Source organism: Balaenoptera ricei, chromosome 1, assembly GCF_028023285.1.
Source record: "Balaenoptera ricei isolate mBalRic1 chromosome 1, mBalRic1.hap2, whole genome shotgun sequence".
Classification (NCBI taxonomy): domain Eukaryota; kingdom Metazoa; phylum Chordata; class Mammalia; order Artiodactyla; family Balaenopteridae; genus Balaenoptera; species Balaenoptera ricei.
Genome location: NC_082639.1, coordinates 12,128,783 through 12,412,788, shown reverse-complemented (window position 1 = coordinate 12,412,788; position 284,006 = coordinate 12,128,783). Strand labels below are relative to the sequence as shown.

Below are 284,006 nucleotides of genomic sequence, written 5' to 3'. Positions count from 1 at the left end.
ATGGCCCAGCTGCCGGGATTCTGGCTGGATGTGCTGGATCTGCCTGGGGCTGGGTTTCGGGGTGCAGAGACGCAAGTCCCTTCAACCCTTCACCCAGGCTGCTCTTCGCTTCCCTTCTCCTCCCCCGTGAGTGGAGGAGCCAGGCTGCCTTGGGAGACCCAGATGGAGCCTGTTAAATTCTCAACAGCCACTGAATCTGTCCTCCTTTTACAAATGGGGAAACAGGGAGGCCCAAGCCCTCCCTCAGTAGGGCCCTCTGTATAGGGAGGGTTAGGTCTGAGCATCTGGCTTCTTGGGCTGCCAGAGCCCAGGGCCGCCGCACCCGGTTGTGTGGTGTGTTTTTCTGAGAAGTGAGAATAGCTGGGCAGGGGTGCAGGGCTTGCTGACTTGAGGTGCAGCTGGGAGGTGGGCTGGAGAGCACTCAGGAGGCCTGGAAAGTCCTTGGCTTCTTGATTCCGTAAGAGCCCAATGTGCCCTCTGTCCCCTTCCCTTTTTCTTCTTCATTCTTCCCCCTCCCCGCCCCCCCAGCCCCCTGCCTCCCTGCTTCTTTAGGAATTAGCTGGTCTTGGTTCAGTAGGGATGGGGGGAGCAGGGAGGTGACACTAGGGGAGTGGGTGGTCGCACTGCCTTTGAGTAAAGAGCCCTAAAATAATATGGACCCAGAAGGATGACATTTATGATGGAACTTCAGACTGAGAAGGAGGTTTTCCTGGGGGTGGGAGGAGGGACGGGGGGGCTCCTGGATGAGCCCTGCTTAGCCCAGGCTTCTCAGTGAAGCCTTTGGGGCTAGCCGAGGGGCTGTTGGCCCCCGCCCCTTCCAGGGGAGCAGGAGCCTCAGACCCTGGAAGCCGCACCCGTGCGTCAGGGTGGAGGGACCCGGGCTGGGCGCCTGTTCCTGGTGATCGGTTCTAGGGAATTTCCCTGGGAGGGGGCTCCTTCCTGTGTGAAGGCTTCTTTTCTTCTCCGATGAGCCCTGTGATATTTCTAGAGCCAGGTCTGGGTCTGGAAGGGCAACGAGCTCTGGCAGGGGTGGTGGGGGTCCCTCCGTGCCAGGTTAACCCTTCAGAGCCTAGGAGCCATGAGCCCCCTTCCCCAGGGGCGCAGACTGCAGCTTCCCACCCCTCTAAGGAAGGGGGATGTGCAGGACCTTGAGGAACACTCACCTTTGTCCGCCTACATACCCAGCTGGAGCCAGGAGCCCCCAGATTCCTTCCTGTGTAGCCAGAACATTCCATTTGCTAGTGGGGTTAGTGAGTTTTCCAAGCCTGAGCCTTGGGCATGTCCGAACAAATCCCTGCCCCTACCCACCCCCCAGCCACCCTCCCCTGTCCCCTCAGCCTTGGGGCCGGTGCCACATCGGATTTCCTCTCCCTGTCTGGGCTGTGAGGCCCTTCCTAGAGAGACTTGGCCTGGGTCAGCAGCGGTCAGGTGGCAGTGCTTCATCCCCAGGCCTGGGGGCCTTCAGCCCAGGGGAGCAGGGCAGTCTGTCCTCAGGAAAGGGTTTCTCAGACTCTACTCAGGCCCCTCTCCCCCTCCCCTCCCCATCTCTCTAAATCGGGCCCATCTCTGCCTGCCCGGGATTCCACCCTTAGAGTCATTCTTCCAGGCCTAGGCCTTGAGGAATGCACCTTCTTGAGGCCGTATTCCTCATGCTCCAGAGTCCAAAGGAAGTAAGGACTTGGTCCCTTCCCCCCTCCACCTTAGGGTTTTACTCTCGGAATCCAGGGACCTTGTGTAGGGTTCATGCCTCAGTTTCTCCAATCTCGTTATCCTCCAGGGAGGGTAGCTTCTATTGGCAGCTACCTGGACCTTACTTGGAAATGGAGGAGGGGGCCATAATGGGGTCTTGGGTCTTGGGTCTTGGCTGTAGCCCCTGAGCCTGGCAGAACCCGGGGTGGACCAGTGGGAGGTGTCCAAGGGGAGGGCTGGGTCTAGGGAAGCCCCTGGCAATGTGTCCTTCCCTCAGGCTCCAGATGCCTCTCTGGGGATAGTGTGGTCCTGGCACCTGGTTCCTCTGGGCCTGGAAGTCCCCTTTAAGGGTTTCCATCCCCGGTCCCCTAGCACCCCTGGCAGGGCAGTGGCCAGGGTGTGAGGGACGGGGGCAGCGGGAGCGATTTTCCCAGGGAGGGGACCTCGCCAGCTGTGTGTATCTTTGGGTCCCTCCTAAAGGCCCCTATGGGTTCAGGGCTTTATCCTGCCGGCTCTGTGGCTTTTGTGGTGGGAAGATGGGTTTCCAGACACCCCCCACTGATCCTGCTCCCCTCCCTGGAGCTGTTCCCACCTGTGAACAGCTCTCTCCTCTTGGAGGGCCGTGAGACATGCGTGTACATACGTGTGCTGCATAGGCATGTGCTACGTGGCCTGGGCGGGGCTGAGGGTGTTTTGTGCTGTGTGTGTGTGGAGGGGACGTGGCAGGAGCGGACCAGAGTGCCTCCAAGGCCCACGTGCATGTGAAGTGCTGTGGAGGGGCCCCGTTTCAGGAAGCAGATGGGGCAGCGTGGTGTCACTTAATAGCCCTGCTCACCCCAGCTCTCTACCCAGCTGTTGTTCCCCTGCTGGGCCGAGCTCTGTCCTGCTCTGCCCAGCTGGGGGCTGCTGAGGGGGCGGCGTGGGCTGGGAGACATGAGGCCTCACCCAACCTGCTCTGTGACTTTGACTAGGTCCCATCCCTTGCCTGGAGCTCTGCTTCCCTGTTTCTGGAGAGACGGGTCTCTTGGACATGGTGACCCTGTGTGGTGGGGTCTCTCTCTGAGGGCTGAGGAAGCCTTCAAGGCTTCTTGGGATTCCTGGGGGACTCTCACCTTTTCCACCATGGCCTGACCCCTGAAGATACCCCCAAGCTCACCCAGTGCCCTCTCTCATCTCTTCCAGTCGTCCTGTTGGACTTTGCTGCAGCTAAAGGGGAACTCGGCTGGCTCACACACCCATATGGCAAAGGGGTAAGCCTTCAGGGTGCGGGTGTGGGCATGAGGAAGCTGAGACCCAGGGAGGATGGGGCCTGGCCCAGATCAAACAGCTCAGCCAGGGTTCAAACTCAGGTTCCTGCTTCTCACACCAACTGGGCAGGCTGGGGTTGGAAGGTGGGGAAGGGGTCCGAGAGGTGGAAAGAGCTGGGGAGACAGCTGAAGGCCCTAGCAGAGCAGGACCCTTGCTTGGATGCCCCAGAAGGCTGATGGTCAAGAGGGATCCCCTCTCGCTCCCTTCATTCCCCTCTTGGGTGGGAAGGGGTTAAAGGCTCCCCCTGCCTTTGAGGTCCCAGCCCAGGAAGTGAGGGGTGAGGAAGAGACAGGGAATGTGGGCTCCCAGGTCCCCACAGCCCCGGGAAACCAGATCAGGTTCCTTCCTGCTGGGCCCTCTCCCTGCTCCTCCAGCTGTTGTTTCCCTTTCCTGCTCGGGGTTGAGTTTGTTTTGCCTCCTTCCCACCCAAGTTCATTCCCTCCCCCTCCCCCTGCCCTGCCCTGCTGTGACCTGGACTGGTGGGCAAGACCCCAGGGTCCTCTCCCTGGCTTTGCCTGTGCCTACCGTGTGGCCTTGGGGAGGATACTGCTGCTCTCTGGGCCTCAGTTTTCCCCTTGTTGAATTTGTTCTGGGGCCTTAGCTGGGGAGAGCGGTGTCTCCAGGGGGATAGCTGGGGACAGTTTCTATTGCTGGCCAGATCTGCGGAGTCAGGCACTAGTCCCTGGTCACCTTAGCTCCGAGGAGGCCTGGAGTCCACTCTAGTGGATTTCCAGGATCCTGGAATGTTCAGCTGGGAGAGAACACAGATCACCTAATGCAACCAGTCATTATATTGAGTGGGAAACTGAGGCCCAAGGGCATCTGAGGCCCGTGTGACACAATGCAGCCCAGGTCTTTTTCCTTGGCCCCTTCTGGTTTTTTCATTCATTTGCTCATTCATTCAACAAATACTTTCCTGAGTACCTACTCCATTTCAGGTAGGCCCTGGGGATACAGAAATGAACTAGATGCAGTCTCTGCCCTAAGGAGCTCAGAATCTCGTGTGGGAGCCAGATGTAATTGTCACCACTTAGGTGCTAAGATAACAGAGACTGTGGGAGCCAGGGGGAAGCACTTGCTCCAATCTTGGCCCAACCTGGGAAGTCTTCCTGGAGGAGGCTGAGCAATGTTCTGAGGAGTGATGGGGGATCATCCATTGTTTCTGACTTAACCTCTTCCCCGCTACTCACACACCTCTACACAGTGAATTATAATGATAATAATAATAGGGATAATAATGATAATGATACCCGCTGCCTTGTATGACTGTCACCCACACCAGGCAATGTGCTCAGCATTCGATAGACATCTGTCATTTATCTTCACAGCAGTTCTGTGAGGTAGTTCTTGCCCCCATTGTACAATGGGGACTTTGAGGCTCAGAGCATTTAAGTGATCTGCCTGAGGTCACATGGGACCCCCAGCCTCCACCCTCAGCCCACTGTCTAATATACGGGTTCATCACTGCAACACTGGGGTCAGGGACACCAGGGGGTCAGATCCAGCTCAGCCACTTGTAGTGTGTGACGGTGACTTGAAGCCCCTCCCTGGGCCTCAGTTTCCTTCCCTGTAGAATGAGGACAGCAGGAGCCATAGAGCAGCCTCCTGATGCCCAGCTCTGCCACCTGGGCAATGCCTCTGGGCCTCAGTTTCCCCCAGGCACCTGCCCACACTAACCTGTCGGCCCCGTGCAGTGGGACCTCATGCAGAACATCATGGACGACATGCCCATCTACATGTACTCCGTGTGCAACGTGGTGGCCGGCGACCAGGACAACTGGCTCCGTACCAACTGGGTATACCGCGGTGAGGCTGAGCGCATCTTCATCGAGCTCAAGTTCACCGTGCGTGACTGCAATAGCTTCCCTGGGGGCGCCAGCTCCTGCAAGGAAACCTTCAACCTCTACTACGCCGAGTCTGACGTGGACTATGGCACCAACTTCCAGAAGCGCCAGTTCACCAAGATTGACACTATCGCGCCCGACGAGATCACGGTCAGCAGCGACTTCGAAGCACGCCACGTGAAGCTGAACGTGGAGGAACGCTCCGTGGGGCCGCTCAGCCGCAAGGGCTTCTACCTGGCCTTTCAGGACATTGGTGCCTGCGTGGCGCTGCTCTCTGTCCGCGTCTACTACAAGAAGTGTCCCGAGAAGCTGCAGGGCTTGGCCCACTTCCCCGAGACCATCGCGGGCTCCGACGCGCCCTCCCTGGCCACCGTGCCTGGCACCTGCATGGACCACGCTGTAGTGCCGCCCGGGGGTGAAGAACCCCGCATGCACTGTGCAGTGGATGGCGAATGGCTGGTGCCCATCGGCGAGTGCCTGTGCCAAGCAGGCTACGAGAAGGTGGAGGATGCCTGCCAGGGTGAGTGACGGCGCTGGGGTGGCAGAGAAAGGGGGTACTGGGGTGGAGGCTGTGGTCCGGGATCTGGTCTCAGCTCTGGGATGTGGGGATCTTCGTAAGGTTGTCCCTGCTCAGACATGGAGTGGTTCTGTTAGTGAAAATCTCGGAGGCTTCCTGGCCTTATGATTGGATTCACTCATTCACCGAGAAGGAATACATTGAGAAACAGTATGGAGGTTATGAGTGAAGACTCTTGGAAAGAATACCTGGGTTCAAATCCCAGGTCTACATTTAGCTGTGTGACTTTAAGCCAGTCCCTTAACCTCTCTGTGCCCGGGTTTCCTCATCTGTAAAATGGAGATGAACATAGCGCCCATCTTGTAGGGCTGTTATGATAATCAAATGACTTAATACTTGTAAAGTTCTTAGGTCAGTGTCTGACACATAAGCGTTTTTTTTTGTTATTTTTGATTCATCCCACAAGTATATCTTGAGTATCTATTATATACCAGCACTGTGGGCACATAGCACAGTCCCAGGAGCTAGTACCATCTCTGTTAACTCCCTGTGTGACTTTAAGCAAGTCACTTAACCTCTCTGGGTCTCAGGCTCCTCTTTTGTACATGGAAGTGAGTGAATTGAACCCAGGATTCGCATCCCCTGGCTGCACATGACAGTCACCTGGGGAGCTTTTTGAAAAATGCCTTCGTGAAGGGGATACTCAGGATCTGCCCTCCCTACCTGACCCTCCCCAGGGCCATAGCCTCAGATCCTCCCATTGGGGCTTCTACTGATGACAGACTGAGCCCAGAGAGGGGGCCAATTAAATCAGACTCTCTCTGGGAACAGGGCCTGGGCATTAGTGAGCTCACACTGGGAGGCTGTGGCTTGGCCCGGCCAGGACCTGTGACAGCGGAAAGCTCTAGAGCAACGTGGAGTTTTTCAATGGGTGACTTTTTCTGGAAATGGCTGTGGGGCAGGGCATTTTTGAAATGTAGGCTGACCTTTGGAAAGCCAGCTCATCCCCTCTCTCTGGGAGCTTCTTTGCTGAGATAAGCAGGGTGTTGAGAAATTGGGGGGTTAGGCCCTATAGCTATACATACCGACTGAGTGACCTTCAGTAAATCTCTCTTCATCTCTGGCCTCAGGCTTCTTGTCCGTAAGACAAGAAGTTCAACTATACTAGCAGACTGTATACTTGGTTTTTAGCCATGGATCCTGCAACCCGTGAAAGGGTTTCAGGTGTTGGAGGAGCCTGAAGCCCTTTCTCATGGGCTCCACTTGCCTCTTAAAACAAATCCTCAGAACCCTGCTTAACACAGTCTGCAAACCCCTGAATGAGACGTCCCCTCAGAGCCTTTCTGTGCCTGTGGTGCAGTCTCTGCTCTGGCCCTTCCCACCATCCTGTTGTCCTCCCAGCTCTCCTCTGCTCTTCGGGCGGCCCCTGCTTTAGGGGACCTCAAGTGCACACTCCCAGTTTCAGACAATGACTGGGGGGGTTGCGAGGGAGCCCAGTGGGTTGAGCAGACTCCTCCCACATGACATCCTCACACAGGAATGCAGGGGTGGGGGGTGAGGGGCAGCTGAAAACTTTCCACAGGCTGGTGATTCAGGCCCTGCAGAGATAAGTGGACAGTTGAGGTTGGGGAGGGGTGTCTCTCTCCAGGAAGGGGGGCAGGCTTCCCTCCCCAGGAAGTGGGGGGTCAGGGCCTCGCAGGCTTTGTTTGTGAAGAGTTGAGCCACCCCAGGGTAGGGAGGACGGTTTCCAGGAGCGAAATCTTTGACTTTGCTTGTGAGACCTTCTCCACTGCCGGCCACCTGTTGCCTTGGTTTTTCCTCCTTAGGATCCCTCTCCCAAAATTCCCTTCAACGTGGTTTAGGGACCCTCTGTGTGGTTGGGAACCCCCAGCCTGGCTACTCTTTATCTCTCCAGACCTTCCCCAGCACACCTGACTGGGATGCCAGTGGAGATAATAACAGTAATTCCCGTAGAAAAGTGCTCTTCAAAAAAAAAAAAAAGAAAAGAAAGAAAAGAAAAGAAAAGTGCTCTTCCAGGGCAGGCACAAGCTCGGCAAGCGCTTTATCTGGCTGTTCCTGCTGAATCTGCACCACCTTTCGTGAGAGGCAGGGACTGTTATCAGTCCCACTTAACAGACAGGAAACTGAGGCTCAGAGAGGTGAAGAGACTTGCCTGGAGTCACACAGCTAAGATTTAGTTGCATCAGGATTGAATCTAGGCGATGCAGCAGCGTCCAAGCTGGAGGATGGGTCAGGAAACGGGGCGGGAAATGACCAGTTCCTTTGGAATCCCTGACTCAGCTCCTGGCCCTGGGACAGACTCTCAGGGCAGGCCCGGGATGGTGGGTCCTGGCGCAGGATGTGAGGTGGTTGAGGGGCTCTTACTGAGCATGTTAAGGGAGAAATGGAGAGAGATTCAGGGTCTGCCCCCCCCTCCCCCCGCCTCACCCTCCACGGGGCCATGGACCCAGATTCTCCCATTGTGGCTTTTATTGATGACAAACCAAGCCCAGAGAGCGCGCTGGGCAGGCCAAGGTCACCCAGCACCTGGTCCAGGTTATTCCCAGCATTTGTTTCTCCTGAGAGTTCTTTCCCCAGGAAGCTCGCAGCTCAAGAAAGGGTTAAATGGACAACGGAAGAGAGGCACCTCCCAGGTGCTCTGCGGACAGGTGGGCACGCTGCCCAGAGAGCTCTTGTGAGCTATGTCAGGAATGAGCCAGCTTCCCTCCAGCTCCGCCCCCCCCCACCCTCCCTCCCCAGGCCTGCCTAGGGGACAGTGGAGTCACTCAGGCTGACCGTCATCTCCCCTGGGGCGGCTTTGTCTCCCTGTTTGTCTCTGCTTCCTGTGCTGGCATCGGCAGCTGAGCTGGTGGGGCCCCGGCTAGCGCCTCAGCGCCTCAGCCGTGGGGACTGCCGGCCAGGTGAGCAGGTGGCCAGCGGCTTTGGCCAGAGGCTCAACCCAGCAGCTGGGAGGCCAGAGCTGGAGGTGGGGCTGCAGGGTCAGGAATTCCCTCCTTGGAGGCTCCTGCTCCCTCCAGGGGCTCAGCCCCTCGCTCCTGCAGCTTCTCTGTCTCCCCCAGTTCATGGACACCTCATCCCACGCTGAGCATTTCCCAAGCGAGGTTTCCTTCTGTCTTCACAAACAACCCAGAGAACCTGAGGACTTTATCCTCATTTTACAGATGAGGAAACTGAGGCCCAGAAAAAGGAAACAGTGACCAAAAGAGCTGGGGCCTGGCATGGGGAGAGCTGTCCCCAGGTGCCCCTGGCATATATCTTTCTACCCACAAGCTGTGTGACCTTGGTGAGTCCCCTCTGGGCCTCATTCTCCCCACCTGTAAAATGGGTAGGTTGGAGCCTTGCTGACTTAGCGATCAGAGCCTACCTCCTGTGACTTTCTGCCGTGGTTCCTTTTGAGAACCTGGGTTGCTCTGGCAAGCTGCAGACTGGGTGACCTCACTGTGTGTGCAAGGAGCCGGGGCCTAGTGCTGGCATCCTGAGTGGCCCAGGCCTCTCCCAGGGTCCAGAGTTGAAGAGGAGGAGCTGGTTGAGGTGGTCCTTAGGCAGGGTGTCCCTGAGCCATGGCAGGGGCTGTTGGCAGTCGGGACAGGGCTGATCCCCAGGCGGGGAACTATGAGCTGTGACTCTTGGGCTTGTCCCCTCCCTGGGGAGTGCCACCGGGCCTTATTTCTGTGGAGTTTCCTCTGGCCTGAATTGGGGGTTGGGGGTGGCAGCTCCCACCTCTGTGCCCGGCTCACCCTGCCCTCAGCTCACACTGGGGGCAAATTCAGACGCTGGCAGCTCCATGGGACGGCCCCTCCCTCCCTCACTGAGGTGAGTGAGTCCCCAGAACGGAAGGAAGGAGGCAGGGAAAGCAAACAGAAGATAAAAGGCTGGTGGTAGGGAGACAGCGGGAAGCAGAGGCTGTGCTTATCACAGCTTGGTCGAGGAATGCGCACAAAGATAATTCCCCAGGGTGTGTGGGAAAAGGGCAAGGTGCTAGCAGCAACTGGGCCACTGGGACAACTGCTTCCGTGGGGGCAAAAGGGCCTGCTGGGGACTGAGAAGCTGCCGGGGTCTGGAGTTATCAGTTCCCCTCATTTGCAGGGTCAGTAACTTACGGGGTCGCCTTTTGCTGCCCGTCAGGGCACCTGACAAAGTCCAGGCTTCGCATCCTTGGGCTGAGGGGGTGCATGTGGTCGTCAGCTGGGCATGGCTTGGGGAGGTGACTGGCTGCAGGGAATTGTCACTGCGACCTCTTGACCCTGTGACCTCGCCACCGCCAGCCCGGGAGGTTGTTGGGCCTTGGGGGAGGGGCTCTGCCAGGGGCTGGATTTGCATCATGCCAGAGGGTGTATGTCCCTGAGTCACACCCCATGCTGCCACCTGAGGGGCGGGCATCGGGAACTGGAAAAGCTGGGGTGCAGCCCTGGGTGCAGCCACCATGCCCCAGTTCCCCTGCTCGGAGTGGCCCGGGCCTGCCAGGCGACCGGGGTCAGAGGAGTCCTCCACAGGTGTGTCAGAGTCAGCCTCCAGTGCCAGGCAGGTGGTGTGCCGGTGCACCGTCCCCGCAGGGTCTCCCTGGGGACTGAAACGCCGCTCATTTCTGTGGCCCTAGAGCTCGTGTTTAATGAGCACGTGGGTTTTGTCTTTACTCACATATTCATTCATCCATCCAGTCAGCAAACACTAGCTGAGCACCTACTGCATGCCAGACCCTGTGCTGGGGCACGGGACACAGATAATTCTTGCTCCCCACGAGCTGCCAGTCTCATAGAGGATCCTAATATGTGCAAAAATCATTTCCAATGAAGCATGAAAGCCAGGCTGTGAATTCCCCTGGAGCAGAAACAGTGTTTATCTTGCCATGGTCTCCCAGCACCCAGCACTGTGCCAGACACGTAGGAAACGCTCAATTTCTATTTGGTAAACATAAGATTGAGTAATAGATGCCCTAATGGTTAGAAGGGGACCAGAAATTGGGCAGTCTGGGAGGGCTGCGTAGAAGAGCTCAAGCTGGGTATTGAAGGATGCATAGGAGTTTGCTGGTTGGCGAAGGGACCATGGGTATTTTGTGTATGTGAGTATGTTTGAGAATGTGTGAACACCAAAAGTGTGACCCCTGTCCCTACTTGCCTGCCCAGCATGCCAGGAAATCCAACCACGCTAAGTCAGGAAGACACAGGGGCCTGCTGGTGTCAGACACATGCTCTCTGGGGCCCCTGAGCATGGGCACACTCTGGCAGGGCCCTGGGAAGGCCCCTTGAAATTCTGTGGTTGGAGGAGGGGGCACCACATTCTCGTCAGGCAAGTACATGCCTTGTTGGTGCTGCCTCTCCACTGTAATATCTGGCACATCCGCAGCGGAAATCTCTCCAAATTCCCTCTTTCCTGCCGGCAGCAGGCGGGCCACCCCCGGGCTCTGGGACCAAAGAATGGAACCCGCCTCTTCCCCCACTTCCACCTCTTGGCATAGGGCTGGAGGCTGGGGAGCAACCACGTGGTGGGGAGTGGGGACATTGTGGGTTTTGCAGGTGGCTAAAACCTTGTGGGGGCTCGTGGTCCCTCCTGAGCCTGAGAGCCTGAGCGGGGAAGATGTGATCGTGTTCTAGGGGCCCCTGAGCACCCCTACTCAGTGGGGCCTGGACCACCTGGAGCCAGCACTTACCCAGAGTGTAAGCCCCTTGGGCAGACAAGTCAGGGCATTTGGGGGAATTGAGATCCCAGGATAAACATAGCCCAGCTTTCTGAAGTCTCATTTTTACTCGAAGATTTGGGGGAGGAGAGAGCTATTTTTGTATTGTAACAGATAAGTTATGAGGAGGAATGCAAAATACACATGGATTTCTTAAATACAATAGGAGACTTGAAAGACCTTTGGGCCTTGAAGGAGGCCACGTTGGCGGCCCCAACAAACCTCCACCCACCCCCCCGGGCTTGATTCTAGTCTTTTCTCCCCATAGGACATAAATGTGCCCAGTATGAGAAGACGTATGTTAAGAGGTGGCACAGCCCCTCGCCCCGCCCCCCAGCTGCTCTGAAATTAGTCTTGGGATTTTCTGGCTGTTGAAGCGGGTCAGACCTCCTCTCCTCTCTCTTCGGGCTTGTTTCAGAACATTGATTTCTCTTTGCTCCAAACTGAAATGTTTGTGAGAAAGGGGGGAGGTTCGAGTTCAGGCATCCTGGGTTTAGGTTTTGGGTTCGTGTCTTAGGAGCTTGTTGACCTTGGCCAAGTTCTTTTGCCTCTCTGAGCATCCATTTCCTCACCTCCAAAGTGGAATGAATGATAACAGTGCCTAGTATAACAGACTTATTGTGAGGACTAAATGAATGTCAAGTGCGTGGCCCAGGAACTGCACACAGCAACTGCTGAATCAGTGGTTGCTGTTTGTAACTGGGGCTTCAGGCTCTGCACAGAGCAGGAGTCGGGTCCCAGGTCCCTTCTGTCCTGGACAAGCCCCCTTCCCTGCAGCATGTGCCTGAGCTCTTTCAGGGCCTGTGCTGACATTCTGAAGTGGCAGGACAGGCAGAGGAGGTGAGAGAGACTTCTGGGATGGTCCCCCTGGGGCCTCCAGCAAGCAGTCATTAACGGGAAGTCACTATCCAAGACCTTAGGAACTGGGTGTCCTTTGAGTCCTGTCCCTTGACTCCCCACCTCTGCTGGCATAGAGAACTAAAGGAGGGAGGCCGTCCACAAGTTTTTCTTGATAGCGTAGATCTGACTGTGCCATTATTCTCTACATCAAACCTTCAGCGGCTCTCACTGCCCCCAGGCTAAAGTCCTTGACCTGGCATTAAAGACCTTCCTCAATCTGGTCCCTGGAGATGGCTCAGCTTTATTGCCTGCCGCTCCCCTGATTTCCGACCACAAAGGCACTCATACTTCCTGTGTTAGTCTTGCTCTTTCTCACCCCCAACTCCTCCTCCCAGTATTTCTGCCCTGCTGAACTCCTACTCGGCCTCTAAACCCCAGCTGAAATAGCTCCTCTATGACTCCACAAACCTCTAGCCAAGGTTGTCTCTACCCCCTGAGCCCTTTGCCCACCCCTTTATTTATTTATTTATTTTACCTTTTTATTTTCTATTGGAGTATAGCCGATTAACAGTGTTGTGATAGTTTCAGGTGCACAGCAAAGCGACTCAGCCATACGTATACATGTATCCATTCTCCCCCAGACTCCCCTCCCATCCAGGCTGCCACATAACATTGAGCAGAGTTCCCTGTGCTATACAGTAGGTCCTTGTTGCGCACCCCTTTATGGTGGACATTGTCACGTGCTCCTGCTCCCAGAGGTCAGGGGCTTTGTCTCATCTCGAGGTCCATGCACTGGGCTGGACGCAGAGTTGAGGATCAGTGTTTGATGAACGTGACACTGAGGCTGGAGGTATCTCAGGACCCTCTCCAGAGTAAGCTGAGGGCGGGAACGATAATTGTAGGGTTGGGTAAGGGGTCCCTGGGTGACCCCACCCCATCTTGGCCACTTCAGCAGCTGCCCAGTCCCTGGACAGCCCTGCACAGTGTCTGGGTAGCTTCCTGTCTGTGGGACCAGGAAAGGGCTTGGGGCAGGGGCAGGATAGGGTGGTGGGAGGAAGGAGCCTCTGGAATCAGGTGTCTGAGCCCTGCCCGGCCTGGCCAGGACAGGACCTGCCACCGGGGGAGGGAGAGCTGCTTCCTGGCCGCCCTTGTGAGTGGCGGAAATGACTGGGTCCCTGAAAGCAGGTCCAGAGAAAATGCTGGGGGCCTGGCCTTTCCTGCCTCCTGGTCAGCCAGCCCCGGAACAGGAAAGCGGTCAGGTCCCAGGGTGGGGGGAACACCTGCAGAGGTGGCATCCTGATGCCCCTGTCTGATCTGTCAGTCAGCAAACACAAATGGCGAAGAAGAAGCAGACACTGCCCTGGGCAGCTCGCAGTTCAGGCGGGGACCTGCCAGGCTGGTCCGCACAGACTAAAGGAGATAAGGCAGGTGGGCAGCATGCTCTGTCCAATGCTGAGCCGGCTGTGAGATAGGATTCTTAGGAAGCTGGAAGGTGAGATGTGGGCCTTGAATGCCAGGCTCAGGGGCATGGAGCTTCTTGCAAGAGCCACTGGGGAGGGCTGCAAAGGTTTGGAGCAGGAGGGCAAGGCACTTCGTGGGTGCCTGGCCTGAGCTATGTGCTTAGCACGCATTTTCTCATCCCAAGACATTTTACCAATGACAAAACAGGCCCATAGAGGTTTAGTGACTTGCCAGGGGTCCCAGGGCCAGGGAGTGAAAAGTCGCTGGGGGTGAGAACAGGCTGAGCTGACGTCTGTCCCTGTGCCTGCCAGCCTGCTCGCCGGGGTTCTTCAAGTCCGAGGCATCCGAGAGCCCCTGTCTGGAGTGCCCCCAACACACCCTGCCATCCTCCGAGGGGGCCACCGCCTGCGAGTGTGAGGAAGGCTACTTCCGGGCCCCGCAGGACCCACTGTCACTGCCCTGCACACGTGAGTCTCACAGCGGGTCAAGGAGGGGTGACAGAGCTGGGCGTGGTGATGTTGACATGTCCAGGCCTACCGGGATCCGAGCTCTGACCTCTGCCCTCTGCACAGGCCCGCCCTCCGCCCCGCACTACCTCACGGCTGTGGGCATGGGCGCCAAAGTGGAGCTGCGCTGGACGCCCCCCCAGGACAACGGGGGCCGCGAGGACATCACCTACAGTGTCACCTGCGAGCAGTGCTGGCCCGAGTCAGGCGAGTGCGGGCCCTGCGAGGCCAGCGTGAGCTACTCGGAGCCACCGCACGGGCTGACCCGCACCAGCGTGACAGTCAGTGACCTGGAGCCCCACATGAACTACACCTTTGCCGTAGAGGCCCGCAACGGCGTCTCGGACCTGGTGACCAGCCGTAGCTTCCTCACTGCCAGCGTCAGCATCAACCAGACAGGTGAGGGCCCAGGGGTGGCAGCTGTACCCTTGGGGCCCGCCCAGGTGGGGCTTCATGAGGATGGCCACTCAGGGTTTGGCTAGGTTCAGAGAGAGACAGCAGCAAGTGGTTAAAGGCACAGTCCCTGTAATCACTTCCAAGCTCTGTGACTGTGGGCAGGTTACTTAACCTCTCTGAGCCCCAGTTACCTCACCTGTAAAATGGGCGTTCTAGGGCTTTTGAGAGATTTAATAAACTCTTGTATATAAGGCTCTTAGAACAGTGCCTGGTCCATAGAGAGGTTATAGCAAGAGTCAGATATTGTTTTGTTTTTATTATTTATGCACTCATAAGTACGCACAGGGTACCCCCGATGTGCCAGCCTGTGGTGGGGCCCAGCCTGGGGCTTTGTGCTCTGGAGCTGGAAGTTGAGAATCCCAGGTCGGGATCTAAGGAGCCTGGGCTGTGGATGGGAATGCGTCTGGGCGCATCCCCACTACTCCGCTTCCCCCGCGTGGCTTTTCACACCCCTCACCTCCCCCCACCGTCCTGCCCAGAGCCCCCCAAGGTGAAGCTGGAGGACCGCAGCACCACCTCGCTGAGCGTCTCTTGGAGCATCCCTCCACCACAGCAGAGCCGCGTGTGGAAGTACGAGGTCACCTACCGCAAGAAGGTAACTCTCAAAGGGTTGGGTCTGTCCCCGCTGGGCTTCGAGCAGAGGACCAGCTGGTCACATAGACGCTCACTGCACAACACAGCCATCTGAAGAAGCGCTGTTCTGCAGATGAGGAAACTGGGGTCTGGGGTCTTCCTGAGAGTTGCCTCTCCCAGGCCAGCCCAGCAGAGATTTGTGGGAAAGAAGACATAGTGTTCTGGAATCCCCAGAAGAGATAGTCTTGGGTGGTGGGGAGCCAGGTCTTGGGGATCAGACAGACCTGGGTTTGAGTCCTGGGTCACGCATTTGCTGGTTATGACCTGGAGTGAGTCGCTTCACTTCTCTGAGCCTCAGCTTCCTCCTCTGTAAGGAGAGCATCGAGGTTGCTAACGTAGCTTGTCACCTTGCTAAGCTGGGGTTGCTCTCTGGTGGGCTAAGCTGATGGCCCTGCCCTCACTGTCTGTCCCTCCACCCGCCAAACACCCACAGGGGGACTCCAACAGCTACAACGTGCGCCGCACTGAAGGCTTCTCCGTGACCCTGGATGACCTGGCTCCGGACACCATCTACCTGGTCCAGGTGCAGGCGCTGACGCAGGAGGGCCAGGGTGCTGGCAGCAAGGTGCACGAGTTCCAGACGCTGTGTGAGTCGGGCACCAGGGTGTGGGCCAGGCCAGAGTCCTGAAACAACCGGGACATCGTGGGCAGAGGGAATGGCTCAAAGAACTTAGAAGTGTCCCCTTCCTGGTCGGCCAGGGCCTAGGACAGCCCAGTGTGGGTCGGCCCCAAGTCTGGGGAGGGGGCAGAACTGAGGGCTGGGGGTGTGGGAACCAGCTGTGTATCCAGGGCAGTGTTGTGAGAAAGAAGGACGTGGGCTCTGGTATCGGTGGGCCCAGTTCAAATCCTGCATCGTGGAGAGAGTCCCGCACACCTGAGACTACCTGCTGTATTCCCTGGGGAAGCCCTCTCATTTGCCATCTATGAAATGGGAATAAATATCCTCATGGACCATCACTAGTAAAGGCACCCGGCAGGTGTCTTGGGGCCCTAATATACAACCGGGGGTGTTACCATGATTTGAAGTGTGGGGGGCTCCCTTGTCATCTGCTGGTCTCTCCCTGGCAGCCACGGAAGGATCTAGCAACATGGCAGTGATTGGTGGCGTGGCCGTTGGTGTGGTCTTGCTTCTGGTGCTGGCAGGAATTGGCTTCTTCATCCACCGCAGGTTCGTTGGAGCCTACGCCCCGGCTCCCCAAGGGCTTAGGTGGGACACAGGGGCGGGAACCTCAGTGTCCTGTATGGGAGATGGGGCTGATAGGAATCTAGTCCCTGCCTCCCGGGGGGCTGTAAAGATGTAATGATCTGTAAAGGGCTCAGCACAGCACCTGCGAGGCTCAGGGCATGGTGGTCATTATGACAGTGCGTCCACACTTCCTCGGGACACGCGGGCAGGAAGCTCTGGGGAGCTCTAATGAGGAGAGCCTTCATTACAGCCACTTAAGGGGCCATTACGGGGTGTAGATCCCAAGGAGTGAGGCCGGCTTGCTCATTTCCTCTCCCCCTGGCCTTCCCCATGCCCTCTGCCTGCCTCAGCAGAGGGCTGGGCACACCAGGCCCGCACGCCGGACCAGAGTCGGGTCAGGAAGCTCCCCGGCTGGGGCGGGTCACTGACCTCCCTGCGTGTTTGGTTTCCCATGGGGTCTCTCAGGAGGAAGAGCCTGCGGACGCGCCAGTCCTCGGAAGACGTTTACTTTTCCAAGTCAGGTGAGATGCAGCACCGCCTCCGTGCCTGGCCTGCTGTCCCCACGGGCCTCCCCAGCTCTGTGGTAGAGATGGGGGCAGCCAGGGCACACCCTGGGTGCCCTCGGGCAGCTCAGAGGGCTGAGCCAGAAGCTCCTGAGGCGTCCGGACTGTTGCCTACTCCCCCTCCCCCTCCTCCAAGGCAGCCCCTCGTAGGGACCCCTCCCCTCCCCAAACTGTCTATGACCCTGCCCTTCCTTCCCCTCCCAGAACAACTGAAACCCCTGAAGACATACGTGGACCCACACACATACGAGGACCCCAACCAGGCTGTGCTCAAGTTCACCACCGAGATCCATCCGTCCTGTGTCACACGGCAGAAGGTGATCGGAGCAGGTGAGGTTAAGCGCTGGCCGAGGGGCCCGGTACGGGTTGGGAGCACCCGACGCCCGGGCTGACTGCGGTGTGTCTCCCACGTCGCCCGCCTGCAGGAGAGTTTGGGGAGGTGTACAAGGGCACGCTGAAGATGTCGGGCAAGAAGGAGGTACCCGTGGCCATCAAGACGCTGAAAGCCGGCTACACAGAGAAGCAGCGGGTGGACTTTCTCAGCGAGGCCAGCATCATGGGCCAGTTCAGCCACCACAACATCATCCGCCTGGAGGGCGTTGTCTCCAAGTGTGAGGCCCGGCTCCAGAGTGGGGTGTGGGGGACCCACGCGGGGAAAGGGGGGGACTGCCCCCCGGGGCCTCTGATAGAGCCTCTGTTCATAGATGTGCCCACCCCAGCCCCGCCTGTGCCTCTTCCCTCCACCCATGGCCATCCCCTCACACCTGTGCTCACCCCTGCAGACAAGCCCATGATGATCATCACCGAATACATGGAGAATGGGGCTCTGGACAAGTTCCTTCGGGTGAGGACGTGGGCCGGGGTGGGCCGGGATCTGTGGCCGGCGCTTAGGGGCCCTGGTGGGCACGGGGCTGGCTGGCAGCTGAGGGCCTGTGCTCTGGCAGGAGAAGGATGGCGAGTTCAGCGTGCTGCAGCTGGTGGGCATGCTGCGGGGCATCGCGGCCGGCATGAAGTACCTGGCCAACATGAACTACGTCCACCGCGACCTGGCTGCCCGCAACATCCTCGTCAACTGCAACCTGGTCTGCAAGGTGTCTGACTTCGGCCTGTCCCGTGTGCTGGAGGACGACCCCGAGGCCACCTACACCACCAGTGTAAGGGCTGGGGCGGCTGTCACCTGGGATGGGGGCCTCAAGGTGAAGCAGCCTTCGCTCTGCTCCGGGGTCCTCTCCCCTACACACCTGGGGCGTGGGCCTCAGGAGGCAAGAATGCCTCTGGGGAGCATGGAGGAAGGGCCCTGACTGCGATCGTCCTGGGGGTGGCCTAAGGGACAGTAGTGACTGGCCAGGTCCCCGCAGGGTGGCAAGATCCCGATCCGCTGGACGGCTCCAGAGGCCATCTCCTACCGCAAGTTCACCTCTGCCAGCGACGTGTGGAGCTATGGCATCGTCATGTGGGAGGTGATGACCTACGGCGAGCGGCCCTACTGGGAGCTGTCGAACCACGAGGTAGGCCCCCTCGCCCTGCCCAGCCCCATCCGGATTTGAACTGAAACCCTTTACTCATTCTCGAACCCCGGGGGCTGGGCAGAGAAGAGTTTTGGGGGCTAATCTTCATCTGGTACAGCCCTTCATTGGTTCGTTCAGTGAATGTTTATTGAGGACCTACCATGTGTCAGGCCTTGTGCTAAGCTTCAGACCCAGTCCCTGCTTACACTCAGCGGAAGGACGAGGAAAGAAGTAGTGGGTGTGGGGGAAGTGTGTGCGTGCATGCATGTGTGTATCTGTGTGTATGTGTTTGTGTGTGTGTGTGTGTGTGTGTGTGTGCACAAGTGCCTGGTGCCTCATGCAGCCCGGAGGCCTGGAAGGCTTCCCAGAGGAGGCCACGTCTCAGCTAGGACTAAGGCACAATAAAGCAGCAGCCGGGTGAAGCCATGGAGGGGGAAGAGCGCTCTGGCTGAAGGGAGCAGAGCGTATAGGCGCCCAGAGACCTCAGGGAGGCTGGTAGCAGGGCACAGAGCATGGCTGCTGCCCGGGGCACCCTGTGAGGGAAGGAAGTCAGGAGACCCTTCCTCCTCTGGAGACACCCTCTTAGCACTCGTCCTTTGTGTAGCGCTGAAGGTTGTGTGTCGTGCTCAAGGAAAGGGGCCCAACCCCTCTGTTTCGGGGGCTCCCCTTCTCTCCTCTGCCAACGCCTGTGTATGGGGGAGTTTGGGGGCTGTGAAGGCACCCCTGACCATCCTGCTCGCCCCCTCCCCCAGGTGATGAAGGCCATTAATGATGGCTTCCGGCTTCCCACACCCATGGACTGCCCCTCCGCCATCTACCAGCTCATGATGCAGTGCTGGCAGCAGGAGCGCGCCCGCCGCCCCAAGTTCGCCGACATTGTCAGCATCCTGGACAAGCTCATCCGAGCCCCCGAATCCCTCAAGACCCTGGCTGACTTTGACCCCCGGTGGGTTCCATACCCTCTGTCCAGGGTGGCCCTCAGTTTTACTCCTGAGCCACTTCAGCGTAATGGACAGCCAGGGGTGGTGGGCAAGGGGCTCAGAAGTTACACGTGGGCTTTACTTAGAGTGGACCGGCTTGGCTCAGGTGGCACTAACGGAACCAATCAGCATATACGGTAAACGTGCCAGCGCGGCACTCAGCGCTTAACGTGTTTTAACTCATTTAAACAACTTAGGAGTTGGGTCCTGTAATCATCCCCCGTTTGTAGATGAGGAAACAGACGTAGGGCAATTAAGTGTCTTATGTGCCGGCAAGTGGCCAGGCTGGGTCTGTGACTCTGAAAACCTGACTCTCTTAACATTTGGTTATTTTGTAGTAACTGGTGGTGGTATCGTCAGTAGAAGCAGAGGGGCAGCAGGAGCTATAAACACTGAGTGCTCCCGACACATCAGGCAGACTCCCGGAAGCCTACCTGACTTGGCTGCCCCGTTGCCCAGATGAGGAAACCGAGGCACAGGGCAGCTGAGTGAATTGCCAGGGTTAGGGAGCAGCATCATGGGCTAGGTGCTGCAGCCCCTCACTCGCGGGCCGGTATCTCCTGTTTCAGGGTGTCCATCCGGCTGCCCAGCACCAGCGGCTCAGAGGGTGTGCCCTTCCGCACGGTGTCCGAGTGGCTGGAATCCATCAAGATGCAGCAGTACACTGAGCACTTCCTGGCGGCCGGCTACACGGCCATCGAGAAGGTGGTGCAGATGACCAACGAGTGAGTCTGCGCTCAGGTCCCACCCGCGCCTGCCCTCTCCCGCCTCCTGCCTCCCCAGGCTGCCTCTGGCTCCACCACCCATCTGCTCTTCTCTCTACCTTCCCAACGCTCCCCTCTCTTCTCTTTCTCTCTCCTTCTCTTTTGGGGAGAGTGGCTTTGCAGGAAGGGCAGAACCAGGCTGGCAGCCAGCAATTCTGGTCACTTACTCGTGGCTCCGTCCTCTTCCTACATCTTTTTTCCACAGCGAGAAAATAATAGTAATTGTGATCATAACCGTAGCATTTATCGTGGGGCTGTGCCAGCTCTGTGCCTGAGCACTTTGAACCAGCCCTCGTGATAACTTGGCAGGTGGTTCCCGTCAGTAGTCCCACTGGGCGGGTCAGAAACAGTACAGCCCAGGGTCCATGGCCATTTGGGGGATTCCAGCCCTGGTCAGTCAGGGTCCAGAGCTCAGGGACCATGGAGGTCATTTGTGGAGAAACGGAGGCTCGGAGAGGTTACATGGCTTACTCCAGGTCACACAGTTTGTAGCTGAGAAAAGAAAGGCTTCACTTCACAGCCATCACCTGGTTGAATTCCCTATTTGCCTTGTGAATAGGTGCTATTATTACTTCCCTATTTAAGTAGGGAAACTGAGGCTGAAAGGTTACATACGTTGCCCGAGGTCACACAGCCAGTTAGGGGCAGCGTTCCTCTCCAGGATGCTGAGAAGAAATGGACAGAGCCCTTGGACTTTCCTGGCTGATGCCGAGGAGAGAGGGCACCAGGCCAGCCCATCCCAGGCACCTCTCCCCGTGTGGTTGACTCAGCCCTGCGGTCCAGCTTGGCAAGAAGTGCCAGTTACCCCTTGCCCTGGCCCTGAGTTCTGCCTTTTGTCAGGCTGCCCCATGGGAGCTCTTCTCTCCTCCCAGCTCCAGCATCAGGGACCCTTCCCGGCATGGCCTTGGCATGGACACCTCCTCCCACCCCAGGAGGGAGAAGACATTAGCCTCTTAGCCTTCTGTGCTTCTAAAAATACTGTTAGTTCCCAATAGCCCAGCTTGTGTAAGGTCCAAGGTCATGGTGGGAATGAGCCTTGGGGCTGAGAGGTTTTGGGAATCACATGAGAAGGGATGACCCAGGCGTCCCACAGTTCTGGGTCACAGTTCTGGGATTTGGGCTTGTGTCTGAACGTTCTCCAAGGCCTCTGAAAACTGCTCAACTGGGCTTCTGACCTGCTGCTCAAGGCCTCTCAGACCAGGCCCCGGCCTGTCCCAGGGGAAGGCCAGGATGAAAGTCAGGCAGGGACAGAGCTGACCAGAGGGCGGCCCGGAAATGTGGAGAGAAGAGACGGGCCCCAGGGTATCTTTTGTTTCCAGCCAACTGCAGGGTCCAAAGCTTGGGCTCTGCAGTCACACCTGGGTTCGAGTCCCACACTGGCCACTCCCTAGCCGGTGGTTTTGGTCAAATTAGCTTCCATCTTTGAGCCTTGGTTTCTGTTTCCCCGTTGTGGGGATTGCATGGGTGTAATACAGATGATATGCCTGGTACACAGTAAGGGCTTAACCCACGTCGCTGTTCCCTTTTCCTCCATGCCCTTGCTTTCCACCCATAGCCCGTGGGCAAATACCAGGGTTCCTCGGCTCCCTCCTCTAACCTGGGAACCTGGAACAGCCCCCTTTGCCCCTCCAGGAGCTCCCACCGAGGACAGTACAGTTTCTCTTCTGGGTGAGCAGAGCTGAGGGCACGGAGAAGTGCATACAGGAAACACATGTTCGTAGAAGCTTCCCGAAATAGCCCGGGGTGCTCCTCGGCCAATTCCTTTCCCACGAGCAGGAGCAGGGACAGGGCTGTCTTGGATCGGTGGAGGGTGTGTGTGCTGTGTTTTGAAAAGGCCTGCATAAAGGCAGGAAGTCATTCCACGCTGCTTCTCCTCCCATCAGCTCCACTGGTGCTCAGATCTGGGGCCTGTGTGACTCACGCCACTGCCTCCTTCATTATTTCAATTAAATGAAAGAAAGGGGGGTCTCAAAGTGCTTTTTCACCCCGAGAGTTGTGTCTACACATGCTGTGGATCCCAGCGCGAGGCTCTGAGCCGCTCTCAGGATTCAGCCCTTCTGGGATGGGGTCTGGGTTTCGGCTTCAATGCCCTTACCCCCGCCTTTGCCTCCCTGCTTCCTTTGCCCCCTCCCAGGGGGCTGGCTGCTCGGTTCCCTGTGGTCCCACAGTGGCCACCTTTTCTCGTCTTGAGCATTCACCGTGTTATTTTGGAGTCACTTGAGTTTCTAGCTAGAGTAGTGAGTGGTTCTAAATGTGTTTCGAGGAGCTAATGAAAGCAGTGGATGTTACACCCCAGAAAAATACCCAGTCCAACAAAAGGCCCGTCCAGAGTGCGAGGCTGTGGCGTACAGCGTCCTGAGAGGGCGTGGGGACACCGGCTGATAGGTCTTCTGGTCTCCGAGTGCCCTCAGCACAGGCTTGGCTCTGATGGGATGTTTGCTGAGAGGATGAATGATCGGGCCACCTCTCCCTCCACTCTCCTTGCGCCAAGGGCCAGCGCACTGTCCGTGCTCACCGGGGAGGTTGTGGCCTTTGAATTCCCTCAGGCCGGGGCTGGCCTTGCGCGTGCTCAGGAAGAAGGTGGCCTCAGTCATGTGCTTCCCCACCCCTATGATGGGAGTTGATCCAAGGAAGTGACTGCCCTGGATCTCCGAGTGAGGAACTGAGGCTGGGGCAGGAACAGACTTGCAAGAGGCCGCAGGCATTGGCCGGTCTGGGAGCCTCATCCTGTGTGTGTCTCTGCTTAGAGTTAGGAAATGAGGCAGGGAAGGTTTGGGGGGCTTTGTGTTGGAAGAGAATGGGGCTGGGGCAAGCGGCTTAGAAGCATCTAATCAGAGCCTCCTATTTTACGTATAAAGAAACTGTGGCCCAAAGACAGGACAGGACCCACCCGAGGCTCTGGTGGAATCCAGGACTAGAATTCGGCCTCCTGCCTCCCAGCCCAGGACTTTTGCTCCTAGATGGACCTCAGAAGCACCCTCAGTTCCCGCCCTGTCAAGTTAACTTCACCAACCTGGGAGAGGGGCCCCAGGCAGCCTGGGCAATGGCTCAGTCGCCACTAAAGTATTCATTCATTCATTCATTCATTCAGCAGACACTCCTTGAGGGCCTACTGTTTACCAGGCCTATCCTGGACCTTGGGAGGGGCTGGGGGTGAGGGGATGAGCCTGGTGCACTAGGCCCTGCCGTTGCTCTGCTATAGCTAACATAACCCACTGGTCCTTAAACCATACATCAGGGTCTTTGGGATCTGATCAAAGGCAGACTCCCTGCCCCACCTTCAGAACTTCAAAGTCAGTGAGTCTGGAGTTGGGCCCAGGATCCTGCCTTTTCAGTAAGTGCCTCCTTCCCTTCTGGTCCGAATACTTATCTGGGAGCCACACTTAGAGACCTACAGGTATGGGGAAAACAGGGCTTCTTTTCCAACACCCTCAACTGTATAGGTTAGAAATGGCACTGTAGTGTTAGGTTAGGAAGTTCTCCCAGATGTCTGACTTCTGGCCTTCCTGCTTCAATCCCTGAGTCACCCTCCCACACACCTGCTCTTCTGTGCTCAGCACTTCTCCAGGGACTCCCAGAGCCTGTGGGAAAGTCATGTCTCCGGAATTGCAAATAGGAGCTTGCACCATATAATTAGCTCCCTTTATAGCCAGGAGAGGGCCCATAAAAACCTGGGTGTTTTCATGGGTTTGGGCTGGTGGACGAGGATGGTGAAAGAGGAAACTCCCAGAGTAAGCAGTAAGGTCTGCTCCAGGGCTCCTGGAGTGTTAGTGGTTTTACAAGGGAATGGAGGGGCATGGAAAGGAGGGGCAGGGAAGGGCTATGGGCTCCTGGGTGGTGTGTCTTTCTATCTGGTACTAATGCCGCCTTACCCCTCTGCCACCAGTATCCGGGATCTCCCACTTTCCAGTTAGGCACTGTTATCCCATTTTACAGGTGAGGAAATTGAGGTCCGTAAAGGGAAAACCCCTACCTCAGGGTAACCTAGTCACTGGATCTGGTCACCTGAAAGCCCCTCCTATTAGAGACCAGCAGAACTTTAACCTCTGATGGCCCCTCAGCAAGGATTTCCTGAGTCCTTCCTCCGTTATGAGAACTTGGAGGGAGTGGAGGTGAAATAAGGTGATGGCTGTGAAGAGACCTTGGGCAGAGAGCTTTGAGCGACACCCCCAGAGGGTCCCTGGCATCTGGTGATGGCATCAGTGCTGCCTGGGGAGGAGCCTTACCTGGGGACAGACCCCAGGGTGGGGGAGGGAAGCCTTTGTTCACAGCTGGCTTGATTCAGCTCCTCCACCTCTTAGCCTGGGTCACTTTGGGCAAGTCACTTCACCTCTTTGAGCCTCAGTTTTCTAGTCTGCAAAATGGGGGCAAAAACAGCACCTACCATAGAGATTTGGTGCAGATTTGATTTAAAAAAAAAAACAAAGCTGCTCGCATTCAGCACTTCAATCATTTTCCAAATTTTGTCGGTGTCGGCAGGCTTTCAGGATAAAGATCCTCTCATCAGACCTCTGCCTTACGGGCTCTCTGCCCCCCAGGTGCCCAAGGCTCCCTCCCCGGTCCCTCCTCTCCCCCCTCACTGCCCTCCCATGGCTACCCACCTCTCCAGAGCAAGCCCCTCACTCTCCTTCTCTCCCTCCCCCACACAGCGACATCAAGAGGATCGGGGTGCGGCTGCCCGGCCACCAGAAGCGCATTGCCTACAGCCTGCTGGGCCTCAAGGACCAGGTGAACACAGTGGGGATCCCCATCTGAGCCCTGACAGACCTCGTGACCCCCTCAGCTAAGAATACTTGAAGAAACAGACTGGCTTCCCTGCCAGCTCCGTGCTGGGCCACTAGGGACCTTATTTATTTCTAGTCTTTCTTTATTGATGCCACCCTGAGGGCTCTGCTGGGGGGTCTTGGACGATACCTTGGCCTGAGCTGAGGAGATGCTCAGGGACCTTGGGCAGGGGGGCCTCTTCACCTACAAAGGACAGACAGCCAAGCACTTAGCAGTCACCATCGTGTTCCCAGCATCCCCTGGGGCAGGAGCCCCGCCAAGGCCTTTGGACACACACGTGGGACATTGCTAAACTGACCTCCCCTTCGCCGTCTCAGGAGGTGGGGCGGTCAGCCTGCAGCGGGCACAGGAGCAGGGTACCTCACGAGAAGAGGACAAACAGCAAAGTCCGCTGGGCAAGACCCACAGTGGTTCTCCCGTCCCTCTAGTGCCTTCCTCAGCCCCCCAGGCCCCATCCTCAGCCCCCACGGGCCAAACTCTTGCTTCCTCGGGGCCCTCACAGGATGCTTGGTTGTGTGGAGGGTTTTTTTTTTTTTTTAAATATATATTTTGTACTTTGTGGAGAGAATGTGTGTGTGACGGAGGCCCGGCTAGGACTGGGGACAGACAACGGCCTGTGTCAGACATTCCCAGGCTGGGGGCTGGCCCATCCGGCCTCTCACCCCTTTAGACAACATTTTCTACTCTGTCAGTATTAATGATTTTGTTCTGTTGGGTATTTTTTTTCGAACCTTAATTTATTATTATTTTTTTTATATTTATTGTTAGGAAATGACTTATTTCTGCTCTGAAATAAAGTTGCAGATTGTTCAAACAGTGGGGTTGGAGAGGCTTTGTGTCAGCAGTGGGTGAGGGAGGGCTCCCCCCACCCAGAGTGTTTAAACAGAGCTTCTTACGCAAGGCACACATGTCATGGAACCCTGGGAATGGGGTGGGTGGGAGGTGGGCGGCGGGCCAGGGAGCGGGCCCTGCCGAGTCCGGCTTCCATGCCAACAGGCCTCTGTCACCTTTGATCTCAAGGCTTCTGGAGGGCTTGGTGGGGGGGCAGGGGGAGAACGGTGAGAACAGCCATCAGCCTCCCTCCCACACATCTCCATGGAGTTGCTGAAATAGATTCATCATCCATGTAGGGCTCTGAGGTTTACAAAACTTTTCACAAGTTTGGGCTTGTTGGAGCCTTAGCACTCCGAGTTTTGTGGGTAGCCCCATTTTACAGAAGAAGAAAACTGAGGCCGGGCCCAGTGACAGGGCTTGCCCAAGGCTACACAGTGAGTTAGAGGCAGAGGCCAGACTTGAAAGCAGGGCCTTGAATCCCAGTTAGATGCTTTTCTCACAGAGGGGCGACTGAGACTCAGAGATGTGCAGTGACTTGCCCGAAGTCACACAGCAGGAAGGAGCAGAGGCTTTGAGGGAAGCCAAAGCCCGGATATTACACCCCAAACCTTCTGCACTGTACCAGGTTGCTGCCCGGTATGCCAGAGGTTGTTCACAGTGGGCCTTAGGAAGGTGTCATACACGGGTGACCAGAGACAGGACCAGATGAGCAGAAGTGGTCTGGGGCACAGGAGGAAGCCTTCCTGGAGGAGGTGATCCAGAGCTAAGAGCTCAGGGACAAGTAGGAATTAACCAGTGAAGCACTGGGAGAGGGTGATGCAGGCAGAGTAAACTGTGGAGGTATGAAACCGAGTGATGTTGTAAGGAGGAACCACAAGCAATTTGGTGTTATTAGGGCGTGACGTAGGGTGCTGAAGAGGTCTACAGGGCCTTGTAAGGCAGTTCCAGGAGTGGGGATTTTAAGTTGAGGGCAATGGGGTGACACTCAAGATTTTAAATAAGAAGAGACGTGATTACAGTGCCCCAAACAGAAGTCACTGGTAGAGGCAGGCCCAGAACTCGGGCCTCTTGACTCCCAGCCTAGAGCTATGGGGAGACAGGAGACATTCTGGCAAAGCTGGGAGGGCGCTCAGCTTGCCTTGGGGCCTCAAGATGCCTACTCTGCCCTGACTCCCTACAGCTGCAGGAGAGCTGTCTCCACGGGGAGCTCTGGGTCCTGGCCCACTGAGCATCAGTGTTTCCTGAAGTGTTGGGCAGGGCTGGGGCTGGGAAAGGTAAGGGAGGACAGGGACCAGCTCACCAGACCTTTCTCCCATTAGCACTGGGCCACCTGGGTGTGCTGAGCATGGCGGCTGAGTCAGGCCTTCCTGGGACCTGACCCTTGCCTGTCGTGCCCCAGGTGGCCACCGTGGCTCTGTTGCTGGGCTGTGGCAACTGCCACCACTGTTGACAAAGCTGTTGGTCCAGCAAGGAGCAAGCCTATAATCCCCCAGCGGTCTGGGCTGTGAGGGCACCTGAGACCAGGCTCAGTCCCATTCCCAAAGCGACTCAGCCACCCAGTGGCCCCACTGGTGAGCAGGAGTGGACACAAGAGGTGGCTCAGCATGGTGGGGAGGTGACAGCCTGTGTTCCCTCACTCACTCTCTCACAGCCCCAGTGGACATAAGGCCTACTAAGGGCATATGACCTTGCACAGGCCTGTGGCCTACAGACTGGGTCAAAGGCCAGTGGGCAGCCATCTGGAGCCTCCAACAGACCCCACGATTGGCAAGAGGGGAAACTTAATTTTTTAAATGAGGGCAAACCCAGTTCTCCCCTCCAAAGGGCCTAGAAGCTGTGACATCCTGGTAGCAATAAGCACATCCAGCCCCCAGATCTTGGTTCCTAAACACCACTCTCTAATAAAAGGAATCAGAGCTCCTTAGAAAAATGACTGATTCCAGGGCTGAGGCAGGGAAAAATGCAAGATGAGTCTGGAGCATCTTGCAGTGCTAGAGAGTAGGGAGATGCTCAAAAAATAAACAGATGGTGGGATATCAGAACAGGAGCCAACCTGAAAGAGATCCCAATGGCCAAACCTAAACCAGGATGAGCAACAGAGCAAATAACAGAATTAGATTATCATCCAAAGTATAAAATAAATATCCATGAGTCCATACTGATATAATGATTGAAGAAATAAATAAATGGGGGAGACTAGACAAATCTCCCTTACAGAAGAATTTCAAATAATTCATGTAGGTTTTCCCCCTCCAGGAGGCGGAGCTTAATCCCCCACTTCTCTGAGTGTGGACTGGACCTAGTGAAACCCTCCAAAGAAAGGAAGTATAAAAAGGGTTTAAAAAAAAAAAAGAAAGAAAAAGAAAAAATTCTTACAGTAGAGAAACCTGGCAAACACCACCATAACCAAGTTAACACCATCAGTGAAAAAACAAACAAACCCAGGAATATGTTGCTTGAATTTGATTGGGTGTCAGCAAACACACAGGAGTTACCAGGTGCCACCCACTGCTCCAAGTGCTTTGCCCATATTTACTCATTTAATCTTTCCAACAACCCTTCGAGGTAGGTACCATCATTATCCCATTTTATAGATTTGAACAGTGAGGCACAGGGAGGTTAAGTAACTCGCCAGAGCCACTGGCTCAAGCACAGAAGGAGCAGGAGTTGAGCCCAGGCAGTCCGGGGCCTTGATAAAGTGGTTTTCCCTTTGCCACCTTCAACTGCCAAGACAGGACATTCTCCTCTCTCTGCTATAATGGGCACCTCCGGAAACTGAGGCCACATAACCTGCCCAAGGTCTCCAAATACCACAGGGCCGCAATGCCCCAGGCACCCAGATTGGAGTGGGGAGGGGAGAGGATGGAGACTGCTTGCTGCTTCCTCCTGCTCTGGGCCATGCTGGGCTTTGGGCCGGTAGGGATGAATAAGGTCCTTCTCTGCCCTCAAGGAGCTCTTAGCCAGGCAGGGGCAGCAGTGGCAACACAGCAGGACTCAGGCCAAGAAGGAGAGGATCTGGGTATCACAGGAGCCAGAAGGGGGCACCTGACTCAGCCTGGAAGGTTCAGGCAGGCTTTCTGGAAGAAGAGAAGCCATCCAAGTTGAGGCCAAGGTCAAGAGGGAGTCCATCAGGTGAGGGGGAGAGGAGGGTCCCCAGAAGAGCTTGTCCCTGCCCTCCATACTCCAGACCTTTGTGAGTGGGGCCTGAGTCTCCCTCATTTGACCAGAACAAGCCCTGCTCTGGTTCCAACGCCACCCTGGCCCCTGGCTGTTGCGCCATGAGCAGCCCTATGATGCCAGCCCTGCTCTCATTCCCACCCCACGCAGAACCTTCATCTCTGGCCTCAGTCATCTCAGCTGGGAAGTGGGCCTGCAGCCCACTGCCCTCCCTGGGCTCTGAGCTGCAGGGGCCTTGGCAGCCCTCTGATGCACCCAACAAAGCCCTAAAGGAGGCAAAGGCAGCAATTACAAGGATGCTGGGTGGGGAGTTGCCCTCTTTCTCTTCTGCTCCCGGTCTGGGTGGCAAGTCAAAACAGTATCACCAGGCGCCTTGAGGCCTTGGGTCTTCTAGCAAACTAGTAAATCATAAAGTAGTGGGCGAGCTCTCTGCCCCTCCTCCTCACTCCATTCCCCACCTCTAGCTGTGGCCCAGGGCTGAGGGTAGGGCCTGGTACACAACAGATGCCACTAGAACAGGGGTTGGATGCTTGCGATGTGTAAAGTGCTTGCATTCTCAGCTCTGGTCTTCTGTGCCTTTGCGCATGATCGCCATGCCTCCATGGCCCCCTCCCCAGAACAGTGTTTGGCACCCACTAGGCCCTCAATAAATATTTGCTCAATAAACAAAGAATGAAGGAGAGAGGGGCCACGTTTTTGGGATCTGGGGGCTCAGTGGAGCCATATGGAGCCAGATTATTCAATATCCCCACATGTGTGTTGTGTCCGGGAGGCATGCTATGCAGACGGCCTCAGCTCTCCCTGGCTGGCCAGGACCACGCACGCAAGCAGTAAAGGAGAAGGGATTGAGCATTTCTGAGCACCCACTATGTGCCAGTCAGTGTGCTAAGCCCGAGACCCACATTGTCTTATTGAAAGATCACAATGACTCTGCAAGGCATGGATTATCCCCATTATACAGATGGGGACACTGAGGCTCAGCAAGGTTATGGTATCAGACCAAGATCCCACAGCCAGGAGGTGACACAGCAGAATATGAGACAAGGGCTATCTCATCCCACTGCCTGCTGCTGAGTGACATCTGGGAGTTGTGGGGTTCTTAGGAAGCAGGGCAGCAGGAACACCCTTGACTGGAAGAAGAAGGGGGCTCTGTCACCTCCTGACGACCTTGCTGTGGGACCCTGGTCGTGTCCCTTGGGGCGCTGCATCTCGGTTTGTCCATTTGTCATATGGAGGGTGTGAGGAAGTCCATCCAGGCTGGGCTGAGGGGCTCCTGCCCCCCAACCATAGATTGCCCCCCCCCCCACTCCTGGCACCCTCTCCCCAGACAGCTCCAGGCAGCAGGCCCCACTCCAGCCCCTCGGGGTCTGGCTTTCTAACGCAAACCTTATCAGCTATTCTCTGTTGGCAGAACCAGACCGGGGTTTCTGGGAAGCCGCGGCTGCATCCCCCCTGCCAGGGGCCCCATTTCAGCAGCCTCATCACATTCCCCAGCAGCCTCGGCAGCCTGGATGGACGGATGCAGTTTCCACTCTGGTCTGGCAGCCAGGCAGCTGCATGACCAGGTCTCCTGCTGGGCAGAGGGGTCCTTCCCTCAGGGACCAAGCCTCGGGGCCAGGCAAACCAATCCCAGCATCTGGGCCTAGACAGTTACACTCCAAAGCCCCAGGACGTCTCCACATGCCTCTTCCCCCAAACTCCACACCTCTCCCATTGCTCCTTCCAGACACCCCAACCTGCTCTCAATTCCCCATCTGAGCCCTCCCCCATCTCCGCACAGACTCCCCTCCTTTAGTTATGCTTGAGGAAACTGCACTCACTCTTCCAGGCCCAACTCAAGTTCTCCATCCTCCAGGAGACCTCCAGAACCATTCCTGCTACCAACTGATTTGGGAAAAACCAGCCCCATTCTCCCATGCGGCTTCAGCACATGGACCACAACGGGGCTGGAATGACGTTCAAGGTGGGTCCTTCTGTCCCTCACTCGCTCCTCTGAGCAAGTGAGGGACAGAAGTTCCCTCCATATCCCTTTCTTCAAGAACTCCATGAACTGGAACTGTTATCATCTACCCCATGGGCAGGGGGACTGTGTACCCCATTTGCCCATGATAACTTACTTGGTCACCCTACCGTGGGGTATACAGAAGGGAAAGGCTTGCCCAAAGCCCCGCAGCTGGCAAGTGGCAGAGTCAGGATCAGAACTTGGCACGTTGGCCCAGAGCCCTGCTCCCCACTGATGGGTTTCTGAGTGAACGAGACTAGGCTTTCTCCAGGGCCTACTCTGTGCCACCCACTGCCTGGACCTCTTTCCCACACACCCTTGGCATGGCCCACCAGCTTCCTCTGACCTTTCAGCGCATGCATCACAACCTCAGAGAGGATCCCCCATCACCCAACTTAAAGGTACCCCTGACCCCCACCATATCTCCTTCATGCACTTTTGACTCTTTGCAGCTACAGGCTCACATGATATGATAATCGTCTGTCATAGACGCCATCTCCTGCCTGCCAGCCAGTTCCATGAGGGCAAGGGCAGGCCTGTTTCGTGGCTCCTGGATCCCCAGACCTGACTCCTGTGGGCTGCCCTCACATATTTAATGTCGGAATCGGTGAATGGTTCTTGGTACTAGGGAAAGGGTGGGGAGTGGGAGAATCCAAGTGGTCCCCTCACAGAACCCCCCACCCCCCAGTCTGCCTGGGGAGAGACATTCATGGAAACTAGAATACTCAAAAGTTCAGTGCTGTGTGCTATGACCCAGAGAAAGAGCAACTTGGTCATTCTGGGGTGGGTCAGGGAAGGCTTCCTGGAAGAGGCAGCCTCTAAGCTGACTTGAAAGATGAGGTGGTAGGTTCATCTCAGAAGCCAAAGGACAGCCAGTGTGGCTGACCTTCCGAGATGGTCTCGTTGCCCTGCTAGGGATTTAATTTTGATCCCGAGGGTGGCACCAAGGAGCAGATTCTTAACATGGGGGGAGGGGGATGGGCAATAAAAATCTCAACTTTTTTTTTTTTTCAGGATTGTGTTGTCCCCTTGTAAAATTTTTTGCCTGCCGTTTGTAAGACCAGAGCCACTGCCTGCCTGGCCCTGCAGGGCCTGCTCTCCAGAACAGGACTGAGCCCCGGAGGATGCAGGTGTCCCGGTCCCACACCCTTCCTACCACATCCCCAGCCATCTGTGTGGGAAGGTCCATTGTGGTAGCCTCTGACATCACGGCGGGGGGCAGCATGATGTCACAGGGCCTCATTGTGGCCATGGAGGGGGAGGTGCCCCCCACCAGAGGCCCGCTCCCCACCCCCTGCCCAATCCTATTAAGCACGGGCTGGGGACAAAGGAAGGCGCTTTGTGCTTTAACCCTGTCTGAAGTGAGTCACTGGCTGCAGAAGGAGGGGACAGCAAGAGGTTGTGCATTCCAGAGCCTGCCACCTCCCCCGGCTGGGCCTCCAGGTCGGGCTGGAGGCCCTGCTGCCACCACCAGTCACTGCCCCCATGTCCCCAGGGCTCCTCGCTGGGCTCCCAGCAAGTAGGACAGCAGAGATAGAGTCCAGGCCCTGCACCTCCTGCCCCAGGTCGCCCTCAGATCTGGGGCCAGAACCTGTGATGAGGAGGCTAGAGGCAGAAACCCCTTTTGGACCCCTGACATGACAATCAACCTTGAGATGAGGACGGGAGGCCCTGGGGGCTCCAAGGGGCCCTGGGCGGGGAGAAGGAGCAGAGTCAGCTGGAGTCAGAAGGCAAAAGTCCCCGAAAGACAGACCTGGGGGAAGCAGCCTCTGTGCACAGATGGGGGACCGAGACCTAGAGGGACAGAACTTGTCACCCAGCAGCATCCGTGAACATTTATTAAATACCTACTGAGAGCCATACTAGTCTGTGCTGTGGGTTGGTCGTCTAATCCTTGAAACCCTGGACGGTGGTGGCCAGCACCAACCCCAGGCCTGGCCACTTTGGACAGGGACTCAGGGGTCCCTGAGGGAGGAGGGGCAGGACTCCTGAGGCTCAAGCTCTGGGGTCAGAGGACCAGGTTTGCAGTTTCTCCTCGGCCTATGCACTAACTTGCATACTCTCCCTCACTGAGCCTCCGTTTACACATCCACAGAATGGAACTAACTGTACCCCTCTCAGGGGTTGTCCTGAGGGCTGGACGAGATAGTATGAGCACCCAGAATGCTCCTCCAAATCATTAGCCCAACCTCACCGCCCCCTCAGCTGGAGGTGGGGGCAGGGAGTCTCCTAGTCCTGGCACCCCAGCCCCACCTCCATCTCTCCTTGGGTTTCAACCCTCCGCCAGGCTCTTCCAGGCTGGCATCTGGAACCTGTGTGGGGCCTCCACTGCCGGCTGGGGACACCTAGGTGGGGGGAGGTACAGCTGCAGGAGAGGCCTCGGCACCACCCCTACCGCCTCCCAAGTAGGTTTCTCCATCCTTGGCAGAGTGCCTGGGCATGCAAAGAGGCCAGGGGTAGCTTGGTTTCGGACAACAAAGTCCTGTTTCTCCCCAGCCTGAAGAATGCCTGGCTCCCCCTCCTGCCCCCGCCCCATCAATATTTATTACCTAGGCCTAGCGTTCACTCCATGGGGCCCAGGCTGGGCACTGGCTCTGCCCTGAGCCTCTGGGCAGCGCTGGCCCTTTACAGTGTGAGTGCCACTCCTGCCCCTCAGCAGCCTCCCCTGCCCACCATCACACACACACACTCGCACGTGCACACACACACACATACACGCGCCCGCGCACCAAACAGCCCAGCCCTTGGGTCGGAGCCCTGAGCCCAGCCCAGAATCCGAGGCAGTCTGGGGCAAAGATGTCTGCAGCAGGCTATGAAGGAAGAAAGGCCCCCAGAGTGTGAGTGCCCTGCCTCACCTTGCTGTTCCTGTGTCTTTGCACTTGATGATGTTGTTAAAAATATCCAAACTTGGCAAAGCAAAAAGTCACAGCCCCACCCACGCCTGCCCCTGTTTTTTGAATTGGTATTGACATGTGAAATCCCAGGGTCTGAGCCCCTGATTCTGTTCAAGCCCCTTATTTTTACCAAGGAGGATGCAGAGGACCAGGATGGGCAAGAGGTTTGCCCAGGGCCACAGAGCCTTGTAGGGCTGGGCCTAGAGGGAGCGTAGGGACCGGTGAAGGCCACACACACTCTGGTGGGATCTCATTCTGAGCCTAGCCGGGGGCAGGGGGGAGAACTGGCCTCCCTGGTAATGGCTGCACCCTTTGTACAGGTGAGAACACTGAGGCTTGGAAGGGAGTGGCCCAAGGTTACCCAGCGAGGGGCAGAGTGAGGATTTGAGCTCCAGCCCTGGGGCCCTACGGTTGGGAAGGATTGTCAGAGATGCTGGGCCCCCAGGTCCCCTCCCTGGCCACCGCAGACCCCAGTACAGCCCCAGGCCTCAGCTAGGGCAGGTCTAACTGGGAGGAGCGAGGCGGGTGTTCAGGCCCAGGCTGCTGCCCTGGTCTTGACCCCTGGGCAGGCTCTGCCCTCCTGCCACAGCCCTGGCCAGATTCTGCCCAGACACCTCAGGAATGTGGGGGGAGGGGGACTCAGGGGAGATGGGGCCTGGGGTCCAGGGGTGGACAGAACAAAGAAGCCACGTGTCTGGACTCTCCTTGCACCCTGGGCTGGACCATAGCTGGCAGAGGGGGACCCCCGAGGGTGGCTCAGGCATGTGTCCCTGAGTGCTGTGTGACCCTTGGAATGCAGCTACCCGTCTCTGGTTTCCCGGGCTGCAAAATGGAGTGCAGGAGCAGGGGACTGCAGGCCCAGGAGCCTGCTGAAGGTCTGAGGCTGGGGCTTCTGGCAGAGGGGTAGAGAGAAGAGGGGGCCAGCCCTGCGGTGGGCTCCTCTCCCTGCCTCCTGCCGCAGCCTCAGGAATTGCCTTAATTACAGCGTCAGCCTCACTGTGCTTCCTGCCATAAACCCAGGAATCTAAATTAGAAGGCAGGAGGCTGGCTCCCCCTTCCCTCCGACCCCTCAAGCCTGCCGGGAAGTTCTCCTGGAGACAGACCGCTGGTGGGGCGCTAACTACAGAGGTGCCCAGGGCTTAGACTGGGGTGGGGGCCAGGCAGGCGGGCGGCTGCCCCCAGAATCCTCGTGTCTGTGTCTGCGAGTGCCTGCTGTGTGCCAGGCAGGGGGCTGAATTAGCACATTTGATCCTTCCAGCAGTACTGCAAGACGGACATCAAGGTCCATTTTACAGAGGAAGAAACTGAGGCACGAGCTCACGGTCACCCAGGGTGTTGGAGGCTAAGCCAGCTGGACCCAGGTTTCCAGCTCCCAGGCCAGGGCTGGTCCCTTTGTAGAAGGCAGAGGGGAGGGTGGGGGAGAGTGGAGACGGCTAGTCCTTCCTGGGGAGTGGAGGGGGTACCCTGAACCGTGAGCCTGCCCCCGCAGCCCCAGGGGGAGATGGGAGGGAGGTGGCTGGGCAGGGGTTGAGGGACTGCTGTGCAGGGACCAGGCAGGGTGCAGGCCAGGCGCAGGGCATGTGAATGGTTCTCCACCACCCTCGGACCTGGCCAGGTAGACCAGCGCTGGGGCTGGGGCCCTTCCGATTCTGACGGAAACCCAGCCAGGGACCAGGGTGCGTGCATGTGTGTGTGTAGCTTGTATTTGTGTGTGACAGTGAGTGTGTGTGTGCCTGCGTGTGGTGGGGTAGTGAGGTCATCTGGGCAGAAGGGAGCTGAGCTTGTCCAAACCACTGGAGCCACTGGGGGAGAGAGAGACAGACTCGGGGTGGGGGGAGGCAGGGAGTAGGGGGTGCTGAGGGAGGGAAAGAGACCAAGGCAGAGAGGAGAGAAACAGGGAAGGACAGAGCCAGAGCCAGAGGGATGAGGTGGGGTGGGAGGCAGACAGACAGACAGGATGATGGCGGGTGTCGGGTTGGTGGAGGGGAGACAAGAGATGCCCAGAAAGAGGGCGAATTGGAGAAAGAGGGAGCCAGAGCGCAGAGATGGGGGAGGGGTGGGACTCCCCTGGAGGGAAGGGGGCCGTAGTCTAGGCAGCTTCCCACCCATGCCGCCCCTGAGTGGGGGACCAAGGGAGGACCCCTTATGTCTGCTTTTGTTCTGGTCAGTGGGTCTAAGATCACCCGTCCATAAGGCAATAGTTTTTTTGGGGGGAATATAACAACCATGATTTTTATTTTATTTTATTTATTTTTTATACAGCAGGTTCTTATTAGTTATCTATTTTATACATATTGGTGTATACGTGTCAATCCCAATCTCCCAATTCATCCCACCACCACCCCCCGCCCACCTTCCCTCCTTGGTGTCCATACGTTTGTTCTCTACATCTGTGTCTCTATTTCTGCCTAAGGCAATATTTTGAGGACCTGTTATCTGTGCATGCCAGGGTGTGGTCTACCTAAAGGAGCAAAAGCTCAGAGGCTGAGGAGGCCAGGGAGTGGTCCCAGAGTGTGCCCCGAGAGCATGGGGGGGACAAAGAGGGGAGGCTGGCAGAGACAGGAGGGGCAATTCAGACGGAGGAGCAGCATGGGGGTCGTCCAGGAGGCTGTGCAAAGCTGGGTCCGGGCCACACCCTGGCAGGGCTAGGGCAGGGACCAAGCGTCCGCTTCTCACCAGCCACATCCCACACTGGGAGGGGCCTCCCAGTTTTTGGCTCTCCCACCATCCTCCCAGTTTTTGGCTCTCCCACCATCCAACACCCCCTAAGTGGCTTATGAAGCGCCATGGGCCCGGCAACCTGGCTGACTTCTCACTGTGCTCACGCTAACCCAGTGGTTCTCAAGCGTGGTGATTTTGCCCCAACGGGACATCTGACAATGTCTGAAGACATTTTTGTTTGTCACAATTGAGGGGTGTGTGTGTGTGTGTGTGTGTGTGTGCTACTGGTGTCTAGTGGTAGAGGCCAGGCATGCTGCTAAACATCCTATAGGACAGCCTGTACAACCAAGAATTGTCCAGCATACCCACCACCCTTCTGTTCCCAGGCGTGCCAAAGTTCCTGCCTCGAGGCCTTTGCACGTGCTGTTGGCCCTGCTTGGAATTCACTGTCCCCAGATCATCACATAGCTGCTTGCCTTCTCATCCTTCCAGAATCTGCTTAAATATTCCCTCCTTAGAGTGGTTTTCCCTGACACCCCCATTCCCTCCTGCACTCTCCATCATAAACCTCTGAGTATTTCCCTCCCAGCACTTATCCCCAAATCCTGAAGATCTTGTTTATTTATTCAAATCCTTATTTATAGTTTGTCTACCCTCCACTTGGCTGTGCACTCCACGAAGTCTGGGGACTTTGGCTCCCAGCGGGACCCAGATGCTGAGCACTGGGTGAAAGGATTGGAAGCTCACTTAGAACAGCAGGGGCTGTTTTAAGAACTTTGCTTAGCTCAGTCCTATGAGGTAGGCACCATTGTGATGCCCATTTCACAGAAGGGGAAACCAAGGCTCAGGGATATCAAGTGACTTGCCCAAAGTGACACAGCTAGCCAATGCCCAAGCTGGGATTTGAACCCCCAGGCAGTCTGGCTTTAGAGTTCATGCCCTGAATGGCACCAGGCTACAGCCTCTCTGCAAATGTGAGCTGAGTGGCTGTGTGAACTGGTCACCAGGATGCATGCCCCAGCAATCCAGGTCCCCGTCTCTCTCTCTCCCTGAGGAAGTCTCCCCCACCATCACCTTGCTCCCCACCCCAGGTCTAGGGTGCTGCTGTCAGTGGAGCTGAGGCTTCTGAAAAGGAGGAGGTCAGGGCGCTTTCTCTCCACTCCGAGTCAGCAGGGAGATAAGGCTCATCTTTGCAGATTCCTACAGTGAGGAGACTTGGGGACCCAGACAGGAGGACTCCACACCGTGGGGATCCCCCCCCCCGTAGTCACCACGTGGGGGCCACATCCACTACCCTGAGTCACTGTGGACTCTGCCAGGCCCTCCTGGGCGCTGGAGAGGAGGTGTCCCCCTTCCTCGTGCCTCCCTGGCAGGGCAGGTTGGGCTGAGCCCGGGCTGGGTCTGAGGGCTGTGCTCAGCTCCACACTGGGGCCCTCCCTGCCCCAGCTGGCAGCCCCTAATGAAGAACTACAACCACGAGGGGCCATCACGGCAGGGAGAGGAAGAAGCCCTCACCAGCAAGCTGTGGGTGCCCTGGTCTGTCGGGGACGGGGAGAGGAACTTGGAAGCCTGCCCAGAGCTGTCTGCTGCCCAGATTCCTGGCAGGAGGCCCCTCCCAGTCCAGAGCCCACTGACCGCCCCTCTTCTCATATTGCTGGGCCCTCTCTGCCAGGCACTGGTAACTCTTGACTCAACCAGCAGCTGCATTGTCCTGTCCCATCTCCCCAAAACTTCTTTCCCTGGTCCTGTCCCCTCCCCCAACATCTGTGATGACAATCGAGTGACACTCTGGGTCTCGGATCTGCCAGGGAACTCCTTAATTCTCATTCATTCATTCGTTCATTCATGCATTCTTTCATCGTGTGGTAATTAGAGCATGGACGCTAATCCCAAGGGCTGAGTTGATATTTTGCTTCACCACTTACTAGCTGTGTGATCTTGGGAAAGTCCCATCATCTCTCTGAGCCCCCAGTTTGCAACAGTAAAAAGGGGGAAGAGGGACTTCCCTGGTGGCGCAGTAGTTAAGAATCTCCTGCCAATGCAGGGGACACGGGGGCAAGCCCTGGTCCGGGAAGATCCCACATGCTGCAGAGCAACTAAGCCCGTGTGCCACAACTACTGAGCCTGCGCTCTAGAGCCCGCGAGCCACAACTACTGAAGCCCGTGCACCTAGAGCCTGTGCTCCGCAACAAGAGAAGCCACCACAATGAGAAGCCCACGCACTGCAACGAAGAGTAGCCCCTGCTCACCGCAACTAGAGAAAGCCCGCGCGCAGCAACAAAGACCCAACACAGCCAAAAAAAAAAAAAAAGTGGGGGAAGATAAACAGGGGTTTTGGAGGTTTCACTGGGATGAGGCATAGAGCGTTAAGCATAGTGCCTGGCTTATGGTAAGTGTTCCAGCCTCAGGAGCTGTTCTTTTTTTTAATCCTTTGCAAAAACTTTCCTGGGGCATCTAGGGGCACACAGACCCCTAATGGCAACCCCCAGCCCAAACAAGACCTGATTCTGAAGGCCTCCTGAAGGAAACCAGGCAGGAGCCCTGGGTTCTGGTCCTGAGTTTGCCATTACGTTGCTGTGTGACCTGGGTGAGTCATCGCCCCTCTCTGGGCCTCAGGTTCCCTGTTTGAACAATGACCAGTTGACTTGGATGACCTTAGGCAAGTGACCTCTCTCCATCTGAGGTTTTGTCTGTAAAATGGAGCAGTAACAGTACCCACCTACAGGAATGCTGAGAGGAATAAGTGAATTAATACATGTAAAGTGCTTAGAACAGGTCTGATACAGAGTGCTTCACAGATGTTAGCCCTTATTATTAGCTAACATTATCTCTGAGGATCTTTTTAAAAATTGAGATATAAGTTACATACTATAAAATTCACCCTTTTAAAGTATACAATTTAGTCACTTTTACTATATTCACAAGATTGTGCAATCATCAACACTGTCTAATTCCGGGACATGTTCATCACCCCAAAATGAAACCCTGTACCTGTCAGTTTTTCCCCATTCTCTCCCGTCCCCCACCCCTGGCAACCACTAATCTACCTTCTTTTTTTTATTTAAAAAAAATTTTTATTGAAGGATAGTTTATATACAACATTATATGTTATAGGTGTACAATATAGTGATTCACGATTTTTAAATGTTATACTCCATTTACAGTTATTATACAATATTGGCTATATTCCCTATGTTGTACAATATATCCTTGTAGTTTATTTTATACATAATAGTTTGTACCTCTTAATCTCCTACCCCTATCTGGCTCCTCCCCCCTTCTCTCTCCCCACTAGTAACCACTAGTTTGTTCTCTATATCTGTGAGTCTGTTTCTTTTTTGTTATGTTCACTAGTTTGTTGTATTTTTTAGATTCCACATATAAGTGATATCATACAGTATTTGTCTTTCTTGTCTGGCTTATTTCACTTAACATAATACCCTCCAAGTCCATCTATGTTGTTGCAAATGGCAAAATTTCATTCTTTTTAATGGCTGAGTAGTATTCCATTGTATATATGTGCCACATCTTCTTTATCCATTCATCTGTTGATGGACATTTAGGTTGCTTCCATATCTTGGCAATTATAAATAATGCTGCTATGAACATTGGGGTGCATGTATCTTTTCAAATTAGTGGTTTAGTTTTTTTTCAGATATATACCTAGGATTGGAATCACTGGATCATCTGATAGTTCTATTTTTAGTTTTTTGAGAAACCTCCATATCATTTTCCACAGTGGCTGCACCAATCTACATTCCAACCAACAGTGTACAAGGGTTCCCTTTTCTCCACATCCTGGCCAACATTTGTTATTTGTGCTCTTTTTGATGATTGCCATTCTGACAGGTGTGAGGTGATACCTCACTGTGGTTTCGATTTACATTTCCCTGATGATTAGCAATGTTGAGCATCTTTTCACGTGCCTATCGGCCATCTGCATTTCCTCTTTGGAAAAATGTCTATTTAGGTCTTCTGCCCATTTGTTAAATCAGGCTTTTCTTTTTTTGATGTTGAGTTGTATGAGCTGTTTATATATTTTGGATATTAACCCCTTAACAGTCATATCATTTGCAAATATTTTCTCCCATTCAGTAGGTTGAATTTTTCATATTGTCAATGGTTTCCTTTGCTGTGCAAAAGCTGTTATGTTTAATTAGGTCCCATTTGTTTATTTTTGCTTTTATTTCCTTTGCTTTAGGAAACAGATCCAAAGAAATATTGCTATGGTTTATGTACCACTAATCTACTTTCTATCTCTATGACTTTGCCTATTCTGGACATTTCATATAAATGGAATACACAGTTTTGTATCTGGCTTCTTTCACTTAACATAATGTTTTCAAGGTTCATTTACAATGTATCAGTACTACATTCCTTTTCATGGCTGAAAAATATTCCATTGTATGAATATACCATATCTCTTGATGGACATTTGGGTTGTTTCCACTTTTTGGCTATTATGAATAATGCTGTTATAAACATTCAGGTAGAAGTTTTATGTAAACGTATGTTTTTCATTCTCTTGGGTATCTCTGTTTGAATGGAATTACTGGATCACATTTAGCTTTCTGAGGAATTGTCAAACTCTTTTCCAAAGTGGTTGCACCAGTTTATATTCCTACCAGCAATGTATGAGGATTCCAATTTCTCTGTACGCTTGCCAACACTTGTTAATGTCTTTTTTATTGTAACCATCTTAGTGGGTGTGAATGGTGTCTCCTTGTGGTTTTGATTTACATTTTCCTGTGACTAATGATGTTGAACACCTTTTCATGTACTTACTGGTCATTCATATATCTTCTTTAGAGAAATATCCATTCAAATCCCTTGCTCATTTTTAAATTGGGTTGTTTGTCATTTTTACTGTTGCGTTGTAAGAAATCTTTTTTTGGGGGGGCGTCTGGCTTCAGAGCACTTGGTCTTTTTTTTTTTTTTTTTTAGCTTTGGCTGCGTTGGGTCTTCGTTGCTGCACACGAGCTTTCTCTAGTTGCGGTGAGCAGGGGCTCCTCTTCGTTGCGGTGCACGGGCTTCTCACTGCGGTGGCTTCTCTTGTTGCGGAATACGGGCTCTAGGCGCGCAGGCTCAGTAGTTGTGGCCTGCGGGCTCTAGAGCACAGGCTCAGTAGTTGTGGCGCACGGGCTTAGTTGCTCTGCAGCATGTGGGGTCTTCCCGCACCAGGGCTCGAACCTGTGTCCCTGCATTGGCAGGTGGATTCTTAACCACTGCGCCACCAGAGAAGTCCCTGAACCTGTGATTCTAAGGCCATCATTTTTGATAATTCCAATATATGAAGTCATTGTGGTCTATTTCTGTCATATTTTTTCAAACTTATTGAAATATATTTGACATATAACATTGTATAAGTTTAAGGTGGACAAGATGTTGGTTTGATACATTTATATATTGCAATACGATTACCACCATAGTATTAGTTAACACCTCTATCATGATACATAATTATTATTTCTGTTGTCTTCTGTTTGTGCTGATTCTTGCTCATGGTGTCTTGTTCCTTATGTACCTAATTATCTTCGATGGTGTTCAGCTCACTGTATTTGAAAATTATTTGTGAAAATAACATGAGGCCTAAGATGATGACACATCCCTCCAGACAAGTGTTTTGTTTGCTTCTACCAAGCACCTGGAGACACTGCTAATCTAAGGCCACTGTAATTCAAGTTCAAGTCTTGAGTTTCATGAGTCACCCAGGTGACTGGGCTCAGGGCTTGGTTTTCTTCTGGTTCACCCTTATTCTGAGGATGTCTCTGGTTAAAGAAGATGTGGGATATCAGGCTCCCCATCTTGGACAAAAGGCTAGGCTTACCTTTTATTCTTCCTCCTTCCCTGCCCCCCTTGTGGCCATCAAAACCACAGCTCAGTTTCAAAGCTTTTTCTTCCAGATTGGCAAATGCCCTCAGGGCAAATGTGATCTCCACACTGGGCTTTCCTCTCTGGATTTTTGCCTTCTTCTAGAGTCTTACTAGGGAATTCTTGTTAATTGTTCGATGGTCTTAAGAACATGATCTTTGGGTTGGATCTAGGGACTCGTATCTTCAGCAGGAGGGTTGGTCCAAATTACATATCCCACCATTACTGGAGGCAGAAGTCTCTGCAAATCCATGATTTCCCACTGGCATTTCCTTACCTTTGCCCAGGCTGTGCCCAGGATATACCCCCTCCCTGCTCATCTCAGGCACTCCTACTCTCAAAGCCCTACTCAGAATTTTGCCACCAGAGGCTCTCCCAACTCAAGGTACCTTGCTCTCAGCCCTGGTGCCCAGAGTCCACATCTCCATCACTGTATTTATTTACCATCAAACATTTATGTGGTACCCCCAGTTTGCCAGGCCCATCCCAGTCCCTGGGGATTCAACTGGGAACAACACAGAGGCTGCCCCTTACCCTCGAGGAGGGTAATAAACATTTGTTCGCAACCCAGTGGGATCAAGGTTGGGAGGAAGAAGCAGAGGGAGCCACGGAGTACATTGCAAGGAGACTCAACCAGGGGAGGCTTCCAAGAGGAAGTAATATTTAAGCTGAGGCTTGAGGAATGTGTAGCAATTACCCAGCAAATACAAGTGGAGCAGAGAAGGGCATTGCAGGCAGAATGATCATCTGTGAATGTGCAGAGTGGAGTTGGTGAATCAGAATGGGGTGCGAGGGAGGAGGAGACAGGGTAAAGCTGGGAGGTGGGTCCAGCACCCCTGCCTGCTTTATGGATTCTCCTTTTCCCTCTTCCCCTCCCAAAGACGGGGCTGCAAAGATTAGAGGACCCCACGCTTGTGGGAAGGCAAACTCCCTTGACCTTCTGCACCAAACGATCCCTTTCAGGAAAGGTCACCCATCCTTGGCTCGCCCCAATCCCTCAGCTTTGGCCTCCTTCCTCTCCTCCTGCCTGGGGCAGAATGGGGAATGGCCACATCCCCTTGTCGCAAGAGAAGCAGGATATAGAGCTGAATGAAGCTACACAGACTGTCTTCCTCCACTGCCTCTGCCAGAGAGTCCTCCGTACAGGCCCCGAGGCCCTTCCTGCGGCACCTCCGGCTCCATCCTCCCGTCCTGTTTGGCTTGGATGTGGTCCCTGATCTAGGGAACTTGGAGGGATGGGGGTGACAGGGTGCAGAGGCCAAACCCTGAGCCCTCAGAAACGGTCACGAGTAATGCTCTTCTCTATCCAGCCAGAATTCTAGTGACTGGGGACATATAGGACCCCCAGTCCCTCACCTGCCCCCAGGTCACCCAAACATCAAGCCTGGAGGGGAAATTTGGTTAACCCTCAGGGAACCAGGAGTCTAGAGGGGAGACTAGGAGATCTCTGTCCTGACCACTGAAGGGTTATAGCAGGGAGTTGTGTAATTGATCATACCTGGAGAGGGGTTCCTTTGTCCCACTCAGACCCACCCCCACCCTATTGTCCAGATGGATAAACGGAGGCTCAGGTCACATGGCCAATGAGAGGCAGAGGCAAGAGCTGAACCCAGGTCTCCTGCCCCTGGCCCAGTGCTCATTCCCTTCTCTGGTCCCCCCCAGCACAAATGTCTGACACCTGCCAGGGTGGGGCGTGGGGAGGGGAGGTTTCAAGGCTCACATTTGGGCTGTGGTGGATGGGATGGCAGGAATTAACCAAGGAGTTAACTGTTCTCCAGCCCCAGAGCCTGAAACTCGGCCTCCTGGGAACAGATGGTGATTACGGGCTCCTCTCCCACCCCGTCATGCTTCATCGGAGGCTGACACACTCCTGGCCTGCGGCTCTAGGGCCATCAACAAAATGGGCTGAACAAAACATGTCTTGTGCAGTTTTTCTAAGACTTTGTCAATGCCTTCCAGCCAGAGACCACCAGAAACACACCTGAACAAAGTTGGCTTTACTGCTCATTGCAACAAGGGAAGAAACCGAGGGACAGCTCCATGAGAGGGAGTTAGGCAGGACTTGGGAAGGGATCTGGGCTGGTGTTAGGAGCTTTGGGGAGGGCTTGAGGGAGTGGAGCTTTGCTCTGGGTTGGATGCGTCAGGAAGTGGGGGTGATTCTGTGATTGGGTATCTTAATGGTTTTAATCTGGAAGGGAAGAGGGATGAATTGAAGCTCAAGCTGTGACTGGCAAAGAAGCAGTCGTCACTCATTCAGCTGGGATGTTTGGTCATTTTTGTGGTTTGGACCACATTCACTTTTTGTCTGTGTTCAGACATGATTACGGAGTGGTCTTGTTTTTTGTCTTGATTCATCGTGGTCCTTGAGGGGCCTTGTCTGATGCTGGTGATCTATGAAATTGCTTATGCTTAACAGGAGTGCACGGTGGCCTAGCCAGGAGCACCGGGCCAGCTCCTGGCTGTCAGGGGCTGCTTTTCTTTTTCTCAGTGTGAAAGGAAACAGCGCGGAGCCTTGGAAAGCTGGCCACGTCACACAGGAGACCCATAATGGGTAAATGTCAGCTATGCCTTGTGTGTGGGTCCCAAGGCTGCCGAGGAAGCTCAGTTGAGACAGGGAAGCCAAGAGCCTTTGGAGTCAGACCTGGGTTCAAATTCTGCCTCTGTTCATGCTCTTAGACAAGCTGCCTCCCCCTCCCTTGCAACTTCATCCACTCAACAAATACATAGCAAACGCCTACTGTATGCCAGGGATGGGGGAACTTGGGCAAGATCCTTAACACTCTGGGACTCAGTTTACCCCTCTAGAAAATGGGAATGAGACTGGTCCCTGTCTATCTCCCAGGGTTGCTGTGAAGTTCAGTGAAAACTCGTGTGGAGCATCTCTAGCACAGTGTGGCAAGTGCCATCTGTTCTTCCCAGGGGTCCCTGACTCTCCCTGACCACCCCTGCCTTGTGGGCCCTGTATTAGTGGGGAAGAAGGACAAGGGGCCCATTCCAGGTTCAGCCTGCTTTGGAGAGTGAGTCCCAGGGACCCGAGATGCCAGCTGGTCACCAAGCGGGTCTGGGGCTGCACAAAGCAGGAGAAGGTCCTGGCCCCTCCGGTCTGCATGTTCAGCTGCTTCCTGGGGCTGAACCATGTGACACCACGGGGAGGTGGCCCCAAATCTTGGAATTGCCCTGAAGGAAGCCGAGCCCCCAGCTCTGCCCAGGTACCAGCTCTGGATGTTGCCCATTCTTTGGCCCAAGTCTGACCATCTGTACACTATGGGGTGCCCTCCCAGCACCGATGTTCTGTGGTGCTGATGTGGTTACTGGGACCTGGAGAGGCAGAGAGTGTGCCAGGACTGCGGAGGTAGAAGAGGGCATGCACCATCCTGCCTTCTCCAGGCGTGGAGGAGTGGGTGGTGACAGAGGAGGGTGTGAGGCCCGCACAGAAGGAATTTTACGTACCTGCCGGAGATGCCATGGGGAGGGCCCCTCACATGGGCTTAAGTGGTATGGCAGGTGGGGTCTCTTAGCTGAGGGTTGTGTGTGTAGGTGTGTGGATGTGTGTGGGCAGGACTCTGACAGCAGGGGAGGTGCACCTGCATGTGTGCCTGTGTGATGCCCCCACCGTGGTAGGTGGGTCTCAGAAACAGCCTGGGTTTAGGGCTCAAACTAGCCGGGGTCAATTCTCAGTTGAACGACCTTCTGGCTGTGTGACCTTGGCCAGATCACTTGCCTTCTCTGAACCTCATTCATTCATTCACTCCACAAGTATAACTTGCTCTCTTGCTGTGTGGCTGCCATTGGGGAGACAGGGACAAACAAGGCAGAGAGAGTCCAATCCCTCGTGCAGTTGCTGGTCTCACCTGAGCTTCCCCATCTTTAAAGTGGGGGTGACAATACCCACCTTCCAGATAGTGTCTGTAAAGCTCAGGGCATCGGGTCTTAGTGCTCTGTGGAGATTTGTTTTCTTCCTTGTTCTGGAAACCTTGGAGCTGCACCCCTCCTTCCAAGGGACACAGCTCTCAGCTGGTGGGAACGGGAGCCAAGGGGCCCCCTTCAGGGCACGATCCAGCTCCCAGATGGCACTTGTTCTGCCCTGCTGGCATGGGCCCTGGGAGTGAGTGGCAAAGGCATCTGGGCTGGGGTGGATGAGATGGGGGGCCTCAGCATTCCAAGAACCCTGGAGCCTTCCCAGCACCAGCTGAGAGAAGATGTGGGGTTGGGACAGGTTAGGAGGAAAAAGATTCTCTGTGGGCCCCCTTCAGTCACCCCACACATCCACCCAGTATGGGCACAGGTGTGGGATGGGAACTCCTCCAACAAGTTAGGACACCCTCTTTTCCCTGGGCAGGGTTCCCGGGGAGGGGGCTGGGGAAAGGGCAGAGGAGGTGGTTGCCAATTTCCCGCTGGGCTGCTGTTTACACCCAAGCAATGAGCTGGCGCTTGGCTTCACTGTCTGCTCACCTGCAGGTATGTCAGGAGAAACTGGCTGGCTTCTGCCCAGCTCCAATCGGCATTCAATGCTCTGGCCCTGCTGGATTTGGGCACCAGAATGGACAGCCGGAGGAGGATGACTCCAGACTCTTGCTTAGAACTAGATGTCTGATTTTTCTCTCTGCCTGATTTCTGTCCTGGGCCCACAGCAACTCCTCTGAGTCTGAGGAACTGCAGATCCTCCTCCTGGGGGAGGCTGGTAGTGCTTCAGGGCACGCCTGGGCCAGAAAGGACGATGCCCCCGGGAAGGGGTTGATGACTTCTCTTCCACACCAGTAGACTGGGGGTGCATCTCAATAAGGGTGGCTGCAATTGCCAGCCCAGAGGCAGGTGAGGAGCAAACAGGCTGTAGCTAAAGTGGGAAAGGTTCAACTTAGACCCACGAGTCAGTGTAGCCCAAGGAGGCATGCTGGACTCAGCAAGGGAGGCTTATGGAGCTGCTGACCTGACCCCTCTAGGGTCTGCCTTTGGCAGGATTGGGAAGATGGGCCAGGGGAGATGTAGGATGTGACTGGGGAGGCAGGTCACATCTCCTGGTACCAGGTGAAGGGCATGTGGATCCCGTCCCAAACCTACCCACCCACCCATTCCTTTCCACGTTGCCTGCCATCACCATGGAGAGAACCAGGGTTGGGAGTTGCTTGGTTAGAATTGCAGGGCAAATCGCTTTAACCTCTCTGAGTCTCAGTTTTCCTCTTCTGTGTGATGGGCAGAGTGTATCTGCCTCTCAGGGTCTATGTGAGGCCACACCATGTCACACCAGCAGCCAGATGTGCCAGGCAATTTGTATCTGCCACGCATGGTTTAATTTATTCCCCCCATCGGCACCCTGAGGCAAGCATCACTGTAGCCCCATTTTACAGATGAGGAAACTGGGGCTTAGAGAGTCCAAGGCTGGTAAGCTGGGAGATATGCGTCCTGTGGCGGCCCCTGTTCTCTCTCAGAGAGCAGACGAGTGAGGCAGGGTCTCGGATTGTGGCCTGGATGTGTGGCAGTTTGCAGAAGGAGAAGAGACCAGCAGCTCCGTTCAGGGTTGCAGCTGGCCCCATCACAATGGGCTTCTCGTCATCCAGACAGGGTGTTCCCTTCCAGTCGCCTCCCTGAGTTTCATTTCCTTCAGCAATGGGTCCCAGCTGCACAGCTGGCTCCCCTAATGACACTGGCGTCCAGACCCCACCAGCTGAGGTTCTACCCAACGCCCACCACCCCAGCTCACGAGGCCGCCCTTGGCTTCTTGGACCTGCCCCAAGGGACATTAGTTTCCTCGCCAGCCCCTCTGCTGTCCAGGCCAGAGCTCTGCCTCCCATCCTGTGCCGGTTCCCACTTCTTTATGCCCCCTCGTCCTGCTCTAGGCATCCTCTGGTCGGGGCGTTTGTGCTGGGGCGTCCAGAGAACGAGGCAGGGGGTTTTCTGTTCTGACGCAGTTCCAAACTCACTTTTGTTTTACGTGCAAAGAACAAGGTGCAGGGGACTTAATACACCATCAATATGCCGCCATGTGTTACACAGCAGGAGGAGGAGCTGGGAGTGGACCCCAAGCAGCCCACTCCGGCACCCACACTTCCAACCTCATCCACTCGGCCTCTGTGAAACCTTGTTTCCCTCCATCCTTTTCCAGATCCCTGCTGCTGCCCACACTGTGGCCTCGCCTCTGGCCTCCCATCCTCCAGTCTGGCGCTTCCAGCAGCCTCATCTGACCACCACCCACCTCTGTGCTGAATCCTTCAGTGGCTCCACTGTGCTTCCTGGTAGCGTGCTGGCTGCTGGGTCTGGCCTCCAGGGCCCTCCCTGTGGTGACCAGCCCGGCCATGAACCAGCTGGGCCCACAGGGCCTTCTCCTCAAGCTGGGTTCCTGGTCCTGAGTCAGCCCTGCGTCCAGAGTGAAGGACGCAACTGTCCCCTCATGAGTCGCCAGGAGAACTGAGGCCCAAAGAGACACTCCACCGTTCTCTGAACCCCACCCGGGGCCGCCCATCAGAGGCCCAGCCCAGGGCCGAGCCCTCCCCCTCTTGCCCCCCAAATCCCTGTAAACCAGAGCTGATGAGCAGGTGGGCAGCCTGTGCAAATCACCCCCAGGTGCCGCAGGTGTCCACTGGCCCTGCTGCCTGCCTGCGTGCCCTCTCCTCCCCCAAGCAGCTGCTCTTCTGGGGAGCAATGAACAGACAGCTGCCCTCCTGCAGGCAGGTTTGGGGCCCAGGGTAAGGCTGCAGCTCAGCCCGCATCTCCATTTCCAGGCAGGGAGGTCTCCGCCCTGGTGCCCACCCCTCTTGCCCTGTCCAGGCTGCCCCCAGCAGGTTGTTTTCTGGTGCTGGGCCTGGTTCAGCCTCCGGGGCCTGCAGGTCACGTAGCCAAACTCGTTCCTCCTTTCTGCCGCCCAGGCTGCTGAGCACAGCGTTTCCTGCTGGAGAGAGCACAATGGAGCCTGCCACACGGGAAGGCGCAGGCCTAGCCAACTCTGAGTGCTGTGTGACCCGGGACAGGGCCCACACCCTCTCTGAGCCGTGGTTTCCCCAGTGAGAAGTGAGGGGGTGAGACAAGGTCATGTGAGGCCATTCTCCAATGAGGATAACAGCAAACTTTCCTTGAAGACTAAGTGCACGCCAAGTGCAGCATCCCCTAATCCTCACAGCCACCCCGGAAGCTTGGGGCAGAGCAAGGTTAACTCACTTGGCCACAGTTGAATCTCCCTTTGCAGTCCAGCATCCCAGAGCTTCTTCCCATCTCCTGCTTGGAGATCTGCTCCCCATTCCCATCTCCACCCTGCAGCCCCCGTGTCTTCCCCCTCCTCCTCTCAGGAGGCGCCAAGCCCAGACGCTGGGGTTAAGAATGAGAGGAAGTGTTGGTCCAAATTAGATCAGAGGGCACTTGACCCGAGGTGGTCCAGGCCTGTGGGCCCCAGCTAGCCATGGGGGAGAGGGTTAGGGAGACATGGGAAGAGGAACTGAAAACGGGGGTAAAGTGTGGTAGAAGGGAGAGAGACTGAAAGCTGAAGATGGTCTGCAGGCTGGCCAGGGAGGGAGCCAGCCAGTTTGGGACTGAGAATCCCTTGACAAGTCCCCATCCAGGGGGTTTCCGAGGCTGGGAGCCTGAAGTCCTGCAGAATTAGCTCCTGCCTCCCCGCCTGTCTTCCCCTCTACCACAGGAGCACCCCCAGCCTGGACAAGCTCTTATTCACCTCCAAATTTGAACCAGGCTCTCCGACCCAAAGCCTGGGACCCAGGCCCTGACCGTGAACTAGATCCTCTCAGTGGTGGGGAGAGGGGAAGTGGTTACACTCCCACAGTGATACTTACCCAGGATGGAGCCCAGAGCCCCGCTGCCTGACTCTGCCGTGGATCAGGGTCTGCACAGGTGTGTTCCTGGGAAAGCAGGGCCCCCAGGGAGGGTCTTCCTCAGAGCAGTGCAGAGTTTTCTGGATGAGAATCAGGCAGCGGAGACAGCTTTCAGCCAGGACACTGCGGCTTCCCTGGGGGCAGGGGAAGTAGCTACCGTCTCCGCAGCCATGTCTCCCCCTCCTCAGGTTGTGTCCAGAGCCCGGCAACTCCCTTGATGCCTGCCTCTTCCCTAGCCCTCCAGGATTAGAAGGCTCTGGACCTTGCTGCTGGTCAGCCATGACCTTCATCCTGCCCCCTACCAGGGCTGGAAATGTCACAACGACTCTACTCTGAAGCTCAGGGTCCCCAAAGGGACCAGCCTTAGACAAAGCCCCAGTGACCCATCCTCACCTCCTGCACCCCATCTTCACATCCTGACATAGAGAGCACTGCCTCCTGTGCTCTCCTAGGCAGATAGGATATGGAATCCTCGCACTTGTCTCTCAGAGCCTCAGTTTCCTCATCTGTACAATGGTCCTGAAAATAACCCCCACTTCCTAGGCTGGTGATGAGGACCGAAAGGACAATGTGTAAAACACCTTCACCCAGGGGACTTCCCTGTCGATCCAGTGGTTAAGACTCTGCTTCCAATGCAGGGGGTGCTGGTTCTACCCCTGGTCAGGGAGTTAAGTAAGACCCTACATGCCAGCGCTGCCAAAAAAAAAAAAAAAACCTTCACACAGTGAGGTGCAGAATCCTAAGAATTTTTATTTTTAATTGAATTTACTTGCCATCCCTCTGTGTGTCTTTTTCCCACCCCGTCTTCTCCTGCACTTCTGACTTCCTTATTTCCATGGTTGCCATGTCCTCGGCCTCCAAGCCTGCTGGAGGAGTCCCCTGTCCTCAGACAAACCCCACCCCAGGCCCTTCCCCAAATTGGCTTCTGCCTTTCCCAGCAGGCCCAGCTGGGCCTCCTCCATCTAATCCCCCAGGGCTTGGGGTCATCCCAAGGTTAGGGAATCAGGACCTGGGTGGCAGGGTTGGGGGGCAGGGGGCAGCAGGGCTCTGAAAGCTGCATGTTTAACCAGCTTCCCAGTGGATTCTTATCCTCACTGTCCCACCTGCTGGAACATCTCACCCCTCAGGAGAGTCCTGGGGGCCCTTCCGTCAACTCCACCCTGACCTGGTTACTGCCCGCCCTGCACTGGGAAAAACACTTTCCCAGAGTGTCAGTTTCTCCCCCCACTCACCCCACCCACTTCTTGGGCTGGGAAGGCAGGAGTGGGCAGGGTAGGGCTGGGCAGGGCTGCAGAGACCAGCTGGGCTGTGTTTGTTTTGGGGGTTTTCCTCTTTGGCTGCTTTTCTAAACAAAAGGCCTGGGAGTCTGTGGGGCCAGAGCCAGACCCACCCCTCATGGGACCGGGGGTTACAGTAGAAGATGACAGGGGACATTTCCACTCCTCTCAGAGCCAAGCCATCTTAAGGAAGCCTTGAAGCCCTGTGATGCAGGAGATATTACCCCATTTTACAGAGGAGGAGACTGAGGCTCAGAGAGGCCCAAGGGCATGCCTGAGAGCACACAGCTGGGGGGTGGCTGGGAGGGGGTGACTCAGCAGGGAGTTTAATTTGGGGCTGCACTGGGTGCTTAGCTACTCTTTCCTCCTCCAAACCCCCTCCTCCCCAATTTTGTGCTCCCCTCCCCCCCTCCAGCAGTGCCTCTCTCTCCTTTTCCTCTTTCTTCTCCAGGTGGCTCCATCCTCAGCCCTATCCTCATCAGTGGAGGCGAACCCCTCGTGGCTTTAGCTGCCAATGCCCAAACTGTCCAGTTCAGGTCACAATAGCAACATTTAAGGAACTTGCACGAGTCAGGCCCTGTTCTAAGGTGTTACCCAGGAGTAGCTAATTTAGTCCTTACAACAGCTCTGTGAGGTGGGTGCAATTGTTATTCCCATTTTACAGGTGAGGAACATGAGGCCCAGAGAGGTGAAGTAACTTGCCTATAGGTGACAGAGCCAGGATTCAAGCCCAGGCAGCCCGTATGCCTCACTTCCTTGTTGTCCAGCTCAGACCTCTGACCTCTGATTTCCCATGAGCCTCCAGCAAGGGGGTCACCATCCCTGCCTGGCCCTGCCATAGTGCCCATCTCAGTATTAAGGCCTGTTTGCTTCAAGTCCCCAGCCCAACCCCACCCCTAGATTGGGAGCATCTCGGGTGCCATTCGTTCACAGCTGTGTCCCCACATCCAGCACTGCAGGTTAGGCACACCGAGGGGCCTCGATCTGTGTTCCAGGAGGGACAATGATTCCAGCTCAGGAGCTGGCCATAGCTTCCCCACAGTGCCCTCTGCTGGTCAGATCAAACACTGCCCTGGGGCCTTGGGACCATCAACTCAGGCCCCATCCCCATCACCCTAATAACCCCCTGGGTTTATACAGCTCCTTTCTTCCCCTGAGCTCAAAGGACATTCCCATCTGTGATCTGCCTAGCCTGGGCCCAGCCCCAGGAGTGTGCGAGGGCCCAGCATTTCTCTCCCCACTTTACAGAGACAAACCAAGGCCTGGAGAGGGATGGGGCGAGCCCCAGCGTGCTGCTGGCAGATCCAGAAAAGAGCTCCTTTCCCTAACCTTCTCCGTTACAGATGAACAAACTGAGGCCCAGAGGGGAACAGACTTGCCCAGATGATTCCTGGGCTAGAACTCTGTTGTCCTAAATACTGTCCGGGGCTTTCCCACAACATCAAGATCTCTGCCTAAGCTCAGCAAGACTTGGCCAAGTCATTAAACATAACGAGCCTCTGTTGTCCCATTTGTAAAAGGAACAGTACTTCCCGCTCTGCCTGCCTCCCAGGGGACAAGGAGATGGAGGACGTGAGAGCGCTCATGACTGACTCTGAGGTCTGGTGATGTGAGAATGAGGGCAGTGGCCCAAACTGCAGATTTCAGCAGGACCTTCACCTCTGCCATAAACACAACCCAGGAGGAGACTCCAGTCTAAGGCTTGACCTTCAGACGGGCCAGCACATTGTATATGCTGCCCACATCCTGCCTCCACTGACCTGATCAGGGTATCAAGGGTGGGAGGTAAGAAGAAATGGTGACCAGTCTAACCCTAAGTCTGAATTCCTGCCCCTGTTATGCCCCTCCTGACACTTCTCACAATTTGTCAATTTATTATTTATTCCAGTGGCTTGTTTGTTTATTTATTTATTTATTGGCTGCGTTGGGTCTTCGTTGCTGCATGCAGGCTTTCTCTAGTTGCAGCGAGCGGGGGCTACTCTTCTTTGTGGTGGCTTCTCTTGTTGCGGAGCATAGGCTCTAGGTGCACGGGCTTCAGTAGTTGTGGCTCATGGGCTCTAGAGCACAGCCTCAGTAGTTGTGGCGCACGAGCTTAGCTGCTCTGTAGCATGAGGGATCTTCCCAGACCAGGGCTCAAACCCGTGTCTCCTGCATTGGCAGGCGGATTCTTAACCACTGCGCCACCCAGGAAGTCCCTCCAGTGGCTTGTTAATGTTTGCCTTCTCTGCAAGACTCTAAGCCAGGCGTTGGCAAATTTTTTCTGCAAAGGGCCAGATAGCAAATATTTTCGCCTTTGAGGGCCATAAGATTTCTGTTGCAAGTACGCAATTCTGCCATTGCAAGGCAAAGAGCCATTGAAAATAGGTAAACAAATGAGCATGGATATGTTTCAATAAAACTTTATTTACAAAAATAGGCTGAGGGCCAGATTTGGCCCACGGATCATAGTTTGCTGACACCTACTCTAATCTCCAAGACAGCTGGGACTTGTCTGATTACTCTCAACTCTATCCCCTTATTTGAGCAGACAGCACATTGCAGGTGCTGATTTGATCAATATTTGATGAATGTAGACGGGAATGAGGAGGGAACTTGAGGGATACATGTGACATGGACTAATCGGGGGGAAGCACACAGTTTGTGCAAATGTCCAGAGGCAGGAATGGAGGCGATGCTGCCAGGTCCCAGGAGCTACCAGGCTCGTAAGCGCCCCCAAGGTCAAGACAGAGGAGGAATGCTGGGGGTCTCAGGGCTGCCCCAGCATGGCCACAGCTCGGACACACCTCCTAAGGTTACTAGGAGGATTAAACAGGACAGGACCAGAAAGGGTCTCAGCACAGCAGCTGGCACACGGGAAGGTCTCAGCTACCATGATTATTATTGTTGCTATTATTAATCCAAACACCTGAAACTGCGCCCCAAACCCCTACCAATGGCCCCACCAAGGTCAGCAGGGGGTGCGCCTGTAATGACCATGAGAATGCCTGTCTCTCAAGGAGCTGGGGGACATCGGTCCTAATGCTGGAGACACCTCACCACCTGTTTACTCACCAGGCTGGAAGCTTCCCGAGGGCAGGGGCTGGTGTCTCCCCAGTGCCCAGCACAGTAGCTGTGCCTCCTCCATCAGAATGGGGGCTTATTCTCTGTCCCTCCCCATCTAGTCCAGCTGGTTGCCTGGGAGAGACTCTGACCTGTCATCCCGCTCCAGCTGGAAGCCCCCAGTCTTGAGCCTGGAGCTGAGAGTGGGCACATTCTGAGGTCAGCCTGTGGCCTTTTTTCTCAGGCTTCCTGAAAGGTCTCAATCCCTGGTTCCCGGGACCCCTAGGCACGGCCAGGCCTCCAAGAGGTAGCACCTGGCACCTGAAGACTCCAGGGGGAGCAGGCAGTCCTGCTGGCTGTGGGGTTTCAGTCCCAGCTCTGCTACTAACTGGGCTTGGTTCCTTTGGCCTGTCTCCACATTTGTACAGTGGGGGTTAGGACCAGGTGATGTCTGAGCTCAGGAGTGTTGCTGGCCTAGATGGAGACTCTGTGCGAATGTGGGTGGCTGCAACCTTGCAGTACAGAGCATGGAAAGCAGATGACAATTTTGCGCTAAGGAAAAGGCACCCCATACTAGGGCAGACCCAGCCCATGCCAGAGCTCAGGGCTTGGTGACCAGAGCACAGGCAGGGTTTCAGTGTCCTCCCCCTCGGCTGGGCACCTTTGTGCAGGGCACATGATGCACAGCCTTGAACCGTGGCTGGGTCTGAGTTGCCAAACATGGTACTTTCTGGGTCAATTGGCAAAGAGAGGAAGGAAAATGAAAGCAGTAAAGAATGATGCTGTCTCAGGCTGCCCCCTGGTGGCCACATGACACACATGGCTCAGGAAAAGCATCTCAGGTGAGCCTTACCCAGGGTCTCTACCCTGGTCCTAGCAGGGTGGGGGCCTCCTCCCTGCCTGCAGAGATCCTGAGGTCCAGGAGTCAGGGTACCAGCCTCTGAACCCTGAGAAAGGGATCTTGTCATGAAGCAGCCACTGTAGACCAGGCCTGGGTCAGGCATTTTAGAGATGAACTCAGTGTACATGTTCACTCACCAGGCTGGAAGCCTCCCCAGGACTGGGGCTGGTTTCGCCCCAGTGTCACCAGTGCCTATCACAGCGTCTCCTCCAGCAGACTTGGAGGTCCCTGAGGACTCTGTCTTCCCCCGCCCCCCATCAGACTGTGGGCTCACCCTTCTCCCTCTCCCTATCCCACCCAATCCAGCTTGTTTCCTGGGGGAAGACGGGGCACTCTGACCAGTCACCCCACTCTGGCTAGAAGCCCCCAGGCCCAAGGCTGGAGCTAAGAGTGGACACATTCTGAGGTCAGCCTGTGGCCTTCCTTCTCAGGCTTCCCAGAAAGGCCCCAAGCCCTGGTCCTTGGGCCCCCCAGGCCAGGCTGGGCCTCCAGAGAAACAGGGAACTATATTGGGACCCTCATCTGGGCCTCGACAACCCCCCACCCCAAGAATAACTGGAAGGAAGGTCGGTTTGCAGATGAAGAAACAGAGGATGGGGCTTCCCAGTGCTCTCTGGATAAAGACCAGATCCCAGCGTGAGGCCCTGCAGCAGCCGGTTCCTGCCACCCCCTGCCCCCGGCTCATCCTCTGTGCTCCAGCCACCCTGGCCCTCTCTCCTTCCCGGGAATCGGACACTTCCTCCCTCCCCCACACCATTGCCTGTGCTGTTCTCTCTGCCAAGCCAGGTCCCACTCGTCTTTCAGCTGTGGACTCAATCACTGTCACCTCCCCTGGATGCTCCCTCCACCTGCGAGACCAGATCAAGTCCTTCTCTTCTACCCTCTCAAGAGCTCTTCCCTAGAACTTTCCAGGGCTGTGAGTCTCAATTTGCCTGGGTCATTATTGGGTTAATGCCAACCTCCCCAACCAGTCTGTTCTCCCTCCCCCAGTGAAGGGGGACCTGTCTCAATCATGCCGAAATTTAAGCACCACTCAGAGCGGGGCATATAGTAGGTGCTCAATAAGTATTTGCTGGGTGAATGGGAGGTTGAATCAGTCCTGGTTGTAACCACTTTCAAGATGTGTGGCCTTGGACAAGTCTCACTTTCTTGCCTTCAGTTAACAAATATTTATTGAGCATCTACTATGTATTATTCTGGGCACAGGAGTTAAACCTAGATCTGTCTGGTTTCCAATTCTGTTCTCTTTCTGCTTATCCAGCTCTGCCTGCCTTTCCTGAGAAAACAAATATCGAGGAGATGTTTGAGGCTGGGAGGTGGGCAACTCCAGTCTGAAGTCTCGTCCTCTCCCACTGGACACCCGGATGTTATAGATGTCAGTCCCCCATGGGCTCCTCAGCGTCCCTGCCTCCAAGTCTTTGTGTACACGGAGCCCTCCTCCATCTCCATCTGCCAGCATCCCACTTAACCTTCAAAATTCCATTGCAGGGTCACCGTCGCCTTGAAACCATCCTCATGACCCTTGGCAGAAGCAACCCTCCTCTCACCACACTTGGCTGGCATGGGGAGGCACTGCTGTCCACCCTGACCCGAGTTACTTATGCACGTGGCTCCCGGTGCACCGCACCGTCCCCCCTCCCGGGGCTGCCTGGGTAGGAACTGAGTCTGATTCATCACTGTAATGGCTCCCGTTGATTAATCTCCCTCCGATCAAACCCTGCAGCATCTGCTCTCCACACTCCAGCGCCCAGCCCGGGGCCAGGCACTCAGGACTAGTGGATGTCCATTGTTGAATAGGAGTGAGTGGGGCAGGCCACAGGACAGGGGGCTCTGGCTGGGTCCCCCAAATCATGATGGGAGAGTGAGATTCACAGTGTGAAGGGCATGGCCTGGGCACTCTCCCCTGGTCCCCTCACCCACCAGGAGCCCCCCTCTTCCCTCCCCCCGTGGATGGCTGGTGGGAGTGTAGTGGAAGGTCGCTGGGCAGATGGGCTGTGGGCTGAGCTGGGAAAGGACGGCCTGCCCCCAGGGAAGGATAACCACACATCTTGGAGCTGTCTGGGAATCGTCCACTTCAGCAGAATTCCAAGGACTGGGAAGGTGAATGTGGGTGTGCAAGGGGAGTTGCCCACCCCACATGGCCCAGTCTCAGGCTGGTGCCAGGGCTGGGCTGACAGGCAGGAGGCCTGGGTTCTAGTCTTCACTCTGCCGCCAGTTTACTGTGTGACCTTGGGCAAGCCCCTGCCCCTCTCTGAGTGCCCATCTGTACAATGAAAGGATTGAGTCAGGGTGGAACTGACCAGCACGAATGCTAGAGGCTAAGATAGCCAGACCCCCACCCCAGACATGTCTCTGAGTTGGTGAGCAAGGGACCCTCGGAGGGGCCACTGCCCAGACTCATCCACCTGTCTCTGTCTTGGGCTGAAGGGGGCACAGTGGGCTCCCCAGGCATCCTCTCCCCTGTGAGTTGCACATCTTCTCTGCGGGGGTCCCCCTCCCCGTCCCCTCTGTCCCCAGAGCTGCCAGGCTGCCAGCTGGGAGCATGTGCAGCTGTGACCAAGCGTCCTGCGTCATGGTGAGTCAGAGCCCTCCCTCCAAGCCAGATCCAGTCACTCCATGACAGGAAAAAGAGAAAGGACACCTCTGCCTCCCCAACCCTGGGCCACATAGCACAGGACCCCAGAGCCTGGCTGCAGGCAGGCCAGTCTTTCCTTCTCCACACAAGGGCAGGCACTGAGCAAGGCATTCGTCCCTTCAGAGCTATCCTCCCCCAAACCAGACTTGGGGGGTGGGGGAGGCTCGTCTGATGGGGGCAGAGCATGGAGGGCTCTGAGCACCCATGTCTGAGTACAGCACTGGACCCTAGGACCGGCACATCTGTCTTATTCACACCAGCACATCCACTGAATGGAGTTTCTTCAGGATTCCTGTGGGGGTAGGGACACTTGGTGAAGTAATAGTGTGTCACACCTGTGTTCACCATCACCGTTAATTATTTTTAGCTCTAAGAACCTACTATGTGTCAGTCATTTTGCACAATTATCTCATTGATTCTTACAGCAATCCCATGAGGTAAAATTTTTACCCCCAGTTAACAGACAAAGAAAATATCTGAGGCTCAGAGAAGTGAAGCAACTTGCCCAAGGTCACACAGCGTGTGTGAGGTGAAGCCACATTCACAACAGTTCTGCTGACACCCGTGGCCAGGGTCACTCCCCATCAGGACTTTACTCTGAAGAGGGCACCAGGCCTGGGGAAAGAGAAAAACGTCAGCACCCACCCCACTGCTCACCCCACCACCACCCAGCAGTCCCACAGGACCCAGATCCTGCCCTGCTAGAGGCCTCCGGCTCCACCCGCACCCCTGCCTCAAACCTCGTTCATCCTTCAGAGTCCTGCTGGGCCATCACCAGGTTTTGGAAGAGAACCAGTGAACCTGGCTTCTTCCCTTGTAAAAGGGAAACAGTGACACCTGCCCTGCCTGGTGCACAGGTAGGTGTAAAGATGGAGTGAGACAGAGAAGGATGTGGAAGTGAGCGCTCAGATGCTGAAGAGCTGCGTGCAGGGGAAGGTTTGCTGTGGAGCTGGGGGGCGGGGGGGTGTCTGTGTGTAAATATGAGTGTGTGTGGCTGTTAGTGTGTGGATGTGCACGTGTGTGTTCGTGGGTAGGTATGTGAGAGATCAGAGGGGCCACTGTGGCCCCATCGGACGGCAGGTGCAGGGCTGAGGCAGCCCAGGCGGGCCCTCTCACCCGCCTGACCCCGTGGAGTGAAGCTTAACTCTCATCCGTCAGTGAGGCCACTGGCACACCATCCCCGCCCTCTGTATCCCCAGCCTGGGCCGCCGTCCCCCCAGTGAGAAGCTGATGGTCAAAAGTCGCTGTCCCTCACAGCTAAGGGACCTCAGGCAAGGCATCCGACCTCCGTGAGCCTGTTTCTTCCCCTGCAAAATGGATACAATGGAATTGTTGTTACTGCGCTCAGCCAGGTTGTGCCCCAAATGCCGGAATCTCACCGCCCTCTTCCCTGACCTTCAGCCCCTGTCGGCTAGTGGAGCGGGAGGCGGGAGGGCCAGAAGTTCCCCCTCTGGCTCCCCTTCCCCTCCCCCCCCCCCCCCCCCGCCGGGCTCCTGCTTACTCCGCCGCCACCCCGCGGCCGGGCTGCTGCAACAGGTCTGCAGGCGGCGGGCGCGCTGGGGGCGGAGCGGCCTCGCGGGCTCCGCGCTCGGGGCTCGGGGCTCGGGGCGAGCGCTCCCCGGGGCCGCCCCGCCCGCCGTGCTGCCCGCGTCTGGCAGGGGCGGGCGCGGCTAGCGAGGCGGCGGCGCGAGGCGAGCCGGGCGCTGCGGCGGCGGCGTTGGCGGGGACGACCCGGCGGGAGCGGCGGCTGAGCCGAGCGGAGCCCCGGCCCCGTCTCCGCTCGTCCGCGCTTCCGCTGCGCCAGCGCCGCGCGTGAGCCCCGAGCCCGAGGAGACATGAGCGCCCGGCGGCCCGGCGCACCCAAGGCGCAGCGGCCCGGCCCCGCGGCCCCGTGATGGGCTCCTGCGTGTCGCGAGGTGAGGGGGCCGCGGACCATAAGGGAAGGAGATCGGGCGCCCGGGGCCCCGCGCCGGGGACGCGCGCACGTCCCCTCGGCCGCTCCGAAGAACCTCGGTGGGGGTCGGGGGGGCGACCCGCCCTTCCCGGCCGGCCTCACCCCACCCCCGCCGAGCCCCAGGGGACACGGTGCCCCGAGGGGGACAGGTCGTGAGGGGGGAGCAGCGCGGAGAGGGAGCGTGGGGAGGTCACCGCATCCCCATCCCCGCTTGGAACCACACCCCACCAGGCGGCAGAAGCAGGGTCGCTTCCTCTCCAGCAGCCAGCCACACACCCCCTGCCGTGTGCCTCGGAAGGGACGGAGGCTTCTACTTGCTCCTGGCTTCTCTGGGGGCACTGCGGGGCACCATGAGAGCAAGCAGACCCTCCTTCCCACACACTCCAAGACACAGGCCTTAGTAGTTCAGTGTCCCCACTCTGTCCCCTTACCCCATGCCCCTGTCTTCAGAGTCCCTGAACCCCATTGGCAGCAAGGGGTTAATGGAGATGAACAGGTTATAAAGGAGGTTCCCCTTCCCCCACCCTCATCCCTAACTCCTCAGCCCCACCCCCATCCTCGGTCAGGGGACAGGAAGGGACAGAGACAGCTGATGTTCCCAGTAACCCCTGGGCCTTTGACTGGGCACTCTCCCGCTCTCCTTCTGTGCCTGAGCTCCATGGCTCTCCCCAAGGTGGTCCCCAGGGAGCCGGAGTGAGCTGCCCTGGGGGGAAGGTTTGGGGGTGGCAGGGACTTCTACACAGAGCAGGGGGGATGGGCAGATGGGTCTTTGGAACCCTCCCCACCATCAGTTTTCCGTCAGGCTGCTGAGCAACATTGTAGAAGAGGCTGGCTGGGTCATTCTCCCACCCTGGTAACTTCACCCCACAGTGGGACCAGTTGGGGGGTGGTGAGGTGAGGGGGTGACTGAGGCCTTGGCTCCAGCTCTGCAGGCTGAAGCCAAATCCACTGACCCCAACCATGGCCTTGGGGGGCTGCCACCTCACCCATCACCCCCAGTAGCTTACTCAGGTGTGGAGGGATGACCAGGCCTTGGGGAGGGGCTGGGCAGGCTCTGGAGGGGACCTTGTCCTGGGAGATGTTGGGGAAGGAGCGCAACCCCTCCCCCCATCCTCTGGCCTCTATGGGGCTCTGCCCACAAGTCCTTGTGGGACGTTCAGGTAAGTGGCTCAGGATGTCTCAGGAGGGTGTCAGGGCTGGGATCATGGGTGGGGCTTAGGCTGTGTGAGGTTCATTCACTTATTTATTCATTAAGCTGATGTTGGCATGACACCTACTGTGTGCGAGGCGCTGTGTACACGCTGGGCACCCAGAGGCGGTGAGCCCAGCACAGCATGTGCTCTGAGGCCTACAACCTGGCCAGAGGGGAAGGTAGTGTTAAGAGTGAAGAGTATTTAGTGTTCTTTAGAACCCACAGGCTCTCAATGTGTCTCCAGAAACTTCGAAGGCTCTGGGCAGGCTCCAGGTGTTGGGGATCTGGTGTTTCCTTGTTGACTGTGTCCCTCCCCCTTCACTTGGCCATCCTGTGCCAGGTGCTGGAGGCCCAGCCCCAGGTGGACTTGCCTGTGACCTGCAGACCAAGGTCAGGCTGCCAGGTGGTGCCAGGATTGGGGCTGGGGCCCAGGTCCTCTGGCTGCTACCCCATACCTGGTGCTGGAACCCTCTGCCCTGCCTGTCTGAGGTCACACTGGCCTGAGGTGGGTCTTCTCCACCCTTCCTTCAGTGGCTTGGGCTCCTCGTTGTGTATTCTGACCTTGTCCCCATCCTGAGGGGTCGGCCTACTTCCAGTCTCAACATGCACGCAGGCGAGTTGGATGCTCGTAAAGAAGGTGTGAGACCACTTCAGCAGAGGACAACCATCGTCCCAGTACTCCGCGTTCTGGGTGGCCAAACCACTAAGTGGAGGCCACCCACCCCTCTAGTCATCACTAATGCTCCCAGAGTGCTTACAGCTTACCAAGTACTGGTGGGAACATTCAAGGCGCAACTAGCTAATTTGGGGTCTATACTATCACAGTCCCCATTTTTACAAACAGGGAAACTGAGCAGAACCCGAGGCTGCATAGCTAAGAAAGAGTGGGGCTTCCCTGGTGGTCCAGTGGTTAAGAATCCGCCTTCCAATGCAGGGGACACGGGTTCGATCCTTGGTCAGGGAACTAAAGATCCCACATGCTGCGGGGCAGCTGAGCCCTCGCGCCACAACTAGAGAGAAGCCCGCGTGCCGAGAAGCCCGCGTGCCACAGTGAAAGATCCTGCCTGCCGCAACTAAGACCCGATGCAGCCAAAAATAAATACATAAATATTTTGAAAGAAAAAAGGAAGGGAGGGAGGGAGAGAGAAAGAAAGAAAGGAAAGGAAGAAAGAGCAGAAGTAGGACTTGAACCCAGTCACGCTGACTCTGGAGCCTGGGCCCTTGTCCTCTGCACCACACAGCCAGCCCTTGGACCCAGGGCCGGGCCATTCTACTCCTCTCCAGCTGCCAGCTGGGGCCCCCACGAGCCTCTGAGTCTCCACACCTGCACCAGTTGCTAACAACAGCCCTGTTACTCGAAGCACTTCCCTGTGTCAAGTGCTCAACCTGCAGCCAGGCCAGGAATTGCTGACCTCCTGCTGATGCCCATACCAAGTCCAGAGCCCGCACGCAACTGGGGCCACCCCAGACAAACCCCAGGTGCAAGCCACACCTGGGAGAGCCACCCCATCCCAGCACTGGGCAGCAGTTAGCTTCTGCGAGCCAGGCCTGGGAGGGTAAGAGTGCGGACTCTGGGAATTCCCTGGTGGCGCAGTGGTTAAGAATCCGCCTGCCAATGCAGGGGACACGGGTTCGAGCCGTGGTCTGGGAAGATCCCACATGCGACGGAGCAACTAAGCCCGTGCACCACAACTACTGAATCCTGCACACCTAGAGCCCAGGCACCGCAACGAAGAGTAGCCCCCACTCGCCGCAACTAGAGAAAGCCCGCATGCAGCAACAAAGACCCAACGCAGCCAAAAGTAGATTAATTAATTAAAAAAAACAAGAGTGCGGACTCTGGAGCCGGCCAGCCTGGGTTCGCATCCCTGCTCCGCCATTCACTGGCTTTGTGACCTCAGCAAGTTACTTAACCTTGTATATGTATCTCAGTGTTCTCGTCTGTAAAATGGGAATAATACCGGTATTGACATCTTAGGGTTACTGGGAGGGGATTAAATGACTTAGTTCATGTAAAGCACTCAGACCAGTACCTGGCATGTAGTAAATACTGTAAGTGTTAGCTGTCACTTTAATTTTTAATTTTTATTATTACCCTTCTGTGTAGACAGCTAATCCAGACCCTCTTGGCTGGGAAAGGGCAAGCTACAGAGACTTTGAGCACCGTCCTGCCTCATGGGAAAAGAAACAAGCATTTGAGGTGCTGAGAACATGGGGGAAAGTGATTGGGACCAGATTAAGACAACAAACGCTGTTTCTAGAGGCTATTTTGTGTTCATTATCTATTTTTAAGCTACCATTTGTTGGGTGCTTATCCTGAGCTGCCTGAGGCATCACTCGCCTGACCTCGTTAGTCCTCATTCAACCCTGGAGGGGGGATGTAAGGCTCAGAGATGGGAAGGGTCTTACCTGAGGTCACACAGCCAGAACACAGAGAGGCAGGATTTGAATCCAGGACTGTGTGATCCCAGAGCCTGAGCACGGAACACCTGCCCTTTGCTTTCTCATGTCCCCACATGGAGGGAGGTACCGAGCGTGTGGCCAATGCTCAAGAAATTCAGCCCTCTGGAATAACTCCAGTGTTAGCATTCGGTTTGGGATTTGCTACCATCGTTGGTGACAATCTGTACAGAGCAATCTCTGTCTATCCGCCTCTGTCCAGCTCCGGGTCTCTCAGTGCCCATCCCATGCCCCTGGCTTCAGAACCTCTCTGCCTGCCCCTTTCCGCCCCAGCCCAATCCTCCAGACCAACCCATCAGCCTCTTGCCCCCCACCCTGGAGTCTAGCGCACCGGGCACTGGCAGGTGGTGAGAGCAGAAGTTGGAGACGGAGGAGTTCCTTCTGGAAGGCCAAGCATCTGATTATGTCTGGGAGAAGGCACAAGCTCTAAAGGAGCCGACCAGAACCACCCCCAGTACTCAGGCCCACTGACTGTGACCCCTCCATTCCCAGCCTCCCAAGGCCCGTCTCGCCTTGGCCCTAGCAGAGTCCGTGAGCAGAGTCCCCCTGGGCACGGTGGAGAGACTGAGGAAGGGGTAGATGGGACCTTGCCCCCCCTTTTTAAAAAAATTTTTATTGGAGTATAGTTGCTTTACACTGTTGTGTTAGTTTCTGCTGTACAGCAAAGTGAATTAGGTACACGTATACATATATCCCCTCTTTCTTGGATTTCCTTCCCATTTAGGTCACCACAGAGCATTGAGTAGAGTTCCCTGTCTATACCATAGGTTCTCATTAGTCATCTATTTTATACATAGCATCAATAGTGTATATATGTCAATCCCAATCTCCCAATTCATCCCTCGCCCCCATCGGCCTTGCCGTTTAGAAGCTCACAGTCTGAGGAGGGAGACACAGCCTTGCCCTTGGAGTTGTCTAGTGGGGGAGGTAGGACACACAGGTGGAAAAACAGCCTGACGACCCTCTCAGGAGATCAGTGCTGGTCAGTGGTTGGAGCACAAGCTTTGGCGTTTCAGACTGGCCTAGGTTTGAACCTCATTTCTGCCACTTACTAGTGGGTGACCTTGCAGAGGTGACTTAACCTCTCTGAGCCTCAGTTTCCCCATACGTAAAATGGGCATAACAGTACCTACTTTGCTGGGTTGTTGTTAAGATTGAATCAGAGATAATGGATTGAAAGGCCTAGGATAGTACCTGACACATAGTAGGTGTTCAATAAACAGTGCAAGCAAATCACTGTATGCCAGACTTTGCCCATTAGGGCTGCTGGTAAGGTAATAGCCTAATACATCTGAGGACAATCTAGGCAGGCTGCCTGGAGGAGGTGAGGCTAGATCAGGGTGTTCAAAGAAGTTGGGCCACAGGATGGCAGAGGAAGTAAAAAGGAGCTAGGATGTGTGGAAAGTCCTGAAGAGGACATGGAAAGGGACCCCTTTGGGCAGCTCTGAGTTGTACCAACTCACTTATGGAGCTACTGCCGTGGACCTGGTGACCTGTAAATCAGTGTCGTGGGGGGCGGGGGGCACTTTGTCTCCTAAAGGCCAGGCCACTGCCAAGTTCAGAGGGACAGACTGCGGCCGTGGCAGTGACTCACGAGGACTCACCCTTGGTGACCTCCCTCTGCAGAGTCCCCCAGGGCAAGCTCCAGCCCTGGGGAAGGACCAGAGGAGCGCTGCTTGAGATCTGTCCCAGGGTCCAGAAAGAGGATGTGAGGTCTGGGAGGAGAGGGGGACAGAGCCGCTGTCGTTTATGGAGTGCTTGCTGTGGTAGGTGCTTCATCCTCACGGCCACCCGCCAGTATTCTCATTTCACAGATGAGAACCCTGAGGCTCCCAGGGGCCGCGTCACAGGCCCACAGCCCTGGGGCTGACAGTGAAAAGGCGGGATTTAAACCCAGGACAGGGACTGTGCAAGGAAGGCCTTGCCCGCTGTGCTCTCTTCGGTGCAAGGCAGGAACCTGGCATGTCACAGCTGAGTGGCACACGCCTAGGGCGCGGATGGCTGGAGGACTGCATCGTGCACTCGGCCGCAGGGGTCCCAAGAAGCTTAGGGGGGAGGCCCGTGACTGTCCAGGGAGGGTCATCACGAGGGGCCATCACAAGGGGCTTCGGCTGCTGCTCCGTTTACTGTGTGCTTTCAAGAGGAGGTCTACCCTCTCTGGGCTGCTGAGAAGGAGCAGGGTTAAGCCTGGAACCACTGTGTCCTCCTGGGGTGTGGAGCCCTGGGAGACACTTTGGGGGAGGTGGCAGCCACGATGACAAATGGGCTGGGACATAGGCACCAAGGAACAGCTCAAGGGGCTGGACGACTGGGAAGGAGGTGAGAAGAATCTGGGTGGTAATGTTGCAGACGCACCCAGGGAACGAGCAGAGAAAACCAGTGTGGGAGCGTTGCAGCCAGAGGGGTTTAGGTGAAACGTCAGGAGGAGCTGCTTGGGCGGCTGGACTCTAGCAGATTGAGGAGCTGGCATGGGAAGGCAGGAAGCATCCTTGGTACGCAGAGAAGCTCCGGCTGAAGGCAGAGGGATGGAGGGGACATCTAGATGACACCCCTCTCCTTGAAGGATCAGGGTGGCCCCGTCCAGGCTGCCGTGGCAACCAGAGGCCCGTCACTTCTGTGGCCAGGGCAGGTGGGGGAGGGGGGGCAGTCTGAGAAGGAGCCTCAGACCTTGAGTTTGGGAGAGTAGGGTGTGGACTGGGAAAGGGGGTGGTATCCCCACAGCTCCCTTGGGAGAGGAAGGTGCCCACAGGAGCAGAGGCTAGGGGTCTCCTCAGGCTATCCCCCAGCCCCCGCCCCACATGAAATGCTGTGTTTTTCCAGTTGCCGGTGGTGACGTGGCTGCCGGTCCCAGCTGGGCGAAAAGCAGCCTATGATTTCACCCTGGGCTGGTTCATTACCTGACGTCTCCATAGCAACCAGCCTGTGACATCACGGGGCCAAAGTCCTCAGGGGAGAAGGCAGCTTTGGCAGAGGCGCCTGCACCCCAACTGAGGTGGGGGGCAGGAAAGCTGGGGAGGGGGCTGGGAGCCAGGAGCCCACGTCCGCCACCGCGTCGAACGATAACTTTGTTCAAGTCACGTCCCTCCAGGCCTTCGACATCACCTGCCAGCTCCCCTTGCTCCCTGGCCTGTGGTTGCAGAGTTGTAAAACAGCTTCGGGCGATGGGCAGGGGCCTGGAGATATTCCCTCACCCTTCAGAGTTCCCAGGGGTAGTCTGTAGCCCGCATCACCCTGTCTGCACCTTGGAGGCCCCAGCTTGTGCGTGCTGGCACCTTAAGAGTGTGACTTTCAAACTTTTTTGACTGGACCCATAAGAATAAATTATTTTGCTTCGTAATCCAGTACACACACATGTGCACACATGTGTGTCTGTGCAATGGAAACAGAGGCTTCGTGAAATAAGACTTAGCCTGTCTCTGCAGTGGGTTCTGATATTTTCTATTCTACTCAATTCTACTTCATTCTTTTAAAATGTGACCTAGTAAATTGCTTGCTTGACCCACTAAAGGATGCGCCCCTGGTTTGAACACCACCTTTGAGGGACCTGGAACGTTGCCTTTGTACACATGGAAACTCTGATGCCCAGAGAGGGGCAGGACTCTGTCAGGGTCACACAGCCAGGACTGGGCATGAAGAGCAAGATGTATTGCACACTGTGGGGTGCACGGCTTAGCCCCCATGATCCCACGCTGCCCTCGCTGCTCTTAGCGCCCGGGTCACTGAGCTGTGGATTCAGGGGGTGGGGGCTTAACCTGGCTCCACTTCCCTTTTCTCTGGTCCCCGCTCCAGACAGTCTCACTTGAACCTCCCTGACCTGCCCGCCCGTAACAGCCTTCGGGCAGATTCCAGAACTCTCTAGCCTCTTCTGGACACTAACTGGACACCCAGTTTGGATGACAACTTTCATCTCGCATCCCATCTGACCCTCTCCTTCTCCCCTTCGGCCATGGCTGGCTGCTCTTTACTCTGCTGGCCTCCCTCTCCTCTCTGTGCCCCTTTCTTCTCTGACATGGTGGGGTCTGGCATGAGGAACTTGAGAAAAAATGGCCAAGACATTTGTATTTATCTGGAGCTCTAGTGGTCTCCCTTGGCTACCACTGGCTCAGTGATGAAGCCTCTGTGTTGTAGGCATGCAAATATTCATTCCTTCGTTCTTACAACAAATGTTTAATGAGCACCTACTATGTGCCAGGCCCTGGGCAGGTGCTGGGACTAACGTAGCAAATAACACAAGGTCCCAGCCCTCACAGAGCTCATGTTCCAGTGAGAAACCATGAACAAGGAAACAGGCACACACATTGTGGAGTGATGGGTGTAAAACAGGGTGAGGGGATAGAAAGAGTCGGGTGTCATATTAAATAAGATGGTTGGGGAGGCCTCGCTCAGGTTGTAACATTTGAGCAGAGACCTGAACGGAGGGAGGGAGTGAACCTGTAGGTGGCAGGAGAGTCCCAGATGGAGAAAAGGAACGAACGGCCAGTGCAAAGGCCCTGAGGCAGGAGTGTGTTGGAGTGAGAGAGGAGGAGAGGAGGGACATGAGGTGGGAGGGGGGCCAGGGTCTCTCGGGTTAGCACGTGTGAATTCTCCGGGGAGCCATGGCGGGCGGCAGGGAGGGGCTCCCCACTATAGAGCCCATGTCGTGGGAGATCTGACCTGGTTTGACCTCTTCCATTCCCTGCCCAATCCCCTTTTCCCCCTAAAGTGATCCACCCTGCAGCCTCTTGGGGCTGGGGTCCTCTTGCCTGCAAGCAGCCCTCTTAGGCGACTGCTCAAAAATGGAGCAAAAATGGAACCTTGGGTGGAACAAGGCTCAAACCTGGCCCCTTCCTCAGTGTCTACTTGACCCTTGACAACACAATGTTCCCCTTTGCAGGCTTCCCAAATTTCTGCAGGTGAGTCTCTGGGAGCCCCTCATTTAGCCTGTGGGGAGAAATAGGTAGAGTCAGAAGGGGGTTGACAGCTGGGGTAGCAGAGCCGGTTTCAGCCACTTTGAAGAGAGCGTCTGCTCCCCCCATCCCGCCTCCACCCCCTGACAGCGGCTTTCTTCAAAAGCGGGGCCCTCAAAGCGTCTTGGTTCTCAGCTTGGATCCTGGTAGACAATTCTTGAGGAACAGGAGCAGTCTCCCTCAGCTGCCCATTTTACAGATGTGGAAATAGAGGCTTGGAGAGGCGAAGTCACTTGTTCAAGGTCCCACAGTAATAAAGGGCAGACCCAGGATTTGAACTGGGCAATCTGGAACCAAAGCTTCACCCAGCTGTCTTAGGAGCAGTTCCTCAGGAGCAGACCCTGAAACGGGGATGTGGGTACAGCTGGAATGTGAAGGAAATCTTACGGAGGAAACCAGTACAGGAGTGGAGAGAGTGAGGCAGAGGAGATGCAGCCAGGAAAGGGTGTCTGTTGTCCTGCGGGGGGTGGTTTCTGCCTAATCCCACAGGGAACTCTGGGATGAAAGTGAAGCTCAGCGTTTTCCCACCCATAACAGAGGAGCTGGGGTCCTGCCCCTCCAGTCACGGGCTAAGGGCCGCTCTGGTGGGAGCAGCGTCACTTCTCAGTTTCAGCCCAGTTGCCCGCAGGTAGCCCGCCTAGAAGGAGCCTCAGGTGCTGCCTGTTGGAAGCAAAGTACGTGGGGAGGGGCCTGTGGGTGCACAAATACAGGAGAAAGAGATCCACCGGGATCTGGGGGATTGGGTGCAGCAGCCACACCATCCCCTGCCACCTGGTTCTTCCCTCCCTGTTAACCTCCAAAGTCCCCGAGTCTCCAGTTCAGCCCACTCTCCTCCATCCACCAGTGGCGCCCCCAGCCCCACCTCTGGGGTTGCCTGACGTCTCTCATCTCCAGCCTCAGACCCTCCCTGGCCTCAGCTTCCTCCAGGAAGCCCTGTTGGCTTCCATGCCATCAGCTGCTCCGCCTCTGCCCGCGCTGGCCCAAGCCAGAAAGGGGTGGTGGGAGCCAGCGCCCAGGGCTGGATAGGCTGCAGGCTGGGACCTGTGTCCTGCAGAGGGCCCCCCTTCCTGTGGCAGCCCAGATGCTGCTGCTCCTTGCAGACTCCTTCCAGACCCCATGGCTTCGTGCAAGCCCCGCCCACCCCACGCCGTCCCCACCGTCTTCCCCCAGCACCATCCCCACGCCCGCCTCTACTGCCTACCTCCTGGCCAGCTCCCTGCCATCAGCTCTCCTGCGCAGCCCCCAATCCCCACCCCGAACTCATCAAAACTCTTTTTGTGCTTTGGAAGAGGGTGAACCTTGGCGTCAGACCCACAGGACTCAGGTCCTGACTGCCGGCGACTGGCTGTGTGCCTGGGGCTAGTGGCTTCCCCATCTGTGCCTCCGTTTCCTCACCTGCCAGGTTGAGCCACAGATTCCTTCCCCTCTAGGTCAAGGTGAGGACTCTGCCGTCACACTGAGAGAGGAGAATGTAGAAAGCAGAGCAGTCCTCTGGCGCTGCTGTTGCCCTGGCTCAGCCTTGTGTTTGAATGAGGGGCTCTGCGGGGGAGGTGTTCCTGCATCAAACTGTGAGCTCCCCGAGGGCAGGGATGGAGTTAATCCTACCTCGTCCCCACGTGCTTGCACAGTGTAGACGTCCAGTAGATGGATGCTGAGAGAGTGAAGGAATGAATGGCTGCAGGGATGGATGGACGGATGGATGGATGGATGGATGGATGGATGAATGAATGCATGAATGAATGAACGAACGATCATCCCCCAGATCTTCACATAACTGGGCTTTTCCTGATACTCAGGCCTCAGCTCTGAGAAGCACTCTCCAGCCCCTCCTACTTACGCTGTCACTTTTTTCTTCATAGCTATTACTGTTTCCTAATGGATCTTACTCATTTGTGAGTTTTTGGTTAATAGTCTCTCTCCCTCACTAGAACATCAGCTCCATGAGGGCAGAAACCATCTCTGTCTTCTTCACCATTGTGTCCCCAGTACTCAGAACAGCGCGAGGCGCGTAGTAGGTGCTCAGCTAATACTTTTCAGTGAATGCAAGAGTAACTAAATGTATTAATCAAATGAATGATAAGGGTGTTCTCTGTCATCCTGGGGGGCGGTGGAGGAGTCCTCTTCAATTTGGCCCAAGGATTCAGTCCAGCAATTCCGGTTGCTCAAGTCAAGGTGTTCATTCCCTCAGCAACGACTGTGAACCTACAGTGTGGTAGGCCCTGGGGATGCATCAGGGACAGGCCGATCCCTGACCCCCCCCCAACATAAATAATTTTACCAGACATCCTGTGCTAAATGCTGTAATAAAGGTGGAAATCATCCCCACAGATGTTTACAGAGCACCTACTAAGTGCAGGCAGGGTTCTACGCTCTGGACGCAGAGCACTGAGCAGGGCTGCCATGGTCTCCATGCTCAAGGTGCTCACGTTTGTTGTGGGGAGAGGGGTTGGACTCTTAAATAAACAGAAATATCAGAGGGTGATGACCGTGAGGGGAGTGACTGGTGGCCGGCGTGGGGACAGGGAGGGCCATATTGAACAGCGTGGCCAGGGAAGGTCTCTCTTGAGCTGAGTCCTGGATGATGAGGTTCGGGAAGATCTGGGGAAAGAGTGTTCCAGGTGCAGGGGAGGGGACAGCAAGGACAAAGAACAAGTTTGGACATTTGAGGAGCAGCAAGGAGGCCGGAGTGGCTGAAACAGTGAGCGAGGGGGCGGGCAGAGGACTGAGGCCAGGAGTGGGCGAGCTGACGTGTAGGGCCCTGAAGGCCGAGGTGAGGGGCTGGCTCTTCTCCTAAAGTGCGATGGAAGGAAGCCAGGACACGTGAAGACAGTCTGACCTGGAATGCGATGTCCCTGTGCTGCTGGGCGGAGAGTGGATGGCAGGGCCAGGAGGGGAAGCAGGTGACTGTTCGTGAGAGAAGGTGATGGGTCCCACCAGCGGAACAGCGGTGGGTATGGAGAGGGATAAATCTGGAATGGAGCTCTGAGAGAGAGCCAGTGGGACTTGCTGGTTGATTGGATGGGGTTGGTGGGGAGAGGTGGGGAAAGCAGGACTCCGAGAAAGCTCCTGGATTTTTTGTTGGTACAGCTGGGCGGACCATTGCATCATTTTCTAAAATTGGAGAAGTAAAGGAAGATGGACTCAGGTTTGCAAGTTCCGTTTTGCCCGGGGTTTGCTTGAGATGCCTATTGGGCATCCACGTAGGGAGCTGGAAACTCATTCAAGAGCTCAAGCAAAGAGTCGGGACTGGAGGTGTAAATGCGGGTGTCAGCCACATACGGGTGAGATCTCTTGGGAGAGAGAGAAGGGAGGCAAGGGGCCCGGGATGGAGCGGTGGGGCAGGCTCAGGGGATGAGCAGTGAAGGAAGATGAAGAAGAGCGCCATGGAGGTGGGAGGGAAGCCAGGAGAAGGGTGTGGCTGGAGAGGGAGGGAGGGATGGGCGACACCCTCGTGCCTCCAGGGTGGCCACCGAAGATGGGGCTGAAGAAGTCACCGCTGAGCTTGGCCCCCCGTGCAGGTTTCTGGCCACTTGCCAAGGGCTGTCTCATGAAAGGCTGGTTGGAACAGGCGGAGGAGAAAATGGGAGAAGATGGGAAGTAGAGGTTGGACACAAGTCTGGCCACGAAGGGGGCAGAGGAGTGAGCAAGGAGTAGAGGGAAGCAGGGGCCGGGAGAAGGTCTTTAAAGGGGGGAAGAGGAGGGGCTGGGGGCTGACCCAGAGGAGAGGGGCCTCCATGAGACAGGAGAGAGGAGAGGGGATGCTGGCAAGAGTCCCTGAGCCTAGAGGCATTGCAGCCCGTGCCACGCTGATGGGCTGACTTGGTGGGGAGGGAACACAGGCAACACGAGAAAGAGTGCAGAAGCCCGCCCTGGAGGGAGGGCAGAGACGGAGCCCAGACCCCGGGTGGAGGGACTGGTCTTGGACCGAGGGGGGACAGTTATTCCTTTGTCACAAGACAGAAAGCAGACGATGTAGCATGCGGGCAAGGCAATGATTTGAGGTGGAGAGAGTGGGGTGATGCCTTCTGAAGGCTCCTGGGTTGCATTGAGGGCTAGAGAGAAGCCAGCAGCAAGGTGCGGGGAACAGCAGGGGTGTCAGTGGTGGGAGTTCAAGAAGGAAAGAGGATGAGGTAGTCAACCTCGCAGGACGCAAACCAGCAGGAATCAGAGAAACGTAGAAGGATCCTTGGGTAGCGTCCTGTGTGAGGCCAGCGGGCACCGATTTAACATGACGCCCGTGACTTTCCCCAGCGACGTGCAGCTCGAAGGGTTCGGGCACGAAGCAGGCAGAGGGTTAGACTAAACAGGGTTAAGAGAGTCAAGGGTATCTGCAAAGGAGAGCTTGTAGGATACGCCAGGAAGTCTTGGCTGGGCCAGTAGGGAAGTGAGGACATGAGGAGTTAGTGGAAGGTAGAATAAATGGATTGGAGGTCTCCGTGAGGTCACAAAATTGCTGGAGTGTGGGTACTAGAATTAGTGCAAATGGAGTAACAAGCAGATGGGCAAGTAAACCCCACTGAGGGGATCTGGCTGGACTCCTCACCTGCTGTGGGCTTGAGTCTGTTTTCTACGAAATGATGTAATAATAAAGTAACACCCATCTCTCAGGACTGGCTTGAACAAGCTTCGTGAGCAAGAGAGCTCTGGGCTTTTCTAAGTTCCTTCTGTCTTTCTTTTTTCCAGATTTGCTCACAAGTACCCACAAGGACTGCCCCATGCCCCAGGGCACGGCCCCCCTGAACCCAGACTTGCCCTCCAGCCGCCCACCCATCGTGGCTCCAGACCACGTCACTGGCAAGGTAACTGGTCACGCGTCATCCCCACCTTCACCCCCACGTATGCCCTGGTTCCTGGGCTGTGCCCTACAGCTCCCCACGGGGAGCAGAAACCGTTTCAGCCTCCTCTGTCCCTGCCGAACTTGGCTGCTTCCTGTGGGATCAGGACCCCTCAGGGTTGGTATTCAGCTGGATGAAGGTCTGAATTGGGCTGGGCATCCAGGGACTGAACCAGACCTATTTGGGAAAGAGAGTCCCACGCTGAAGGGCTTCCCACCCAAATTAACTCAGCCTTGCAGATTAGATGTTCTGTTACCAGCCCATGGACTCCTTAGCAGCCTGCACTGCCAGCTGGAGAGTAAAGGAATGGAATTCTCAGTCCAGATAGATCAGGACGATCTTGCTAGGGCCTCAAATCCTGTGCATAATTTCCATCTTTGCCCCAGAGGTTGTGGCTTGAACCTACCAGTTGATATAATTACCTTTTTTTTTTTTTTTTTTTGAGCACATACCACATGCTAAGCGTCGTGCTAGGCACTTTGCCTACGTTATGTCATTTACGCTTCGGCACAACCTGTGAGATGAATGGCATTGTTACCATTTTACAGAGGATGAAGCTGATGTTCTGAGATGTTAAGTCACTAGTCCACGGATACCCAGGTAGAAATGGCAGAGTCAAAGGCCAGCCCAGGTTTGATCTATCCCCTAACCCACTGCCTCTCCTGGCAGAGCCATCATTGCACCCCCTGCTCCTCTCTCTGCATGCCAGGGGACGCCAGGGCATGACCCATGAATAGGCAGACCCCGACCTCAGGGACGACCAGAAGGCTGACCCACACCGCCAGCCAGGGCTCCAGGATTCGCGCCATCTGCTGGCACAGTGGGCCAGACCCTGCCTGTTCCTCTTTCTCCTCTTGTTTTAGGACAAACAGATGGATTTCTGTTGGGATCCTTGGCAGGTCAGTGCACTTGCCCATCCCCCAGTCTAGCCAGCCTCAGCTGACACCATTGCCCCCCCACCCCTCTGCTGGGCCCAGCCTGGACACACAGGGCTGCCAGCCCTGGGGGAGGGGGGCCTGATGGAAACAGGGCTGGGGATGGTCCTGTGGGGGGTGGCAAGATGGCCAGAGGACGTGGAGAGGGTGCGTAATGGGGATGGGAGGGGTGGGGGGAAATCATCTTGCAGGTCTGCCTCACCGTGCTCACCACCAACCCTACCCCGTTTCTCCAGAGGTGCTTCCAGACCACCAACGGCTACCTGTCCGACTCCAGATCCTGCTCCAGCAACTACAACGTGGCAGCCCTGGCCACCTCGTCCCTTGTGGGTAAGCTCCAGCTGCCCTCTCCTGTCCTGGAAGTTCGCACAGCAACCCCCAGGCACTGGCGGTGGGAAGGTCAAAGCTGAATTGTAGCTGGAAGGACTGCGGCCCTGCTGGATTCAGCATTTTCTAAATGCCAGGCTCCGTGCTGGGCTCTGCAGGACTTAGGGCTCCTGCCCTCCCCCAACCCCTCCATGGGTTAAATTGTTGGGCTCTCCACAAGTTCTGAGGGGATGGCCCCAATTTTCCAGGTGTCTGCCAGGTATGGTCTCCCTGCTTCTCTGCAGCACATGAAACCTGCCCTTGTGCCGGCTTGGGTCAGATTCCCTAGAAACAGAGCCCAAGAGGGGAATTGTTGTGCTAGTGATTTCCTGAGAGGTTATTCTCCAAGGAAACCTGTAGGGAGCAAGGGCAGCAGGACAGGACAGGGGAGGGAGCTCAGCAGAGGTGTAGTTGCAGAACTCTTGTCTTTCTCAGTCTGATCCCATGGGGAGCACAGGAGCATGACTTGCACCACAGAATTCATGGCACTTTGAGGCGAGGTGGCTGGGTTTTTTTTTATAAATTTATTTATTTGTTTGTTTGTTTTGGCTGCGTTGGGTCTTCATTGCTGTGCACGGGCTTTCTCTAGTTGCGTGAGTGGGGGCTACTCTTCTTTGTGGAGCACGGGCTCTAGGCGCATGGGCTTCAGTAGTTGCAGCATGCAGGCTCAGTAGTTGTGGCTCGCGGGCTCTAGAGCGCAGGCTCAGTAGTTGTGGCGCACGGGCTTAGTTGCTCCGCGGCATGTGGGATCTTCCCAGACCAGGGCTCAAACCCGTGTCCCCTGCATTGGCAGGCGGATTCTTAATCACTGCGCCACCAGGGAAGTCCCAAGGTGGCTGGTTTTATATTACTCCTCCATCGGTCCATCACTGGCTGCCACCTTCCGAGCACCTCTGGGTGAGGCAGCTCCCATCAGCTAAGGGCAAGGCTCCCAAGAAGGGCACAGGTGTGAGCCGGCAGCAGCACCTGCAGCGGCAGGGGGTGGGCACGCCGGACCAGCACGGCATCTGCCCCACGTTGACCACAGCACCGGCCCTTCTCAGCCAGCCAGCCTCTGCTCGCAGCTTCGCTCCTTGATCCTCAGGCTCCCACTTCTTTACATCCCTCACAGCTCCCCAGAAGGCCCTTGCTGCCCCCCTACATTTGCCCCTGTCGTTTCCTCCACCTGAAACCCCTTCCCTCCACCTCACCTGCCCTTCGGGGGCCACTGAATCACCCACTCCAGAAACCTTCTCTGGTTGCCAGCACTCCCCAACCTGGGGGGGGGGGGTCTCCCCCTTCTTTCCACCTAGATCTTTCCCATTTTCCCAGAGTTTTATGTCTCAGTTTCCTTCATGGATGCCTTTCTTTCTTAAGTATTGCTGCTCCTCACGTCATGGCTTCTGGGACCAGTGACTCCCAGATCTGTGTTCTCAGCCTGGGTTAAAGGAGATGCCGAATCATTCTTGACGACCTTCTATCTATCATCTTCCACAACCGACCCGTCTACTCACAAGAACCCCTCCAGGCCCTCCTCCCCATCTGCCCAGCCCTGTCCTGTCTCTTGCTGGATCCCTTCAATGGCCCCTAATGTCCCCCTGTCTCCACCCTTGGCCCCCAGTCCTCTAATGAGGATGTTCTTCCTAAACGACAGATCTGGCTTGTCACTCTCTTGCTCATTACCGTGCTGTGGCTCCCCATTGCTCTAAGGAGAACAGTGGCGCCCTCAGTCTGGCTCGCTTAGCCCCCAGTCTGGCCCCTGTTGGGCTTCCCAGCCTCTCCTGCTTCCCTACTCCTGGTGTTGCCCCATGTCTTGTCCCCAGTAGTCCTGGAACCACGCCAGATTCTTCTATGCCTTCATCCTCTTCTCATCTCTGGAATAGCCTCCAGTCTTGCCTCTGTTTATCCAACTCAAGCTGCCTTCAAAGCTGGACTCCAGTCTACCTCTTCCAGGAAGCCTTCCCTGCCTGCTACAGGTCTCACCCTCAGCAGAGCGGGCAGTGTCCTAGGCACAGGGGCTGCTCTCTCAGAACTTGTTAACTAGTGGATACAGGGAGGGTTGGGTGGATCTTGAATGGATCCTTGAGTGAATCTCCTTGAGCAGAAGGGTCTAAACTTGGTCACAAAGGGAATGAAGGGTGTGACAGGTCTGGAGAAGAAGCACCAGGTGGGCAGGAGCATTGATTGGGAGCAGGACACAGTGGGGGTGGGGCATGGGGCCTGCAGATGGGTGGGGAGCATCTACGTGAGAGGGCCTCAGGCTGTGGGAGGGCGTGGGGCAGGCGGGCCACGGGCACGAGGCATTGTCCTGGCGGGAGGAACTGGACAGGTACAGGCACTGTGGGTGTGGGGCTTTGCGGACGCAGGGCAGTGGGAGAGGACGGGGCGCTGAATGGATGTGCAGTACAGGCCATTGGATTGCCCTGAGGACCTGGGAGGCCTGGGGTATTGGGGGGGGGGGCCTGAGCTGGGCCTTGGGTCAGAGCCATCACTCAGCTGCCCTCAATTGCCCCAGGAGTGGTGCAGAGCATCAAGGACCACATCACAAAGCCCACGGCCATGGCACGTGGTCGCGTGGCCCACCTCATCGAGTGGAAGGGCTGGAGTGCCCAGCGCTCAGGTTGGGAGCCGTCCGCAGCCGAGGACGAGCATTACTGCTGCCTCCCAGATGAGCTGCGTGAGGCCCGCTTTGCCGCAGGTCAGAGGGGGGAGGGGGAGCTTGGGGACGGGGACTGGCCGGGGCTGGAGTCCTTAGGGGACCCAGGGTCACCACCTGGGCATTGTCTGGGCAGGCAAGAATAATGCCATGGGGTGGACGAGGCATTGGTGGGCACAAGCTGATCAGCATGCCCGGGCATGGATGGGCAGCCCCAAGAGGCAGTGTCTGGTGCCAGCCTGACCTGGCACCGGATCCCCCCCACACCCTCTGCCTGTGCCCCTGCTGAGCCGGGTCCGTCCCCCACAGGGGTTGCCGAGCAGTTTGCCATCACGGAGGCCACACTGAGTGCCTGGTCCTCGCTGGACGACGAGGAGCTGCACCCAGAGAACAGCCCCCAGGACATCATCCAGCTACAGGGTACAGCCTGGCGGGCGCCAGGGCGGGCTGGGTGCGGCAGAGCTGGGGCTGCGTGCCTGCTCTGCCCTGTGACCTCAGACACAGCCCCTCTGTCCCTCAGCCTTAGTTTTTCTTCATCTGAAAAATGGGGCTGGTGATCCTTGCCCTGCCCATTGCCCAAGGAGCGCCCCGAGCATAAAGGAGAGAAAGATAGATGATAGACAGACAGACAGATAACAGAAATTAAGTGCTCACTGTGCCAAGTGCTTTACATGTGTTATTTCACTTTATTCTTATGACAGCTCTAGGAAGTAGATGCTGTTATCTCCATTTTACAAATGAGGGAAACCGAGGCATCCAGAAACTCACCTCAGATTACACAGCTACAGGCATCAGAGCCAGGATCTGAGCCTTAACACCAAGCACAGTCAACCACCTTTCTAGGACCCCAGGTTACTACCGAGGGCTTCAGGGAGCCTGGGTCCTGGGTGGCGCCCGCCTACCCACTATCTCATTTGCTCCTCCCTGTGATGGTGAGGGGCGGGAAGGGAGTGGAGGCCTGGGAGGAACGCTGGCTGCCCCACTTCTCCGAGCAAGCCTGCTCTTCACTATTCTGCTCCTGCCACCACCACCCTGTCACCCCCCCAGGGAGAAACGGGCTCAGAGAGGTTCAGTGACATGACCAAGGTCACACAGCTTGGCAGTGACAGAGCCAGGTTTGGAGGCGGGTCTTCTGCCCCTCTCCCTGCCTCACACTCCCGGAGAGGGTGAGGAGCCGGGTCTTCTGAACTTCATTCCTCACCTCCACCCACCCCCCCTGCTGCTTTTCCAGACCTGGAGAGCATCTACCTTCAGGACAGTCTTCTGAGTGTCCCCTCGCAGGATGACAGTCTTCTGGCCTTCTCCTCCCCCGATGGATGGCCCTCACCTGACGAGCCCCCCACCATAGCCTCTGGCCCGCAGCCCTCCAGCCCCGAACAGCAGCACCGGCAGCGGCTGCTGGCGGCCCCGGGGCCTGAGCGGGGGGCCCGCCTGCAGGGTTCCCTCCCGTCGGTGGACAGCGGCTCCCTCTCAGAGGAGGAGGACGAGGTGTTCTATAACTGAGGCGGGCGCCGGAGCCTGCTCACACCGTGACCTGGCCCGGTGGGCAGCCCAGGTGCATCAGGACGCCAGGGTCTGGCTGGGCATCTCTTGACCCCTCAGGGCAGGCACAGGGTGGGTGTGGCAGGGCTGGGGGCCAGCATTCCTTGGGGACCATTCCGTGCCTCTGTGGACCTGCCCCCCGCAGCGGGAGCCGTAATCCCCTTCTCCCTCTTTACTTGGCTCAGGCGGGCACCTTCCCCTGCAGTTTCTGCCATCAGCGAGCTCAAGGACTCTCAGCAGACACCAGGCAGGCCGCCCGGAGGGGCCAACAGCCAGCTTCCCAGGCAGACAACCAGGGAAGGGCCTGGGAGACCCGCCTCGACCCCAGGGCTCGGTTCCTCGCCCCTCCCCTCTGTGCTTCTGCCCCCCATCAGAGGCGGGGTAGCCTCTTGGGGTACCTAACGTCTGCTCCTTAGTGCTCTTCACGAGGATTCTGTCTCTGGAGTGTCTGTCTGTCCCTCACTCTCTGGATCTGCTCCCTGGTGCCCTGCTCCCCCCTCCCATCTCCCTGAAGGTTCTCTGAAGACATTAAAGTGGTGGATTCACCCTGGAGGAACTTGGCCTGGTCTCTGCTGGGGACGGCATGTCCTCAGGCCCTGGCGGGGGGAGCTCTAGAAGGACTTTGGAGAGGGCCCCTACCCCCAAAATACACAGACAGCTGGTCAACCTGCTGCCAGCAGCCAGGAGGGTCCCCGTGGAGGATGCTTAGGGATGTGGGCTCTCCAAGGAACCACACGTGGGGACCCCGCTTTGTCAACCCTGGCTCAGCCAAGGAGGAGGCTGAGGCTGCTGGAGTGAGGGAAACTGGGCCACAGGGTCGTGCTTACACATGAGGACAAGTATCATAAGACCTGGTGGGAACCTGCTTTCATAACTCCCTGCCAGGAAGGGAGACGTGAGGAGGCGTGGGAAACCAGGGCCCAGGCCTGCAATGCCCACGTGACCACCAGGGGGCCCCCAAGAGCTCACTCAGGGCCGGCGAACGTGGCCTTGCTAAGGAGGCAAGATAACGCCCTGGATGCTGAGATGAGGGACAGATGGCTCTGGCAATCAGCTTTATTCTTTCTCAGGAGCCTCTGGTTGGGAGTCATACAACCCTCAGAGGGCATCTCTGCGTGCCCTTGGCGATAGAATATACCAGTGTCTTCGTTCGTGAATTTGATTCTTTCATGGAGCACCCACCATATGCTGGTTTTCTGCTGTCTTGCATTCTGAGTTCTGTCCAGAGGGGGATTTGTCCTTCAAGGCAGGTAGCACTTGTTTCATGGAGAATGGGACGTGGTGACTATGGGGCCTCTTCAGTGCTAGCTTAGCTGCCTACTTCGCCGAGGAGTTGAGCTGGGCTGGAGGGGAGGGGTGTGTTATGATGGGGAGGGGGGAGAGGCAGGGTCTCCGCCCCATCTCCTTCACCAGGGCAGCTGAGGGGCCCTGTTTCATCTTGCCAGGCTGGCTCACTTTGGGGCCGGAGGGTTTGTCAGGTTGGAAATTGCTTTCTTCAACTAGAACAGAGAACAGAGTGGGGAGGATGTAGAGGAGATTGCAAGTGGGGGGGCGCCAGTATAGTTTGACTCCCCTAAGGGTTGATTCTGGAGTGAACGTTAGAGCCAGTGCCTCCCTATTGCATAGATCAGATCATTGAGGCCCAGAGAATGGCAGGGCTGGCCACAAAATAAGGTAGAGGTAGCTGGACCAACTGGCTGGCTACTCTGGGCCAGGAAGTGAGGCTCATCAGAATCCCATGAGGCCCCTCCAAATTTTTTTTTTTTTTTTGGCCATGCTGTGCAGCATGTGGGATCTTAGTTCCCCGACCAGGGATCAAACCCACGCCCCCTGTAGTGGAAGAGCAGAATCTTAACCACAGGACCACCAGGGAAGTCCCAAGGCCCCTCCAAATTTGATGGCAGAATTTTGGTGCCCCCCCACCTCCCCAGCCTGTTCGAGCATGGCTCCTCCCCTTTGCTCCACCCTCGGGACCATGGTACCTCCACCCAAGACACGAAGCCCACAGCTCTGCCATGAGACGTCACGAAGAGGGACTGAAGTTTCAACAGCTCGAAGAGGTTGTGTGCCTGCAGGGGGGGCGGTTAGGAAACACTGGAGGATAGGTGACACCCACCCCAACCCTCTGGCTTCAGTTTCTTCCTAGCTTGGCAGCTTTGAGCAGAGGTGAAGGCCCGGGCCAGGCTCTGTCCCAGTGGTGCCCACCCGACCTTGTTTCTGAGCCTGGGAGGGCTGGACAGCTGTGATGGTGGGTGGGAGACCAAGACCTGGGCCTGCAATGTCCAATGTGACCACCAGGGGTCCCCAGAGTCCACAAAAGGGACTAGGGGAAAGGACACGTTTTTCAGCATCATCTGGCATCATCCACTGGCACAGAGGGATTGGGGCCACCCTTAGGTCCCCAACCTGCTTCTGTCCCTCCATGACCCATGTGCCAGGCTCTGTGCTTGCAGGGGGGAGAGGATCAGCATTCAGAGTGATTAAGTACTTTGCCCAAGATCACACAGGCAGAATGTGGTGGACCTGAAATTGAAACCCATGTGTGCCTTGATGAAAAGACATATTTTTAACCACTGTTTCTCTCCATCCAGAATCTTCTGTTTCCCAAGCTCTCCCTCTTCCCTAGTCTCTGCATCATCCCAACAGCCCTGGAACTGAGAGACAGAGAGGGCGGGAACTGCATGCCCATTCCACAGGTGAGGAAGCAGGCACAGGAGGAACAGAGAGCCACATAGCATGTCCAGGAAGCTGGAGCCAAGTTTCCCTCCCAGGCTCTTCCCCTCTATCCCAGGGCCCCTGTCTGCCCACAGCCCAAATTTTCCCCATTACCTGGTGCAGGGAGGTCTCCGGGGACAGCTTCAGGGTCACTGGCTCCACAGGGCAGCCCCCAGCCAAGATGTCTTGCAGACACTGCTGGGGATGGGGGAAGGGTTATGGGGGCCTGGGACAGCTCCCCCTTCCCCAGGCAGCCCCTCTCAAACCACAGGCTATCAGCTAGCCACTCCCCTCACAACCCTGCTGACTCCCCATCCACTACTGACACCTCATATGAGCACTCACCTGGTGTCCTGGAACCCAGGAGGATGGCTCAGCCTGGAGGGCCTGCACCAGCTGTGCCCTTTGCACGGTGCCCACCAGTATCTGAGACTCTGGACAAGTGGAGAGGGAGAGGAAAAAAGCCACATTATGAAAAAGAAACTTACATTTACTGGACAGCTACGATGTGCCAAGAACTGTGCTGGGTGTTCTCATGACTCTTGGGAACGTACAGCACCTATGGGTCAGGAACTATTATCACCCATTTTACGGAAGAGGAAACCGAGGCTCAGAGGCACAGAGAGGTTAGTTGTCTTGCCCAAGGTCACTCAGCTTCTGACGTGGAGGAGTGGTAGCTGAGGGTGGCCAAGTAAGGCTGCCAGGGGGCCGGGAGGTAAACTTCCCACCCCAAGATGCCCCACCTGGCAGGGCCTCAAGGCAGGAGCAGGTCTGGGACACCTGCATGAAAATGTCTGTGCATCAGGGCTGGGCTTTGTCCCTCATTTCCCATGGGAAGTTTCACTGGCTCAGCCCAGTGAAGGCACGAACCCGGAAGGCCACCGTGTTCTGAGGTCCTCCTGTGTGCTGGATCCAGGCTTCGCAAGCCTCACTCCAGGGTATCACTGGAGTCTGCAGGTATTTAGTTTTGAGGGACAGCCTGATATTTTTGCTTTTTGTCCAGTAAAATAAAAACTTTACGACTGGACATACAAATGCTCCCTGTTTAAAAACAAAAACAATTAAAGCTATTTCTTGGATGAGCAGCAGGGTCCCACCGGCTGGGCCTGTGCTGGTTGGGAACTCTTTGCTTCCTGTGGTTCTAAGGGTAGAAGTGGAGTTTGTCTTGTTCTAGCAGGGGGGGGGGTGAAGCTTCTTGAGGGGTCATCCATGTGCAGATATTTTCAAATGTGATATTTGGCGTGTTCTATGGGATGTTATAGGTGTCCCAGTTTGGGTGGGGAGAAGGGCCTGGCCTTTGGGATGAGAACCTCTGACAGCTCTGTCCTCCCTATTTTCCAGATGTGGCAACTGCAGTTCATAGAGCTTAAGGGATTTATCTACAGTTCTGCTGCTCATAAATAGCTTTATGCCTCTTGGGGTAGGCATGGGGATGACCCATACCGTTGTACGGGTTGCTCACTGCACGAGATACCTGCCCAAAGGACAAGTGGGGGTCAAAATCCAGCCGTGCTATGCTTGCCAAGTGTGCATTTTGTTTCATTTGCACAAAGGGGACATATGGGCTGACAGTGGCCCTGAGTGGGGCATGGCTGTCCCCTCCCTACCCCCCAGCTTATCTTTCCCACTCATACTGTACTTGTCCTAGAGGGAAATGATGCTCTAGCTAGGTCCTCTCCCAAGATTCAGCTTATGTGTCTTTTAACAAGGGCCCCCACTCATTTTTCTCTAAAAGGATGTCTTTCTCATGGCAACAGGGTTGAGGGAGGTGACTCAGTTGGAGAATGCCTGAAGGGGAGACTGAGGGATGGAGCCTTCTGGGAGGCCCTAGTAGTGTTCCCATCATCCTACCCCTGCTCCCCAAGTAGGATGGCTATTACCTCCATATTACCAATGAGGAAACTGAGGCTCAGAGAGGTGAAGTGACTTGCCCAAGGTCACACAGTTGCAGAGCCTGGTTTTGGATCCAGGTGCCTGATAGGTACAATGCCCTGCTTACCCATTCCTGGGCCTGACCCTCCCAGGTCCAAGAGGAAGGTAGAGGGAATGCCCCCTCCCCATTCATGCTCCCCCTTCCTGTCGGGCACCTGTGCTCTCCACCAGGGGGTACTCGGTAGTGTCTGTGGAGGTCACGACCTTGACCACCTCCTCCTGCGGTGTGTCCTTGGCCAGCGTGGTGATGGTACGGTTCATGAAGTGCTCCACAGTTACATGGTGAGAGCTGGGGCAGAGGGATGCTCCCATCAGGTCCTGGGGTGGGGGGTTATCCAGACCCCTGGACAAGCTGGGGGGACCCGGGAGGAGTTTTGCCGGTTCTCCAGTGTGGGCAGGGTCTAAGAGATTCCTGGGATGAACAGCTGCTAGCACCACAAGGTGGGGAGGGAGGAACCTGGGGACCAGCTGGCCTATGGCCTGGCTCTGGATTCCCAGCCCTCTGGACCCCTATCTCCCCCCTAGACCAGCTCTACTTTGATCTGTTTTATTCAGAAGCCGTCCCTGGAGAATTTCATTTGAAGAAAAGTTTTATGGCATAAAGGGAAAAAAGAGCTTTAAAGTTTGAAAATCACTGGAGTAACCACCCCCATTTAACAGATGGGGAAACTGAGTCTGGAGAAGGGGGCAACTTGCACATGTTTGGAGCTGGGCCTTGGACCCAGGACTCTCAGACCCTCTTAGTCCTCCTTCTCTGGGGACAGAGGCTGCTCGGCCCTGTCTGGTTGAGTAAGGACCTCAAAGCTCACTTCCACTGCAGTATTCCAGTCCCACCTCCAGCTCCCAACGCCCCAGTGAGGACAGCAGAGCAGGAGCAGGGGGAGGGGTGGGACCTCCCAGAGCTGGTGCTGACTCTCTGTGTGACCTGGAACAAGACATGGCACCTCTCTGAGCCCCACCTTCTGACAAATGGGCGATATCTGTCCTCCTGTTGTGGAGACCGACTGATGACCAGTAAGACACTGAGGCCAAGGACTCCCCCAAGGTCACACAGGGAGCTGGAGAGAATGGAGACTAGGGAGCAGCCATGTGTCGGCCCCTCCCACACTCACCCATGTCCAAGGTCAGCCCACCCAGACACCATCACCTCAGTCAGCCAGCCTGAGCAGACACCGCTCACCTGATATTTCGGCACCGGATCCACGGAAGGTATGGCAGTTTCTTGACAATGATGGTGCCGTCATAGAAGGAGGGCTGGAAACTCTGGGCGATGGCGTTGGCCGCCAGCACCGCCATCAGCACAGGTAGTGCGTGCACGATCTGGCCAGTCAGCTCAAAGGCCAGCAATGCTGTGGAGATGGTGTGGGTCACAGCCCCTGAGAAAGCCGCAGCCCCTGCAGGGGGCAGAGCCAGGGAGCGGGGCTCAGGCCAGGGGACAGCTTCATGCAAAGGGCAAGGCTGCTGTGACTATGGCCATGGGCTGGGGTGGGAATTGTCCAGAGGCCACACATTGGCCACTGTTGGAAGTGCCCTATGCCTGGGCTTGGTGAGGGAAGGAGCAGTAGGGAAGAGGGGGCATCAGAGACAAGACAGGAGCTAGAAAAAGTAATGGAGGCTAAGGGGAGGGGCTCAGGGAAGGGTGGGGCTCATTGGGAGGCTAATGACCTCCCCATGCCCTGCAGAACTACTGGCTGATTCTCCGGGTCCAGCCCAGACCCACGATGTTTGCCCATCCAGTGGGAACCCGGTTTACTCACCTGCCAGGGCATACCCCCCAGGCATGATGGGGTTGGTGACCCCTCCAGCCACAATGCCCTCTGGGAAGGCAACAGAGAGGGCCTCCCCTATGAGGCGCCCGATGGCAGCTCCTGGTCACAGATTTAGGGTGAGGACAGCGAGCCAGGCTGACTCGGTCCCCACAGCCCTCCATCCCTGGGGATCACCCTCAGTACCATCCTGGGGAGGTGGGTGGACCAGGAGCCATGACCCTGTCCCGATAACCCTGAGTCTCTCAGGCCCTCAACACCCCAGACTTACCGAAGATAAATATGGGCATGAAGTACCCAGAGGGCATGGGGATTGTGGTGGCCAGAATTATCATCCAGAACTGTGGGTGGTGGGAACCGAGGGGGCAGAGGTTAGAGGCAGCTGGACAAGAGTAGGCAAGGGAAGGACAAGACAGGGGACAGGGGGGTTTCCCAGGGAGAAGGAGGGTGCCCAGGCACACGCCCATCGCCAGTATCTGGTGTGAGGGAAGGTGTGCCCAGGGGAAGGATCCCCACCCTGGCAAATTGCCTACTGTGTGCCTGGCACTGTGCCAGAGATTCTCCTTTCTTCCCTCTCAACCTTCCTTGATGTGAGCACAGTAACTAGCCCATTTTAAAGATGAGGAAACTGAGGCTCAGAGAGCTGAAGCAACTTGCCCAGGACCACACAGCGGGCAGAGGTCAGGTCAGAGAGTCTGCATGAAGGCCTAGGCCCTGCGCCACGTACATGCTACGGGGAGGTACCCCATCCCACCCAAGGCTGGCCTCAGCTCTGTGCACATCCCTGGGGGCCCCGGGAGCCCACCTTCATAATCAGGAAGAAGGCGAGGGTCCCAAAGATGGTGAACCGCGGGTGGTACCATTCGAACCATAGGTTCTGTGGGTCGGGCTCCGAGGGCCAGGGTGGGGACGAGTTCCGGGTCATCAGCGCCCACGAGTTATTGTCGAACAGTGAGTCCAGATGCTCCCTCATGGACAGCTGGAGAGGGGGGCAGCTCGGAGTTCTGCGTGAGGGCCGGGCGGCAGTCCCTGCCACCCCCCCACTGCCTGACCCTGCCTCGAATCCTCCTCTGCCACTTCCTGTTGGGGGGAGACCTTGGGAAGGGCTCTGGCCCTCCTGGAGCTGCACAGCCATCCCCTTATAGGCGTTGTGGGGATTAAGGGAGATGATGGGCACCAGTCGGACAACGACTGGGCATTCCCCCCTCTGGCCACCCCGGCTCAGCACCCCTTACCCGAGAAGCCATGAAGCGGCCCACGCCAGGGGGATAGGTGATGGAGGCGAGAACCAAGGCCGCCAGAGCCGAATACAGAGGCTTGCTGTGGGGCAGGGGGGTGGGGGGGTACAGCGCCAGCTCCAGTGCCAGCCGTCCTCTTCCCCTCCCCCCACCCCACGGAGCGGCCCCGCCACCCTGGGGGCTGACGCTGAGGCAGGAACGGGAGGAAGAGGCACAGGAGCAGGGGACGTGTGGGGGTCAACCCCACACCGCTCGGGTAAGCAGGGGTCGGGGCTGATAGGAGAGCTTGGGACAGAGGCAGGCTGCCCGCCAGGCAGGTGGGACCAGGGCAGGACGGCCAAGGTGGAGGAGGGCTGATTCTGAAATGCCAACGCCAGGGGGCAGACAAGGTTGGGAAGGAGAGGGGGCTCAGTAAGGGGCCTGGGGCTCCACGGGGAAGTAGGGGTTCAGTGAGGGGGAGGGGGGTTAGTGAGGGAGGGAGGGCTCAAATATTGGGGTTGGTAGCCTAGCAAGTGGGGGAGCAGTTACTATGCGGACCTGGACAGGGATGTTAGTGAGGGGGTGGGGATCTCTATATAAGGCTCAGGAGAGTCTAGGGGCATCACCCTGAGGGGTCCCTGGCCCCCATTCAGAGCCCACCTGGTGGCCAGCAGTTTGGAGAGGACCCGATTGGTCTTGACAAAGCTGAGGAACGTTCGCTGACAGAAGAGGTAAGCACAGCTCAGGATGCCACAGATGGCCCTGCAGGGAGGGGAGGGGAGGGGAGTCCAGAGCCCCTCGCCAGAACCAAGGGCAGCAGTTCAGGCTGGGGGAGGCCCCCAGTTGGGCTCTTGAGGGGCCAGAGGCATCCACTCACCCCAGCGCCACAAAAAAGAAGATCTCTGGCAGGTCAAAGGGGACATCTACCCGGAAACTGGTCTTGTAGAGGGAGGTGATGGTCTCTGGGGAAGGAGGGGAGTGGGGATCAGGGACCACACTCCTACCCCAGCCAAACCGAAGGCTCAGAATGAACAGGCAGGAGCGGAGGTGCTGCCACATCCTGCCCCCAAATACCCTTTCCCTGGCCCTGCCTCCCCTGCCAGCTTCATCCTCTTCTACCCTCGGGGCTCCCATCCTTCATGCTCAGTACAGGTCAATTCGTTTCCACACTTCTAGAAGGAGGGGAGTGGAGAGGAAGAAGAGAAGAGAGAGGAGAAAAGAGAGAGGAGGGAGAGGAAAGGGAGGAGGAGGAAAAGGGAAGAGAGAGGGGAGAAGGGAGGGGAGGAGGGAGGAGGGAGGGAAGGCGGGGCAGGGGGCAGGGTCTAGGGCGGGGCTCACCCTGCTCGCTGTTGAAGACAGCCAGGAGGCGGAACATGAAGGCCCCACAGGTGGCAGCGAAGAAGCCCCTCCAGTAATCCCAGACCGAGAAGTGGGAGGACATGACCTCGATGCTGAACAGGACGCCTGGGGGCGACACGGAGCTTAGACAGACACCACCACGCCCATCCCAGCGCCCTGACCACTCCCGTCCTGCTCTCCCACAGCCCGAACAGACAGGGCCACCCTTTCTCTTTGGTCCTGAGCTGAGGGGAGGGGAGGGCAGGGCGAGAGCCCCCTGCCCAGGGAACAGGCTTGTAGGCGCTCCTCTCGGCCATCTCAAACCTTACAACAGCCTTTGGGGTGGGGACGATTACAATCCCCATTTTACAGATGAGGAAATGAGGCTGAGAGCTGAACTCACCGGCCCAGGGTCACGCAAGGGGAGCTGAGTTTCAAACCCAAGTCTGTCTAATGTGACCGTGAAGCATCTCGACGCCCACCCCCACCTCCACCCTGGGGCGGCTCTGCCCTCCCGGTAAGACTGAAGTAACAACCAAGACCGGATTAGCCGTCATCCTCCCTGCAGGTTCCTCCCCTGGGCGGGGGAGCGAGCTGGTCAGTCTGCCAGGGGAGGGACGTGGGATGGGGGGGGGGGGGTGGAAGCCCGGGGTGCAGGGGGAGGGCCGTGAGGGAGGGCCTCACCGCTGAAGGGCGCTGCGAACACTGTGGCCACGCCCACCGCCGCTGCCGCCACCAGCATTTCGTTCTGCTTGCTCTTGTTCTGCGGGGATCCGGAGTCCCGGGCTGAGAGTCAACCCCCGCCCTCCCCTCCGTCTCATTCCTCCAAGCGGGGGGGGCCATGAGCCCCTTACCTCAGACTCCCCAATGGCCTTGGTGCGCATGCGGCCCAGGTAGGCAGCGATCATCACAGACAGGTGCACGAAGGGGCCCTGCCAGAGGAGGTGTGCGCACAGGGCACAGGGTCCGCCCCTTGGGGGGAGCGGGGCCCTTGCTCCTCCCCTTCCTCCCCTTCCGGGCGCAGGGTTGAGGGGTAGAGGGAGCCTCATCCAGAGACAGCTCGGCTGCCCCACCCACTCCCTGTGCCTCCATCTCCCCAGTTCCTCTGTCACACTCTGGGGACCTGGCCTGTCTCCTCCCCAAGACTGAGCCCCGCGAAGGCAGGCCCTGGCCTGAGTTCCCCCTGACCTAGCTTCGGTGGGGATGGAGAAAAGGCAGAGGGGGCAGGAGGGCAGGGTGGGACGGGGTGGGGTGCTCTCATGCCCTTCCATACCACTTTGCCCAGGAAGATGGTGCTGCCCGTGGCCAGGGTGCAGGTGAGGCCCACCACCTTGGCCCCGAAGTTCTTGATATCCAGGTAGTCCTCCAAGACCACGCCCGACAGAATGGTCTTCAGCTCCGGAATTCCAGAACCTTGGCAGGGGATGGATGGACGGGGTGGGGGTGGGAAGTAAGAGGAGGGACAATCTCTAGATAAACCCTTATCACTTTACCCTGCACAGGGTTTCACATCATGATCTTGTCAGGTCTCCTAAACCCTGTGAGTTAGGATTCCTAAATTCATTTTGCAGATGAGGAAGCGGAGGGTCAGAGAGGGGATGTGAATTGCCTACGTTCTTCCAGCTGGTCCTGCCAGTCAGCTATTGCAGGATGGGCGGAACCTAGGAGAGAATCTCAGGCCACCCAGATGCATCCCTGCAGCTCCCCTGTGCTGCTGGCCTGGAGCTGAAAGCAGAGCTGAGAGGCATAGAAGAGATGCGCCCCTCCGTGAGCCCCTCCCTGGGGAACCATGGTGCCGGCCCAGAGGAGCCCTCAGAAAGGGAGCAGAGCCAGCAGTGACCCGAGTCAAGCAAGATCTGTCCTTCTGGGGCTTCCCTGGTGGCGCAGTGGTTAAGAATCTGCCTGCCAACACAAGGGACACGGGTTCGAGCCCTGGCCTGGGAAGATCCCACATGCCACAGAGCAACTAAGCCCGTGCGCCACAACTACTGAGCCTGCACTCTAGAGCCCGCGAGCCACAACTACTGAGCCCACATGACACAACTACTGAAGCCTCCGCGCCTAGAGCCCGTGCTCCGCAACAAGAGAAGCCACGACAATGAGAAGCCCATGCACCGCAACGAAGAGTAGCCCCCGCTCACTGCAACTAGAGAAAGCCCGCACACAGCAACGAAGACCCAACACAGCCATAAATAAATAAATAAATAAATAAATAAATAAATAAATATATATATATATATATATATATATATATATATATATATATTAAAAAAAAAGATCTGTCCTTCTCACTGTGTGACTTCAGGCAACTTACACAACTCTTCTGAGCCTGGCTTCTCTGGCTGTGAAGTGGGGTTACTGTTTCCTGCCTCCTCCCATCAGGAGCCCCGAGGGACAGGAAAAGGCTTTGGGCAGTGGGCACTGCGGGGCAAGGCAAACAGGTGAATGGCATGGTGATGGGCTTACCTCCCGAGAAGGGTGTGATGCTCTGGGAAAAGCCTGAGGAGAAGGAGACCAGGGCCACAGGGTACACGGTCCAGGAGAGATACCGGAGTAGGTGGCTGTCCCCAATCTCTCGGTACAGCCACTTGTGTGCTGGGGACAGCAGGGAGTCAAGGAGCCATCCACAGGCTCTGCAGCCCTCAGGCGCCCACTTGCTGGCCAGGAAATGGAGGCTCAGAGAGGGGTGGCCCAGGGCCACCCAGTAAGTGGCAGACCCCCAAGAGGAGGCAAGAGTAGGACCCTGGATCGTATCCCAGTGTTGCCACTCCCTAGCTGAGTGACCTTTTGCAAGCCATTCAACATCTCTGAGCCTCTGTTTCCCCATCTGTCAAATGGGCTCTCAGATGAGGTCTGGTGCATGGCAGGTCCTTGTAATGCCACCTGAGCAAGTCTCCCAGAGAAGGTGTGTTAGACACTTCCTGCCCCGTGCCCCCTCTTCCAGGGAGACCTCAGGGTGGAGAGAGCCTGCCGAAGCATGGGGAGAGAAGGTTCTATGCCTGGTGGTCTAGACAAATGTTCTCCCCCACAGTTACTGAGCTGAGAGCAAGGAAGGAGAAGAAGGAGCAGGGGCGGCAGGAAGCGGTGGGCATAGAGCTCAGAGGAAGAAGGAATATTTGGTCTTTCACTCATTGTGCAGATGAGGAGACTGAGGCCCAGAGAGGGGCAGGAGCCTGCCCAGGGTCACCCAGCAAGTCAAGAGCAAAGCCAGGACCAGACCCAGGCCTCCTCCCCACCCCCGCTGCACCTGGCGGCCCCTCTGGCATCCCGAAAGCGTGCTCGAAAGCCCCGGGTCCAGAGCAGGCGTGCGCGCCGGGGAGGGGTTACCTCGGACCACACGCCCGACAGTGAAGCTCATGGTGTAGCTGATCAGGGCCATGAGCACCCCAAGGGTCATCAGGAAGTACCAGTCCTCACCCATGCGGAACAGCTTCTGCTTCAACCACTCGAGGCCACCTGGGGCAGGGGCATCGGGTCATAGCCCAGGGCCCAGTGAGGGCACGGGGCGGGGGCGGGGGGCGGGGGGCAGGGGCTGTGTGGGGCTGGGGCCAGGTGGTCGAATCCAGGGAAGCTGGGAGGGGGCTCTGCCTCACGTGAGAGACAGCAGGATTTGTGCAAGTGAAGGTGGCAGCACGGTGGGCGCCAGGCCTATTGGCCCCGCCAGGAGGGGGCCTTTGACCCATCCGCCCTCCCCACCCCTGCCCCTTCCTGAGGTACTTATGGAAGAATGACAGAGGGGGTAGGGTGTGGAGGGAGGGCTGGGAGCTACACTTTCTCCAGCATCTCCGCAGGGGCCATAGCTTAGAGGACACGAGAGTCTAGAGAGACTGCTCTGCTGTCCCAGGACCGGTGGGGCTGTCCTGGTGTCAGGCCAGAGAGCACCCACTGGGCCCCTAGCAAGGTCCCCGGCAGAGTGGTCAGGCCTGGGGGCTGCGTTCCCAAAAGGCAGAGAGCAAACATCTAGCACGTCTGACCCACAGACTGGCAGACAGATCCCTTCCCTCCCTGCCGCCCAGGAGGGGGGCAGCTCTTGGGCTCCAAGGTGGGGGGGGGAGGCGGACCCGGGGAGGCTGATGTCCCGAGGGGTTTTCAACAGGGAGCGGAAGGGAACCTAGCTGTCACCTCGGATGCCTCGGCGGATGCGGGGACACGGGCCCCATAGCTCCTGAAGTGTCACAGGATTCCCCGAGGAGCCCTCACGAAGCCCTACCAGCTCCTCCATCAGGTCCCTGAGGGAGTGGACAGGCAGACGGACCCTTGGTGAGCTGCTGTAACGCCCTTAGCCAGCCACTGGGCCCTTCCAATACCTACTTCCCAGATAGAAGGGAAAGGTGGCATTTTCAGGAGGGGACATGGGTCTGGTGTGCCTTCATTCCTGAGGGGGTGGCCCCGAGGGTGCGAGTGTGTGTGTTAATGTTTGGGATGAGGGCGGTGGTACCTAGCTGTCCCCTCCATGTCCAGCAGCAGGTTGATCAAGGCAGGACCCCAGGCTCAGAGTCCCCTTCCCCATCTTGTGGCCACCACTCCTACCCTCCCTGGACGCTTGTCTGCCTCCACTGCTCAGAGCAGTCTCCTTGCCCAGGGGAGTCACTGTCACACTGTGGGCTCCCCATGGACCACTCTGACTCCCAATGCCCATCCCTGAGCCTCCTCCCCCTCGGCTCAGGCCAGAGTCAGGAAAACCCCAGGCCCAGAAGGAGAAGCCGTGAGGGTCAAAAGGAGGTGCTGGCTCCCTGCCCCCCAGCCTCCTGCTCCTGCCCTGCCTTACCCTGGTCCTGGCAGGTTCCATCCAAGTCCCTGCCCCAGCTCTGCACCCGGCGGCCCCTCACCTCTGTCAGTCCGCTCTGCTGTGGCCCCAGGCAGCCCTCCTCTGACAGAGACTCCTTTGCTTGTAGCTCAGGTGCACCTGGACAGGTGTGTATTCCACCAATCAACATCCTGGCCCCCCTTCCTCCCCGCCCCACCCCGCCGGGGTTTACCCTGGCCATTAAGAATGTCCTTGACAAACCAACTGGAACTGCCCCGGCCAGCTGAGTGGTGCAGGCCAGAGCAGCCAGGAGGGACGAGGGGCAGGGGCTCCCCAACCTACCAGAGCCACACAGAGGCGGGTGGCACCCAACCCAGCTACCAGCTGGGGTACACAGGGCCTGGGTGGGGGAAGCTCATGACACAGCAGGATGGTGAGGGGTCATCTGCAGGGGCTGAAGGTCAGGGCTCTGGGTTCTCAGAGCTGGGCATGGGAGGGGTTTGAAAGAGCAGAGAAGGAAGAGGAGAAGGACCCATAGGGAAGGGCTGCTATTATTACTGCATCTTTGCTGTATGCCAGGCACTGTGCTCAACCCTCCTCCCAAATCAGTGAGTGCTCAGAGAAACCCAGCGAGGTGGGCAGTATTAGGCCATTTTAAAGAAATGGAGTTTCAGAACTTCCCTGGTGGTCCAGTGGGTAAGACTCCACACTCCCAGTGCAAGGGGCCAGTGTTCGATCCCTGGAACTAGATCCCGCATGCATGCCACAACTAAGAAGTCCGCATGTCGCAACTAAAGATCCCGCATGCCACAACAAAGATTCTGAGTGCCACAACTAAGACACGGCGCAGCCAAAATAAATGAATAAGTAATAAATAAATAAATATTTAAATAAAGAAACAGAGTTTCGGAGAATTGAGGCTGCTTGCTTGCCCAGGGTCACAGAGGCTGAGGGACAAAGTCAAAAGTTCCATCCAGGTTTGCCTGACTCCAAAGGCTTCACACCTGTCCGAGGTCCTGCCTTGAAGACCTGCCTTGCTCAGAGCTGGGGAGGGGGCCGACAAGCTGGAGCGGGGGAAGGGAATTGGGCAGAGGGGAGGAACTTGGGCTGGATCCTCATGTCCAGACCCTCCAGTCTGAGAAGACTGCCTCAAACCACAGCACCCAAGGGGCAGTGGCTCTGCTTGGGGCTTCTACGTAAATGCCACAGACCCTGTCCCACCCCAATGGAATGTAGGAACATGCACATTAGATCTGGAACCCAGTTCATCCTCCCAGCACCCTTGTGGGTCAGGGACAGCATCACCATTTTGCAGATAATAAATGGAGGATCAGAGAGGTGCAGTCACTCATCTAAGGTCACAAAGCAGAGGCTGAACCCAGACTTAGATTCTGTGGCTCTCCCTCTTCCCAGAGCTCCTCCAGCTCCTGTGGCTTAATCCTTCAGGGCAAGGGTTTTGGGCACAAAGCAGAGGATTTGTGCCTGATACCACTTTTAGAAGATTTGGGCAAGAGGTCTGGGACAACTCCCCCGCCTCTTCCAGACAAAGCCCCCTTTCTGAAAATCACGATGGCCCTTCAATGACTTGTTAAAATCCTGAGGCCCTGAGCCACCCTCTGCCCCTAGATGTCAGCCAAGTTAATCCCAAATAGGAGCATGTGTGTGTTGTGAGCGGTGGGGTGGAGGCTTGCTGCTCTGCATGGACCTGGGCCCACCGTTGCCTCGGCGGCCCCAACCTGTGTATAGTAACAGGATAATTGGCCTCCCTGTTGATATCCCAAACCCGTCTCTGGTCTCGGGTAGCTGCTGGCTCCAACTCATGGCCGGCATCGGCCAGCCAGCCAGCACCGCACGTCCACACCCTCACCTCCAGCCCTGTGAGCATCAGGAAACTGGGAAGAGGGAAGCAAAGGGACATGGTGCTGGTGGCAAGTCCCTCCCAAAGCCATTTCCCCCTCATGCCAGCCCCCAACTTCTCCCTCTCCTGCATCAAGCAGTAAAGGGTGAGAGCTTGATGCCAGAGCAGCTCTCCCATCCCTAATGGGTCCTTCACCACTCGGAGCCTCAGTTTCCTCTTCTGTCCAATGAGGGGAGCCTGAGAGCCATGGCGGCAGGGCCCTATCTCTGCCTCATTCATCACAAGTCCCCCAGAGCCTCAACGGTGCCCGGCACATAGCAGGTGTTCAGTAGATACCTGCTGAGTGATGAGTGGTTTACGAACACTGGCCTGTGGGCTGGCTGAGTGGGGACCTGATGGGAGCCGATTCCTGGTCCCTTCCCAAGACCCCAGATCAGAATCTTGGGGTACATGAGAAGAGTCTGTGTTTGTTGAAAGTCCCTCCAAGTGACTGGGATGCCCTGGCAGGTACGGGATTCAAGGCATTGGATCATCTCTGAAGCTCCTTCTGTCCCCGGGATCTGAAAGGAGAGACATGCACAGAGACAGGGGAATGGCCTTGATGACTTTTCAGGGTCCCTCCTGGCCACTGAAGTCAGTGGATCCAGTGCATGTGTGGGTGATGCCTCAGGGATGGGGGGAAGAGGGGGGAGGAATGGTGGGCGGGGGTGGGTAATGAGATCTGACGTCCAGGAGCAGTGACTCAGGCCCTCAGTGCCATGACCTTGTGTCTGCATTTAGCCACTGGCTCCTGTTTCCCTGGCTGGCGGCAGGCTTCTGGGTCCCACCCCCCCACCCCCACCCCCACCCTCTTTCCATCTCACCTCAGTGCTGGTAACTTCCTGGCAGCCCTACTGGAACCCCGTCGGCCAGGATGGGTGACACAAGCCAGGCAGGAATCTCCACTAGACAGACAGACCCCTTTGGCTCCAGCCACCACCCTGACCCCACTTCACAGACTACCGGCATCAGTGGTTACCCGTATTGATGGACCCCCCCAGCCAACCGCCGCAGGGAGGAAGTGTTGTGGGAGCCAGAGAAAAGAGAAACAGTCCCTACCTTCAGGGCCCCCAATCTAACGGGGAGACAGGCGAACCCCTAACCCAGGGAACTGCCAGTCTGATAGGGGAGAGAGGACCCAGGAAGACCATGTCACACTCAGATGCTGAGGTGGGCAAAGCCAGTTGGTACAGCGGGCATCTGGGCAGGCCCCCCTGTGTGGGCTGCAGCAATCAGAGAGGGCTCCGTGGAGGAGGAGGAACCGGAGCTGATCTGGGAAGGAAGGGCAGGATTTGGAGGGGGGAGCAGAGGCCCCACACTGCAACCTGGGCAGCAGAGGACCCCCGGCCTCCCAGAACGGCGTTCCCTGCTTCACCCCCTGGCCCCGCATGATCTGTGCGTGGGCAGAGGGGCTTCTCAGGGGTGTTCGGGACCAGAGTGTCTCCATACACGAATGTTCAGGTCACCCCGGCCTCCTGGAGGGTTTGGATCAGATAAGACAGGGTTCAAATCCCAGCTCTGCCACCTGCTCATGTGCAAGCCCCAGGCTCTCTGTGAGGCTCTGTTTCTCTATCTATAAAATGGGAATACCATCTCCTTCTTGAGCCGTGCGGGGATCAAATGAGGCCATGCTGGAGAGCTCACAGCCAGGAGCCGGTGCCCAGCAGGCACCTCAGAAGTCAGAGCTAGAACGATTGTCTTGCGGAGCTCTCCTTTACCTCTGACTGAGACCCTGCCCGCTGCCACCCCCGGCATCTCCTCTGAGCTGGAGGTCAAGCAGGCATTTCCTGGGAACATAACCTTCTATATTGTTAAGGACCATTACTAAATTATCTGCTCTCCTCCCCTGAGTCCAGGCCCAAGCCCCAGCCTGGCCTCAGCTTTCTCCTCTTGGGTCCCAAAATGTTCCAGAGTTGGGATGTGGGGGGGGCGGGGAGGGAGGTAAGTATGAAATCTGGGTCCCCATGGGAGCTGGCAGGGGAACAGCTGCACATTCTATACCCCCCTCCGGGACTGTCTCAGTCCTTCCTAAGACATGGCTGTGAACATTATCTGTCCTGAGGGAGGGAACCCCTTGCCTCACACAGGGGTCCAGCAGGTGAGGGTCCTCCATGCACCCTTGACCTCCTGACCGTGCATCTCCCACTCTCCCCAGAGCCAGGGGCTTGGGCCTTTCTGCCCTGATCACCCACACCTAGATCCCTCTCCCCAAGGGCTGGAACTTTGGGGGAGAGGGGACGGAGAGAGAGAAAACCCTGTCCTCAAGGAGCTTGCAATCTGATGGGGGAGACACAGAAACACCGAACACACACAAGGTCCTGAGGCGGGCCCAGGGGCCTGAGTGGCGAGGGGACAGCATGGGTCCCCACCTCGTTGCCATGGGAGGCTCCGGGGCTGGAGTTATCGGCCTGGAATGCCGGGCGGTGAGCTCAGCCTCATGGGCCTGCCTGTGTTGGACTGTCAGCAGTGCCGTCTCACTGGAGAAGATCTCCAGCCCCTCTGGGCCACCGAGAGGACTAAATTTAGCTGGTAGACAAGGGGCTGGCCCCGCGCCCAGGGGCGGTCGGGCCTTATAAAGGGGCGGCAGTCGGGGCCCGGCACGCTCCCTCCGAGCCTGCTGCCCACGCGCCCTCCTGTCTACCCTGCCCACCGGCCAGGGCCCGGCCACCCGCCCGTGGATGAGCCACAGGACCTCCTCCACCTTCAGAGCGGAGAGAAGCTTCCATTCTTCCTCCTCCTCCTCCTCGGCCTCCCACACCCTTCCAGCCCAGGAGCCACCCATGGAGAAGGCGTTGAGCATGTTCTCCGAGGATTTCGGCAGCTTCATGCGGCCCCACTCGGAGCCCATGGCCTTCCCAGGCAAGTCCTCCGTGGGGAGGGGAGGTGCACAGGGAGGGGACACCTGCTCCAGGGCACCACCCGACGTGGCTGCAGCTGCCGAGCTGCCGGGAACAGGTGCCGTACAGCTGCAGCCGCGTGTGACCACCGGGACAGATGTGGCCACAGAGACAGATGTGGCCGTGAGAACAGGCAGGCCTTCAAGAAACAGCTCTGGCCTGGGGGTCAGCTACACGCACCCCCACTCCAGGCCTGGGGTGGGTCACTACAGACATATACACACACCCACCCCACCTGTGCTGGGTAAGGCCCCATCCCCCCAGCGGAAAAGGTAGGCTGCAAGAGGGCGGGTGGCAGGGTGGTTGAGGAGGAACAGCCGAGGGGGAGGTCAGGCCCGGGGCCAGTCCCTTCCCTCCGGAGAGGGAGCCGGAAACCTGGGTTCTGAGTGCCAGCCTGCCCTCTGCTCTGCTCACGGAAGCCCTCCCCACAGCCCATCCCGGGGGGCAAGGCAACATCAAGACCCTGGGAGATGCCTATGAGTTTGCCGTGGACGTGAGCGACTTCTCACCTGAAGACATCATCGTCACCACCTCCAACAACAACATCGAGGTGCGAGCTGAGAAGGTGAGCCCACTCCCCGCCCCCAGACCCTGGGCCCCACACCTGTACCCTCTGCCCCGTGTCCCCACTCTCGTGTCCCATCGCGGGACCCCGCACCCTGCCCAGTACCCCCCAACCCCCAGGACAAACTAGAGGCCTCGCTCCTGTAGCTGGTGGGCCACGGGACCCCCATCACTGCCTCTCTCTGCCCCAGGCTCCCAGATCCTTTCTTCCAGAGTCCAGGGCAGCTGAGGAAGCCACAGGGGATGGGGTGGGGGGAGGGATGTTGCGGGGAGGTGAGAAGGGAGATGAGAGGAGGGAGATCATGGCTGAGGCAGGAGAGCCCTTCCTGTGGGCATCTGGATAGGTGGGGGGCTCACTGGTCCCTCACCTCCGGACCCCTGAATTAGGCCCAAGGTTGTGCAGAAGCCCTGCAGTTCAAGGTCACACACACCCCAAACCCCACACTCCCTCCACCCACAGGTCTCAGGGTCACTTGGTCACTAGGGTCTCTGAGTCCCAGCTCCTAGGAGGCCTGCACCCTGGAGGAGGGTGTGGCCCTGGCTGAACAGGGATGCTGCCCCCAGCGGGCCAGAGCCACTGCTGCTCCTTAGGGAAGAGGGTCGGCCCAAGGCTGCCTCTGGATCCCCCTTGGCCTGGCTTTCTTCCCTGAGCACAGGAGGCTGGATGCCCGAGGGGCGCCTCTCAGGGCAGCCAAGGACTGTGGGCACCAGGACCAGTGGGCAGCACGTGCCAGCCCTGCCATCCTCACCAGTGACTCAGCCGCCCCAGGCTCCTCTGGACACTATGTGCTGGCTGAGTCACGCAGGAGGGGCCGCCGGCCGAGCCCTGACGGTGGACACCGTGTATCCGGGTATCCAAGAGGGCTCAGCTCTGCTCTGTGCCATCTCCTTGCTGCTCAGGAGCCCCAGATTCTGCCACTGAGTCTCCTCCCCATCTGAGCTCCCCCACCAAGCCCTTGCCTCTCCCCTGGGACCACTGGAGCTCCTCTAAGCACCTCGGCACCTGTCCCTGCTCAGCCCTGGCCAGCCCCTAGGCCGGGCCTCTGCACCTGAGAGCAGAACCCCTCAGCACATGGGGGTCCAGCTAGGGTTAGACTGGGGAGTAGGGGCTGTGGCTTGACGTGAGCAGGACAAGGGCTGGGGGCAGCCTGCCCTGACCCATTACCCCTTCCCCAGCTGGCAGCTGACGGCACGGTCATGAACACCTTTGCTCACAAGTGCCAACTGCCGGAGGACGTGGACCCCACATCGGTGACCTCGGCCCTGAGGGAGGACGGCAGCCTCATCATCCGGGCTCGGCGCCAACCACACACGGAGCACGTCCAGCAGATCTTCCGGACCGAGATAAAAATCTGAGGGCCTCCCCCTCCCTTCCCCCAACTCCCCCATCTTCTCCCCCACTGGCTGGCCAGAGTGGCTCTCCTGACCCCCTCATGACAGCTTCCGGGACATCTCAGCCCAGGTTCAGGCCCTGACACCTCCACCCCAGGCCCCAGGTGGGTCATCCCCTCCAAATGTGGCCTTCTGCTCTACCCAGGGCAGGCCAGGGCCCCCAGATTCCAGATGTGGCCTCGTTCGCTTAATCCAGAATAAAGGGATTGGGATGGGGAACAGGAGATCCTGAAGAACCCAGTTTGGGGAAGGGGGATTGGGACAGGCAGGATCTCTGGGCAAATAATCTGCAGGACAGACAGACCAATTCTGATCTATGGAGTCTCTGCAGGGCAGGGGCAGGGGGACTGGGGACCTGGGGACCTGGGACCCCCTTGGCCAAGGGGAGCGGGAAAGGCAGAGGGCGATCACAGGCAGAGGTGCCCAGCTAAACTGAACTGCCCGGGCACAGGGAGGCCAGAGGAGACAGCCATGATGGTCCGCTTCCCCTCTGCTGCTCTCCAAGCCCCGAACCAGCTGCCAGGCTGTCTGCCCACAAGGTGCCCCAGCCAGCCAGCTGTGCCAGCGCAGGGCCACATTGTGTCTGTATATAGATGGGGTTTTTCCAATACAGCTGGTTCGTGATAAACTGTGTGAACCGTCTGTTACCTGCTCATGCCCCCAGGTAAGCCTGGGCCAAGGGGTGGGGCTGATCCTTCTCCCTCCCACCCAGAGACCTGGGCTCCCGGGGCTGCCTCCACTGCAGACAGGTTACCCAACAGAGGAAGCACAGATGGGGCTTTGGGTCCTCAAGGTAGGACCCCAGCTTCCTGCCAACCTTCCCTTGTGGCCATTCACCTCCCCCATCCTGCCCTCTATAATCCGTGAAGCTATAGGCTTGGTGTATGTATACACACACACACACAAACACACACACAGACAAACAGGCATACACACATGCACGTGCACACGTGCACACTTATCTTTGTCCTTCAAATACTATACATTACCACTGGTTAAAGCCAAATTCGGAACGTTCTAAAATCAGATTTACAATCTCCATTCTTCTCAATGGGGACAGAGTCTGAACAGTTGAGCGCCCAGCTTAACCACTGATGGTTGGATTTGAACCCATGATGTCAGAAGCTGCTCTCAAACCACCCTCCCAGCCCTCCGTGCAATGGGGGGTAGCTCCCCTCATTCTGCCTCTCAGCCTGTGCACCCTGCGCCCACAGTTTCCTGCTAGAGAATGTCCTAATCACAGGAAGAGTCCCCACCCCAGTTCCCTCCTAGTCCCCAGTCCAGGGCGAGGACCTCCCGTCTGCCTTCATTCTGGGGAGCCCCAACTGCCCCCCGTGACCCTGGCTCAGTCTCCCACATACAGAAGCAGGGGTGATGGGTAAGGGTGGTTCCCAGTTAGTCGGGGCCCCTGGAGCAAGTGGCAAGGCCAGCCTTGGCCCTCTGCACCTCTTTGGTCAGTGTTCTGTAAGGTGCCCTCTCACCCCTGCCATTCTGGGGCCCTTAGGAAATGACTGGAGGTGGGGGCAGAGGAGGGTCCTGGAATTGTACCCTGCACACACAATAAACAACAGAATCATGGACTTCTGGAGATCACCCGCCTGAAGTTCTCAAACTTGGGATGGGGCTGGAGGTAGTAGAGTGCGAAGGCCAGGGATGAACAGACATACCTTTCTTGAGATTTGGGGGCAGGGGTGGTAGCTCAAGCAAAGTTCAAGACCTCACAGAAATGTGGGTGTCCTTCGGCCTCCTCCTTTGGCTCCCAGGTCCACCAGGGCAATAATCTGGGAATTATTTCTCTGAAAAACCTTGCATCGCCTTCTCTTCCAACTGCCAGCCCCTGCTACTACCTGCCAGGCACTGTCCCAGGCACAGGGACACCAAAGTTGGGCCAGCTGCACTGGGTTGCTCTTGAAGCCTATCTCGTACCAGATGGGTTCTAAGGACCAGAGAGGCCGAGTGGCTAGCCTAGGGTCACACAGCCCCAGGGGCATAGCCCGGCTGAAACCTGGCTGGGAAGCTGACTGGTTCAGGGAGTCTGAGTACCCTTTGGAGGGACTCACACACACCCCCAGGCGCTACTGAAATCGGAGATCCAGGCGCTCCTCAGCGCAGCTCGGTGCAGACGGGAGGAGGGGAGGGAAGGGGGGGCGCGGTATTTCCAGCCTCTGTGACTCACTGATTCCACTGGGCTATTTGCAGCCCGACACTCATCGGCGAGGAGTTGGGGGGAGGAGCCAGACCAACTTTCCCCTTCCCTCGACCCCCACTTGGGGTCAGGCTCACCTTGGCGTCCCGACCCCAGCGGCGTCCCTCCCTGGGCCGGGCTGGCAGGAAGCTGGGCTGGGAAAGGGGGCATTTCCCTAGTGGGACCGAATACTCCCCACCCCGCAGGCCCCAGCAGCCCCCTCCCCAGATCCCGGTTTTAGAGGATGAGGGCTGCTCCGCGGACAGAGCGGCCGCTGGGGACGGGGCACGTCTAGAGTGAAGGTGCCCTCCTGCCAAGGTGACCCTGCGGAAGAGGAGGGCGGGGACGTGGGGACTGCAGCTTTCTTTCGTTGGCTCCGCCCCCTGGCGCCTGGGCTGGCCGCCACGCTTTGTCTCCACTGGCCCCCCACACTTTCTAGGCTAAATATAGGCCTGGCTGCGGGCCCTGGGCCCCGCCCCCGCCCCGTGAAGAATAATTATAGCAGCCCCATCCATTGAGCACCTAGTGTGTGCCAAACACATGCTCATCCTCACAACAATCGCAAACGCAAGGTAGGTACCAAGGAGGACAGGAGGTTCAGAGAGGTCAAGCAACTGGCCCAAGGTCACCCAGCTTGGAAGTGATATGGTTGGAATTTGAATCATTGTCTGTGACTCTAGAAGGTCCTCTGCTGGGTCACACAGATCAGTCCCCCACCACCAAAGGGCCGAGGCAGCTCCCCTGCTCCCTTCCTGTAGAGGGAAGGGGAACTCCTACATCTTAGAGCTTTTAGAGTGGGGGTGGACAGGAGGCCGAGGTGGTTGAAAAGATGCAGCCTTCTAGGGCTAGAGACCTGGAAGAAGGTCCAGGTCAGGTGGTGCCAGAGGGGTGTGGAGGACTTAGGAGGTTCCATCACTTTCAAAGTCCTAGCCCAGGCCAAAAGCCTCCTCCTCCAGAAAGCCCTCCAGAGCTACCAGCTCGGAGTCACAGACAGAGCCCAAAGAACCCTAGGTCCAAAACTTGTCTTTAAAAGAAGCTCAAATTCAGATGAAAGGAGGACATGCCTGGGGGTGAGGGCAGACCCTGAGGCTTGGTTGGCCAGCCCTGTGTCCTCTGGGAGTCACTCCAAACTCCTCATGCTTTGGTGGTAGGACCTAGGCCCAGGGAGGGGTAGGATCTTGCCCAGCGTCACACAGCAAGTCAGTGGCAGAGATAAGGTGAAGACCCAGGACTCTAGAACTTCAGGCCAGAGCTTCTCTACCAGACCAAGCCCCCATCCCCAGGCCACCCTTCCCTGACCCACCTCCAACATTGTACCCCTCCATCTCCCCCCTGCCCCCATCCTCTTCCCAGTCTGCCTTGGATCCCAGTTCTGCAATGGCAGAAGATGCCTTATTCTGCCCTCTTGCTCCCAAGCCTGGCATGGGAAAGGAGCTAAGTAAATGTTTGTAGAATTTTTTAAAAAGCTAAGAAGCCTCAGTAAAGGGTGGAGGATCAATTGCGGACTCTGGAGTCACACCGTCTGGCTTCAAATCTTGGCTCTGCTGCTTCTGAGCTTTGTGATCTTGAGTAAGTAACTTAACCTCTCTGTGCCTCTGTTGCACCATAAAATGGTGCTTAATAGGATCTACCTGCTGTGGTTGTTCTGTAATTCACTTAAGGGGCTTGGCACATGGTGGTTGACTCTAGCCCACATATGCCATGCATTGAAAATGCCCAGAAGGGCTCATTCAGAGACCTGTTATTTCATTTAGATTTGGATCCTGACACCCCCAGTTCACCCACACTGTCTCTGGCTCCATCAAGACCAAGACTTGGGGGACTTCCCTGGCAGCACAGTGGTTAAGACTCTGTGCTCCCACTGCAGGGGGCCCAGGTTCAATCCCTGGTCAGGGAACTGGATCCCACATGCATGCCGCAACTAAGAGTTCTCGTGCCGCAACTAAGTAGCCCGTGAGCCACAACTAAGGAGCCCTCCTACTGCAACTAAGGAAGACCTCCTGCCGCAACTAAGGAGCCTGCCTGCTGCTACTAAGACCTGGTGCAACCAAATATTAAATAAATAAATAAATAAGACCAAGACTTGGGCTGGTAGGGCAGAGGAGCTGCCCTGTACCTGGGGTCTTCTCTCCAGGAAAAGCAGGTGAGGCGGATCTAGAAGGTAGGTTCCCCAGGGTCCTCTCAGAAGACCTGTCTGGGCCCTGGGGGTAGAGGTGGGGGAGAAAAGCACCTGGAAGCCTTAATTTCTCAGCATAAACAAAGATCAGGTAACCCCCTCCCAGGGCTGCTGTGAGCAACCAGAGAGAGATGGTGTTTTAGTATAAGCTCAATAAATGCTAAGCTCCTGTTAAAATCTCTGTGCTTGTTTTCTGAACAGGGAAAACCAAGCTTCCACCCTCTGGCTCTGCCCTCAAACAAGAGAGGGTCCTGAGGGGCATGGTGACTTGAGTCTGCTAGGTTGGTGCCTGAAGCAGGAGCCTCTGGGCAGGGGAGGAGGTGTTGTTTACAGTCAGCACAGCTGGCCTGGGGCTCACCCTGGGCAGCCAGCCAGGCCAGTCCTGAGCTCTGAGGCCCTCCAGGGCCTGGACCCAGGGTCAACCTTCCATGGGAGCCTGAGGGCTGCTAGACTGGGTGGGGGCCCCCTGAAGTGCCTCCCTGAAGGGCACAAAGCGAGGCTGCTGGCCCCAGGGAGCCAGAGAGGAGAGAGCAGGACAGCAAATCTGCCCCTTCAGCCCTGCCTTCCTTCCTTCCTCCCTCCCTCCCTCCCTTCCTTCCTTCCTTCTTTCCTTCCCACACAATTCTTGACCACCTATTATGTACCAGGCACTTTTAGGGCACTGGGGACACAGTCCTGATTAGGCATGACTGCCAACCTGGAAACACATTCACTGATTCACACATTCCACTCACTGGTTCACTAAAGTCTTTCATCTCTTTGTTGATTCATTCTCTCAACAGCTTTTCAGTAAGTTCCTGCAGTATTGTGGGTAGGTAAAGCTCGGAGGGCAAACTACCTCCATTTCAACCCTGGCTCTGCCACTTACTATCTGTGTGACCTTGGGCCAGTTGCTTAACCTACCCGAGCCTCAGTTTCCACATCTGTAAAATGGGACAGCACCTCACAGGACTGTGGTGAAGAGACTGAGCTGTTCTCTTCCACCTGTGTGCCCCCAGCTCAGTGAGGGCCTCACTCACGTGTTCGACCTCCAAACACTCCCTACACACTGCCAGGCCCTAGGCTGGGTCCTTGGAGAATGTTCATTCTTCCTTCCTTCACTCATTCAACACACATGAACAGAACACCTACAGCATAGTTCAGGGTTATGATGCTATGACTACGTAGTCACACTGCCTGGGATTGGGATTTGGGCTCTGCCTCTTTCTAGTTGGTGACCTTGGGCAAATCATTTCATCTCTCTGTGCCTCAGTTTCTTCACCTGTAAAATGGGAACAAAAATTATACCCACCTCATGGGTCTAGTGTGAGAGGAACTGAGGTGGCATGTGGTGCATATAAAAATATCAGTAGCTATTTTTCTAGATGAGAGGGATGCTGGTTAGAATGAAAGTCTGGCTTCTGAAAACTTGACCCCACCGGGTGGCTGGCCCCATGGCGCCGGCCCCTCGGCGCGCAGGTTCCCGCCCTCCCCACCCAGACCAGGAGGTGGTGCCTCCATTCTGATGATAGGGCGACACCTTCTGGCATAAAGCTAGACCTGCAGCCCCACACTTTTCCTTGTGGGTCTAACTCCCTTTGCAGCGACGTCTTTGGGCTCTTCTAGTCCAGTGATTCTCAGCAGGGGGAGGAAAGAGGAGGGGTTATATGTGGTCCAGACTATTCTCTCACCACCTCCCTAATCCTATCACCCCCCTTTGCCTGGATTAAGTTGCAGCCTCCTCAGCTTCCTCCCCTGCCTTCCTATCCCAGCGCAAGAGTTAAGGAATTTTTTTTTTTTTTTCCACACACACACACACTGTATTTCATTTTTACAAGAGATAAATAGACTGACACCAAGCATTGTACATGGATGACCACAACAAAAGCAACAATGATTGCAATTACCAAACATGAAACACACTCATACTATGTCATAATATTGACATTCAGTCCAGTAATCCTCCACTGTAACAGCTCCTTTACTTTGCAGTGAAAATTGATTTGTATATTCTTTGCCTCTGAGTCCTTGTGGGATTTTTTTTTTTTTTTTAATTCAGACAGAAAGTCACACAAATTATACTCATCCTCATCAGTTCACTCAGTCCCATGTAATTAATTTTTTTTTTCATCTTGATCTTTTGTTAGCACTTTTATGAGTTCATCAGTTTTTCATTAGAGTTCTGAAAATGCTTATTCATTCAGTTCAGCAGTACAGTCAGTTACCAGAAACCTGTACTTGTCAGAGTCTTTTCCATGAATTTCTTGAAGATGAAACCCTTTTATAGGAACATATTTGCAAAATCATCAGAGTACATCCAGAACTGTCTGTAAATGACAAAAGACTTAAAAATTATGACTACGGTTAAAGATTTGATGAAAGTTCATAATAATGCAGTTGACAAGAAAATTAGTTATTTCTGAGAAATACATTTTAAAGTAATAACTAGGATTATTACATATAACATTATACCAGAACATATAAGATTTTTAGAAATATCATGTAATGTCTGAAACATTTATATTAACATATTTCCATACATATTTCCATACACATACAAATATAAGATTTTTAGAAATTTCATGTAATGTCTGAAACATTTATATTAACATATTTCCATACAAATAACCCAATGAAAGTTTAGTATTAGTTGTTTTGTTTGTTTTTTTATACTGCAGGTTCTTATTAGGCATCAATTTTATACACATCAGTGTATACATGTCAATCCCAATCGCCCAATTCAGCACACCACCATCCCCACCCCACCGCAGTTTTCCCCCCTTGGTGTCCATATGTCCATTCTCTACATCTGTGTCTCAACTTCTGCCCTGCAAACTGGCTCATCTGTACCATTTTTCTAGGTTCCACATACATGCATTAATATACGATATTTGTTTTTCTCTTTCTGACTTACTTCACTCTGTATGACAGTCTCTAGATCCATCCACGTCTCAACAAATGACTCAATTTCGTTCCTTTTTATGGCTGAGTAATATTCCATTGTATATATGTACCACATCTTCTTGATCCATTCGTCTGTTGATGGGCATTTAGGTTGCTTCCATGACCTGGCTATTGTAAATAGTGCTGCAATGAACATTCGGGTGCATGTGTCTTTTTGAATTACAGTTTTCTCTGGGTATATGCCCAGTAGTGGGATTGCTGGGTCATATGGTAGTTCTATTTTTAGTTTTTTAAGGAACCTCCATATTGTTCTCCATAGTGGCTGTATCAATTTACATTCCCACCAACAGTGCAAGAGGTTTCCCTTTTCTCCACACCCTCTCCAGCATTTGTTGTTTGTAGATTTTCTGATGATGCCCATTCTAACAGGAGTGAGGTGATACCTCATTGTAGTTTTGATTTGCATTTCTCTAATAATTAGTGATGTTGAGCATCTTTTCATGTGCTTCGTGGCCGTCTGTATGTCTTCTTTGGAGAAATGTCTATTTAGGTCTTCTGCCCATTTTTGGATTGGGGTGTTTGTTTCTTTAATATTGAGCTGAATGAGCTGTTTATATATTTTGGAGATTCATCCTTTGTCCGTTGATTCATTTGCAAATATTTTCTCCCATTCTGAGGGTTGTCTTTTCGTCTTGTTTATGGTTTCCTTTGCTGTGCAAAAGCTTTGAAGTTTCATTAGGTCCCACTTGTTTATTTTTGTTTTAATTTCCATTACTCTAGGAGGTGGATCAAAAAAGATCTTGCTGTGATTTTTGTCAAAGAGTGTTCTTCCTATGTTTTCCTCTAAGAGTTTTATAGTGTCCAGTCTTATATTTAGGTCTCTAATCCATTTTGAGTTTATTTTTGTGTATGGTGTTAGGGAGCATTCTAATTTCATTCTTTTACATGTAGCTGTCCAGCTTTCCCAGCACCACTTATTGAAGAGACTGTCTTTTCTCCATTGTATATCTTTGCCTCCTTTGTCATAGATTAGTTGACCATAGGTGCGTGGGTTAATCTCTGGGCTTTCTATCTTGTTCCATTGATCTATGTTTCTGTTTTTGTGCCAGTACCATATTGTCTTGATTACTGTAGCTTTGTAGTATAGTCTGAAGTCAGGGAGTCTGATTCCTCCAGCTCCGTTTTTTTCCCTCAAGACCGCTTTGGCTATTCGGGGTCTTTTGTGTCTCCATACAAATTTTAAGATGATTTGTTCTAGCTCCATAAAAAATGCCATTGGTAATTTGATAGGGATTGCATTGAATCTGTAGATTGCTTTGGGTAGTATACTCATTTTCACAATGTTGATTCTTCCAATCCAAGAACATGGTATATCTCTCCATCTGTTGGTATCATCTTTAATTTCTTTCCTCAGTGTCTTATAGTTTTCTGCATACAGGTCTTTTGTCTCCCTAGGTAGGTTTATTCCTAGGTATTTTATTCTTTTTGTTGCAATGGTAAATGGGAGTGTTTCCTTAATTTCTCTTTCAGATTTTTCATCATTAGTGTATAGGAATGCAAGAGATTTCTGTGCATTAATTTTGTATCCTGCAACTTTACCATATTCATTGATTAGCTCTAGCAGTTTTCTGGTGGCAGTTTTAGGATTCTCTATGTATAGTATCATGTCATCCGCAAACAGTGACATTTTTACTTCTTCTTTTCCAATTTGTATTCCTTTTATTTCTTTTTCTTCTCTGATTGCCATGGCTAGGACTTCCAGAACTATGTTGAATAATAGTGGTGAGAGTGGACATCCTTGTCTCGTTCCTGATCTTAGAGGAAATGCTTTCAGTTTTTCACCATTGAGAATGATGTTTGCTGTGGGTTTGTCATATATGGCCTTTATTATGTTGAGGTAGGTTCCCTCTATGCCCACTTTCTGGAGAGTTTTTATCAGAAATGGGTGTTGAATTTTGTCAAAAGCTTTTTCTGCATCTATTGAGATGATCATATGGTTTTTATTCTTCAATTTGTTAATATGGTGTATCACATTGATTGATTTGCGTATATTGAAGACTCCTTGCATCCCTGGGATAAATCCCACTTGATCGTGGTGTATGATCCTTTTAATGTGTTGTTGGATTCTGTTTGCTAGTATTTTGTTGAGGATTTTTGCATCTATATTCATCAGTGATATTGGTCTGTAATTTTCTTTTTTTGTAGTGTCTTTGTCTGGTTTTGGTATCAGGGTGATGGTGGCCTCATAGAATGAGTTTGGGAGTGTTCCTTCCTCTGCAATTTTTTGGAAGAGTTTGAGAAGGATGGGTGTTAGCTCTTCTCTAAATGTTTGATAGAATTCACCTGTGAAGCCATCTGGTCCTGGACTTTTGTTTGTTGGAGGATTTTTAATCACAGTTTCAATTTCATTACTTGTGATTGGTCTGTTCATATTTTCTGTTTCTTCCTGGTTCAGTCTTGGAAGGTTATACCTTTCTAAGAATTTGTCCATTTCTTCCAGGTTGTCCATTTTATTGGCATAAAGTTGCTCGTAGTAGTCTCTTAGGATGCTTTGTATTTCTGCGGTGTCTGTTGTAACTTCTCCTTTTTCATTTCTAATTTTATTGATTTGAGTCCTCTCCCTCTTTTTCTTGATGAGTCTGGCTAATGGCTTATCAATTTTGTTTATCTTCTCAAAGAACCAGCTTTTAGTTTTATTGATCTTTGCTACTGTTTTCTTTGTTTCTATTTCATTTATTTCTGCTCTGATCTTTATGATTTCTTTCCTTCTGCTAACTTTGGGTTTTGTTTGTTCTTCTTTCTCTAGTTTCTTTAGGTGTAAGGTTAGATTGTTTACTTGAGATTTTTCTTGTTTCTTTAGGTAGGCTTGTATAGCTATAAACTTCCCTCTTAGAACTGCTTTTGCTGCATCCCATAGGTTTTGGGTCGTCGTGTTTTCATTGTCATTTGTCTCTAGGTATTTTTTTATTTCCTCTTTGATTTCTTCAGTGATCTCTTGGTTATTTAGTAATGTATTGTTTAGCCTCCATGTGTTTGTCCTTTTTACGTTTTTTTCCCTGTAATTCATTTCTAATCTCATAGCGTTGTGGTCAGAAAAGATGCTTGATATGATTTCAATTTTCTTAAATTTACTGAGGCTTGATTTGTGACCCAAGATGTGATCTATCCTGGAGAATGTTCCGTGCGCACTTGAGAAGAACGTGTAATCTGCTGTTTTTGGATGGAATGTCCTATATATATCAATTAAATCTATCTGGTCTATTGTGTCATTTAAAGCTTCTGTTTCCTTATTTATTTTCATTTTGGATGATCTGTCCATTGGTGTAAGTGAGGTGTTAAAGTCCCCCACTATTACTGTGCTACTGTCGATTTCCTCTTTTATAGCTGTTAGCAGTTGCCTTATGTATTGAGGTGCTCCTATGTTGGGTGCATATATATAGGAATTTTTTTAAAGGTAGGTCATGTTGCTGTCTGCTCACAATTTCCAATGATCCTCATCTCAGAATAAAATAAAAAGATCTGGGCTTCCCTGGTGGCGCAGTGGTTGGGAGTCTGCCTGCCGGTGCGGGGGACCCGGGTTCGAGCCCTGGTCTGGGAGGATCCCACATGCTGTGGAGCGGCTGGGCCCGTGAGCCGCAACTACTGAGCCTGCGCGTCTGGAGCTTGTGCTCCGCAACAAGAGAGGCCGCGAGGGTGAGGGGCCCGCGCACCGTGATGAGGAGTGGCCCCCGCTTGCCGCAACTGGAGAGAGCCCTCTCACGGAGATGAAGACCCAACACAGCCAAAAATAAAATAAAAATAAATAAATAAAGTAATAAAATAAAAATAAATAAATAAAGTAAAAGAAACAGATCCAATGTGGAGTCAGATTTAAAAAAAAAATAAAAAATAAAAAGACCTTGGGAATTCCTAGTGGTCCAGTGGTTAGGACTCCGTGCTCTCACTGCCGGGGGCCCTGGTTCAGTTCCTGATCGGGGAACTAAGATCCCACAAGCCAAGCCAAGCCATGCAGCACTGCCCAAAAAACAACAAACAAACAAACAAAAAACAAAGACCTCATCGTGGCCTGCAAGGCCTCACATGATATGGTCCCTGTTACTTCTCCAGCCTCTCTGTTTCGAGTGTGTACATGCATTGTCTCCCCCAGCTGGAGGATAAGCTCCTTCATGGCAGGGCCTCGTCTGTCTATCACTGCTCCATCCCAGGGTCGAGCCCAGAGATTAGCACACAGTGGGTGCCCAACAAATACTTGGTGAATGAATGAATACTCCAGCCAGACTGAATAACTTTGGTCCTTCTCCTTGGAACACTCCCCATCCTGGCCCCCTTGCCTTTGTATGACTCACCCACTGGTCAGATTTTAGTTTAGATGCCACTTCCTGCAGGAAGCCCTCCTTGATCTCCTCTCCCTAATGGGCTGGGCATCCTCCTCCAGCCCCAACATCATTCTCTGTGCCCTTACTGTTGCACTTACCAGAAGCTATTGCAATAGTCACCTTCTTCTTGCCTCCCCCACCAGGCTGTGAGCTCGTTGAGGACAGGGTCTGCTCTCTCTAGATCCCCTCTGTTTAGAAGAGACCCTGCCAGGACGAGAGGCCATCTGCTCTACGGTTAAGAGCAAGAACTTGAGCACCAGGCTGGCTTGGGTTCTAATCCCAACTGTACCAGTCGATGGGACCTTGAGGGCATTCCTCAACCTCTCTGTGCCTTGATTCTCTAATCTGTGAAATGGGTACAAAACAGTGCTTCCCGGTACTGACACTTGGAGGATGTCACTTCCCTGGCACAGACCAAATGGTCAGTACATGTTAGCCACTAGTGTTTGTAAGAACCTAGTAAAACAGTCATTGAATAAATGAACATTCAGCAATTTTAATCCAAGAGCCTTGAGACACTCTTCCTCAGATGAATCTCACACAGCTCTGTGCATCTCTTAGACCTACACCTCTCCTCACAGCAACCCCCACTTCCTGCTGAGGACAGGACTGCCCTGTGGGGTAGGAACAAAGCCCCCAACCCCCTTTTCTGTATCCCTAGAGGCCAGTATAAGCCTGGTATGCAGCTCAATAAATAATATCTCTTATTTTCATTCATTCAAACATGATACTCCATTCCCTTTCTGAACACTTCTGCCCCCTCTTGAGAAGCCAGTTCCCCTTACTTCCCATCCCACCTGGGCCTTTGATTCTCCCATCCTGAGTCCTGTGCCCTCCGGGTGATCCCTAGTGACCTACACACTTGCACGTGAGCTGACAGCAGGTAATGTGCTACCCCTGCCCATTGTGCTGGGAGGTTCTGACTCCTGCTGTGGGCTGAGATGCCAACCAGGTGACCCTAGGGAGGATGGTTTGCAGTGCTGGCTCCTTCTCATCTTTTAGATCATACTTTGTTACCCACTCAGAGAGGCCTTTCCCAATCACTGTATCAGAAAAGCTCTTTGCCCCATCATTTTCCATCCCAGCACCCTGTTTCAGTTTCTACACAGCACTCATTACACTGTTCAAAATCATCTTTATTAGGTTGTTTAACCTTTCTTCCCCACCCCCAAGAGTACAAGCTCCAAGAATGCTGTAGTATCTTCTTTAGCACTTTGCAGGTTCTGGCATGTGGGAGATGCTCCTTCAGAATTTGCTGTGTTAGTGAATTAGTCTCTTTCTATGTGGCGTTGCCTTATCCTGCTTCCGCTGAAAGGTGAACAAAGATGGAGAGGATGGAGAAGTAGGATACTCGTGGCTGTTTCAGATGTCCTTTAGGGATCTAATGCTCCTTCCTTGGCTCAGGCACAAAAGACTTCTACTTGGCTGGGGAAGAGGGAGTGAACCCTGGGAACTGCATCCGCTGAACTCTGGAGCTTGGGTTGCCAGCCCTTTCCTCCCTTGGCCAGGCTCTTCCAGTTAATCAGCCTGCCCACAGACACAGGAGGAGAGGGCTTTGAGCGAGACTATGACCGTTCCCCAAGCTGAAGACCTCGAGGACACAGTCTTCACAGGGCCCCCCTTGGCTTCAGGAGCACCCTGGAGGCAGAGTGGGCTGGCTGGGGAGGAAGCTGGGGCCGTAGTCTCTCTGCAGGGTGGCAGGGGGCCCCTGGTCTGGGCAAGGCCTCCCCCACCTAGGGGAGCCTCCTGAGTTACATGGCGGGGCCGGTTTTCCCCACATAACAAGATGTAAGTCTTCATTGGAGGGATGACAGGTCCTAGGTTGGGACTAGGGACGCGGGGTGGCCCTGGGAGTGCTGCCAGGGAGATCTGTTTCCCATGAGTACAGTCGATAACAAAAGTTAGGTGAGCTTTGGGGATGGCCTTCCGATGGCGGGCCGGCTTTCCACCTAGAAGGAAGGAAAAGACTAAAGATTTGTGTTAGCATTGAAAGGGATATGGTTCCATTAATTCATGTGTTCATTCACTTGTTCATTCATTCAACAGGGATTTTTTTTAATTTAATTTTTATTTTATATTGGAGTGTAGTTGATTTAGCATGTTGTGTTAGTTTCAGGCGTACAGCACAGTGATTCAGTTATACATATACATCCATCCATTCTTTTTCGGATTCTTTTCCCATATAGGTTATTACAGAATACTGAGTAGAGTTCCCTTAACAGGGATTTAACTGCGCGTTAGTTGACGCACAAAGATGGGAAGACAGTGGGGCCTGAGAGCGTGTATTTCAGCACTGGGGAGACCTGAGTTTAAACCTGGCTTCCCCCCATATCAGCTCTCTGCCTTCCAGGAACATGGAGGCCACTGCCTCAGAGCCTCTCAACCCCACTGTGCCCACGTGCTGCCTGAGCATCTTGTTGACATGCAGATTCTGGTACAGCGAGTGGGTCTGGGGTGGAGCCTGAGGGTCTGCATTTCTAACAAGCTCCCAGGGAATGCCGGCGCAGCTGGTCCACAGGCCACACCATAGTGAGTAGTAAGGGGAAAGCCCCGGCCACCTCCTACAGGTGAGGAAACTGAGGCTCAGCTTGTACAGGTGTTGGTGGTCCTCAGGGAACATCATGCTGCTCTTTTTCCTTCCCCACCCATAATCTTGTCTATCGGTCCCCTCTGCCCTGAGGATCCCTGCTCTGTCCACCCCACCAAACGGGGAGAAGCCAAGAACCAATCAATCGATTTATCAATGAAGCAAGTGCCAGAGCACGTCTCTCTGAATCCAAAGCCTGTGCTCTTAGAAAAGTAACGTTTCAAGTTACCCAAATAATAAACAAATCCATCCTCTTAACTACGTGCTCTTCACTACGACACAGGCTTCAGAAGGAAGCTTCTGTGCTGGTAGGTTAGTAAACACAGGAAATACAGTCGATCCTTGAACAACATGGGTTTGAACTGCGGGTCCACTTATATGCGGATTTTTTTCAATAAATACCAATTACTACACAATCCGTAGTAGGTTGGATCTGTGGATGTGGATACGAAGGGCTGATTATAGTTATAAGTGGATTTTCTACTGCGTGGAGGGTCAGCGCCCTTAACCCCCAAGTTGTTCAAGAGTCAACTGTAAATGAAGCCCACCCATGGCTTGAGAATCCTGGTGGCCTGCCCTCTGCTGCCAGCACCTCCCCCCCAAGCCTGCCCAGCCTCCCTCAGCTGCAGGGCTGAGGCACCCTCTGCCACCCCTCACCTGAGCTAGTCTCCAGGTCCGTCTCCAGGCCCCTGACTTGGGGGCAGGCTCTCAGGTCTCTGGGGTCTTCTGTTGGGACTGTTACTGATTCCATAGCGCCTGGCTCGGCACTGGCAGAGGCAGCAGTTGTCAGCAGCCTTTTCCAGGATGCAGCTCCCACCCGAGGACCAGACGTTTTATATTTACCAGCTCCGGATCCGCTGAGCGAATTCCACCACGAGCCACAGGAACTGGCTTGGAGCAGTTGGGGGACTGCTTTGATCAACGGGGTTATGTCAACAGGATTGCTGTCGGGTCACTGGGAGGTAGGCCTTCTACCAAACAGATACTGTTTCCTCCAATTCCAGCTGCTTCCTCACTTGAGACAAGCCTTGGAACCTTCTCATCCAGGCCTCAGTTTCCCAAACCTCAGTCATTCTCTGGCTGCATTCCCAGTTTTTAGTTGTTTTTAATTTTGTTTCTTTCCTAAGAACTATATGGAATACTACTGACAATATGTCCATGTCTTAGTCGGTTCGAGCAGCAATAGACTAGGGGAGTTAAACCACAAACATTTGTTTCTCACGGTTCTCGATGCTGGGAAGTCTGAGATCAAGGCACCTATAGATTTTAGTGTTTGGTAAGGACCTGCCTACTGGTTCATAGATGGCTGTCTTTCCACTGTGTCTTCACCTCACAGAAAGTGCAAGAAAGCTCTCTGGGGTCTCTTTTACAAGGGCACTAACCCCATCATGAGGGCTCCACCTTACCTAGGGCCAGTAACCTGTTTTTCTCCATCCTGAATCCCTTCAGGTTGCACTGTTGGGGTGGCTGCATTGGCTGGTGGCTTGATGGCTGCAACATCCTTTGTTTACTGTTATGGCAGGTGACATTCTTTGTCCACAAGAGGAAACTTGGTATGGCTTCATTAAACAGAAACAGTAGTACTACTATAAATAAGTAACTATGTATGGTAGAAGATGGTACCCCAAAGATGTCCATGCCTTAATCCCCAGAACCTGTGAAAAATGTTACCTTACACAGCAAAAGCGTCTTTGCAGGTGTGATTAAGGGTATTCCAATTCTGACACCAGTTCTGACGTGTTTTGTTTTCTTTTGTTCCACATTACCAATCAATTAATTCATTTCTGACATTACCTACCTGGAGATAGCTTCATATCTCACAGGCTAAGAGTTCAGTCCTACAAGACTGCCTCTGCCACAGACATCAATCACAAGTCCTGGTTGTCACCTGTGCTTCTGACCTACAGATGGGAAGGTCCCACAATGCACTCCTTGGATTCGATCAGTTTGCTAGAGCAGGTCACAGAACTCAGAGAAACATTTTACTTACTAGATTACTAGTTTGTTATAAAAGAATATAACTCAGGAACAGCCAGATGGAAGAGATGCACAGGCGAGGTATGCGTGGAGGGCTAGGAGCTTCCACACTGTCTGAGAGCGCCACTTTTCCCCAATCTCCACGTGTTCACCAACCCAGAAGCTCTCCAAACCCTGTTCTTTTGGGTTTTAATGGAGGTTCGTTACATAGGCACGACTGATTAAATCACTGGCCTTTGGTGGCCATCAATCTCCAGCCCCACTCACATCCCGGAGGTCAGTGGGTCGGTGGGACTGACAGTTCCAACCCTGTAATCACGTGGTTGGTTCTCCTGCCCCCATTCTTAGGTGACACAGGGGCTTTCCAAAAGTCACCTCATTTACATAACAAAAGACATGCTTTTCACTCTTCTGACTTGGGAAATTTCAAGGCTGTTAGGAGCTCTGTGCCAGGAGCCAGAAGACCAAATATATATTTGGTCAGAGGTGTGGACTTTGAGATAGGGATATTGTCCTAGATTATCTGAGTGAGTTCAATCTGATCACACTAGTCCTTATAATTGGAGACCTTCTCCTGACTGGGTTAGAAAGAGATGTGATAGGGACTTCCCTGGTGGCGCAGTGGTTAAGAATCCGCCTGCCAATGCAGGGGACATGGGTTCGAGCCCTGGTCTGGGAAGATCCCATATGCCGCAGAGCAACTAAGTCCGTACACCACAACAACTGAGCCTGCCTGCTAGAGCCCACGAGCCACAACTACTGAGCCCGCACACCACAACTGCTGAAGCCTGTGCGCCTAGAACCCATGCTCCACAACAAGAGAAGCCACCGCAATGAGAAGCCTGTGCTCCGCAACGAAGAGTAGCCCCTGCTCGCCGCAACTAGAGAAAGCCCACGCGTAGCAACGAAGACCCAACACAGCCAAAATTAATTAATTAATTAATTAATTAATTTTAAAAAAGAAGAAAATGTGACAATGGAACGAGGCCAGAGACCTATGGAGTGAGGGAGACTCAATCTGCCATTGCTGGTGTTAAAAGACAAACTGGTGGGGCTTCCCTGGTGGCGCAGTGGTTGAGAGTCTGCCTGCCAATGCAGGGGACACGGGTTCGAGCCCTGGTCTGGGAGGATCCCATATGCCGCGGAGCGACTGGGCCCTTGAGCCACAGTTACTGAGCCTGCGTGTCTGGAGCCTGTGCTCCGCAACAAGAGAGGCCGCGATAGTGAGAGGCCCGCGCACCGCGATGAAGAGTGGCCCCCGCTTGCCACAACTGGAGAAAGCCCTCGCACAGAAACGAAGACCCAACACAGCCATAAATAAATAAATAAATAAAATAAATAAACCCAAAAGTTAAAAAAAAAAAAAAGACAAACTGGTGGTCCAGTGGTTAAGAATCTGCCCAATGCAGGGGACGCGGGTTCAATCCCTGGTCCGGGAACTAAGATCCCCCATGCCGTGGGGCAACTAAGCCCGTGCGCCGCAACTACTGAGCCTGCGCTCTAGAGCACGCGCACCACAGCTAGAGAGAGGCCAATGCAGCCTAATAAATAATTTAATTAATTAAAAAAAAAAAGACAAACTGGGACATAGTAAACATCTTAAGAGTTTATTTGAAGAAAAATGGACTTGAATCAGGTAGCATCCAATCTAGAAGATAGAAAGGAACTCTGAGGAGCTGTACAAAATGAGAGACTTATAGGCAGAAAGGAGCAGGAATAGGAAGTTATACTAGGCAAAAAAGGGGGTTGGTTATCACAAGGTTACTTTCCTTTTTGGGAGGGCAGGGGTCTATCAGGCACCTAGCTAGTGTCAATCAAGTGTTTCCTGATTGAATGGTTTAAGATTCCATTTCTGGGAGAGCCAAAACTGTAATTAAGTTAAATCTTCGTTTGGTGATGTGAGGCTTAGCATAAGCAACTCCATTTCAGGCTTGTTGTCTTGCTTTGTTTTGTTTTTGTTTGTTTTTATTGAAATATAGTTGATTTACAATGTTGTGTTAGTTTCAGGTGTACAGCAAAGTGATTCAGTTATACACACATAATATATATATTTCCTGATTCTTTTCCATTATAGGTTATTATAAGATATTGAATATAGTTCCCTGTGCTATACAGTAAATCCTTGATATTTATATATATATATGTATATATATATAGTTTATATATAGTGGTGTGTCTCTGTTAATCCCATACTCCTAATTTATCCCTTCCTCTCTCTCTTTCCCCTTTGGTAACCATAAGTTTGTTTTCTATGTCTGTGAGTCTGTTTCTGTTTTTTAAATAAGTTCATTTGTATTATTTTATTTTATTTTGTATTATTATTTATAAACCAACTTTTTACTGAAGTATAGTTAATTTACAATGTTGCTGCTTTATGGCCGTTGTTGTCTTGTTTTTAACACTGGCTTCGAAGAGGTGGAGGGAGGCCATGAGCCAAGGAATGTAGGCAGCTTCTATAACCTGGCAAAGGCAAGGAAAGGGATTTTCCCCTAAAACCTCTGTAAAGGAACCATCCTGCCAACATCTTGATTTTAGCTCACGTTGGACTTCTGATCAACTGATGATAAATTTGTGTTGCTTTAAGCCACAAGACTGGTAATTTGTTACAGCGGCAGTAGAAAACCAATATGCTATATAAATATCAAAGAAAATTTAAAATTACATGCACCCCAATGTTCATAGCAGCATTATTTACAATAGCCAAGACATTGAAGCAACCTAAATGTCCATCAAGAGATGAATGGATAAAGAAGATGTAATATATATATATATATATATATATATATATATATATATATATATACACACAATGGAATACTACTCAGCCATAAAAAAGGATGAAATAATGCCATTTGCAGCAACATCGATGGACCTAGAGATTATCATACTAGGTGAAGTAAGTCAGAAAGAGAAAAAAAAAAGAAATAAAGAGATATGATATCACTTATATGTGGAATCTAAAATATGATACAAATGAACTTATTTACAAAACAGAAACAGACTCACAGACAGAAAACAAACTTATGGTTACCAAAGGGGAAAAGAAGTGGGGGAGGGATATATTAGGTGTTTGGGATTAGCAGATACAAACTACTATATATAAAATAGATAAATGACAAGGTCCTACTGGTTAGCACAGTGAACTATATTCAATACCCTGTAATAAACCATAATGGAAAAGAATATGAATGTATCTATATCTATATAACTGAATCACTTTGCTGGACACCAGAAACTAACACAACATTGTAAATCAACTATACCTCAATAAAAAAATTTAAAAAACAAAGAAAATCAAACAAAATTAAATTCTAGCTAGATATTGTTGCCTGTGTTGGATGATTTAAAAAGTGACTGGGGGCTTCCCTGGTGTTGCAGTGGTTGAGAATCTGCCTGCCAATGCAGGGGACACGGGTTCGAGCCCTGGTCTGGGAAGATCCCACATGCCGCGGAGCAACTAGGCCCGTGAGCCATAATTACTGAGCCTGCGTGTCTGGAGCCTGTGCTCCGCAACAAGAGAAGGCCGCGATAACGAGAGGCCCGTGCACCACGATGAAGAGTGGCCCCCACTTGCCACAACTAGAGAAAGCCCTCGCATAGAAATGAAGACCCAACACAGCCATAAATAAATACATAAATAAAAATTCAAAAAAAAAAAAAAGTGACTGGGCAGTGTATATTTTACCACAATTTAAGCCAAAGTGACTGGGTACGTGTGAAGAGTATGCACTCCTGATATCGTGTGATGAGAAGGGCACTTCTTATCTGTGTTCTCCTTCCTCAAAACCCATAACCCTGGTCTAATCATGAGAAAAACACTGGAAATATCCAAACTGAAGGGCATTCTGAAAAATACCCACCCAGTACTCTTCACAGTGTCAAGATTATGAAAAACAAGGAAAGACTGAGAAACCGTCACAGACCAGAGGAGGCTAAGGAGACCTGATGACTACATGCCATGTGGGATCCTGGACTGGATCCTGGAACAGAAAAAGAACATTAACGGAAAAACTGGTGAAATCCAAATAAAGTCTGGAATTTAGTTAATAGTCATGTACCAATGTTGTTTCCTCACTTTTGACAAATGTTTCATGGTCAAGTAAGATGTTAACAATGGGAAAACCGGGTGTGGAGTGCACAGGAACTCTCTGTACTATCTTTGCAACTTTTAAATAAATCTAAAATTATTTTAAAATTTAAAAAGTTTTTTTTTTTTTTTAAAAAGTATTTTTAAAAAGTGAGTGGGTCAATGTTCATTGCAGCTCTATTTACAATAGCCAGGACATGGAAGCAACCTAAGTGTCCATCGACAGATGAATGGATAAAGAAGTTGTGGCACATGTATACAATGAAATATTACTCAGCCATAAAGAGAAATGAAGTTGAGTTATTTGTAGTGAGGTGGATGGACCTAGAGTCTGTCATACAGAGTGAAGTAAGTCAGAAAGAGAAAAACAAATACCGTATGCTAACACATATATGTGGAATCTAAAAAAAAAAAAAAGGTTCTGAAGAACCTAGGGGCAGGACAGGGATAAAGACACAGACGTAGAGAATGGACTTGAGGACATGGGGAGGGGAAAGGGTAAGCTGGGACGAAGTGAGAGAGCGGCATGGACATATATACACTACCAAATGTAAAATAGATAGCTAGTGGGAAGCAGCCACATAGCACAGGGAGATCAGCTCGGTGCTTTGTGACCACCTAGAGGGGTGGGATAGGGAGGGTGGGAGGCAGATGCAAGAGGGAGGAGATATGGGGATATACGTATATGTATAGCTGATTCACTTTCTTATAAAGCAGAAACTAATACACAATTGTAAAGCAATTATACTACAATAAAGGTGTTAAAAAAAAAAAGTGAGTGGGTACACACTGCTATATTCAAAATGGATAACCAACAAGGACCTACTATATAGCACAGGGAACCCTGCTCAATATGATGTAACAACCTAAATGGGAAAAGAATTTGAAAAAGAAGAGATACATGTATATGTATAACTGAATCACTTTGCTGTACACCTGAAACTAACACAACATTGTTAATCAACTCTACTCCAATATAAAATAAAAAGTTTAAAAAAAAGGTGAGTGGGGAGGACTCTCATTTGATCTTAGTGGACACCTTCTCTTTTCTCTGAAAATTGAAAATTCAAAGGAAATGAACATCAGGAAGACAGACAATCACAAGTGTTAGTGAGGATCTGGAGAAACTGGAACCCTCTTAGATTACTAGTGGGATTGTTAAATGTTGCAGTCACTTTGAATGGGGGGGATAAATTAGGAATTTGGGATTAACAGATACACACTACTATATGTAGAATATATAAACAAGGACCTACTATACAGCACAGAGAACTATATTCAGTATCTTGTAACAACCTATAATGGAAAAGAATCTGAAAAATAATATATATATATATGTATAACTAAATCGGTTTGCTGTACACTTGAAACACTGTAAATAGACTATACTTCAATTTAAAAAAATGGTGCAGTCACCTTGGAAAACAATTTGGCAGTTCCTCAAAATGTTAAAGATAGAGTTATCCTAAGACCCAGCAATTTCACTCTTATGTATACACCCAAGAGTGAAAACATATGTCCACCCAAAACTTGTACACAAATGTTCATAGCATCGTCATTCACAGTAGCAAAAGTGAAAATGATGCAAATGTCCATCAACTGATGAATGGACAAACCAAATGTGGTATATTTATACAGTGGAGTATTATTTGACCATAAAAAAGAGTGACGTACTGATACATGTTACAATGTGGATGAAGCTTAAAATCTAAGTGAAAGAAGCCAGTCGTTAAAGACCACATGTTGTATGATTCCATTTTATAAAATGTCCAGAATAGGCAAAGCTGTAAAAACCAAAAGTAGATTAGTGGTTGTCAGGCGTTGGGGGAAGGGAGGAATGCGGAGTGACTGCAAGTAAGTATGGGGTTTCTTTGGGGAGTGATGAAAATATTCTGAAATTAGATAGCAGTGTTGGTTGCACAACTGTGAATATACTAATAACCACTGAATTGTATACTTTAAAAGGGGGAATTGTATGGTATGTGAATTATATCTCAAGAAAGCTATTATTTTTAGAAAATGAGCTCTATCCAGTCTTCCCTGAATGAACTATTGTTTTCTAGGTAACCATATGGCCCTAGTTGATGAGGGAAAGTTCTTGTTTATAGAAGAATTCCAGCTAATAAATGCGGAAAGAATGATAGGATCAGAAATGCATCATTTTACAACCTCTAATGAAATTATTGACTCAGACAAGTATCTTCAAAGGAAGAAACTATTACATGGAAGGTTGATGAGGAACTTTCCGAAGAGGGAATCAGGCTGCTGCCACCCAAACCCACCAGCCATCTTAGCAATTTTTTCAAAAAGGAAGGAAGGATAGGGACTTCCTTGGCGGTCCAGTCGTTAAGACTCCGCACTTCCATTGCAGGGTGCACGGGTTCCATCCCTGGTCAGTGGGGAGAACCAAGATCCGCATGCCTCACAGTGCAGCCAAAAAAAAGAAAGAAAGAAAGAAAGAAAGATATCCTAAGTACATTTAGCAAAAGTTAACTGTTGAATCTGGGTAAGAGGGGTATAGAAAATATTTTGTTATTTTCACTACTCTTGTGTACTTTACAAAGTGTTCAAAATGAATTTAAAAGTGTCAAGGATGTGTGCCGAGGATGTCTGTGAAGAGTAAAGGAAACCATTACATGAAAAGTGAGCAGAGAAAAAAAAAAGTAGCATTTATAAATAAACACACTGTTATATAATTCATGATTTTTAAGAGGTTTATTATCAAATTGATAAATTAAATTGTATAAATAGACATTTGTCAGTTTATCTACAGCACTTCAAGTTTATATCCACAAGCTGGCCAACCAGTTAAAAAAATCTCCTTATTGGGAAAATGCAAGGTAGCCCAAGTGTAAATAGTGACTGAGCTTTGGGAAGACTTTAGGGTAGGGGGTGGATGAGGTTTAGGCCAGAGACTTCGGAGATGGTGACGGGTCCTGTGTGTCACTCTGAGGGCTAAGGGGAAGAGGGGGTTAGAGGGGGAGGAGCTCGGGGTGAGGGAGCCAGTTAGTAATACACTGGAGGAATGGCCCCCAGTGAGAAACCAGGCAAGTCAGTCCTTCACTCATTCAATCAACACATGTATACTTACTCCTGCCCTGTCCCAACCACCCTGCCCAAATTTTTGCATTTCTTCCTCTCTGTTACTCTAAAGAGTTTCCATCGTCTCACCGTCATTTAATGAAGACCACTATGGGGTCCAGATTTTATTCAACCAACTGTGCTGATAGAACAATTCTCAGCTGGAACATTAAAACACCGAAATCTCTGTAATGTGCATTTGTATCGAGACATTCTGCCAAGTCTAATGTAATCTCCCTTCCTCCTGGACCTAGCACCTTTAGAATCCCTACACCTATATTCCCCAGGTTTCAGCTCATTTATTAGTTAATGTGCTCTCGCTCTCTCTTTCTCTTCCTCCTTCCCTCCCTCCTTCCTTCCTTTCCTTTCTTCCTTCCTTTCCTTCCATCCCCCTTCCCTTCCCTTCCTTTTCTTTCTTTCTTGTGTGTAAGCCATCTCCATAGTCAGACTCTGTGCTTGTTCCCTGGGGCGTTTTGGAATTAGACTCTCTTTATAGATCTGGAGACAAATGAAGGATGGTGGAGTGGTCTCTGAAAGGAACCAGCATCTCCTTGCAAAATAACTTCCTACTATGAGGTTATTACATGCTCTCCAGGGAAAGCAGGATCAGCCCATTCGATGGGAGGAGGGGCTGCTTCTGTGGCACAGGGGTTTCACTGAATTCTGGATTTGGGGAGTCAGGGAACTCAGTCATCTGCATCCACCCAAACATCCCCATTTCGATTCCTAAGTGTCCCTTGTTCCCAGTCAATGCATCTGGCCTGTTGCAGTTATACTGCAATTATATTACAACTTACATTGCAATTATATTGCAGTTTAGCAACCCACAGGATCAGCTCCGTCCAATTTTTGACTGCATAAGCCCTGTGGCTACAAGAGATGAGAAAACATATTTAGAGTAGTCAGGAGTGGGCCCTGGTTCTCTGGCTCTGTCTTGAGCTGAGAATTTAAACCCTAAATATTTCTTTTTTGAAACTCTTCAGTGTAATTATAAACAGCCAGTTCACCCCACAGCCCTTATAGCCCTGACTCTCACCATAATGGTCAGTTGCAGCAACTGCTCCATCTACAGCCTTACCTTCATTAGGCACTTTCCTCTAGGCAACAGTACTTATTGTGATGAATGATAACTTATGTAACTATTTTTTGCCTGCATGAAATAGACTAGATCTGCATCACCTTCAAACTTAGTACCCTGATTTCCATCTCTGAGGGTCAGTTTCCTGCAGAAATAGAAACCTCGCTGGACTTTCTCTTTAATTAAACTTTTTATTTTGATATAATTGTAGGTTCACACGCAATTGTAAGAAACAATACAGAGCAATGCCATCCCCCTCCCCATCCTTTACCCAGTTTCCCTCAATGGTTTCCCTCTTGCAAAACTGTAGTACAATATCACAACCAGGATATTTATATTGACATAGTCAAGGTACAGAACATTTCCATCACTGCAAAGATCCCTCATGTTGTTTCTAAGCTTATTTTAACTAGAAATGGATTTAATACAGAGAATTAAATGTTTATAAACTTATTGGAGGGGCTGAAAGAATGGTCTCTACACTGGGCTTTTATTAATGGCTCCCAGAATACCATAGTACTCACCAATTAGGAGCTATTACTTCTGCCACAATCAGGAAGATGGGGAATTGAGAGGCCACCACTGAGATTATTGCACTCAAGAACATATCACCACAGCAAGGGTCCATGGATCTAAATTTGGGACTAGAAGATGGTTCCCAGGCACTAGAATGCTGAGTTCGGCTGGCAACATCTCACAGATGCTTCTGAACACTCACGAAGCTGGAGACTGGCCACAATGCACTGCCGCAACCCCCCACATTTGCATGACCTTTCTTGTCAGCAAAAATCAGCTAACATCAGCAGGCCAATGGCTACTCCCTCTCTTCCACCCTCCTAATCTTACCTACTGGCAGAACCATCTGCATCTGGGATTCTAACTGCTACTGAGTCTGGGAAATAAAATTTTAACTTTTTTAATTCTGGAAGGAATGGATGCCGAGTCTCAATTGACTACATCCAACACAGATGACTCAGAAGTAGATTTGCATGCTTAGTATTGGGAAGACAGGAGAGTTCCTATCAGATTTGCTATCATTTTCCTGTAAATGAAAGGGTGAAGTCAACTGCTGCTGAGTTTTTTAGTTTCTCTAGTTATTGTGAAGGGAGGAGCAGTCAATTGGCCAGACTGACATTTGTTGAAGTCCCTCTTAAGGCTGGCAGTCATGGATTTGTAGGGAACAGTCTGTCCCACTGGGTACTTTCTCCAATTGTGTTTGGCTGTTTAGGTGTCGGCAAAGGAAAAAGGAGCAGTTGGATTCACCCAGGGTTGAAATTTTTACCAAATCCATGTGACAAAAAGACAAAGAGCAAAGGAGTTTTGGATTGTGGCAAGAGTGTTTTTAAAATTATGGATCATGAAAAATAAACAGAGTCGGAAGTGAAGAAAGTAGAAAGCCGAGGAACTGTTTGGAAGTAGAAAAGTCAACGGCCTGAAGGTGCTGAAACGTTGGAAAGAGGCCACAGAATGGCTGGTCACGTCTGCAGGCAGACTTTTGTTTCCAGGCACCCTCATTCACATCCAGGCTAATCCTGGATCTCCTCTAAACAGGGAAGCGGGTAGTGGTTGGCTCAGAAAGTAGAAAAACATAATCGTGGTTCTGCAGCTTTGATGCCACAACTAGGTTCACATCTCTGCTTCATCACTTGTAAGGTGCGTGACAGCTGGCAATTCATTTACCCTGAGACTCCGTTTTCCCTTCTTCAAAAGGGGGACAAAAACTTTATCGTATGTTGGTGAGAGGACTTGAGATAATGCACGTAAAGCGCTTAACACAGTGCCTGGCACACAGTAAGCGCTGAACACGTAGGAGCTGTTATTGTTATATTTGGAATAGAAAACCAAGAAGGGGTTACAAAGCGAACAATTCTAAGTGCAGAAGTACTGTATTACAGTAGGCGCATGCGCCTGTCCACGAGCTACGGCTAGGGCGACCGCTGCGCATGCGCCGGAAGTTGCAGACGGGAAGCCAGCGAGGTCGGTTCCGCCCGACTCCAACATGGCGGCGCCCTTTGTCTGCTCTGAAGTGCTGTCCCCGGCCTCCTCGCGGCCGTGATGCACCTCCCTCTGCGGTGGGGTCCAGGACATGGCAGGTGAGGGTCAGCAAGCACCCGGGGCTGGAGGAGTCTCAGGAGTTGGGCAGAGGCGGCGCAGGATGGGGCGCGGCGGGACGCCGGGGACGGTTGTGTGGGGGAGGGGAGGGAAGTGGACTGGGAAGGAAACCCGGACTGAGGGGACCCCACAGGACAAGAGGGTGTGGGGCAAATGGGTGGGGGGCGCCGCCCGGCGAGCGGGCGGGGAGTGGGCGGGCGGACCGGACCCGCCGTCCCGGCGAGGGAGCGCGAGTCGCCTCCGGGCTGGGTGACACCCCAGCTGGTAGCATCTCCGCCCCCGCCGCCCGGCTGTCACCGCCCCTTGACCCCGCGCGCCGCTGCTGGTGGGCGTCCTGAGGCCGCGAGGTGGCGGGGTGCAGGCGCAGCTCACTTTGGCCATCGGGGCCCGATGGCACAAGCCTGTCAGGGCCTAGGAAGGAGCTTGCCGTGTAGGAGGCCGACACTGCCCCCGTATAAGATTATTTCATTCATTCGTTGGTTCCACAGACGGTGGTTCAGCTCCTGATAGGTTCTGAGAATAGAGAGAGTGATCCAGACTGGCATAGTGGTTACAAAGTTTAAACTGTGGAGCCGGGCAGCCAGGTTTGAATCCCGACTCTGTGCTTGCCAACTGTGTCCTTCGTTAGTTTCTCGCTCCCTGTCTCGGTTTCCTCATCCTTAAAGCAGAGTTAAGAATAAAATCTGCTTCCTAAGATGGTTATAAAGATTAAATGAGGTAATAGGTGTAAAGTACTGAGAACGCTTCCTGGCACAAAGTAAACGCTGTATGTGTTTGTTGCTGTTACCTTTCGTATCAGCATCATCACCCAGAGCTCAGAGATTCATGTGGGAGACATACAGATACATAGGCAATTCTGATATGATGGAAGAAAAGCAGAAAAGTTCTTGCTCTGGAAACACTGAGTAGAGGCACCTCACTCAGTCTAGGCGAATCCAGGGAGGCTTCTGTTCCCCAAGAAACTGAGACCTGAAGGATGCTTGGGGAGCGCAGGCAGGAAAGGGGACGAGTATTCTCAGTTGAAGATAGAATTTGTGAGAAAGCTGGGAAGCCAGTGTAATAATTAAATGAAGTTCTCTGCCTAGAGACAGAGATTAAAGGTAAGACTAAAGAGGCAGTCTGGTCTGGTCCTAGGGGGTCCTCCCCACTTTTTTTTTGGCCACCACGTGGCATGCGGGATTCTTAGTTCCCTGACCAGGGATCGAACCCGTGCCCCCTGCAGTGGAAGCGTGGAGCCCTAACCACTGGACCACCAGGGAAGTCCCCTAGAGCGCCTTTTAAACTTAGCTGTGGACTTGAAATTTTAGGTTAATGGGACTCCATTTAAAAGTCAGATTTGTGGATTAGAAAGATCACTCTAGTTAAAGAACGTATTAAAGGGAGTGGGCCCGGAGGCCAATTAAGAGGCTACTAGAACTATCAGGTGAGAAACGAGGGTGGACTTGAGTTAGATTAGAGGCAGAAGGTGGGGAGGGATGGTTTGGAGGTAGACCTGACCAAAGTTGGTGGTTACTTAGCTGAGGGGTTTAGAGGCAGGGAGGAGTCAGGCTGACTCCACGTTTTTGGCTGCTGGCTGGTGGTGCTGCTCCGTGGGATAGGGGGCAGGATGGGGAGCCGGTTTGAGGAGGGAAGATAAATTTCGTTTTGAACATGTTGAAAGTAGGTGCCTGTAAAACGTTCAAGTGGAGCTGTCCAGTGGTGATCTAGCATCCAGCGAAGGTCACTAAAGTTGTGGGTAGGGGTGTGTCACCTGGGTGAGGGTCTGGAATGAGAAGCACGGTGTCTGGGACATCCCAGAGGAATGCTAACACTGTAATAATACTTGGGCACAGCCTCATTGCTTTTGCTTATCGACCTTGTGTTATGTCTTTCGGTCAGCATGCGTTCCTGAGTGTAGGGAATGGGACTGGGTTTATTGATCTTTGTGTCTCAGGTGTCCAGCACAGGGTCTGGCATGCAGCAGGCCAGTAACAATCCAATTTAACACTTACTGAACACTTTGTGCCAGGCTCTGTGCTCAGTGCTCTGCATTTGCCTGTGTTTGGTGGATGAAAGGGCAGCTCTTAGGGAGCAGGTACCCTACAGTTTCTCATCAGATTTTCCACTTGGTCTTCGATTCAGGTAATGAGCTGGAGGAGGAGCGCCAAGCTGGAGTTGCCCCAGACAAACTGTCAGAACAGACTAGCCTGGGCTACTTGGAAATCTGAGGTATGTCAGTAATACTCAAAGATGAAACAAACCAGGTCAGTTTGTTTGTCCTTCTTCTCTAGGCTCAATGTGATTCAAATCACCCTTTCAAGATAGCTTTTTCTCTAAAATTATACAGTAATGACAAAATCCTAGTTAGTTTGGTTGGGAGAATGTTGATAATATTATTGTCGTTTTACTAAGAAAGATCATGCTAGGTTAATCCCTGGGCAATGTTCACACCTTGTTTTAAGTAAGTACAAACCAAAATGCTCCAAAATACAGTGGCTGAAAGGAAATAGAAATTTATTCCTCGCTCCTTCACAGAATGGAAGTAGGCAGTCCAGAGCCGGTCAGGGCAGCTCACTCTGTTCCATGAAGTTATCCAGACACAGGGTTTCATTGATCATGTGGCTCTCCTTGCTCAAACCCAGGCTTCCATCTCATGGACTAAGCTGGCTGCTCTAGCTTCTGCCATCATGGATGCACTCTGTCTGTCAGAGAGGGAAAGACAGAGTGGGGAGCACACGCTCATTCCTTTTAAGGTTCTGATGTTTAGAGATACATATTTTTGTACAACGTGTCCCCAAACACAAGCATCTGGTGTACAACCAAAGGAGGAATCATGACTATTCCAATGCTAGAGAGAAAGCTGGCTGACAGAACCTGCTCTGTCCCCAGTGTGACTGGATTGCTGGCTTTGGGGGTTGGGCCCAGCCCAAGGGAAGTCCACTGCACTGGTGAAAGAGGTCGGGGTGTGTTCCCCAGGCCTCTGGGTCCCCAAGGCAGGCTCCCCTGGCTTTTGGTAGTTTGTGCTGCTTGATCACAGTACAACACAAGAAACGCCACAGATACCTGTTCAAAAGTGTGTGGTGTACAGAAGGAGGATGACTGATGTTGGAAGGCTGTACTGAGGTGGTGAAGATTCAGAGTACATGACATGTTTTGGATTGATAACTATAAAGGTCCCCTCAGAGAGAGGCGGCAAGGACGCTGGAGTTGGGTGTGAATCCCTGCTTCCCTGGTTAGTGGCTCTCTGTTCTGAGGGTCAGTTACTTCATTCCTGTTCCTCAGTTTCCTCATCTGTAAAATAGGGATAACAATGTGTACTTCAGAGAATTGTTTTGAGAATTATGTGAGGTCAAGCATGTAATTCACGGGATCTGCTGTGAACGTGTCAGTTGCCTCCTGCTGCAAGGTGTGGGGTGGTTCGAAGCCAGAGAGACCAGTTAGGATTGCAGTTGAAGAACGCCCAGACCGATAGGGAAGCCAGGTTGCGTTCTGTCCCTGTTGAGGCAGGAATTATCCAGGTTGTACTCAGAGGATCAAGGACTGCTCTGTGCACTCCCTGTTTTTCTCAGGAGTTCCACCAACGTTCTAATTAAAGTTGTCAACCTGGATTCTCAGAGACCATACTCTGAAAGCTCTGGTGAGGGGTCCTTTGGGAAGGAAAGGATTCCCTCTGCCTGGTTAACTCCTTCAAGCTCAAATGCTTCTGGGAAACCTTCTCCCAGCCCTGCCCACCCCTGCGCCCCCGCCCCAGCTGAGTTTGGAGCCCCTCCTCTGTGATTTCTTAGCATCCTGCAATGACCTTGCAGTACTTTTTTTTTTTTTTTGGCTGCGTTGGGTCTTTGTTGCTGTGTGTGGCCTCTCTCTAGTTGCCGCAAGCGGGGACTACTCTTCGTTGTGGTGCGCGGGCTTCTCATTGCGGTGGCTTCTCTTGTTGCGGAGCACGGGCTCTAGATGCGCAGCTTCAGTAGTTTTGGCGTGTGGGCTCAGTAGCTGTGGCTCGCGGGCTCTAGAGCACAGGCTCAGTAGTTGTGGCGCACGGGCTTAGTTGCTCTGCAGCATGTGGGATCTTCCTGGACCAGGGCTCGAACCCATCTCCCCTGCATTGGCGGGCGGATTCTTAACCACTGCGCCACCAGGGAAGCCACTCGGAGTACATTCTTACCTCCTATGATGATCATAGGTTTTCTTGCCTGTCTCCCTGTGAGACCACCAGCAGCTCGTGGGCGGGGACAGGGTCTTATTTCTCCTGGTATTCCCACTGTGTAGGTCATTTCCTGGCACGCAGTTGGTGCTCAGTAAACATTGTTGGGTGAATGGGTGATCGGCCAGTGGGGCTGGAGAGACCTCCAGTGTGATGAGGGTTTGGCATGCTATTAATGAAGAGAGGACAACCCAATGGTTTATTTGGTGTCTGGGTGTAATATGGGATGTGGACATGGTGAACTATGACCTAAACTATGAGAGTTTAGTTCAGAGACAGTTACTCTGTCTTTCTTTTTCCAGTAGAGCAGGGTTCCTCAACGTTGACATTATTGCCATTTGGGGCTTAGTGGGTCTTTGTCTGTGCCGTCCTGTGCACTTCAGGATGCGAGTAGCACCCCTGGCCTCTGCCCACAGATGCCAGTAGCCCCCACCTACCTCCAACTATGACAGCTGAAATGTCTCCAGAGGAGGCTGTACGTCTCCTCGGGCAAAATTGCCCCCAGCTAAGAACCCCTGAGGTACAGGGTGCTGGTTAGAAGCATGAACTTCTAAGCCAAACGTACCTGAGCTGGTCCTTATACTTACTAGCTGTGTGCCTTTGGGCAAAGTACTTGACCTCTCTAAGCCTCCACTTCCTCGGGTGTGAAGTGGAGATAATGATGACCTCACACTAACTTTATTGGGTGGAATTATTAATGAGGTAATGCATGTAAAATGCTTAGTCAAGTCCTTGACTCCATAATTGGTAACTAGCATTATTATGTGTTAGGAGAGGATGACCCTGTGAGGGTCAAGAAAGAAAGTGTGCAGAGTTGAGGAAGAAAAAAATGTTTAGGACAGGAATACATGCATGAGGTCCAAAAATCAGAAGGTTCTAACAAAAGTACTGGGGAAAATAAGTCACCCTCCCATGCCTGACCCGGTTCCCCTCCCAGATAACTATTAACAGCGTTTGTGTGTCGTGCCCGGGCTCTTCTGTGCATATATATGTCTGTATGTATATATAGGGAAGACCATTTTTAAGTGCCAAATGGCTTGATTTTGTTGCACATATACTGAACCTTCCATTTAGAACACTGAAAGGGCAGCCTCTGTGGGCAGAGCTTCAGTTTTAACAGTTTGCCAGAGGAGAGAGCAGGTGGCCCACTCTCTACCGTCCTGGAATTCCCCCAAGATGGTGCCGCGTGGGTGGCACGGAGGTACTCAGACATGGTGTCTGGCAGGGTAACGGACACCACAAAAGGGAGGGACCCCAACCTTAGAGGAAACGAAAAACTCCCAGTACATTTTGTGCACAAAGCATATTGTCCTGGAGACCATAATCTACCTCTTTTGCTGGCCACATTTTTAAATGATTGAAATCATAGAGGTCACAAAGAGTAGGCATTTTAGCACCGAGTGCTTTCAGCATTTGCTGCAGATGTGTGTGTCGAGTGTCAGCATAGGTGCCTGGCACTCTCGGAGGTCCTCATGGGTGTCAGTAGCTCAACAGTCCAAGGACCAATTAAGGTTGACCTCAATAATATAGTCACAGATACGTACAGAAAACCAGAGCATGGGCTCTTCCATTCAAACCTGCTTGTTATGAATTGGAGAGATCAGCCTTGAGCTTCAAAGGAAGGAAGCAAAGGGCATGGTTAGAATTGACAGTTGTTCACTCATGTCTCAATCGCAGAATGCAGAGGCTCAGAGGTGGCAATTCCAGCTGAGAGTGGGGACCTAGCCCGAAGGGAGGCTTGGTGGGTTCATTGTAACATCAAAAAAGTACTCAGCTCCTGGTCTTAAAAGGTCTGGCAGCAGAACCTGTTCTCCCCACCCCACCCGCACTACTTCCTGTACTGGCCGATTAATCTAAGCAGTAATTTTCCTGTCCTGAATGGAAGGCTCCAGGGCTCAGTGGGAAGTTATATCTCTCCGGATTCGGAGCCAGCCAGGGTGGTGAAGCACTTCTCATTACTATAGTCTCAGGGCCGGGTGGGCCCCTGTCAGGGACTTTCCTGGCTTAGTGTAACTCAGTCAGCTGCCCAAGTTAATGCTTCAAATCATTGCTTAAAGTCAGAAGGAACATTGTTTAATTTTGTAAATTGTCTTTTTAAATAGTAGATACAAAAGAATACTGTATCATATAAAGGAAAAGGATACAAGGAATACCCACGTGCCCATGTATCCAATTTACAAAAAAGAATGTTACCATTACCTTTGGAGTGCCCCTCCCTGATCCTGTCCCATTCCCACCCCCACCTAATCACTGAATTTGGCTTTTATCATTCTCTTGCTTTTCTTTTTTTACTTTTTTTTTTGGCCGCACTGCGCCTGCTTGTGGGATTTTAGTTCCCTGACCAGGGACTGAACCTGAGCCACAGGAGTGAAAGTGCTGAGTCCTAAGCACTGGACTGCCAGGGAATTCCCACCTCTAGCTTTTCTTTATAGTTTTACCACATGTGTTTGTATTGCTAAGCAATGTATTGTTTAATTTTGCATGTTTTTGAACTAAATAAATCATTTTGTTATTTTTCAGTGATCTAAATTTTTTCCTTAACATATGTTCTTGAGATTAATCCATGTTACATATAGGTGTATTTCATTTTTACTGATGAATTAGGTTCCATTGTATGAGAACATATCCGTTCTATTGTTGACGGACATTTGATTTGTTTCCAGTATTTTGCTGAGACAGACAGTGGTGCTGTGACCATTCCTGGGACACACATGTACAGCCTCTCAGGGTACATCCCTGGGAGGAGGACTGGATCACAGGGTGCGTGCATCTTCAATTTGACCAAATAATACCAAAATGGTTTCCCCAATTTACACTTCAACTGACAATTCTGTTTGCTTCACATCCTCCAAACAATGGTATTATCACATTTAAAAATTTTTACTAACCTGTTGGAAGGTCAGTGATACCTTATGTGGTTTTCTCTTTTTTAATAAATTTATTTTATTTATTTTTGGCTGCATTGGGTCTTCGTTGCTGCACGCGGGCTTTCTCTAGTTGCGGCGAGCGGGGGCTACTCTTCGTTGCGGTGCATGGGCTTCTCATTGTGGCGGCTTCTCTTGTTGCGGAGCACAGGCTCTAGGCGTGCGGGCTTCAGTAGTTGTGGCACGCAGGCTCAGTAGTTTTGGCTCGCGGGCTCTAGAGCACAGGCTCAGTAGTTGTGGCGCACGGGCTTAGTTGCTCCGCGGCATGTGGGATCTTCCCGGACCAGGGCTCGAACCCGTGTCCCCTGCATTGGCAGGCAGATTCTTAACCACTGCACCACCAGGGAAGCCCCCCCTCGTGGTTTTGATTTGCATTTTCATGATTATTAGTGTGTTGAGCATCTTTTCATACACTAATGGATCATTCAGGTTTCAGCTTCTCTGAAACAACTGCTTAAATCTTTTGCTCATTTTTTTTTATTGAATTGTTTGTCTTTTTATTTATATGTAGACTTTTTTTCTTGTTTTTTGTTTTGATACTAATCCTTTGTCAGTTAGATGTGTTGTAATTATCCACTTCCAGTTTGTGGCTTGTCTTGTCACTCTAGTTTTTTTTTTTTTAATGAAAATAAATTCTTTTTTTTAAAATTAATTATTTATTTGGCTGCGTTGGGTCTTTGTTGTGGTGTGTGGGCTTCTCATTGCAGTGGCTTCTCGTTGTGGAGCACAGGCTCTAGGTGCACGGGCTTCAGTAGTTGTGGCTCATGGGCTTAGTTGCTCCGCAGCATGTGGGATCCTCCTGGACCAGGGCACGAACCTGTGTCCCCTGTATTGGCAAGCAGATTCTTAACCACTGTACCACCAGAGAAGTCCCCAGTGAACAGAAATTCTTAATTTTAATGTCATTTATCAATTTTTTAATAGTTAGCACTTTTTGTTTCTTTTTAAGAAGTTCCTACTTCAAGTTTATAAAGGTATTCCCCCATATATTGTCTTCCAAACATTTTATGATTTTGCCTTTTACATTGAGTTCTTTAGTCTGTTTATAATTATTTTTGTGTATGGTGTGAGATAAGGAGCTAATTTCTTTTTCCTTCTTTCTTTCTTTCTTTCTTCCTTCCTTCCTTCCTTCCTTCCTTCCTTCCTTTCTTTCTTTCTTTCTTTCTTTTTGGCTGTGTTGGGTCTTCATTTCTGTGTGAGGGCTTTCTCCAGTTGCGGCAAGCGGGGGCCACTCTTCATCGCGGTGCGCGGGCCTCTCACTATCGTGGCCTCTCTTGTTGCGGAGCACAGGCTCCAGACGCGCAGGCTCAGTAGCTGTGGCTCATGGGCCTAGTTGCTCCGCGGCATGTGGGATCTTCCCAGACCAGGGCTCGAACCTGTGTCCCCTGCATTAGCAGGCAGATTCTCAACCACTGCGCCACCAGGGAAACCCTTCCTTTTTTTTAAATAAGCACATCAGATTGTCCCAGTACTATTTATTGAAAAAATATATCCCTTTCTTGTGGGTCTTTAATGTCACCAGTAACCATTATCATACATCAGGTGTCCACAAATGTATGGGTCTATTTCTGGCCTCTTTACCATCTATTCTCTATCTGTGTGCCAGTATCACACTGACTTAATTTCTAAGTTTTCATATAATAATTCTTGGTATCTGGTAAGGCTTTGGCCCTTTGCTTTTCCATCTTCATTTTAAATTGTGCTTATGAAATTCATAAAAATTGTTGGGGTCTTTTATTAGCATTGCTTTGAATTTTATTAGAATTGAATTTATTACATATCTATCAATTTGGATAAAGTTGACATTTTTATGATATTGATCTTCTGATCCACAAATATGGTATACCTCTCAATTTACATAACTTACCAAATTCTAACATTAGTTAATGTCTTTACACTTTACTCTCAAGCAGTTAGGACCTTAACGCACTTTAATTCCTAACACTCCCTTCTCAACTTTTATTCTATAGGTGTGTATGTTCTTTTTCAATTTTAGAAGACGTCATTTGTTCAGTATTTGTTTAGATTTACTTATTTCTTACTTACTACTTTAGTTGGTCCTCACTCCTTCTTGCATTTAATACTTTCATTCTGGGATCACTTTTTATCTACCTGAAGTGTACCTTTTATAATGTGTGAATTTGGGCTGTAGTCCATTTGGGGGCCATCTAACGGTTACAGATTCTCCCAGGGAGAATTTTATACCCCTCCATTTGGTGCCAAGATTTCATATAGGCTTTTTCTGTGCCATCTTCTTTCCACTAAGATATAACCCTTTGGGGCCAGCGTTATTCTGGAGGGCCCTCCCGAGAGACCTCCCTTCTTGGCGGCAGGGGGAGAACTCGAGCTTGCTCAGTTCTGCAGATGCCTTCGCTGCCCACCCTCATAGCTCCGCTTGCTCTCTGGATTCCAGCCTTTGCTTAAGTTTGTTTCATCTGTCAGTAGTCCTTACTGACTTGCCGGTTCTTCGATGTATTTTAAAAGATGTCAAACAATTTTTCTTCAGTGTTTGTAGCTGTTCATAATGAGAGCCAGCCAGGGTACCTGGTGTGCCGTGCTTCCAGAAATTAAGATGCTTCAGAGTTTCAATTTTGTGTTTCACTTAGCAGCAACAAACTCTGCAGGTTAGAACTAAGACTTAGTAATGTTCACTTCTGGCTTTTTTTTATAACATGTTTTGTGACACTGATTAGTATAAGGAAAGGGAGTTGGTAAGTGCCAATTAATGACAGAGAATTTGCCCTTTTGGGACAGACTAAGGACCTGGTGAACCCAGAATTCCGTGTCTGTCCACGGAAGTTTCGTCCTTGTTTAAAGTGAAAAGAGGACACCTTATAGAGTGTGGTGGACTTTGGCCTTGAATCTGGGCATGTCGTTGAGACCTGGGTCGGATGACAACCCCTCTAAGCCTCATTTTGCTCATCTGCGCAATGGGGGTGATCATATTAATACCCCCCCAGAGGACTATTGTGGGTATGGATGAGGTAGCATGTATACATGAAACACTTTGCAGGCAGGTTGCCACGGCAGCTACTCCAGTTACTCCCTTGGTGGCCCCTGTTAGACGTGTGCTCTCCACAGGTCGCTGCCCTTGGGAAACAGCGAGCCTACTCTTTCTCTTGGCAGTGACCTCTCCTCAAGCGTTTAGCACGGTGGGACTTACTATTAGCAAGACTGTGTTTTCTCTAGTTGCCGTCCCACAGTCCCGCCCACAGTCCTCCTGTACCAGGACTCACGATTTCCTTACAGCTGGGTAATACCCCGTCAGGCTGGGAAACTGTAGCCTCTGCATGGTGGACTGTCTGATCAGTTACTTACATCCAAGCATTAATTTGCACCTAAGCAATGAATGTATTTGGAGTTTACATCGGTATTGACAGGTCTGACCCAGTGTACCACCCTCTGCTCCTGCTCGCTGGGGACGTGCACTGACCTACAGTGGAAACTCAGTCTTTGCCAGTTTGAAACTGGAAGTGGTAACTTGTACTTATTCATATTTCTTTGATTATTAGTGAGGTAGAACATCTTTTTTCTGTATCGAGTATATTGACCACTCGTATTTCTTCTTTTGTGAATTGCCTGTTCATTTCTCTGACTCATTTTTCTGTTGGGAGATATTCTCTTGTTGTTTAATTTTAATAACAGCTTTATTGAGACAGTCACATACCATACAATTCACCTATTTTAAGTGTACAATTCAATGGCTTTTAGTTTATTCACAGGGTTGTGCAACCGTCACCACCAGAACATTTTCATCATCCCCCAAAAGGGACCCACCGCCCATTAGCAGTCACTCCCCATTTACCTCTATCTCCCCCAGACCTAGGCAACCACTTTCTATCATTATGGATTTGCCTGTTCTGGGCATTTCATATAAATGGAATCACGCAACTTGTAGCCTTTTGTGGCTGGCTTCTTTCACGTAGCACAATATTTTCAAGGTTCATTCAGGTTGTAGCACATATCAGTACTTTTCTTATTGTCAAATAATACTCTATTGTATGGATATACCATGTTTTATTTATCCGTTCATTAGTTGATAGACATTTGGGCTGTTTTGACCTTTTGACTGTTATGAATAACGCTGCTGTGAACACTTGTCTACAAGTTTTGTGTGGATGTACGTTTTCATTGTTGATTAATTTTAAGAGCCTTTTATATATCAGGACTATTAACCCTTATTTTCCATATAGGCTGTAAACATTTTCCCCCAGTTTATATTTGCATTTGGGAAGTTGAGAAGATAAGGGTAGAAATGTGAATGAAACAGAACATTTAGGTTTCTGACCAGTCTTTCATACCCCTAAGAATTAAGTTTGTGTACCCTCACTTCCCCACCCTAGTCCCCATAAGCAGCCCCTTGGGGCTGGCCTGCTTCCTTACATGGCCTTGCGGGTGCCCGCTCTGTCTCTCTTTCTCTGTGTCTCTGTCTCTCTTTCTCTGTGTCTCTGTCTCTCTTTCTCTGTGTCTCTGTCTCTCTTTCTCTGTGTCTCTGTCTCTCTTTCTCTGTGTCTCTGTCTCTCAGCCTGCCTGCCCTACAACCAGGCAGCACTTAGGGCGCTCTCCAAGTTTCTCTCAGAAGCTCGCACTTCACAGTAGCTGGAAACCCGCCAGGGTTGCAAGTCATCCATGAAAAGGCCTCAGGCTGCTGCAGGTGGTGGCTGGGAGGGGCAGGAGGTCCGCAGCGCTGTTTCTTCAAGGGCCAGCGCTGGGGCCTGAGCTGCTTCTAATCCTCCCGGGGCTGCCGTCCAAACACTCTCTTCTGGAGCGACACTCAGCAGCTGGATTAGAGTAGCCTCACAGTTTGAAGAAATCCTTGGAAATTGAGACATTGAATTCTTGACCACTTTGTGTCCAGGCCTATCTTAAGTTTTTGAGGTCTCCTAGAATATTCCTCTAAAATATCCTCTTACACATTTAGTTTTGCCCAGTCAAGTTTTACAGAATATTAACTTTAGTTTAATCCTATTCGGAATAGTAAATGTACAACTTGATGTTGGCTTATGTAGTTCATAGATGTTCATATACAGTTTGTAGTTGATGTTCATGTCCTCATATATAGTTCATGTTCGTAGTTGGAAATCTTAAGATTTCCAATATAGGGAAAGTTTTAGATGAAAAAAAAAAACTCTGCTAAGTGCTAGATAAATATCTCATTTTTATTGTCATTCACATGGTGTCTGTTATACTTCAAATGCATGCATTTGTAATCTGTAATCTTATTAATGAAATCATTTACTCAACGTTTATTAAATCTTAACAGTAGAAGGGACCTTCACAGTTACTAATCGTAATGAGGAAACAAACCCAGAAAAAGTCAGTCACATGAAAAGCATGTGCTACATTGAAGTCCATATACATCTACCTCCTAATAATTAGTATTCAACCTACTTTTTTCTTTTGCTTTGTATTCTTGATCTTAACTAATACCATGGGACAACTAATCCTTCCTTTGGAATTGTCATATTCTATCCTCTTCCTCAATGAAAGCCTCATTGCTCCTCCAAAATCATCGTGTTCTTTGTAGAAAGAAGGTAGCGGGACTTCCCTGGTGGCGCAGTGGTTAAGAACCCGCCTGCCAATGCAGGGGACACGGGCTCGAGCCCTGGTCCAGGAAGATCCCACATGCCGCAGAGCAACTAAGCCCGTGCACCGCAACTACTGAGCCTGTGCTCTAGAGCCCACGAGCCACAACTACTGAAGCCCGCACGCCTAGAGCCCGTGCTCCGCAACACGAGAAGCCACCACAGTGAGAAGCCCGCTCACCACAACGAAGAGTAGCCCCTGCTCGCCGCAACTAAAGCCCACACACAACAATGAAGACCCAACGCAGCCAAAAATAAATAAATTAATTAATTAAATTTTTTTAAAAATTAAAAAAAAAAAGGTAGCTTTTGCCTTCAAGTACAAAGCACCTCTGCCTTGCCTTCTGGTTACAGTTGAGTGGAATAACCATTGCAGTTTGCAGGGCCTTTTCCTGATCTTTTTTCAGGTTGAAGCTTTATCTGTCGTGGGTGCCTGGGTTACTGATGAGATTTTACGTCCATTTTTGGAAGATAGGCCCGGGAGGAGAGCATTGGGTTCCCCCCTTTCCTGTAATAGATCGATGTTGCTGGCTTGGGTTTATATGTAGTCGTATAAGAATAATGATGGCCAGCGGCACCTCTGTGAAGTGCAAGCTTTTATTATCATCTGCATTTTACAGAAAGGAAATTGAGGTGCAGAGATTTAAGTACTCTTGCCCGAGGGACTTAACCAGCTTTGGCTGGATTCCAAGGCAGGAGTTTTATCCGGGTGTGGGGAGTCAGTCAGCCCCCTGAGTGTGTGTGACTCTCCCAGGAGAGGCCTTCAGTGCCTTCGAAGTGTCGGAGGGGTTCATCTGGGTCTGGAAAAGGCTACCAGCTGCTCTTCTAGGGGATTTTCCATTTTGTCCCCTTAAGGAATTTTTGCTCATCAAGTTTTCCCGAGTGACACATTCTTTGTGCAAATTATCATAATTTTCCATTTCCCTTATGAGAAATTTTTGCTGTTGAGAAGTTGTCAGTCACCAAGTCTTGTAGAAAATGTCTGAAAGGTTTTACGGTGAATAGAAACAAAGAAACTCTGACTTTGTGGACATTTTCTTTCTTTCTCTCTTTTTTCTTTCCTCCCTCCTTCCCTCCTTGTTTTATTTTCTCAGTTTTAATATTTTAATATTAAAATATCAACATTTACAAATGGTAAAACAAAACAAACAAACAAAAAACCCAGAAAGGATACAGAGTGAAAAGTGTAAGTCCTTTCCACCCTTCCCCTGCTGCTCTGAGGGAATCCCCGTTACCACTTTCTTGTATGTCCCTCCAGAGGTGTGGGCGTTTTCTTTGAAACGTGAGTAAGAGGTAGGAATTCTCAGCCTGGGATGTGGTTTTGGACAAGCAGCATGGCCCAGCTTCTCCCAGGAAGGGTCGGGTACTAAATATTAAGGGACGTTGAGGCACTCGAGGAAGAGGTACTTAAAACCTTCAAAAGATGTTATAATATTCAGCAGGAGGGCCGCTTGCACAGGCTGCTCAGAAAGATCCACAGTAATTGCGTTGGATTCTGGGCACCAGCCAGATCCTCCTGGTGCCAGCGGGGGGTGACGTTGTCCCATTCTTGACGTCCTGAGTTGTTTTTCTGCTTCTGCTCTTGCCCTCTCAGCCTGTTCTCCATACTCATGCAGCCAGAGTGACCTTTCAGAAATGTGAGTCTAACCGTGGCTCTCTCTTGCTTAAACCCCTGGCGTGACTCCCATCAGCTGGGGATGAAGCTAAGTCCTGGTGTGATAGGTGTGGCCTCCAGCCTGTCCCTCCGGCTGCATTTCTCACCACTTTTTCCACTCACTTGTTACTCTCATGATGTGAAGCGTGCTGTTCGCCGCCGGCCCAGTCCCCAAGCGTGCACACCACTCTTTGTCATGCATCCACACTATTGCTTGTGCTGATCTTTACCTGGACGCCCTTCCTGCCTTTGTTTGTGTGTTTTTAGATGTACTAGGCACCACTGCCTTCCAGGTTGGCACTCAGTGGCACCTTTCAGCTCTCATCAGTGGGGAGTGACAGTCTGGGTCTTTCTCTCCGGGGGAAGGTCCTCGAGAGTGGGTGCCCAGACAGCCTTGGCCTTACTCCCCTTGGAGCCGCCAGCTCCCAGCAGGGCACCCGCACTAGGTAGTGCTCTGCAGTTGACTTTAAAGCACTGTCCACTACCCTGTCCCCTCAGCCCACCACATGCAAAGATTGGACCCCGAATCCATCTGTATTTAACCTGAGTGGGTGATTCTTCCCAGGCTTTCTGCCCTAAGTCACACAATCACAAAGACCTGACAGCAGAAGTTTGAAGCCAGGTGGGAACAAAGTCTATGTGCTTTTTTGTCATATTGGACCAGAGTGTGGCTACTTTGGTCTCCAACTGCCTTCCCGAGGCCTTGACCGGCTGCCTTGTCCAAAAGGAGCCATGCGATTCACTGGTAAAGGGACTTCACTGGGATAACCTGGTTTGTTTTGTTTTAATTAATTCATTTTTTCCTTGTTTGTTTCACTGTGTTATCAGTCACAGGCTTTGTTAGAGAAAAAATATCTAATTCTACTTTTGCCAGTATTTGTGCACTACTCCCTGTTGTTTATCTTCTTTAATCCTCACAGTCATTGTGTATATGGTGGTTCTCCAGTTTAATGGGTGAGCAATCTAGAACTCAGGGAAGCTTGCTTGAGCCCCCCTTGGTAATACTGGAGCCAGGATTCAAATGCATGTGCTTGGAGTCTGAGTCCATAGGTCTTGTCTCTTCTTTATACAGTAATCTCTCCCAGGGTGGTCCCATTCCATCTTGTGGCAAAGACCAGAATGAAGTGAAGAGATCTGTTCAACCACCTCTGCTGTTGACATCTCAACTGTAATTGGCCAAAACAGAACTCTTGCTTTCCTCCCGCTAAACCTTTGCTTCCACAGTCATTCCTCACCTCAGTGAGTGGCACTGCCACTTGGCCAGGCTAAAACCTTGGCCAGGTTTCTCAGGCTAAAAATTTTGGTGTCATCCTTGACTCCTTTCTTTTCTCACAACCCACATCTACTTGATTAGCCATTATGTTGGCTCCACCAAAACATACCCCTAATCTGACTACTTCTTTCCACCTCCGCCTTGGTGGAGGCCACCTCCCTCTCTTGCTTCTTTCCTGGTGTTCCTGTGTCCACGCCTGCCCGCTTGCAGTCACCCTTCTGCTCTCAACCCTCCTAGGGCGCCCCACTGGCCTCTAAAACCCTGAGTGATCTCAGCCTCTCCTGCTGCCCACCTCAGCGCTTCTCATCCTCCCACTCGCTTCCTCCTTTTCAGGCACGCCGGCCCCTTTTGCCAAGGTCACACCCGTCTTAGGACCTTTGCATTTGCTCTACCTTGTACCTACTGTAATGATCCCTGGGCTTATGGTAGCATGGCTCACTCTTCATTCTGGTCTTTGCTTAAATGTCACCTCCTCAAGAGAGGTCCTCCTTGACCCTCCTCTTAGATAGTTAACAGCCTCTGCCTCGGCTTGCTTTGGTTTTCTTCACAGCACTTAGTATGTGACATTATGTATTATATTGATTTATTACCTGTCTTCCCCGCTAGGCTCAAAGTGAGAACACTGTCCCTAAGGTGAGCACAGAGTAGGCACTCATTAAATGTTTGAGAAGTTCTTTGGTCTTTGTTTATATCTGTTTCTTAATTTATGGACTGAGGACCCCTAGGGGGAATGCAGTAAGTATGAGTAGTTGTGCAGCTGTATCACACCACAGATCTTCTGTATATTAGGGGAGATTTATCACTCACTTACATAGAACTGTTTCTCAAATACATATTAATGCTGTTGTGATTAATAGACTGGAGATTCATTTTTCATAGTGGTTTTTGTCTATAGTTTTTCAGTTAACAAGCACCAAAAGTACAATGATCATTTCATGAGGGTCCACAGAATATTTTGACCTTGAGTTGGTCATATTCAACAAGGCCAGGAATTCGTTCTATACCAGGCCTGTTCCCCAACTTGATTTGAGGGCGAAGTCCTAGGATAGGTGCTATAAACAGCTGTAAGGAAGAAGCAAGAAGTCGGCGTACCCGGCAATGAGTTTATTGAACTTGGTAGGGGAGTCCACCTACCAGTATAATTTCAGGCTGTGTCCATGTGCCACCACCACTCAGGGAGTGCTGGGCAGAGGGGAGCAGGGGGGACGTTGGAGAATGATCAGACCCCATGCCAGTCCCACATGTTCTGATTTTGTCTTTTTGGTAGCAAGGCCCTTGATTTATCCCGTGTCAAGCTTCAAGAGTCCCCAGAGCAAGTACTAGCATGATGGGTTCTAAACTGGCACAGGGGGGCTTCCCTGGTGGCGCAGTGGTTGAGAATCCGCCTGCCAATGCAGGGGACACGGGTTCGAGCCCTGGTCTGGGAGGATCCCACATGCCGCGGAGCGACTGGGCCCATGAGCCACAACTACTGAGCCTGCGCGTCTGGAGCCTGTGCTCCGCAACAAGAGAGGCCGCGATAGTGAAGAGGCCCGCGCACCGCGATGAAGAGTGGCCCCCGCTCGTTGCAACTAGAGAAAGCCCTCGCACAGAAACGAAGACCCAACACAGCCAAAAATAAAAATAAATAAACTGGCACAGGTGCTGGGATACAGGACACACTTTCTTCAGGGCCAGCCAGCCTTCCCGCTCAGCCACGTTCCTAGAGCAGTGGGGTCTATCGGGGGTCAGGGAAAGGGATGTCCACTCCCTCTTCAGAAGTGTGGTTAAATTTAGAGATAGTACAAGTTGTATAGTTTGAAAAGCAAAGTCAGTAGCACAGTTTAATTTTATATTCAGACATTACTTTTAGATTTAGAAAAAAGTCCGTGTTTTTTATAACACAAACTTCAGCAAAGCAAACGGTACTGAATCTTGGCAGGGTGCATTCTGTAGAAGGAAGCAGTGCTTTTCAGGGTGGGGGCCACTATTCAGGAGAAGATGAAGCATTTGGGGCTGTTGGGAAGGGCTGAGTCAGGTTTGTGTGTCTCTACAAAGTGGAAATGGACTTTAAAAGTTTGAGAAACACAGGCTTAATAGAAGAGCTGTGTTTGCTGGGCGAGGAGGAAAGTTCCAGTACGGTTGGTTTTGTTGATATTTGCTTCTCTGCCACGTTGCGCTGAAAAGGGACGGGTTGTCACAGCAGGTGGGTTGGTGGAGTTGAGCAGGCAGCTGTCATGTTTGCAGGGCTGGCCTGCTGGGAACTCCGTTCCCTTGGCCTGAGTTGGTGTATGCCAGGCTGTGTACACGAGCCACCAGTATTTCTGGAAAATCAGGAACGCTGATCCCTGTCACCCGCTCTCAGGTGCCTCGAGGCCCTTGGGTGGCTGTCTCCTGTCCAGGCCTGCAGCTGGCACAGCCTGTCCCGGGAGCTGGGGACTGTTGTTCGTCAAGATTGGCGGGCGTCTCCTGGTGGTAGGCCAGTTGTTTCCTGGCTAATGGTTTCCCTCTGTGCAGCAGTTTGGAAATGCATGCAGTTCAGCGCTTGCTAATAACCTGGGCAATATTTCATGTCTGACAGGTGCCCATTTGACTCTGAGATGGAGCGTTGCTCTGTGGACCCACTTAGAGCTCTGGGCAGGCGCTCCAGCCTTCAGCCAGGAGCACCCTTGGGGTTTATGGAACAGTTGTTCAATATAAAGTGCTTCCCTGACAGAGAAAATCGCTCTGAGTGGTTCTTGCCCAGTGCCCCCTGTCTCTTCATGTTAATTGGGCTCCGGGATTTTTCCAGACTGCATTTAGAAGGAATAATGTATTGTGATTACAACATCTAAACAAGGTTCAAGTCACCAAGTAGTTTTTTGAGTATACCCGAGGTGCCCAGCATAAAAGGATACGTAGAAACCATCTGATGTGGTCTTTGGCCTAAAAAAATAGAGAGAGTCAGCATCTCTGCTTCCTGGTAACAGTCGTTTGCTGAGTGCTTACCACATGCCAGGCACTGGGCAGGCCCTCTGCTTATGTTACCTAGCTTAATCCTGTAAAGAACGTGGGAAGTAGTCCCACTGGCTCCACTATGCCAGAGGAGGGCTTTGCTGTAGGTCACCTGCGGGTGTGGTAGGTGGCAGGACCTGGAGGTGAGCCTACTTGGCTTTGGCCCCAGAGGCTCTGCTGTCTCCGCGGTGCCGTGCTGCCTCTCAAGTTCTAACTGTTGGAGGCAGCAGGGCGGAGCTTGGGGCCTGGTGTAGCCATGCTCTTAGTTTTTAGGTGATTGGACTGTGCCACACGTGGTGCCATGCCGCTTGGTGTGTTGAAGACCCGCCATAAATGCCATTTTATTGTTACTGTGGGGATCTGGGATTCAGGTTTTGTTGAATTGAGCAGAGTGGATTTCACGACCCAGGGAGAAACTTTTCTCATGGCAGCAGTCTGTGTGTGGATGTCTTGGATCCGAAAGGCAAATGAGAGGGATTGTGTTTTCTCCGGCGCTACCCCCCCACCCCCCCACCCCGCACTCCTGTCCACCTTTGTGGCTCTTTCCCCTTCTCAGGGCAGCCCTGGCCAGAGCATCTGGGAACATGGTTGGAAACACCCCATCTCTGCACGGATTGAGTGTGGCACTTTTACCTCACTTTTTTCTTATTACAAATTTTGTTAAATTTTGAAAAATGTTCCCATATAAAAGTATATGAAATGCACATATTTAGTTTAAATAATAAATTTAGGTGTATCCAAATAAAGAAATAGAGCACTCCCAGTATCTCAGAAAACCCTAATTGCTCCTTCTCCCATCCAGAGAGAATTGTTACCCTGAAATTTTTTGTTAATCATCCCTTTTTCTTTACAGTTTTACCATCTGTATCAGTTATCTCTTGCTGTAAGCAAACCACCTCAAAACTTAGTGTCTTTAACCATCAGCAGTTTATTATTTCTCCCCATCTCGTGGGTCGACTGGGCAGTTGTTTTTGTTCTACAAGGTGTTGAGGTCACTCGTGTGCCAGCATTCAGCCGGTGGCTGGGCTGGAGCCCTGGTGCTGTCAGCTGGGGCATCTCAGCTCTTCTTCAGGGGCCCGTGCATATTGGTGTCTCCTCCAGGCCCCTCCATGTGTCCTCTCCCCCCAGCAGGAGCGCCCGGGTATCCCTGCAGTGGGGTGGCTGGGTTCCAAGAAAGCAAAGCAGAATCTTCCAGACCTCTTAAGGGCCAGGCCTGGAACTGGCACAGAGTCACTGCATCCTGTTGGTCAGAGTCATCCCAGGGCCACCCCGGTTCAGCTGGAGTCTCATGGCAGGTGGGGTCGGATGGGAGGGATTGTTGGCGGCCGTCCTCAGAGACCGTGCCCACGGTGCCCACACATGCACATCCATGTCCGTGTTGCCTGTTTGTATCCACACTGCGGGGCTTCCCCAGGTCCCTCACGTTTTCGTGCCCAAATGAATTCCTTGTGAGGCTGGCCAGGGCTCGTGTCCAGCTAGGCTGCTTGTCCTCAGGGGAGCATCCCACCTCTGACACCGAGGTCTGCCCCGTCAATCAGGGATATGGATCGAGCAGACAGCAGTGTCATGGAAGGTGCCCGCTCGGAGGCCGGAGTTGGTCGGAAACATGAGGGCTTTGGGCTCGATGGGCTCTGCGGTCTAGTTCTGTGTGAGTTTTCTGTTGTGCTAAGTTTAGGGGGTCTTTCTTAGAAGCAGCTTTAACTAAGGCCCACACGTAGCACCCTTGAAGCAAGATGAAACGAGCAGGAAGGGACCCCACTGTCGTGCTTAGCAGAGGGCACCGCACACCACGGGTGGGCCGGCAGAACCGCACTCGATCCCCGCCGTGGGTAATGAGCAGCGGGCTGGCTGCTGATCTTGTTACTGTGTTCAAGTCCCCTCAGACAATGCCCCCTCCTTGCGTGCACTCCGCCGCCCGCCCCTGGGGCCCCCACGTCCCCCTGTGTGGCCCAGGCAGGTGCATCCTGCCCCACGCGCGCACCTCTTTTCCTGGTCCCCTCTAAGCTTGGCCAGATCCTGGTGGGTTCCTTTCACTGTAGAGTATAAAAGAGGAGACAGGAGACAGTCAGAGGACTGCATGCTCATTCTAGAACAACAGTTCACCTAGGTTTGGAGGTGGGGCACGGCCTGCTTCTAGCTCAGCGCCTCTGAGGGGAGGACCGAGCCGGCTGGCCCCTCACCGGCTCACCGCACCGTCTTGGGGAGAAGAGAGGGGCTGTTGGAGCTTTGTAGAGGCAGGCAGCTGGGGGAGGTGAGTGGGTGAGCACTGGACGACAGCCTGGAGGCTCTGAGCTCCACTGCCCCTGGGGGCTGTGCGGTTATAAAATCCACGGTGCTGCTGACAAGTGACACCATTTAGCACTCGGCAAACCCCCCAAGGGCCCTCACACCCCCTGGGGGTGCCGATCACAAGATGGGGCTTGTGAGTGCATGTTTAAGCGCTGTTTATCTGTTTGTGGGATGGCCCTTTTTTTCCTTTTTCCTTCCTTCTAGTTCCTCTCCCTACTTCCCCCATCCTTCCCTGCTTCCTCCTTCCCTTTTATCCTTGTGTGTTTTCTCTCTCGTCCATTTCTTTCTTTGATTTTGTCAGAACAGATGCTCTTTTAGGACTGTTTCTCTTGTTGGAACAGCTTTGGAGGCTTCAGAGGGATTCCAGAAGCCTCTGGTGTTCTCCCGACACCCACATTTGGGGAGGAGCCCGCTTCTGGGCGCATCAGAACACTGCAGTTAGCTTTGGGTGGAAAACATTACTCGTGGCGCGCAGCTGCTCCCCCGTGTGGGGCGGGGAGGGGCTGGGGTGCTGGGCCACCGCCCACCCTCTCGCAGGGACCTGTACCAGCCTTCTCCCAAGGCCTCTGGAAGTGAGTGCACCCCGCCCCGACGTGTCCCCGCCGAGGGCTCGTCTCGGCCTTGGTCCCAGGCAAGGCCAGTAACCACCTGACCTTGGAGCTGGCAGGTCCCTTCCACCCTGTTGGCCAGGAGTCTTTTCTCATGTTTATCTTCCCAGCAAGTCAGATTGCTTTCTGGCTGGAGGGTTCTGCTCTCAGCAGGCTCCAGCCCAGGGGCCTGGGAACAACTCTGTACCTCTGGGGGGGGCAGGGGGGGAGGGGGCGCAGGGCATGGGTGTTCAGCCAGTGCTCCCCAGTTGTTTCTGAGCCTGGGAGGTACTTCCTCCCAGTTCACTTCTTGGGTTGGCTCCTGGTGAAGGTGAGGGAGCCAGGCCCACTGCCAGGAGGGAAGAGTTTGGATCTGATTGGAAAGTTCTGAAGGGGATTATTCTGCAGCTGATTGAGAAGGCACCTGTGGGCCCTGGTGGTCCCTCCCTTTCTGCACTTGGCGGGTATTTCACCTGAGGACAAAGAGGGTGAACTGGTGCTTGGAACTCAGGGGCTGCCCATGCACATGTGCACACATTTGTCTGCTCACGTGGCTTTTTCCACAGCAGAGAGAAGACAGCTCAGGTCGGTTTGGCCCAGGCCTCTCCTTGCCACCTGCCTTTGGTTCCATTTACACCTTGCCTGTGTGTACCCCCTTTAGGTCCTAGGCCTAAGTGCCCGGCCCTCCTGTTTAACCCTACAGGCTGGACACTGGTTCTTTTCCATGTCCTCCAAAACTTCTCTGTTTTAGCTTTGACCTGCTCAGGAACAGAACAGCCGAACTTCTCCCTTGCATCCCTTGAGGTCACGAATGAGAACTTGCTTTTTCTAGGGACTGAAGACCTAGAGAAGGATGCCTTTATGGGGTGTCCTGGTCAGTAGAAGCCTTTGCTCCGGCGGCTCCATGCTGTGCCGGCTGGTTTGTCACCGAGCAGGTTGTTCAGCAGACGCAGAGGGCCCAGCCACCTTGCGCCTGACCTCTTGACTCCAGGGCTGGCTTCCGGCTCTCCCCTGCTTATACCTAAGAGTTTGAGCCTCAGCCACTTATGATCTGAGCGGTCCAAGAAGCTGTGCCTCTGGCTGGGAGCTTGTGTGTGGAGGCTGGGACCAAAGGACAGTCCTGGGGACGCTGGAGGGAGACAAAGGGTATTTTCAAGTCTCCAGCAGCAGCAACTCTGAACTCATGACTCAGGGGCTGGCACCCCATGGCACACGGCCTGTTGCGACTGCCTGTCCCCCCTTACTTGATGGAGCCCTACCCACCTACTCGGTGACTTCTCCCAGTTCAGCAAATACACCCTTCCACTTGTGAAAAGTTTCCAGACACCACGGGTGGGTGGGCTTTGCATCCTTCAAAGCCGATCTGTGCTGGCTAAGCCACGTGCGCGGGGGCGTGGCTTTCGTTATGTCTCATCACAGCCAGACAGCCATACATGGTCACTGCAGCTCCAGAGCTGCAGCGCGGTGACTCAGCCCCGAGAGGCTGATGTAACGGGAACAGCCGGAGCCAGTGAGTGGCTGCTGAAACCTGGAGGCCGAGAGCCTCCCAGGGTCATGCTCACCTGCCCAGAAACCACCTGGGGCAGCTCTGAGCAGACCCAGGCCTCAGAAGAAAGGTTCTAGAAGAACTGGGAGAGAAACCCCTGCCACTTATCAGATTCCAGGCCAGGGTGTGACAGCCCAGCCCGGTTGGATCTATGTAATGTGGTCCCAGGAGTGGGCACTGACGTTTACTTAGAAATGGGTTCTTTCTTGAAAGGAGAGTCTGCTTCTTTTCCCTAGAAAATGCCGATCCTGAGACTGACTCTGGTGTGGTGTTGAGGGGGAGGGGAGAGCCGTTTTAGATACTTACTTAGTCCTGGCTTGTGCAGTTCAGGACGATTTGGCACCAGGCCTTGGAGTTTTTGTGAGCATTTTTACTTGAGACAGTTGTGGAATTTCCAAGCAGCAAGTGAGGCCTTTGACAGAGAAACTGCAGCAGGCCAGCAGCTTCTGGGCTCAGGATCAGAGTTCATTCTTTCTCCAGGGACAGCCTAGAGAGGTTTCTGGAGGCAGAAGACTCACCAGCTCTTGGGTAGTTCCCTGAGCCCATGAATCAGAGGTGGGGGAAGTGGGGGAGAGATGGATCCTCACCCCCGAGGGCCAGGCTTTGCCGAGAACAAGGCAACCTGCACAGACCCCTGTGGGTGCAGCGGGAGAGGGGCTGATTCCTGAAATGCTGGATGATGAAACGTCTGCCTTCCCAAGCGCATATTTCACCTGTACATGACAAACTGAGAAAAATAGAAACAAAATAGAAAGGTTTTCATGAAGCCACATGTATCCAATCGAAAGATCTTTTAGTCTAAGATTATGTCATGCATTCTTTTTGTAAAACAAAAAGTTAAGCGACCATGTCTTTTTTTTTTTTTTTTTTTTGAAATGCTGACAGTAATCAGTGTTTTGTTTGTGCTTGGTTTTTGATTTTTTAATGTCATTACCTGGCAAGGCACAAAGGTGGCTGTTTTGTGTTGGTCCCTCCATGCTTTTTGGGTTTTGGAACTTTCCTGACCAGTTAGCCCAGGAATCTAGAAGCCAGCCCCTGGTCGGTCTGGGCCTGCAGAGGCACCTGCCCTTTGTGGATTTGGTTCCACCCTCCCACCCATCCCCCTGCTTCTCACCTGGGGGTGCTGGGATTGCTGCTGGGGCTGGTTGGTGTCCTCCCTCGTGCTAACTCGAGGGCTCTGTGGCTTTCCCCAGCCATGGATTTTCCCCAGCACAGCCAGCATGTCTTGGAGCAGCTGAACCAGCAGCGGCAACTGGGGCTTTTGTGTGACTGCACTTTTGTGGTGGATGGTGTTGACTTTAAGGCTCACAAAGCAGTGCTGGCGGCCTGCAGCGAGTACTTCAAGATGCTCTTCGTGGACCAGAAGGATGTGGTGCACCTGGACATCAGTAACGCGGCAGGTACCCCACTGGGTCCAGGGCCGAGCTTGTGGCGGGCCCCGTGCCACGCGAGGCCCTCGTTTGAGCAGCACCTTCTAGCTGTGGGGTGCGCCAGACCTCCCACACAAGACTCGGCCATGAGTGCGTGGGTACCAAGTTCTTACCACGTTTGCGGGGCCTCTTTTGACTGGGAGCGGGGTGGAAGGGGAGAGCTGGCAGGAAGGGCTCATGATAAGCTCCAGAGTGAACACAGGACAAGCTCATCAGGAGGGACAGAGAGCGGGAGGGCTCTGAGCCCTGGTCCCTTTCCATTGCTGAGTCAGTCCTCAACCCCCTACCCCAGTGCTCACCTTGATGGGAATGGCAAGGGTTGGGATCGGGAGGGGTGTCAGGAAGGTCTTGGGATTGAGGAAGGAGCTAACTGGTCCTAGATTCAGGTTCCCAACCCAGAATGGCGTGCCATGCCACCAGAAGTTCGGGCAAGGTGTCGTTCCCCCATTTTACACATGCGGAAACTGAGGCCCAGAGAGGTCAGGTGACTGGCCTGGAGGTCAGGTAGAGAGTTTGTGGCAGAGCCCTGATGAAAGCCAGTGGTGAGAGACTCTGTCCTCTGGTGCCGAAGTGCAGTGGATGGGCAGAGAGTGTTCAGGGTGGGCACTCACACCCTCCGCCCTCTATGGGTGTGCTTCTTTTTGGAGGCTGTTGTCTGGGTTGAGAATCCCCAGGTTGCCCGCCTCTCCACCGGCGCAGGAGATGGGGAGACAGTGGGCTGCCACCGCCACTCTGCTTTTCACAAATCCCTGGATCCTGCCACGGAGTGGAGCAGCTGGACAGGCTGCTGGTGCCAGGCCTCGAGGTGGGTCCGTCATGGCTGTCTGTGTCCTTGGCAGGCCTGGGGCAGGTGCTGGAGTTTATGTACACGGCCAAGCTGAGCCTGAGCTCTGAGAACGTGGACGATGTGCTGGCTGTGGCCAGCTTCCTGCAGATGCAGGACATCATCACGGCCTGCCATGCCCTCAAGTCACTGGCTGAGCCGGCTGCCAGCCCTGGGGAGACTATGGAGGCCTCGGCCTTGGAAGGTAAGATTCTTGGCAGGTGGCTTTTGATGGGAGCTCTGCCCCCGCCTCTCTCTGTCACCTCTTTGGCCTCGCCTGTGTTGTGGGGAGCTCGTGGGGAGGAGCCGCAGCAAAGTCTGAGAACGCCTCTCAGAGGGGCCCCGTCTGCCCTCCCTGCCTGAGGGCACCGGCAGCCACGCCTGGCTCAAGGCCTTTGCACAGGACTTCCCTCTTCCGGCAGGTCTCCTCTCCCACACCCTTCCTCCTGCTCCTCTTAGTGCCTCAGGAAAGCCCCCTGAGGCCCAGTGTGGGCCAGATTCCTCGTGGCACACTTTCAGAGAACCACGCTCCTCTCCTTGTAAGCACCGATCTCTGATGAGCGTCATTTCACGTGTGACGACTGTCTCCCCGACCAGTCTGCGAGCCCCATGGGAGCAGCAACCATGACTGTTGTACCCCAGGCCCAGCGGCAGCCTGGTGTGATGTCGGTGCCTATGAATAATCTGTTGAATGAGCAAACCAACAAACCGCCACTTAGATGTATCCCCAGGGAGGTCTGGAAGAGCTGGCAAGCTCTGGGCTACCTCACCCCGCCAAGTGGTGGACACTTGATGGGAAATGGCAGGCCTGTCCTGTTCCATCTCCAGTGGGGGACAAGAGAGCCAAAGAAGAGAAGGCTGCTGCCACTACACTGAGCGAGCTGGACGTGGCCAGGAGCAGTCTGCCCACGGGCCTGGGCCGGGAGCCCAAAGAGGAGCGGGGCGGCCAGGCCGAGAGCACAGCCAGCGGTGAGTTGTGCTGCTGAGGACCTGGCTGTCCATCACCTGCCGGCGGCGTGGGCCCCAGCGCAGTGAGCAGCTTTCTCAGGAGGCTCCTGGGCGAGGGAGGGAGGGAGGCACAGGCAACTGCATCCCTTGAGCTCAGGTTACCCAAAACCACCGCTTATTTTTTCTGGGGCATCTGTTAAAGCCAGAGCAGAGGCTTAAGCGGCCCGAGCTTGGATGTGCTCCCCCCACCCCCGGGGCCATAGCCGCTTCCAGGGGTCTGGTCCAGGAGAGCCGACCGGCCCCTGGACAGAGGGTGCCAGTCCAGCCCCGGATGCCCCCACACCTCTACCCCAGGTGCAGAGCAGACGGAGAAGGCCGATGCCCCCCGGGAGCCTGTGGAGCTCAAGCCGGACCCCACAAGTGGCATGGCTGCTGCTGAGGCCGAGGCTGCCTTGTCAGAGAGCTCAGAGCAAGGTACCCTCCGCCAGCCGGGGCGCCCGCCCTCACGCAGGCATCCCCCACTCACATGTCACCCCCCCCCGCCCCCCGCCAGGGGCCCTCTCTTCCTCCCTTAGCTGATCTCACTGTGAGTCACTCACATCAGCTTTTGGGCCGACGTCTTTCCTCATTCTTGAATTTTGACATCAGTTTCTTGGTTGTACACCCTGGCCGTGCTTCCCTTTAGCACAGAAGTGTCCTTGTCGTAGTACTGGCCCTGCTGTTTTTCCCTGGGCTGAGCACCGTGGCGGAACTTGGCCGCCCATGGCACCCACCCCAGCCCCCGCCCCCAGTGCTTGTTGGCTGACAGCACCCTTCCCACCTGTGTCGCCAAATACGGGGCCCCCGTTGGACTGAGGCCCATCTACATCCTCCAAGCGGCAGCTGTCCCGGTCATTGGTCTCCCCTGGGCTTGCCCTGGCGGTGCTGGGGACCATTTATCTGCGGCTCCCAGACATTGCCCTGCCCCTGCGAGGCACCCACGCAGAGAGAGGGTGTGTGCAGAGATGAGCCGTGCCCAGGCCTCACTTGGCCAGTTGCCAGGTCGGTTTCCTCAGTACTTGCCCTTCTTGTGGCAGAAATGGAGGTGGAGCCAGCCAGGAAGGGAGAAGAACGAGAGGAGGAGGGCGCCGTGCCCGCGGTGGTCAAGGAAGAGGGGCCGCCGCTGGAGAAGGGCGAGGCCCCCGAGGAGAGCGAGGAGTCGGCCAGCACGGACTCGGGCCAGGAGCTCGGCGCGGAGGCGCGGGGCCTGCGCTCGGGCACCTACGGCGACCGCACGGAGTCCAAGGCCTACGGCTCCGTCATCCACAAGTGCGAGGTGCGCCGCGGGCGGTGGCGGCCCCGCCCCGGCCCCCCCCCCCCCCCCCGGCGCCGCCCCTGACACCCAGCCCCCTGCGCCCGCAGGACTGTGGGAAGGAGTTCACGCACACGGGCAACTTCAAGCGGCACATCCGCATCCACACGGGCGAGAAGCCCTTCTCGTGCCGGGAGTGCAGCAAGGCCTTCTCTGACCCGGCAGCCTGCAAGGCCCACGAGAAGACCCACAGGTAGGCCCCGCGGCCGCCCCCCATGCCCGCCCGCCCCGGCCCCGCGAGCCCCGCGAGCCTCCTGTCCTCGCGTTCTGCCGCCAGCCCGCTGAAGCCATACGGCTGTGAGGAGTGCGGCAAGAGCTACCGGCTCGTCAGCCTGCTGAACCTGCACAAGAAGCGGCACTCGGGCGAGGCGCGCTACCGCTGCGAGGACTGCGGCAAGCTCTTCACCACGTCCGGCAACCTCAAGCGGCACCAGCTGGTGCACAGCGGCGAGAAGCCCTACCAGTGCGACTACTGCGGCCGCTCCTTCTCCGACCCCACGTCCAAGATGCGCCACCTGGAGACGCACGACACCGACAAGGAGCACAAGTGCCCTCACTGCGACAAGAAGTTCAACCAGGTGGGGGGAGCCGGCCCTGGGCCCCTGTGCTCCGGCGGCTTCCGTCTCGGGGGCCCGGGGGGCCTAGCGGGGAAGTAGGTGGTGTTGGCTGAGCAGAAAATGACCCTGCCGGGTGGAGCTCTTGACTGCTCTGCCGAGCAAACTGGGAAGGCAGGCTGGGGGGACGGGCGCGGGCCAGGAAGAACTGAGGGGGGTGGTTTTCCCATTTCCCCCGGCCTTGAGGAAAGGGGGAGCCCCGCACAGGCCCCCGGGAGGACCGAGGATCGGTGGTTCCCTGCCGTCTGACCCCCTGCCTGGGCGCAGGTGGGGAACCTGAAGGCCCACCTGAAGATCCACATCGCCGACGGGCCCCTCAAGTGCCGGGAGTGTGGGAAGCAGTTCACCACCTCAGGTAGGGCCCGGCTGGCCCCGCCCCCGGCCCCGCCCCCGGCCCCGGGCGCCCGTGCCAGGCCCACCCTCGGTCTCGCCACAGGGAACCTGAAGCGGCACCTTCGGATTCACAGCGGTGAAAAGCCCTACGTGTGCGTCCACTGCCAGCGGCAGTTCGCTGACCCCGGCGCCCTGCAGCGGCACGTCCGCATCCACACGGGTGGGTGAGCGGCCCGGCGGCGCCCGGGTGCGGGCACAAGGGAGGAGAGCAGGCGCCGACACCTTCCCGTCCCCTGCCTCCATCCCCAGGTGAGAAGCCATGCCAGTGCGTGATGTGCGGCAAAGCCTTCACCCAGGCCAGCTCCCTCATCGCCCACGTGCGCCAGCACACCGGGGAGAAGCCCTACGTCTGCGAGCGCTGCGGAAAGAGGTCCTGCCCTTCGGGCCCCCAGCCGGCGCCCTGTGGGGTCCCAGCACCCGGCGGGTGGAGGGGGTCAGAGAAGAAGCCCGGGGCTCGGTTGGTAGCCGGGCAGACTGCTCCAGCGCAGGTCCCGGGGTCCTCTCGGGTCTAGACCCTGAGGTGGGAGGCCCCAGCCCAGCACCCCGGCCCAGGCCTGGGCGGTTCTGTGCAAGCCTTTCCTTCTGGCCCTGCAGATTCGTCCAATCCAGCCAGTTGGCCAATCACATCCGCCACCATGACAACATCCGCCCTCACAAGTGCAGCGTGTGCAGCAAGGCCTTCGTGAACGTGGGGGACCTGTCCAAGCATATCATCATCCACACTGGTGAGTGCGTGCCACCCGCCTCTCTGTCCCAAGCCCTGACTCTGGGGCACATGGTGGGGTGGGAGGTGCCCCGGACCCCAGCCTTCGGTGCCGGCACTTGCTGAAGGCGGCCTTGAAAGCAGTTTAACTCCAAGGAGGGCCCCATTTTCTCAGAGCTTCTGGAAGGTGCAGGGGCCACTGGAAGCTTCCCTGTGCCTCAGGTGGCTGCCCCAGAGCTCTTCCTGCTGGAAAAGACAGGGCTGCGGGGGAAGCTGGAGGCCACTGAGGTCCTCCCCCCCTGCACCCCCCCCCCAATGGCAGGAGAGAACCTTGCCTCCCCCCCCAGGAGAGAAGCCTTACCTGTGTGACAAGTGCGGTCGCGGCTTCAACCGGGTGGACAATCTTCGTTCCCATGTGAAGACTGTGCACCAGGGCAAGGCAGGCATCAAAATCCTGGAGCCAGAGGAGGGCGGTGAGGTCAGCGTGGTCACTGTCGATGACATGGTCACGCTGGCCACTGAGGCACTGGCGGCAACGGCCGTCACTCAGCTCACAGGTGCGGACCATCACTCAGCTCCCAGGGCAGCAGGGGGTGGTCACAGCAGGGGTTGCCTCTGGGGTGGCAGCAAAGGGGCAGGTGAGTCTGGTCTCAGGCCCTGCCGATGCCCCCACAGTGGTGCCAGTGGGGGCGGCGGTGACCGCTGATGAGACAGAAGTACTTAAAGCCGAGATCAGCAAAGCTGTGAAGCAAGTGCAGGAAGAAGGTGAGAGGGGCCGCCTGGGGGAAAGCTGCCGGACCCAGGGGCCCTCCCTGTCCTAACTGCAGCCCCACTCCCACAGATCCCAACACTCACATCCTCTACGCCTGTGACTCCTGTGGAGATAAGTTCCTGGATGCCAACAGCCTGGCCCAGCACGTGCGGATCCACACGGCCCAGGCACTGGTCATGTTCCAGACGGATGCGGACTTCTACCAGCAGTACGGGCCAGGCAGCACGTGGCCGGCCGGGCAGGTGCTGCAGGCTGGGGAGCTGGTCTTCCGCCCTCGGGATGGGGCTGATGGGCAGCCGGCCCTGGCAGAGACACCTCCCACAGCCCCTGAATGTCCACCATCTGCTGAGTGAGCAGGCACCCCCTCCTCCTGTTTATTTAAGGTTGGACGGCACCCTAGAACTGAGAGGGGTGAGCCCATTCCCTAGAGAGAATAAATCTGATTATTTTCTAACGCTGCCTATAGCTCCCTGTGGGGCTGGGGCGGGGAGCTGGCAGCTGTGGCTGATGCCGGGGAAGGGTTGCTCCACCCAGCGACCAGTCGGCAGAGACTTGCTTGTGGGGAAAGCCAGGCTGTCCCTTTGCAGAATGGGACTGGAGCCGCGGGACCCGTCTAGAAGCAAGCTGGTTGCTTTGCCCGAGTTGGGGTGTGGGCAGCACACTCAGGCCAGAGAAACTGCGGCTCCACGAGCCCCATCTGGCCTCCTCTTTGGAGGCTTCTCCTCGGCTCGGCGTGAGGATCGGACCTCCCCTCTCCACCTCTCTCCGCTGTGGAGCCACGGCTGTGACCCTGCGCCCTTGTGTTGGGAACTGGGCCCACAGGGCTTGGCCACAACTGCTTACCAGGATCCAGGCCACCCGTACAGAGCCCAGCTCGGGGGCCCATTCAGCCAGAGCAGCAAGGTAGGCAGAGCACCAGACCCAACAGGCCGCAGGCCTGCTTCTGTTGGGCCTAGGGAAGAGGGAGAGCTCCACACTCGCTTCACGGTAACCCTGGCTGCAAGATCAGGGCCAAGCCAGTGTCGTCTTTTGAGAACATTTACTTGCCCTGAATCAGCGGCGTCTCTACAAGGCTGAGAGCCTGGAGGGACAGGAATGAGCGGCCAGGAGCTGTGATGGGGAGGTGGGAGATGGCAGCACTGCTTAAACTAGGAGCAGCAGTGCGGACAGTGAAGCAGCTCATTCTTACCTCTGTCAGCAGGGAGGCATGAGATGCCTTCTCTGCCGCTTTTCCATACAGCTTGTCCCCAGCAGCTGTTAATTCCTCACCCAGAGATGGTACCATCTCGCACCGAAAGCATAGCTCTATTTGGAAGAGCCCCGGGGAACTACAAGTGAGACCAGCAACTTTGTGGTCCTTGTGTTCCCGTCCCCCACACCCAACTCCCCAGCTTGCGGTGGGTCCAGCTGCTGGGGAAGCTTGGCCCACCAGTGCCATCCTCCTACTGGGAGGCAGCTGCTGCAGGGCCAGCCTGCACCATGCCCGGAGGAGGAAGGGAGAAGAGGCAAGACCCCAAAGCTTCCTTAAGATGTTTCTGAGTTTGAGTGGGAGGTGGCTTTATTCTTTAATCAATCAAATTTGAAGTGCCTTCGACATTACGCAGGAGCCAACTGGGACCTTGAAGTGTCAGATAAACACCACAGCACTGAAAAACAAACAGTTCAAGTTCAGTCTGTGATGAAAATCTTCTTTTGTACAAGATAAAATGATCCCTGGGGAGGATCAGTGGCAGAAAGGAAATAATAGGTTCCATATACAGACTTGGTGGGGGGTTGAAAGCAAAAGTGGGATGAAGGCTAGCTGGTCCCATAAGCCAAGGACCCCTGGTCCTCCCATCCAAGTGACAATCACATCCACACTTGACATGTTCTGTATTTTTTAATAAAGTTTGTAATCCAATGGACACATAAAACAAAACTGCGCTGAGAAAAACAGTTTTCATAAATTAATAAGTGTTAGGAAGTTGGGGGAGAGGTCAAGGTCACAGGAAGAAGGGAAGCCAGTCTTTTGTACAGTCTTTTTGTGTGTGTGACACTTCCAAGTTGCGGGAGCAGGGCCCGTGCTGTAACGAAGCGCACTTATACAAATGAGTGACAATACAAAGTCTGAGTATGAAAATAAGATTTTCTCTGAAAACACATTTTTGGCACAGATTAAAAAAAATGTATGTCGGGGAATTTGATTTTTAAGTCAGTATTATATATATTTATATATATTATATATTTATATATACACACATCCCAAGTTCTGCATATTCCACCAAGAGAGAAAATCCTTCCGTTTGCTCTTTTCTGATTGTAAACTGTACATCCTGGGTGAATCAAAGACGGTGGCGCAGGAGAATTAAAGAGAGGTGACATCCAAATGAGCAAGGGGAAGGGACGGGTGGGGACAACACAGCCCAATGAAATGTTCCTTGACCCCAAGGTTTCAGCAGAAGTTTGAAGTCCTGCGTGAGAGTCTGCGATGTGTGTGCCATGTGTGTTCACGTACACCAAGACATCCAGAGTGTCACAGCCTGTCTTCACTGTGCAAAAGTCCAAGTCACTAATTTAGTGCAAAGGCAGTTCTGTTTTGTTTCTTAAAAACAAAAACAAAAAAATTCCACTGCCCTGTTCCTTTTCTCCAAAAAGAGGAGAGAGAAACCCAGCCTCAAGGTGTCTGCAAGTCCATTGGTTGGTGGTCTGTCCTTGGGCTAAATGTCATGTAAACATACGAGTAGCAGCACCACTGCCCAGGGGGGTCTGTCTGACTGAGCCGGGCGGGCGGGCGGGCGGGCGGGCGGGTAGGAGAGCGAGGCTGGCCATCTGGCAGTGGAGTCTGTCCCCCTCGGCAGCTTCTTCCTCCCCTTGGCTGGGTTGTCCGGTGTTTTATTTTTTGCTGCAGAGCCTCAGGAAGATATGCCGAGTGGTGACCATTCAGTGGCTCACACAGAGGCAATGACGATCATGAGATGGGGAGAAATGTTGGAGATGCTGGCCAGGAGGTCGGGGGCCAGACGGGACAGGTGACTCTCAGAGAACTCGCAGGGCGGGAAGATCTGCAGCACATAGGCGGGCTGGAGAAAGGGACAAGAGAGAAAAATGGGACCTCCTGTCTTCACATCACCCACCCCACTACCACTCTTCCCTAAAACATTTCCAACTGGGGGCGCAAAGGCCCAACAGAGAGCCAGGCTGAGTCAATTTCCCAACCAGCTAAGGTCTCCAAGACTCTGTCCACCAGAAGAAAACTAGGTATCAGAAAACTAACATGAAACTAACCCCTGAGAACTTCTTCTCTATTATTAAGCTAAAGAAAACCCTCTGCTGCCTCAGCCGTCCATTGACTGTCTCCAGGATGGGCAGCAGTAGTCCGGCCCATGCACTCCGCTGGTTTCCTCTATCCAGAATGCCCCTTTGTCCAGCTCCTCTGGGAAACTGTCCTGACTACTCTAGCTGGCACGGGCAGCCCATGCCACCAGATCAGTCAGACCGCCTGACCAGCCGAGACCAGCCCCACGTATGTGTGCACCGAGGCGGGACACTGGGCTGACCTGATTGGAGCCGGGGTTGGGAACGTTGATGATGCCTGCCGCCTGCTTGGCCTGCAGATACGTGATGAAGGCAGCCTTGAGGGACTCGGTCTGGCTCACGACGTCCTCTTGGTCACGGCCACAGGGCAGAGCCAGCAGCAGACAGTAATCTGTCTCCACCTGGGGAAGAGGAAGCTGTCAGTGATCGTTGGGGGGGGGGGGGGCACCTCACAAAACAGCCCAAGAAGAGGCCTGTCCAACCCAGGTGATTCGGCTCCTAAATCCCCACCTCTACGATGACCCTGAGGGCCATCCATATGTTTGCTGAATGAAAAAAAGCCTCATCTCTGGATCTAGAGGCACCTTACACTCCTAGTGGAGACAGAACATGCCCTTCATCATCCACTCCAAGAAAGCCATTATTGCACCCCGTGACAAGCCACGGAGACAGGCAGTGGGGGCCACCCGTGCCTTCCCTTGCTGTGGGCGGGGCACTTGCTCACCTGGGCCCTGAGTCTTACCGTCATCCTTCGGGCAACCCCCTCCAGCTGTGAGGCCTCCAGCCGCATCCTCTGGGCGATCCTCAGGGGGGGCCCTCCTTCAGAGAGCGGCAGGGACCGATGGGCCAGGACATTGTTGCCAGAGACGAAGTGGAGCTGCACAGCAGCTGTGTCGTTCTTGAGGGCCAGTAGGCCCTGCCACACGATGGGGTACTTCTGCTCACAGGGAAACAAACAGAAGTGAGCTCACGGCTGGAGAACACAGCTGTGCTGGCCACGGCCCCAGGCAGCAGCTTGCTGATCTAAGTCAAGTGGGGCTCTCGGGACACTGACAATAGCACAAAGCTCGGAGGGTGGTAGGGAAGGCCCTGCCCAGGCTTACCTTCAGAAGCTGGACCATATCCACAGGTCTCTGGGAAGTCAAATGTGGAGAGGAATCTTGTTTGGGGGCGGGCTGGGCTTCAGTATGCGGCAGAGCCAGTCCTGGAGGGGGGCTGGGGCCTGAGGGCGTAGGGACAAACAACGGCTGCTTTGGGGCAGCCTGAGCAGGAAGAGGGGCCGGGAGGTCAGGCTTCATCGAGACAGACACAGGGGAGGGATACGAGGTCTGGCTTGTTTCCGCCTGCGCCCTGTGGACCTGGGCATGAGGCTCAGCCGGCCTGTTTCCAGGTACATTTGGGAGGCGCGGCTGCTCTACTCCTGTCTGGGTGCCCTTTGCCTCCTGGGAGACTGGAGGCATCTTGCCGCTTGGTGGCTGGCCTGGCTGGCTGAGCTGGGAGGGCTGCGTGGACTGGGCCGGCTGTGCGGACTGCGCAGGCTGCGAGGGCTCGCCGTCAGGAGGGAGACCCTGGATTGGGCGGGAAGAGAAAGGAACAGGGTCAGAGTCTGTTACGCACCAACAACATCCTGCCCCAACCAAGCAGCCGTGAGCCCCTGGGCAGGTCAGCTGCAGGGCATCTCCCGTAGGCCAGGCCCCCGGAAGGGGCTTTAACCAGACGGCCATGCTCTCGGGCGTTCAGGATTGAGGGTTCCGGTAAAAGGTCACCCGTTCCCTACCTCCTCACCCCCCGCAGGCAAGAGCCGCCACGCCACCCGCTCCCACAATGAGCTCCCTCCATGTCCCTGGGCTCTCCGTGCTGTGATTCACTCCTCCGTCCTGAAATTTAGGAAGCGCCTCTTTACATCCACAAAAAGGACAACATATTTTAGGGACCTTACTGGCACCTCCACCACTATTCGGACCAGAAGGCAGATTTCTGGTGCTCTCACCTGAGCAGGAGCCTTGGTCCGGGAAGGCAGGCCAATGGAGGCAGCAGCAGGAAACTGCGTGTGCGCGAGCTGAGCTGGGCCGTGGTAGGTGCGGATGTCCCCGTACCTGTACTCCTGAAAGAGCTCCCCGCTGGAGTGCACGATCTGCACCCCGTGGGTCACCACCACAGGCGGGGTCAGAGGCAGCCCCTGCAGCTGGTTGCTGGGGGTGACTGTGAGGATGCGGGCCTCACCGTGGGGGGTGGGGGTGGGGGCGGCTTTGGCATCTGCCATCTTGGTGGCTTCTTTCCCTGGCTGCTGAGGGGCCTTGCTGGCCGGTGGCACTTTCACCACCCCGTCCGCTGCCCGGGGCTGCTCGCTGACGGCCGTCACGTGAGGATGCACCATGATCCTCACATCCCGGGGCACGGTGTACGGGTGTAGTCGGTACTCAGACTGCATGACCAGCACCTCCGACTGCACAGGGGCTGCGGCTCGAGCAACGGGGAGGTGATAATGCACTTCTTCCTCTGGAGGGTGCTGGGAGGCCAGGGCGGGCACACCAGCTGTGGCTGGCTGCGGGGTGCCCGCACGCTGCGGGGCCCGGACCTCTATTTGCTGGGGCTGCAGGGGGGCCCGAGGAGAGTGAAGTGTCTCTGGCCGGATGCTGTAGGTGATGCTGGGCAACGTGGGTGTGTTCATCCTCACCTCGCCCTGTGACAGGTGGCTGAGCGACACGGTCTGGGTGATGCTGTGGGGTGGCATGATGACGGACTGCTCTGGGTGGATGCTAGAGATGAACTGCGGCACAGGGATGCCCGCAGCCAGCATGACCGTGGCATTAGTGGAGAGCGCGGCGGACGTGGTGCTGCTGGGGTGGCATGCCCTCGGGAACGGGGACGGAGCCGGCCCGCTAGGTCGAGGGGAATGCACATCGGGCTTGGTGGCTGCCAAATGGGAGACAGTCCGATCTGTCGGGGTGCTGGGCCCCGAGGTGACGTGGTTCACTTCTGCGGGCAGTTTGCTGGGCAGAGCAGGAGGGTGGTGGGGTGTAAGAGTGGACCCCAGGTTTGCTGGCTGAAGGACCTTGGTCTCTATTTTGAGGGTGACGGGGTCAGCAAGCTTTTTGTTAGTGGTGACTATGCTTGGGGTGAGGACCAGCTGGTTGTGAACCAGCACCGGGGGTGTGTTTATGCCCTGGGTGAGGACCTTTACTGTGCCACCCTGGGTGACGGGTGTGGACACAGAGAGGTGAATGGGCTCAGGCTTCTCCAAAGACGGACGGTCGGCCTTAACCGATGAAATCACAGGAGATGCGTTATATGTCTGGGCAGTTAGTACCAGAGTAGAATGGGTGGCCACGTTTGCATAGCCTGAAGGAGCTTGAGGGCCTTTGGGCGGAGGCTGAGATGGCGTGACAGAATCGGGTTTGACCTGGGACTTGGACACCGACTGTTGAAACTCAATGTCCATCGCACTTGCTGGGGGGATCTGGCTAATCTTGGCACTGATCCGCTGTGGGCCTTCAGTCTTCTGCCCCGAATAGCTCAGCAGCACAACCCCTTCTGAAGTGTTCACACGCAGCCCAGCGCCAGAGCCCGTGTCTGCCGGACGGTCGTCAATCACAGACATGGACCCTGGGTGGAACCGACTGTTGTCATTAGTGCCAGATCTCTGTCGGCACTTTGCGGATGGTGCAATCACCGCACCTGCCACAGTCACTGCACCTGTTGTCGTGGCAGTCACAACCCCAGATGCAGCAGTCACCGCACCCGCGGAAACTGTCACCGCACCCGTGGCAGTGTTCACTGTGCCTGTGGCGGCATTCACTGGAGCCGTAAGAACATTCACGGGCCCCGTCAGAACATTCACTGGCCCCTTTAGGACGTTCACGGGGCCAGCGGGAGTGTTCACCAAGCCTTTCAGCGTGGCCACTGAGCCCTTCACAGGGCCTTTCAGGGCATTCACTGGGCCGGCCAGCGCATTCACTGGAACCAAGGAGACATTCACCAGGCCGGTCAGGGCGCTCACCAGGCCAGTCAGGGTCTGGGGAGCTGGTTTTGCCAGAGTTATCTTTTGCGAATTCTCCAAGTCAATGCTGACAGGCATCCGGCTAATAACAGAAGTAATTTTTGGAGCAATGACTGGAGTCACCTTTTCTTTGTCAGTGGCCACTGGAACCTCTGAGGCCTGTGTGTCGGAGGTGTTAGTTACTGGAGCTGCTGCTTTTTCTTCTAAAAGAGGCTTTTTAGATTCCACTGGAGGGGGCAGTGCCTCATGCAGGCAAGGGGCAGCACTGACAGGCTCTGCAATGGCAGTTGTGACACTTGTGGAAGTGACACCCGTGGCAGATACGTATTTAGGGTCCATGAGGATCTTCCTCAGCGTACTGGAGCTGGTGTCTATGTCAGAGGCCTTCGTGTCTGGGGGAAGGGCCGGAGATGGAGTGGATTGCGCCCGTGGCTCCTCCTGCCTCGTGATCCACTCTGTCACCTTCGTCGGGGGACTCTGGTGTGGGATCCCCCCAGCAGCGACAGGGGGTGGGAGCTTTGCTATCGTTACAGAAGGAATTGGGGGGGTGGGCATGGTTGAGTCACTGGGCGGGGTCACCGGGTCACTTTCAATGATGGAATGCACCTTGAATCTGGCTCGAGGCTCGTCATCCGCGGGGGCTGGCTGCGAGGCCGGGGGAAGGTCTGGGAGCGCAGATGCTTTGGTTGGAGTCTTTTCTTCAACACTGCTTTCTTGGGACAAATTTCCCTGGGATGTAGTCTTGCTTGGGTCAGAAGCACATGACTCAGGGGGAGTGGACTGGGGCTTGTCACTCTGCTTTTCTTCCTGTGGAGTTTCTGGGGGCTGTACCGTGGCCCCCTCACTCGTAGCAGGGCTCTTGCTTTGAACTTGGTCAGGTTCAGAGACATGGGTCTCTGTAGCGCCCCCAGTTTTCTTGTTTGTATTCCGTTTGCGGCGTGATCGAGTGGACTTCTGGCGCCCTTTGTCTTTCCGAGCAAGAGTAACTTCTGCTTCTTTTGATCCTTTGACTTCCGGCACTGGGTGGGAGGTTTCGCTGCTGTTCTCTCTGGCTTCCTTGGTATCTGCTGGGCCTGCTGAGGGGTCAGGTGCACTGCCTGGTGGCCTAGAAGATTCTGTAGCAGCCTCAGTCTCCAAGATGCCAGACACAGCCTCATCGGTCTCCGGCTCCATTCCTTCCTCAGGAGACTGCAGATCTGTCTGAGACTCTGCAGGGTAAGGTGGAGGTGCTGGGAAGTTTTCTGGCTCCCCAGAAATGTCATTGATGATGGAACCAATGGCCGCAGCCAGCTCTGTTTCGCTGGCTTGGTGTGCGGGCTTGTCCCGGTCCTCTGTGGAGAGGCCCTCTGGGGCATCTGCAGCTGCCGCCTTGAAAGCCGTGGGGGTGGAGGTTTCCGCGAGCTTCTCGATGTTCTCCACGGCCTGCTCCAGCTCCATCTGCTTGGCTAACTGATTTGCTTCTGGGGACGGCTTAGAGGCAGACCCATCTTCCTTCTCTGGTTCCTTGTCCAGATCAGCTGGCTCACTGTTCAAACGCAACGATAAACTACCCTCCTCTTGGGGACTCTCGCTCTTCTCAGGGGAAACTGCCACGACCGCAGCCGCCTCCTCCGCTGGCAGTGCCGCAGGGCCTGCAGCCACGCTGGGACTTACAGCGGCTTCCACATTTCTCAGATTTGCAGATTTGTCCACCGCTGACCTAGAGTTTCGAGATCTTCCTCTCTTGGACTTGGAGTTTTTCTCAGGGGCTGTTTTTTTCTCCACCACTTCAACTGGGGGGGTTTCGGGTGGATTTCTGTCTGTGCTAATTTCTTTTCTATCACGTTTTTGTTCACTTCCTGCTTCTTCTTTATCAGCCTTGGATTTTGTGCTGTTTTCTTTCACGTTTAATTGGGGACTCACGTCAGTGGTGGCCTCAGGACGTTCAGCATCAACTTTTGGTTCATTTTTCCCCTTTTTCCCTTGCTGGACACCAGCAGCTACTTTTTGGGATCGTGGGGATCTCCATCCCTCAGCTGGCCTGACTGTCTCCACTGGCTCTTTTGCCTCGGTCTCATCATCTTCGTCAGCTCGACGGCGTGTTTTTGGAGGCCTCCCCCTCCTAGGGGTTGTAGGAACCACTGCGGCCTCCTGAAGCTCCCGCTCCAGTCTCTTCCTGGTCACTCGTGGTTGCTCAACGGGCTCCTTGACTGGAGAGCGGCTCTCATGGTCACCCATGGTTGCGTAGACACTCCTTACATTCCGGCGCCTGGTTCGGCTGAGGGGCAAGCTTGGCTCAGGGTGTTCAGGGTCCGCGGATGAGTTTTTAGAGGCAGCCCTTGTAATCTTCTCTGCCTCCATCTTCAATTCTAAAAGCTTCTGTGCTTCTCCCCGAGGAGAACTGGACCGCTTGAGCTTTTCCCGGTCTATCCTCTCACTCTTCCTTGTGACAGGCTTCTCCACGATACTTGCTGCAGCTGCCTGAATGGGGGTCTTGGAACGTTTACTTTTGTTCGGCTTTTTATCTTTTGCAGCAACTGGAGGATCAACCTCTACACCTTCAGTAGCTGGAGGCGGGACCTCGTGAACATCGTCAGCTTTTTGACTTGCATTAGGTTCCACATTAGCAGCTGAGTCTGGCTTCTCCACTTCTGGCTCATCGGCTTCCTCAGGCTTCTGAGTCGGTTTTGAAAGTGTCTGGGTACTGGCAGGCTCTGGATCTACACTGATCTCTACCTGGGAAAATGAGGCCCCAGGAGTTGGAGGCTTGGCATCCAAATAAGGCAGCTGATCGACTGATGAACTTTCTTCAACAACTAAAGGAGTCTCAGCAACGTCTTTCCTGGTGTCCACTCCTGGGGGCAAGTCTACTTGTTCAGGTTGTTCCACAGCGATGGGAGTCAGATCAGATACAGGTTTTGCTTCTTCTGAGACAGAGGCTGGCTCAGTGGTCTTCTCTTCTATCACCAAAGGCACCTCTCCTGTTTTTTCACCAGCTGTCTTCTCCAGTGATGATGCTGCAGACTCTGGAGCTACAACTGTGACACAAGGAGGCCCAATCGAAGGTGGAATTTTCAGTTCTGACTCTTTATTTTCAGAAGCAGATTCTGGGGTCTTGGGGTGATCCTCTGTATCCTCCTGTTTCTCGACCTCTTTGGGTTTTTGGTCTTTTTCTTTTTCTTTCTGTTGCATTCGTGTGAGTTCCATAAATCTGCTATGGAAAAGAACTACTGGCTCTTGAATCAAATCAGTTGTGCTATTCACTCCATCAGATGTCTGCCTACCATATAACCTGCCAGAAACGAAGTCAGATTCTTCATCTTTTCTCTCTAGATGCTGCAATCGCTTGGAATCTTGTTCAAAGATTGAGCTGTGTAAAAAACGAGAAGCAAATAATTCTTGCCTTTCCTGTTCTTCTTCTTTATGGTCATCTTTCTTATCATCCATTTTTCCTTCTGAATCAGTCCGAATTTTCTTCTTTTTCATGTACCAGGATGGAATAGGTCTTGGAGCAGAGTCAACCTTTTCTTTATCTTTGTTGTTTCGAAAATTAGCAAATCGGGAGTCCCAATCAAGAAAAGACCAATTTTCTTCTCGAGATGAAGACAGGGATTTAGCTCTTTCAAGCAAAGCCTTAGTGTCTGGTGTGATTGTCTTATCCAATGCAAAAGAATAAAATTTGTTCCTTTCTAAAGAACTGGAGAGTCTTTCATCTCTCTCACGTAGTTTGTCTTCTCTGTCCCTCAATAAAAAAGACAACCGAGAACTTTCAAATAATGCAGAGGCTCTGGGTGAGTGAGATTTGTGTTCACCATCTTCATCAGAATCAGAAGGCACCTCACCAGGTTCCAAGTCACGTACAGACCTCTTTCGAAGGCTGTCTCTCTTAATTATGCTGTTTGGGAAACTCACATCAAATCTGCTGGCATCTTGTTTCATTTGAGAGTCCCACCGACTTAGTTCATCTTCAGGATTCAAGACAGATAGCTTTATTTTGGCCATGTCTGCCATCTGTTCTCTCCTGCTAGAATCATAAGGATTAAATTTTAAGGACTCTTCTCTGACTGTTATATTAGAATAGGGGAGACCTTTTTCATCTACTTTAGGAGACCCTTTTATTGACATTACCCTAGGGGAACCAACAGGGTCATCTTCCTCATGGAAGGAACCATGTCGGATACTGGGGGAGCCACCAGTCCTTTCAGAATCTTCACTGATTTGGCGTGAACTTCTGTAGTTCCGTTCTCTCTTGGTGCAGATGTCAAAATCAACATGGTCCATCCTTTTCTTTTTGCTGGGAGGAGAGTCATCAGTGACATCCTGAGGGGGTTTGCCGACCTCGTGAACAAGACTACGTCTTTCATATTCATCCACATCTTTTTTAGGACTGCCAAACTTTTCGGACTTGGCTATTTCCATCTCCATCTGCTGTTTTCTACGACTCTGCTCCATTTGTTTTCGGTAACTCTGCGTGTGATCAATATCAATGCCAATTTTTTCTTCAGTATTTACTGAATGTGGTTTATCTTGGCCTGATTTACATTCAAGTGGTTCATCACGAAGACTGCAATAGTTTTTCCTATTATCTTCTCTCTCTGGTCCTTGATCATCTAATAGCTCCAGCTGTTTGAGTGGTGGTTTTGAAGGAGTGGGTTTTTTTGACTGGATTTCTTGATTTTCCACAGATTCACCTACTGGTTCTCTCAGCCTTCCTTGCAGATCTGAGTTGGGCCTTGATACAGGCCCAACAGAAATACTGGCAAGCTCCTGACAGTCTTTGGGGCTGGGAACAGCATTAAGTCTGTCTAGTTTGATTTTTTTAGATTCTCTTTTAAGAATTTCTTTCCTCACCGTCTTTTTTTCAGACTCTCCTTCCCTCAGTAGAATGACATCTCTAGATGATATGTCAGGCTGTTTCTTTAAAAGCACCCGAGCATCTTCCATCTCTGGGCTACTTTTCTTAACATCTGATTTTTGCCTTTCTGCTTTCAAACTGGAATCTGCAAAACGCCTTTTCCTCGCTTCCAGCTTCTCCAGATCCACAGCACTTACCCCATCAACAGTTTGCTCTGGTTTTAGGTGCTTCCTGGGTTTAGGCCTGCCTTCCTTATCTACCACTTCTACGTGGCTTGAAAGCCCCCTTTCCTTTGGCGCTTTCATTCTAACAGATTCTAGTTTAGACAACTCAGATTTTGCAGGCTCTGTCTGAGAGACCTGAAGTTTCTGATCTAAGGCAGAAGACTTGACAGTGTCATTATCAAGCTTGGCTTTCAGCTTTTCCAAAGGAGTGTGGTCAATAACCTTCCCCTCTTTTTCTTTCACTCGAGTCAAAACCACGCAAGGCATGAGTTCCAAGCGGTTTTTTGCTACTCCTTCTTTGTCAGCTTTCTCTCTGCTCAGTTTATTAGAACTCCTTGATTTTTCAGGGCTTTGTTCTCTCTCATTTTCTTGGTCTGTTTCTGAAGACTGAGAACTAGGGGAATGAACTTTTCCTTTCCGTTTCTGCTTGTCAGTTTTGTCCTTCTCCACCTTTTCCTTCCTTATTAAACGTCTCTCTCTTTCCACTCTCTCAGGATCAAAAGTTCGTTCTTTATCTGTCTTTTCATTTTTTGTATAGCGTTCCAAACGAGGTTTGTCAAGTTTATCGTATCTTGGAGGGGAAAGTGAGCTACAGCTTCCACTCCGGTCTGAGGACCGGCTGTAAATCCTCCTCTCGGAGTCACTGGGCAGCCTCTCGGACTGTGAGGGTGACGCTCCGGGACTCTGCGGGCGTCGCAAGTGAACTGGACTCTGACTGCGTTCAATTGGCCTCCTCTCGTGGTCTCTGTCCCGCTCAGACTCAAACCTTTCACGTTCTCTTTCTCGTTCCCTTTGCCTGTAACTGTATTCCCGAATATCTTGTTCATAAGGATCATTTCTGTAATCCCTATATTCCCGGGGATCATCGTAATATCGTGATTCATAGTAGTCTCCTTGGTAAGTTTCCCATTCTGAATAAAATTCTCTCCCTCGAGCTGGATAGTCCCGTCTGGAATCCTCAGCGTATGTGCCTGGAGTACGAACAGTCTCATAATATGTACGATCTTGGCTATAGTCATACGATCCCCTTCGTTCTTCTCTGCCAGAGACAAAAAAGAATGTATTAGTTTTCTGTTTCCTCGTCACTTACACATTAATCATACATATGAGATTACAAAGTCCTGCTTCCAAAAATCTTTTCCATTTTTTAATCATCAGAACTGCACTGTCCAATACCATAACCACAAGCCACATGTGGCTACTAAGAACGTGAAATTTGGCTAGTCTCAGTTGAGGTGTGAGTGTAAAATATAGACTGGATTTGGTAGACTTAGTTTCAAAAAAAAAACAAAAAAAACACTTCAATAATTTATTCAGATTGAGTATATGTTGAAACAGTATTTCAGACATATTGGGTTAAATAAAATTAATTTTACCTTTAGTTTTACTAGAAAATGTAAAACCACATATACAGCTTGCATTACATTTCTATTGGACTTGGACAGCAGTGCTTCAGCCCCTTTTTATTCTTTTGGTATCAGTTGTTGTGACTTATGATGAGCACTAGTATTAAACAGTATCACATCCCACATTTCTAAGTTTTTCATAATTACTTTCCTGCTGAAAGATATTCTTACCACAACTTGGGAAACAAATGTACTGTTTGAAAAGACAGATAACAATTTAACTAAAATCTTCCCACCTATGCAACCTGTATATCGGTAACACCTCTACCTCAATTCACAATTTAAAAAAACACACTGGGGACTTCCCTAGTGGTCAAGTGGCTAAGAGTCCACGCTCACAATACAGGGGGCCCGGGTTCAATCCCTGGTCAGGGAACTAGATCCCATGTGCCGCACCTAAGACCCGGCGCAGCCAAATAAATATTAAAAAAACAAAACAGAAAAAATCCCCACACACACTGGGGGCCAGTCTCCCTGGGCTCAGTCTCCTCACTTACAAAATGATAACTCTTCTTCACAAAGCTCTTAAGAAGATTAAATAAGATAACATTTGTAAAAACTTTCCTAACGTAATACAAGGCACATACTTGGCCTTCAGTAAATGTTACTTTTCCCCAACCTGCCAACTAACAAATTAGGTGATTACAAACTGTGTGAGATAATTCCTTAATTGTAAAAGAATTCACCTCAGATTTTCTCCCACAGTGACACGTCCCAGTGCATTCAAAATAGGATTAAATTTACATGCAAGAACATGTATGGTGTATAAAATGAAATTCACCTGTAAGAGAGGCCAATTCCTTTACTCTTGTTCACTTTCCATTTTTGTCTTTCAAGCAGGTATGGCTTACTCAGTCTACATAGTACTGTCAATGACGGCTCAATGAAACATAACGAACCTAGAACTTACACCTCTGAAGGCATGAGCTTTTGTCTTCTTGGCTCACAGCAGGTACTCATTTGTTGAAAAAATGAACCTTAGAAAAATATGTCAAAGTTGCTATTGGGCAATGTTCTAACCCATTTTCAATAGCAAATGAAGCATCTAGACTTACCATTCAAACACTGGAAGCATCAATAACACATTATTATATGCATTTATACTGAGCTTTCTCATTTCAAAGAGAATAGTTTATGACATATCTATGATATCTGACTTAATTGGATTCAAGATGATCCTTCTACAGTTCCACAGGAATCAGATTCTTTGCCTCAATACTGGCCAGCCATCTTGCAAATAGATGTTACTAGGAATGAAATTAGGCTAATTAACTCATTACCATCATAAATACAAACTCCAAGGAAGCATCACTTTCATATGTAAAGGTGAACACACTACAAGCTTTCTTTTCTCCTTTCGCCACAGCATTGCTTGTGGGATCTTAGTTCCCTGACCAGGGGTTGAACCTGGGCCCCTGGCAATAGAAGTGCCGAGTCCTAACCACTGGACCGCCAGGGAATTCCCTAACTTTCTAATATAAAGTGGTTAAGACACCTAGAATGGCCACTAGTTTGCTGCCTGCATTAAAAGTACATTTAAAAATGGTTTCCAAATATTTTCTAAAATAAGCAAACTAAAACTGTATCCAAAATATGAAAAAAAAGTTACAGAAGTCAAAAGGTATACGTGTAAACATTAGTGCTGCACTGTTCAGTTTAATAGATGATGATTTTGTACATATTTTTCTGGGCTGTACCAAAAGAAATGAGCATTCCTGCCACCAAGGAACTCAACTTATGCAAGAGACAATACAACTGCACACTGGCACTATATACAAAAGGCTCTGGCAGGACCCTGAGGAACTTTGAAATGTCAGGTTTTCAGAGAACTCTGTTCCCATGACTGCACAATATCCAAACTACCGTAAGGAGGTGGGAAATTCATCTAAAGCATAATGTGACCCTATAAATGTCTTGAGAATCACTTTGGTAAACTGTAAGGCTCAATGCATTAGCAGGTAGGAGCCCTGGGTTTACCCCCAGCCCAACCACTTACTAGCCTGTGACCTTATCAGCAAAGTCATCTGATCTTCAGTTCCCACCATAAGTAATATATGACAAGAGCCACGGCCCTATTTCCCTGACACTGTTATTTAAAGGAATAAAAGAAATATTACTTTTAAACTGCAGGGCCCTATGTAAATGGGTCATCATTTGCATTCCTGAGCTGAACTGTCATTAGGGGTAAAGCTTTTTTTTTCCCCACTTATTCATCAACTATTCAGTGGGATGACTTCCTTTCACTCTATGGAAAGGGCAAAGATTCTCAAGTTCTACTGCAAGGAATGCATTCCAGAAGCACTGACATCTGAAACCAAATGGGGCAAAACTGGGTCACAGTGAAGTCCCACACCCTCCTGCTTCCCACTTTAGTAGGAGAGAAACTCCATTCAACAGAGATAAATAACCGCAGGTAAGAACCAAAGAACAAAGCCAGAGCCAGATCATCAGTAAAGTGAGTGAATTTAAGTGATAATATACAAAAATTAACACCCACACAATATTATCCAACCCTCACAAGATACCGTTCTTTGAAAAATATTTAATGTGCACACAGAGAATTTTAATGGAATTTTTATGTCTTAAGTGCCACTAGACCATCAACACACTTTTCACTCACTTATAGGTAAGAATTCCTATAAGCACTTAAAGTATTAACAATGACTTCAGACTGCTGGGGTGGGGGATGAGGGCCGCCAAGATGGAGAACCCTCCCTACAGACACATATGTTCTCTTACATATGTTCATTCTCTCTGTCTCACACACACACACACAAACACACACACAGAGAGAGAGAGAGAAATTTAGAATGTGGATTCCAATCCACTAGTGAAAAACCATCGAAACCTTAGAAGTTCAACCTTTTGGAAATTTGGCTGTAGGGGACATTTTTCATTAAAAAACCTCTCAAGTATTCAATGACCATTACACTATACTCCATGAGGAAATGAAAAAGAAATATATACCTTCTATGATTTAAACAAAAATGAAGTGGCAAGAAGAGGCAGTAAAAAGGGAATGCATTCAACAGGTTTCTGGTAGCACGATCAGGATTTGCCTCATCCTTGTCATAAAGCCCTTTTATACTTGAACTTGAGTGTCTAAAGGCATTTGTCAAACGGTCTTTTGTCTAACACACATCTACAGGGGTGGAGAACTAGTAGTAACATTCCAGGAGACTTAATCAGAGGCATGTTTGGACAAACAGGTTCTTCATATGGATGATAGTTTCCATTTTCAAACGTGATCAGCTACTGAAGAACCTGGTGACACTGTTAGGAGTTTTAATATATTTAGTCTAAAAAAGAATCAATCATCAGTTCTGGGGCAATTTTTAAGCTAACGGAGACAGCCTGATTCAGACTGTGAGACCTTAAACGATTGTGAAATGTTCCCACAAGCTGCAGAAAAAAATACTACAGTCCCATGACTGAAAACATTAACAAGGAGAAGTAAGGTTTACTCTTCTTTTCTTTTTTTTTGGTCGCGCCTCATGGCTTGCGGGATCTTAGTTCCCTGATCAGGGATTGAACCCAGGCCCACGGCAGTGAAATCACCCAGTCCTAACCACTGGACCACCAAGAAATTCCCAAGGTTTACTTTTTACACAGCTAAACTTACCAATTTATATCAGCTTTGGCTTACTGATTCAAATATTTGTACTGATACAAATTTAAGAGATCTGAATTTAAAACAAAGCTCTTGACAGTCTTTTGAAAGTTTGTTTTTGTTTTTTTAAATTAATTGCATGAGCTCATGCATGGTGACAACCTGGATGTTGTCACTACTAAATTCACAGGGCATTTAATAGCTTACAACGTGGGGCTTCCCTGGTGGCGCAGTGGTTAAGAATCCACCTGCCAATGCAGGGGACACGAGTTCGAGCCCTGGTCCGGGAAGATCCCACATGCCGCGGAGCAACTAAGCCTGTGTGCCACAACTACTGAGCCTGCGCTCTAGAGCCCATGAGCCACAACTACTGAGCCCACGTGCCACAACTACTGAAGCCCACGCGCCTAGAGCCCGTGCTCTGGAACAAGAGAAGCCACCGCAATGAGACGCCTGTGCACCGCAACGAAGAGTAGCCCCTACTCGCCGCAACTAGAGAAAGCCCGCGCAGCAATGAAGACCCAACAAAGCCAAAAATAAATTAAAAAAAAAAAAAGTTTGCAATGCATTTCAACATATTATATTTAATTTAAAACTGTAAGGCAAAATGATTTGTACATAGTTATAATCTGGAAAACAGTAACTCTTTTAATGAGTATTCTCAGGGAGAAAATACCCCAACTCCCATGAGCTGGAGCCATAAAAATCAGTTTTTATGTGTGTTTGTTTTTGTTTTGTTTTTTTAAAATATTTATTTATTCAGCTGCGTCAGGTCTTAGTTGCGGCATGCGGGATCTTTCATTGTGGCACGCGGGCTCCAGAGGATGCAGGCTCAGTAGTTGCGGCACGCAGGCTTAGCTGTCCCACGGCATGTGGGATCTTAGTTCCCAGACCAGGGATCGAACCGGTGTCCCCTGCGTTGGAAGGCGGATTCTTACCCACTGGACCACCAGGGAAGTCCCTTTATGTGTTTTTTATGTGTTTCTTTCTGTATGTGGGGATAAAAGGGATAAGTTTGGGGGGAATGAGAGTAGCAATAAGGGGTAAAAAACAGAATTTAATCCCATCTAAATTTTATGTATTAGAAATTTTAAAATTCAAGCTACACTGATAGGTTTAAAATACATACCTTCTTTCTGCTAACATTTCATAAAAGTCTCTGATATCTTGACCAGATTTTTCCATACAGTGATAAAATGCCAGCTGACTTTCCCGATTTGCAAAATCCACCTTAAAAAAAAAAAAATACTGCGTGCTTAATGCAAGTTTCAGATTTTAATGATGGAAAGTGTTACCAAATTTGAAAAATTCTTCCCAACATAGCCTTCTGGATAAATTTCAAGAAAAAGTAACTTATCTCATTTAAGTGAAACAGTCCTCATAACTAAAACTGTATTTTGTTAACCTGAAATCTCTCTCAAATTCTACACAAATCTTGATAAAGAATTACAATTTAAAGTTCTAGAACCCAATCCTGAGGAGTGGAAAAAGCAATATGGAAAACTGAAAGATATCTATCATGATTCTAGGTTGTCAATTAAATAATCAGACCAACTAAATCCAGTAATCTATTGTGCATAATTTGCTGGAACCACAGTTAGAACATAAAATAAAATATGGAAGAACATTTGAACTTTACTCACAGCCAGGCCTCAGAGTCACTAAAGCATGATACCCACCATCTATCAATATCTTATTTCAAAAAAACTGATTTCAATCTAACTGTCATAGTTATTAAGTGCATAAATTCCTTCAAACTATCATAAACAAAAGTTTCTAAACAAAAACACCAGACAAATATCGTGCTTTCACTGGTTACCCACTCTTTAGGAGAGGAGGAAAGAAGATGAAGAGAGGATCATTCAAGAAGCTGGACTGACACTTGGAGCTCCTGGGTGTGCAGATACCCACAGGTGACTGTGGGCCAGCCTGCACTAAGAGCACGCAAGTGAGCAGCAGGTACCTGGGGCGTAGAGAAGCACACGTCCTTGAATGAGAGGATTTTTAGGGAAGGTTCTATGGCTAATGGTTTAAAAGACACTGTGCCCTTAAGTAGCTAGCCAAATATAAAAAATGTAATATCGCCCTTAGAAACTGAGGCCATATATACTGCATGTCCGGTAAACCAACAAAATGCCAATTATTAAGAGGTTGGGATCTGAACACGATTTTGTTTTGCTTCTGTTTGAAGTTATTCTGCACACCTTAATTTTATTCCCACCGATTTTCCTCCCCTTGGTCTCTTTTACAGCTGCTTGTGCATATTCAATTTCATTGTAGAGAACCAGGGCCATGCCTTTTAAGCGGTCAAACACCACCTGTAAAAAAAAGACAACAAAAAAAAACAAGAGGCTCATCCACTAGACTTAGTGTCAGTCCCAACAAAATCCTAAATCACAAAGACACTGCTAAGAAAAAATATATATATATTTTTATTCTAGAAAAAATTTCAGGCTTTTCCGATGATGCATGTTATACTGAAAACACAACAAAATGTCGTAGGGACCATTTAGAACCATGGAAATTGTGGCTTGAGGTATATTATGCCTTTACTTTGTTTTTCTGTATTTACTTTATTTTACTGTATTTCTTTATTTTATGTTGACTGACTCATTTTGGCTCAAAAACACAACACCCCTGAAAAAGGGGGAAAAAAGTAAAGAGTACTGAATCAACATAAATTTCATATTGTACATCCACTGTACTTCAGCAAAAAAGAGAAAAAGAAGAAAAAACTACACTATAGCAAAGGAAAAATAAGAAAAAAATAGTAAGTTGCAATGAATTTTGGTCATAAGCAGCACTACTGTCTTAAAGCTTCTAGATTTTTTATTTATACTAATAGTCTTTAAGATGTGCTTCTCCAAACAACAAAAGCTACATTTAAAGAAATGTCAAAGTTATGCAACATACCTACCACAGTGTAAATCTGCTTTCAAGAAGTTAAAATCTTTACCTTCACATAATGGAATGGGGTCCAGAGACCCTTTTCCTGTTATGTTTGTGAATGTGTTACATAACAAACATTGGTTAGATGAGTATTCTGTTGTTGTGTCCCTTTAAAGTCATCATGGTTTTAAAAAAAATCAAGTCTAATTACATATTAGTGTGAATGTAATTATATAATTAGACTGTCTAATTTTAATGTGAGATAAAGTTACAGAAATCCCTAAGAAACATTCTATTTAACAGTATTATGCAGATTAGTTCCAAAATTAATCATTTTGGCGGGTTCTAGATAGTTTCTCAAAATACTCATATCATAAGCTAATAGATGCAAATGCTCTTCTAAACCCAATTTTGGAAAAGAGAATTTTAATGTATGAGTTACTAAAGAAAAGAAAAAGTCAGTACTAGAAACTGGGACTGAAAGGACAGAATACCAAAAAAAGGGAGTCAGAAGTAACTTTAAACCACACAACCAAACCTCCCACCTACCTTCACCACAGGCCCATATCGGCAGAAATGTCGTGTTAAATATTGATCCGATACGTTTGAAGAAAGCCCATCTAACCACACACAGTTTGTAGGCATGCTCTTTCCAAAACCCAGCTGAATACAAAAGGCAAAATTTCTATTAGTTAAGTCACCAATTATTCAACAACAAAATTCTGAGAAAACTTGTCTTCTATAGGAATCTTATCAAACCAACACCTCAAGTGGGAACCATCAGGTTAAAATCAAACAGAAACTGACACAAAAATTATCCTGCCTGGCTAAGCAAGGATTAACTCAGATTACAGTATAACAGGATAAGGATGCAAAGAAGTTTATCACCTTTATGGTTATCTAACTGTACTACAATTTTAAATAATCAGACATATGAACAAAAAACTCCAAATCTTAAAAAAACACAGCAGCTATTAACAGCACAATAACTTATGTAAATTCCTTTACCTTGAGACGATTATTTCCAAGGTATTCCCCATCCATCTTCTTAATAGCCTTACAAACGCTGGCAATATCACAGTATTGCAAGAACGCATACTGAGGAACTCCATTTACTTTCTTAATATCAATATCCTGAAAAAGCCAATGGATGGATACCACTTAGTGATATGCCAATAAAAAAATAAATCAGAATAAACCAAGTCCATATGAGCTATGTATTTCTCAAAACAGTCATATTCCCCAAAATCATTTTCTTAGTTACAATTATACATCTTAATGCAACTGTAAATTAACAGCCTAAAAAACTACTCAACACAGCATTTGTAGTCACAAACCATGAAATCCTTCTCACGTGAAGCTCTTTGCAGAAGAGCAACTGCAGTGCAACTCAAAACTCAAAATTTTAAATCCACAACACCTGTGTTAAGAGAAATTTATGATAAGAAAAAAAGGCAGCCTATTTAATGAAAATCTAAGAAATAATTCCCTTCTGCAGTATCTAAAATCCTTATTAGGGGTAAGCCATTTAAAATATAGTATCTGGGAAGAGTAAGAATGATAAAGAAATCAAGTTTTCAAAAAGTGATTTATAATACGCAATCCTAAATTAGAAGACTCATTCTATCAGTATATCTAACTGAATCAAACCTGGTGATGATAAATGTGGTAATAATTTCTCATAACCAGAATGAATGGATTATATAAATACCTGAACTACTCCGTGAAGATGCATTAGAACACCATCCCTGGATTAAAGAAACACTCTATAAAGGAATACCCCCCAACTCTTTGGAATGCTCAAAACCTGTAGTCACATCTGACACTCCGGTCCTGCCTACTAAAAGGAGGTAGTGAAAAAACCTGGCTTACACAGGAAAATGGTCCAGAGAAACCAGACACGTGGATGGCAAAACTTGTACTTAAACAATAATGAGCTGGGCCATATAGTGCAGATCATGTATTGTGATTATCTAAGCCTCCTTAAGGGTCACAAGCCAATAATCAAAACCCGAAACAGAGCAAAATGAGTAATGCATTTAAAGAGCTGTTTGATGGGTCTTTAAAAAAAAAAAAGCAATAATTTACACTCAAAATTTTTCTAAGTAATGGTAAACAGAAGCTGTTTTCATCATTATGTAGAATGTAATAACCCAGGATAGGTCTACTTTAGAGAAATGTTTCAAAGGAATATTGGTGGGTAGACTCACTAAATAGGTGCTTCCGGCTATAGCATAATCCGTTATCGATAAGCAGAAGACCATGTTCTCAAAGTTCGTATGTCATTAAAACAGTGACAATCATGAGCAATTGCAAACATGGTAAGATAACAGTTTTCAAACAGAGTACTGACATGTCTACCTTATTGAGAAGCATAGCTCTTAAAACACAATAATCATCCCATTTTTAGCAACCCTGGTGATGAAAATGTATTCATGTGACCAAATAACAACTTTTATACTCCTCCAAAATTTATAGTAGCAGCTGCATTCAATAAAAGTATGTTTGAAAGTTTTATCAATTCAAAGCCCCATGAATGCCAAACAGCAAATTAAATAACAGATCGTGGTCTAAAGACAGAAGCAGCTGGAGCCCAGACAGGTAACTGAGCATCTAGTCACTCATCCAGGTAGGCAGTAGAGCTGGAATTAAGAGTATACACTACCCTCTGGGCTTCCCTAGTGGTGCAGTGGCTAAGAATCTGCCTGCCAATGCAGGGGACACGGGTTTGAGCCCTGGTCCGCAAAGATCCTACATGCCGTGGAACAACTAAGCCCGTGCGCCACAACTACTGAGCCTGCGCTCTAGAGCCCGCAAGCCACAACTACTGAAGCCTGCGCGCCTAGAGCCTGTATTCCACAAGAGAAGCCACCGCAATGAGAAGCCCGCGCACCACAATGAAGAGCAGCCCCCACTCGCCGCAACTAGAGAAAGCCCACGTGCAGCAACAAAGACCCAATGCAGCCAAAAATAAAATAAATAAAATAAATTACTTTAAATTAAAAAAAGAGTATACACTACCTTCACAAAAATAAGAAACTGAGAAAAGTCGAAATAATTGAAAAAGAAAGATGAATGTTTTGCTGGTATATCTAAATATACAGCTTCTCTGCTTTTTCTTCACTTCTACCAACCACTTCAATCTCTTGCCTCAAGCCCCTAAAGATGAGGTTTAGCTCAGCCACAAGCACAAGTAATGTTTTATTCACAGGACTAGATTATGTCATTAAAAAAATTAAGAATCTTTTGTTTAGAGCATTAGTGTATAAATACAGATGGACAAATGGACATCACACACACCCCTAAAAGATTAACAATAGCTGTTTCTATCCAAAACATTTTTTTACTCTCCAAAGTCCAAATATACTAGAGTACTTTCTTCACTGTTATTAATATAGAGAAAATCTAGGAAAACAGAAGTATTTCCCTGTTTTTTCAAACACAAAACAAAATAGTATATCCTAAGGGTACAAAGCTGCAACCAAACTATTTTCACTATAATTTGACTCAAGTTTTAAGTCATGGGGAATAGAAAAATCCTTCTAACCCTAAATCTAACAATGACTTGCATAATTTAAAAAATGATTCTAATTAGAATTTCAAAATAGAACTGAGTTTCCAGCATGCTATCCACATTCTAGTAATCCCCAAGGTACTTCTGATGTGCATTGTGATAAAAATAATCATACACTAATCTGCTGCTTCTTTCTTCCAAACACGTTTTCTCTTACAGATTTTCCTTTCAACCCACAGGACTAGAGATGGCATTAAAACAGCACCAGATGGACAAAGATAAGAAAAGTGGAAAGGAAAATATATATGTAAACAAAATACAGACAATTATATATTATATATTTTTACATACACACATAAAGCAGTCCCTGCTGGGTTTTGCCAGATCATCTTTTAGCAGCAGTTAAAAACACACAGGGTGGGAGGTGCAAGAGGGAAGAGATATGGGGATATATGTATATGTATAACTGATTCACTTTGTTATAAAGCAGAAACTAACACACCATTGTAAAGCAATTATACTCCAATAAAAAAAAGTTAAAAAAAAAAACACATAGGGCAAATGGGAAAAACATTCATTACACGATCTAAGTATCGTTTTTCCAAATATAATCTCTGCTATGCTTTATGTTTTATGACAAAGATCTAACACTGTTTTTATTGTAAAAAAAACAAAACAAAACAAAACATACCACAATTTCTCCAAAGCGCTGGAAGATGTTGCGAAGATCATGATAAGTAGTGGTTTTTTCAAGGTTACCAATAAAGAGGGTTCTTGTTGCTTTGGGGTGAAATTCATCTATCCTTTCATCCAAAGGGCGAAATTCATTTTCACTTTCTGTTTCTGTAAGTGGGATGGGGACAGAGAGTGTTTTAATGTATTCATATATCATGGGAAAATCTACTTTAAAAAATTAAATCTCTGAAATACTGGGATTAATTCTCATATAATCTGAAAAATTATACACACCATCAGAAATAGCTCCAAATCAAAAGAGAAATACAGAGGCTAGAGAAACTTGTCCAAAAAATTAAGAGAAAGTTAACACCCTGATCTTTAAAATAGAAGACTGAATTTCAATCTAAGTTGATTTGTTTTAAAAAATAATCACTAATACAGAAATAGGTTTTAATCCCCAGTAAAAAATAGTAATTATTTGAGCCTAATCTTAGGTTCCAAAATTATGTGGCAGGCTCTGAATCTGGAGTATAAAACTACAATCTGAAATAAACATAAAATTCAGCTAAAAATAGTCCAGCTTCATTATTTAATTTACATTTTAATATTTTATAAAATAGTTAGCATTTTATGTTTGTCATACCCAATTGTCTAAATGCAGCAATTTTTAAATACAAGAATAATACTTGTATGAAAACTGACTGAAGTAACGCTTATGAAATACCTTCTTTTGGTGTTGCATGGTACCCAATGACAAACAGAAAGAGACTAAATGACTCTTAAGGTTTCTATTTCTTATGATCAAAAGCCCTGGTTCAACGTCTAATTCAATCACAGGCTTTCTCTGAAGCTCCATTTATTAACTTCGTCTAGGGCAGGGACATTCAACGTTTTCTGGATAGTAATTATAACAGCCTGTATGTTCTCGCTCTCTTTTTTAATGTAAAACAAACCCATCCCAAAAAGTTAATATTTGATCAACCTGACTAAAACAAAGTGTTTAGTGCCAGTCACTGAAACATTACTGATGATGTCAATGACAACACCGGTATTAAAAAGACTCAACTTCTGAGATGTTGGGTGAACTCAGCCAGAATACATCTCACTCCTGATTCCAGTTTGATAGTTCTAATGGCAGCTCAGCTTAATCTTACCTGTGTCATCAGAGAGTACATACTTTTTCAGTCAGGTGGACCCAGAAACTGCCCAGCGCTCATACACCTATCTCTACATTTTCATCTTATTTCACAGGGGTATATCTCATTTTAAGCTCCACTAGGTCTTCCTAAAATTATGTAACTAATAGAGGGCACATACTTAGGAATATTTCATTTAAAAGGAGAAAAAGAAAAAAATAATTCAGGCACATCTTGAGGTTTGTACTTCAAAAGGCAGAATCAGGGGAGTTCCCTGGTGGCCTAGTGGTTAGGATTCTGGGCTTTCATTGCCATGGCCCACGTTCAATCCCTGGTTGGGAAACTGACATCCTGCAAGCCACATGGCATAGAATTAAAAAAAAAAAAGGCAGAATCAGAAGGATAAAGCATGATTTGCAGCCATTAAAATCTGTAATGACTTCATTTCTACCAAATAGCTCACTTAAAATTTCAAAATAAGAAATTCAGTTGGGGGCAGGGAGGGAGTGTCTTTTCCACATGTAATCTATTCAACCTTCATGACCAGTTTTAAGTCTTACTGTCTACACATCATTGAAAAGACTGTTTTATCCTGCAATTTCATGTTTAGGGGATTGTAATGCTGTGCATAGGAGTAGAAAAGCACAATCTTAGAAGCCACCAGAGGTCTGTCTACAGAGTTAGGTTTCTTGGATTTGGATCTTTTTAATGCCAAGACGTCCTTGACCTAAGGAAGCAATCAGCTCCATACATTTCAATATAAAACATTTATGACAACCATCCAACAGCATAATTCCAACCAAGTGTCCCTACTCAGCTTTCAAATATCCCATTTAAACTGGTGTTTCAATGCTGTCCCATCTGGAAAAAGTACCTTCAGCTTTCCGGTGCTTGAACCAATCAAACTTCTCAACATCTTCAGTGGCAGGTGGTTAAAAAGCCCAATTAACATCCTGGGTGCTAACTAATTAGGTAAAATGATTTTTTTTTTACAATAAATATCTCAAGCTAAGCCCACTACTTGGAGATTAGAAAGTCACCTATTGATAATGCCCCTGAGTTAGATCCTCACTAGTTAATAATATATGGCTCTAAAAACTTATATAGATGATATGACATTCTAAATATTATTCCACAAAGTCAGTTCTGACCTGTTCCAATTGTGTTAAATAAGAACTCCTGAGTTGCTCTTAGCCCAGTACAAGTTAGGGCAGTACATCTCAAACTTTGTAGAGGAGGGAATGTGAAGGCATAACTTATAATTCCTTTGAAAAGATAGTATGTCTTTGAATTCCTGTGTTTTATCATAAAATTATGCACACTTTATAGTCTTCACTCTAAAAACCCTGACTGTACCTGTTTTAATATACAAATGACACATTCTTATCAGGGAAATTCTATTTTTTTCCTCTTAATTGTCACATAAAATGAATATTCCAAGAAAATGGGCTATGTTTACCCTATAAATTCCACTCAAAGTTTTAGTCTTAAAGTTCAACTGTCCCACACACATAATGTGAATGCATAATTTTAACATTTCTATTCATTCTTCTACAGATTTACTCACAAGTAAATCAGGGGTTTTTTAAACTTGAGTATGCAAATTCTGAACCAGTAAGCTGGGGTATGATCAAAGAGTCTGTATTCTAAACAAGCACTGCAGGTGGTTCTGAAACAGGAAAAACACTGACCCAAGTCATGCCTGACAAGACTTCCTGCCTTAGAATAGATAGGTCTTACAGGTAGGTTCAAGCAATAAAATGTCCCCTTGAAATTTTCAACAGGTTGCACTCAAAAGACTTAGTCCTGCCACTCTGTCACTATCTTTCAAGGTCATGGAAGCTAGAATAACAGATCCAATTTGTGCTGGGCATAATGGAAAGAAAACTGGTCTAACTAAGTCCCTCAAATTGATATAGTCTGTTTTCTAATTCAGAATAATTCTGTTGTCATTCTCCTCGGAACTATCACCTTATCTCAATCAACTCAATCCTCTTGGGAAAGCAGGATTCAACAAGGGACTATACTTTGCCTTTCACAACTCTTAAAAGTTAGCATGCTCTCTAACAGAAACAGAACAATCTTTAACCCTTCCTAGCCCAAACAACCTATTTTATTAAGTTGAATGACAAAATGTAACCACTCTTTAAAACAGAAGACACTGAAAGTATGTTTTAATAAACAGAGCTGGAATAGTGTCCACATTCAGGATAACATGTGGCCCTTTCATATAATGGAATAAAAATTACACTAAAACTCAGCTTCTTTGTCTCTTACCTGGCCCTATCCATGCTGTTACTTCAATCTGCATGCCAAAGAAAAGTTTTCCTTTTGATGCAGTCAATGCTTTTTCTTGGTCCTCCTGCTGCCGAAAGAATACCAGACCATACCTCTCTTCTGAAGTTCCATGTATCTGCACTGAAGTCACCTTTCCAAATTTCTTAAATTCATGGAAAAGGCCATCTTTAAGGCTTGTATCTAAATCCCCAAACAAAAACAAGTTGCTTATTTTTCTAATTTAGTTACAACTCAAAGTGTAAGCTACTAAATCTTTAGCCTGATTTTTGACCTAATTAGCATTAAAACTTTACTTTTTCAAATAAAGTAACTCTAAAAATGCATTTTAGAGACAACCGTACAATTCTGAAAATAAACTGGGGGTTAGAAGATATTACTAGTTATTTGTTAGGTAAGAATGATATCATGCTTATGCAGGAAAATACCCTTATATTTTACAAATAAATACAAAAGTATAGATCTTTTAAGTCACGTGTGAAATGATGTAACATCAGGGATTTACTTTAGGATAAAAAGGTAACAAAGAACAGGAAAGAAGGAAGATGGAGACGGACAAAGCAAATGTGGCAAAATATTGATGATTTTTTTAATCTGCGGTATGGTATAAGGGGAGTTCATTTTGCTACTCCTTCTACTGTGGGTATGTTTAAAATTTTCATGATAAAAACTATACAAACACACATATATATGCATATATAAAACTTTAAAGACTTAGAAAGAAAGCCATATTTCTAGTTTTCCAAGCATCATGTTGATGATAAAATTGTGTGGGAAATGGCATGTAACATGCTAAACAATGTTAAGGCCTTTTACAGATGAATTATACTATCTGGAGGTCTTGTGTTAATTTGCTTCCTTATAAAAATTAAATGGTAGAGAAAGACAAGCCAATTATAACCCCTGTCCATTCCTAAATTACAAAGTAATCTAAATCAAAAGTTCACCAACATTTGTGTCTCAATATCTCTATTCATAAACCTGGTATGTAGGTTTTATAGGCTGTTTTAATAAATAATTTAAGTAATCATTAAAATGCACTGGGCTTCCCTGGTGGCGCAGTGGTTAAGAATCTGCCTGCCAATGCAGGGGACACAGGTTCGAGCCCTGGTCTGGGAAGATCCCACATGCCGCGGAGCAACTAAGCCCGTGAGCCACAACTACTGAGCCTGCGCGTCTGGAGCCTGTGCTCCACAACGGGAGAGACCGCGACAGTGAGAGGCCCGCGCACCGCGATGAAGAGAGGCCCCCGCTCTCCGCAACTGGAGAAAGCCCTCGCACAGAAACGAAGACCCAACACAGCCAAATATAAATAAATAAATAAATAAATAAAATGCACTTAGCTAAGAAATGCTTAGTTTGGTCTTTGTTGGTTTGACCATCTACTAACTGTTGTTTAGACCATCTACTAACAGTTGTTTACATACTCAATATGCCTGACATAGAAATAAAAATATATTATGGCCAAATGTCAATCAAAAATATTAGGAATAAAAGACAACGGTATAGCTTTTAACTATATAAAGTCATTATTCATGACTTTCCTCATTTAAAATGTTAATATTTTGAAATGGATTTCCTATCATAATTTTTTTATATCCAAGTTATTTCACACAGGACTCCAGACCAATATAAATCTAACTGAAAATAGTATTTCTACAATTTCATTGTACCAAATTTTCCCTAATATCAAAATATTTAATCCAGAAAGCATTTTTATTCAAAAATGAACCATGCTTTGGGACTTTCCTGGTAGCGCAGTGGTTAAGAATCCTCCTGCCAATGCAGGGGACACGGGTTCAGGAAGATCCCACATGCCACGGAGCAACTAAGCCCATGCACCACAACTACTGAGCCTGCACTCTACAGCCTGCGAGCCACAACTACTGAAGCCCACATGCCTAGAGCCCGTGCTCCACAACAAGAGAAACCACCGCAATGAGAAGCCCGCGCACTGCAACGAAGAGTAGGTCCCACTCGCTTCAACTAGAGAAAGCCCACGCGCAGCAATGAAGACCCAACGCAGCCAAAAAGAATTAAAAAAAAAAAAAAAAGGTACATTCATAATAAAAAATGAACCATGCTTTCTTTACATAACACGCACCATAAAGTCTTTATGTGTGTATATGTATATGCATATAATATGCGTAATGTGTATTTATATATGTATGTGTATATAATTAAGTACAAGTAACATGAAATCTTTACATATATAACAATCTAGAAACTACATACAGTTATAATCACTTGCTTTTTATTACATGGCATTAAATATCAATGAACCACAAAAAGAAAAAGCGGGAGAGAGTCAAATTGAAAGACAAATAGAAAATATTACCAACACAGTCAGATAAGAAAGAGAGCTATTTAAACAAATTCTATACAAAGTATAGAATTTAAGCTGCTCAATCTCTCATTCCCCAATAGTAGAAGAGAGGAAAGGAGAGTAACACAAAATTTTACCTGTAGAGCGTACTGGAAGATTCTGGACCTTGATCCCAAAACTTTTACGGGGCTCATCTTTTTCCAGGGATGAAAGCAACTGGGAAGTGGGGGCTGGGACTGCTGCAGATTGAACTGATCGGGCTGGAGAGTCATCACTTGAACTACTGCTGGAATCAGTGCTACAAAAGGGGGGAAAAAAACTTACGTGAAAAATCAAACAGAAAATGAGTCGCATATAAAACTTCTTAAAATTAACAAATGGCAATAATTAAAAGGTCTAAATTTCAGGTCTGGGATTTCTAGACACCCTACCTTCTCCACATCTATTTCATACTCTACCTTCAGAGATGGCAGAAGACAGCAAATACCAGCCTGGGAATGTGGAAGTAAACGTAACAATCTTTTACCACCACATGCCACCGAAAGACAAACGTTTCGTTCTGTGCAAAATGTGAACAATTTTTTCCAAATGAAATATGACTAGTAAACACAACTGACTTAAGGGTAGTATCAATAGAATAGTGGATATATGGGTTTTGGATTCAGAGATCTCGATTCAAATCTTGGCTCAGACATACAGCATGTATCCTTGGACAAGTCACTTAACCTCTTGCTAAGCCTCAGTTTCTACATCTGTAAAATGGAAATAATAACAGCACCTATCTCACAAGGTTAAGAGTTTAATAAAATAACACACAGGCTAACAGAGTTTGGAATATGACAGTAATCCATAAATGAAGTGGCAATGCTCTGTTACTATTACTGTTACTACTACTACCACCACCGCCTCATGGGTAAATTAATCTTTAGGAAAAAACAGACACCCAAAATAATTACCCAGGTAATTTTAATTTTTAAATTTTTGAAGGACTAATAAAGAAATATTATATAAGTTACTTGAGTCTTGTTAGTTTAGGCTCTTTTCTCTGCGAATAATGTGGGAAATGAGAGGCAATGAAATTTAATTTCTCTCTTCAGTTTAATACAAACCTCAAAGGGAGAGACAGTCACAGTTGAAAGACAAGGAGAAAATATTACCAACATGGTCAGAACAAGTTTATTATGCCCAAGAACCATGTGAGAAATATTAAATTATTTCAGTACTGCATGTGCAAGACTGCTATGGTTTTAAGTTCTTTTATAGCATTCTCAAATACATTAATAAAAAGCTATTTACAGGTTTCTGAAATTTTGCTTCATACTCTCCCCTCCTTGCTGCAGAAGACTTAATTCTAAAAGCAAATAACTCGGGGTGGGGGGCGGGGAGTGCAGGCAGTTAATCCACTTTAGGCACACTCCATAGAGGACAGGTTCAACAGTTTTTGTCATTTGCGTCCAGACTACAGCTCTCACATCCAACACAAACTCTAAACCAGCCAGATGAATAAGTCTAACTCCAGGATCTGAGACAAATTTGCTATTGCTTTTTAAAAAAAGAAATACCATAAGAAAATAGAATTTACATAGCATTTTTATTTAGCTCTCACATGATAAGGCAAAAGATAAAAACTTTATGAAGTTACCAGAACTTTCTGCAGTTTGAAATATAAAGAAATAAACCTATGCCAGTAAGAGCCAAAAGGAGATACCTGAGTTACAAAATACAAACTACTATGGATAAAAGCCTCAAGGTAGAACCACAAGTCATCATTGCCAGGTCTCCTAGAAATGACTGGGTTTCAATTTTCCCAACAATAAAAATAAATTTTTTTCCGTATCATTAAGCAAAAGTAGTATTACTAGTACTAAGTGAACAGGACATTGTACTTTCTGAAATTAAGGGTTAACAAAATTAATTTATCTTCTGTTTTTAGCACAGAAAGAAAAAAATGTTCTACATGTGTAACGTACTCCAAGCAATACAAGATTATTCATAAGGCCACCAGATGACTACAGTATAGAATATGTATGTGACTTATCAACTTAATTCCAAGGAATCATAAAATAACCATTAAGGAAAACACTATAATTACAATACCACCAATAATATATACACCAAAATTCCTTAGCAGTAGTGGGTAAAGAAGTAAACAAATACGGGCAAGAGCAGAATTTCTGGGTACTAAAATAATGAGCCAACAAAGTTCTGTTTAAGTCCATATTATAAAAATGTAGAGGAATCAATGGCAGTAGTGGGTAAAGAAGTAAACAAATAGGGGCTGCCCTGGTGGCACAATGGTTAAGAATCTGCCTGCCAATGCAGGAGACACGGGTTCGATCCCTGGTCCGGGAAGATCCCACATGCCACAGAGCAACTAAGCCCGTGCGCCACAACTACTGAGCCTGCGCTCTAGAGCCCAAGAGCCACAACTACTGACGCCCGCGCGCCTAGAGCCCATGCTCCGCAACAAGAGAAGCCACTGCAATGAGAAGCCTGCGCACCACAACGAAACGTAGCCCCCACTCGCCACAACTAGAGAAAGCCCGCGCGCAGTAACGAAGACCCAATGCAGCCAAATTAATTAATTAATTAATTAATTAAATTTAATTTTTAAAAAAAGAAGTAAACAAATACGGGCAAGAGCAGAATTTCTGGGTACTAAAATAGTGAGCCAACAAAGTACTGTTTAAGTCCATATTATAAAAATGCAAAGGAATCAATGGGAGCAATGATTTTAAAGTATAAAATAGTGACAGAAATTAGTTTTGTTATAAATGTCATCACACTTTTGGTGAATTCCCTGCTACCACACCAATTTTGAAACAAGATGTAAAATTTAACTGGCAGAAATATCTGTTGACCAATTTGAAGTTATAACTAAAAAGAAGGAAAGGTTTTTAAATAAATTATGAAATGATAAAACGATACAACTTTTGAGTTCACATTTTAATATGCTAACCCAAAACTGCAATGTATATTTCCAGTGTAGTCTATTAAATGTACTATGGATTTTAAGGTCCTGAATCAAAACAGGGGCACAAATTTAGACCCCCAAATACCTTTTAGTCCTATAAACTGAAAGAAAATCCAAATGCCCAGAATATCTGTGTCAATTTTAACTTTAAAAAATTCTTATTTTCAGAATCTTGTTAAAACTGAAGAATCACAAGAATTCACCAAAACTTATGATATATAGTATTTTAGTTGTTTCTTAAAAGCCAGAAGTAGTTAATAAGAAGCTTTTCAATCTAAATTGTCTAAAGTAGTGGCAATGATGGTGCATCAACTAATAGTTCTAAGAAAGTGAACTTTAAATTTACCTGACCACAAGAGGCACATGAAAATATCTCCAACATCGCTAATTATCAGAGAAATGCAAATCAAAACTACAATGAGGTATCACCTCACACTGATCAGAATGGCCAACATCAAAAAGTCAACAAATAATAAATGCTGAAGAGGGTGTGGAGAAAAAGGAACCCTTCTACACTGTTGGTGGGAATGTTGATTGGTGCAGCCACTATGGAGAACAGTGTGGAGGTTCCTTAAAAAACTAAAAAGAGAGCTACCATATGATTCTACAATCCCACTCCTGGGCATATATGTGGAGAAAACCATAATTTGAAAAAATACATGCACCCCAATATTCACTGAAGCACTATTTACAATAGCCAAGATATGAAAGCAACCTAAATGTCCATTGACAGATGAATGGATAAAGAAGATGTGGTATATTTATACAATGGGATACTACTCAGCCATAAAAAAGAATGAAATAATGCCATTTGCAGCAACATGGATGGACCTAGAGACTATCATACTAACTGAAGTAAGCCAGACAGAGAAAAACAAATATATGACATCACTTATATGTGGAATCTAAAAAAAATATGATACAAATGAATTTATATACAAAACAGAAATAGACCCACAGACACAGAAAACAAACTTATGGTTACCAAAGGGGAAAGGGAGTGGAGGGTTAATTAACAGTTTGGGATTGACATATACACACTACTATATATAAAACAGACAACCAAAAGGACCTACTGTATAACACAGTGATCTATATTCAATATTTTGTAATAACCTATAAGAGAAAATAATTTGAAAAAAAAGATATATATGTATGTATAACTCAATCACTTTGCTGTACACCTGAAACTAACACAACATTGTAAATCAGCTTCACTTCAATAAAAAATTTATAGGGACTTCCCTGGTGGCGCAGTGGTTAAGAATCCGCCTGCCAATACAGGGGACATGGGTTCGAGCCCTGGTCCGGGAAGATTCCACATGCTGCGGAGCAACTAAGCCCGTGCGCCACAACTACTGAGCCCACGTGCCTAGAGCCCGTGCTCTGCAAAGAGAGAAGCCACCACAATGAGAAGCCCGCGCAACACAACGAAGAGTAGCCCCCACTCGCCACAACTAGAGAAAGCCTGCGTGCGGCAATGAAGACCCAGTGCCGCCCAAAATAAAAATAAATAAATTTTAAAAATAAATAAATAAAATAAAATAAAATAGACTTTGGAGCTTCCTCTCCAGAAGCAGACAACATCTTGAGGTATCTGGCTCTCCCAATATCATGGATGAAGATCTTTGTCTCCAATATGAAACCTTTATTCCGTTTGCCTTTTTGCCTCTTGCTTTTGCTCTCTGTAAATGCACAGAAAGACAATGTTCCTTAACTCTGGCAACTGCCTCTAAATCTACCACTAAGGCCATAGCTCCACAACAAAAGTCCCTAGAATTTCTTGCTAAGGTGGTTTTGGATAATAGCATTGCTATTGCTTTCGATTACTTAATGGCAAAACAAGCCATAAGTCTGTGCCATAGCAAATATCTCCTGCTATAACTGGATCACACCCTCCGATACTATAGCAAATACAGGAAATTAACAAAGAAGCCTCTTGACTTAAAACAGGTTGATGGCCCTTCGGGTACATTCTTTGCTTTATTTGATAAGAACTTGTTTGGTTCATAGGGAGCCGTAAGGAGCATACTTAGTCTCTTGGTATTATCCGACTGACCGTCATCATTATAATCTCCCTGGTAGGCTATGTTCTCTCAAGGGTCTTAAATTCATGTCTGTAGCCATCACCAATACATCAGATGGTCTCACTGCACTTGCAGAGAAATAAGATAAACAATGAGATGAACAGCAAAAACAATTCTTCCACAGACCAGACTCATAACCTATGAGTTTCACGACGAGACAAAAACAACAACCTGATGGTGACCAAGAGTGGCACTATCACCAAATTTTTGGTTAAAGTCTCCGATATGAGAAGAGGGCCAAAAGGAGGGGTTAATGTGTTAAATTAATTAAACAAGGAGACCATTAGACTGAGGTGGTTCTAATACCTTAGCAACCCTACATAAGCAAACAAAAACCTAAGCCTGTAACTGCCTCAAGGCTGAGAAATCACACCTAAGGACAACCAATAACAAACAGCCAATTAGGCTTTTCCAAATAAGGCAAACGCTAAAGCTGTAACTGATCAACTAATTTTTCTGCTTTGCTTTTCTCTCTAAAAGCTTTTCCCCCAGCTCCTGTTGATGGAGCACTCCTAACCATTTCCAGTTTGGCGCTGCCCAATTCAAATAGATATTTGCTCAAATAAACTATTAAAATTTAAAAGGAAAGAAAAAAGTTATGGAGAATTAATAAAATTTTCAAATTAAAGTTTAAATTTCTAATATGGTAAATGTCAATAGATATTACAAAGTAAACAAAAGCTCAATAATTTAAGAATGTAAAAGGGTCCTGAGCCCAGAAAGTTTAAACTAAAAACAAAAACCCCACTAGCTTAGTAGGCATTCTGATGTTATCTTAATTCCATTTTCAACCCTACCACTTCTGATACAACCTGAATTAAGTCTCTGTCTTTTTTGTTTTATAAGAAAATCAGGAAGGAAATACTCAACTGTTCAGTCTGGTAAGGTACCACATTTTGCCTCTCTAAACTTTAATTTCCCTAGTGGGTTATACCAGACCTCATGACCTTCAAAGGTCCTGCTAACTCTAGGGTTCTATGACTCTCCACCTATCTCCAAACCTTCCAGCTCTGACAGCTCCACATTGTTCAACAAGGGAGAGAGGGGACCCTTTACAACGTGGCCCCAAACTAATTTTCTAGTCGCTTATTCTCATTCCCTTGTCACTCTTTGTCCTACCCACTAATGATCTATCCACATAAGAGTATACCAGTTTTGGGAATTCCTTGGTGGCCCAGGAATGGCCACCAAGTGGTTAGGGCTCTGCGCTTCCACAGCAGGGGGCACGGGTTCGATCCCTGGTCGGGGAACTAAGATCCTGCATGCCGCACAGCGTGGCCAAAACAAACAAAAAAAGAGTATACCAGTTTCTAATCATGGGCACCCCCCGTTTTTTCTTATTAGATATAAGTCCTTGGTTAAATTACTTCCTCTCTAATACTTCACTTTCTTGTATGTAAATGGTGATAATACCTATCACTTGCGAGGGGCTATGGTGAAACTTTAATGAGTTTGTGATTGTAAGGTACTCAGCACTCTGCCTAGCATACAGCGAGAACATGAGAGCTCCTGTCCCTACCTATTCCTACTGAAGACACCTTTCTGTCCCTCCCTGCTGGCCCTGCCTTCAAGGATTAGCTAGCTCCAATGTTAACCTCCTGCTCTGCAGCTGTTCTGGACATCCCCACCCCACCCCATAGCATTCACTGATTTCTTAGTTGTGTATTTCTAAGCCTCTTTTACTACAATGTCTATCGCAAACCCTTTCACTCTGTATTATAATTATTCATTTACCAGCCTCTTAAAAGTCCAAGACTAGATTCATCTTTGTAAACAGAGCCTAGCATGGTGCCCAATATGTAATGGATGTGTGACTCCAGAAAATTATTGATTTGAATTATCCAAGCAACTGAAATTAATGCCTAGGAAAGTACACCAAGCTCGATAAAATGAAGGTATTAACTACATTCAGTATCTAAGAGTGAAATGAAAATTTCTGAGAAAATATTACTTTGTTGGAAACTGCAAAGTATGTCTTTCTTCTTTAATGTTTGATTAATTATTCAAGAAAAGTAATGGCTGTTCTAGCCAAGACTCTAGGACTTTGACATATATTAATAACCTGACTGAAAAATCACTGGTAACTGTAAAAACAAAAACACTTCATGGAGCCTGTCATCTAGAACTTTGTAGAAGATGATTTTTTTAAATAGACATTTTTCTGGGATGAAAGCAAAAGCACAATTATAACACATAAAACAGTGCTTTAAATATCTGACAAAGTCCAGAGTGTGGATTTTGCACTATTCTATTTCATTCATAAATCCTATAATTGTGAACACCTGCATCAGTGGCTCTCAACTGGGGCCATTTTGCGCCCCAAGGGACATTTTTAGTTGTCCAACCGTGGGTGGGTGGGGAAGCTTACTGCCATTTAGTGAGTAGAAGCCAGGGATGCTGCTAAACATCCTACGGAGCACAGGACAGCCCCTCAACAAGAAATTATCTGGCCTCAAAAGTGAATAGTGGGGGCTCCCCTGGTGGCACAGAGGTTGAGAATCCGCCTGCCAATGCAGGGGACACGGGTTCGAGCCCTGGTCCGGGAAGATCCCACATGCCGCGGAGCAACTAAGCCCGTGCGCCACAACTACTGAGCCCGCGTGCCTAGAGCCTGTGCTCCGCGACAAGCGAAGCCACGGCAATGAGAAGCCCGCGCATCGCAACGGAAGAGTAGCCTCCCCCTGCCACAACTAGAGAAAGCCCGCACATAGTAACTAAGACCCAACACAGCCAAAAATCAATAAAATTAAAAATAAATAAATTTATTTTTTTTAAAAAAGTGAATAGTACCAAGGTTGAGAAACCCCAGCCTACATTACCTTCTTTGACCGCTTTCCCTTCTTTTGAAAATCCAACATGCTAATTTTAAGCTGCAATTCAAATGCAGGATCCTTACAGTCACTGTTCTTCCTTATTACTAATACATCATTTCATAAAAATCTTTGAATAAGTCCAAAACTTACAGGGGGAAAAAAAAAAAAGGTCAACTTCTAAAGATTAGACTGAGAAGAAGCTGGGATCCAAAACGTTCTGATGTCACTCGATTCTGGCAAACATGACAAAAAGAGAAACTGCAAATAGCTTTTTACAGTATGTGTTTTGCCATGTCAATATAGCAGGGTGAAAGTATTTGTAGACAAAACTATTTTATAATTTTGAACAAATAACGGGTGAAATATATAGTACTGCTACCCCTACTCTAGTAAGGCTTACATCAATGATAACTATTCCAATTCATGTTAAAATTGTTTCTCAGCTCAATAGCTTTGTTTACCCTCAAACTAGGGACTTAAGATGGTAGTTTAGTATCACAACTAGATTTTTTCTCATCAAGTACCATGGTCAGAGAATGAATAAAACTTCTATTCTGCATAAAGAGCTTAAGGGGGTATTTTGTCTTATAACTTTAAGACATTTTAAAATTTGCCTTTAAGAATGACAACATAACTCAACAGCAAAAAAAAAAAAAAAAAACCAATCAACCAACCCGGTGCAAAAATGGGCATCTTTGAACCTGAACAGACATTTCTCCAAAGAAGACATAAATGGCCAAGGCACACATGAAAAGATGCTCAACATGACTGTTAGGGAAGTTCAAATCAAAACAACAGCAAGATACCATTTCACACTCATTAGGATGGCTATTATCAAAAAACAGAATATAACAATGTTGGCTAGGATGGAAAGAAATTGGAACCCCTGTGCACTGCTGGTGGAAAAGTAAAATGGTGTAGACACTATAGAAAACAGTATGGTAGTTCCTTAAAAACTTACAATTGCCACAATCATTCAGCAATTCCACTTCTGGATATATAACAAAAAGAATTGAAAGCAGGTACTTGAATAGATATTTGTTTACCCACATTCATAGCATGTTTAACAGCCAAAAGGTAGAAGCAACCCAAGTATATAGCGACAGATGACTGGATAAACAAAATGTGGTATCTATATACAATGCAATATTATTCAGCCTTAAAAGGGAAAGAAAATTCGGCCATATGCTAAAACTTGTATGAACCCTGAGGACATTATGCTAAGTGAAATAAGCCAGTCACAAAAGGACAAATGCTGTATGATTCAGTTTTTTTGAGGCAACTAGAGCAGTCAAATTCATAAAGACAGAAGGAATGGTGGCATAGCCTGGGGCTGGGGAAGAGGAGAATGGGAGTTGTTAAACGGAAAGATGAAAGGGTTCTAGAGATGAATAGTGGTGACTGCTGCACCACAAGGTGAATGTACTTAATACCACTGAATGGTACACTTAAAAATGGTTAAAATGGTAAATTTTATGTTATTTTAACACACACAAACACACACACATACAAACATGACCTAAGAAGTAAAGTACAAAATGAACTGTTCTTCTTGGGACTTCCCTAGTGGCGCAGTGGATAAGACTCCGCACTCCCAATGCAGGGGGCCCGGGTTCAATCCCTGGTGGGGGAGCTAGATCCCGCATGCATGCCACGACTGACAGTTCACGTGCTGCGACGAACGAGCCCATGTGCCACAACTAAGACCCGGCTCAACCAAGTAACAAATAAATGAATTAATTAATTAATTAATTAAATATTTAAAAAAACAAAAACAAAAATGAACTGTTCTTCTCTTTGCGCCTTAGAAAAAAATGAGATTCCAAACCAGTCAATGTAACAGGCTACCTGCTGGGTTTTGTCAATAAGGCTCTGCTGAATCAAGAGGTCTCACAACCTGGCTTATCAAGGTTAAAAGTTCCTCAGAAATGATTTCAGAGAAATGAGTCAACTCTAACTGGTGATTCTGCAACTACTGCAAAAGAAACGGGGAAAGCACTTTAGGACTTGACTGTATAAATGATAAATTAAACTCTTTAGAGCCAAAGTTAATGAAAAGTTGTCTAAATTCTTGGTATTTAGGATACCTATTGAGAAAAACTGTATTAATATATTAAACAGTGAAAATGCATTTTTAAATTATGGAACCAATATTTTAACTTCAATTTTGTTTTGGTCCACATATTTCTTCTTCTATCATTAGAAACCACAAAGACTTCTAATGGGAAAAGATTTGATTTAAAAAATTATGACTAAATAAATTAATAGAGTAAAACTGACAACAGAGGAAGTTTTTTTCTCCTTGTTTTTTTCATCATTTGTTTTTTTCTAATTGAAGTATAATTGATTTACAATGTTGTGTTAGATTCAGGTGTACAGCAAAGTGACTCAGTTATTTATATTCTCTTTTTCAGATTCTCTTCCACTATAGGTTACTACAAGATATTGAATATAGTTCCCTGTGCTATACAGTAGGTCCTATTGTTTATCTATTTTATATATAGTAGTGTGTATCTGTTAATCCCAAACTCCTAATTTATCCCTCCCCCCTTCTTTACCCTTTGGTAGCCATAAGCTTGTTTCTATGTCTGTGAGTCTATTTCTGTTTTGTAAGTAAGTTCACTTGTATCATCTTTTTAGATGCTACACGTAAGTGATATCATAAGATATTTGTCTTTCTCTCTCCGACTTACTTCGCTTAGTATAGTAATCTCTAGGTCCATCCACGTTGCTGCAAGTGGCATTATTTCATTCTTTTTTATGGCTGAGTAATATCCCTAAGTGTGTGTGTGTGTGTGTGTGTGTGTGTGTGTGTGTAAGTCTTCTCTTAATAGAAACAGGTAGAAGCAGAAAGAGAGCCATAATCCACCAGCAGTACTTTTTCCTTTCACTGCAATCAGTTTTTATTGCTGATATAAAAAAATAATTTATTTCCTAAGGATTTCTAAGTATAACAGAAAATCTAAGACCTCAAAAATTAACTTTTCTTGAGTTCTAGTTTCCACCTAGCCTTCCCCTGTGAGCATTTATAAATATCAAGCATGCCTAAACCTTAGACAGGTACTGGCTCCATTTTATAGGTAGATAAGATTAAACACGTTTCGTGTTCATGGTCACTAAAGTGGTGGTAAATTCAACCACAGTAATTAAAATAAATGGTTTTATTTATCTTCCTATTCTAAAGTCCAATAGTTTACATAAATGAAGGAAAAAACAAAATCATTAAAGACAGATTTTTAAAGAGCACCTTATTTTGGTGGAAAATACTGTTTAAAATTGAGCTTAAATATGCTATGTGTGGTTATGCACAAGTAACTCTTTGGGATGCAATTACAGCTACAAGTTAATGTTTTTAAGCTTACTACTATTTTTAGTAGAATTAAACAAAAGGAATATGGAAATAGTTAATCTATAGGATGACTGCTGCATAATTAAAGGTTACCCCAAAAAAAGCGTGAAGGAATATTTTTCAGTCTTAAAAAGGAAGACAGGACTTCCCTGGTGGTGAAGTGGTTAAGAATCCGCCTGCCAGTGCAGTGCACACGGGTTCGAGCCCTGGTCCGGGAGGATCCCACATGCCGTAGAGCAACTAAGCCTGTGCACCACAACTACTGAGCCCACATGCCTATAGCCCGTGCTCCACAACAAGAGAAGCCACTGCAATGAGAAGCCCACGCACCGCAATGAAGAGTAGCCCCCGCTCGCCGCAACTAGAGAAAGCCCACACGCAGCAACGAAGACCCAATGCAGCCAAAAATAAATAAATAAATAAATAAAATTATAAAAAAAAAAAAACCAAAAACAACTTAGATCTAATTTCAAAGAAAAAAAAGTTAAAATGGTAATTTCACATTATGTATATTTTTACCACAAGTTTTTAAAAATTGAAGGCTTACAAGTTTTGGCATTAAAACCATAATTTCGTGGTTTCAAATCTAAGTGTTCTAATAACAATAGCAAAAATGGAAAGCGGCTATGCTCTTATAAATCTATTACTAAGAATCGCGTGGCGTATTTGCTGATGGGCTTTATGGGACCCTAAAACATTCCCTAGTTAACTTTAAGAATTATAAGATGATGGGTTAGCAGAGATCTGGTCACAAAGTGCAGCTTACCATTTTTTTTTTAAAACAGATTTTTGGGGGGCAGATATGTGATCAGATTCTGCTTCAGACAGATTCTGCTAAGTACAAAATTCACAGAGGATAAAGTGAAAAAATTATTTTTCTACATATTCTGTGTCCAAAAAACACAGCCCTTACTCTAGGGCCAAGAGTACTTCTGTCTTAAATTCCAAAGAGCCTAGGCCTGCAGTGTCATTACATTCTTGGCAATCCCTTAAGACTCACAAAACCTGCTACTCAGGTAACTCGAAGCAAAAACCATCAAACATGCAGGCGCCCTAGAAGTAATAAGCAGATATAACACACCTGCCTAAGGAACAAGAAATCTTTCTGTACGGCAGCAAAGCCCTTAGAACATCCATGGGATGGATGCCTCACTCAAGGGACAAACTCAGGAGAAATCTAAACTGTTAATTGTAACAGTGGAATTTCTTACTTCCTTAACCACATGCAGTATAAAAACTAGATATATTTCTTATATGAACAACTAAATGGTTTAAAAGGCATAAACCAAGAAAGCATACAGATCACGTGAAGCCGTTTTGTTGTTGTTGTTGTTGTTGTTTTTAAGTTCCAAATGGTTATGTACAAATGCCGTAGCCTTTACCACACCTGCAAGTAAATTTGAACTTCGGGTTTTGCCTTTTTCCAATTTAACTTTGGTGCTAATTACATCTCCTTACTATCCAGAATAAAAAAGTTTGCTATTTCCCACTTCTGAACTCTTTATTAAGGCAGCTCCATACTCAAGAGGTTAGAAGGGCACCTAACTCCCCACCAGGAAGCCTAAAGCCACCCACTGTTTGATGCACTTGTTTAATTATTTACAAATGACTTCAAATTACTCACTAAGAAACTCCAGCCTAAAGTCCTTCTACTTAAACAACTCCTCTGCAGTTTCTTCCAGTGGAAACAAACACAAAGCTACACTCCAAATGGCTCCAACCACCATGACATAGCACATTCAGGAAGCTACTGTGCCCCTCCCCACACAATCAAAAATAACATTCAAAGAACCATGGAACTCCCCAGGTGTGGTTACATAAATCATATCTAGAAGCAAGACGAGCATCTATAAAATGTGTGTCTTATTCTAATTCCAACACCAGAACTCCATGCCTGTTAATAGACACATTTTAAACCTCTATCTAAAGTATTAGCCATCGCTTCAAAATTACCTTCAGATTAAGGGTTTGTGTGTGTGTGTGTGTGTTTCTTTTTTAATTAAAAAAAATTATTCTGGTTAAGATGACTTAATTTTCTTCTTGGGGGATTAAACTAATTTATTTGGGGACTTACATGTTAAAGTTTTTCAACAGCTGAGACATTCCCTTGGCCACCCTGGAAATCAACATGCATGTTAATATTTAGCCTGACCAATCCTAAATTTGTTAAAGACAGAATCTGCAAAACAGTTCAATATATATTTTAAGCTTATAAGTCCCAAGAGCCTTTTCCATTAATACATAATTTCAAAAGAATAGAAGGGTCTTGAGAATAAAAATAGTGGACTCTATTCTTTAAACAAAATGAAAAGCAGTAAATCAACGCATAAATTACTCCATGACATTCTATCTTGATAGAGCTCATTTCTATTCTGTGCTGTCCAACAGAAATTTAATAGAAGTCAAAAATGTAATTTAAAATGTTTAAATAGCCACACTTTAAAAAGTAAGGGACTTTTACCCACTGGTGGTCCAGTGGGTAAGACTCTGCACTCCCAATGCAGGGGCCAGGGTTCAATCCCTGGTCGGGGAACTAGATCCCATATACATGCTGCAACTAAACATGCCGCAACGAAGATCCTAAGTGCTGCACTAAGATCCGGCACAGCCAAAATAAATAAATAAATAAATAAATAAAATTTAAAAAGTAAGAACAGGTGAAATTTAATGTATTTTATTTAATGTAATATACTTGAAATATTATCTCAACATGCGGTCAACATAAAAACCAGTAATACTTTTTTTTGTGCTATATCATCAAAATTCTGTATTTTTAAAAATAGTTCTACTGGGGCTTCCCTGGTGGCGCAGTGGTTATTAAGAATCCTGCCAATGTAGGGCAGACAGGTTCAATCCCTGGTCCAGGAAGATCCCACACACCACGGAGCAACTAAGCCCAAGTGCCACAACTACTGAAGCCCACACGCTCTAGAGCCCGCGAGCCACAACTACTGAGCCTGCGTGCCACAACTACTGAAGCCCATGCGCCTAGAGCCCATGCTCCACAACAAGAAAAGCTACCGCAATGAGAAGCCCATGCACCACAATGAAGAGTAGCCCCTGCTCGCTGCAACTAGAGAAAGCCCGCACACAGCAACAAAGACCTGACGCAGCCAAAAATAAATAAAATTTTAAAAAATAAAAATATAAAAAATAAAGGTATACAATAGTTTTTAGTATATTTATGGAATTATGCAATCATCACCATAATGTAACTCTGGTACATTTCACTGCCCCAGAAAGAAACCTCATACCTATTAGCAGCATTCTCCATTCTCTTCCATCCTCAGCCCTAGGTAACCACTAATCTACTTTCTGTCTCTGTAATTACCTATTCTGGACATTTTACATAAAGAGAATCATATGATTCGTACCATCTTCTTTCACTAAGCATTTTTTTGAGGTTCATCCATGTTATACTGTGAATCAGTATTGGTGCACAGACTAGCCAAATTTCAAGTGCTCAATAGCCACATGTGGCTAGTGGATACAGTACTGGACAACCTAGTTCTAGAACCAGAAAGCTGCCCAATAAACAAGCATATCAGCCTTAAATAAGAGACCATGTTAGGAACTTCCCTGGTGGTCCAGCGGTTAGGACTCCAAGCTCCCAATGCAGGGGGCCCAGGTTCGATCCCTGGTTGGGGAAGTAAGATCCCACATACCGCAACTAAGCTCAGGTGCCACAACTACTGAGCCCATGTGCCACAACTAGAGAGCCCTCATGCCACAACTACTGAGTCCATGCACTCTGGAGCCCATGCATCACAACTAGAGAGAAGCCCACAAGCCACAACGAAAGATCCCATGTGCCGCAACTAAGACCCAACGCAGCCAAATAAATATTAATAAATAAATAAATTAAATTAAATTAAAAAGAGTGTAACTCAGATTCTTAGGAAAAACCAACTCTGTTTTTGCAAAGTTAATTTTAAAATATATTTCACTATCTTGTCTACCTGGAAAGAGGAAGTTCATTCATCCTACAAAGTAGACTTTTAGGAAGATGTTCCACAGAAGTGACTTTATACAATTTGTAGCAGCAGGAAACCCTAACGGCATTTAGATTAAGTAATGACTAATAATTTAAGTAAATAAATTATCAGAGGGTGCTCTTTCCATTTTCTCATAGGAGAAACAATCACAAAACTACCCTTTATAGATAAAGGCAAGCACTTAGTTTGTAGTCTAAGACACGGATTTTTTTAAAAAAATTAAGGAGAGGGTGTGGGTAATGAAATCTTGGCTTATTCTGAGCTTCAGAAAATGCTAATGTTTATTTTAAAATGAGAACACCACATTTTCCTTTAGTTCTGTGCATGGATGATCCCTTTGTTCAGGGCAGGGTAAAATTATACCATGACTTCTGAGAATGACCATAGAAGGCCTCCAAGTGAAAACAACCCAAAAAGGATAAAAGAGAATAACAAGGTCTCTGAAACTGCTCTGAGTAAACTTTCACCGTAAGTAAAAAAGACTAACAGAGGTTTCGATGTCATTCCAAAAGTTTAAAACATAAGCAAGGTTATAGGAACTTACATTTTCTATATAGCCCTGGTGCTGATAAAGACAAAAATAAATGTACCCCTTTATTTGTGGCTTTAATATTTCTTAGTGACTTCCGAGTGTTCTCTGATCAGGAATTAGGCCATGTTTAACTCCCTTGTCAAAGAGGAAAGCTGACATAGAGGCTATGCACAAAGCAGTCATGACACTAAAAATATGCAATTTAAGCATTTTTTTGTAAGAGTTTGCTTCTAAATCAAACAAATACAATCTAGCATAGCATTTTTAATTTTAAAGTTTGTTGTTTAGGACTTTAATGTGAATTACTTTTTGTTAATTTTTAAGGCAACATTTAAAAAATTTACTTCAAGGTTAAATTAAAACTCACAAGATACCAAGTCACAAGTTTACCCCAGAAACCTATTTTCATTCCTTCCACCTAACAATCAATCAAACCAAAATAAACTCCAGCACAACCCCAGTGGAAAGAATGAAAAGGGGCATGGGAGAGAGTTCTTTACTGCAAACAGACTAACAACTAAAAGCAAGTTCCTGGGGAACTTTGGTAATTAATTAATTTTTTGGTAATAAATTCTTTAATACTAAACGCGGACCATGCTGTGATGTACCCAAGCAGCAGCATGGCAGAAGCTGTTTTTCAAGCCTTAGTTTCTAAGGGGCATAAGACAGAAAGTTACAGTTAAAGCAAGGGAGTAATAACGGAAAGATGCACTGAAAATCGTAGCATTCACACCAGCTTCCAGTCTTCGGCTCCTCAATCCTTTATTTGAAGTGCCTCCTTCGCATGAACAAACCTGGGTTAACTGGCACCCACTTCACAGCCTCTCCTCCCCTAAGCGGCCGGTCACAGTGCGCAAGCCCCGCCCCCTGGGCTGAAGGCCAGGCAAAAACTCTGGCAAAATAAGGAAGCCTCTGGGAGGTGGCAAGCAGCCAACTCAAACTGGATGATTCCAGTTTAGTCTGGTTTGAGTCACAAACAAGCAGTTCCTAGCTTTCCCCACCATATTCAGAGGCACTGGCTGCTCAGGCTGCGCACAATGAACTCTCCTCATTTATTCTCAGATCTAAGCCTACCTCATTCTCATTTCCCTAGCAGCAGAGGCTCGAAATGAAAGCAAGGTTCCCAATACAGCAAATATGGGTCAGTCCCGCACTTGTTTCCGAAGCCAACTGCCCATTCCGCACAGAACGCTAAAACTGGCAACAACTACACCTCTCAAAAGACTTACTGAAATGCGGTACTTGACAAAAAAGGAAAAACAGAAAGGAACTAGTCTGATTTATAAATCTCCATAATGAAAGTTAAGCCCACCAGAGCAATTAGAAAGCAAACACGTCCATTTTCCATATTTAGCACAAAAAAAGGCTTGGCTGGCTAACATGACCCCAAAAGACAGAAGTGTATAGCTTACTGCCCAGTAACAAACTACACAATAGCCTACAAAGGAATGTTGTTTCCAAAATATGGGCTCTTCATTTTGCCTGCCACTGATGAGAATGGAAAAAAATACTACCAATAAAATAAAAATAAAAATAAAAATAGGGACTTCCCTGGAGGTCTAGTGGTTAAGGCTCGTGCTTCCAATGCAGGGAGCGCGGGCTCGATCCCCAGTCGGGGAGCTAAGATCCCATATGCCGTGCGGTGCAGCCAAATAAATAAATAAAAATCAAAATTTATGTATACATTAATATATATGGGGGGTGTATTTCTCTTCAAAGCACACACGGCTAAACAGAAATTATCTACTATTCATTATTATAGATAAAATCACCTTTGATGATAAAACTTCAGACAAATGTGTTTTTATAAGCATTGCAACGATCACCAAAAAACCCACTAATTATTAATTCCTTTAACAACTTTAAGAAACTGACTCTTACTTCATATATGTACTTGTTAAAACTGGTGCCGTATCTGACAGGTTCTAGCACGTAATATATATCATAACAAATTATATAGCCAGGTAATAAAATGAGCATTCCTTCCCCCAATCAACATTCTAAATAAGCATACTTTAAGAGAAATGGAAAGTACACTGTCACTATCACTCTGATACATGCATTGCCACCATATCCAATAACCACTGGGAACTACATTTTCAGCTTCATCCATGTTCTTCCACAAAGCTTCAGAATGACAGCAATTTTGAAAGTTTTTCTACATGAATTTGAAAGGAAGTTCTCTCTCATAAACTAAATGAACTGCAAAACTTCCTCATGAAATCAGACAAAAGGATATTTGAATACCAATTCCCCCTCTAAGAAACTGTAATCTAAAACATCTAGATCAGGACTTCCCTGGTGGCGTAGTGGTTAAGAATCCGCCTGCCAATGCAGGGGACACGGGTTCGATCCCTGGTCGGGGAAGATCCCACATGCCGCGGAGCAACTAAACCCGTGCACCACAACTACTGAGCCCACACGCCAGAACTACTGAAGCCCACGCACCCTAGAGCCCGTGCTCTGCAACAAGAGAAGCCACCGCAATGAGAAGCTGCACACCACAACGAAGAGCAGCCCCTGCTCACCGCAACTAGAGAAAGCCTGCGCGCAGCAACAAAGACCCAATGCAGCCAAAAATAAATAAATAAAAATAAAACGTCTAGATCATTCACAAGATGATTAGCAGAATTGGTCTTTATTAAAAATATATATATATTAGGGACTGTCGTCGTGTTAATACTTATTTAGTTAAAAGGGTCACATTTCTTTTAACTTTAACTGTTGTAAAAATCCAGAATTTGGTCAATATTCTAATTACTATTTAACTATAATTCAGGTAAAATATTCTTATATTGTCTAACAGAAAAAAATTAATATGGTTGTAGACAACTTTTGATATATTTTATTCAAAACATATAAAAGAAATATACAAACAAGTTCTACAAATAATACCAGCAATAAGAAAGACTTTTCATTTCCCTTTCAATAAAAAGTAATATTCTAATGCAAAGCTAATATACTGGACAAGAGATGGGCATAAAGCATGCCGTTATCTTAATATGGCATCAGAGTTGAAAAGTCTGATTGCCTGCAGGTCTATAGGCTTTTCTTATTACATTAAACAAACACCACAAAGACTATGTCACATGCTAGTTTTCCTGTCCTGGAATTGATATTGTATGTGTGTCTTTTTCTCCCACTTCCTGTCTCCAAGCGTCTTCCTTATATATTCCAACTTATGAACCCAGGCCCTGGGCAGTGAAAGCATGGAGTCCTAACCACTGGACCACCAGGGAATTCCCTACATACAGTTTTTAAATCAACTTATTTCAATTCTTAAAATCTACTTAAGAAGAAAGCTTGCTCTAAAACTCTGATTTTTTCAAACAGGTAAACTAAGCACAATTTAAGGCCACAGGGCTTACTGAAAGCCACAGAGACAAGAGACAATGAGATGTCACCCACTACAGTTATTTTCATGTAGTTTTCTGTGCTTACTCCTACTACATTTATTTTAAGCGTTTCTATCTAAATGCCTATTTCTGTGATTAGAAAGAATAAAAGTCTGTAGGTTACCTGACATATTCTTCTTTAGACAAACCAAAAGGATTCAGAGGAACAAAAAGAAAAAGGCTGACAAGACACCTCCAAAATTTTTAAGGGGGCAGAAGACGGGGTTGCCTTTGATAAAACTGTAAAGATGCACCTAGTCATAGACACCCAGGTTAATTTAATTACATGTTAACTCTTAATTAGACATATGTAGATTTTGTTTTGGATTAGCCACAGCCAATGTTTAATCCAAAATGGCTCTATTCTTGGGACTCCATACAACCAGTTATTTTATTTCATAAATTTGGTGCAAAAAATAAGCAATATATGTTAAACAAATAGATGGATGAATATAAACTCAAAAGTTAACTTTAGGACTTCCCTGACGATCCAGTGGTTAAGACTCCACACTTCCAATGTAGTGGGCGCAGGTTCGATCCCTGGTAGGGGAGCTAAGATGCCACATGACTCACAGCAGGGACCCCCCCCCAAAAAAAGTTAACTTTAGCCTGAAAGAAGATTTAGGGAAGTAATCTACTGAGGGGGAAGGGATAAAATAAGAAAAGGTTTTGGATTATCCAAATCTCAACTCCCTCCCATTACGTTTTCATCCATTTCCCCTCATTCATTCTGTAAACCTTTATAGGATATAGAATCAAGGGCTAACTGCAGCTCCAAAGGAGCCAGGACCCCTTTTCAGCAATCTGGTGAAGTCTATGGACTCCTTTTCAGAATAATGTTTCTAAATGCATAAAATAAAATAGGAATTAAATGGAAACAAATTATACTGACATAGTTATTAAAATGTTTTAAATTTTTGTGATATAGTAATGTCTTTATTAACATTAAATAACAATACCTAACACTTGAGTTTAATAACTATTTCCCAGTAATGATTAATATAAGCCCAATTTTGAGATCTCTGCAACTATAATAATCATAAATTACCTGTGTATTTATACTGAGAACAAAGTCAGTCATATACTGTTAATCTACTGTTTTTTTGTTGGCTACTTTCATATAATGGGAGGCAATGCTTAATTCACTTTCAGGTTAGTGAAAAGATGTAATTTTTTCCCCTGCATCTAAATTCAGGGACCAAAAAAATAATAATAATAAAATTTAAAACGGGAATTCCTTGGCAGTCCAGTGGTTAGGACTCCGCACTCTCACTGCTGAGGGTCTGCGTTCAATACCTGGTCAGGGAACTAAGATCCCACCACAAGCTGCGCAGCACAGCCGGAAAAAAAAAAGGTTCAGGGACCCTGAGCCAGCCTAATCATCTTTGGTTGTGATCAAAGTAAACAATGGAGAAACAAATCTCAGTTAAAATTACTTTAAGATAGTACGAAAGGATATTATGAACTAATTTAATTTCAACAAATTCTTCAACTCCTTTAGCCTGAATTAAAGCAAATTCTTACAAGATGATAGGGAAAAAAAAAAAACTGATAGGGAACTACAGAAATAAAATACGTTCAACTTCAATCAAGGACTTTTAAAATAAATGCTTTTGTGGAATTTATGTATTTAAATTTTTATGTTGAAAAGCAAAGGGACTCCCTAAATGACCAAGGCAGAGAAAGAAATAGACATACAGCAGCACAGGGCTGCACACAGGAAAGTGTGTAACATTAAGCCCCCCACCTCCCCCAAACTTCTCACCAGCTAAATACTGTGAATAGTTTGGCAGAAACATTAAGTGTATCACTTATAAGGACTTCACAACTAGACTGTCATCAATCCCACGTTTAGTCATTTGAAATGCACTGCTAGGAATCTGTTCACCAAAGCTGTAACAATTAAGGGGGATGGAGGATGATTAATTTCCCAGTCAGTCATACAGAAAGAATAGCAACTTGTTTTTATAGATAAAACAAGCTATATTTTGTCTACTATAACATGTTGCTTTTAAACATTTTTAAAGGACTTGGAATGTCACCATTTCACAATCATGTTTTAAAGATTACAAAAAAGATCTTAGTTCTTCCAAAGGGGCATTAAACATTCTGAGTTGACATAACACCTCAAAATATTACATTCTGAAATCAATATAATTATAGAGGAAAAGAGGACATCTGATAAAAGGGGGGATGAACCCAGGGATAATGGATATACTCTGAACCCTAAAGGATTTTATTTCTCTGTACTTGCATCAATCACAATATAATGACCAAATCTTTTAACTATTTACATCAATTTTGCTTTTACCTTCCTATTAGCTAAGAATTATATCTAAGTATTTCAACTATTTGAACATGTACTCAGAGAAGGGCAATAAAAACACTTGGTTGGCTCTGCAGTGTGCACAAAGGAAGACCTGGCCCTTTTCTTACAGGATGACACCAAAAGGCTCATCATTTGGTCATATCTTCAAAAAAAGTTGATGCTGTTCTTCATAAATCAACATAATCTGATTCTTAATACAATGTTCCTTCCGCTTTTCCCAAGTTAGGCACTCTCATAGTCCAAGTCTGCCTTCTCCAAAATACTGAAAGAGTCTCCTAACTGGAATCTCTGTCTTTCCTATTCTCAGTCCCCAGATGCCTTTCTAAAGCAGATCTCAACAAGATATTTCCCTTCTCAATCCTTCAACGGCTCATCTCTGCATAAAGAAAAAAACCCAAAAACATGAGCATGGTTAAGTCATACTAAATTATTTGCTGTTCTCAAAACATTCTTCCACCCACTCGTGTCTCTTCAAGTTGTTCCTTCTGCTCACAATGTTCCCTGTCTAGCCTAAAATTCGTCTCTTCTTGTTGAAGAGAAGAATACATATCCTTCACAGCCCTAAATCATAAAAACTGCCAGCCCTAAGTATGGATCAGGCAGCTGACAGAAGAGAAAATATCCTCTACGGTTGTAATTTAGTCCCCATGTAGATTTTCCAAGCTCATCCTGCCTTTGTGGCAGTTATCTTTCTAAATGTAAATATTCAGAAGCATATAACTGTTTCTTTTGATTATGTAAATAGGGAATTAGCTCCATCAAATTCATCATCACCTCTGGGTTCAAGCTTCTGAGCCCACAATGCCAAGGGCCAGATCTCAAACCACTGTAACTCCCACCCAAAGTACAATGCCATCCTGAAAGCTGTGAATTATGTTTCACCTCTAACTTCCACACTTCCACAATTGGTTGGCTTCTCAAAAAGGTTTGATCCAGGGCTTCCCTGGTGGCGCAGTGGTTGGGAATCTGCCTGCCAATGCAGGGGACACAGGTTCGAGCCCTGGCCTGGGAAGATCCCACATGCCGCGGAGCAACTGGGCCCGTGAGCCACAACTGCTGAGCCTGCGCGTCTGGAGCCCGTGCTCCGCAACAAGAGAGGCCACGACAGTGAGAGGCCCGCGCACCGCAATGAAGAGTGGCCCCCACTCGCCGCAACTAGAGAAAGCCAAAAATAAATAAATAAATAAATAAATTTATTTTTTTAAAAAAAGGTTTGATCCAGTGGAATGCAGTGCCATCCCTTTAATGAGGTAGGTCTGGGGAAAATGACTAAAAACTTGAGTATCTTAGACAATTCTACGTAGAAGAAAGTGAATCATGACAAGATTTTATAATCAGTTTATAAAATTAAAATGAATACTGTCAATCACTTAATAATATACCAAATGAAATCAAAAGAAGTTATGGGTTTTACCCATGTCACAGAGCTGCAAAGCTGGAGCCAGAAACTAACTGTCCTGACTTCCTAACTCTCCTGACTTCCTAAACTAAGTGCTTGTTTCATTATAATATGCTACATCTTCTAGAATGTTTGAATTATATCTAGATAGACAGACAGATATATAAAATGTTTCCATTTATTATTTTGAATTTGAAAATTTAGGAGGCCTAAAAGGAGCCATTTATCAATTCCATGATCATTTAGTTTTCTTAAATTAATTCTAAACAGGCAATACTAAAGGAAAAATAATCTGGGCATTTTTAATCAGGCTGAAGAATCTGTATCTTGTAAATTTAAAACACACACCACCTGGGACTTCCCTGGTGGTCCAGTGGTTAAGAATCGGCCTTGCAATGCAGGGGGATGCCAGTTGGATCCCTGGTCAGGGAACTAGGATCCCACATGCCTTGGGGCAACTAAGTCCTCACACGCCCCAACTACTGAGCCTGCGCACTCTGGAGTCTTCGCAACACAACTAGAGAGAAGCCGGCACGCCGCAACGAAAGAAAGATCCCGCGTGCCGAAACTACAACCCGACGCAGACAAAAAAATAAAAAATAAATAAATAATATACACACCACCTAAATTTAAAACTAGAATATCTGAGATTAACAGATTGAATAACAATCACTAGAAATGGGGAATACTCAAAAGACTATCAACATGTGAAGTACTGAATAGTAGTAATTATAGCTAGCAGTTATTAAAGGTTGTATTTATTTAACATATATGGGTATCAAGCTAAGCACTTTACGTATTTTTTTTCATTTTAATATTCAAAATAACTTTATGAAGCATGGTTCTTATAAAAGATGAGAAAGCTGAGTCCTAGAGAGCTTAAGTAACTTGTCCAAAGATTATAAAAGTAGTATACTGTCTACCTTGATCTATTATTTCAAAACCCATATACCTAACTTCTAAGCTGTTTCTTGTTAAGATTATTTTCAATTTATTATTTTCATCTTTGGAATAAAACTCCTTTGTAAAAAAATTCCCAACTAATGAAATGAGCTTACTCAGCCTTAGTGAACAGCAAAGTTACAACCTGAATTTAAAGAAAGCTTTCCTACTTGAGCTTATAAATTGACTACCAGCTTGATGTTAAAATTAGTTAAAATGTACATAAGTTAATTTATACATTGATAATAAACGTGTCAACAATATATTTCACCAATACATCTTTACCCACATAGCGCTTTTACAAATTTTCAACCAAATAATAGAAATAGTATTATGTACCTAAGAAATTAAGAACTTTTAAAAGTTCATTATGTGGCACAAGATTTGCTTCATACAACTAACGTTACCACTTTTCTTCCTTTTTGGCAATTTTAATATTGAGCAACTGGAGGATGAAACAGTATTTGCAAATCATCATTTAGCTTTAAGTACTTGGGAGAATGGTTAATTCAATAGCCACAATGCTAATCAAAGTTTCTTCATTCATTATATACATGATCCAAGATTACTTTCTTTTAAAAATATTACTATACTAAAAATCAGTACCACTGACAGTAGCAAATTTGTAACAATTTATTCAACAGCTCATCTGTTACAACAAAAGGCTGTTAACCTACCTGTCACTGCTGGTACTACTGCTGCTGCTGATTGAATCACTACTGGAGGATCTACTCCTAGAGCCGCTGCCGCTAGGGGACCTTGTGGGTCTAGACGCTTGGCTAGCCAGCCTCTGAGGAGACTGATTTCTAGACTGGGATGAATGTGGTGAGCGACTTCTGCTGTGCTGGTAATTCCGCTCTGGCCTTCTGCCTCGTACCTCCCGGGTAATATCATCCCTGTAGATATCCCTGTGTACCACACTGGGCAGTGTAAACTGCTCCCGAGCCCTAGGTTCGTATCGGGGGTCATGAGCATCAAAACGGTTTGGACTTCGACTCCGAGAAGTATAATAGAGCCCATGTTGTAAAGTCCGCTCGCGAGGATCTCTATAGTAATCCTGATCGTAATGTCTTGTCCGATCAAATCCTCCCGTCCCCCGTTCATGGTGTCCATAGGCACTATGTTCATAAGCACGCTCCCTGTTATCTGAAGCCCTGCATTTAGGAGGGGGGAAAAATATTTAATCAATCAGAAAGGGGAAAGCAAAACTAAAAGCAAGTCATGCAAACATTCACTTGAGCATTGTCTTTGTCTTTGCAACTGGTCATTTTCTAAACAGCATTAACCTACTTAGTAAGCAAACACTAATAAGCTTAACATTTTACTTGACTCCAAAACTTATTTTCACAGCTGAGAAATCACTGTTGTAATTGTACATTGGACTTTCATGACTAGTGTTCTGCAAGTCAGTTGTTCTTTTTATTAGGGATTTTCTGGCTTATATACAGAAATATACATATGCCATCTCCTTTTTATTTTAAATTTAATGGAACAAGAAGAGACTTTCATTTTAATATGAAAGTTTTCTATACTTTCATCTGATTAAAATATATACCAAACTTTATTTACTTTGCAAGTGTATTTCATGCAAAATTTCCATGATAGATTTTTCACACAGACATGAAAGCCCCACTGCAATGCATGCCCATGTCCCAGCAATAGGAGGGCATTTTCAAAGAAGTACAGAAAAAAATGTTAAGTGTAACTTTTTCTCATTAACTTTCAACTTCTTGGGTAATTATAAAATTACTAAATTATGTAAATTGTTGTGCCCAAACAATCACATTTAATAATAAAAATGAAATCTTAAAAAGAAAATCAAACCAAAAAACCACTTGGGATATAAAAATATTGGGCTGCCACATGCTATTCTATGATAAACTTAACTAATTAAAGAATGGTTATTTTATCTTCTTGTGCTATCAAATTCCACATAATTTTTAAAATGCCTATTCCATGATTCAATGTGTTAATGTATTACTTAATGGTTACAGGAAATATATTCTCTTAGGGTTCAGCTATATTCAAATTGCCTCTGATGAAATAAGTCAACTTGGGAAACCGTAAGATACGCTAACGACTGCTATTAGCAATGGTTTAACTTTAAAAAATCTTCCTGTAGGGCATGAATACTTGTCAATCTAAGAGTACAAAACTGTTGCATGTACAATTACACACATGCAATTATGTGTTAATATTAAAAACCGATTCCAATCCTACAAAGAAATCTTAAGTTCTCTACTTAAGAGAGTTCCTAAAAGACAATTTCACTTGAATCTCAAACATGAGGTTGAGTCTCTTCTCAACCTTACCTTTGGGTCTATCTTCTATCAAAAGTGATTAAGGAATCATGAAAGACATAGAAGAATTAGAATCTCTCCAATGAAGAATATGTGGCAAAATCTTACAACTAATACTATGTCCCCAGTACGTGCTTAGATTCCAAATCTCTCCACTAACCTTCATTTTCACCCACCATTTCACTTAGCAACCATACCTTCTCCTAGGCTGTTTTTTTTTACTGCTATTATTAAAAGCAACTGGCATGGCAAAAATTCAGTATTATCTTTCCTACTTAAATATATTAAATGACTTTCTCCTTTTTTATTCACTATTTCTGGAATTTTAATAGATATTTCAACGTCTAACAAACAAGAGGTGTTCCTCTGAGACAAGAGAAAATTTCATAAATAATTCCATTAGTACCCTATCAAATGTTAATCAGTAAGAGCTGTTATTAATGATATAACAGAAGCAACAGGCAATAGTTCTAGGAGAATTACTGCTACAGCTGATATTTTATAAATATGCAAAGTTCTTATCCATTAGGAAGATATAGAAGGCAGGCACAAGAGCTAGCAGAGCTGAAATCTAATAGCTATTCTTTGATTCATCTATTAGTACTAAATGATTCTAGAGTTAGTGGGAAAAAAAGAAAGTTTGACTTGGGTTAGGAGAGGGGCTAATATACACAGGTCAGGACATACCAACCTTTTCCAAGTGTGGAAACACGACCTATAATCCCAATTAAATCTAGGGAGAGAATTGTGAACATAACTTCCCCAATTTGGGCCCCTCTTATGGGGGTAATCCACCTTCTTAATGGGTAAGGGTGTCAAATGATATTTAGATGAACCACAAGGAAAAAAAAAATCTTAATGACCAGATAAAATAATTCCACTGGAAGCAAGCAGTCCCAGACAAACTGTAACTCTCAAACCCCCAGACTTCTTTCTTGAGATAGCAGAAAATTATAAATTGATCCACATTCACAAAAATGTCCAGCCCTAAGTATGAATCAGGCAGCTGACAGAAGAGGAAATATCCTCTACGATTCCACCAAATGAGGAAGGCACAGTTGCTGGCCAACAGTTCACCTTTGTAGCCATCCAGCACAGTCAATTTTGATTGCTGTATCCACAACTGATCGTCACCATGTGTTCAAAGCTAAAGTACCTTCAACTGGAGAGCAATTTGCTTAAGAAACAAGACAGTAATCCTCTTCTCCTGGGCTAATGGGATCTTGACGGCACGACATCCCATACATTCCAGCAAATAGAAAAGAATGGCTATATTCCAGAATTTAGGAACGTCCATCATCTCAATTTTTCCCCATTCCATCAAGGAGTATAATTCCAACATGGAAACTGTGTAGATCCAAAATGGGAAAATGAAGCACTGCCTTCACTCTTCTTCATCCAAGTACACATTTCCAGGTTAAAGTATTGTTTGTAGAATCCAAGAGGTTGAATCATATGGTCTGCTAGGTTTTTTGGTGACAATCCAATTCGTTTGTACACTTTGTGTAGTGAAAATTGAGAGCAGATATCAAATTCTAAAAGAATCTGTAGGCTCTAATATTCCAGAAATATTCCATATAGTACAACCACAAAATCTGTAGCCAAGTAGCTCCATCAGGTAGAAGGGATATATCCAAGGAAAGACTTAACATTATCCAAGAGAAGGAATAATTAATTCTAGAAGACAGGTAACTCCAAAAATGATGCTGCCATACAAAATCTTCCACCACTTTATATCTCAGGAGTAGATATCCAACCAGCTGCAGGAAATATCCTCTACGATTCCATAAGATACCAGCCACTGGGATAGAAATCACTTCCGTTTCCAACCCAAATTAGGAAACATTGAGAATGCCCAAAACTTTAAATCCATCTGGGGCCCCTAAATATGAGTTTCTGTTTCACCATATCAAATACAAAATACCTGCCTACAGAAACCTTGGAACTTACCCATCAAGTCTCCGCTCATAACGTCCTTCTCGTGCATGAAGTGATGGTGGGGGGCCATAAGCAGGCCCTCCACCACCTCCTCTGAACCCAGAAACCTCTCTACTACGAGATGCTATGGAAACTGTATCATCCAATCCCCGAGCAGCACTCGGAATGGTGCCTGGTTCATTATAATCCGTGCGTAGGTCTCTATCTCCCATTTTGTTGACTGAGTTGTGAGCCTTCTGTGCACTTTTGATGTCCACAAAATCCACAAAGGCAGCCACTCCTCCTTCAGAACCCCTCTTGGGGAGAATTTTGACACTTTCCACGCGGCCATATCTGAAAAAAAATAAAGTCAATGTTATTGTTGCATAGTAATAATTTTCCAAAAATAGTTTTATAAACTGTTTGTTATTTTTAAACAATTTACATTATGCATGTACGGGGGAGGGGTTGCGAGTTAACTTAAAATGGCTTTTAAACTCACATTTTTCTTTTTTGAGGCAAATATTTACAAACATTTTTACCACATTATTTTATTGCTTTCATTTTTTAAATATAGTATTTACTATAAACTCCCTTTTACCTTTCTGGAACACTTAGCTGAAATGACTCTCAGAAGTTTTTAGGAATTTTTACATTCTAAAAAAGGATATTATACCTAAGATAATCAAAGTAACTTACCAATCTTAAGAGATTTTCATTAAAGTAATAACTGTAGCTAAAAATAGCTATTTTATAGATCTCATTTTAATTTAATTCACTAAGTGAAAATGATCTTAGTGAAAAAATGAGATGACTTCAAACACTCCTTACTGGAAGGCAAAATAAATTCAAATATTTTGTGCATTTGCAAGTGTCAGTCTAGTTTTTAACATAATCTTTTACCATTTAATTCTCTTTTCCAGGGGATTAAAAGAAAAAGTGTAAAAATTTATAATTTATGTATAATTGTTATTTATATAAATTAATAAATCAGAAAATCTTTTGACAGACTCTTATGTATACTTATAATTTGGCATTTTAGAAAGAAGGGCACAGCACTTTTAAATATAGCACTCTTATATGCTGGCAATCCAAGATCATAATTTTTTTTTTTTTTTTAAATTTACGGCTGCATTGGGTCTTCGTTGCTGTGCACAGGCTTTCTCTAGTTGTGGTGAATGGGGGCTACTCTTTGCTGCAGTGCATGGGCTTCTCATTGCGGTGGCTTCTCTTGCTGTGGAGCACAGGCTCTGGGCACACAGGCTTCAGTAGTTGTGGCACACAGGCTCAGTAGTTGTGGCACACGGGCTTAGCTGCTCCGCGGCATGTGGGATCTTCCCGGACCAGGGCTCGAACCCGTGTCCCCTGCATTGGCAGGCAGATTCTTAACCACTGTGCCACCAGGGAAGTCCCCAAGATCATAATTTTACACTTCCCTTGAAGAAGCTGACAACATTATCAGAAAGCCGAACTTTCCTTTTATATCCTCCAGTATGATTTAAGTTATTACCTCTCACAAGGGAAACATAATCTTAAAATCCAGTTTCATCAGGCAACTGAACTAGATGTAACGAAATTACTTGGAGTAAATTAACTGATGAAAGGATCTCTTAAATTTGGGGGGAAAATGATAGAAACTGAAATAGTTCTTTCCATACAAACATTAAAAAAAAATACCTTCCAATGTATCTGACAAAGGACTTGTATTTAGAATATAAGAAATCTTACAACTGAACCCATTTTTAAAAAATAGGGAAGATGGGCTTCCCTGGTGGCACAGTGGTTAATAATCCGCCGGCCAATGCAGGGGGCATGGGTTCAAGCCCTGATCTGGGAAGATCCCACATGCCTCGGAGCAGCAGCTGCTGAGTCTGCGCTCTGGAATCTGCGAGCCACAACTACTGAGACCCGCGTGCCTAGAGCCCATGCTCCACGACAGGAGAAGCAACCGCAATAAGAAGCCCAGGCACAGCAGCGAAGAGTGGCCCACGCTCACCACAGCTGGAGAAAGCCCACGCGCAGCAGCGAGGACCCAATATAGATAGATAGATAGATAGACAGACAGACAGACAGATTCGTAATAAAAAATAAAAATAAAAAATAGGGAAAACACTTCACCAAAGAAGAAATACAGATGGCAGATAAGCACAGAAGAAGATGCTCAAAATCAGTAGTCACAGGGAAATACAAATCAAAACCACAATAAAATACCACTTCACACCCACTAGGATTGCTATTAGAAAAGAGAACAGAACAGAACAAAACAAGTATTGGCAAGGATATGGAGAAATTTGAAACCTCCTGCATAGCTGGTGGAACTGTAAAATGGTGCAGCCACTATGGAAAGTGGCATTTTTCTCCAAAAGTTAAGCATAGAATTACCATATGACCCAGCAATTCCATTCCTAGGTATATACCCAAGAGAACTGAAAACTGGGGCTCAAAGATACATTGCACGAATGTTCACTGCATCATTATTCACAAAAACCAAAAGATGGAAACAACCCGACTGTCCATCAATGGATGAATGGATAAACAAAATGTGGTATATACAAACAATGGAATATTATATTAAAACATAAAAAGAAATGAAGTTTCGATCCACACTACAACATGGATAAACCTTGAAAACATCATACTAAATGAAATAAGCCAGACACAAAAGGACAATTAGTTTATGATTCCACTTACATGAAGTACCTGGAATAGACATTCATGGAGACAGAAAGTAGAACAGAGGTTAACAGGGGCTGGGGAGACATTGCTTAATGACACAGAGTTTTTGTGTGGGATGAAAAAAATTCTAGAAATAGATAGTGCTGATGGTTACATAACATTGTGAACGCACTTTTTTTGGCCGCGCCAAGCAGCTTGTAGGATCTTAGTTCCCCGACCAGGGATCAAACCTGGGCCCTGGCAGTGAAAGCGCCGAGTCCTAACCGCTGGACAGCCAGAGAATTCCCTGTGAATGCACTTAATGCCACTGAATTGAACACTTAAAAATAGTTAAGATAATAAATTTTGTATATTTTAACACACACACACAACTTATCACTAAGCCCAAGACCACATAGGTTTCTCTATTAGAAAGGAGAAAAAAGAAAAAAGAGGGAAGCATCAGCCAATTCCCCATCAAAAAAGTCAGTCAGCCAAAGCATAATACAGGGAAAACAAATATTTAAACTTAAATTCTTAATAACAAAGAGCTAAATGCAATACTGAAAAGAAGGACCAAATACTTAATGCATAGATTATGCGTGTAGAACAAAGTCAAATGGCCCTCCGTCCTCAAAAGGGTGAGCTCATGGTTCCCATAATTTTTACATAAGGAGAGTACACTCTGGAAACAAAATATGAATTTATCTCCAAATTTAACATAAGAGAACTTTATCAGGTATTACATTACTCTTCTATACTGAGAAGACTGGAAACTCCCAAATTAAAAAAAAAAAAACCTGCTTAACTCCTCACAGCCATGAGAACTCAGCTGGTAAATGTAAATGTGATGTCCTGATTTTATCTACTCTTTCCAAAACAACACAGTTCCTATAGTATTTAAGTATTCAAATGAAACATTTACTGACATCTATTAATTAAAAAAGAAAAAAGAGCAAAAATAATAAAACCACAGTTAAATAGTATTTCTTTTTTTTAAACATCAAGCCTTAGTTACAGGTTTTCAGAGAACCTATGGAACAGTCTCCAGTAATATGCACAAAGTATTTTCTTAAATTACATAGTCAAAGGTTGTAGTAATAAGTTAACTCATTTGTAATTTTTAAAGAATCAAGAAAACCTAATTTTCTTTTAAATGAGAACATAAAATTAAGAAAGTGTGCTTGATTGCTACAAGCTGCAGTATATAGCAATCTAATGGGTTTGTCTTCAAAAACACAATCAAAAAACAACATTAAATTGGCTTCCGTTTGGTCAAAAATATTCACCATCAAAAAATATTAAATTGATCAACATACACTATAATTCTTCTACGTTTTTAAGAGAGAATTTTAAAATAACCCAAAACAATGCCAGATTTGCTGAGATGTCTGGTCTTTCAACATGTGACGATTTATATAGTCAAATTTATATAGTCCTTAGCATTTCCTTGAAGAATATAATTGCAGTGTATTAATGGCCTCACATTTTACATTTGAGAGCATCATGACATACTCTAATGTTTTTCCTCCACTATGAGAAAAGAGTAGGGTTCTAATCCTGAATCAATTATTTTTAATTTTATGGTTCTTAACAGGCACTGTTGTAGGCACTTGATGCATATCAGGGAATAAAACAAAGATCCCTAGTCTCATGGAATTGATTTATTTACAATTTTCAGCTCCTTGATATGTGAAAAGAAGATTCCTCCTATTCTAAACTTTTCCTCAACTCTACAAGAAACTTACTTTGTTAATTTCCAAAGCAACACCAAATACATAAAGCTAAAGATCATTAGTATGCTAAAACCCAATGAATTCTCTCAATACCCTTTCTTTCTAAAAGTTACTACATTCATCCATTATTAGCTGGTTTATCAATAAGAATGCAATTATTAATTTTAATCCTACCTTTTTTTGCGAGTGACCCTACTAATAATAAGCAATAGCAAAGAATAGCCACTATTCGTTTTCACACAAGTCCTCCTACTACAGAAAACAATCCTCCCCAAGTCATTCTTTTTTTTTTTTTTTAATTAATTAATTAATGTATTTATTTATTTATTTATGGCTGTGTTGGGTCTTCGTTTCTGTGCGAGGGCTCTCTCCAGTTGTGGCAAGCGGGGGCCACTCTTCATCGCGGTGCGCGGGCCTCTCGCTATCGCGGCCTCTCTTGTTGCGGAGCACAGGCTCCAGACGCGCAGGCTCAGCAACTGTGGCTCACGGGCCCAATTGCTCCGCGGCATGTGGGATCTTCCCAGACCAGGGCTTGAACCCGTGTCCCCTGCATTGGCAGGCAGATTCTCAACCACGGCGCCACCAGGGAAGCCCCCAAGTCATTCTTGAAACATCTACCTGTTATTCAGGATAGACTTACAGAATTGTAATGAGGAGAATATCAGCCTCTTTGAAGACGCATGCAATTAACCTAAAACACCCATTCATCTAAAACCCAACACATCACTTTCCAAAGATTACATATTTTATCAAACTATCAATTCTTTGTGTATTGCCCACTTTTCCACCCTTCCACCCCATCATGGCTAAGCTGTTCCTTATTCAAAAGAAAATGATCAGTAAGTATGAATAGACAGAAAGCAAAAAGCAAATGAGCATGCTGTAAGGGATAAAAAGGCCTAAGAAGGGCTTCCCTGGTGGCGCAGTGGTTGGGAGTCCACCTGCCAATGCAGCGGACATGGGTTCAAGCCCTGGTCCGGGAAGATCCCACATGCCGCGGAGCAACTGAGCCCGCGTGCCACAACTACTGCAGCCTGCGCGCCTAGAGCCCATGCTCTGCAGCAAGAGAAGCCACCGCAATGAGAAGCCCGCTCGCCGCCACTAGAGAAAGTCTGCGTGCAGCAACGAAGACCCAACACAGTCTAAAAAAAAAAAGGGGCCTAAGAGATGAGTATTACAGTCTGGTTGGGTGACCTTTAATAGTAGAAACAACAAATATTTGTGTTTTCTTATTTTTTATATTATGAAAATATTCAAAATCATTCCTCTTCCAAACTCAGACAGTTGGGTCATAAATATATCCGTTACAACCACCAAATTATCTCCAATAATGCAGTAACATCAACACTTACTTATATAACCCTTTTATAGTAAAAAATTTTTATGAAGGAATTACTAATTTGTAAATCAACCACTTGATCCTATATTTAGATCAAAAGACTGGTTTCCCCTATGTGTTAGACCTTTATTTTATTTCCTATACCAGTGACTACAAATACTTCAAGAATGCCAAAAGGCAGAATCCCCTAGAAACTTAAATAATGCATCATAACAGCATTTAAATTGGATCTGGCCACATTTTTCCTACATAATCACAGGTCAAATTTTTTATTGTGATAAAATATAACATAAAATTAGCTATTTTAACCATTTTTAAGAGTACAATCCCAATCTTTTCAAATTAATCACAGCTATTTCTTGTCATCAACATAGTAGAGGTAGACATTAAAGCTATCTCATTCACAATTACTGATACCCCCCATACTTCAAACCATTAAATGTAGTAAGTAGCTCAGAATCATATACTTAGATGGCAAAACTCCTGCAGTTTGGACATACCCAAATAAGATGGTAATATTTTTAATATGTCATATGTCTCATTAAATCAGTTAAAATAAGTTAAAATCCAAAAGAAGAACTTGTTTTAACAATTATCTAGAATGACAAAGATAAATTTAAATTGTTAGCATGACAATGATAAACTACAAGTTAACAGTTTTACTCTATCCAAAGACAATGATCAAAAATTGATATAAACCCAGAAAATAGAAAATATTTGCAAATTATTTATCTGATAGGAGCTCTTACAACTCAACAATGAAAAAGACATAATGCAATTTAAAAATAGGCAAAGGATATAAATAGACAATTTCTCTAAAAATATATACAAACAGCCAATAAACACACAAAAATTTGCTTAACAACATTAGACTTTAGGAAAATAAAAACCAAAACCACAATGAGATACCACTTCACACGCAACAGGATGGCTAGAATATTGATAAAAGCGACAGACAATAACAAGTATAAGGAGAAATCTAAACCCTAATAAATTGCTGGTGAGACTGTAAAATGGTACAGCCACTTTGGAATTCAATTTGGCAGTTCCTCAAAATGTTAAACTTAGAATTACCGTATAATCCAGGAATTCTACTCCTAGGTATGAACTGAAAAGAGAAGTCCACATAAAAACACATACAGAGGGAGGGCTTCCCTGGTGGCGCGGTGGTTGACAATCTGCCTGCCAATGCAGGGGACACGGGTTCGAGCCCTGGTCTGGGAAGATCCCACATGCAGCAGAGCAGCTAGGCCCGTGAGCCACAATTACTGAGCCTGCGCGTCTGGAGCCTGTGCTCCGCAACAAGAGAAGCCGTGATAGTGAGAGGCCCGCGCATCGCGATGAAGAGTGGCCCCCACTTGCCGCAACTGGAGAAAGCCCTCGCACAGAAACGAAGACCCAGCACAGCCATAAATAAATAAATAAATAAAAATAAATAATTTAAAAAAAAACACACATACAGAAATGTTCACAGTATCATTATTCATAATAGCCAAAAAAATGGAAACAAACCAAATGTTCAACTGCTGAGTGGATTTTTAAAAATGTGGTATTATGTCCATACAATGGAATGTCATTTGGCAATAAAAAGGAATGAAGTTCTTTTTTTTTTTTTTTTTTTAATTTTTTATTTATTTATTCATTCATTCATCCATTCATTCATTCATTTATTTTTGGCTGTGTTGGGTCTTCGTTTCTGCGCGAGGGCTTTCTCTAGTTGTGGCAAGCAGGGGCCACTCTTCATCGCGGTGCGCGGACCTCTCACCATCATGGCCTCTCTTGTTGCGGAGCACAAGCTCCAGACGCGCAGGCTCAGTAGTTGTGGCTCACGGACCCAGTTGCTCCGTGGCATGTGGGATCTTCCCAGACCAGGGCTCGAACCCATGTCCCCTGCATTGGCAGGCAGACTCTCAGCCACTGCGCCACCAGGGAAGCCCCAGGAATGAAGTTCTTATACATGCTACAACATGGATGAACCTCGAGAACACTATAAGGGAAAGAAGCCAATCACATATTTTATGATTCCATATATATGTGAAAGGTCCAAAACAGGCAAATACACAGAAATAGAAAATAGATTAGTGGATTCCAGGAGATGGGGAGAAGGAAGAATGGGGAATGACTGCTAATGGGTATGGGGGTTTCATACTGGAGTGATGAAAATGTTCTGAAATTAGTGGTGATGGCTGCGTAACTCTGCAAATATACTAAAAACAACTGTACACTTTTCAAAGGAAAAATTTTATGCCATGTGAATTATATCTCGTTAAAACTGTTATTAAAAGAAAAGAGACAAAAAATAGTACCTGTCACTGTCTTTTATATTTATTTATTTGGCTGCACCGGGTCTTAGTTGTGGCATGCGGGATCTTTAGTTGCGGCATGTGGATCTAGTTCCCTGACCAGGGACTGAACCTGGGCCCCCTGCACTGGGAGCACAGAGCCTTAGCCACTGGACCACCAGGGAAGTCCCTGTCACCGTCTTTTAATACAACAGATTTTACCTCTCCTTTAGTCACAAGTGTCTGCGTTATCTCAATACAAATCAACTGTCTGCCATGTTTCCTGTAAATGGGCACATTTAAGGAAGACATTTTCTATTTCAAGCATGCCTGCCTGGGAAGATAAGTAACCCATTAGATGACAGCCAAAACCTATCTTCATTTCATGGAGATATAGAATTCTTTCAGGAAATCTACTGTGAAATAAATTTATGTATAAAAGATTTAAAAACTATTCTTAAATAATTAATATATTCCCCTTTAATCACTTTATCTTTGGAGTAAGTACAAATGATTACTAAAGATGAAAAAAACAGACTCAGAATCCCTAAAGCCAGCAAAGGGCAGTCAAACACAGGCCCCTAGCCTCATTTTAGAAAAAGCTAATATCCTAAAATGTTTCTCTACTTGGAGGAATGGGGGAGAGGTGGAAAAAGAAGGGGGGGGGGGAGAATGATTTGTAATATTTTGCTGATTTGTGTTCTCTCTCTGCCAATATATATATATATATATATATATATATATATATATATATATATATATATATATATTAGTTTGTTGTAGTCTTTGGTCTGGAAAAGACACTCAGCCTGAGATAAAAGCCCTATGTCATAAAGGAAAAGACCATATAAATTAAACCATATAAAAATTACAGCTCCTAAATAGCAAAATACAGTCAAAAGACAAATGGGGAAAAATACTTGCACATGAGAAATAAGTGATTTCCTAAATATACAAACTTCTTCCAAATCAAGGGAGACAGAGGTCCAAACAAAACAGAGGCAAAATACCCAAATAGGAAATTTTTTTTTTAATATTTATTTTATTTATTTATTTGGTTGCATCGGGTCTTAGTTGCAGCAGGCGGGCTCCTTAGTTGTGGCATGCGAACTCTTAGTTGAGGCATGCATGTGGGATCTAGTTCCCGGACCAAGGATCGAACCCAGGCCCCTGCATTGGGAGCACGGAGTCTTAACCACTGTGCTACCAGGGAGGTTCCAGGAAATTCTTTAAAAATACACCCATACACACAAAATGGTAAACAGAACAAACACACTCAAAAAAGCTGCTCAATTTCCACTCAAAATTTCAAAAATCCAAATTTTAAAAAAAAGTGCCATGCAACACAAAGACCTAAATTTTAATAATACCTAGATATTAGCTAGAGTCTAAGAAAATAGATACTTTCATAACACTGTCTGCAGGAGTATAAATTAGAGAAACCTCTTAGGAAGACAATTTGATAGACTGCTTAGTAAGCAACACTGTTTATAACAGTTAAAAAAAAAAAAAAGAAAGAAAGAAAAAAAAAGAAGAAAAAAAAAAGCAACGTACCATTCCACTTTCTCTATGAATTTGACTGCTCCGGGAAACTAATGTAAGTAGACTCATACAATATTTGTCCTTTTGTGACAGCCTTATTTCACTTAGCATAAAGTCTTCAAGGTTCATCCATGTTGAAGCATGTGTCAGAATTTCCTTTCCTAACATAATATTGTAAATCAACAATACTTCAATTTAAAAAAGAAGAATTTCCTTCCTTTCTAAGGCTGAATACTCCTCCATGATACATATTTTGTTGTCACACATTCTGTTTATCCTTTCATGGGTCATGAACACTTAGATTGCTTCTACCTTTTGGCTATTGTAAATGCTTCTATGAACATAATACATTACTTTTTAAAAATGAAAAACGATTCATTGATTCTAATTAGAAAAGGTTTAAGAAAACTTGAAGACTGAAGATAAGCTTAATTCAACCAACAAAACTATAGTCAGCTGTTTATCAAATCCATGGTTAGTGCCTAGATTCCTGTACATGAAAACTTGATGACTACAACTCTTGGGAAAAGGCAATGTTTTCAGTAAAGCTTTGAATGACAAAATTCTTCAGAACTATTACCGGCACCATTACTTCAGTGAAAAAATACGTATATGCATTATTTTGCACCAATCTAATGGTGCAAAATAACTATTTACTAAGTAAAATTAATTGTTAACAAAAAGATAGTGCGCAACTGATATGTAAACCTCTGAAAGATTATCCAATTATAAGGAGAAAAAAATCCCAAAGATTCTATGATCTTTAGATGTTACTGGTTACATAAAATAGGAAGCCTGAATCTTTTAGACAATCTTAGAAAGAATTCATAATGTACTTCTTCAGAGAATAAGAGGGAAGAGTTTACACTCTAAAAGTCAAAATATATAGTGCAGGGGACTTCTCTGGCAGTCCAGCAGTTAAGACTCTATGTTCCCAAGGCAGAGGGCCTGAGTTCGATCCCTGGTCAGGGAACTAGATCCCGCATGCCGCAACTAAAAGATCCCGCATGCCGCAACTAAAGATCCCACATGCCGCAAAATCCCACGTGCCACAACTAAAACCCGGTGTAGCCAAATAAATAAATAAATAAATAAATAAATAAATAAATAAATACAGTGCAGGGATACAGACAACGATGGTGGCCACTAAGTTAACATTTGGACATTTCTTCTCACAATAATTCATGAACAACTTCATAAATGTGTCTGATTTACATAATACTGAGAAAAGCTCAAGAATAATTGTAAAGAGAATGCAAATGACCATGATTAACCATTTCTTAAAGTAATGGCAGTAAATAAAATAGTTAGATGAAGAAAAAAAGGAGCAAGGCAAGTTGATCAAAAGGGGAAGGCTGGAGAAAACAAAGTTGAAGTAGCAGAAGCCAAGAAACTAACAAAAATCCACATCAAGAGTCCGGGGTGTAAATGCAAAGGACTCTTTGAAAATGTGCTTCCTACCTGGCTTAATAGGACTATTACAGTACAACTGCTGAGAAGGAAATTAACTTCTAACCTATGGCTTACTTCTTAGTTAAACAACAGTTTAAAAAAAGACTGAGAAATTTATAAATTCCCTCTAATATTTCACTTGATTAGACTTCTATCCTTATTTCACAATATATGGTTACTTAGAAATAGAATCAGGACAAATGTGATCTTTTTGTAATATACATAAATTCCATATTCTTTTCATCCACCACTGTATTTCTGTAAATCTTTAAAGACTACCTATATATCCAGATTAAGGAAATGGGTCTTCTTTATCACTCTTTAATCTTAAAAGGTCTTTGGGTTTTTCTACTCAATTCCAATGGTTTATAAACTTTTAAATAATCATGCTTCCCAATAAAAACTCTACATGAAATTAAGCCTATTAAATTAAGAAATAAGTCACCAGTCTCTATGCCAATCATTCCTGAAACTTATTAAATATGCAAACTTCTCCAGTCAACACTTTATTCATTAATTATAATCTCTAGAACTAAAAAGCTTTTCTTTACAAGCAAAAACTTTATACAAATTTCCAATAAGATCAACACAAAGGAAATCAAATGTCATAACCCTGTGAAACCCCAAGCTGTGATGAAAGTTCCTTTCATACATCTACTTTTAGACTGGCACAGCAAACTTATGCTGAAAAGGAATAATCTGTGTCAAAAACCACCATGGAAAGGGCTATTTCATAAAAAAAAAAAAATAACAGAGGTATAAGTGACAAGAAAAACTAGAGTATAGCCTTATACACCTTAGATTAGTATAACAAAGCACAGACACCATTTTTTTAAATTAACTGCAATATAATTTAAAACTATTTGAAACTTTACAAATGCCACTTAAGTCTGAACCCAAGAAAGACTATTTTTGATTGATGAGCATAGCTGGTTAGGAGAATGATTCATCTGAAAGGAACTGGCACACCAATGTTTTGTATGATGGCTACACAGTACTTCTAGATATTAAGCTCTTTTATAATCCAACTAATCATCAAAATATACTTTTTTTAAATCTTCACAGCATTCCAGTGACCTTTATGCACTATGAAGAATGGGTAGAATGAGATTTTCTTTTTTTTTTTTGCATGAGAGAGCTTTTAATATTATACTTATTCATCTCTCACTTTAGATTTTCAGTTATCAATGGAAACACCATTTGTATCAAAAGCTGACACAGTGAGCATATACAAAGGAGAGTCACGTATAGATTTTCACTGATCCCATAGAGATGTTACATGTCTCATTTTACACCTTGTTTTGTCATTTAGTATTTTTCCATGCCAATAAAGACGCTTTACCAGTTCTAACACGGTGTGCCCTAGAACAAGATTTTCTAAACCAAAAAGACCTTAGAAATCTTTTTTTTTTTTTTTTTGGCTGCATTGGGTCTTCGTTGCTGTGCGCGGGTTTTCTCTAGTTGCAGGGAGCGGAAGCTACTCTTCATTGTGGTGCTCGGGCTTCTTGTTGCGGTGGCTTCTCTTGTTGCGGAGCTCTAGGCGCATGGGTTTCAGCAGTTGCAGCACGCGGGCCCTAGAGTACAGGCTCAGTAGTTGTGGTGCACGGGCTTAGTTGCTCCGCGGCATGTGGGATCTTCCCAGACCAGGGATCGAACCCGTGTCCCCTGCATTGGCAGGCGGATTCTTAACCACTGCACCACCAGGGAAGTCCCCTTATAAATCTTATAATCCGACCCATTCAATTTACGGGAGAAAATAAATGTACCTACTTTAGATAATAAATGTGTTACTGGGAACTTCCCTGGTAGTCCAGTGGGTAAAACTCCACGCTCCCAATGCAGGGACCCCGTGTTCAATCCCTGATCAGGGAACTACATTCCACATGCATGCTGCAACTAAAGAGTTCGCATGCCGCAACTAAGAGTCCACATGCCGCAACAAAGATCCCACGTGCCACAACGAAGATCCCGAGTGCAACAACGAAGATCCCGAGTGCAACAACGAAGATCCAGCACAGCCAAAATAAATATTTAAATAAATAAACAAATAAATGTGTTACTGAAGAGTTAAGGTGTCTTATTTTGTTTTTGTTTTTTTGGCCGCGCCGCACAGCTTGCAGGATCTTAGCTCCCGGACCAGGGATTGAACCTGGGCCTCAGGCAGTGAGAGCACAGAGTCCCAACCACTGGACTGCCAGGGAATTCCCTGTCTTTTTTATATACAGCATCACATACTAACTGAATTTTAGATACTCTCTATAAATTGAGATTTTTGCAAATCTTGTTTTCTTTGACTAAGGCTGAACCCACCCATAGAATAGAAATTAATATCTATTATGGCATTTAATTCTAACATTGGATGTGCTTGAAATTCATTTCATTGAAAGAATTCAAGCTGACTAAAAGGAACAACCTTTAAAAATCTAAGGATTCCATGATTTATATGATAAAACTGGGGGAGGGGGGCGGTGGATGAAAGAACAGAAAAAAATTCCCACAAGAAAAACAGCAATTCTAATCCTATAAGTTTACAAAGAGGAAAAAGAGGAGGGGAAAAATAAAGCTATTCACAGGACACTTTGTTTTGTTTACTAGTCTTAAAGATTTTCAGTGATTCTTAACTTTATAACCTCAACCTTTTTATGTCAAAGCTAAAGTAAGTACTTAAATATACTGCTAGCATTCTATTCTTAACATAATGGTTTGCCTAAACCAATATTTCTTACACTTTTTTCCACGGACTGCTTTGACAGCCAGTGAAACCTATAAACCCTTTCTCAGACTATTATTAAATTAATCAAGTAAAATGCACGAATTACAAAGAAACCAATTATATTGAAATACAATTATCAACTTTTGAACATACAGGAAATACAGAGGACAAAAGGTGATGTTAATGTATACCACAGGACAGGCATGTAATCAGCAAAACACACACTGAGAAACTCTACAACTTGGTTTCCAACAAATTAGTTGTAAGCAGAGAGAGAGATTAAAACCTATGGATTAAAAAAGGTTTAAATAGTCCCATGTCCATCAGTAAGTAAATAAACTGTGGTATCCTGACTGTGGTGGTGGTGATTACAAGGATGCCTACATTTCTCAAAATTCAACAAATTCAACACTTGAAATAGGTACATTTTACTGTATGCAAATTATACCTCAAAAAAATTTTTAAAATATATCTTATGTACCTTATTTAGAGCCTGAGTGAAAAAAAAAAAGATTCTTAAAACAATTACAAACTTGAGTACTGGCTGGATATTTGAAAATACTGACTGGGTATTTGAAATAAGCATATACCACAGTATTGCTGAATATCTTTAAAAAGTTCTTATCTTCTAGAGATAAACACTGAAATACTTGTGGATTAAATAAGATGTCTGGGATCTACTTCAAAATAATACCAACTATACACATTGTAGGGCTTGTGCAAAGGAATAAGATTCTTAATTCATTAAGGAACTCTTTGGACAGGGGTGAAGAGTAGTGTAGAGGGAGCAGAAAAAAAAAGTTGATGCAGCCACTACGGAAAGCAGTATGGAGGTGCCTGAAAAAGTTAAAAATAGAATTACCATATGACACAGCAATTCCACTTCTGGGTATATAACCAAGGAAATGGAAAACACCAATTTGAAAAGATATGCATCTCCATGTTCACTGCAGCATTTTATTTACCAAAGCCAAGATACAGAAACAACCTGTGTCCAGGGATTGATGGATGGATAAAGAACATGTGGCATATGTGACACACACACGCACGCACACACACAATGGAATACTATTCAGCCGTAAAAAAGGAAATCTTGCCATTTGCAACAACATGGATAAACCTTGAGGGCATTATGCTAAGTGAAATAAGTCAGAGAAAGACAAATACCATATGAACTCACTTATATGTGCAATCTTAAAAAAAAAAAGTCATTGATACAGAAAACAGATTGGTGGTTGGGGGTTGGGGTGATGGGTGGAATGAAAGGGCTCAAAAGATATAAACTTCCAATTATAAAATGAATAAGTCATGGGGATATAATGTACAGCACAGTGACTACAGTTAATATTGTATTGCATATGTGAAAGTTCCTAAGAGAGTAAATCTTGAAAGTACTTATCACAAGGAAAAAAAACGTTTTTTGTAACTATGTATGGTGAGGAATGTTAACTAGACTTATTGTGGTGATCATTTTGCGATATATACAAATATCAGATCATTATGTTGTACACCTGAAACCAATATAATGTTATATGTCAGTTATACTTCAGTTAAGAATTAAATTAATTAAAACTTATTAATTTAAAATTAGTATTAAAATTTTTAAGTTAAAACAAACAAAAAAAGAAATAAGGTTGAGGTCAATAAGCTTGGGGGGAAGTAGGGCGAGGGCAAGATTTTGCTGAGATACCACACAAAGTGAGTGACTGACGCCCAAATAAATGGAGCAATGATGATACCTAAAAAACAAACTCCCTTCTTACTAGCCCCTCTTCTGAATGACTCAGCATATAATACAGCTCATACTGATCCTGTGATTAACCTCATGTCATAAAGTCAGTGGTGGAAGTAAAACCAAAAGTAAAATTTTAAAAGTGGGGTAGCTCTAAATCTGCTTACAAATGGCACCAGAGGCAGGTAATTCATTCATCCACAAGTTGTCTCCTATGAGAGAAAAAACTGAAGATAAAAACATGCAAGTCATTTCCAGCCCCACCTTCCTTTTCTTGCCTTGCCTTCCACCTCCCCCACAATGTTGGTTTCAAAGAGAAAAGGCAAGAGGGAGGTGATTTGACGCAGAGGCAGCAGGGGCGAGGTGCCCAGAGGTGGCAGGCAGAGGTGGGGGAGGCAGAGTGGTTGGCCTATTAGTTACACTGAGAACATACTGGGCAAGTAAGTAAATATATTGAGAATAATGAGAGGTTTCTCACTGTCTGAGAAGGGATTTATAAACATGGAAATGGGGAGGTTAGAAAGAATCCTCATGTACTGAAACATGTGTGAACACAGTTTCAAAATATATTATATAGAGATACATGTATTATATATACATGTAAACATATATACATGTGTACACACACAACACATATCCTCTTAGCTCTGCAGCAGTGGGTAAACTGTGCACCCAGATCTTGCGTTTCTAAATACCATCCCTCCCTAAAAGGAACCAGAATCTCTTGGAGAATGGCTGATTACAGGACTGGGAAAGGGAAAATACACGATGAGCCTTTGTTGTTGCCAGAAATAAAGAAATGCTTAAAAGAGTAGTGGGGCGATATCAAAAGGACACGGTAGCCAGTTTGAAGGAGCTCCCACTGGTCAAATCTAGAATGATTTCGGTATCAAAATAAGCAAGTCCTGAATTAAAACCCATTGAAAAAAATGGAAATCATATATATGAGTGTGTGTATATATATTTCCAAATATAATTATGGAAAATTCTTACCTACAGCAGAATAAATGTATAAGAAATCACAGTAATAGATTCTCATTTGGCAACAATCACAGCAGTATATAATACAGTCAAGAGTTATCAATGGGGGACTACCCTGGAGGTCCAGTGGTTAAGAGTCTGCCTTCCAATGCAGGGGATGTGGGTTTGATCCCTGGTCTGGGAACTAAGATTCCACATGCCGCGGGGCAACTAAGCCCGTGCGCCACAACTACTGAGCCCGTGCACCAAAACTAGAGAGAGAAGCCCGCATGCTGCAACGAAAGATTCCACATGCCACAACTAAGACACAATGCAGCCAAAAATAAATAAATGAATAAATAAATATTAAAACAAAAGTTATCAATAGATGCTAAGGCTACTGGGTTTAGGGTTGATGATGGAAGAGACTAACAGTGTAATACTGGAATATCTCCCCATAAAATGCTAATCAGGGGACTTCCCTGGTGGCATAGTGGTTAAGAATCCGCCTGCCAATGCAGGCGACACGGGTTCGAGCTCTGGTCCGGGAAGACCCCACATGCCGCGGAGCGGCTGGGCCCGTGTGCCACAACTACTGAACCTGTGCTCTAGAGCCCATGTGCCACAACTGCTGAGCCCGCGCACCTGGAGCCCGTGCTCCACAACAAGAGAGACCACCACAATGAGAAGCCCGCTCCCACTCGCCGCAACTAGAGAAAGCCCGCATGCAGCAATGAAGACCCAACAGAGACAAAAATAAATACATAAAATAAATAAATTTATTAAAAAAAAAAAATGCTAATCAAATAAAGGGGGGAAAATGGTGAAGACACTAACTTTACTAGGTGATCAAAGTTAACATCACCAGTGGTGGGATGGATCCAGTACTGTCTCCATATTCTGAAAAAGCACAGAATCACTTCTCTGGTCTTCCTGCCAAGATTGCAAGACCTGATGTGGTCATGAGGTAGTACTGGACAGACCTGGGTAGAGGGTCAGCCTGCAGAATGAAAGAATTATGCTCTTGGGCTTCCCTGATGGCTCAGTGGTTAAGAATCCGCCTGCCAATGCAGGGGACACGGGTTCGAGCCCTGGTCTGGGAAGATCCCACATGCCGCGGAGCAACTAAGCCCGTGAGCCACAACTACTGAGCCCGCGTGCCACAACTACTGAAGCCCGCGTGCCTAGAGTCCGTGCTCCACAACAAGAGAAGCCACTGCAGTGAGAAGCCCGCACACCGCAAAGAAGAGTAGCCCCCACTCGCCACAACTAGAGAAAGCCCACACGCAGCAACGAAGACCCAACGCAGTCAAAAATAAATAAATAAATTAAAAATAAAAAAAGAATTGTGCTCTTTAAGACTATCAGGCACATGAGAATTAGGGTAAGAAACTGTTCCAGACAGACGACACATGACAACCAAAGGCAATACATGGTACTGGCTAGGATCCTGGACCAAAAAGGAAAGAGGGACATTGTTGGGATGGCTGGCATCATTTGAATGAGGTCTATGGATTGAGTAATAGTGCTATACCAATGTTGATTTCCTTGCCGAAAATACTGTATAGTGCAATGCAGTTTTGGGGAGATATACACTGGAGAATTTAAGGATGTCATGACAGGAAAAGACAAGAGAAGGTAATGGAGCAAATGCGGCAAAATGCTAACAACTGAGGAATTTGTGTGAAGGGAATGTGGGAATTCTTTGCACTTTTCCTGAACTATTTCAAAATAAATTTTAAATGAAAAACAGCAACAACAACAAACAAACACACAGGAAGGCGAGAAGTGGATCTAGGTGTATGGATAGGCCTTCATTCCTGTGTATCAAATGCCATATTTTCAGAGGCCTTCCTTGTCACTCCCACCCACATTACTCTCCATCCCCTCCTCTGCTTTATTTTTCCTCATAAGGCAGAATACGTCATGGTTGATGGTCACTGGGGCTGAACGATGGGTACATGAGATTTATTTACTATTTTTCTACTTTTGTATATGTTCAAAATTCTCCAAGGTAAAGTTTTAAAAGTATATCCACAACACAGATTGATCATACAGTAATATATATATGCATCTTTATTGATGCATTAAGTATTTAGCAGCAGGTCTAATAGCTACTGTCATTTCCAAGTTGTGATGAGCATAAATGAAATATCTGCAACAACTGTAATGTAAAATATGAAAATACATCTGACTGGTGTTGGAGGTGAAATCATCACAGGTACTACTAATACTATCATGTTGGTACTACACCACAATATAGTTATAATTGATGGAAATGCTGAATTCTGATTAAGAAGTTAGTGAAAATAAAGATATACTATTTTCCTATCCAAATTTAAGTACCTCCTCCTAAGTTCTGGTGTAAACAGTAATAGTTTTCATTCTAACATCCTTTTAATATAATAAAGTGATAAACTTTTAAAATCTTTTTTCTTTTCATCCGAGGTTACTTAAATAATCTTAAGTGGGGAATTCCCTGGCAATCCAGTAGTTAGGGTTCCTTGCTTCCACTGCAGGGGGCATGGGTTCGATCTCTGGCCGGGGAACTAAGATCCTGCATGCTGTGCCACGTGGCCAAAAAATTAAAATTAAAAAATTAAAAAAATAAAGAATAAAAAAATCTTGAGTGAAAAAGAGCCTTTATTGCAGACAGCATAAATTTTAAAAATTAATGGTTGAAACAAAAATCCACCACCTACTAATTTATTGACTTACAAAAGATGCAAATCACTATACATCAAATGTAGCTTGTAAAATACAAAGTGTTTTTAAGTAGAGTAAAAATATCCTAGTTTTTTAATCAAAGGAATAAAATAGGGTATTTTTTTAAAAATCACTGAGTCAACTTTAAGAATCAAAGAAACTATAAATGTATTACATGTAAAAGTACATATACTGTGTGTAAACATAAGAATGTTACAAAGTCAATACAAGACATAAACAGAAAAATCATTTCATTTGTCAATGTAACCCAAACTCAGCACCTAATACAAAGATACAAAGACATACACATACCCCCAGAGTTTAATGCTGGACTAAAAATCTAGCACCAAGTACATAACACAAGCAATAATAGGTGTCTTCCATTTGAATTTTCCCAGAAATATTCTTTAGCTGTAAGAGGTGGAGCAGTTCTTATATAATAAAAATCTTTAAACATGCTAGATTTCAATTCATCCCTATACTCAAAATGAAATCCTACGTAATTAAATCCAAAAATTCACTAAATTTAAGTTAGGGTTTTGTAGAGATATCCCGTTGTGGGTTTTTTTGGGGGTTTTTTTTGTGGGTTTTTTTTTAGATGTTTATAATTTTCAACTTGGCAGACAGTGACACATGTAGGGGGAAAAATCGGAATATTGCAATACTTTAACATTATACCAAGAACATCTTTTCACTGCAAAGCGTATTTCCACACACTAAAAACCAGCTAGACAGCACACAAAATTATATGATTTCTAATAAATTGATTAAACATCCTAATTGGTTTCCAAAATACAGTATGCTATTTTCATTCAAAATATGAGTAGCGGGCTTCCCTGGTGGAACAGTGGTTAGGAATCCGCCTGCCAATACAGGGGACACGGGTTCGAGCCCTTGTCCGGAAAGATCCCACATGCCGCGGACCAACTAAGCCCGTGCGCCACAACTACTGAGCCTGGGCTCTAGAGCCCGCGAACCACAACTACTGAGCCCGCTCGCCTAGAGCCCATGCTCCACAACAAGAGAAACCACTACGATGAGAAGCCCACGCACCGCAACAAAGAGTAGCCCCTGCCTGCCGCAACTAGAGAAAGCCCGGGCGCAGCAATGAAGACCCAACGCAGCCAAAATATAAAATAAAAGAAAGAAAGAAAGAAAATTTTAAAAAAAATTTGAGTAGCTGTAAGACATATAATAATAAAGAAAACATTAAACAAAACAAACAGTAAAGGTTAGAAATTGAACTACAGAATAGTGTTCCTTTGGGCTTCCCTGGTGGCGCAGTGGTTGAAAATCTGCCTGCTAATGCAGGGGACACGGGTTCGAGCCCTGGTCTGGGAAGATCCCACATGCCGCAGAGCAACTGGGCCCGTGAGCCACAACTACTGAGCCTGCGTGTCTGGAGCCTGTGCTCCGCAACAAGAGAGGCCGTGATAGTGAGAGGCCCGCGCACCGCGATGAAGAGTGGCCCCCGCTTGCCGCAACTAGAGAAAAGCCCTCGCACAGAAACGAAGACCCAACGCAGCCAAAAAAAAAAAAGAAGAAAAAAGGAAAGTGTTACTTTATTTAGTCTCCTTGTTCAGCAGACTAATATGTCAGTTTAAAGTTGACGAACAACTATTTCAAATCATCCAATATCAACATTCAGGAGCACAATCTGAATGAATATACATACTCAAGGTATTTTTCAGCCTGCAGTGTTTACTCTAAATACTGTGACTAGTTAAATACAGCTCAAACACTAGGGAGTCTTAAAAGTAAAAGCAAAAAAATATATAGTCCCCAACTGGAATATGCTAGTTTTCATAAAATATTTCAATTTTTTTTTTAATTTAGGCAAAATTTCAAACTAAGAGAAAAATGAGACCTGGAAGACTATTTGGAAAAACTTCCACATTACCACTATCTCTATAACTTCTATACAAATCTTTCCAAACGATTAGTGTTTACAGGATTAAAAATGTCTCCTAAATCAAGCCCGAAATCTCTTCATAAGCATACCAAACAATACAACGCCTGAGCAATCAAGAGTCCACAAGAAAGGTAGTTGGGAAAAGGTGCCCTCTACACAAGTCAAACACCATCATTCTTCTTGGCACTGAGCCGTATGTTTTCCTCCAATCTGCCAGAAGCATTCTAACTCAGGAAATAAAATACAACATCGCAAGCATTCTGTATTAGTTTCTAATGCTATTTCTCAAGATAAGTATAAAATTATTTTACTTTACTTTTTTTTAATGTTCAAAAAGCCTGTCGTGAAAATAGGTATTCAAAATTATAACATTCAAAAACAGAGGTGTTTCTTCAAAGAAACTGGCTCAGCTCAAAAGAATAAACCATGTAGCAGTGATGCAGGCTAGGGAGTCAAATTTGTTTAAGTCTAAAAGTATCTCTAGTTATAGGAGTATGTAAGGACAAGGAAACTTTACCACAATACTTTATATTGTGTCCCAGAAGTAAACCAAATTCATGTAACATAACATATATTCCAGCTATTTAAACGCAGGAAAACCATTATGATTGGACATGTAAAGTTAGCAAAATGAGGGAGAAGATATGTGGATATATGTATATGTATAGCTGATTCACTTTGTTATAAAGCAGAAACTAACACACCATTGTAAAGCAATTATACTCCAATAAAGATGTTAAAAAAATAAAGTGACTGCAGCAAGATAAAATAAAGTTAACAAAACAAAACACTTTTAAATGAGTTTCATTCTTTGACAAAATTGTTACATGAGCTGCTACCTTGCTCAACCTCTGCATGATCTTTAACTTATTCTCTAGAACTGGAGAATGGATGGGAAGAACCTGAATATGTGATTTACTTCAAACCTGAAAATAAGATACAGAGACTTTTATGTCCTTTAAAGGGTTCTATTCATTTGCTCATTCTAATTCAGGGAGTCGCCTTTGCACACACCTCTCTCCCTCTAACAACTAAGACAGCGACCAATTGTTGTATAACTCCTCCCTTCCCCCTTCAATCCAGCTAACATACCATACAAAGGAAAGGACTTTCTCTATTGTGCAAATTCAGCCCCTGCAATGGATCTTTGTTAACTAAATCTGATTCAGAAATACTCATTTAATTCTTTTCAATCAGCATATTGAATGCTGTTAAAATCATGAGCACAATAGATTACTCTTATTGCAAGAAGGTAAAGCCAAATTTTGAAAATGTTCTGATTACATTTTAAAGGTTTGCTCTTTCTTTGGCAGAGGGAAAAAAAGCCAAATCAGCAACCTTCCCTCAACCTATTTTCTACCAAAAACACTGATCAAAATATAAATAAAAGAATTGGCTCTGACCCTCCCCCATCCCAAAATGCCTCTTAAACTGCCCTGCTCCCAAAGCTGGCTCATTTAATCATTTTTTAATCCAAATACTTACTACAAAAGCCTAATCACCGTTACGAGAACATTCATTTTGAAAACATTTTATATGATGTATTCCCAGTGTACACCTCTTAATCCTGTAAAACAGTTATTAGTTAATGTTGAAATCAGCTAGGGAAAACGGTAAAAGTAGGCACTTTAACCTCAGTTTTAGTATAGGTATTGCATGGTTTTTCTCATTATGATTTCTAGAAGACATCAGAATTGAATGTTCTTAAATTTTCTTGCAGAACTCTCATTCTGGTACAAGCACCGTTTTATCCCTTTTACTTAAATTATTCACATTTAGTTTTCCTCCCGGTAACAACCACACACTTTACAAAACATTTTCTACAATAAGGATAAAAGACCTTGAATTTCTCCAAACAAAGTCCATTTAGCTTCACAGCTGGATCAGCAAGAACACTTCTTGTACCCGTTTTAAGGATACACAAGAAGCCAGAAATAGAGATTACCTGTTAGCGGGTGGAGATGGGAAGGGGAGAGTGGGAACTGGAATTCCCAGGGTCGGGGTAAAGAGGAGATTTTTCTCTGTAAACCTTTTTACACTCTTTAAACCCACTAAGAATGCACTATCTACCCAAAGAACTAAGTAAACTTGTTTAAAATTTTCAAAAGTCGCTTTTAAAATAAAGGAATTTCAGGGACACTAGGTCTACTTAGTTTTAAGATAATCTTATCAATAGCATCTGCTTTTGCTCTGCAATAGGTAACACACTCCTTTAAATGCAGTCGTGAGCAATGTGCCAGCTAAGCCCTCTTTAATACAGCAACGTTCCTCCAGACCGCCGCTTTCCAAGGCAGCTCGCATCCTCTGCCCGCTCCTCCCTCTGTGCATTCTGAGATCTGCTCTGCTGATTCCCACTTAAAGTGGGTCCTGGCCGCCATTTTAGAAAGTCATTCACACAAGCCGGCCGGCAGCACCATCCACTTAAAAAACCTTCCAAAACTCCCTCGGACGATTTCCTCTTTCCTCTCGAACCCCTCATCTTGCAGAGGGGTCAAACTCCCCGCGATAGGCATACAGTGTCTCTAGAATCTGCATAATGCGAAATGACACGTCTAACCACATGATACGGAGGTGGCAAAGCAAATGCTGCAATGCACGTGTTTGCACGTCGGTGCATACGAATTTCCCAGGCAGACACCTACAGAGAAGGTCCACAAGGAGATAAAAGTGAGCACATCTAAGTGGCTTTTCCAGTCCAGTAATCTGCATCTAAATGATTTTTCCACCAAAACACTGAAGATATGGGGCCTCCATATGGGGTAAGGGGTGGAGCAGCGCCACGGAGAGTTCCCATCTGTTTCCCCACTGAGCCCGAGATCTCCCCTTTGTCACAGGCGACAGAGGCGAGTTTTTGCTCCTGCCTTCCCGCTGCCTGATTTCTCAGCACAACGTAGTAAACACCGGGAGTCCCTGGAAGCGCGCCTCCCCCAGTCCTGCCGAGGACAGCTTTAGTGGGTTATGAATGGCCTCACTATTCCAGGCTCCTTTTCACACGCGGACACGCGCAGACGCGCGCTCCAGCGGTGAAGATTTAATACCCCAGTAACAGCAACCACCAACAGAATCAATGATCCTCCATTTGAAAGAGCGGAGCTCCGCTGCCTCTGCTTCCATTTCCTTATGCAAGCTGCTCAAGAGCAAGCGACGCAATCTATTTTTCCCATGGTGACTCACTAATAAGGGCGCTCCATAATTTCCCCTTCACTCACTAGATAGTAAGAGGAATTTAGAGTATACCAAACTTAAAACCTTCCGAAGTCTTTAATATCGCAAGAAACAGTAATTTTCGAGGACAACCACATATCTGCTACAGTCCTTCTCAATTTACACCAGTGTAAGTAAACCGTCATTTTCAGTATTTCACATGGAGGGCTCTATCAGCTATGACCCACATAGATTTCACAAAACAAAAACAAACGGTAAAAGCTACTAAATAAGTAAAATGTATCAAGAACATTCATTCCTACTACGCCATGAACAAAAAAAAAATATTCTGGGAAGAACCTTTTTAAAAGCTACATCTTTTTTTAAAAGAGCTACATCTTCTAATCTGAAAAGGTATGCATTTTTTAACCACTGATTTAGGAATTCTGGGTGGGAGGGAAACACCATCCTTTTAAAAAAGGCTCTGCAGTGTTAACGCCGGCGCGGCCGCAGCAGCGGAGATTCCCGAGGCTGGGAGCACAGCGCGGTGGGGGCTCTGCTACATGAGGTGGCTCCTCCTCTGAGAGCACTCGGTCCCCACCATCCTCCTCACCCAGGGACCCCAGAGCGCTGAAGGGAGGAAGGCGAAAAGAGCCGAAACAGACGCACCAACTTATTTTCAGACACCACCCTCCACCCAACCCCACATAAACAAGGAGAAGAAACCAAAACATTTGCGTTTGCCATTTCCATTTAGTTTCTAGGTCTGTGAACCCTCCGTGAGAGGTCCCTAGAATCCAGCAGGGTCTTCCCAGTTCCGAGACATCCCTACGATACCCACCAAGACTTTTGTTTTTGTATAACCTTTCCTTTCCCACAAAACCCTCTCTAGGTCAGACACGTCCACGCGTCCGCAGGGCGAGGAGCGCGAGTTGCTGCGGGACTCTGGAGTTGGCCGGGCCGGGGGCTGTCGGGGCGGGGTAGGGGTTCGGGTCCCGGCCCGGCGGCGGCTCGGTTCCGCCGCATCTGCCGGGCCGGCGGGGGCGGCTGCTCGGAGCCGGGGCAGCGGCGCGCTAGGACGCGACCCCACCGCCGGCTGGCCAGCCTGAGGGCACCCTCCCGGCGCCGGCTTCGCGGAGGCCGAGCGACAGCCGCCTCCTTATTGGGAACGGAGAGGGCGGCAGCCGGGCCCGCTCCGCCGAGGCCCGAGGCCCAACGCTGCGACACGGGCCGAGCAGCGGCCAGGCAGCCGCGCGCCCTCCGCACCCGTCCGTGGGTCTGGCCCGGGTCTCCTCACCAGTTCCGCGCACGGGGAGGGGCCGGCAACGGGCCGGAGGGGGCAGCGGCGCCCGAGAACAGAGCGCGGCCCTGGGCCTCGTGTCACTCACCGTTTGAAATGCTCGATGATCTTCTCTTCCCGCACATTCTCCGGTAAGTTGCCCACCCAGAGGTGCCTGGTTTCCCGGACCATGCTGGGCGGTGTGCCGGCGACCGCTGGTGCGGGTTCCCCCTCGCCGGCTTCGTACGAGCCCGTCAGCGCTGGGAGGCGGGCGCCGAGGCGGCGGCGGCGGCGGCTGCGGCGGTGGCGTCGGCAGCGGCGGCGGCTCCTCCGGCTCCCCCCCGTGCAGAGACCATCCCTCTCCCCCAGGTTCTGACTCTCGGGCCTCGCAGCTCCGCTCTGCCGCCACCACACACCCGAAGCCGACCCCCGCGCTCCGGCGGCGCATGCGCCCGGGAGGCGGCGGGAGGGGGAGCGGGTAGGAGGGGCGAGCGAGACCCGGGCGGCAGCGACTACGATGGAGCTGGCGCTGTGGCAGCCGGACGCTTCCCACCGGCGCGCGCGACCCGCCTCCCTCACCGCGGGCGCGCGCGCAGCCACCCGACAGCCCGCCGAGGCTGAGACGCCGAGTTCCTCCCAGCCGATGCGCAGGCGCGCGGGGGAGGGAGGAACGTAGGGCCTGGAAGGAACGCTCGCGCGCTCGGTCCCGGTGCGCAGGCGCCCAGCACTCTGTTAGGGCGGGCGCCCTGTCAGGCCTGGGGTTCAGCGCTTGCAGAGGCAGGCATAGCCTCCAGCCCCTCGAGTAGGGGTCCCAGGCACTGGCCTGGGGGAATAAAAGAGAGAAAGGGGGTTGGTATTCACAGGGCTGCGTGTCAAAGCGGCTGCCAAGGCTTCTCTCCTAGAAGCCAGGACCTCTTCCCCTGCTCACCTTTGGCCAGCTTCTGGCGTTTCCGGGCACTTAGAGCCGCGCCTGCTTGGGAAAGTGTCAGAACAAGGCCGCCCTTCTCACGGCCCAGCTAAGCTGTGACGGCTTCAGAAACACATCCCTCCCAAGAATCATTAGCTTGTAACATTAAGCAACTTTATTTTATATAGAATCTTGCGAAACCGTTTGCACGTTCTCTTTGCTGATTGTTATGGCATACCAGGAATAGAACTGAATGAAGTGAGACGGTTACATGTCTGATGGTGTTCCCCTCAGAGGATTTGCTATAATTTAATATCTAAGCCGAGGAAGGGATTAGAACTTCAGCCTTTCCAGGCCTAAAAGCTTTTAAATTTTAAAGGCTACTGTTGAACTTTTCAGTTTACAGAACCCCGGGGAAAACCCACAAAATTAAGGCAACAGTACTGAGTCCAGAAAAATGGACTTTTTTAGAACAGTCAGCAACTCAGCTTTCTTTTACATTTTCTATCTACAGAAATAAAATATCACAGGTGTAGTGCTTTAGGTACAGACCAGATTTTAAATATTCGATCTCATTCACTTTCTCCATAAATATTGATACAAGCCAACTTATTATCAAACTGTGCTATTTTGAATTGGAAAATATGGTCACCATAATAAATAGCACCAATATATGGGGTCACCTGTGCATAAATTGTTTCTTTAATTCCACAGATGGTAAATCTCCAAGTAGTTTTTTTGTTTCCATATAGTTTAACATAAGCTTCTTAATGATGTGTCAGAGAGTCACATCAACTTTTCTTGTATTTGGTTTAATAGTCTATACTATACTTAAACTTGATCTCAGCAGGTCTGCTCAACTGAAATCATCTCTCTTCCTTCCTCTCTCAGGATGTTAGAAGGCTAAGCAAGCCCCTGTCTTACACAGTTGCAACAATTACAGAACAAGATGTGCTAGCTCAGGTAATAACCTTACCATCCATTGAAATAATTTTTGGAATTTTGACAAGTTACTTCTAAAAATTCTAGATTCTGAGCCAGGTAATTTAATTTTTTTCTATGCTATTTTTCTGGCTTATGTTTACATTTTCTATTTCAACACACTTTTTTTGAGGGGGGGGGCGGCCAGTAACAGGCAGAAACGAAAAGAGGTGGTTTAGAAAAGTTAGAAAAAGCACCACCACAATAGTGGCACTCATTCATAATTCAGTTAAGGCCTTTAATGCCACCACAGAGGTTGACCTTGTCTTCATGCAAATCAGAGTCATTAAATTATATGGAAATTTTTGTTCTTGAAAATATTATGGAATTGATTCCTTAGTAAAAGTGAAAGCAAATCAACCTACATTCAGATGTAGGATTAGCCATTTACATTTGCCACAACTATCACATAAGGAGTGTCAGGCCAGCACACTGTTAACTAAACTCATGAACTTCATAGTTCTGTATATGTGGCTGCAGTTAGTGTTGAACCAATGGGCATTTTTCTACGAAGCATAAATTTCAATATTAGCAACCACAATTTGAAACACATTTTAAAATATTATGTAAATTACTCATTTAAAACCTGATAGGCGGGGCTTCCCTGGGGGCGCAGTGGTTAAGAATCCGCCTGCCAAAGCAGGGGACACGGGTTCGAGCCCTCGTCCGGGAAGATCCCACGTGCTGCGGACCAGCTAAGCCCTTGCACCACAACTACTGAGCCTGTGCTCTAGAGCCCTCGAGCCACAACTACTGAGCCCATGAGTCACAACTACTGAAGCCCACACACCTAGAGCCCGTGCTCAACAAGATAAGCCACCGCAATGAGAAGCCCGCACACCGCAACAAAGAGTAGCCCCCGCTCGCCACAACTAGAGAAAGCCCGCGTGCAGCAACGAAGACCCAACGCAGCCAAAAATAAATAAATAAATAAAATAAATTTTAAAAAATAAAAATAAAATAAATAAAACCAGATAGGCCCTGAATTAGCTGCATCTTCTTGGTGTCACCAGGAAGAAGAGAAAAGGCTGAGCTCAATCACATTAAAAGGGGCAACAGACAAAGAAGAGGATTCAGAAAACACTGCCTTGCAATTAGAGAAATAAAGGGCATATCTCACCTTGAATGCAGCCTTCAGTTAAAATCATGCTGAAGAAAATTCAAGGGCTGAAAAAAGGGGGTGGTGGGGCTTTTAGAGCAAAATCATTAGAAGAGAGCCTAGTTAGAGTCATTATTAAATGTGGTATTTTGTATCCATCTATGACTCCCACAGAACAGTAAAAGGATACGCTAAAACAAAGAACCAATTAAGAGGTATTTATACTTTCTCCATGGCACAAGAATAAGGAGACATTAAATGAAAATTAAAAGCAACATGTTTGCCAGCTAAATTTTTTTTTAATGTAGTTCTCTTAGATTATCCTAAAGGTCTTGTTACAGCAGTGCTGTTTCCCCATGTAAAAAGCAGAGTAGATACATAATTTTTATATAAAATTTAATTTGAAATGGACAAAGTTGTTTGCAAATACTTTCAAGCTCCCCACCTTTGGGAGGTAACAAAAGAGAAATTGTGGTGGAAAATTACTAACATACAAATTGTTAAACAAAGTTGAGTTAAAGTTCTCCCAAAGACCTTTCGAGATCACAGGATATCAAAAAGACGATTAGCAAATGCCAAATTAAGTTAATTATCATTTCTCATTTTACCAGAGATTTATCAAACAACTGAGAAACGGTCTCTGTTTAACAATATAAAGGCTAGGGAATTCCCTGGCAGTCCAGTGGTTAGGACTCCACACTTTCACTGCCCAGGGCCCAGATTCAATCCCTGGTGAGGGAACTAAGATCCCACAAGCAGCGAGGCACGCGCCTGCACACGCACACACACAAACACACACCACACACTATATATAATATATATATATATGCTAGCAGAATTCCATTAAACATCATTTGATAGCACCTCATACTCAGATTCTCTTGAAGTGTTACTTTCATCAAAATACTTGTTTTCAGAATTACAGGCACCAAAAATAGCATGCAAGGTGTTCATTTTAGTTTCTTGGGTTTTAAAAAATCTGATACACACTTCTCAAAAGAGAATTCTCAGTTTATAAAATGTCAATACATCAGCTTAAATAGACATGCAGATTATTTAATGTGTAAAACAAATTTCATTTCTGTTCAAATTTTTAATGTGTTCCTATGATGCCCCCAAAAATATTATTCTAATTTCAATAAGGCAGATTCATTTGAAGGAAAAATAGTTCACATTATAGATGCTAAGTTCAAATGAGCAATTCAGGTGGGAATTCTATCCATCTCTATAAAAGTTAATATTTGCAGGTTAAAAGTAATGTCCATGCTCCTTACAGATTCTTTCAGCATAATGCTACTTGACCTTGAACTTTGGGGGATACTGAAAAACACTGATGGTATGAATGAGAGACATTATAGTATAATGCAAGTACCTCTGAGTTAAGAGTCAAAAATTCCAGGGGCTTCCCTGGTGGCGCAGTGGTTAAGAATCGGCCTGCCAATGCAGGGGACATGGGTTCGAGCCCTGGTCCAGGAAGATCCCACATGCCGCGGAGCAACTAAGCCTGTGCGCCACAACTACTGAGCCTGCGCTCTAGAGCCCACGAGCCACAACTACTGAGCCCATGTGCCACAACTACTGAGCCTGCGCTCTAGACCCCATGCTCCACAACAAGAGAAGCCACCGCAATGAGAAGCCTGCGCACCGCAACAAAGAGTAGCCCCCCCGCTCTGAGAAAGCCCGTGCACAGCAACAAAGACCCAATGCAGCCAAAAATGAATAAATAAATTTTTTTAAATAAATAAATAAAGAGTCAAAAATTCCAGTTCCAATTTTGTCACTGGCTATATGGCCTAGGTAAAATCAATTAAATCCTCAAAGTCTCAATACCCTTATCTGCAAAATGAGGATAAAAATATCTGTTTTCTCTACCTGGTAAGGTTGCTAGAAGTATCAAATGAGATAATATATATAAAAGTATTTGGAAGTAACACAGCATAAAAGTATCATGAATACTATTAAGTTGACTGCTAATTTCATATGAATATCAAAAGTAAGCATCAAAAAAAAAAAAAAAAAAGTAAGCATCAGTTGAAGTTAAAAACATACCATGATCAATTTATAACATTTTCAGGATTATAGCCAGGTCTTATAATCAAATCAATATGCAGTGATTGCATATCAAGTACGAAGTTCCTTGCACTCTTTTGCTGACTTTTTCTATTGCAAAACTCTTAATAACAACAAAACTGATAACTACATGCCCATTGCACAGCCCCAAATCAAGTGTTGGGTTTTCTCAGTGCTTTCATGTTTATTGGCAACATAACAGGAAACACTGGGAAAGCTTTTTTCTGTTTCTGTCCTTGTTACAAATATTTACAAATTTTTTTCATAAGCATTTATTTTTGTATGTTTTCAATAGAAATACAACCCACTCTTATTGATTTTTTTAATTTAGTTTAACAATTAATAATTGACGCTCACTGAAAACGATCAAAAAGTAGGGTGTGATCTCTTCTCTCATCTATGATAAATGGATGGTGAAGTGAATTTCCCCATTTGAGTGTGAAAGATAATTCAGAAAGGTGACATTAAAGCAGAGGCATTTGCAAAGTGGAATTAAAACAGATGTGTTTTTAATCAGGTCTTACTTTCACATTGTGAAGAGCACCTGTATTTAGCATGCTAGATGTGCTCAAAGAGTTCAGTCATGCATAATGGAAGCCCAGTTGGGGAAAGCATCTGAGCCTCAAACTCAGGCTCTGAATGCTAACCTAGCCAATAGAGCAGATAAATTACTATCACCATTTAAACAGGAGAACAGAATAGTTACCAGACATTTAACAAAAATTTTGTTACCAATCGAGTTCCACACTATTAAAATTGAACTGTTTCATGAGAAAACATATATTTAAAATATAAACACTGTTCCTAAAGGCATCATATAAAAATATATTAACTAGCTCTAAAATGATCAAAGACCCAACCATATGAGAACTTGTCAATACTAACAAGCTCCTATTATTAGAATCAGGGTTTGTTTTTTGTTTTTTGCTTTTTGCTTTTTCCTAAACAGTAGAAAATAAAACAGACAACACTAATATATTATTGTCAAAGAGTGTTTGACATCTTGCTAGTTCTGAGGGTCAACTAGTGAAAAAGACAGACCAGTCTATTGATGGATTTATTTTGATACAGCAGGCTCACTGTAGTGAAATTATGCATACATAAATGATCAAAACTTCAATCAGTTGAATAGTATTAGCTAGCTAGTCCTTCTCGAAATCATTCTTTCAGCATAACACTTCATAATCTACTTTACTGTTCAATTCTCTAAGAAAGCTAAATAATTTATTCCACATTGTTTTTGGTTTTCCAGAAATGAATATAATGGCTGATATTTTCTTTTTTAAAAAATCAATTTTTATATTTCCACCATTTCCTTGGAAATTTGCTAAAGGTAACTTTCTTCCTTCTATGAGGAAATACTGCTAATATACCTAACATTTATTTTTTTTTAACTTTCTATTTTATATTGGAGTATAGCCGATTAACAATGTCGTGATAGGGACTTCCCTGGTGGAGCAGTGGTTGAGAATCCACCCGCCAGTGCAGGGGACACGGGTTCGAGCCCTGGTCCGGGAAGATCCCACATGCTGCAGAACAACTAAGCCTGTGCGCCACAACTACTGAGCCTGTGCTCTAGAGCCCGCAAGCCACAACTACTGAAGCCCGCGTGCCTAGAGGCTGTGCTCCGCAACAAGAGAAGCCACTGCAATGAGAAGCCCGCGCACCGCAACGAAGAGTAGCCCCTGCTCGCCAGGACTAGAGAAAGCCTGCGTGCAGCAACGAAGACCCAATGCAGCCAAATAAATAAATAAATAAATAAATAATTTTTAAATAAATTATAACAATGTTGTGATAGTTTCAGGTACATAGCAAAGGGACTCAGCCATACATATACATGTATCCATTCTCCCTCAAACTCCCCTCCCATCCAGGCTGCCACGTAACTTTGAGCAGAGTTCCCTGTGCTATACAGTAGATTATACCTAATAGAATTCTGAATACAATTTACTAACGTTTATGGCACTGAATAAAAGATAGACTGGAAGGATACTTGCAAATATTAATGATTGTTGTGCCTATGTGGTAGAATTCAATTTTTTTTAAGTTCTTATTCATCTATATTTTCTAAACTTTTCTTTGGTTAACATATATTGCTCTTATAATTAGAAAAAGTTACAGTAAAATGAGCTGGAAGTCAGCATCTGGGTTACTTTAGTTTAGGGCTCCTCTGAAATGCTGATACTTCACTACATTAAATCAACATATTTATGTTAACAGATCCCACATGAACAAAACGTTATTATTCTCTATGTTAATTCAGAGAGTTCATTCAACCTTTTAAAATTCTACTACTAATCCTCATGTGAGAAAAAACTTAACCTCTTCATTATAAGTGATATACAATAGCAAAAACACCCCAGGTCTAAGAGATTGTCACTTAAACATCAGGAAGTCAGCAGAATACACATAATGCAAATCAAGGCTACTATTTAATTCAGAGAAGACTATCAAAGTGTACTTGATGGAATCTCAAAAACAATAATACCAAATAAAATATATTTAGTAACTTATTACATGTGTCTTGACATTTTCAGACTTAGGGTGTTAAGTTCCGCTACTGCTCCTCTGAAAGCCTTGCTCTAGTTTGAAGTAGAGAATTCAAAACATCATGAACTTGTTCCAAATATGTTTTAAAACTGTTTCTGGGCTTCCCTGGTGGCGCAGTGGTTAAGAATCTGCCTGCCATGCAGGGGACACAGGTTCGAGCCCTGGTCCGGGAAGATCCCACATGCCACAGAGCAACTAAGCCTGTGCACCACAACTACTGAGCCTGCTCTCTAGAGCCCGCGAGCCACAACTACTGAGCCTGAGTGCCACGTCTACTGAAGCCCATGCGCCTAGAGCCCATGCTCTGCAACAAGAGAAGCCACCCAATGAGAAGACCGGGCACAGCAATGAAGAGTAGCCGCCGGTCGCCACAACTAAAGAAAGCCCACGTGCAGCAACGAAGACCCAACGCAGCCAAAAATAAAAATAAATAAATTAAAAAAAAAAAAAAGCTGTTTCCATTTTAATTAAATTATTGCTATTTAATAGTAATGCCCTTTATTTATTTTTGGCTGTGTTGGGACTTCCTTGCTGCATGCGGGCTTTCTCTAGTTGTGGCGAGCAGGGGCTACTCTTCATTGCAGTGAATGAGCGGCTTCTCTTATTGCAGAGCACGGACTCTAGGCACACAGGCTTCAGTAGTTGTGGCACGTGGGCTCAGTAGTTGTGGCTCGCAGGCTCTAGAGCGCAGGCTCAGTAGTTGTGGCGCACAGGCTTACTTGCTCCGCGGCATGTGGGATCTTCCCGGACCAGGGCTCGAACCTGTGTCCCCTGCATTGGTAGGCAGATTCTTATCCACTGTGCCACCAGGCAAGTCCCAGTAATGCTTCTTTAAATCACGTAACTGCTTCAATATTTTGCTATTAATCTTCAGGATGGTAATGATTGCTAATTTTACATAATATTCCATAATTAGACACTTGAAACCTTTGGCTTAAAATAAAACCACATTCTGTTTAAAGGCTAGGTAGGACATGATGCATTTCTGAGTTAAATGCTGGAATTATTGTTAAATGTATATTTAAAAGTTAAATTTCAGTATTTTGATAAAGGAAGTAATAGAATTTTTTCAGGCTATATACTACAAAAGTCCTAGGAACCATCCCTTACAGTTTTATTTGGAAAATTCTTGGGTTGAAAAGCATTCGCCTCAAGATAATTCTCTCTTATTTATTTATTTATTTATTTTTGGCTGCGTTGGATCTTCGTTGTTGCGCCCGGGCTTTCTCTAGTTGCGTTGAGTGGGGGCCACTCTTCGTTGCAGTGCGCAGGCTTCTCATTGCAGTGACTTTCTTGTGAAGCACGGGCTCTAGGCGCGTGGGCTTCAGTTAGTTGTGGCACGCGGGCTCAGTAGTTGTGGCTCGCGGGCTCTAGAGCGCAGGCTCAGCAGTCGTGGCTCACGGGCTTAGCTTCTCCGCGGCATGTGGTATCTTCCCAGACAGGGCTCGAACCCGTGTCCCCTGCTTTGGCAGGAGGATTCTTAACCACTGAGCCACCAAGGAAGTCCCAAGATAACTCTCTTTGAAGATAGGAGATTAACTTAAAATGTTTTTTTCTAAGAAAACAGAACCAGCAAGAGTCACAACTAAAGATTTCACTGTATACTGTTAGCTGGTGGGAGGGGCGCGGTGAGACGAACTAATAAAAGGGGTTTGTGTTTTGCCCACTCCCACAAGATAATTTAAACACACACCCAAGCCTAAACCCTTTACTTAAAAAACATTCACCCGAAAAAGTGGCTTTAAACCAGGTTACTTTTGTTCTCCATAGTTTTCAACTTAAATACATTGTTTCCCTCGAGATCAGTTTCCCAAGATTCTAATTATTAGACAGCACATAAGAACTTTGATTTTATGCCTATCTAAAATTGCAAAACGTACATACTCAAATTTTTCTCCCCCTTTTTTTGTAGCATTATCCTTATTGTAGGAAGTTTGTCTTTAAATACTCTCATTAACCATAATTTGTTAAGGCAGAATCTCTAACAGAAGTTCTGCAAATTCAAGGGACTCTTGATCTGGTCATTTCCAAGCCTCAAATGACAGTATAGCCTTGTTAGCAAGAATAGAATTCTATTGCTTGCTAGAACTTCAACAGCCTCGAGATAGCTAAGAGTTCCTGTTAGTAATCTGGCACCAACTCAAAATTCCCACCAGGAAGAAAGATCTCCCTGAGGTAGGACCCACTGAGTGGCTCCGCCCATAGTGATGACCTGGACTGACCTCGGACTCGGCGTGGCGAGTTAGCAGGTGCTCGCGACGATAAAATGCCACGTCAGTCTTTAGGAGCCCCGAGAGGTGCCTTTTTCGCAAACAAGCTCCCTCTTTTAAACCTTACATCTCTGAGGCTTTGAAGGTACGTTACACGGCTAACGAATATAGGAAGACAATTACTCCACTGGAGAAACGAAGGTACTTCAAAAGGAAGAGTGGCAAGGAAACAAAAAGCTCAGACTGGAAAAGTGGCAAGCCTCCATGCTCTGCCAAGACGGCCTTACTTAACCTTCTGGATTTCAAAAACGGGGTTGGGTGGAAGTGGATTACATGGCAAGGTAAAGAGCTTGGGGCGGGAGGGGGGGCGGGTTAAGAACCTACAACTCTGGCAGTAATTTCCATCACACTCCTAAAGGAAGAGGAAAGGAGAACAAAACAATAGGCACCTTAAGAGAGTAAATGCGGTTACTATGGTTACCACCCTCCAAGCTCAATTCTGCAAATGGAGACAGAGCAGTATGCCAAGGCCCTTTCTTTGTCTGCATCCACACACGGAGAACCAACCCAGCAGCCAGCCCCGCCAGCCCGAGCAGAGGCTGGTGTCGAGGACCAAGGGCAGCGTAACAAATAAAGAACACCTTTATTTTGGCTTAGTAAGCAAGAACTGCAGGCAGTTCCTGATGGAAGCCAGCGCGGCCATCACCCAGTCCTTCGGCCAGGGCTGTTTCCCCCACTTGGGAGAAGGCTCCAACACACTCCAGTCACCGATTCCAGTCTGGGGTCCTGGCACAGGCAGGAGTGGAAGGGGGCCAACGAGACACGGTGCAACCTTAGCCCTGAGACACAAAGGGAAGGCCAATCTCCAGGAAACCCGCGGGACGTAATTAATAACCCCTCAAGAGGCTACAATTTCCGCGAGGGGGAATAGAGGACACAGTGAGTAGGGCACAACCGAGGTGTTCAGACACACCTCACATCAAAGACGCTACCCCAAGCTGCGCGGAAAAATCGCCGCCAAGACAACCCAGTGCGCAGGCGCGCGGAGCAGCGACTCGAGAGCTTTGGGCCTGCCCCTCCCCCACTACTCTCAAAAGGCCAGGGGAGTTGGCTCAACGCGCTTGCGCAACGACGGAACGTTGGGGGAGGGGAAGAAAACCTATTCCCTTCATTGTGAGAGAACCGCCCTGCCCCGCAAGGCGAGCGCGCGCGCGCACACCTACGACTCTCACACTAGTACACTCGGGCGTTGAGCTTGCCGCCCAGTGCGTCGCGCATGCTCCGAGAGGAAGGTGGTGTCGGAGCCTACGGCTTTTTGCTGAGTGTCCCTGAGAAGTTTCTGGAAAGACGGGGCTCAGGAGAAACTGGGGGATGGGGAGCGCAGGGAACCGAGCGTTTGAGAGAAGGAAAAGCGAAAAATCCAAAGCACACCGCCTCCACCCTGCCTCCATCAAGCCACGACCAAAGCAAACCCCATAGCCCACCGAGACCCTCACGCCAGGGGAAAAAGCATGGGGACCACAGCAGCCGCTCCTTCCTGTACCCGTGCCCAGCCCCCGAGGCCCCTCACCACAGGGAGAAGGGAGAGGGCAGCGGGGAACGATGAAAAACCTAAAACGCTCACTGGATGTTTGCGTGGTGGAGGGAAAGCCGACATCCGCGCTCTGGAGCTGCCCGCGCACGGTGGGCCACCAGCGGCTCTTCGCTGCACTCTCGGGTGTGGGCTCAGTGCGTTGGGGTTCGACGTGGATGCTGAAGGAGTGGTCTGGGGCTTTGGCCCCTGGTTCCTTAGTTCCCCCTCATTTGGGGGCCTTTTTGATCACCCCTTTGCTCTCTTTACTTTGGTGACCTAGAGCTAAAGTTGCGAGTGTGGAGACCCTAGGAAAGGTTGCTCCCTCCCCGCGCCCGGCCCGAGGGGCGTCCTGGGCGGGCAAGGGTCGCCCGGCAGGTGTGCCACGGTCAGTTCTTTCCAGTTTGTACCCCCTTAAGTAAGAGCCTCCTGAAGAGGGGCCCGTTTGGAAGAGCAGAGGCAGTCCAGGCATAAAGCCGCTGCGTCGTTTGGACTCGAGGCGGGGTGGCGGACGGTGCTGCCTGGCGGGGCGCCGTGGTAAGGCCGTGGTGTCTCCGTGCGGCCACGGAGGCGCGCCGAGGCCCCCGACTACCGTCAGGAGAAAGCTCGGCCTGGCATTGCTGCGCTGTGGGGGAGGGGTCCGCGGCGCCTTTCATTTCTCCGCCTGGGCCCGCTCGGGCTGCCATTTTGTGGTGTGGCCGCCATTTCGCGCAGCCGCAGGGGCGGGGGGGAGGGGCGGGGCCGGCGACAGCGCGCGGGCTGCCTCCGGCAGCGAAGGCGGGCGAGTCCCCTTTGTTCTTCGCCTCGGGGCTCGGCTCGGGCTGTGCCGCGACCCGCCCCGGACACGCGCCGGGTGCGCGCGGCGTGTGAACCTCTGGAAAGCTCCGAGAGGCGTGCACGGAGTCCCGAATTCTTGCTGCTCTCTAAGCCCTTGAAAAGTGGGATTGCTCACCCCCACCCTTGCAGTGTGAAAGGGATCGATTTTACAAGGCAGTGCTCAGAACTGGAGCGTGGGAAGCTGTAATTTCACCCTGAGAGTGAAGGCGCTTTCTGCAGCCCTGTGCTGCCCGGGGTACTAAGCCCGCTGGAATGCCATGCCTTGAATCACAGTGGCGTTCCGCAAATAGAAGTTAAAACTGCAGAGCTGGGAGACCCAACAAAGGTGCTAAACGCCAGTGTAACCGAGAGGTTGGTCTCTTTAAAAAAAAAAAAAAAAAAAATAGTGTCTTTGGAGGGCTGTCAGCTGTAGGAGAAGCGAGACGTTGCTTTTCATTGGCTGGCTTTGAAGCACGCACTGCGCAACTATTTTCAGATCAGGTTTTATAGCCCATTTATATCTGAACTATAAACTGGAACAATAGATTGGAATGTCTTATTTCTGTCTGTTGAGAATACCTTCCATTTAATTTCTTTTTAAAATCCTTTGTGAGTATGTGAATAACAAATTGACAATAAAATCTCCCTTGTGCCTTACAGTATCATTTGAAATCCTGAAAGAGTTATTTTCCTGATTTCAAGGGACATATTTAAATATGAATCTTGGCATTGTTAATCTTAACTTTGCGACTCGAATCAACAAAGCCAGGAAATTCAACAGTAATGCTGCTGAATTTGTCTTCTAGACTTGCTTTGTGTACAAGGTATTTTTGTTTAACTTTTTTTTTTTTCCACAGTAGCCTGAGTTCATAATTTAGCCAGGCTTTTCTGGCTCAAGTTTTTTGGTGTCACAGCTACAGTAGTTTTTTTTCTTCTTCTTCTTCTTACTAAGTTTAATTATAGGCGGTTATCTGTTTCAGTAATAGGGGGCTAAGCTATAATGATAGGATGGAAATGTAAAAAATATATTTGTTGTTGAGGGAACAGATCAGGATTTGATGGCTTCCAGATGAAAGAAGTGTCTGAGGAGTGGATGTTAGATTCCAAATTTTATTTCAGTTCCGGTATGACTAAAAGCACTGCATAGAGTTTTGATTTTTTGTACCCAAGATTTCTGTAAAGCAGAATACTGTACATTCTTTTGGTTGTGAGAGTTTATGAAACATTTTTTTTCTTTTTTAAATTTAATTTTTATTTTATATTGGGGTATAGTTGATTTACTGAAATGCATATTTTTTAATTTATTTATTTTTGGTTGTGCTGGGTCTTCGTTGCTGCACACGGGCTTTCTCTAGTTGCAGCGAGTGGGGGCTAGTCTTCGTTGTGGTGCGCAGGCTTCTCTTTGCGGTGGCTTCTCTTATTGCGGTGCACGGGCTCTAGGCACGCAGGCTTCAGTAGTTGCGGCACGTGGGCTCAGTAGTTGTGGCTCCTGGGCTCTAGAGCGCAGGCTCAATAGTTGTGGCGCACAGGCTTACTTGCTCCGGGGCATGTGGGATCTTCCCAGACCAGGGCTTGGACCAGGGCTTGAACCCGTGTCCCCTACATTGGCAGGTGGATTCTTAACCACTGCGCCACCAGGGAGGTCCCTGAAATGTGTTATTTTTAAATGCTGTTACTTTTTGCCTACACAACCAAAATTAAATAGTATGAAACTATTAGTTTTATTGGGAAATTAGAATATGGTATCCTAATAATGCAAACAAAATATCATGCCCCTAATTAGCCAAGCAGTTGAAATTCAGAGAATGATTGCACTTCTTTCACTTTGTACAGACATAGAAGTATCTGTTTAAACAATTCTAATTCGAATTTTTTTAATTTATAAAACGAGTACTTATTTCACATCTTTAGCTATTACATTTAACACAAAAGCACATCCTTTTTTACACAAAAACGTTTGCAATTCGTATATTTTTTTTTTTTGCACTAATCCGATTCATTTTATTTTATTTATTTATTTTTGGCTGCATTGGGTCTTCGTTGTTGAGTCTTAGTTGCTACACGTGGGCTTTCTCTAGTTGCGGCGAGCGGGGGGCTACTCTTCGTTGTGGTGCGCGGGCTTCTCATTGTCGTGGCTTCTCTTGTTGCAGAGCTTGGGCTCTAGGCACGCAGGCTCAGTAGTTGTGGCTCGTGGGCTCTAGAGCTCAGGCTCAATAGTTGTGGCGCACGGGCTTAGTTAGTTGCTCTGCGGCATGTGGGATCTTCCCGGACCAGGGCTCAAACCCGTGTCGCCTGCATTTGCAGGCGGATTCTCAACCACTGTGCCACCAGGGAAGTCCTGCAATTTGTATATTCTTAAGAGTAGGTAGTATCTATGTATGTACTATATGATTCCAACTGTGTCCTAGAAAAGGCAAAACTACGAAGACAGTAAAAAGATTAGTGGTTGCCAAGGGTTAGTGGGGAGGGATGAATGAATAGGCAGAGCACAGGGGCTTTTTAGGGCAGTGATACAATAATGGATATGTGTCATTATATGTTTGTCAAAACCCATAGACTTACAATACCAAGAATGAACCCTAATGTAAACTGTGGACTTTGGGTGATGATGTGTCAATGTACGCTCATCAAATGTAACAAATTTACTGCTCTGATGTGGGATGTTGGTAGTTGGAGAGGCTGTGTGTGTTCAGGGCACGGGGTATATAGGAACTCTGTACTTTTCGCTCTATTTTGCTGTGAACCTAAAACTGCTCTAAAAAATAGTTAACTTAAAAAGTGATATCACTTAAAAAAAAAAAAAGTAGGTAGTGTCTTGCACTGTTCACTTCTCCCTTATGACCAATGCCATACATTTTGCAAAACAGTCGAACAGAAATTTAGGAATAACTCTCCTCCCCATTCTCCCCTTCTCCTATTGTTGGCCTCAAAACATTTTCCAACTTTTCATAGTCTCATGATCTGCCTCAGGAGTGAAAATACTTTTGTATATGTAGTCCTGGGTCTCGTCACTTTGTCAAAGCAGGCAGGACTAGTGAATTCCAGGATTACCAATCCATTGTTCCTTTAGTTTTTCTTTCGTATTCTAAAACAGGTTTTGAATTAATTTGTAGCAGTTTGTGTTCCCTGAAAGAAATTAGGTGTTAACCAAAACCTTTAATTATACCCAGATCCTTAAGACAGCTGGTGTAGAATTGAAGTGGTATGCGCTAGGCCCCTTTGGCTCATGCCTTTGATTTTATTTTTTGGCATTTGGTGAAGCTTGTGTGCAACTTTTCTAAACAACATATAGAAATATTGAATATCTCTATTCATTGTTCCAGGAAAGGATAGCTTTTCATGTCAAACTCTGGCATAGAAGCAAATTTAAAACAATAATAACCTTTTCCTAGAAAAGATAAATGATCTTCTTTAAAGACTTTTGTAATATGAGAAGTTTTTCAAAATATTTTTGGCCGTAGTTAAGCACTCCCACATGCTGTAATAGTCTCTTCCCTTCTGAGGCAAAACTGAGAAGTTCAGCACTTCAGAAGTACTGGAGTTCAAAGAACAAATCCTTGCAGCCCACAGTATATTTTTTAGAAAAATAGAAATATATCTCTACAAATTAAAAATACTCCTGAACAACCCAACAGTTGTTTGTCCTGCCAGAGTATATATGGTCATCCCTAAAACAAGACAATTGTGCAGATTATATGAAACCTGTAGGCTTATCATTTTGGCATCACAGTTTAAATGGCCTAGTTAGACAATACATCAAAAAGACTTCTAAAATCAGGGTCTTCACTCAACAAATAATTTTTGAGCATCACCCTTGTGCCAGATCCTATTCTAAATACTTAAGATACATTGCTGAGGGTTTCCCTGGTGGCGCAGCGGTTGAGAATCTGCCTGCTAATGCAGGGCACACGGGTTCGCGCCCTGGTCTGGGAAGATCCCACATGCCGCGGAGCAACTGGGCCCGTGAGCCACAACTGCTGAGCATGCGCATCTGGAGCCTGTGCTCCGCAACAAGAGAGGCCGCGACAGTGAGAGGCCCGCGCACCGCGATGAAGAGTGGCCCCCGCTTGCCACGGCTAGAGAAAGCCCTCGCACAGAAACGAAGACCCAACACAGCCATAAATAAATGAATAAATAAATAAAATTTAAAAAAAAAAAAGATACATTGCTGAATCAAACAAATACCTGTTCTCATGAAGTTTATTGTGGGGGAGAGGGGAAGAAGAGGCAATAAATATAATAAAAAGGAAATTAAATAATAGCAGTAAGATGGTGAAATACAAAGATAAGAGAGAGGAAGCATGTGTTGTCATTTCAAATGGGGCAACCAGGGTAGGCCTCAAGAAAATACTGAGACTTGAAGGAGCTAAGGGAGCAAACTATGGATATCTAGGGAAGAGGTTCCAGGGAGAGGGAACAGCAAGTCCAAAGACCCTGAGGTAGAAGCATGACTGGCACATGAAAAACAGCAAGGTAAACCAGTGTGGCTGAAACAGAATGAGCAAGGGAGAGAGTATAAGATATGATGGATGTCAAAGAGGTAAAGGGAGTGAGAGGCAGATCTATACTACTTGGTAGGCCATAGCAGGAACGCTTTGGCTTTTAATTGGTGAAGTGTTGCATGATATGACTTAGGTTTTGAGAAGTATTGAGAATAAGAGATCAAGGATAGGGGCTTCCCTGGTGGCGCAGTGGTTAAGAGTCTGCCTGCCAATGAAGGGGACACTTGTTCGAGCCCTGGTCCGGGAAGATCCCACATGCCGCAGGGCAACTAAGGCCGTGCGCCACAACTACTGAGCCCACGCACCTAGAGCCCCTGCTCCGCGACAAGAGAAGCCACCGCAATGAGAATCCCTCGCACCGCAACGAAGAGTAGCCCCCGCTCACCGCAACTAGAGGAAGCCCATGCACAGGAACGAAGACCCAGTGCAGCCAAAGATAAAATAAATAAATTTTAAAAAATAAAAAAGATCAAGGATAGAAGCAGGAACCTAGAAAGGAGGCTCTTTCAGTAACCCAAATGAAAAATAAGAGAGTTTTAATGACTAAGGGATCCTGGATATATTTTGAAGGTAAATCTAAGAGGACTTTTTGATGGATTGAATACAGAGTTCATAAAAGGAGGAGTCAAGCATGAGCCTGAGGTTTTTCACCTGGGCAACTAGAAAGATCAAGCTGCAATCATCTGAAATAGGAAACACTAGACAGAACAATTATCCAGGGGAATATTAAGAGTTCAGTTTTGGACATGTTCAATTTGAGATATTTATTAAATATTCAAATGGAGACATTAGGTAGGCTGTTGGATATGAGTCTAGTTCAGGATGAAGTTCTGAAGATATGTTTTACATATATATATATAGAATGCATAATCGTGTGTGCGTGTGTATTTGGGAGTTGTCAGCATATAAATGGCATTTATAGTCTGAAATTGAATGACATCACCAAGAGAGTAAGTGTAGATACAGAAGGAAAGAGAACCAGGAAAGCCCTGAGGCATTTCTCACTTAAGAGGTCTCAGAAGAAAGGAACTTGCAGAGCAACTGAGTAGGAACAAACCAGTTAGGCAGGAGGAAAACCAAGAGATGAGTAGTGTCGTGGAATTCAGGTGAAGAAAATATCTGAAGGAGGAGGAAGTGATCAACTGTGGAATGCTGCTGAGAGGTTAAGGTGAGGCCTGAGAATTGACTCTTGGAGCAACGTGGAGGTCACTGGTGATCTTGGCAAGAGCAGTTCTAATGGAGCAGAGGGGACAAAAGCTTGATTGGACTGGGTTGGAGAAAAAAAATGAGTATATGAAGTCTGACCTTTGGAAAAGTACTACAGTGGACTTGGAGAGAAAGATGCCAGGGACTATGATGATATAAAGTACTGTCAGTTTCAAAAGTTCCTGGATCCGTGCAAGAATCAGAAACTCAAAACCTTTAGGCTTTTGGAAGAATTATTACACTCTCAAGATATGCCTGCTGCTAGCCTTGTATCTGTTCCATAATGATCTGAATAATACACGATTTCTTTGGGAAAGAATACGATCTTATAAAATCTGAAAATTCTGAACTTGGAATTTGGTCAGTACTTAGAAGAATTTGGTTAGCAGGACGAAGAATATAGCAGAGAGATTTTCCTGGAATTTATACAAGTATTGGTGCTCACCAGTGGTCTGATTCAGCCAGCCAGTCACGCAGTGCTTAGGGATGCAACAAGGCAGACTTCACCCTGCTTTCTCAAGCGTATACTTCAATAATTGTTGATGACCTTGCAACTTTTGTTGGACTTCCTGTAAAAGTATTAGAACAATGACAACAAACTGACTCCATCACAAGAATGGTAATGCCCTAGAAGTTAAGTGCCCAGAAGTTTCCTTTTAACAGGTTTTCTCCACCTGTCATATTGGAGCCTGCTGTAGTTCCCCAATGAACAACAGTTAACTAGTTTTGCTACGTGCTTTATTTGAAAATGTGTCTATCATCCTGGACTCAAGCTCCACCTTCAGAATCTTGTGTTCTGATAAATACAGACGTTAAAATTTTTACCTTCAACTGTATTACTTTATCATTCCTTATTGGAGCTTGTGATAAAATATAAAGTATTATGTATATTTTATCCTGAAACATTTATGCTTAATAATTGTTGAAACAGTTTCTACTTATGAAGCCTAGCTCATTATGTAGTGTATATTTTCTAATTACTCTCTTGTACTAGCACAGACTATATACTTCCATCAATTCATACTGATTTGTACTGGTAAGTGATTCATTCAGGGGTTAAGGGGAGACTGTCTCCCCAGAATGGAATATCAGAATTCCAGGAATTCTGATATGTCTGCTTTGTAGGACTTTTCTCATACCTCCTGAGAATCCCTGATGTGAAACTTAAAATATAACTGAGGAACAAAAGACCACTTCCTTAACAAACCAGTTAGTTGACTTGAGATGTATTTCTGATGGTATGAGTGCATCAATTGCTGGTGTGGAGGATATGTCATGAAAAATCGACTTCCTTGGAAGGTCCAAGAATACTATTTTTTTAAAAAAGATATCTCATTTCTTACTTTGAAAAAGTGTAGCATCCATTGTATTGGAGAAATTGAAACTATATGTGCAAATATTATGCTGGATGTTTCTAACCAATGGTTACAGCTCTCCCTTTTGGAGAAATATAAAACCAGTTTTGTTTTTGTTGTTGTTACAAGTTCTCTGAATATTCAAACTTATCTTCATGTGAAACATTCCTAGTTCATTTATTCTGCATCTGTTCCATAAGTACTTATTTGACTTATAAATTAGAGAATGGGAGCAGTTTGCTGTGAGAGAAGAGAAGAAAAATGGAATGGTCACTGGTAAGGGGAGAGTGGCTGGGGGAAATAGGATTGAGAGAAGTTTGTTTTTATTTTATTTATTCTTTTTATTTTTGGCCTCACTGCGTGGCTTGCAGATCTTAGTTCCCCAACCAGGGATTGAACCCACGCCCTTGGCAGTGAAAGTGCGGAGTCCTAACCACTGGACCGCCAGGGAATTCTCCAGAAGTTTGTTTTTAAGGGGGAAGAAATTACAATGCTTTTTTTTTTTTAAGACTTATTTTATTTATTTATTTATTTTTGGCTGCGTCGAGTCTTAGTTGCAGCATGCGGGTCTTTCGTTGCGGCGTGCGGGCTTCTCTCTAGTTGTGGCATGCAGGTTTTTTCTCTGTCTAGTTGTGGCCTGCGGGTTCCAGAGCACGTGGGCTCTGTAGTTTGCGGCACTCGGGCTCTCTAGTTGAGGCACGTGAGCTCAGTAGTTGTGGCACTCGGGCTTAGTTGCCCAGCGGTATGTGGGATCTTAGTTCCCTGACTAGGGATCGAACCCACTTTTCTCCATTGGAAGGCGGATTCTCAACCACTGGACCACCAGGGAAGTCCCAAGGTATTGACTTTAGCTGGGAGTATAAAATAGTTGATCTAGTAAAAGACCAGAAGCTGGAATGTATGGGAGTAAATGCTGGTGAGCAAGTCTATACAAGAAATGCCACTACTGTACTAAGAGACAGAGTCGAGATAAGTAAGTTTTCTTTTTTTTTTTTTTTATAAATTTATTTATTTTATTTATTTATTTTTGGCTGTGTTGGGTCTTCGTTACTGGGCGCGGGCTTTCTCTAGTTGCGGCGAGCGGGGGCTACTCTCCGTTGCGGTGCACGGGCTTCTCATTGCGGTGGCTTCTCTTGTTGCGGAGCACAGGCTCTAGGCACACGGGTTTCAGCAGCCGTGGCACGCGGGCTCTAGAGCGCAGGCTCAGCAGCTGTGGTGCACGGGCTTAGTTGCTCCGCGGCATGTGGGATCTTCCCGGACCAGGGCTCGAAGCCGTGTCCCCTGCATTGGCAGGCGGATTCTTAACCTCTGCGCCACCAAGGAAGCCCAAAAAAGTTTTTCCATGCTCCGTTTTTCCAACTGAGGATGGGAACAGTCAAAAGGTTTTGGATTTACTTTCTATGGTCTTGGGCAAATCACAGACATTTTTTGCAGGCTCTTGGTGTGTTTTATTTTCCACTGAATGGTCATTATCTAAAAGAGTGTCTGGTAAACAGTAGCCATTCAATAAATATTCATTGAATTAATTTTTGGAAATTAATCTATTAAAGAACTGTACTCTGTATGCCATACCTACCCCACAGGGTTGTTCTGAAGACCCAATGAAATGAGAGAGTGGATGTAAAAGTACTTTATAATCTGAGAAATGCTATTGAAATCCAAGGTATTATGTTAGAAAGAGTTGGAGTAAAGTCCACTGAGTTTTTGACTCCTTAAATGAGAAATACAATATAAATATGGAAACAGAGTCATTGTTAAGTTGGATTTTTTTTTCCTTTGAGGGATATACCAAGACCTAAAGATTCTGTCAACTGGTTTGAAATTCAAAGGTGGAATACAACCTTTGTATTTGAATTTGTAAAATAGGATTTGATCCTATAAACCACATAACATTACAGAACTGACAAAAATATACAAAGGCCAGAAAACCAAAACCATCTAAGTCAATTAGCTTTATGCAATGTCGTAAATTAAGTTCCAAGTTATATTTACAATACTGGGCACATGAGTGGTATAATACCTCTCTTTTTCTTTTCTTTCTTCCTGTCTGTTTTATTTTCTGGTAATTTATAATTTCCAAAGTAAATACAGTATTGGAGTTGTGGATTTACTTTTCTAGGTAAAAGAAAAAAGGTTTAAACATAATGATATTTCTGCTGAGGATTTCTTAACATACTCCAAGTACACCAGACTATTTTCATGATAATTCTGTATGGTCTTCCCACGTTATAGGACTGATTTGGAACAGAGTTGTGACTGAAAAAAAAAAAAAAAATCCCGTTCAATTCATTTCCATTTTCTTATCATTCCAGGAACTAAAGTAAGTAATACACTTAATTGCTAGAGTTTGAAAGCAATTTCCTATATGCTGAAGTTTTATTCCTAGGAGAAGCCCTAATCTTTGGTCCTGATGGAATACCTGCAAGGAGAGTGAATCAGCTCATGCCATCATTTTCAATTTCTCATCATTATCTCTGGTGATTAGATATTACATAATTAACCAAGGTCATACAAGAGGATTCAGTGGAGCACTTTAGGATTAAATTTAGGAATTAGACATTAGGAACTCATTGGGATTCCCATAAGTGTTTTTAAGTATTGCAGTATTGGGATGCTTAATTAGGCTACCAGCCTAGTTCCTGCTGTTACCCAGCACCAGGCCTTTTAGGATTACTTAGAAAAAATGCTCAGTTCTCAGAAAAATCTCAGAAGTCAAGCTCAGGCTGAGGAAAATATTTGCTGAGTAATACAATTCAGTCCCCTTCCTTGTAAAGTTGGAAGTGCCATATGTGTTTTTCTAATTAGCCCCACCAGATTTCTTCCAGGCATGATTATGTGTCATGAAACTAACCATTCTGCCTCTGAGAATTTATGCATTCTTGGGGAAATTTCTCTACACCATCTGATGTGATAGTCTGCCTATACAGGTTCCTGTGGCCCAGGTCTGGGTCACGTTGAAAGACTGTGCCACCTGGTCTTAACCTACTTTTTTTCCCCCTGACACCTCAGTAAACAACAACAGTGGTGACATCCACAAAATAGATCTGCCCTCACAGTAACACCAGTCCATCTTGCATCTTGCACAGGGCACCTTTTAATCTGAAGGATCTTACAGCCCACTGCAAATATTAATGATACTTCATAAATACCTCATAGATACTAGGCTGTAAGCCTCACTAGACACATTTTATGATTAGACATCCCCCAAATGAAGAGACGGAACCCCTTCTTCAGCCCACTCAGAACAAGGACAAATCTGGGTCATGAGCACAGCTCCACTCTCCTACTTAAAACTGTCCCTAGGGCTCGAGGAGAACTAATTTCCTCTCCATGTTCCCCCAATACTCAGAAAATAGATTTTTTTTTTTAATGTGTGGGTGCTTTTCTCTGAAATGCCTACCTTTGTTTCGCTGCCGATTTGGCTTTTGTTCTTTCAATTCCAGCTAGATGTGGAGATTTTCTGAGCTTGAACTCACCTTTGCCAATTTGTCCAAAAATAAAATAAAATAAAGGGCTTCCCTGGTGGCGCAGTGGTTGAGAATCTGCCTGCCAATGCAGGGGACACGGGTTCGAGCCCTGGTCTGGGAGGATCCCACATGTCGCGGAGCAACTGGGCCCGTGAGCCACAGTTGCTGAGCCTGCGCGCCTGGAGCCTGTGCTCCGCAACAAGAGAGGCCACGATGGTGAGAGGCCTGCGCACCGCGATGAAGAGTGGTCCCCACTTGCCGCAACTAGAGAAAGCCCTCGCACAGAAACGAAGACCCAACACAGCCATAAATAAATAAATTAATTAATTAATTAAAAAAAAATTGAAAATGTCTTACATTTGCACTAGTATGTATGCATGTCATCATCAAAAGCAACTCAGGCCCTTTTTGACCTGCTTTCTTTTTTCCTTTTTTTTTTTTTTAAAGTCGGGACAATGTACTCTATTTTGGTTATTTCTTGGATGAGAGGTTGCACTCTGGAGTCACCTTAACCAGTGCTGCCCTCTCGAGGTTACAGATGCAGCCGCCCCTACTGAAACCTAGGTTAGGCCTGTGGGTGAGAAGGAGCAGATATGCAAGTAAAAGGACCAAGCAGACATTGTCATGATAAACTGAGAAGCTTTTGCTTTTATGTGATGGTGTAGTGAAAAGAACACTAACAGGGCACCGCTGAGTTCTCATTTAAGCCACTGGCGGACTGTGTGATCTCAGGCCTGTCATTTCTTTGTGCCTCAATTCCCTACCAATAGAATGGGAACGACTGGTCAGTGCAGGAGTCAGCCAACATTTCCTGTAAAAGAGCTTGGTGGGTCATTTTGTCATTGTGGCAACTCTGTCGTTGTAGCTTAAAAGCAGCCATAGACAAAATGTACGCAAATGAGGGTGGAGGTGTTCTGAAAAAATATTTTATGGACACTGAATTTTGAATTTCATATAATATTCACGTCATGAAGCATTATTCTTCTTTTAGTTTTTGTTAACCATTTTTTAGCTCTCAGGCCGCAGAAAAAAAACAGGCAGGGACTTCCCTGGTGGTGCAGTGGTTAAGAATCCGCCTGCCGATGCAGGGGACACGGGTTCGAGCCCTGCTCCGGGGAGATCCCACATGCCGTAGAGCAACTAAGCCCGTGCGTCACAACTACTGAACCTGCGCTCTAGAGCCCATAAGCCGCAACTACTGAGCCCACGTGCCGCAACTACTGACACCTGTGCACCTAGAGCCTGTGCTCTGCAACAAGAGAAGCCACCGCAATGAGAAGCCCGCACACGACAACGAAGAGTAGCTCCGCTCGCCACAACTAGAGAAAGCCCACGCACAGCAATGAAGAACCAACGCAGCCTAATTAATTAATTAAATTTAAAAAACAAAACAGGCAGTGAGCCAGATATGGCCCAGGGCTGAAGTTTGCCAACTTCTGGACTAGGTCATCTCAGAGAGCCCTTCCAATACAATCTTTTACAGTTTAAAAAGTTGACTTAGCTATAGTTCCTTTTCATTTCCTTTTCTTGAAGGATGGCCTAGTACATGCTTATTTATTGTGACATGAGGGATGTTAGAAGACATCTTGTCCCCAAAACGATGTCTGCCAACTTCACACTGGTCAGCCTCAAATACTAGCAATTCTACTTCTAGAACTGCACTGACCAAGACTGTCCAAGCTACAAGTCGAATTGAGTACTTGAAATATGGCTAGTCCAAACTGAGATGTCCTTAAGTGTAATACGCACACCAGATTCTGAAGACTTAGAATTTAAACTGTCTCATTAATATTTTATATTGATCGTTTTAAAAATATTTTTGATATATTGAATTAAATTAAATATATTAATTTAATCTGTCCCTTTTTATTTATAAAATGTAGCTACTAGAAAATTTAACATACGTGGCTGACATATTTCTACTGAACAGCGCTGCTCCAGAAGGTTACCTGTTTCACTGATTTAAGATTTGTTTCACATTCAAATGCAATATTCTTGCATTTGCAGTAATACATTTAACTATCATCATCATTGTGTGGGTCTGGAAATGGAAGGTGGGGAGTCAAGATACAACTGAAAACATAGAGTTGGGGTGAGACAGAAGTAAGCTTCTCCCCACACATCCGCTTTTTAAAGTCCTGACCCTAATATCTTGGAGTTCACATGACAGTCTTCTTTAAGGAACAAGCACTCATCTGGAGGTCAGGATAAATGGGTCTCAGCCTAACCTGTAGCTCACTAGGTAAAGGGTAAGGCATTTCACTAAGTTTCCTCATCTACAATATGAGAATAAAAACGATCCTCTGTACCCCACAGAACTAGGAACACGTGTGAGAGTTTGTGAGCTCTACGATATCCCGACAGTGTCCAGAAAGCAAGTAGCAATGACAGGTAGCTGCCTCTAGCCTCCCACTGACTAGCAGGCTGTACTCTTCCTTCAACTGCAGTGCTGCTGCTGCGGCTGCCCTAAAATCTCCACAACCTGATTGTCAGTTACAGACCAAGGATCCACCCTTCCTTGAGTGGCAGCTAATCCAAGCCTGCCAACTTTAGTTGTCCCAAGTCACATTCGCTGACTTATTAAACCATACCTGTCAGTTCCAAGGAGTGCCTCAAGGGGTTAAGCCCTCACGCCTCACCCAGCTGAAAAATTGCCACCATTCCTTGCAGTGGTAATTCAAATATGCAATGCTTATTCCCGCCTCAGGACGTTCTCTTTGCTGTCTCTTCATCTAAATTTGCACACACAAGTCTCCTTGACATCAATCACATCTCAACTAGCACTTCCTTAGGCCCTTTGTGACCATCAAGAACACTCCCACACCATTGCCCTATATCTTTCCCTTATGTTTTTGTTTTTTGTGCTTATTTCTATCTGCGATCTCTTGTTTGTTTTTGTCTACCTCTCCCACTGAAATGTAAGCTCCAGTGCCTAGAAGAAAGTCTGGCAATAAGCACTCAGTAAAGTGAATCTCTCCAGCCTTCTCCTTCCCGACTTAGCCACCTCCCAGAGTATCCCTGCCCCAGCCAGACCAATCTCAGTGCTATCCCAATGAGTGTTTGTGCCTTACGTGGGTCCAGGGCCTCTTCTGGGTGCCCAGTGACTACTTCTATCACCATACAATGCGTTTTTTAATTTATTTTTTAATTTTTTGGCCACACCACGCGGCTTGCGGGATCCTAGTTCCCCGACCAGGGACCTAAACAGGGCCCTCAGCAATGAGAGCTTGGAGTCCTAACCACTGGACTGCCAGGGAATTCCCATATTGTGTTTTTTTTAATTATCAATTTGTCAAATGCTATATCAGAACAGTTAGGAAAAACAAAAAATAGTCTAAGTAGTTCAAATAGAAGTGAATTTTATGTAGGCAACTGATAGCAAAAGGGTTGAGAGGCCTGGAGGAGCAAATGGAGGAAGGAGCCCAGAAGCCCACTCTTGTCATGATGCTGATGGACCATCCTTGGGTCAGGTTTCTACATACTCCAGTGAATTACTGCCCTGGATCAAAGAACAGCCTACCCTGTTGTCCACAGAACCAACCAGTTTGAAGAGGAAGTCACTCACCTGACACCAAGATGATATTTCAGAATTTCTTCAGGACTAAAAGACTGATTTATGTTTGTATCTGCCCCACAGATGCACTCAGTAAATGGCTGTTGAATTGAATTCCAACCTTGGATAATATCATCCATTGCCACTTGCTACAAATGTATTTTTCTCTTCCCTTTTCCCTTCCCAATCCAACAAACCCCTCCAGCTTCACCTCAAGATTCACCTCCAAGAATGCACCCCTGGCTTCCCTGGTGGTGCAGTGGTTGAGAATCCGCCTGCCAATGCCGGGGACATGGGTTCGATCCCTGGTCCCGGAAGACCCCACATGCCACGGAGCAACTAAGCCCGTGTGCCACAACTACTGAGCCTGTGCTCTAGAGCCAGCGAGCCACAACTACTGAGCCTGCGAGCCACAACTACTGAGCCCGCATGACACAACTACTGAAGCCCACGTGCCCAGAGCCCGTACTCTGCAGCAAGAGAAGCTACCACAATGAGAAGCCTGCTCACCACAACGAAGACCCAATGCAGCCAAAAATAAATAAATTAATTAAATAAATTAAAAAAAAAAAAAAAGAATGCACCCCTCTCCAGCTCCCACTGGTCTCTGAGGTCGTATAGCATTTTCTTCATTGTCACTCATTTTGGCCTTTTTTCTACAATACGTTCATGTTCTTCACGTCTTATCTCCCTAATTAGATTGTATGCTTCTAGAGGCAGGAACTCTTCCATGTAGACCTTTACAGTTGGAAGAGATCTTAGTGTTTATCTGGTCCAACCTCTCACCTAATGTCTGAATCCCCGACATCTCTGGCAACTTCTTTTTTTTTTTTTTTTTTTTTTACTCGTGAATTTGTTTTTATTTATATTGGGCTATAGGGGATGGGTTGGGAAATATCTCTGTAAGTTATGCCCTACTAGGGAAATGTCCATTCTAATTTTCCTGGGATAGCTTTCGGAGCTTTTTCTTTTTCTTGGAGCTGCTGCTCTTGCTGGCAGCAGCCTCTTCAGGTCCACTGCTGAGAGGCTCCTCCTTGGAAGAGAATTTCCTCTTTTTCTTGGGGACCCTCTTGTTTCCTGACTCTTCAGGGTCACTATCTGGTTCCTCTTTGGGGAAAGATTCATCTCTGGCAACTTCTGATTCGGTTTCTTGAAGACCTCCAGTTCCCGGGCTCTTCTTACCTAAAGAAGTCTGGCTCAGTGTAAGAATATAAGAAGATGCTAAATACAAAGTTGCTGCTGAATTCATGCTACTTCTGCCTTACGACTGAGTCAGTCCTTGGATGGGTGTGGGATGCAAAAGAGGGAGAACACTGAGGAATGAACAACTTTTTAGCTAAAAATGTTGGAGAATGTTTCTAGCAAGCGTTCGTCCAGGCTGTAATTCACGTGTTGTGATTCAGCTCTTGCCCAGTGGTATTAGGGTAAGTGAATTACAAAACTTACTCTCAAAAATCTCTTTTTTTCTTGCTTAGGAAAGACTATGGAGAGTAATCTTTTGGGATGACGTTCATCCAGAGGTTAGACGGACATCTTACCCATCTGGCTAACATTTGGTAGGAGCTTTAAAGTTTACAAAGCCCTTTCCAATACTTCGGCTCATTAGAACTGTTTGACGGAGGCAGCATTATCCTAACTTTATAAAGGAGGAAACTGGGACTCAAATTAAGCCCTTAGGCTGGCAGAGCCAGTGTGCAAACTCAGGTCTGCGTGGTTCAAACAGTCTGGTGTTGGAGGGAGCTAGCGGCGGGGGCGAGGTGAAGTGCTGGCAGCAGAAAGGGGTTCGGGAAAAAGTGTATAAAAAGGGGTTCGGGGGCGGGGAACGCGGGGCGATGGCCGGATAAGAAGCGGTCTGGCCGCGGGTGTGGGAGGGGGAGGAGAGGACGCCCGGGCGCCACGAGAGTATGACGGGGCTACAGGCTCTGCTCGGCCCGCACCGCGCGCTCACCTCCCGGCTCCGCTTGCGGTTCGGCACCTGGAACTGGACCTGGCGGAGCTACTGTGCGCCGCCTCCGCCGCGGTCCTAGCGCCGCTCGGCTTCGCGCTCCGCCAGCCCCCGGCTGTCGGCGGGAACAGCCTTGACCACAGGCATCCGCGCAGGGGGCCCGCCCCGGTCGCCGCCCACCCGCGGCTGCAATGGCACGAGGACGCCCGTTCCTTGAAGAAGCTGCCTGTGCACGTAGACTTGGTGATCACCGAGGAGCAGGAGCCCAGCTTCTCCGACATCGCAAGCCTCGTGGTGTGATGTATGGCAATGGGCACTTCTTACATTAGCGTCTACGACCACAAAGGAATTTTCAAAAGAAATAACTCCGGATTGATGGATGAAATTTTAAAACAACAGCAGGAACTTCTGGACATAGATGGTTCCAAATACTCACCAGAATTTGCAAATCGTAATGACGAAGATTGCCATTCGGCAGTGAAGGTGCTGTCCCCAGAAGATGAAAAAGCAGATATTGTGAGAGCTGCTCAAGACTTTTGCCAGTTAGTAGCCCAGCAGCAAAAGAAATCCACAGATTTGGATGTAGATATATCAGACCGTTTACTTTGTTCGAATGGTGCCCGTGGTCCTGATTTAGTACTGACGTTTGGTCCTGAGGACAGCACACTAGGCTTTCTGCCCTGGCACATCAGCCTGACAGAGATTGTCTCTTTGCCTTCCCACCTAAACTTCAGTTATGAGGACTTTTTCTCTGCCCTTCGTCAATATGCAGCCTGTGAACAGCATCTGGGAAAGTAGTGATCCTTGGTTGTGATAGAGACAGAATAAAGGGACAAATTTAGGTAATTAAATAGTCAATCCCACTAGGGGATTGTAAGTAAAGAAAAAAGTATGGGAGACCCTCCCTAAGTTAATGATCACTCAAGAAAGCAGGTTTACTTATCCACGAAACCAAGCAGGCTTGCTTAGCAACAAAACCATGCAACAGAAGCACGAGACATGCCCCAAAACAATAAAACAATGGTGGCATGAGACCCACATCCTGCCCAGTGAGGGCAGTCAGTAAGTTAATGACCCCTAGGACATGCTCTCTGCACACATAAAAAACAATAATTTATGGAAAGGTGACATTTCAAAGTGAAAGACCCTCATTATACTAAGACCTAAAATAATTTTTCCGTAGTGCTGTGACAGCCCTAGCTTGACCATGTAGGGACAAGAAAACTCCCTTGCCCAACCTGGAGAAGGAGCTAATGATGGAAGCATGACATCTACCCAAGAATGAGGCAGAAGGTGGTCTTTTCCTCCTCCCCACTTTTCCTTTGATTAGAAAAGTGTAGCCCACTAAGTTCTCCCGGGCACCACCCTCTCGCTTGCCCACTTGTAAGCCTCATAGCATCCTATTCTAATAAATCACTTCTTATCTATCACTTTGCCTCTCACTGAATTCTTTCTGTGCTGAGACATAAAGGACCAGAGTTCTTTGGAGCCCCCCAAAAGGACACCTAACAGTTTCAGCTGTGTAATTTGATTTCAGGCTTTTGGAGAAAAGGACTCAAGTGACTCATGTTGACAAAGCACCTCTGAAACCCTGTACACACCTAGTTCATAATCCTCATAATTTATCAACAGACACAAGAAAAGTGTCTCACTTGAGACTAAGAGCACGTGTGAGTGAGTATGTGTGGGTGTGTGCATGCATGCATGTATGGAAATAAACTTATAAGTGGGGGAAGTATTGGAGAAGAAAATATGTGGATTTGCACTTTTGAGCAAAGAGCAGCAATGTTTTTTTTTTTTTTTTTTTTTTTTTTAAATTTTATTTATTTATTTTTGGCTGTGTTGGGTCTTCGTTTCTGTGCGAGGGCTTTCTCTAGTTGCGGCAAGCGGGGGCCACTCTTCATCGCGGTGCGCGGGCCTCTCACTATCGCGACCTCTCTTGTTGCGGAGCACAGGCTCCAGACGCGCAGGCTCAGTAATTGTGGCTCACGGGCTTAGTTGCTCCGCGGCATGTGGGATCTTCCCAGACCAGGGCTCGAACCCGTGTCCCCTGCATTGGCAGGCAGATTCTCAACCACTGCGCCACCAGGGAAGCCCGCAGCAATGTTTTAGGAGCTGAAATTTCAGATTTAAAGGCTTCAACCCCAACTACTTCCCTGTTTTTGTGGGGAGAGAAGGAGGTGATTAAAGCTCTTTTGTTGTTGTTTGGGGGGGAAGGGGAATAATTTTTGTTCAGTCTTTCCTAGTGATCCAACTTTAATTTTTAAGAATAATATATCAGGGACTTCCCTGGTGGCGCAGTGGTTAAGAATCTGCCTGCCAGTGAGGGGGACACGGGTTCGAGCCCTGTTCCGGGAAGATCCCACATGCTGCGGAGCAACTAAGCACGTGAGCCACAACTTCTGAGCCTGCGCTCTAGAGCCCGCAAGCCACAACTACTGAAGCCCGTGCGCCTAGAGCCCGTGCTCCACAACAAGAGAAGCCACCACAATGAGAAGCCCGCGCACTGCAATGAAGAGTAGCCCCCACTCGCCACAACTAGAGAAAGCCCGCACGCAACGAAGACCCAACCAAAAATAAATAAATAAATTTTTAAAAAAGAATAATATATCGACTTATTAAATGGAAGCATTCTGAGTTTGAGGGATCGCCAGACGAATGGAGTTCTGTGTTGCTCACATGTTAAAAGTTTGCTCACCTTTGGAGCGGAGGGAATACCTCTTTTCAGACATCCGTCCATTTTCATCTCTTCACTGCTGTCAAACAATATGACTCGAAAGTGTTGCTCTGTTGTCTGTGTTCTGAAGATAATTTGAAAAAGAACTCTTACAACATCGAAATGCAGTATTTTAAAAAATTTAAAAATTGCATGAAGCAGTCAAAAAAAGGTGAAAAGCTTGTAATCTTAAAAGTAAAGGTGGAAAGTTTCCTGAATAAGGAAAGAAAGTTTTGATTTCCTTTTGTTTGGTGGGCCTTGTGCTCTGTAATACCCAAAGTTGGTTTACAAAATATTTCCATTAACTATGTTTATTTAAAATAAGTATTTGAGGGAGGTTACCAAGGCAGTTCTTTTCCTCAAAAGTCACCTGTTCCTCTTTGGAATAGAACATTTAGGGCCATGTGGATACCCACGATTTTTACTCAGTAAATCCTGATGGTGACTTTGCATAAAAAGATCTTTAAGTAAGATTGAGGTCTGTGTAGGCAATAAAATATTACCAAAGTCTACAAAAGTAATTTAATTTTGCGTGTTCACGGATTCTGTTGTTTTTTAAATGAATAAATGATTTTTTGATAGGTGTTTAATATTTCTTCCCTCATTGCGGCTTGCAGGATCTTAGTTCCCTGACCAGGGAGCGAACCTAGGCCCACTGCAGTGAAAGTGCCAAGTCCTAACCACTGGATCACCAGGGAACTCCCCCCAAAAGTGTACATTTAGAATGGAGTAGTTTAGGGAATTCCCTGGCGGTTAGGAACTAAGATCCCGAAAGCTGGGCGACGCAGCCAAAAAAAAAAAAAAAAAAGAATGGAGTAGTTTAAATATTAGATCTCAGAGTATGAAAAATAACAAAGAAGCAAGGTCTGGAATAGCTTGTCAAATTCTGAAGATATGAAGAATAAATGTTTTGACTTTGGATTACCAAGCCCCATTTATGATTTTAAAAATACACTTGGGGGCTTCCCTGGTGGTGCAGTGGTTGAGAGTCCACCTGCCAATGCAGGGGACACGGGTTCGAGTCCTGGTCTGGGAGGACCCCACATGCCACGGAGCAACTGGGCCGTGAGCCACAACTACTGAGCCTGCGCATCTGGAGCCTGTGCTCCGCAACAAGAGAGGCCGCGATAGTGAGAGGCCCGCGCACCGCGATGAAGGGTGGCCCCCGCTTGCCGCAACTAGAGAAAGCCCTCGCACAGAAACGAGGACCCAACGCAGCCATAAATTAATTAATTAATTAATTAATTTAAACAAAAAGAAAAGATGACTACTATCTTTAAAAAAAAAAAAAAAAATACACTTGGGCTTCCCTGGTGGCACAGTGGTTAAGAATCTGCCTGCCAGTGCAGGGGACATGGGTTCCAGCCCTGGTCAGAGAAGATCCCACATGCCGCGGAACAACTAAGCCTGTGAGCCACAACTACTGAGCCCGTGTGCCACACACTGAAGCCCGTGCACCTAGAGCCCGTGCTCCGCAACAAGAGAAGCCACCACAATGAGAAGCCCTCGGACCGCAACGAAGAGTAGCCCCTGCTCACCGCAACTAGAGAAAGTCCGCGCGCAGCAAGACCCAACACAGCCAAAAATAAATAAACAAAATAAATAAATTTATTTTAAAAAAATACACTTGAAATAAAATGATTACACTAAAAGTCTAGTGTTCTCTCTGTTTTCAATAAAGTAGACAATTGTTCATCTAAAAACACCTGCCACTCTAAGTAGAGTTCATTTTTGTGCAAAGGCTGAATTTGGCCCTAGAGAAAGGATCAGGGGACTTCTCTGCTGGCGCAGTGGTTAAGAATCCGCCTGCCAATGCAGGGGACACAGGTTTGATTCCTGGTCCAGGAAGATCCCACATGCCGCAGAGCAACTAAGCCCGTGCGCCACAACTACTGAGCCTGCACTCTAGAGCCCACGAGCCACAACTACTGAGCCCGCGTGCCACAACTACTGAAGCCCGCGTACCTAGAGCCCATGCTCCGCAGCAAGAGAAACCACCGCGATGAGAGGCTGCACACCGCAACAAAGAGTAGCCCCCGCTCACAGCAACTAGAGAAAGCCTGCGCACAGCAACAAAGACCCAACGCAGCCAAAAATAAATAAAATTAAAAAAAAAAACTAATCGAAAGATATCTTAAAACAGACGTTCTCAACTCTGGCTGCACATGAGAATCACCTGAGGAGCTTTTTAAAAATCCTCGGGCCACATGCCCTCTGGGAGTGGTTCCCGGGCACAGCCTCATCCCTAACGTTTGCAGGACCTGGAACTAGAGTACCACTGGAGATTCATATACCGGAGTCTAAATACTTAAAATTCAAGCAAACAAACTGTTAAGTCAAATATTTTTCTATTCTCCCATCTTGACAAATACAACGTCATAACAGCTTGGAAGTCCAGGTTCAAATGTACAGTTCTTAGACTCTTTGGAGTTCCAAACTAGAGGTGGCAGCTGGAGGAGAGTCGGCTCTTGGCCTGCAGCCTTTCCCCCTTTCTCCTCTTCCCACCTCTACTGCTCTTCCGCACCTAGAGCCTCATGCACACAGGTGTGGGCACCCCAGCCTCCGCGTCTAGGAGCTAGCCATGCTTCCTACAAAAAGAGCCCTGGACTTCCCTGGTGGGTGCAGTGGTTAAGAATCAGCCTGCCAACGCACCACAACTACTGAAGCCTGCACGCCTAGAGCCCGTGCTCCACAACAAGAGAAGCCACCGCAGTGAGAAGCCCGCGCATTGCAATGAAGAATAGCCCCCGCTCCCCACAACTAGAGAAGCCTGTGCGCAGCAACGAAGACCCAACGCAGCCAAAAAATAAATTAAAAATATTTTAAAAAGAAAAGAAAAGGAAGAACCCTCTGGAGAGATCATCTGTGACATTCTTTAAAAGAAAAAAAATAAAAAAGAGCCCTTGACTGCTCCTCTGGCTTAGGGGCACACACACCAGCAAGACAGTCAATATTCAGAAGAACGGACTCAGGAAGAGTCCGGGGAAGGCCTGGGAAGTTGACTCAGAGTATAGGGGCCAGAAATTCCAGAGTCCCCGGTCCCTGGAACAAGGTGGAGAGGTTGGGCCACGGGCTTTGGGTGGGCTCATCCCCTGGGCTCTGGGGACTTGCCACTAAGCAGGGTCTTCTAAAGCAGAGCCCAGGGCAGGGGTTCCTCCTACACTGGTCTTAGGACAGAACTATCTGAGCACCTGTCCTCTTTTTGTTGTTAACTTTCTTTTTTTTTTTTTTTAATTTTATTTATTTATGGCTGTGTTGGGTCTTCGTTTCTGTGCGAGGGCTTTCTCTAGTTGTGGCAAGCAGGGGCCACCCTTCACTGCGGTGCGCGGGCCTCTCACTGTCGTGGCCTCTCGTTGCGGAGCACAGGCTCCAGACGCGCAGGCTCAGTAGTTGTGGCTCACGGGCCCATTTGCTCCGTGGCATGTGGGCTCTTCCCAGACCAGGGCTCGAACCCGTGTCCCCCTGCATTGGCAGGCAGACTCCCAACCACTGCGCCACCAGGGAAGCCCTGTTGTTAACTTTTGATGGATGTTCATACATACAGATAGGAAAGTACACAAGTTGTAGGTATACAGCTCGATGAATTTTCACAAATATATTGATCAAGGATGTATGCATTTATCATAAAAATTATGTTTTATTTTATATTTAAAAAATATTTTTTAGGTAAGAAGTGGATTTATTTAGAGAGATAAACACCCCATAGACAGAATTCGGTCCATCTCAAAAGGCGAGAACAGCCTTGGGAAAAACACACTCCACAGACAGAGTTTGGGCCATCTCAGAAGGGGAGAGGCCAAAAATTATTTTTTAAAAGGGAGTAACAATAAAAAGAAAAGAATATTGAACACAAAATTTATTTATTTATTTATTGGCCACGCTGCAGCTTGTGGGAATTAGTTCCCTGATCAGGGATTGGACCCAGGGCCCCAGCAGCGGAAACACACAGTCCTAACCACTGGACTGCCAGAGAATTCCCTGAACACAAAATTTAGAACAGTGGTTTCCTCTGGTGGGGACTCAGGGGATGGGACAGAGAAAGACACATTATCAGTAATGTTCTAATTCCTAAATTGAGCAGCAAGTTCACAGTTTATTATGCTTCTTGATACATGTTTTCTTTTGTACATCCTAAAATCAACTCAAAGTCCTGCAGTCTGGGGGCATTCTGCTTAAAGACAAATTAACGCTGCATATTTCAAATGCTCCTGGGAGCATTCCTGTAATTGATCATCTTAACTCATTCGGAAACAAAACAACTCTATGAAGAAAGGAAAAAGGAAAGCACACGAAACATTGTAAGACAATTCAATGTAAGGTTATTTTTTATCTTTTTTTTACTGATTACAAATATGCATGACATAATACATAAAATTTAAGCACCATATAAACCCAAAGCAAGAGAAGTAAAATCTCCCTAAAATGCTCTTTTCTGCAGAGTCAAGACCATCAACAACATGGTGTGTATTCCTCAACCTTTTCTATAAGTAGTAACATTATTGATTTTTGCAAAAATCGGATCATTTTAGAGAAACTCTTCTGAACCTTGCTTTTTCACTTAGCGATAGTCTCTTGAACAGCCTTTTCCCTCATAATGTCCTTCAGAGAGAAGGGCAGATGGATTTCCCCACAAATCCCCACCCCACTCATCTTCCTAAATCCAGCTCAAATATCACCTCCCTGAATTCACAGGGGGCCAGGGGCCAGGGACACCATTGATCTACTAATCTGTCCTGGGAAATATCATGCCCTAGGGAATTTAGTCTCTTATCACTAAATCCAACTGTGTGTGTGTGTATGGGGTGGGTAGCCTCATTTATGTGAACATAAATGAGTTCTTATAAATGAGGATATCATATACCCATTCATTTAACCAAAATTTACAGAGTGCCTACCATGTGCCAGTCGGGGTGAAGTGGACAGAGATCTCTGTCTTGTGGCACTCTTATTCTAAAGGGGGCATTCAGCAAATCAGGAAACAAATGAGACTTTTTTTTTTTTTGGCCATCCCGGGGACTTGCAGGATCCTAGTTCCCTGACCAGGGATCGAACCTGAGTCCCCTGTATTGGGAGCGCAGAGTCTTAACCACTGGACCACCAGGAAAGTCCCTCATGTTTTTTTGTTTGTTTGTTTTGCCAATAAGACTATTTCTGATGGAGGTAAGTGTGGAGATGAAAACCAGGTGTGTGATGTGACAGAGAACGGCCATTCAGGGGGAGGCACCAAACATTCTCTACTGTGGCTGATATTCCCAGGCAGGAGTGAAAGAAGATATCCATCAGACAACTATGAACTTGTGTCCCATTACCTGGCCATGCAGCCTGTGGCCTCTTGTGTGTGAATATTTTTATAATTCCCATCATCTTGTGACTAGCATAATTGCATTGTGATATATGTGTGTTTTAAAAGAGTTTGTTTAGGACTTCCCTGGTGGCACAGTGGCTAAGAATCCACCTGCCAATGCAGGGGACACGGTTTGATCCCTGGTCCAGGAGGATGCCACATGCCGCGGAGCAATTAAGCCCATGCACCACAACTACTGAAGCCCGAGCACTTTAGGGCCTGCATGCCGCAACTACTGAGCCTGTGCTCTAGAGCCCGCGAGCCACAGCTACTGAGCCCGTGTGCCACAACTACTGAAGCCCGCGCACCTATAGCCCGTGCTCCACAACAAGAGAAGCCACCACAATGAGAAGCCTGTGCACTGCAACAAAGAGTAGCCCCCGCTCACCACAACTACAGAAAGTCTGCACGCAGCAATGAAGACCCAAGGCAGCCAAAAATAAAATAAAAATTTTTTTAAAAAGTTTGTTTAATGTAAACATTTAGAACGTACTATAATTTTTGTAAACCTATTTCAGCATCCCTTCATTGGGTAATGAACTGGGAGCCACCCAGAATGCAAGCATTCTAGGGCCCTCTTGGTCTCTACAGAACCCTAAATTGCAGGTACTTATCTCTTTTGAACTTGTAATTATACATTGTCAGGTCCTTGAAGGCAAGAAGTATTCCTAACATTCTATCCACGGCTGAGTTAATATTTGTCTGGGAGATCATTATCAAAGAGAGGTTGGGAATTTGCTGGTGGTCCAGTGGTTAGGACTCCACGCTTCCACTGCAGGGGGCCCGGGTCAGTGATAAATGGAATATTTAAACAAAGGATTCACAGTCATCAATGACTGCAGCCCTCCAATGTGAGCCGGTGAGCCCTGAGGAAGCTCAGGGCTGAAAAGAATACATGTGGGACTTCCCTGGTGGTGCAGTGGTTAAGAATCTGCCTGTCAGTGCAGGGGACACGGTTCGATCTCTGGTCCGGGAAGACCCCACATGCTGTGGAGCAACTAAGCCTGTGCGCCACAACACCTAAGCCTGCGCTCTAGAGCCCGCGAGCCACAACTGCTGAGCCCATGCACCACAACTACTGAAGCCCTTGCACCTGAAGCCTGTACTCTGCAACAAGAGAAGCCACAGCAATGAGAAGCCACCCGTGCAATGCAACAAAGAGTAGCCCCCGCTCGCCCCAACTAGAGAAACCCTGCAAACAGCAACAAGACCCAACGCAGCCAAAAATAAATAAACAAACAAACAAACAAATAAAAAAGTAAAATAAAAAATAAAAACCCTTCCCCCAAAAGCCATCGGGGAGCTTGGGTCTTTAAAAAAATTAAAAATTAAATTAAAAAAAAAGAATACCTGCCATCTAGCAGCCATCAGACTGCAGCCCTGTGGAAACTCAGGATGTGAAAACATGGGATACGGGCCCCGAATAGCTGAGGTGCATATCAAAGGAATGATTTCATTGAGCCCAGACTCTTGCACGTCCCCATACATAGAAAACCGCTAAATTCCTTAACTTGAGATATCTGGTTTTCTTTAATTAACAATAATCTTTTGCTATTCAGACTACCTGCTTTTTGTTATAAAAATTCTTTATAACCTGGCTCTCCCCGTCGCCTCCTTGGAGCAGTTTCTCAGAGCTATCTGAAATGCTGTCTCCCGGGGTAGAGTTCTCATTTTGCCTCAAATAAAACAACTTGGAACTCTCACATTGTGCTTTTTTTTTTTTTGTCAACAGTTACGGCAACCACGAAGGGACCCAGAGTGGACTTCTCTCCTTCACCTGAACTCTACGAGGAACTGGAGCCTTGGTACCAGCAGAGGCCCCTTGCACTCGTCTGCCTCCTTGGAGAGAGCAGATGAATTTGGGTAAGTCTCTCCTGGTTCTCGGATCTCCTGTGTTGGTTGATGATCCTGAGTTTTATTTGGTGGTGTATAGAAGGTAACTGCTCCCGATCAGTTGAAAGATACTGTGTGGGGGGAGGGGGGCGGGGCTTGGTTGAAAGATACCAGGCAAATACCCACCCAGGTGAAAGATACTGGGGGCGCCTGGTTGAAAGATACCAGGGTTTGCTCAGTTGTAGGAGACTGAGTGGTCTTGGCTGAGTGGTTAGGTAAGAGGTTGATCTGACACTTTTCCTCAATTCAGCTGTCTTAATAGAATTTGTCGGGATAAAAGTGAAGATATTACATGAGAGTGTTGCTCCAAAGAAAAGGGACAAGACTCCTCCCGGCCAGTTATGGCTTTCTCAGGAGACTGATAAATTTACAGGAGTGGTGGAGGCAAAGGCCTCATACTGTGCAGTGGTCCCACAGGGAAACCCACTCATTAATCAAAACACTTACTCGTCCAGGGGTCACAGATAAAAATTGGCCATTCAGTGATCTGAGCACCCACGGTAGTCTTAGACCACCGAAGGGAAAAACTGAGACACATAAGGGGGCTGAAACGACTCTAGGGTTACGCCTAGAGGAGTTAAGCTCACAAGCAGCACACTGGCTGCCACACAATTTCACTAGTAAATTTTATCCCTGACAAATTCAACTTAAAAAGGGAACTCGAACCTCTCAAACACAAAAACGAGGGGTGTCAGAAAAGCAACCTCCAACTAACACCCCAGCCAGATTCATGTACAACACTGTACGGAGCTCATACGTGCAAGTACCTAGTTAATTGCGGAAATTATGCTACAGGAGATCTCAACCTAAAATAGCCAAATCGGGGTTCTTCTGATAGTCCCAAATTGCTATAGTTGCGCACACAGTTTAAAAAAAGCCGGCCATAAGATCAAACAGACTGAATGAATGCTTACGTTGATTGGTACCTAGAAGCTTCTAAAAGAGAAAATGATAGAGTAACGTTTTGAAACTATGTCGGAACTAAAAAAGGCTGCTAGCACCCTGTCTCTGACTCTGTCTATCCCTCTGCTCCTCCCACATGTCCTCTTCTATCAGAATTGCCTGGCCCAGACGCTATCTCTTTTTCTCTTCCAACTCTTCTGCCTCCTGCTGTTCCCTCTTCCCCAGCAAAGGAGGATAAAAAATCAGAAGTGATTATAGCTCTGTTTAAGGAGAAGCCTATTACAGGGAGAAGTGAACCATCCTCTGTGCTTACATACACACCCTGGACCCAAGCAGAACTTAGAGCCTTGGCTAAGGAATTTCCCGATCCGATTCAGAATCCATTGGGATTTGCTAAGGAATTTGAATTAACCATCTGGACCCGCAAGCCTGGGTTTTCAGATCTATATCAATTAGTATTTACTTAACTGGAAATTAAAGGAAATCTGGCCCTAAAAATGAGGAGGCTCTTTTATTGCATACACAGTTAAATTAAGGTTAAAAAGCTGGCTTCATAAAAATATTTTTTCAGAATTCTGACTTTAAACAAAGGCCTTCTGGGGGAAACTTGCATTTCTCTTTCTGTGTCTTTGAGATGTAAATGTCCTACCTGATCTTCCTAAGATGTTCCATGTATGTCTATGTGTGTATGTACGTGTTTTGAAAACTTGACCTCTGCCATACTATTTTTGAGAGTAAACTCTCCAGATTTTACTTAGGTTACATCCTCCCCTGCTCTCTTATGGGGAAGCCTCTTGCATCTTAATGGTTTGAATCACTATAAATATATATACTTTATTAATGGCCAAATGATGGATCCTTTTAAAGTTGGAGAAACTAACAAATTGGTGAATCTAGCACTCTCATTATAAACAGTCGTTTTATTGGTACCTATAAAAACAAACAAAAAAATCAAATTAAAGGTGGAAGAAAGAAATATATCAAATTATTAACCTAAGAACTTCTTTAATTTAAAACAAGTAAGAAAAACTGGTTTGGGAAACTTCATTTGTGGTCTTTACTTTCCCTCAGTGGGTCTCACAGATGCTAATAAAAGCATTAGAATAATTAATGTTAACATGAAAAATCCTGTAAGGAAAGTCTAGATACTATTTCCAATAAGGTAGAAATTTTAAAGGAATTATGTCAAATGAATGAAGAAGTCTTTAGATGGTTATTTAAAATTGGGTAAATAAAATGGACATTTATGTGATTAAAACACAAAGTTTTGGGCTTCCCTGGTGGCGCAGTGGTTGGGAATCTGCCTGCCAATGCAGGGGACACGGGTTCGAGCCCTGGTCTCGGAGGATCCCACATGCCGCGGAGCAACTAGGCCCGTGAGCCGCAATTACTGAGCCTGTGCGTCTGGAGCCTGTGCTCCGCAACAAGAGAGGCCGCGATAGTGAGAGGCCCGCGCACCGTGATGAAGAGTGGCCCCTGTTTGCCGCAACTGGAGAGGGCCCTCACACAGAAGCGAAGACCCAACACAGCCATAAATAAAAATAAATAAATAAATAAATAAACCACCCCCCCAAAAAAGTAAAAACACAAAGTTTTGATATTACTACACTACCTAAGGTTAAATGGGCCAAAAGGGACCCCCTACTGGTCCCCAGCATTAAAAGCCAAACAAGTCTGTTCTATTTACCCCAATTTTAAAAGATATTTAAGGGGCTAGAAAAATTTGTTATAAAACTTCTATATAACCTGGCTCCCGCCTCAGCTCCTCCGAGCGGTTTCTCAGAGCTATCTGAAACGACGTCTCCCAGGCTACCGTCCTCATTTTGCCCCAAATAAAACTTAACTCGCAACTCTCACATTGTACATTTTTTTTTTAGGTCAACATCAGGGAACTAGATCCCGCATGCCACAACTAAGACCCAGCACAGCCAGATAAATAAATAAATATTAAAAAAAAAAAAGAGAGATGTTCACTACCATGTCTTTGTGGGATAATGAGGCAAGTAAATCTTCCAACAGAGCCAGACATTGGACTTGAGTTTTATTTCCCCAGGTTGCTCTGAGAACACAGCCCAGCTCTCTCCCATCCAAGGGTTTTGTTTATGCTGTCCTGAGTGTGTGGTCATTATGGGTTGGTAGCCCATGAAGGCTGAGCCAGAGAGAGAAAACCTAGCTTCCATAGACAAGCCTGGATGTTGGGAGGTAATGGACCGATCTGAGGGACAAGCCCCTGGCATCAGCAGGGCTTTTGACCTTTGCCCCTAAGGAGACAGCAGTAGAGAGTTGGGCATTTGGTCTCTAAAGCAGATCACCTATTCCCCACTTGTGGTCACAGTCGCTAGATACTATTTCTACTGCTCACATGACACGTGGGAGAAGAAAGAACAACATAGGCTTGGCAGGTGCAGTGGCCCCTGCACTGTGGCCTGGCAGGGAGCCTCTGGCTGGCTGCTCTCTGGGTTATAAGCCAACCAGCCTATACATCACCCTCTTGTTAATTTTTGTTTCAACTGTGCAAGTCCATGTTGGTCTTAGTCCATAGGGGTTGTTGTGACAAAACACCATAGACTGGGTGGCTTATAAACAACAGAAATTTATTTTGTCACAGTTTTGGAGACTGAGAAGTTCAAGGTCAAGGCACTGGCAAATTTGTTATCTTGTGAGTTCCTGCTTCCTCTTTCATCGATGGCCATCTTTTTGCTGTATCCTCACATGGTGGAAGGGGTGAGGGATATCTCTGGGGTCTCTTTTATAAGGACACTAATCTCTTTCATGAGGGCTCCTAAAGGCCCCACCTCCTAATATCATCACCTTGGGGATTAGGATTTCAACACATGAATTTTGAGGGAACACAAACATTCAGTCCATTACAAAATTCATTGTAAAAAATTAAAACAATATATATGTTAAAGTGGGCAAATGATAATTTCCTTTTTTTTTTTGCCAGTATAAATAGTGCTGGAATAAACATCCTCATACATCCATGCTTGCATACATAGAAAGAAGTCTGGATGATTATTCTTTTAAAAACATTTATTTTTATTATTACTAAAGAAATTCATGTTTGTAGTAAAAAAAGTCAGAATGAAACAATGGAAAATGAGGATCGCCCACACCTAATCCCCAGTCCCAATCCCCAAGATAATTAATATATTGTCTTAGAGATTTTTCTCTGCCTGCATTCAAATATTTTTAAAAAAAAAACAAAAAGAATCATCTTGTGCATAACATTCTGCAATGGCTTCTTTACTTGCTATTGCAAAATGCTTAGGTTCATTCATTCCACATTTATTGAACCCCTGCTCAGAAGTTAGGGACCCAACAATGTTCTTGTTTTCAAAGAATTTACATTCTAGTGGATGAGACAGACATAGACAAGAAACAAACAAGAAGTAGTAATGAAAGCCAAGAAGGAGATGACAAGTGATACAAGCTAACAGGCAGTTTCTATAGTTTTAAGTCATCTTTTAGCAATTCCACTGTGTGCAATGGAATTTCTAGTTCTCTGTTATAAATGCTGCTGCAGGGAACATCTTTGTCACATAAATTTTCACGTTTGTGGGAGCAGCTCCTAGGGCTTAGGTGTCTTTAACCCCTTTTCTATCTAGGGCTAGCAAGTATTTCCAAATCCAAGGCTGAATGGCGGCTCCAGAGATGCAGGAGAGAGAGGGAAGTGGGAACCGAGCAGTGTCGGGGAGCGGGCACTACATTTGGAGTCAGACCGAAAAACAAGCTGTAACTCTGCTTTGCTCGCTCTCTCTGAACACGCCCCCACCCCCCATTTGCAAAATGGGGACAACCTTCTAATCTCACAGTGTTATTGCAAGGACGAAATGACATTGTTTCCCTTCACGCTCTTCCAGGGACAGACATAAGCATTTCGTTCTTTCATTCACCTACTCATCCAACAACTCCAAGAGATCCATTAAAATACATCCAATAGGGGACTTCCCTGGCGGTCTAGTGGTTAAGACTTGCACTGCAGGGAGCGCGGGTTCGATTGGAGCTAAGATGCCGCGGGGCGCGATCAAAAAGTAAAAATGAAAAAAAAAAAATGAAGTGGAGGAGATCGATTAAAAAAAAAATACATCCAATATGGATAGATTTCCTAATGGATAATGAGAAAATTGCAAAGGGAGAGAGCCTTGCTACTTATTTCGGCCGCGCTGAGCGCCGGGGAAGTCCCTAGACCCTTGCTATTTAAACTGTGGTCTGGGTACCAGCTGCATTGACGTCACCTGGGAGCTCATTAGAATTGCAGAATCTCTGACCTATCAATTCAGTATTTGCATATTAAGATCCCCAGGATTTCTTTTGCACATTTTAGTTTGCGAAGCATTGGTTTAGAGTGGAAGATAAATAGCAGGTAGAGTTAAATATGTCGTCATCTCAATGAAGAATTGTAGAGGGAGTGACCTAAAACATTCTTCTGGGTTGTATTTGGCCTTGTTGCCTGGACCACTAGTATCATGTTATTTATTCTTTCAGGAAGAGAACTCAAAGACCAGATCATTTCCTTCATCTGTTTCTCTAACCAGGTGTGGAAACCCAGCCCGCCTCAAGACCTTGAGCTGTCAGGGTTGGGTGGGCCCTGAAAAGTCTTCATTACAGCTCAATCCTCTGTTGCTGCCCCGCCCACCCTGCCCCACCCCCATTTCACAGGCCAGGCCCCGAGAAGGGCGGTGATTTGCTCAAAGTCACACACCAACCAGATGGTGGCCTCAGTCTTGGCTCCCAACCCGTCCTCACCTCTCCCCTATCACAAATTTTGGTGCACTGTTTTTTTCTATGGATTCAGATCATCTTTTTTTGAAAAACGATTTTTTTTTTTTTTTTTGTCTGCACCGTGTGGCATTCAGGATCTTAGTTCCCTGACCAGGGATCAAACCAGTGCCCCCTGCAGTGGAAGCACGGAGTATTAACCACTGGACTGCCAGAGAAGTCCCCAGAAAAATGATTTATTTTTAAATTGGTTTTTTGTAAAAGAATTATATGCTCATTTTAAAGAATTCAAACAATGTAAGAATTGTCCCAACAATTCCATTCTTAGGTATATACCCAAGAGAAATGAAAACATATATCCACATAAAAGCCTGTACATGAATGTTTATAGCAGCATTATTCATAACAGCCAAAAAAATGGAAACAACCCAAGTGCCCATGAGCTGATGAATGGATAAACAAAATGTGGTATATTCACACAATGGAATATTATTTGACAATAAAAAGGAATGAAGTATTGACACAAGCTACAACATGGATGAACCTTGAAAACACGCTAAGTGAAAGAAGCCAGATGCAAAACACCATGTAGTGTATGATTCCCCTGACAGAAATGTCCAAAATATGGGACTTCCCTGGTGTTCCAGTAGTTAAGAATCCACCTTCCAATGCAGGGGACGTGGGTTCGATCCCTGGTTGGGGAACTAAGATCTGCGTGTGCCTCAACTAAGACCCAACGAAGCCAAATAA

The 284,006-nt window shown here is 48.2% G+C and overlaps 7 protein-coding genes, 1 non-coding gene and 1 pseudogene across 25 annotated transcripts in view; 5 read left to right on the top strand and 4 right to left on the bottom strand.

Annotated features, from left to right (window-relative positions):
- EPHA2 (EPH receptor A2) overlaps positions 1 to 25,551 on the top strand; it is a 27,593-nt gene extending 2,042 nt beyond the window's left edge. For 2 of the 3 annotated variants that reach the window (XM_059914410.1, XM_059914430.1), the window contains exons 2-16: positions 2,872 to 2,939; positions 4,692 to 5,361; positions 13,666 to 13,821; positions 13,927 to 14,259; positions 14,796 to 14,911; positions 15,383 to 15,536; positions 16,018 to 16,117; positions 16,601 to 16,656; positions 16,903 to 17,028; positions 17,124 to 17,542; positions 17,643 to 17,852; positions 18,057 to 18,206; positions 18,959 to 19,152; positions 19,756 to 19,911; positions 24,600 to 25,551. In XM_059914410.1, coding sequence (XP_059770393.1) covers positions 2,872 to 2,939; positions 4,692 to 5,361; positions 13,666 to 13,821; positions 13,927 to 14,259; positions 14,796 to 14,911; positions 15,383 to 15,536; positions 16,018 to 16,117; positions 16,601 to 16,656; positions 16,903 to 17,028; positions 17,124 to 17,542; positions 17,643 to 17,852; positions 18,057 to 18,206; positions 18,959 to 19,152; positions 19,756 to 19,911; positions 24,600 to 24,705 — 3,014 coding nt within the window. In that variant the 3' untranslated portion in view covers positions 24,706 to 25,551. The remainder of the gene's footprint in view (positions 1 to 2,871; positions 2,940 to 4,691; positions 5,362 to 13,665; positions 13,822 to 13,926; positions 14,260 to 14,795; positions 14,912 to 15,382; positions 15,537 to 16,017; positions 16,118 to 16,600; positions 16,657 to 16,902; positions 17,029 to 17,123; positions 17,543 to 17,642; positions 17,853 to 18,056; positions 18,207 to 18,958; positions 19,153 to 19,755; positions 19,912 to 24,599) is intronic. The other variant, XM_059914419.1, reaches the window with a different exon arrangement.
- Positions 25,552 to 59,562: 34,011 nt separating this feature from the next.
- FAM131C (family with sequence similarity 131 member C) lies at positions 59,563 to 79,257 on the top strand. The gene is made up of 7 exons (XM_059914382.1): positions 59,563 to 59,756; positions 73,076 to 73,191; positions 74,091 to 74,126; positions 74,399 to 74,492; positions 77,023 to 77,205; positions 77,473 to 77,583; positions 78,395 to 79,257. Exons 1-7 carry the CDS (start codon positions 59,735 to 59,737, stop codon positions 78,664 to 78,666), a joined length of 834 nt encoding a protein of 277 aa, XP_059770365.1. The 5' UTR covers positions 59,563 to 59,734; the 3' UTR covers positions 78,667 to 79,257.
- A 490-nt stretch (positions 79,258 to 79,747) lies between these two features.
- LOC132359733 (chloride channel protein ClC-Ka) lies at positions 79,748 to 92,597 on the bottom strand. Of its 13 annotated transcripts, none has more exons than XM_059914293.1 (21): positions 92,503 to 92,597; positions 91,796 to 91,902; positions 91,001 to 91,129; positions 90,140 to 90,268; positions 88,947 to 89,086; positions 88,528 to 88,605; positions 88,358 to 88,436; positions 87,674 to 87,799; positions 87,213 to 87,297; positions 86,996 to 87,097; positions 86,354 to 86,438; positions 85,924 to 86,097; positions 85,390 to 85,459; positions 85,110 to 85,220; positions 84,533 to 84,746; positions 84,312 to 84,410; positions 83,508 to 83,641; positions 81,766 to 81,854; positions 81,535 to 81,618; positions 80,688 to 80,774; positions 79,748 to 80,204 (listed from the first exon to the last, which is right to left on the bottom strand). In XM_059914293.1, the coding sequence occupies exons 2-21, from the start codon at positions 91,893 to 91,895 to the stop codon at positions 80,157 to 80,159; spliced, it is 2,163 nt and encodes a 720-aa protein (XP_059770276.1). In that variant the 5' UTR covers positions 91,896 to 91,902; positions 92,503 to 92,597; the 3' UTR covers positions 79,748 to 80,156. The 13 variants fall into 13 exon arrangements, with proteins under 13 accessions (XP_059770276.1, XP_059770257.1, XP_059770325.1 ...); XM_059914274.1 differs by having other exon boundaries at positions 92,442 to 92,588; XM_059914342.1 differs by lacking the exon at positions 90,140 to 90,268 and having other exon boundaries at positions 92,442 to 92,587.
- Positions 92,598 to 96,894: 4,297 nt separating this feature from the next.
- HSPB7 (heat shock protein family B (small) member 7) lies at positions 96,895 to 100,758 on the top strand. Its single transcript, XM_059914396.1, has 3 exons — positions 96,895 to 97,176; positions 97,646 to 97,779; positions 98,955 to 100,758. Exons 1-3 carry the CDS (start codon positions 96,996 to 96,998, stop codon positions 99,132 to 99,134), a joined length of 495 nt encoding a protein of 164 aa, XP_059770379.1. The 5' UTR covers positions 96,895 to 96,995; the 3' UTR covers positions 99,135 to 100,758.
- An 11,147-nt stretch (positions 100,759 to 111,905) lies between these two features.
- Positions 111,906 to 114,279, bottom strand: SRARP (steroid receptor associated and regulated protein). Of its 2 annotated transcripts, none has more exons than XM_059895091.1 (2): positions 114,035 to 114,279; positions 111,906 to 112,757 (listed from the first exon to the last, which is right to left on the bottom strand). In XM_059895091.1, exons 1-2 carry the CDS (start codon positions 114,126 to 114,128, stop codon positions 112,309 to 112,311), a joined length of 543 nt encoding a protein of 180 aa, XP_059751074.1. In that variant the 5' UTR covers positions 114,129 to 114,279; the 3' UTR covers positions 111,906 to 112,308. The 2 variants fall into 2 exon arrangements, with proteins under 2 accessions (XP_059751074.1, XP_059751065.1); XM_059895082.1 differs by having other exon boundaries at positions 111,906 to 112,739; positions 114,035 to 114,223.
- An 11,288-nt stretch (positions 114,280 to 125,567) lies between these two features.
- Positions 125,568 to 157,710, top strand: ZBTB17 (zinc finger and BTB domain containing 17). Of its 2 annotated transcripts, XM_059914153.1 has the most exons (16): positions 125,568 to 125,693; positions 127,834 to 127,920; positions 149,917 to 150,123; positions 150,993 to 151,181; positions 151,805 to 151,945; positions 152,279 to 152,398; positions 153,001 to 153,239; positions 153,326 to 153,468; positions 153,553 to 153,853; positions 154,157 to 154,244; positions 154,326 to 154,442; positions 154,532 to 154,652; positions 154,877 to 155,007; positions 155,333 to 155,542; positions 155,661 to 155,750; positions 155,827 to 157,710. In XM_059914153.1, the coding sequence occupies exons 3-16, from the start codon at positions 149,919 to 149,921 to the stop codon at positions 156,108 to 156,110; spliced, it is 2,379 nt and encodes a 792-aa protein (XP_059770136.1). In that variant the 5' UTR covers positions 125,568 to 125,693; positions 127,834 to 127,920; positions 149,917 to 149,918; the 3' UTR covers positions 156,111 to 157,710. The 2 variants fall into 2 exon arrangements, with proteins under 2 accessions (XP_059770136.1, XP_059770145.1); XM_059914162.1 differs by lacking the exon at positions 149,917 to 150,123.
- On the bottom strand, positions 157,618 to 240,002 carry SPEN (spen family transcriptional repressor). 2 transcript variants are annotated; one of them, XM_059914131.1, is made up of 15 exons: positions 239,557 to 240,002; positions 214,029 to 214,349; positions 210,456 to 210,932; positions 186,101 to 186,261; positions 183,620 to 183,820; positions 180,220 to 180,371; positions 177,023 to 177,148; positions 176,564 to 176,677; positions 175,330 to 175,443; positions 174,255 to 174,355; positions 161,042 to 169,148; positions 160,155 to 160,619; positions 159,794 to 159,988; positions 159,294 to 159,452; positions 157,618 to 158,816 (listed from the first exon to the last, which is right to left on the bottom strand). In XM_059914131.1, exons 1-15 carry the CDS (start codon positions 239,637 to 239,639, stop codon positions 158,685 to 158,687), a joined length of 10,908 nt encoding a protein of 3,635 aa, XP_059770114.1. In that variant the 5' UTR covers positions 239,640 to 240,002; the 3' UTR covers positions 157,618 to 158,684. The 2 variants fall into 2 exon arrangements, with proteins under 2 accessions (XP_059770114.1, XP_059770123.1); XM_059914140.1 differs by lacking the exons at positions 214,029 to 214,349; positions 239,557 to 240,002 and adding an exon at positions 212,770 to 212,927.
- On the bottom strand, positions 170,902 to 170,974 carry TRNAR-UCU (transfer RNA arginine (anticodon UCU)). The gene has a single exon. It is a non-coding gene; the product is annotated as a tRNA-Arg (tRNA).
- On the top strand, positions 239,965 to 268,476 carry LOC132349671 (dehydrodolichyl diphosphate synthase complex subunit NUS1-like; annotated as a pseudogene).
- The last annotated feature ends 15,530 nt before the right edge of the window (positions 268,477 to 284,006 follow it).

What these genes read in the sequence shown, in the direction of transcription:
- FAM131C (XM_059914382.1), top strand. Translation starts at nt 59,735, where the DNA reads ATGGGCTCCTGCGTGTCGCGAG. An exon ending in GGGCTCCTGCGTGTCGCGAG is followed by an intron (nt 59,757 to 73,075) that starts GTGAGGGGGCCG and finishes TCTTTTTTCCAG; the next exon opens with ATTTGCTCACAAGTACCCAC. An exon ending in TGAGGCCCGCTTTGCCGCAG is followed by an intron (nt 77,206 to 77,472) that starts GTCAGAGGGGGG and finishes CGTCCCCCACAG; the next exon opens with GGGTTGCCGAGCAGTTTGCC.
- HSPB7 (XM_059914396.1), top strand. Translation starts at nt 96,996, where the DNA reads ATGAGCCACAGGACCTCCTCCACCTTCAGAGCGGAGAGAAGCTTCCAT. An exon ending in GGAGCCCATGGCCTTCCCAG is followed by an intron (nt 97,177 to 97,645) that starts GCAAGTCCTCCG and finishes CCCTCCCCACAG; the next exon opens with CCCATCCCGGGGGGCAAGGC. An exon ending in TCGAGGTGCGAGCTGAGAAG is followed by an intron (nt 97,780 to 98,954) that starts GTGAGCCCACTC and finishes CCCCTTCCCCAG; the next exon opens with CTGGCAGCTGACGGCACGGT.
- SPEN (XM_059914131.1), bottom strand. Translation starts at nt 239,639, where the DNA reads ATGGTCCGGGAAACCAGGCACCTCTGGGTGGGCAACTTACCGGAGAAT. An exon ending in AGTAGTACCAGCAGTGACAG is followed by an intron (nt 186,262 to 210,455) that starts GTAGGTTAACAG and finishes CCCCTTTTGTAG; the next exon opens with CACTGATTCCAGCAGTAGTT. An exon ending in AGCGCTTTGGAGAAATTGTG is followed by an intron (nt 177,149 to 180,219) that starts GTATGTTTTGTT and finishes TGGCTTTTTCAG; the next exon opens with GATATTGATATTAAGAAAGT.
- ZBTB17 (XM_059914153.1), top strand. Translation starts at nt 149,919, where the DNA reads ATGGATTTTCCCCAGCACAGCCAGCATGTCTTGGAGCAGCTGAACCAG. An exon ending in GCGACAAGAAGTTCAACCAG is followed by an intron (nt 153,854 to 154,156) that starts GTGGGGGGAGCC and finishes GCCTGGGCGCAG; the next exon opens with GTGGGGAACCTGAAGGCCCA. An exon ending in TGCGAGCGCTGCGGAAAGAG is followed by an intron (nt 154,653 to 154,876) that starts GTCCTGCCCTTC and finishes CTGGCCCTGCAG; the next exon opens with ATTCGTCCAATCCAGCCAGT.
- LOC132359733 (XM_059914264.1), bottom strand. Translation starts at nt 90,500, where the DNA reads ATGGGGAAACAGAGGCTCAGAGATGTTGAATGGCTTGCAAAAGGTCAC. An exon ending in GTTCGCAGCGCCCTTCAGCG is followed by an intron (nt 87,800 to 88,357) that starts GTGAGGCCCTCC and finishes TGTCGCCCCCAG; the next exon opens with GCGTCCTGTTCAGCATCGAG. An exon ending in TCCAAACTGCTGGCCACCAG is followed by an intron (nt 86,439 to 86,995) that starts GTGGGCTCTGAA and finishes CCTGCCCCACAG; the next exon opens with CAAGCCTCTGTATTCGGCTC.
- SRARP (XM_059895091.1), bottom strand. Translation starts at nt 114,128, where the DNA reads ATGGAATCAGTAACAGTCCCAACAGAAGACCCCAGAGACCTGAGAGCC. An exon ending in GGACCTGGAGACTAGCTCAG is followed by an intron (nt 112,758 to 114,034) that starts GTGAGGGGTGGC and finishes ACAAATCTTTAG; the next exon opens with TCTTTTCCTTCCTTCTAGGT.